The 236,944-nt window shown below is 31.7% G+C and overlaps 2 protein-coding genes and 1 long non-coding RNA gene across 8 annotated transcripts; 1 reads left to right on the plus strand and 2 right to left on the minus strand.

The window, feature by feature from the left end:
- Positions 1-15,046: 15,046 nt before the first annotated feature.
- Positions 15,047-31,737, minus strand: LOC130445626 (uncharacterized). Its single transcript, XM_056781363.1, has 5 exons — positions 31,502-31,737; positions 27,302-27,661; positions 21,959-22,206; positions 17,639-17,899; positions 15,047-15,885 (listed from the first exon to the last, which is right to left on the minus strand). Exons 1-5 carry the CDS (start codon positions 31,571-31,573, stop codon positions 15,840-15,842), a joined length of 987 nt encoding a protein of 328 aa, XP_056637341.1. The 5' UTR covers positions 31,574-31,737; the 3' UTR covers positions 15,047-15,839.
- A 14,957-nt stretch (positions 31,738-46,694) lies between these two features.
- Positions 46,695-232,546, minus strand: LOC130445631 (uncharacterized). Of its 6 annotated transcripts, none has more exons than XM_056781401.1 (7): positions 151,242-151,516; positions 99,603-99,799; positions 88,005-88,253; positions 74,449-74,635; positions 57,554-57,691; positions 56,338-56,502; positions 46,695-47,848 (listed from the first exon to the last, which is right to left on the minus strand). In XM_056781401.1, exons 1-6 carry the CDS (start codon positions 151,346-151,348, stop codon positions 56,373-56,375), a joined length of 1,008 nt encoding a protein of 335 aa, XP_056637379.1. In that variant the 5' UTR covers positions 151,349-151,516; the 3' UTR covers positions 46,695-47,848; positions 56,338-56,372. The 6 variants fall into 6 exon arrangements, with proteins under 6 accessions (XP_056637379.1, XP_056637364.1, XP_056637398.1 ...); XM_056781386.1 differs by having other exon boundaries at positions 56,338-56,505; XM_056781420.1 differs by lacking the exon at positions 151,242-151,516 and adding an exon at positions 231,965-232,546 and having other exon boundaries at positions 46,695-56,505.
- Positions 207,186-209,445, plus strand: LOC130445664 (uncharacterized). Its single transcript, XR_008910076.1, has 2 exons — positions 207,186-207,405; positions 209,211-209,445. It is a non-coding gene; the product is annotated as an uncharacterized LOC130445664 (long non-coding RNA).
- Positions 232,547-236,944: the final 4,398 nt, after the last annotated feature.

Genomic DNA, 236,944 nt, shown 5'->3' on the forward strand with positions numbered 1-236,944 from the left:
CATCATTAATCATTTAAAAGTACATATTGCTTACAATTTAACGCATTTAACCTCACGCGCTGATTGAATGGCATATGCCCCCCGCCGCCATATTTGTTTGTTAATCCGTTTATTATCGAATGTAAACAAACAGTGTTCCCAATCTTTCGACACATTATATTCGATTTGTGATAGATCAGTTTGTGAACGTACGTGTATAGCGATTGAAATGTGGATCAATTCCTACTGCAGGTGATTTTTATATTGCTTATAATAATTGTATTATAAATAGCAATTTTCATAAAATTCTATGTAGTGTTGATTTTTGGAATATCTGGAGGTTGTCGTAGTCAAGGATTGAAAAATTTTATAATAAATCATGTTAGAGATTTAGAAAATGAATTTCAAGTTTTCAAATTTCAAATTAATTGATACAAAAACAAGTCCCATCTTTTGTAATTTATAGTATATTGTACGAGGTCTCAAAAAAATATATTCTGGTTAGACCACTAGATATAAAAAGATTTTTGTTAATTGCCAAAACGAAAAATGTACCAATCAAGTAGTCGGACTTAACAAAATTGATAAGCAGCCAAAAATAAAATTTTAAAAAATTATCAGATGCAATAGTATCCTTGCAGATGCAGGAGGTGATTCCTTAACAGTGAAAAATTTCGGTGGTTGGAAATCAACCGCGGTAATGGAAACATTCCTTAAGTAAAAAAAAAACAGTGACAAAAAATACGAAGCTATGCTATCAACATCGGTGCAAATTATGAACCAAAATTTAGTCAACTTCTACTTATAATAGTATCGAAGAAAATAACTACGCAGATTATCACAACATATCAGTGAAAATATAAAATTGAAATGGTAAAATTATAAATAAAATTGTTAAAAATTTTCAATTCAAAATTTATAGTTTAATAAAATGTTTATTTTCTAGATTTCTTCGTAAGTGGGCCATATAAAAAATATACTGTTTGATTCGTGTGTCCATATATTTCGTAATCATGTTTACCCGAAGTAAATTACATTGCATACTCAATATATTTATGTCTCCTATATACATAAATATTTCCAACATTAAAGTAACGTTGTATATATTGTATTCGAAATTCAGTGATTAATTAACTCATTTAAAATTATGAATCAAATTAGAAAAAGTTTCGTTTGGATATCATATGAATATTTTATTGAGTATAAACAATTATGCTTTGGCGATTTTGTGTATATTTAATAATCAATTTATATTTAATCTCTTTCAAGCACAAAGTTGCCAAGCAATGAATTTTTGTTTTAGGATTAGTATTTGATAATCCAAACACAAGCACCGGAAAAATTTCCAGATACACAAGTATTAGTTTTTAGAAAATATAAATATCTAGTGCCATATTCAGCTGCGTAAGTATTTGTACAACAATTTTTTTCCCAACAGATTGAACTGTTTCTGGTGGCTTGATCGAGTCGCGGAGGAAGAAGACTTTTTCCAATTTGTATTATTCATAGACGAATCTACTTCCCACAATGCTGGTCCAGTGAATAGTTATAATCGGAGCCTGAATGTGTTTGGTGAGATTGTAGAGAATTACTTGAGTGGACAAGATTTTATAAGATACCTAAAAACGCCGTTTTGAAATCTTTTGAAGCATAATTCTCTAAATATCACAGCAAAGATATGGCTTCAGTTAAATTATGCACTTACGCATTTTTAATAAGCTGTAAGAAATTACCTAAATAGCAATTGAAACATATTATTGTAATGTTTTTCTTATTTATTTACACTCTTTCTATTCGTAAGGTGAATTAATAAACACTGTCTCTTACGTTCACTGCGTTTATACAACTCCTTTATATACCTAAATGAAATTCTACAAAGTACTAGAACAAAAATAAACAAAAAATAAATGGAAATTATTGAAAAGGAATAGTGAAAATAAACCACCTGATATAATAGAAAGTTCTAAAGGGAAACATCAAAGGCGTATCTGCTATTTATAAAAAACAGATGAAAGGCGCCGCGTGAATCTGCCGAAGTTTAAAATTCCATTGTTGCTGGACAGGACTGGTCTAAGGACCCATTTCGCGAGCTTGTTCGTAACATTATATATACTCCACTTAACACTCCCAATAATACGGAATACATGTTTGCCAGAATCACTTCCGACCTTTCAATTTAAGATGGTCAATTCGAGCAACATCAATAAAATGGAATATGTCAAGAACAGCAAAACCTACGGACCTGAAACTTATATACATTTACTTTTTTATTATTTGTACTGTAAATGAACAATCTTTGAAGTTTCCCAAACACAATTAACTATGTGAAAATCATGATTTACTCGAATTAAAACCATAATAATGAAATATTGGAACCTGTGCTTTATTAATATTTATACTGTGAACCATCTTTACAGCCAATTGTATTGTTTGAGATTTTATATTAAAGGTATACGTGATATAAATACCGCCAATCCTTTTTCTCTTTCTCGTTCTTATACTGGACTCTGAGGTTGTATTTTATTGACAGTCCTTGTACTGTCACAGAGTTTCAAATTTGTTCGAATCAATGAATAAATTTTTTATTTCTTTAATAAGCTCTTCATACTTTTTTAAGAGAATAATATTTTTTAATTGAGGTATGAAAAAGCTGCGTTTCGATGGTTAAATACCATTTCATCTATTGTCACATTTTCTCAATTTTGAGAAAATTGACAATCAAAAATATACTTAGACAAATGTTCAACAAAAATGGTCACTTCGTACCTAGCAATTTCGCTACCGACACCATTTGATTTTCACAATAGCAACAAGAAGAGTAATACTTTCAAAAAACTGTAACTATCAAAATCACGTATCTATTAGATGTATGCACGACTAAAAGAAAGTTAAGGCTGTCAAATTTTTTATTTATTTATATCATACAAATAAATATGTTTTGTTAAGTATTCACAAATTTCACAATTTATCTAAGTATATATGTTTCCAATTAACAAATAGTTGTAATAATTATTTCTATAAAACCATTAGCATAATCAATTATTGAACGTACGCTTCAAATGCAGACAATATACTTTTTTCAAATGAAAAGTTGTGAGTTAAAAAGTCGATATCGAATTAACATGAATATAATCTTTTACAAAAATTGGAGTAGGTGCACGTACTTTTACTGGAGTTTGTATCTCAACACTATATGGAACCGGTACAGACTCTGGAACATGGTGCCTCTCCTATAAAATATATGTATCAATAGATTATCATCTCATATTTATTTAATCAATTTTATTAAATTTAACTAAAAAACGAAGACAGTTACTTTAAGCAATTTGTAAAAATTGATTTCTTCACCATCATTTTCTCCATTTGATTTATTACGTTAGTAAAAATTGTGAATTATTTATTTTATAAGATATTATTCAATAGATCGAATTATTCGATCGCTTTGACATAATTCAGTAATTTTAAATTATTAAACTTGATTGAGGAAGTAAAATTATTATACTTCTGTTGATACTCAAATATTCGTACATGCTTTCCTTTCTTAGCTTTAGTTTTATTCTAGATAATTTTCACCCCATATTCATGATAAAAACATGAGAAATGAAAACATCTTATTCATACTTACTTTGACTATAACAGTTCTAGGCACATCAAAAGGGATAGCGTTTGTAACTTCTACAGGATAGGGCTTAAGTACTTCGACAGGTACATGTTCTTTGATATGAACTGGAACGGGGTGAGCAACATTAACGGGTACTGCTCTAGGAATCTCAACTGGAATATTAACATGTACTGGCACTGCATAAGGTTTGGTTACTTCAACTGGATATGGTATTGGATCTACTATTTTTCTTTCGACCGTCACTGGATAGGGTTGAGGCACAAGATATGGAAGTATTAGCTACTTGTACGTACTTCGTTTGTATAATGTACTAAAATAATGTAGTAAATTATTCCATATTTACGAAAAAAGTGGAAAAGGGGGAAGACATCTTTTCCAATAATGTTTCATATGTATTTTTAGCAGATACAGATTGTTCATGTTGATTGATCATTGGTGATACAATCGCTAAAAATTATATTCAACCATCATCTTATCCTCCTTCCTGTCATTTCTAAATATTTATACTCTAATCAAAACTTTCGTGTCAATTACATTCATTCCACACCACGGCTCTTTCTCGATTTGGCAGACAAAACATCTTTACTTATCGTTATTAGAAGAACCGTTCTAAACACATATATTGCTCTAATACATATAAATTCATGTACATCTTGGCTCGATCCCCAAATCACGTCGTATGCGTTACTGTTTCCAGAGCCGCACAATACTTACGACAGTGTTTCCTCTGGTTTAGAACAATATTCCAGTCATTGTTACTCAATCATAAGAATTATTCCCGACAAATTATGCTTGCACTAATATTATCGTGCTTTGCCAGCTCACAGTGTGGCACGCATAAGTTGTACTACCAAATAGAATCAGAAATGTTACGGTATTTGTAAACTATATATGTGCTTCTTCTAACATCCAGAGTCAAATTGAGTTAGTTTATGGTGAAGAATCAATTATCTGAAAATAATTTCTTCAAGGATTGAAACACGGTTTGAATGGGAGGAATTATTCAAAATGTTCGATTTAAATATTCTCCACGCTGAGAGTTTTATATGGTAGCATCTTTTTGGATATTCTAAGATTGTACTCGTTTGTTCTGTGAGTATTATTCGATGAGTACAAAGCCACACGAGTGATGTGCAATATCATTATTTTTTCACTATTTCATATTTTTGAGATTAAATGACTATTGATACAGTACATGGTCCTCTTCAAACAGCGATGTGAATACATTTGCCCTGTTAACGATATATTACATATATCGATTAACAAACTGCAGTCCTTTCTCATAACATTTAATAATGTGAACTGCAGCGTTCAAACATCTGTATAAAATGATAGCAGTCTTCTTGAACGTCGTCGCTCTACAACAACTCACTTGTTTATAACAAACGAAAACTAAACATACGCCACAAAAAATAATACGACAGTAAAATAATCTTAATGGCCAATTCTAATACGCCCTGTCAAAACCGTTTGAACAAGTTTGAATTCCTAATGTGAAATGGTAATTATTTCGAACAGTCGAATTTCCTTTCCTGTTGAAATTAGATTTCTTCCTGCCATCACAACTCCCGTGGATGTACTTGGTCGCAAATCCTGTGTTATCTATGCACTACCACTCGTTCTAAATACTTCATTAACTATTTCTGTTCTGTGTTACCGATTCATCGACATACCTTTTAGCGAACGTTGATGAAGGTAATTACACACTTTCAAGGTCACCTGGTTTTTTGGCTCTAGAAAATCGAAAAATGGATGAATTTTAATGATCTTGGTCTCAAAATGTTCCATTTTACGGTGGATTTATAAAAAAAATTAGTAGAAATAGCTGGAATGAAAATTTCTCATAGTTTTACTATTTTAAATCGTAAAAAAAACGGTTTTACAAAATAATCCTTTACAAAAAATTATCTGGTTATCAGATAGAGTTCTTATATTTTTTTTGTATTCTACATAAATTAATAAACAATTAAAAAAAATCCAAAAAGAATGATTTTTTCAGTTTTTATAGCTTAAAATGAAATCGATGAAAAACAATCAATTTTCGTGAATAGTTTCGTACTATATTCCTCAATGTTAATAGTTTTTGGTCCTTAAAAAATCGAAAAAATAAATTTTATAATTTTGGTCTCAAAATGTTCCATTTTACGACGAATTTATGAAAAACACGGGGATAGTGGCTGAATTTGTGGTTTTTAATAGTTTTAAACCTTAAATAGTAGAAAAACGGGTTTTTCTAAATAATCCGTTACGAAAATTTTTTCTCGTTATCAAGTTCAGTTTCAACTTCAAAATCTTCAATTCCTTTGAGGTTCCAATTGACGCTAATTATTTAATTCCATTTTGGGAATCATCAATCTCATTGAAGATTTTGATGTCTTAAACTGATCTAAAAATCTTATTTTGGTCATCAATGTCATCATAAATTATTATAACGTTGTTTGTATGGCATTGATACACTTTTGAGGTTCAAAATAAATTTTATAAGATCCATTTTTAACCTCAACTTTGTTAAAGCGGACGAAACAACAAAATTGAAGTCAAAAATGGGCTTAGATTATATGTAGAATGATATATTTGTAATCCGAATTTCAACTTCAAAGTTGTAATTGAAGACTTTGAATTTAATTTATAAATCCGCCGTAAAATGGAACATTTTGAGACCAAGATCCATCCATTTTTCGATTTTCTAGAGCCAAAAAACCAGGTGACCGCGAAAGTGTATATTTACCGTTGATGAATTCCAACCGCTATGTTTCTTTAACGTCAAGTCTCCCCCATATTCAACTAAAATTATGGCAGATGATCTTCGAAATAAATGACCTATATATGAGTTAGCATTTTCAAGTTGAAGAAAATTAGCCACTGTTTCGGGAACCATATTAAACTGGTTTTAACCCACAATCCGATTGATACATTTTTCATTGTGATGTTCATAAAACAGGCATAGATCCTTTGCTACTGCTGGACAAAGAATTATATACATTCGGTAGAACTAAGCATATTTTTCAGTAACTACAAATATCCGGTTTACATCATATTTTGTTTCTTTAAGTTTCACAATTAATAACGTTCCCGAATCTTCGATATCATCCAATGTTACACTAGTTGGTTTCATAAATTCGACAAGCTCTTTCAATCCCGAATACAACAATAGCCTTGACTATCAAATAAACTTCACCGGAAGCATTATTTCAGAAATCACTAATTTGTGTACTCGTAAAAATCGCAGTTTTCTTGATCTAGTTAAGAATAATTCGACCATACTGTTGATGGCTTTTGTTGTTGTGTCAATTTCGAAAAATGAGCAAAAGGACACTGTCTCCAAGAAATAGCTGCATTTTATTTTTATCTGTCATTACATGAATATCAAATATGCGGTTTCATAAGTAAGAAAATTCGGAAATTGAAACATAAATCCTCAGTACCTTTGCATTTTATTAGTAAGTATAAAAGAGAGGATTCTAATTTTTGCGAGTCAGTGTTTTATATATATAGTTATTGAAACCTCTAAAATTCTCACCGGAAAACATAAGAAAAACATTCAACGCCTAATCTGGGGGCTGAGACCAACCCACTATTTCAAATTAAATTTAATCTCGGAGAAATGAAGTACATATAATTTCCCTGACGATTGCAGAACTACGCTATTCACCAAAAGCAGAGACTACTCTATAAATCTATGAACTATCCCCTACTTACTGTATTATAGACTATGTATTTTAGTTTTTGAACATTCCACACAGAATGAAAGCCACATAACTGATATAATTTCTCATATTGAGCAAAATCTGTTACCACACATTTTTCTTCTTTATCTACTAGCTCGATAACTTGTTGTTATGTGTTCTCGCAAATTAATAGGATGATTTTGGTTTTGCAATGAACTCACGTTCACATAAAAATAACCCATTTTGAGACAAAATTGTATAAGGAACCTCAATCAAAATGGGAACTCATGCAATAACAACATCTACAAACCTAGCATTCGGAGGCCAAACAGATCGGGGCTACGTTTTGGCTTGATATCTTCTGCCACAGCAAAGGCCAAGAAAATAACAATCTAATATCCAGAAGTACGTAGGTATATTATTCAAAATTGTTTTATTATAAACAATTTTTGATATTAAATTTAAGCTGATAGGTGAATGGAAAGTGGAAAATATTATAATAGAATTATTGATTTCAAATTCTCATTCGGGTAGCTGACGAGTGCACACGCATATTGTTGTATCTGGATAAATATTGTTATCTTCGTGCTAATTTCATATTAACGTTTTTATTCTACTGAAATCTATTAAAAACCAAATATCAACATGTGATCATTAAAATTCAATTTGCGACCGTTTATATAGTTTTGTGAAACTATTGACTGCAAATAATACAAGAAATCCACAAGTGTCGTAGAAGTGCAAAAGGTAACTGTTATTTTCCTACTATTTATTCCATAGGGTCCTTCTCGGACGCCTATTCCTTTCTTAACCTGAAACTTGTAGCTTTGGTATTCAGAGCTACTAGCAAAAATGAATACAGTGAATAAAATAAGCCAATCGTCTTTATCTTATCAAAACTCATCTCATGGTTAAAAATCATATGTTGATGCAACGTTAACAAAACCTCCTCCCCTTACTTTTCCTAAACGCGAGCAAGCAATTATTATGCATTCTATCCCCAACACCGTTTTATTCGAATACATAAAATCTATAGGAGATATCGTTTCCCCAAAAAACATTACATTCGCATCAAGAATTTCTAACAACAAAATATATCTCTCCTCAACAGCAATTTTAGATGATCTTCTCAAAACTCACCAGAACATTTGCATCAACTTTACAATAATTCCCATTCGAAGACTAATTTCACCAGCTAAGCGCATTTTAATATCGAATGTATCCCCTACTATCCCACACTCTGTTATCGAAAAAGCTCTCAAGGACATCGAACTGCAAATAGCTTCTCCTGTTTCATTTGTGAAATGTGGCGCACATATCACGAGTTTCCGTAGAATTACTTACATCATCCCTGAAAACGATAACTTTAGCATAGAAACCTCGATTCTGATTACTCACGATGGTACCCCGTATCGTATATTTGTCTCTACTGACAAATTGGTGTGTTTTCTCTGTAAACAGAGTGGACATACTGCTGACTCTTGTACCAATCCCACACCGTCTGAACCTCAAAATGACATATCCTCCCACTTTCCTTCACTATCACAATTACCAGCTTCTACATCACTCATCGGTACCTCCTCTTCCCCCCTGTTATCTTCTGAACCCCTGTCGAATAATTTTTCAATAGCTGATCAAACTAATGCTGAATCACCATCTAACCCTACACTTCCTCATTCAACTCACCCCCAGTCAACTATCCCCCACAGAATCCCCATTACCAACAGACAACCAAATGCCCCCCCCATCATATAAAACATCACACAACACAACTAAGCCTTGTAAGAAAAAACCTAAAACGCTAGCCACCGAAAATCCTAAACTCACTCTCAATTCTCAAATCTCTATTCAGAACCTTTATAAGAACAATTCGTCCAATCTCACGCTCTCTGAAATCCAGTTCACGGCATTTTTAGAAAACTCGTACGGTAGTTCTGATCCTCTCAACGATGCTTTAGAATTTACTCCTAATATCCAAGGACTGTTAAATGATTTATCACTTCTTTATGCTGAAACAAAAGAGCGATCTCTGAAAAACCGTCTCACTCGACTCCAGAAAAAACTTAAGAGACAACTTAATCCTGAAGATCTATCTGATAACAAAAGCGTTTCTTCGGATAATCAAACATATGATGAATATCCTGAACTATTAACTCCCTAAGTCTCCATTCAAAATTATTCAATGGAATTGTGATGGGTTTCTTCCTCGCCTGGAAAGAATCCAACAATTAATATCAGATATGCGCCCTGAAATCTTGTGTTTACAAGAAACCAACTCTAAAATAGATAAACTCCCTAAATTTAAAAACTATGAAGGATATCATTATGTTCGCACCAACGGCGCGAGAGCTAGCGGTGGCACCTCTATTTTCATTTCTAGTGAACTATTTTCCTCCCCTCTCCAAATCGCTACAGATCTTGAGACTATTGCAGTTTCTACTTGGTGCCCAAATAATCTTACTATTTGCAGCTTATATATTCCTCCTAATTATCCTTTAAAAGAAATAGAACTTCTCAACCTAATTTCCCAACTCCCCCAACCATACATTCTTGTAGGTGACTTTAACACCCATAATACAATGTGGGGATCCAATATTACCATGGTAAAGGGAAAAACTATCGAAAACGTGATCAATTGTACTGGCTCATGCTTGCTATATACTGGATCAAATACACACATGAATTTCTCATCTGGCACCTTCTCGTGTATTGATCTTAGCTTTAGTGACCCCAAACTTGCCCCTTCACTAAATTGGCATACTGCTAATGATCTATATGATAGCAACCATTATCCTATTATCATATCCTCCAGTATCCCTAACCAAAATGATACTTTATCCAGAAGGTATTGGCGCTTAAACTCTGCCGACTGGACTAGTTATACGTCTCAAACGAAGTCCAACTTATCGGAATTATCTCTCACAGATGATATAAACAATAACATACTGAGGATTACAGATGCTATACTTTCAGCTGCTCATCAGCACATTGGTAAAAATAATATATGTCCCAAACAAAAAACTGTCCCTTGGTGGAACTCCAGCTGTGAAAGTGCTATAAAACAACAAAAAATAGCACTTAATTTGTATCGTAGTCATAAAACACAAGAGAACCTTATCAATCTGAAGAGAACCAGAGCCAAGAACTATTCAGCATTCTACAGGCCATCAATACAATCTCTCCACCTTATAAGCTCGTCGCCATATGTACAGACTCACTCGCCTCTATTTTATCCATATAAAATATATTTACCAAACATCCTATTGTCCAATCAATACATGACTCCTACCAGCTTATCTCTTCCCAAGGAATAGCAGTTACTTTAATTTGGTTACCTTCCCACATTGGCATCGAAGGCAACGAATTAGCAGACAAACAGGCAAAAATTGCAGCTACGTATACCGTCACCGACAGTGTAATTATTGGAAAGGATTTAAAATCACATTTCAAAAGAAAATCCAGAGTTACATGGCAGCAGCATTGGGATACTATTAACACATCCTTACGTCAAATACAGCATTCAATTGGTAACCAACCTATTATCTTCGCTGGTCTCTCAAGGCAAGACTTAACTGCGATAAGAAGAGTAAGAATTTGCCATTCAAGACTTACTCATGGATATCTTATGACTACTACTGCCAGACCGTTTTGCTCCAGCTGCAACTCGTACCTAACCATGAAGCATATTTTGACCGAGTGTCGCAAATATACCGTCGAAAGACAACAGTTTCGGCTTAGCCCGAACTACAATGAAGTCCTTAACAACTCGGAACAAATTACCTCTCTACTTCAGTTTCTCAAAGATGTACAACTGTACCACAACTATAGAACAATTGTGTTATTGTGTATTCATACTGTATACTTGTATCAATGAGCCATTTCATATTTAATGTATTATAACCGCTACCGTGCAAGTGGTCATAGTAGTCGAGCACATTAATTTTAAATAAAAAAAAAATCTCAAAGCATCTATCCACAATTTTAAATACAGAAGAGCTGAAAAAAACATCTTACCACGGTTATCTTCATTTCTCTAATCATATTTCGCAACTGACGGAATCACTAGTAAATTCGTTTCTTATAAAAGACCCAATGGCCGGATCCTAAACATGACCGGTTATGTTATCTAAGACCTTTTTTATGATCTTTAATCAAATTAGCTTCAATAAAAATCAATCTCATTTTTCTTCTCTAATTAAATAGATAGTTAGGACCGTATATGACCTCGATGTCGGATATCGCACTTTTGTAATATTTGAGATTACGGAGAAATATACTTTATAATGTTTTCTCTAATAAATTTAAATCATCAATTTAATTCTGTATAGATTCAATGGAATCTTCAAACACCAAGCTGAGAACTTTTTATGTGAATGTGGCATTGAGCCTCATTTAAAGTATATAAAACTGATACCCCGATTGGATGGGCAATTAATATGAATATGGATGTCAGCAGTTTTTTAATCGAAATAAAAAATAAACGAAATTGCTGGAAACCCAGACTAATAAAAAATAATACGTAACAATAAAAATGCTTAAAACAATGTAGAACAAAACTCGCGTAAACTACAAAATTATAAGAAAACGAATACAGTACACAAAAAATACTCTCTCTAGACTAATATAAGATACATATGATTCGGTGTAATATTTATTTATTCGAAATTTAAATGGAAGCCCCAGAATAATTAATAAGCGAAATAGGAAAAACGAAATAGACCAAATACGTTCATGTCATTCAATGCACTCTCCGGTGCATTCTTGATTTTTCTGCTTACGTAACTCACGTAACTATATCTCATGCGATTGGTCCTTTTCAATAAATAGGGTATTGTTTGTGATTGAGAAGAATCTCGAAATTTGAGAGGACTAGAAAATATTTGTTATATCAAATAATTCAATAAAATGATGTTTTATCATCATCTATTTTTATTATTAGACGATTTCTACTTACACTTAAGAACACACGTTAACGAACAATCTTCCTGCAAAATATAAATTGTAATCAATAAATAATATTTTCAAATGTCGAAAATATTATTTTATATAATATTAGCATGTTTTTGCTATCTTAGATTTTTGTTTCTCTTAATTATAAAAAAAGTCTTAAATTGTGGCCTGCTTATCAATGTCGTTATTTATTATATCCAAACCCCAATCGAATTCAGTAGTAGAATTTATAATCAAATATAGTATACATCAGTTGTAGTTGACGTTTGTTTTTCAACATCTGCATGATACTGTCTAGCGACTTTGGATGATGCTTTGGCCCATTGTTTGAAGATTTAAAATTGTGTTTGCAGGAGGATTTGAAATATTTTTATGTATACACAATACATTTAGAATCAAAGAATTTAAGAATTTTCTTCTTTTTCTTTATAGTATAACGAGTATAACGTTTAGTTAGGTAAATCGTTGCAAAGTTATCCTATTTCATTCACAAAGATATCTTGGAGCAGATACCCTTGAGTCTACTCTGTTATTATTTTCTTTGTTCCCACACTCCTTCATTCATTTTTGATATTCACAAACATATTTCTTAAAAAATATTCTTGTTTCTTTTTTCGAAATTAAACGTTCGGCATTTTTACTTTTTCATAAGTAATAGGATTTCAGATAGATACTTATTCATACAGGAACTGTTTGAAATCTTTGCGATATCTATTTTTTTATTTCGTTTTTTACGTATACAGTAAATTTTCGTTCCCCTACGAGGGTTGCGGAACATCTTTTTCAATTTTAATAATTGATAAGATATATTATGTTACGTATGATATTTTTGAGTTGGTACAGAAAAATAAAAATAAAAATAAAAGGAAAAATTGCAATGGAGAAGTGTATATCTAGGGAACTGAATGTCAACTCAGCTAAAGAATTTGTAGCTAAGGTTGGAGAAGTAGAGAAAAAGGAACAAATAGAAAACAATTTGCATAAGTCAGATGGAGAAGAGATTTTTATTGAAGAACATTAGAGTTCCTTGAATAAGTTTTATGAAATTATGATATCATAATTTGATGTTGCCTTTTTATGGACAATCCCTTCAGCGGATTACATCTTTCTTTCGAGCTCTTGTAGATATCGTTATCAACAATAAGGTCAATCATCAACACGTTCTTAATAGGTGATGTGATTCAATATTATTAATGATATTAGCCAGGAAAGTAGTTGTTTCTTTGGAGAAACGGCTGAATATACTTACTTTTTCAGAGTACTACATTTCGAAATACCTGAAATATAAATCCAATCAATTTTTTGTTCGATTTAAAAACCGCCTCTGCCAATATTATGGAAAAATTACTAAATTGAATTCACCTAATTTGAAATTGATGAGTTGAACTGGTTTTACTAGGTTACGAGCAGCTCATTTTTCTGAATTTTAAAAAACATCTTGCATTAGACGACATTAACGATAATATCCAAAGATTTGGCTAATTTATTATTAATACATTAAAAGCTTGTTTGTTGTAAAAAATACCGGATCTTCAGGTCTCTTCATTTGCATAAAAAACATCCTGGAACCCGAACAATGGACTATAGAATTTGAGGATTTCTCTAACCCTTTGGATGGAAGGTTTCTAACTTATTTCTAAATATGATTTTTGTAGTTTATAAGAATAAGATGATTCAATATGATGACCAATTCGGATTTGTTTAGATCGCTTTATACATGGCTAATGCCAACTAATTATTGACATTTAGGCTTAACTATCGCTTCCTTGATTTTAGGTCTTTTTACTTTCAAGTAATCGCGTAAGAGAATTAGGAAAAGTATATTTTCTGGTCTGAAGTGTCAATATCGAAATGTGTAGGGATTACTTAGATAGTAGATTATACAGTTACGTTTTGCGTTTTACAGGTACCGTTTAACTTTTATTAGTGCCTCCGCCTAATTCCAACCCTATTTCAGATTCGGTTTAACCAAGCGCCATATGGGCAATGTTGCTTTACCCAAAATTTTTAGATCTTTATAAGTATATTTGTTTATTTTAACGCAATCAATATTTGCTGTTAAGCCATAAATGGTGTTCACAGTATTATAATATTAGTAATAAAATGGCGACATTTACACCAACGAAAAGATATTCAATTAATTATCCACTATCAATGAATGAAAAAATTATTATTTTAAATGTTCACGATTGCATAAAATACGATTACCCGAAATTTACTGTACAAGAAACTGTTGACTATTGCGGGGGATGGGAGGCCACGTGGAACCTGTCCAGGCAGACCAGTTAAAGTCCTTGATGAAGAAACCAAAAGTGTGAAAAGTTCACTCTTTTTATTTAAAAAAAGAACCATCCTAGATAAGATTTCAATGGAGCTTGACCACTTTGAGAAATACGGATTTTGCCTGGGAAAAGCATAACCGTAAAGGGCAACACAAAAATGCAACCAGTGCTCACCAAGTTTTCATGGAAGGCCTATCAACGGGTATTAAGGTGCCTTCAGATAAAGTGAAAAGACTAATAATCGTCCATATTGGAAGCGAAGAGGGATCTTCTTAAGAGAAGGTTTGCTAACCTTTCATTCGTGCCAAACGGGGGATTTCCGCGAGGACATAGATTCGGATGTTTTAGAAGACTATTTTGGTGAAATGCTAAAATATATTACGGCTGATTCAGTAGTAGTTATAGATAACGGAAGTCAACATTCTCGACGCGTAGAGAAGACTCCAACTTCATCTTGAAGATGAATTTATCAAAACCTATTAGCTACGCAGTTCATAAGTTTTGTTTAAACGTAAATTTGTTAGAAGTAATAAAATCGGATCATGTAATGTAATTTTTTTTTTATTAAAAAACGCTTTTTAATTTTTTATAATATTCTTGAGCTTTTGTGAAGAGTCTAGCAAAATTTTCTTAACTACTAGAAAACAAAGTAACAAAAATATGAGGTCAAACAATTTTAGAATATGGATAAACTATGTTTTTTCTCAAAATTACATTTTTGGAGCACGGTTTTCATTACAAGTCTCTATGCCTCTGATAGACGGATTGAATTTTGTGAAATTATAATGAAACAATATAACAGAGAATCAATTTTTTTAAAAAAAGTTCTTTCCTCTGATAAATCTACATTTCAAATATGATTTTGACACTAAATTCACGAAAGTCTTTCATTATCTGATATAGTGATGAACGCTCAACCGTCGGGATTAAATTTAAAAGTTACGTCAATGTTAAAACCTTTTACATGAAATCTTGAAGATAATTTTTATCATTTCTTTTATCTTGAGGTTTATTGATAAAATTGAGAAATATGTCTAAATTTATTCGGTCTCTATTTACCAAAATACATTATTAGAACAAATAAATCTAATTTACATTAAATGTTAGCAGGTTCTAAAGGTCCCCACCAAATAATTATACTAAATAAGCTTTGTGCTATCCAGTGCGGAATAAGTGATCGGCGTAAATGACTTTAGTCTCTATTATGGTTGTATCAATCCAATTTTTCTATCAGCGTTGACAAAATATGAAGAAATATCCCATTTATAACTAATTTATTTATAATGTCAGCATAGTGGAATTGATTTTTCCTATAAATGCATATGAGAAGAGTGAAATCTACACTCGTTGTTTCACAAATGGAAAATGCTCACTCTCCAGTAACCTGAAAAAAAATTCAATTATCTAAATGTATCGATCTCGAAAAAAATACTTTCATGAAACCCTAAGTTATATCCAACAACAAATATAGTTCAATATTCAAGGTTTGAAACGCTCTAGAAATTATTAGATGTATTTGAGAATATTGAGATTAGACACTTATTGTTGACAGTCCACTTTATAGTTTATTAGATACAAATTAAATATGAAAATTTACTGTTAAAGAAAATATACTGACGATAAGTTCGTTATCGAAACGCGCGTCAGATTATGTAATTGTTAGTTTTGGTGTAGTAGTAGTAGATAAAGTAGATAAACTTACTTTATTAATTGTAGTTGGATATTGCTGATTTAGTGAATAAGTTTGTATTAATATACAATTGCGGAACATTTTTTTTAAATTCTCAATTTGTTACAAATACATATGATCTACGAAAGGAACACACTATGATATTTTCGTGATAGAATAACTGAAAAAGCCATAGAGTTTAATAAGGCAGCCTTTATGTGCTTCATTAATCTCATCCAAGCGTTTGATAGGATACGCTTAACTGACGTTATAACTCTACTAAAAATAAGGAACGTTCACCCCAATATAATAAGAGTTATCGAAAAACTTAACACCGATAATTATACCTTTGTGAGAACGGCAAACAAATTAGGCAATGAAATACTTGTGGCAACTGGTATCAGACAAGGGGATAGCCTAAGCCCAATCCTGTTCAATATTATAATGGACGAAATCATCAACGAAGTAAAGCAAGCCGGGAGAGGATACCGAATGGGAGACAAAGAGATAAAAATAACAACATACAAATATCCACAAAAAAAAATAACAAAATCTCTGTAAACTAGCGATCTACGATCAGAGTGTAGAACAAGTGATGTCCTTCAAATATCTAGCGACAAACATAACAAGCGATAGAAATCTAAAGAAAGAAGTAAAAGAATAAACAACGAAGGCAGCATTAATATCAAGATACCTTGGAGATTTAATTTGGCGAAATAAATACATGAGCACAAAATTTAAAATTAGAGTATATAAAACTTGCGTAAGGTCGGTCATGACATATGCAATAGAAACTAGAGCGGAGAACACAACCACTAAACGGCTCCTAAGAACAACAGAAATGCGGACTCTGAGATCAATAACAGGACATACGTTACTCAATCGGAAGAGAAATGAAGAAATAAGGGACGTGTGCGATATTCTGGATGTAGTAAGATGGTCCTCAGCATCCCAACTAGTCCTGGCAAACCCTTGATAAAAATACAGGACCTAGTCCTAACTAAAGAAGAAGAAGAAGAAGAATGTTTCTCTTCAGTCTTTGAAGACGATACCTTGTTTACTGAAACACACGTCAGACGGTGTAATTGTACTGATAGTATAAACAGTGTGTTCAGTATTTTTTTCTCCGTGTTTCAACTAACTCAAATGTATAAAACTGCATAGTACACTGTTTTTGATAGCTAAACTGCTATATGCAGAAAATAAGTCATACTTCGATAGTTTCAAATCAAGTAGTAAGAAGATTTTTGTAAAACAGATCCACAAAGTGAATTCATTTTCGTAAACGGAATTTCAAACTGTTTCAAATGAATACCTATGTATTTGAGAACACATCATAGATTATACAATCATAAAAAATCATTTTTGTACATTAATGAGGAAAATATATTTGCAGTTATCTAAGATTCAAATTCAACCTCAACACAAGTTACAAATTTGATCATAAAAATAATTTCTTTCAACTTACGGAGGAAAAAACGAAAAATCACAAATACGACTTTCTTCCCCTCTATCAACATTTTCCAATTTATGAATATCTTCTTTGTCTAAGGTAAAATCGAATACGTCGATATTTTCACGAATTCTCTTTGGAGAAACGCTTTTAGGTATTGGTATTATATCCTTCTCTATTAAGAACCTCAATAAAACCTGTCCAGGAGACTTTTTGTATTTATCTGCCACACTTTTGACTATCGGGTTATCTAATGCAGAAGGCAGCTGCTTTTCCCTGAAATAAAAAGGATTTATTCATATGTATCCATTACAAGATTATATCAATTGCTTAAAAATTAGACATCTTTATTGATATTAAAAAGGAACAAGATGTGAACTGAATTTGTATCATATTTCCTATATCGCATTATATCATCTAATTTTTGAATGAAACTGTTATCTACAAGGTAACAGATAAAAAGAAGCATTTCTGTTATCAAAATTTCTCAAAATTTATCATACTCACAAGGCAGAACTATTAAGCATGAAAACTCGAAATTATATTGAAATTGAGTGATGATGTAGCAAATTATCTAATTTCCAATGCTCTGGAACTGGCTCGCTTACAAAAATAATCATTAGTGGTTTTCGTTTATGAAATTGGTGTGCACCAATTATGATTTCTTTTCACTTGATCAAAGTGTACACGAGAAATGTTACTACAATGCTGAAGCTTTTAAATAAACGGAAAGGAAAAAATACATTGAGTAAGCTTATCATAGTTTATCTATCTATATCGGACTATCATACTTTTGAAAACCAAATATCAACGTTAAAATATTTCACCTGATAATCAAAGATCAATTTTATTCTATCCTTAATTACTATAAAAGTCTAAAAACTAAGGTTCTATAAGTTCCTTGAAATAACACTAAAACTAATATATAAGATTTCGCACTTCACTTTTACACTAAGCACTTAAGTATCTAACTTTGGAAGCTTCGTCTTCTTTAGTTTTGGTTTGTCCAGAAGCTGGATTTCCTCGGTGTTTACATGTTTTATTATCCAATGTTTGTGCCTACTTACAGTGTCTATTTCCAGGTCCCGATGAAGGTCGCTATTTAGAAAGGACCAGAGTTCATCAACGATGTTCCTTAGTACTTTATATTAGATTCTCTGGATTATTTAGGCGTTCAATTTCGAAGGTCCAAAACCAATTTCTGGATTTATTTATAAACAAGTAATTTATTATATATTGAGAGAGAGGATTTTCTTCCCAGCTCCCAAAAAAATTTCTTATATCTGATATCTAGTTGTTTTCTCATTTTTATGTCAAGTTCCCAGATATTTCTGTATTAGCATAAGGTATCTCTTGTGAAATCGACATCTATCGATTAATTCTTTTAAGCTTATTTTCTATTTTTTGATCCGGTAATTAATTTTACCAATTTATGTCTGTAAGTTGATTGGCGTACCTGCGTGGATATTGCCAGGATAGCTGTGTCGTCAGCAAATATCGCAACAATACCGTTTTCTAATTGTGGAGTATCACTAGTGTAAAAGAAGTAACGATCCGGACCAAGAACACTACCTTGTACATTGTGCTAGACCCACGTAGATTTCCTTCAAGTCTGAGAAAGCATCTTGTTGCTTTATTTCTTGTTATATACGACTCTAATACTTTTACACATTGCTCAGGCAATTTTCTATGACATCGCTTGTCATGTGTACTTGGTTTATAGTCAAGTTGTTTTTTCTTCAAGTATAGGACTTGAACATTTCAGTAGTTTTTTCTCAAATAGCTTTACTACCATTCATAATAGTGGTATTGGCCTATATGAAGATAATATGTTTGGTGGTTTCCTTGGTTATAAAATCGATATGACTTCAGCTACTTTCCACAAGGTAAGAACATACTCAAGTCAGAAGGTTTCATTGAAAATATACGTCAATTTGATTATACTCGTAGTTTTCTTTGTTAATGTACTTCCTCGGTGGTTAATTTAAAATCAGGAGATTTCTTTGAGTTGTTGATTTACTCTAATAATTGTGGATATAAATATTTTTTATGAAGTATAGGTTATTTCCAAGTTATCTTGATTTTTTTTTTGTTCAAGTCATTATTCTGCAAAAGTAATTGCTAAAAATGCTGCAAATCTAATTGCTTGTTTTTGATTTTTTCTGGCCCAGCTATCAAGTTAATTTGTGATTGGAGAAATCAGGGCTTTTCTTTTGTATATTAAAGTCAGTGAGTGTGAGTACAATGGGGTAGTGGTTTGATTTCATATCCGAAATCGTTCCCACTTGCAGATAATATACTGATTTAGCCAAAATAAATAACAATGCTTGTATATATGTATCAGAACTAATTAGTCAAAAGTTTTATCGGGAGAAGAAAATGAACTCCCATCTAAATGGAATCATATTGGACTATTTCATATCACTTTCACTTGGTTCGGATGGTCAATAACTTTAATAAAATATTCCATGTTTTAACAACTCTTTCAATGCAAAAAGTGCAAGAGAAATTTCGATAAAAATAGTTCTAGAAAAACTCTAAATATTTTTTTGTGTTCTACGATAATCTAGAATTGAACCAGAGCAATATTTGAAGTACCCTTGGATTACTATACACTAAATATCACTTATGCACAATATTTTCTATTCACACTAAGGGAGACAGAAGAAAAAATCAAAAAATGGAAATATATAGTAGAGTATAAAGAGTATGTAGTCCATCTAGACATTTTTTTCAATTTAAAAAAAGATATGTGAAATATTCCGGAAATCATCAAACAGCTGATAAATATGACTAATAGATTATACGAGCTTTTAATCATCACAAAATTCTTAAGGACCCAAAAAGTAAACAGGAAGGAGTACTTAGTACTATTTACATCAATAATTGATAAATGGCAGAACAAGTGAGTAAATCCGATGTAAAAACACTTATGGGATAAAATTAACTAAGACCAAAAAAGTAAATATGGATAAACGGACTAAAGTGATGACAATGTCGAACGTGGCACCATACACACAAGAAATGGATAATGAATAAAATTATATCCACCCATGCAATTTGTTTTGAGGTACTCCTAAAAAAAGCCTTGAGCAGCAGAGCTTTATCACGAAAGTCGAATTTTTCGTCGAATGAAGAATTTAACTAATACACAAACAATTCTTTCCATAAAATGAATTTCTTGGAAATGATATCAATTCTCAATCTTATTTCTTTATATGGAAAATTTGCTATTCCTCAATAACTTTTCATTTCACAAGTTAACTCTCTCTCTCTCTCGAATGAAAATTCATAATTTCAATAAACCCGGTGGTCTCGAACCCTCTTGTTCAATTCCAATTGACAACAAAGAAAAAATTGTCATAATGACAAGAAATTTCGAAAATGGAAAGTAAAAAAAATCACCCTAGCAACGATCATACTCGTATTATTCATTAAATACGAGGCGGTCCAGTTCAACGTTTTGTGCTAGAAGAACTGAAGAAGAAAACTTTGAACTTGAGAAAGACCATTCTTCAACATCACCCCTACTTGCCTGCGAAGTTCGAACCCTTTAGTTAAACTTTTTCTGGCCAAAAAAATAAGAAAATATAACAAAAATGACCATAAAATGGAGAGAGGTGGAGATGGAAAGTTTCGACATTAGACAGGAAATCATCTCGCAACTAATTGAACCTACATGTGAAATTTCATTTTTCAGTCGCTTTTCGTTTGACCTGCAGAGGTGAGCAAAGGTCAAAAACCACTTTTTTTGCATTGCGACCCCTAGAAATATTCATTTGTTTTCAACCAAACTCTAATAACATTAATCCGCCGCCAAAAAAGCCATGTACGCTAATATTGAACCAAATCGGACCCATAGCAATTGCTCGAGATACGAAAATAAGAATTGTAGCTTAAACAGATATATAGATATATAGATAAAATGAAATGTATAAATGAAAATATTGCGTGGGATACATCAGAGAGTTAATGTGATATAGAAAAACCAATACAGATATAGACCAAAAAAGAAACGGAATGCAGAAATAATGGAAATCCTAACAATAACTGAAATGAAGTGAGGTTAGTTAGCAAATAGTAAAAAATAAGAGTGAACACCCATCCTAGAAATATCGAAGATAAATGGATAAGTAATAATATATCACACTGATATATCACAATCCATTTTAACATTCATTTTCTAAATTCGTTTGCTAAATCTAGACTGGATCGAGAGGTTTTCTTTATCCATTGCCTAGTGATTAGAAAATATCGAGTGTAAATATATTGTGTAAGATTGAAAACATTATCTTAACAATTTTATTTATACTATGTACTAGAAAACTCACTTACTTTTGACCTATGACATTCAAAAATTTATTATATCCAGGATTACCCAGAGGTGAATATGCGATAACAAGAATGTGGTTCTTGTGACAAAAATTAATCAATTCTTTTTGCTGCATGAACAAATGAACTTCTATTTGTAGACAAGCGGGTTGAATTCTACACGATTTTAAAAGTTTTTGGATTTGATTTTCATTGAAATTTGATAAACCAATAGCTCTTGTCCGACCTGCATCAACTTGCTCCTCCATTTTCTAAAATAAATAATTATCTATTAGTTATCTTATACATTTCAACATAATAATTTTCCAACAATTGTCTCGAGCGATTGTAATGTTGTAATATCAGATAAATCAAAATAATACACTCACAAAACATTAAAAATTTGCATCACTAGTAATTTAATTTATACCGCATATTAATCATTCAACGAATTCCAAGTAATCAAAATTTTTTATTTGATAGTACTGTTAAAATAAATGAATATAAATACAAATATAACGCTAACGTTTTGTAATTGAGTCAGAAAAAAATTAGTTACGAACTTAAATAGTATCCCGAATTAAAATATAAAAAATTCCTTGTTTCCAACATAATGACTATTAACATTTAAAAGTTTGTCAATTCGTGGTACCAGATTGTGTATTCCATCGGTAAAGAGCTCTGTCGTCTGACCTTTAAACCAGTTTCTTTCAACTTGTGAAAATTTTTTATAGCGTGGCAATACGTGGCGTGGCGATAAACTACTGATGTTGAAACTAAGAATCATATACCAGTTATCATCATTTATTACATCTTCACCATAAACTTTAACAAGCTGCTGATATAATTCAGCAGTTTTTGTATTTATAAACCCCGAATATATTAACAAACTTCACAGTCGGCACGATGGCGACAAATGAAGCAGTTTAACCATAATGAAACCAACATCAGTAGAGACGTGAAAGTGACAGCGTAGTGAAATTTTAAAAAGAGTGTCCAATATTGGAGTCACGTTACTTGACACTTCAACAATGATCCTGTATTGAAAAGAGGAAGATCGAGGGAGACGCCATAAGGAAACAGAGCTGGAATTTCCGAAACCAACGTTTCTTACAAAAGGCAAATTTTCCTCTTTAGAAACTGAAAGTAAACAATGTGAATGTTGGTGTAATAGTAGTATAAATTTTTTTCAATAACGTAACCATTCCAATCTGAATATTTAGTGTTTCCATATTGGTCTAATTATTATAAACCATTCTACTCGATGTATTCACAGGAATTTCCAGAAAATTGCTTTGTTAAAGCTAACTCCTACAATAGATAATACAATTGTCTAGCTAGTACAGTTTAAATATTTCAAAAAAGCATACGAATTCGATGAAAAACTGATTAAGGTGTGCAAGGACGTCACAAGACATGATATACTATTAATTATTGGAGATATGAATGCAAAAATAGGAAAAGAAGACTACTCAAGTAATGTAGCAGAGAAATACACCTTATACGAAACAACTAAAGATAACGGAGGACAAATAGTTTAGCCGATGAACTCAACATGTATATTAGAAGCACTAGTTTTAAACATAATAAAAATAAAGTTGCGTGGATGATACCAGGAACTACCAAGAGAAACCAAATAGATCAAATTTTAAAATAAAAAAATTGTGTGTGTCAGCTCCGATGCACGACTGGAGTTTACTCCTTAAGTTCGATAGTCTAACCAGACGCAAAAAGAGTTTATTTAACTTAAAAAACATTGATACTGTATAAAAGGATAAATTTGTTAATTAATGAAAATAATATACATATATAAATATATATTTATTCAATTTATTCATTTCATATACATTTATTATAACTAATCGACGAAATATTTTACATTAAACTTTTTACAATAGTCAATTTCAGATGTGCAACCACGTGTTTGTTAGATGTTCCGGCAATATCATCTACACCTCTTTCTGCCATAGTTATTTGAAAATACTTTCAGTTCACTTTAGCGGAACACAATGATAAAAATTAAAACTTCACAATAACAATATTAATTATTGATATTTATAATAAAAACAGCAATATAAGTATGTCGACACTGACAAATTAGAAAGTTGCGCATCATAGGGTGCGCACCAAAAACGTAATGAGGTCATTCATCGATAGATTTTACTCCTCACATTTTTCTCATACCGGGCCCCTTATATATGCAAATCGATTCTTAAGGAGTAAACTCCAAAAAGGAAAATCGAAGATGATACAAGATGTAAGATTCGTACAGAGGAAAAGGTGTTGAGACTGATCATCATTTAGTAATAGTCAAAATGAAATTGAGAATGGTTAATAGAGTGGGCAAGATAAAAAGCAGAAAATGGAATGAGCAGGAATGTACCATGAAAATTAAAGAGAAAGAAGAAATGTTTACGAACTGTGAAGCATGATATATATAGTTTTTGTACAGAGAGGCCCTTATACCTATATTTGTTGTGTAAGGACTCACTAAGCCCAATGTGGTGGAGGCGACAGGCGTTTAGGTAAGACAGGTTTCAATTTTTGGAGAACTTCAAATCCATTTAACCACGTCTACTACTTTGAAATTAGGAAACATTATTATTATAGCATATTGGAATTTTGAAAATAATTTTATTCCTCATACTCTAAAAAATCTATATTTTCACGGCAGACGTCTTCATGGCGGAAACAGATCAACAGATAATAAAATATTATCGGGTCCGGTAGGTAAGTAGATTATTCAGATTTATTTCTGTATTTTCTTTTTTTTATTATTACCATCTGAAGTTGACATAAGGATGTTTTTTTTTCGATTTATGAAAGTTTGATACTTCACTTCTTTTTGAATAGTTTGTATGAAATTATGATTAAATCTGAATAAGGTAAGACTACGCTAACAAATGACATCATTTTTTTAACATTTCAGCGGTTATTAAAAAAATAATTAAAGTTTTTATACAAAAAAATGGAGATTTTCTAGAAAAATAGAAAAAAAATTATTACTTATTAAACTTAAGGCAAAGTGTTGTTTAAGTAGGCGCAACACGTAGTCAACACCATCACCTATCGACCATTTTCCTATGGCTACTCACCCTCCAAACACCCTGTATATATTAAGCTCGCTGTTTTACATCAATATAATTTACTTTATATACTGAACTTCATAAGGTAAATGCTAAAAATGTAGATTCATTACGGAAAATCATAAATAATAATGTAGAGTGCTGATAACAAAAAATAATTTATATAATTATATTATGTTTTTCTTTTTATCTAATCAGGTTAAAATTTAAAAGCGTTGAATGAATTAGGCAAAATAATGCATGCATCACAATACATATACATACATGGATATACATTATACTTCTAATATTTACTAACGTTACTATGTAGTCTTGTTTTTTTTAATGATTTGCATCAGTAATCAGTTTCAAATCAGTAGCTTAATGTGTAGAAAACCCAGGATGAGTACAATAGTTATTAGTGTGGTTGTTGGAAATTAATTTTCTTGCGACGCACTCTGAAAAGATTTTTTCTTTGAAAACAATATGAAATTTTTTTTAATCCAAAACAACAGGAACCTCCACACGATCTAAATTATCAAACGTTACAACGACTACAACGATTTGTTTACCAAAGATGGACAGAAAATAATCCTCATTCATATCTAAGATTATTATAGAACAGAAGGCATTAAAAATACGAAAGAAGGTTGAGGCTTTGAGTGAATAAATCCAAATATTAAGATTACGTTTGTACTTGAAATATAAATATTAATTTAAATATGTTTCATTTTTTTTGTTTGACAAATTAACTGGGTAAATTTTTTAATTTCAATTAATTTGATTATTTTTATTTTGATCAAATATTGTTATTTTCATTGATTTCATTTCTATAATTTTCTATATTTCTAATAAAATTTTATTTTTCCCAGAAAGAAATTCCGAAGAAAGATTATACAGAAAAACTAACTTAGATCGTGTAAAGCATGTATTGTTTTGAATTGAAAGAAAACTCCAGTGTTTATTCATCAAAAAGAAGCTTTTTAGGGGGCGCCACGAAAAACTTAATTTTCCACGACCACCCTAATAGTTATATCAAGAGAAATGATAGAGATAGTTATATGAAGTCTTTGCATACCACCCAACCGGATAGTAGATTTTATTATCTGTTGATCTGCGTCCACCATGTAGACGTGTGCCATGAAAGATATTCCTAAGAGTATGGGAATAAAATATATAAATGGCAGATCTGGTCGATTACTTACTTAGCATTCTCAAAGTTGTCTGTCACAATGTTAACTGCGCGATAATAGGATTTAAAATTTAAAATGGATTTAAAATTTACATTTCTCACCTTTAACTATTTACGGCATACGATGTTTAATTATAAATAGTAACTAGAGACATATCTAAATGCATCTATAAGATTATCGGTAGTAATTAACTTGTTCAATAAATAATTACCCTTTTGAGATACTTTTAATGCAAAACAATAGATGCTTTTATCTGAAATTAAAAGGCGAAATGTATGACTAATTACATGTCAAAGTGCTGTGATGAATTCTATACAAAAAAATATGGGTAGACATGGATTATACATGTATATATCATTATTATCAGTTCTTCGATAATATCATTTTATGTATCCAATTCTTTCACGAAACCAATAGCCAATATCTGGCTGGAATGGTAAGAATACTTCTTTGACTCAATTTCGATCAAATAATTACACACATTTTCCAAGGTCGAAACATTGAAATAAAAAATTTAATAAAGAAACTATACAGTAGAAAAATTGAAACTGAAGAAATAACAACAATAATTGATATTTATGTATTTTTTCAAGTGGGACGGAAAAAATTTCAAATTAAAAACATTCCTCTTGACTTCTACGTTATTAAGTGGTTATTCGTAAGATTGTTTTTGTCAACACTATTATTTTTAGAATACACATGCCCAGTAGGTTAAACAACTTCAACAATAATGGCATTCAACTGTATAATTACATTCAATCTCAAGCACTTATCAGGATTTTTCAGAGTTTAAGATAGAATTCTATTATAATATGTTTAGTAAATAAATGCCAAGTTTGAGTATTCTAAAAAAAACAAGTACCATTCGTATTCAATCTCGTTAATTTATAATATAAAACTAATTGATGATCATCGTAGAAATACAAACAGTATTACAATAGGCTGTTCAACCTCCATAAATGACAGTAAGTGACTCTAAATTCTGACTTGATCTTTTATATCATTTAAAACTACACAGAGTACAAAATTAAAAAAGGAAAATTTGACAATAGATGAGGGTTCCACAAAGAGCTATCCATTACGATAATAGAAATTCAATTCAAAATTACCTTCCAAACAAGATGATGATCAACTGGTTCTAGTTTAAACTGATCTGGTGGTGTAACATCAAGTCCAACATAATTACTAGCTACAGGAAAATGAATCAAATACAAATCCAAATAGTCCAGCTGGAGATTTTCCAATGATTTTTTAATGAACATTTCAACTCTGTCCTCATGTAATCCAGCAATCGGTAATTTTGTGGTTATAAAAAAATCTTCTCTGCGTAGTTTTCCAGAAGAAAACCAGCCTTTCAAAATTCGACCAATCAAAGATTCATTATGGTAAACAATAGCAGTATCTATATGACGGTAACCTGCTTCTATAGCTGCGTTAAGCGCTGTCTCCAATTCTGTTTCATCTGTGGACTTCAAAACAAATATTGTTTAAAAATTAAAATCAATACCACAATCGAATTATTTCAATAAAATTCTATTATACGTGTCTGCGACAATGTGTGTGAAACTAATAATATTGAAACAACATTTCTAGACATAAGAAGTCTGTACTATATTCTGAACACCGTATAGAATACCAGGGTGAATAATGAAATAACATCTGGCAATTTAAATTTATTCAAAATACAGATATTTGCGTAAAGTAATGATTTTCTGCGCATACGAGGGTTGCTTCTCACGCTTTGAGATTTACACATAAATGCAAAAAATTATAATTGGATATAGCCTTATTATTTTTCAGTTCATACTGAAAAAAACAGGCGACCATTTGCCTCGAAGTTGTTTGTGCTCGAACAATTTTTGTTGGACTTAAAAAACCCATGAAAGGCGATTGTTGTTTAGTTTCGGGTTCATATGTCGCCTATCACGATCCTATAGACTCCTTTTGAACCACTGTTTCAAGAATCTATAAACAACTAAACCAGCACGTGTATGACAACTGGTTCTGAGTACATTCACCATTAAAAAAGTCAAACTTTATGATAGTCCATGCGTTGGATGGAGTTGAGTATGCAAAATGTGAGGACCGGCAACTATGCTAAAGTTCTTTTACCAGAGACCCTAAATAATAGAAAATCACATGTTGTAGGTAGCAGTACAGTCATGGAATAGTCAGTAGAAAAGAATGAAGTGTTTTATTAGTGTGTTTTATTTAAATAAGCGCGGACAATGTCATTACAAGTGATAAATGTAAAGAAGCCAAAACTAAACGAATTGTCGTGTTTGTTTTATGATAAAACAGGTGAATTAGTGAAAGATCCAAAACCACAAACGGTTATTTATATCAAAAAAGCAGCAGATCACAGAAAGATGTGATACTGGCATCGAGTTTGTATTGCAACTTATATTAATAAAAAGAAAATAAGGCGTCGAGAATTAGCATAACTAAAGCAGGAAAATTCCTCTACTTCCACCTCATCTACAGATCTACAGGTCATCAATAATTTACTTCTGGAAGCTTGTACGTCTAGGCTGTTTAGTTTTATGGTTCGACGGTTTCTAGGAGAAGATGTCATCTGACTGCTCAATCCCTTGGAGAAAATATTTGATTAATTTTGACATCATTACACGCTCTAAGTGGTTGCCAGTCAACTAACATATTTGGCTCGAAAAAAAAAAGTGCTTTAAAAGCTGAATCGTTGGATTTTGTACAAGAAGCTCTGAAGCATTTGGGGGATCCATTTGAACAACTAAAAGAATTTGAAAACATTCGCACCTATCTTTTTTCTAAAAAAAAATCAATGGCTGATGAATTTCGGTGTAAGTTAATTTCCCAAAACATTGGTTCCGGCTTAAATTAAATTAAATTAAATTAAAAGTTATTTACAGATCAGATCCTCTACATTTACATCTATTAAGAGCTTTAGCACAAACATATGTAATGGGTGAATGCCGACCAAACTCAACTACAGCGTATTGATTAAAGCTTCTTAGGCTATGAAGAGGAATGAGGAAAATTTTTATTTAGGAGGAAGGTATGTTGGAGTTGGTCCTGATATAGGAGTTGCTCCTCGGCAAAGCTGTGCCTATGAAAGAAAGGATGGTAATTTGTAATCATGATAAAGGAAAGACAATGGCTTGCTCTTGTCAGAAATTACATATTGATTGTATTTATTTATGCAAATGCGTAAATAACGATGGACAGAATAAAAAATTATTTCTTTTGTGATATGTTCAATTTCTTTTCAATTAAATAATTTTTTTATTAATAATTATTGTTGTTTTTAATTTTCCTGTTCTTTTTCACTTGACTAGCAGTAAGTAAGTAAAAAATCATTATAGTCAGAATCTTAATTTGCATGCATCCATTGCGTGCGTTCCTCCCATTTTCCATACTCAGATTTGGCATATTCTTATCACTGTTGCCATATCTCAGAACTTAAGTAGCAGCCCCCGAATAATGGCTTGTTACCAATACAAATTGCTTGAATCCTTTTGAAATAATACAGTGATACTTGATATTTGAAAAACAGTTTACTATAGTGCTGTGATCGGTTTAAAACAATCTGAACTTTTTAAAACTAATCATGTAGCTGAACGAAGTGATCAAATTATAGACATATGTCAGGATCATTTCTACTCCTTAATGCTATCAGCTAACAAGTTGTTTCGTTTACTTGCAACTTTGTAAGTTATGAATTCTCCTTCTATGACGAAGGAAATGGCAGTTTATTGGTAACAAAATATGGTGTAAAATTATCACAATTAGTTGAAATTGAAGTTGATTATTTGAAACTTCTAAATATTTTACCTATACTACGTAAATTCATGCTTCTGAATCATGGTGATCTTAGGTCTCATCTGTTTTAAATCTAGTTTTTTTATAATTTTTGAAAGATGATTTGACACTGACAATTTGCGTATTTATATTAATCAATAGATCACATACATCATGTACATCAAAATAAAAATAAAATCAAAATATAAAACTGTTTTCAAAGAAAAATTCATTTTTCCTTAGTTTTTACATCTCAATTGTATTAAATTTTACAAGATAATCCCATAAATTTTACTAAAATTGTTTAGGTCTTTTTCATTCATTAATAGATCCTGAATGTAGATGCTTAGCTATTCAAAAGCAAAAACTGCATTGAAAGAAAATAATTCTCCAAAAAAATTATAAACAACATATTCAAGAAAAGGATAAACAGATACTATAATCAATTAAGAAACAAAACATCAAAACATGAAACATTTCTCCTCACTATATGTACAAGAACTTTCCCAAAAACTATCGAATTATTTCAATAAATATGATATTAGTCATAAAGAACATAATACATCATCCAAATATTTCACTAAACTAAAATCTAAAACACCAAAAAACAAAAGACGTAAAATATTATACATCAAGAGCCTTGTACTAATTGTGACGCTGTCTACATAGGGCAAACATCTCAGTATTTAGAAAATAGACTAAATGGTCATCACGCGATAAAAAAAATAAAACTGTATTAACGAACCACGAAATATCAAAAAAACATAAATTCAATTATAAATATTCAAAACTTCTTAAAACGTAATCTAATACACGTGAAAGAGAATTTTTAGAAATGGTCCACATTTGAAAGAATGAAAAAGCTATAAATAATAAAAAAGACCTTAGAATTTAAGTAAAATTTATTGTTATATTTTGTGAATTTTAATACAACTACAAATAATTTGATTGATTGCTGTTACATATTTTTGAAATCTAAAAACTGAAAAAAAATTACTTTTCCCTGTTAAAACAGACTTCTATTTTGATTTTATTTTTATTTTGATAAACATGTTGTAGTTGATCCTTTGATTGATATAAATACGCAAATTTTCATTGTTAATTCCATATTTTGATAAAGATTGAAACTACTCGATACATCAAATTGATATCTGTCTTTTAAAGTTTATAAAAAATAAACAAATTTACAAAGAGAACACACCAAAAACCAAGACGAGTTAGAATCATAAACATATATGAAAGGTCTAAGAAATGAGAAATTGAAGAAATTTACTCTATACAGTAAAGATTGCGAATCCTTCCAAAGCAAAATATCCAAAAATGATGAAAGGTTTCAATTGAATCCGTTAAACAACTGTCATACAATCAACAAAATAAATTTAAAATTATTAGTATGCTAACATCAAATATTAACGCTTCTGCAAGATTCAGAAATGAATCATAGCATAATATCATAGAAAAAATTGTGTGTAACATAAATAAGAAACTGAGATATGGTTATTAAGTGAGAAAATGTTTGTCAATTTACATACCATCCATGTACCCAAACCTATCGAGGGTATCTTCTGTCCTCCTATCATTTCTTTGTAAAAGTTTATTGCCATATTAAGGAGCTTCACCGACCATCAAAGCATACACAATTAAATATAATCGTCAAAGACTAAGGCAGTTACCACAAGAAAATATACACACAAACTAAAAATATATTATATTCGTTGAAGGCCAAGGGAGTTATTACGATTAGTGAAAGCAGAGTGAAACTTCATAACCCACATATATTTTTCATTAGTCCAGTCAATATAATTAGTTAAGAGAGCTGACTGACATGAAATTGTTATTTATTATATATTTATTTTATATATAAGTAGACATAGTTTGTTCCAAAATTTTTGTTTCGACTCCAATAAACCTAATTAGGTATGTATATCGCCGCACATAGATCGTTTTTCAGGATTTAGGCGGCCGAAATTATTTTATATTACAAAATAGTTACATAAAAAGAATTGTAAGTGTTTGGAATAACTTATCGAAATTATTTGTTGGAGCACGGTGGTTAGGCGCACCTACTTGTGATTTTTTATCAAAAAATATTTTATTCGAGATCGTAGTTGCTTTCAAAGTGTTTTTTAATATTATATTGAAAATACATATGACATACTCACGGCTTTCCCCAAGGTAGGGACAGCTGTCTACGTTTTAGTAATACTTTCAGGTATGTATTATTAAATAAAACAAAGTTTATTTTGTTCTAATAAGTAAGTAAATATATTATATTATTAAAAGGATCTTTACATTCGTTATACAATATTAAAGATACAAAAGCTAAATAGATAATCACTAAAAATAATCAATCATATATTGGAGACTTATTCATCTACATTTAAATTTTCGCCGCTTTCATCAATTTCCATTGGTCGGTTTGGCTCAGCAGGAATTAATAGCTGCATTGTCTCGGGCAAAAATAATTTTGAAGCGGTTTTTTTGGTCTTTCTCATGGAACTGATAAATGGTTCGGATGTTAATAGCAACCTATGATAAATATCTAAGTTGCATTCTTCCCTCGAAAACTTGCAAGCAAAGGCGATAAGACCTAAATTGTTTATTGCGGGCCTCAGCAGCTACTTCCGAAAGTTGCCCTATCGGCAACAACGAATTTTCTATTATTGAAGCTCCATGAATTAAGACCTTATGCATCGTTGGAGTCATAGGATGCCAGCCATATAACTCAACAAATAGTTTCGCAGTTTCCATGGCGTATTTATCATATTTTACTACGTCAATCTTATGACCGCTTGATATAATATACGGATGTTAAAACTCAACATCAAAATATAAAATAATGTAAGATCCAGATACCTGACGTCTCTTGTGTTTAATAAGCTCATTGATATCAGGTATCATATCGATTTAATTTTTTTTCAGAATCGATTAAAGACGTTCATACATAAATTTTGTGCGATGTTTCTTCTTATTCATTTTCATGACCAAAAACATCTGCTCACATGAATAGGTGCTACCAAACATGCACAAAATGCTTTCTTAATTCCAGGTTTTATCCAAACTTTTGCCTGTGAAGCTTCAAAATTAAATGGATTGTTAAAAATTAGAAATATAATTTTATTCGTTTTTTCGAACTTTCAAAACAATTAAGAAAAATGATCGAAACAGACATATTTCACCTGATTTCCCCACAACTTTGTTTCAAAGGCTTGAATATATTTGAGTGACAATCAGATTTTTACCCTGTCATCAGAAAATATTAGACCAAATCTTGTAAAACCTGCCTGAATTTTCAGTGATTTAGTCCTCTGGTCCTTATAAAATTTACTATTTTAATTATACGTAGTTTGTATGACACGGTACATTTTGAAATGTTTGGTTGCTAATTCATCCATAAATCAAGAACAAATTTAAATTTTTTTTCAAATTTAGTGACCATTATTCAGTAATCTTTTGACCTAAACAAACTTTGGAAAAATTCAAGCAGTCAAAGTTAGTTGTCACTTTTATCCCCCTATTTTTCACGCCACTGGAACAATTTTTTTTTAAATTGCCTGATTATTTTAGTTAAAAAACTGATAACCTTATATGGAGCTAAAATGAACTATGTTGTAGAAATTTGCTTGTAAAAAAAGTCTGTAAGCACGTAAGTAATTTACAAATTAGATAATTATTCATTTCATTTCGAATAATGATTAAACGTAAGTAGTTTAAAACAAATAAAAATTATTCATAATTACAAATTACAGTAGTTGTTCAAACTGTTGGTCGCTTACTTCAATATACTTATTACAGCATTTTGACATTGAAAAACGTGTCTTTGACAATAAATCTTGATAGGATCAAATGATTTCTGCCGCAGCTTGAATTCTAGCTATTAGATCTTGTTCAGATTCGATGGTTGTTTCGTACACTAACGACTTCATATAGCCTCATATAATAAAATCGATGGGAATTAAGTCAGGTGATCTTGGAGACCAATAATTGGGTCCACTCCAACTAATCCATTTTTCTTTAAAACGTCTGTTTAAGTAATTTCTTGCCGCTGCAGCAAAATGAACAGATGCCCCATCGTGTTGAAATCACATGTGTTGTCTAATATTTAACGGCACATTCTCCAACAATTCATCCAACATTTCTGCCAGAAAGCGCGTATAAATTGCTCCATTTTTATTTATTTGGTCCGATTCAGCAATTTCCAACCATATCCACCCACACATTAACCGAATATTTATGCTGAAATCCGCTTTCACGAACAAAGTGCGGATTTTCTTCATCCCAAACGTGACTCTTTCTAGAGTTGAAAATTCTTTCCCTAGTAAATCTAGCCTCGTCGGTATACAACACATATTTTGGAAAATCGTGTCAAATACACAAAGTGTCACGAACTAACTTAAATATGACACGTGCCTACCATATTATAATTTAGAAATATTGAGTAGTATTTAATTACCTGCAGACTTTTGTTCTAATAGACACATAATTTATCTAGAAGAAACATGGTTTGACAGTCACAATGTAGTAAATTTCGGTTGGATTGACAATAGTAAAAATAGCTGATTGAATGGACCACGTTCTAAAGGGAAACGCATCATAATAGTACGCGCCGGAAGCAAAGACTATTTCGTACCTAATGCTTTGATAATATCTGCTAAAAAAAATAAAAACTGTGCAGCTGATTTCATGAAAATATAACACCAGAATTATTTAAAAAGTGGTTTAAGAACGTAACGCTTTTACGTAACATTCCACAATCAGTAATAACGCGTCCTACAACTCGCGGCAACTCCTTAAGATAACAAATACTAGTAATAGCAAAGCTCAAATTTTAGCATTTGTTGAACATGTTTATCATCTTATCTTTCTTTACATCCCTTCATAATTCATTCAAATGATGACTAGTTCAGACGATTCTGACTACCATTATTATGAAGATACTTTGGAATTGAAATGGGGTACAATAAGGGCTCAGTTTACGTCTGGTACCCTATTTAAACCAAACTCCCTTTAAACCAGTCAGGTACATTTTACTCATCTATTTACGTTATATAATTTAATACTCAATTGTAACAAGTTAACGAGGTATAATAATGATTTTTTTCAAGTTACAAGTAGCACTACAATCAAGTGCATCTTTAACGAATACTTTCTCGCATAAAATATACATATTTTTTAAAATATTTATGAAAATAATAACTTTTTAAAATGAGGTATATATGGTAGAGCAAACAAAATTGTCGGCAAGGGTTTTTATAATCTGCAATTGATAATCGAAGAACTATAACTGTTAATGGAGTGCACTTAAATAGTTCTTCAGTGCTGTTATTAACAACCCGTGGAAAGTTTGTGAATTCCTTAATTCTCTCCTTCAGTTGAAGAACCACTCTTTGCGACAAATCATTTATTATGGAACTCGACAAACAATTATGGATATCTCCCAGATATGACACTACTCTGCCGTATAACTACTATTTTCCTCCGACTGTATCGATTCTATTAATCTACTCAATTGATTCACGTGCTGATGCACTCCTTTTAGAGGCTCTAACATGGAAAGTGGACCTAATTTTCTAAGTCCGAAAGGACAATTTGGGTACACATATGGGTCAAAGACACAACTGAGAGTAGAAGCAGCTCTTTTGGCCACATCACGGGCCGGCCTAAAATGGATGAGAGGCTAGCGCTAAGACACTCAAAAGTATTCGAGAGGACATTCTCAACCCATGAATTCTCATTTTTAGGGCCCGGGCTCAAAGGCTCGATCAGAATCGAATCACAATATTAATTTTGCTATTTTATGTTCAACTCAGAACAAATATTTTCATGATTTTCATTTGAACTTGTATACTTCGGATAAGAAATTATTCACATATTTTAATGAATCGCTCTGCACAAAAATATATATGTTTGATATCTTGTTTCTCTTCATATTTTTCTACTTATTTCCTGGAATAAATTTGCTTTATTTCGAGTTTTATGAAAATTTCCAAATACTTTCTACAATAAAAATTTTGTCAACCAAAATTTTTCAGTTTTGAACAAAAACAAATTTATTCTTAAGTATATATCGCTTCATAAAGTTCAAATTTTTGCGAAAGGCTGACAAAACTGGTAGTTAATTATTAATATAAGCAATATTCCATACATGCCATTCGTTTTCGTTTCAACCAATTGTCAAACGAGGAAATGAATATAAAGACTATCAACTGCTAATTTATTTATACATCTTCAAACAAACAGAGTAATATATCTAACATTTTGAAATGAACGTCTATTTTCTATAAGTGCATGAGTGCATGAATAAATGTTATCCATGAGAATATATAATTAATATACTGGATTGTTGAGATAAATTGAAGCCTAAATTCTAGTGATGAAGACTACGAATTTTATATTGAACACACTCTCTACCTTTAATCTCGAATTCGACAATCTTAACGAGTGGATGTGTTCGAGTATTTGTGATTTTGCAGCAAGCGGATTTCATTTGGATAAGTATTTCCTGTTTATTAATATTTTTGACATCATTATAGTTCAACCGAAAAACGTTTAGAAGAATCTGGTATTATTACGGAACAGGCCAAAAAAGACGAAACATTTAATCTTATAGATTTAGAAAATCGTTACAGACCAGGCGATAAAGGCCCTTATTTTTTTGTGGAACATAAAGAAAAAAACATAGGTAAGTTATTCTCTATTAAAATAGACCATTACCTTCTTATGGACAACGTTTTGAAGAAAGAGGATGATGAGAAATGTACAAGGATTGTAAAAAAACGTGAAACAGCTTTGAAAAACTATAGAACCTATTCCAACTACAGTTACTGTCTAATATATCAAAATGTAGCTGCACGAGCGAAACGTTTATTCAAAAATAAACAGCGTGATAGTTGGATTAACTTTCTAAATAAAATGAATAAAAATACTCCTCCTTTAACAGAAATTTGGAAGTTTGTCAAAAGGCTTAATAATAAAAGCTTCCAGTGTCCAAAAAAACCAATTCCAAGAACTTCTAGATAATATTCTAAATAAAATGCTCCTCCATCTGCTCAAATTTTAAGGTGAAAACATTAGACAAACATGAAGACGAATTGCTTTTACTATTCAAGAGCTGGATTTAGTAATTAAAAAAAAATCTTAACACTCTCATACAAAATAATTCATAATTTATCAAGCAAGTCCGCAAAATTTTTCTTATTGCTATTATTCAATGACTGGTGGAGGAATCAAAAGTACTTTGATTGCTTTACAAACATTGTAGTTTGTCATCCTCTCTCTCGAATATCCTTCTCGATACCTTCTCTCCAATTAATCTTGGTCTTCCTCTTTTACTTCTTCCTTGTGGTGCCCAATTTAAAATTTGTTTGGGTATGCGGTCTTCAGGCATTGTTTGGACATGTCCGTACCATCTTAACTGATTCACCCTAATGTCTTCCGTAATCGTGTGTTGCACCTTCATGATCTCCCTGATTCTGTCGTTTCTTATTTTTTCCAGTCTTGATATTCCTGCCGCGCGTCTCCAATAATCCATTTCTGTGGCTTCAAGCATTTTGACTGTTTTTTCTTTTAGAGGCCAGATTTCGCTACTATATGTTGTTATACTTTTTATTATGGTATTGTATATTCGATGTTTGTTTTCCTTGGATATTTGTTTGTCCCACAATACACTATTTAGTTGTCTTATCGCTTGTCTTCCTTGGTTATTTCTTTGTGCTATTGCTTCATCTAATCTTCCATCGTTAGTGATGATAATGCCTGGGTATTTGTATTTTGTACAATGACTTATTTTTTGTTGTGTTTCTTCAAGTATTAAATTTTGTTGTTCTCCTCCAATATACATATATTCCGTTTTACTAAAATTTACTTCTAGACCCCATTTCCTGTATTCTTCTACAATTAATGCACACTTTGTTTGTAGATTTATCAGAGGTAGTGGATCTAAATATTTTAACAAATAAAATGGAGAAAATTGGATTTAATAAAACGGTTTGTGCGAATATTATAAATCTTTTTCATATGAGAAAAATATTTTTACGTGATAATAAAAACGTATTACATGGTCCACATACAGCATATAACGGCTTACCTCGGGGATCTAATCTGAGCCCTACCTTATTAAACATTTACACTGCAGATCTGTACAGGTTAGTATATGGCACATTCAATATGATTCAATACGCGGATGATTTATTTTTCTACTTCACCCATGATTCTTATGAGCAATGCCTAGAACAGGGGTGCTCAAATAGTCGATCGCGAGTGCTTTTTGAGTAGATCTCGAGAAGAAAAAAATTTTTAATAAGTAGGTAGGTAACTAAACAAAAAAAATGTATTACGTAATAAAATAACACTGTTTGCGGCAAAAGGCGGCTTTATCAAAGGAACGCGCGGCACTTGTCAAAGAAAAGCCGCGCGTTGTTTCTAGACTAGACTGTACTGTCTAGTTTCGGGCGACGCGTTTGACGGAACCATTCGAGACTTTCTTTCACGCCGATATAAATGTTGCGCATGCATGAATTGGAGTCATTCTGAATTGTAACTTGATAGCGATACTACGTCGATACAAAGTTTATTATTAAATAGTGAAAAATGACTACAGTGAAGAAATCTAAAACGTATCATTTTAATAAGAATTGGGAGGAAGAATTTTTCTTTTATATGGTGAAGGATAAGTGCATTTGTGTTATTTGTCGTGCGTCAGCTGCAATACCTAAGCGTAATAATTTAGAGAGGCATCATAAAATGGTTCATAAAAACTATCAAAAGGATTTTCCGCCACAGAGTGAATTGAGAAAACGACAAGTAAGTAATTTTATATCTTATCTATAAAAAGAACAAACAATGTTCACAAGACCAGCCAAACAATCAAAAGCTGCTACGATCGCGTCATTTAAAATATCTCATATATTGGCGAAACACAAGAAACCATTCGAAGATGGATCGGTGGTGAAGGAAGCATTTATTGAAGCGGGTTAGACTTTATTTGGAGATTTTAAAAATAAAACAGAAATCATGTCTGCTATTAGAGAACTTCAGTTATCTCGTCCGACTGTCACAAGGCGTATTGAAGTCATGAGTCAGGACCCATCGCAGATAAACTAAAACATGCTATCATGGAATGTACATACTTTTCTTTACAGTTCGACGAATCCACCGATATTACAGACACTGCCCAGCTGTGTATTTTTATTCGGATGGTATTCAATGACATGTCGGCTAAGGAAGAATTTTTGACAATCATTCCTCTGAAGGGGAAGACCCGTGGCGAAGATATATATGAAGTTTTCTTTAATTTTGTAAAAAACTACGAGCTACCAATATATAAATTAGTGTGCATTACAACCGATGGAGCACCAGCAATGACTGGAAACAAAAACGGTTTTGTGGCATTGTGTCGAGCTAATGAAGAATTCCCTTCATTTTTTTCATTCCATTGCATTATACATCAACAAGTTTTGTGTTCCAAAGTTTTAAACAAGGAGGAAATTATGGGCATTGCCACAAAAATTGTGAATTCCATCCGTGCACGTAGCTTGCAACGGCCGGCGGCTCTTTCAGTTGCAGTTGGAAGATAGGGAGTCAGCTGAACACACTGATTTAGTTCTTCACACAGACGTCAGGTGGTTGAGTCGCGGAAAGTTCCTACAAAGGTTTCAAGAATTATTGCCCCAAATAACAGCTTTTCTAGACGAAAGAGGTGATGACACTCAGATTTTGAAAAACGAAAAATGGCTGACTGATTTGGCATTTTTGACTGACATCACAATGCACTTAAGCATCGTTAACTTGGAGCTTCAAGGTAAAGGAAAAACTATTATTGAGATGATTAGCGCCGTAAACGCATTCAAAAGTAAATTGCAACTTATGATAGATCAACTGAAAAGAAAGGATCTGAAACATTTGCCGTCTTTGAAAGCAAGGATTCCTCAGTTTAATTATGATACGTATGAGGCTGAATTATCAAATATTTTGGGACAATTCGAAATGCGTTTTTATGATTGCAGTAAATTGGAGCATCATATAGCATCATTTATGAGTTATCCTTTTTCATGTAAAAACATTGAGGAATTAGCTACTGAAATAGCAAGTCAGTTTAATATGAACTCATGTTATGTTGAAAATGAGTTGGTGCAGATTATATCAGATATACATCTCAAAGCTACAGCATCTGATACAAATTTCTGGTGTTTTATATCTGAAGATAAATATCCGAATCTAAGGCAAATCGCCCTTCAACTGACTGATGGCATTGTTTGGGTCAACTTACTTGTGCGAGTCTGCATTTTCTGAAATGAAGATAATTAAGTCAAAATATCGCAATCGACTAACTGACGATCATATGTCATCATGCTTGCGATTAGAACTCAGTGGTTACGTAACATCTTATGAAAAGTATGCTGAGGACATGCAGTGCCACGCTTCAACATCCAAAGCCACTCTTTAGTTAGGTTTAAGACCATATGTAACTCTTTTGTTTTGTAACAACCAATAAACTCGCAATTTTGAATAACTATGAGTTTTTTCATTGATATTGTAGAGAAGATCCTAACTAAACCTAACCCAAACCTTGACTAAAATAATGTACCTATATTGTGCAGAAAGCTAATATCTATATATGCTACGGTACACCCTACCTAGGTAGGTAGGGTGTATCGAGTATGTACGACAATCCTGCATCACACATACTTGCAGCCTCTCAGAGTCGATCGTAAGTAGTCTAAAAATATTGAGGTAGATCGCCAGCAGTTCAAGTTTGAGCACCCCTGGTCTAGAAGATCTGAGAGAATGTATGCAGCTACTAATAACTTGATTCAATGATCTGGGATTCATTGTTTCCCAGGATAAGACTTCACTCAACATCGAGTTAGAACTCCTAGAGCTCCTTTCCTGGCTGATTTCACGATTCCATTCGTCGACGAATTCAAATATCCAGGCATTGTCTTAGATAAAAAATTACTATGGACGAACCACATCAATTATATTAAAAAAAATAGTTTCCAAAAGAAAATGGGGAGCAGATGCGAACGTTGCATATACATTCTATAAGGCTTACATTCGTTCCATATTGGACATCTAAAACAAATATTTTAAGGATTGACCGTATTCAATTTAAAGCACTAAATCATCTCCTAACCAAGCAGTTTTTGCAGAAATTCAAGAACCGCCATTAAATATTTTTTTTTATTACAAAATTCGCATCAACCGTATACTGGTTATTGGCGATTTAGTCAAGATTAAGTATTTTATCTATGAATATTTGTTAAATTAAATTTATGATAGAGATAAAGAAAGGTAATTTTTAAGGCAAGTAATATTGTATTTTGGTCCTAAAATTTCACGTATTGTTCCGAGTGGTAGATTTGATGATGATCTCTCTGAGTTAAGAGATAAACATTCTGCGATTATGTGTTTTATAGTCAATTTGCTATTGCGGTTGCTACATTTTAGTTCAGGTTTCGCATCAAATAAGTAGCTATGCGTCAATCGCGTATAGTCTAGACGTAGACGTGTTAGAATAACTTCATCTCTGTGATTTTTCGGTAGTATTGACCTCGGTTTTACCGAGTCTTTCACTTCACGAAGTTTATGTGTGGATGTTGACCATTTGTTCTCCCATTCATTAAACACTTTACGCTTTAGGATTGTTTTAATATCGGCAGTAATTAAAAAGTTCACGCACTATCACTAATTACAGCTTCCTTAGCGGTCAGGTCTGCCTCTTCGTTTCCTTTTATTCCAATGTGTGAGGGGATCCAACAGAATACTATTTTGTAGTTGTTGTCTTGTATGTATCGCAGTTGTTGCTTGATTTTGATTACTAATGGATTTGTGGTGTGAATTTTTTGAAGACTTTAGATTTAGCTAAGAGAGTCTGTGAGTATGACATGATTAGGCTCGTTTGATGAAGCGGCGAAGTGGGTAGCTCGATATATTGCATATAATTCAGCATAGAAAGTGGATAGGGTTTGAGGAGCTTTTATCATATATTTGGAGATGGGTAATGAATTTGGTGCTTTCTATTGTCCATGGTGGAGTTTGAGTAGATTCGATAGGAAGTCATTCAGGAATAGAGAAATTTAATTCGCTTAGATATGATCGAATTCTAGCATAGAAAGGTTTGGGGGTTCTGAGTTTATTTGAAAAAAGATTTGGGAACTTTGGAGGGTCGGATTGGATTTTAGTTTGGCTGTATATGTAAGGCTCAAATATATTCTTCTGTCTCCCAAGGATGGTTTCCCTGATCCGCACTACAGACTTTCCACAGGTGTTGTTTTGAATGCACCTGTTATCAAACGTAAGACTGAGTTGTGAAAGCTGTCAAGTTTTTTCAGAAGCGATTTGTTTGCTGTTGAATATACAATTGATCCATAATCCAGTTTTAATCGAATAAGTGTTCGGTACAATGTTAGTAATGTTTGTCGATCTGCACCCCATTCTTTGTTCGTTGGTGTTTTCAGTAAGTTCAGTCGTTTGTTGCAAGCTAGGAGAAGATTTCTAATATGATAGTTCTAGCTTAGTGTGTGGTCGAATAGTATTCTGAGAAATTTTATTGATGTTACCATTTTTATGTCTTCATTATAAAGTTTCAATACCGGTACGTTTGGTATGTTCTTTTGTCTTGAGAAAAGAATATAGCGAGTCTTTGTAGTTGGAAAAGTAAAACCAGTTTGTTGTGACTACAGCTCTAAGTTATGGATAAAAGCCTGACTTTGTGAGAAGAGGTTTTTAATATTTTTTCCTTTACAGTAAACAACTAAATCATCTGCGTATAGTCGAGCTTTTACTGGCAACTTTAAGTTTTTCAGGATGTCGTTGATTGCGATGATAAAGAGTTTGGGACTTATGATTGATCCTTGGGGTATACCATTATTAAAATATGTTTTTTCGGAGGTCGTGCCGTTGGTTTTAACTTTAAATGTTCGATTTCTCAGGAACTTTTTGATAAAATCCAGGCAGTAACCATGTATGTTGAATTTGTATAATTTTTTATGATATAATCATGCCTTGCAGTGTCAAAAGCTCGGTTAATGTCAAAGAAAATAGCTATACATCTGTTTTTTAGGCCAAATGCTTCGTTGATTTCACTTTCCAAGTCTATTATGTTATCCAGGGCTGATCTATGTTGTCTAAATCCTCTTAGTTCCGGTATAATAAGGTTTCTTTTTTCTAGAGTCCAGAGCAGTCTGTTGTTTATAATTTCTTCCATTAGTTTGCACCTGTGAGTGATACAGGTCTATAGGATTCAGGATGGGTTCTAATGGTTTCTGGTTTCAGTTTAGGAATTATTATGTATTCACGCCACTTTTCAGGAAAGTTATGCTGCAGCCAGATGGTATTGAACAGGTTAAGGATGTATTCGTGAGCAATTAAGGGGAGATGTTTCAAGAAGACAACTGTTATTTCATCTGGTCCTGGTGACGTTTCTTTCAGGCTTGAAAGAGCTTCATCATATTCTTGGGTTGTAATGGGTAAATTGATGAGTGTAGGTGGTTTTTGTAGGTGGTATTGAGACTATTTTGGAGTTATCTGTGGTTGTGCGTCCGTCTTTCTCTAGCATTTGTATATTATGGTGCTTATGAAGTCCTGATATTTTTCTCACTCTTTCCCATATCTCCGTCATGAGAGTTTCAGAATTTATTGTAGAGACGTATTCTGTCCAGGATTTGCGTTTAGCAGTTTTTATTGTATGTCTAGCTCCGGCTCAGGTTTTCAAGAATTCGATTTTGTCTGTATTGTGTCTTTTATATCTATTGAAAGCTTTTTTGTTGCTCTTTTCTAAAGCTTCGTCTATATCTGTTGAAATTGTGTAAGTTGTCAAACTTTTTGAGATAATTGTTTCGAAAAGAGTCCAGCCTGCTTTTTTTAAGTTCCATTTTGGATATAAGTCGTGATTGTAATTTGGTTTTCTATTGTTATGAATGACAATTGGATAGTGGTCAATGTTGTAGGTATGGTCCAGCCGATCCCAGGAAAGAGCTGGAGTCGAAGTTGGGTCACAGATAGTGAGGTCAATACATGAACCTTGTCCTGATTGTATGTTAAATCTAGTTGGCTTCCCATCATTTAAGATGGAGAGATTTGCGTCATCAAGAATATCTCCTAGTAAGCGACCTCTATGGTTAATTGATGTGGATCCCCACATGGTGTTATGGGCATTGAAGTCTCCGACTATTATTCTAGGTTGAGGAATTTGTTCCAATAATTCATTTAATTCTTTAGCATCTACTTGATATGCTGGAAGGATATATACATTGCAGATATTTACTTTTGATTAGTGTATAGTTCGATAGCTACGGCTTGTAAGTATCGTTATTATTGCTACTCCTCCGCTAGCTATTTCAGTATTTATTCGGTTCTTGTAGAAGCTGTTAAATTGCCTGAGCGGTTCGTTGTTATTGTATTTGAAATTGGTTTCTTGAAGACAAATAACTTCACATTTCTGTTTGGATAGGATGGTTTGCAACATTGGTAAGTTGTTATAAAAGCCATTGATGTTCCATTGTAGTATAGATGTAAAGTCCATGAGAATGCGGGGAGAAAAATAGAAGAAAAGGAAAAAAATATTAAAGTAAATTATTGGTTCAGTTAGTTAATGCTTGTTTGAGATGATTCACTCAGATGAACCGTAGACATTTTCAAAAAGTTCAGATATCTGGTTGTGGTCCAATATGAAAGGACGATTGTTCTGAAATGACTTTTCTATTTGTTTCCATGAGAATTTCTGTAGAGATGTCTGGTTTATTTTTAGGCTTTTTACTTGGCCTATTTGGTTTGAGGAAAGAAGGTTTCTTAGGGTTCTCTGGTTTAATTCCTTCTGTTTGAGGGGACAGCGTAATTATTTGCTCGTAGTTGCGTTTAGTGCTGTTTTGCGGAATTTCTTTTATGTTTATAGGGGGTAATTCTGGGAGTAAGGTGTTATAGCGGTTTCTGATGGGATCTTGGTGTGTTTGGGGTTCTTCATAAGTTTGTAATTGGGGGTTTTTACAGTTTGCTGCAGTATGACCTGGTTTTTTGCAAGTAAAACATATTAGACGGTCTTGGGATATGTGAATTCTGTAGCTGGTGTTCTCGTGTGTAATCATTAGACAGTCGGGTATTTAGATTGTGGATGGTGAAATAAAGATTTGTCTTCTGAAGCTGTAGATAAGGTCAATTTGCATCTAAATTTCAGCAACACAAATTGAGTTCTGCCACATTAAAATCGTGGCGATAGTGTAATAAAAATTTGTCGTTACTGTCAATGTCAATTGTCAAGATAAATAGTCATTTTATAAAATTTCCCAAACGCTTTTCTGATGTGTGTTCTAAATAGAAAGAATTTAGTAAAATACAAGGCTCAACATCAAATTATCGCTTGAGTAAAAATCATTTTCTGGAATGTGATGTAATAAATTTCAATGGAAAACATTTAAAGTATTAAATTTACCCATCTATTCCTACCTTTAATTTACTTTCATTGTCTACTTCTATTTATAAAGATCACAGTTAGGCCAAAGTTAAGGAGTGTATAGTAAACCAAAAACATTCATATGCTGTAAATACAGGTAAAGTAGTCCAAGTGTTCATGCCTTAACATTTGGCAATTTACCAATAGAAGAGCGATTTTAGTTTTCAAGTGTTACATTGTTACAGAGACAACTGGTAGTTTTGACAAACAAAAATCCGGTTTTTTGACTGTAAGACAAGAATTAGTAGGAACAATTTAACTGTTGAAGACATTGAAGAAGATGAGTGAAATTGGAAAATTTGAGTGTATAGAAGAAAGTTAAAATAATGCAACAAAAGAATTCATTAATTATAGTTAAGAAATATTCATATACAAGGTACAGCAAAATGATGTCTATACAGGATGAAACTTTTGCTCTTTATTTGTAGAAAACAAAAAAACCTCTTTTATTATTTCAGCTGTGATAAATTGATATAGTTTATTCATTTTACTACGAAAGTGAAATATTTCATATTCATTAATACATTTTTACCTTCATGGGCTCACTTGTATTCATAGTAATATTTTTATTTTGTAAAATTCCAAAATGATAGTACTATATCATTGTAATGATATGTAATCTGCTTAACTGAATTACTGTTTTATTTCTATTTAGTATTTAGTTATATATTACACTTTTCACTTCATTATAAAAATTTGTAGTTTGTCCTTGGTTTAGTTTAAAATGTATGTCAATATTATTTTGTGTCCCGACCGACCGCGTGAAACTCGTGTTCGCAAGTTTTTAATTTAGAAGACCCCTACAGAACAATATACTAATGCTAGATATCTGCTTTCATAATTTTTAAATTGATACCAACTCTTATGCACATAATTATACAACTCTTACTTATCCACATAATGTTGAAAGAAAAACGGATTCCATCCTATCAATAAGATTATTTTGCAGCGGCTGAGGTGGTTGGGTGTGGACCGTGGTTTGAAGATGGCGAAACAATGACCTCCTTATGCGCGGAACGTAGATATTAAGAATTGAGCAGAATATGGCCGTGGTTTGTTGTACACATAAAATATTAATGTAACCTTCACCAGTTTTTCCAATTATATTTAAGATAATACTTCGTGTTTTGATATAATAACCTCACATAAGTTTCTGAAAAACTGTTCTCATCATTAGGCATGAGGAATGTTACGAAAGCATTGTAAAATTAAATATCATTAGATGTGCAATAAATCCTTCTCTTTTGGTGAATATAGAGTAAATTAAATCAACATAGTTTATTCTAAAATCATATATTAAATACAATAATGAACAATTCCATTACTTGTATGTTTATATGAGCAAGTGAAAGAGCCATTACAATATCATAGTATTTTCCAATATCTGATAAGTTTGGTAAAAACGACTTAGCCTAACATGTCTAATCATTGTCTTAATACTTAATCAGCCTCAACATATAAACTCTAATACATATCACGTACGTCACATCTTATTTTTTCCTATCAAACCCCTCACAAATATTATTGGATATTTTTTTCAAGATACCATATTTGAACAATCAAATGACAAATTTTTTTGGGTGTAAAAAATGCTGATGGAATTTTGTATTATAACGATGGTTGATACCTAATTACTCAGATCTATATCTCAATGAGAAAAATATGAATATAAAATATTGAAATAGATTTTTTGTCGTATGAAATCAATTTTGGCAGAGGTGCCTCTGATAAAGGAGTTTATTGAATCAGAAAAAATTCGATGGCTCTAGTGTTATTTTGAAAAAGTAGATTCAATAAGATTTGTTTGGAGTCTAAATTTGTCTAATGCTATAAAAATGCAGTGATGTTATATACAATATTAATTATTGATATGTTTAACATAATAAAAAATATAATCAACCAAAATAAAATTAGGTCAAATTTACATAGAATATAAAGCGAGGAATAAAAAATAAAATATTTCAACAAATCAATAAAATACATAGAATTAGACCATCATGTTCCAGCGCTAGCCAAAATGACTTAATTCAATTTCCGGAAAAAACTAAAAGATACTTTGTACCTTATCATATTTAGACGGATATCCATTTTCTCTCAAATAAAAAAATTAAAAGTAAAAAATTTACCTTCATAACCCCCTGTTAAGCATTAATGGATTAAATACGGCCCTAATTGCTATTCGAAATAACACAGCCGACTGTAGAATCACTAACTAAAGGAAATATCTAGCCATTTATAGATTAACATCAAGCGAACAAGAGTAATGTGATGTTTTATCACATGGAATAAATGTGAATACATTGGTTTTGCCCAAACCAAATGCCGCCCGAAAATCGTCTAAACATGTATTTTTGCCGTCTTTATTGGGGCGATTTACCCCGCGCCGTTTTAGTATGGTTTCGGTTCGGTGTGCACATGTGAACTTCGGGTCCTAAAAAGTTTAACATGTAAGTGATCAAGCAAGCCTAACATTTTTATTTGCATGATTTTATTTCAATATTTGTTACGATGCGACTGTATATAAACGATGTTGCATTTGTTTAGTTTTTTGTCATCATAGCTTAGATCTAACCTGAAATATTGATGACATGGGTTATTGGTAATACGGAATACTAATATCAGCAGAGGGAGGAGCTTTGATTACAGTTTTTTGTATGAGCGTGACTGGAGACTTTGTCCCCTTTTCTTAAGAAAAATATGAACAATTAGCTCATGAAGAGGGTTCATCCTGGGTCGGTAGGAATGGAACATCCATCTGGTTGGCACTTCCAGATTTTCACCCAGTGGTGTCACGTTATCTAGTACACTAAATCGACTGAAGAAACGCCTTTACCTGATAATCATTGACGTCCATTACAGCAACACTCGCCACATCGACATTTTTGACTTTGCAAAGAAAAACCATGTTAATATTGCATATCTTCCTCCTAATTCGACGCACAAACTCCAAACTTTGAATAAGTCATTAATGGGGCCATTAAAAGTCTATTATAGTGAATAAATTCGTACTTGAATCGGTCAAAACCAACGGGTTCTGAGTCCTAATGATATAATGGAGTTATTTGGTAGTGCTTACGAAGAAGTTTACACATACACAATAGCGGCTAATGATTTTCACACCATTGGTATTTACCCTTTTAACACAGATATTTTTTCCGAAGCTGACTTCATTTTCTGCGGAACAAGAAGCAGCGAAAAGAAAATCAAATAAAAATAATGCTAAAAATGCTAAAATAATGCTAAAAGGCCAATAAACTTACAACTTCATTATTTCTGGACCATTACAGCTACATATAACTATTCAATTTGTTTGAATACAATTTTGTAAAACCAAATGTAATCGCTTAGCGAAAATATTAATAAAAAATGCCGAAATATATGGGCTTGTGATATTGTTTTGAAGATCTTTTCACTATCTGCGCTAAATACAAGCAAGTGATTAAGTTTTGTATACAATTCACAGTCACTATTTTGAATATAGACTCAACTGAGTACAAAATCTGTTGAGTTCATTGTGGCTTATTCATATGATTTTTCATGTAGAGGACTCCTTACATATTTATATAGTCATCTTGCATTTGAGGAAATTATTGTCTATTATTGGCTGTTCGAACTCATATTTTTTTCAGCTAATTTTCTAATATCAAAGTCACACTTGGATTTAGGTTTTCTTATGTTTCTTGGGCGCCATTGCTTTATTTGTGCAGTCCATTTATTTCTAGTTAGTAGTTATCCAATAGAAAGATAAAACTGATCCCTTTAATATACGTGACATTTCCAACGAAACATTATGTACAGTGACAATAAGAATATGACACGATACACAAATACACTGTACCAATATGCGCAGGCATGCTCCAATTTAGAAGGTAATATTTGATATATAAATTTCTTTAATTTCTAATCGAATTCCTTAGACTTCTTAATTTGTTTATGTTCTTGATTGTTCTTTTGTGTCAAAATTAGTTTTTTTAATAATTTTTAAAAGATAGATAATATTTCACGTTTCGACTTTTCTTTAAGTCTTTATTTTTTTATAAAGACATAAAGTTTGAAATGGAAGCCCCCATAGCACATACAAATATTCATATTTCCATTGTGAAAAATATATTGATAAAAAAATAGGACATAATTAAAATATATACAGAAAATACAGAAATACCTCATGACGAATTTATAAAAGCTATAGAGCTATAAAGCTTACAACAACATGTTTCAAATATGAAAATGAAATATACAAACAAATTGATGGTTGTGATATGAGGGTTTCCATTTGAAGTGTTATCGCACAATCGGTAATGGAAGATCTTCAGGAAACTGTCGTAAGCAAAACTTGATATAAATATTCCATTCTTTTTCCGATATGTAGGTAGATGATTGCATTACTGCTTACCAAAGAATCAAGTTGAAAACATAAATAAAAAAATTCAATTCTTATCAACATAAAACTTCAATTCACAATCGAAGTCGAGCAAAATAATAGAATAAATTTTCTTGGTGTCACATTATATGAACAATAACATAAGAACAGAATGGTATACGAAACCAACTTGGCCCTCAAAATATTCGTGTCATCCTATGTCACAAAAAAGATCATTGATAATAGGTTTGGCTGAAGATCTATCCAACTATCAGATCCTGAATTTAGATGCTTAGCTACTCAAAGAGCAAAAACTGCATTGAAAGAAAATAATTATCAGGAAAAAAATGATAAATAACTTATTCCAAATATTTCACTAAATTAAAATCTAAAACGCCAAAAAACAAAAGAAGTAATATTATGTATCAAGTGCCTTGTACTAATTGTGACGCTGTCTACATAGAGCAGACATCTCAGTATTTAGAAAATAGACTAAGAAGTCATCAATACGATAAAAAAAAATAAAACTGCGCTAACGAACCATGGAGTATCAACAAACAAAAATTCAATATAAAGATTCAAAAATTCTTAAAACGGAATCTAATATACGAAAAAGAGAATTTTTAGAAAATAATAGAAAACACCTAAATAATTTAAGTAAAATTCATAGCTCTATTTTGTAAATTTCAATAAAACTAAAAATAATTTGATTAAGTACTGCTACATATTTAAGATGTAAGGACTAAGGAAAAATTAATTTTTCTTATTAGAAGATTTTCTATTTTGATTTTATTCTTATTTTAATGTTCCTGATGTAGGTGATCTATTGATTAATATAAATACGTAAATTGCCAGTGTCAATATCATATTTTGATAAAGACTGATATTTGAAATAACTAATTATTCTACGAAATCCATTCCATGTTCAAAGTTCAAATATAAAGCACAAAAATTTTTCCAATTTTAAAACATGCCTGACATAATTGAGTAATACCTATGAGATTTCCAGAGAATTTAAAGCATACATTGAGATGACTAATATTATTTTCCAAAGTAGATAATGTTATTATGTCTATTGCTGTACTTTTCAAATATTGCATTTAAAATTTGGATTTACATGTATTGGTTCTAACAACATACTTTCTATGTACTTTGATATAAAAATATTCATGTAAAGCTTATATAAAACTGAGGATATTAGCTTGGTCCACAAAATAACAAAAAAATTATCTACTAATCTTTCTATAAACTATTCAGTATAACAAACATATTAATGTCTACCATCTTTCATGTGCCCCAATATGCCACTTAGCTTCCATAGCTGTTCGGTTATTTTTTGAATTATTTTATATCATTAAAATTTACCCAGTTTCATACACAATAAAAAGAAAATATGAGCACCACCTTTGAAATTCATTGAAATTTCTTTGATGCAGTGTTTAGTGTTTACCCATAAACTGTATTTGGCCGGCGAGGCTGGTAATAAGGGAAAAATAGTACTGAGGTTATAATAATTCAGGATTCCAATATGAACAAAAGCGGTTATTTTATAAGAAATGAAAAAAAAACGTTAATATAATGAGAAAATAAAAGGAGGAAGTTGAAATGTAGTCAAGTTATGTATATATTTACAGGATTATTATAAAATAATGAAGAAAAAAAATATTTTTGATGAAAACGTTTTCAAAATATTCGTAAAAATTGATAAAATGGTATACAGAGTTCATATTATTCATATGCATATTATTTATTGAGAATTAATCGATATTATTGTTTTACTTTAGTTAAGCATTTTGTTGCATATGTCAGTTGGAAATCCTTTCTCATCTCTTCTTGTCATATAACATACAATATTCTAACTACTAATACGAATACTTTGTTCAATAACCCAGCATATTGTAAAATAGAGTGAACATCTGGCATCAATATTTTATAATAACAAATTAAATGATAATGCCACTTAATAAAACAGGTTAAATTATATCAAATTAAACTATAGATTATTTCTGTGTTGGAATATAAAGATCTTGTTTTATTGCTTAATAAAAGCTGTAATTTTGGCACAGAAGGACGGAGAAACAAAAAGATACAGCATATTGAAAAACTTACAATATTATGATTATATTGGTCTAAATATTATTGTAATAAGTACCTACGAATCTGAAATGAGGAAATGCCTTCTTTGTCGATGGTTGTTTAATTGATATGTTTAGCTTAATGAGCTGTAAAATCAAATCAGTCTTAACGCTTCTACGAATTGAAGAAATATCGAATTATTCGTAATGCAGTTCTAGAAACAATTATTTTCAGTGAGTGATTCACTGCAAATCTTTGTAATATATTTGAACAGTATTGTTATCAGTTAACAATATTCCCATTAATAGGTAGTAACATTTATCATATAGTTCAAAATATAACAAATATAAGGGGAATAAGGCTTTGGAAAGAAAAAGAGCTCGATGAATTCAGATCGTGTCAAATTGAACACTGTGAGTGCGGCCAGTCACAATCATGACATAAATATTAATAATATAAAATTGTTAAAAAATGTACCCAATACTTAATAAATTGTTGGATGCATTTGAAAGTATTGAGATTGCTAGATGTAAGAGTAGCTTAAATAGCGACAAAGGGCCAATTCCTTACAGCCCACTCTATAGTTTAGTAGTCAAAGAATGAATATTAATATTCCCGCCAAGGAGTTTTTTCCCGCTGAAATATCGAAACGCGCGTCAGACAGTGTAATTGTGAATGTTGGTGTAGTGATTGTGTAAACCGTGTATTCAGACTGCAGATGTAGTTTACCCCATCATGTACTCTTACCATGAAGTCACAAATCAAGGTGCAATTGTTTCATATATTCAAAGGACCAATCATTTGAAGAAATGATACATTTAACTCATTTTATCCAGTAACAAACTGAACAGGTACTCAATTCATTTTCGAAGCCAATAAAGAAGGCATTTTCCCAAAATTTTCCATCTGTCGTAAAACTATGGACTTTGTACAATATTGAAAAATAAATATAATCGATATCACTGAATATATTTTTAACATAACATTCTTAATAACCTACATCTTTATCATTATTATAATGACATTTTTCATGAAAACGTTGTGATACATGTAGTTTACTAATTATAAATAACCGCTTTATTCTCTTAAACACATTTTGATATATAGTATGTGCATAATATTTGGAAACAAAATAATTACTTTAATTTATAAAGGGGAACATATTTATTTTCTAATTCTGATTTATTGTAACAGTTAAACAAGAGTGATAATGATCCTAAATTAATTGAACTTATAATTAAATTTTGAATAGATTATTCGAATTTTAAATAACAATTTTTAAAGCTGTACTTAATAATTGTTGCATATTTTACTGAATATTGGAAAAGTAACAAGAAGCATTAAATTGTTATTATACCGTATATGCATATATTAGGGAAAAATAATAATCGTCCTGCTATTTAGGGTGTTTCCTAAGTAATCTAAAATAATGTAGTGGGGGCTTGGTCACTCCATTTTAAGATGAAAAGTTCCTATAAACATGTGTGATAATTCTTGTCGTTAATGAGATACAGGGTGTCGAATTGTTTGTAATAAATGAGCTCTAACGGTAAGTGAAATTTATTTTTTCTAGCGACGCTACTACAAGTAATACGAAAGAACTAAGTAGCCTTGAAATTTTGTCGAATACTATTCAAAACTAAAAAGTAACTCAAAAAACGAATAAGAAATTTTTATCATATGGATTTTTTGTGTTGATAACTATACCTGCGTTTACTAATAATGAAATGGCTAATATGCACTTTTTGTATGGATAAGCGAATGGTAATGCTTAGAGAGGCTAGACATATGTATGCGCAACTTTTCAAGACATGTAATTATAAATTTTTATAATGACCTTATATGGGCAGATGGAAATCCACATGCAATAGTTCAATAACATGATTTCATCACTCCTATTCGGTCATTGTTTGACCAGTCAGACATATCTTCATTTTCTAGAAAATTTCCGATTCTTTTAGAAGGTGTTTTGCAGTGATTGTAAGCGAGTTTTTTGAGACCATTGGATCGGACGAGGATCTCCCCCTAAGTTCATCTAGGCACAATCCTCCGGATATCTAGCTCTACACTACTCCGATATTAAATTCAGGAGATCTACAGTATTGCATCGTCGAGCGGATGCTTTCATTTTTGCCGGAGGTTCACTGATATGTACTATTTTTCTCTAATTTTTGACACATGTTGTTGCTTCTAATAAAATAATAAAACAATTCGATACCCTCTATCCCATTAACTACAAAACTTATCACGTATGTTTATAAGAGCTTTTCGTTTTAAAATGGAGTGACGAAGTTCCCACTACAATATTTTAGATTACTTAGGAACCACTCTGTACATACATACCGCACACTTTATTTGAAAACTGTTTATTTTTGATGAGTTTGGTAAAAGCATCTTGTTAATTTGAATGTTATGTAATAAATTATTTTAATGAAGTTAGTCAATATTAATAATAGGGTAAAATATTCGTGTAATCAGGTGATTATGTATTTAAAGATATATTTCACAGGTTATATCAATTTTTGCTAATTTTATCATTACATCTTGTTTATTTTAATTGTATTCAATCAAGTTTTGATTTATACTTTGTTTGCATAATTCGAGCACATACATAATAAATTAAAATATAAAATCAAGGTTAAATGTCAAAAAGGTTTCATTGATGTTAAAAATATAGTAATTAAAAATGACATTTTCTTTCTCAAGTTAAATCAAATCATAGCTTATGATTTTCTCAATTAAACCAAATAAGAAAAAAATCATTCACCAAGAAAAATCGTCATTCAATTGACAGTTTTAACATTTAACCCTTCAGAAGAATCAGAAAAACACACAGTTATGTTTCAGTAACCATTTCTACGAATTGCTATATCTACGTAATGAATATACATAGCATTATAATTAAATATAAAAAATGAATCTAACACGTACAACTACCATAGGTCTTTTATCGCATGTATTTTGAGTGTTTTCTTATTAAATAAAATAATTGAGTCTGTTGTTAAACAATGCAGAATGAAATATACGCAAAAATCAAATAGATAGCAACAAAACTGTAAATTTTACTATCCCAATTCTAAACCACGTAGATATCCAAAATTTTAAAAACCTTAAAGAGATATCAATCTAATGTACCCTGTATGTTCTAATTATTAAGTAAATTAAATATACTGTGACTTTCTGTAAATATTACCATGTATACATTCAATTTATTATATTTAGTGTCAAGCCAACTTTGTAATATTTTTGGTAACATAGATTTTTTTCTTTGTAACTGACATAATTCAATGACTGGGATGATATTCATACATAGGAAGTGCAGCTGGACAATCAGAAGATCGTTTCAGATGGATGATGTCAACGTGTGAATACTGAATAAAATGATGGAATGGAATAGGCAGTTGCTCGCAAGTGTATGGGAAAATCAAGAAGGGATTTAGCAACAACCTGAGATCTGATTATATAAGATTAGAGATAAAGAAGGAACAGCAATTTTATCTAAAGAAATTGAGAGAATGAAGAAATTGTTTTAGAATGCACAAACGAGATTTATATTATTTCAAATTTTAACAGATTAACTATCAGATAGAGTGTTGGGTATAAATGACGAGAAAATAAAAAATACTCAACAGTTACTCATTTGAATAATTAATTATGAAAATATTTTTAAATAGTTCTGTTCATTACACAGTTAGGTGAAAAAACTGTCATACGTTAGTCCCGAAAACAGTTCTGAGACAATCTTCTAATGACGAATAAGTATAGTCGGACTAGGACATGCCTGTCTAACACAAAGATTCATTACATACAAGGGCGGATGTAAAAAAAAACAATTATTGCTTGTTTCTCTATGAGAATACTAAAAATTGAATCAAGAAGAAGGTGGGAGTTATATAGCGAATTATAGTACTGAGATAAATGATAAGTCAACAATAGCAGTTGAGTTTATGAAATAAAAATGTTCTAAATCCGCCTGAATATTCAAAGTCAATCTCTTGAATAACAAGACCTTTTGAAACCGCCAATTATCCTGTGAATTAAAAGAAGATAATGAGAATTAAATCTCAGGATGCTAAAAAAAGTCGACCAAAGCTGTTAATAGAATGCTTCTATAAATATTTTAAGGCAACTATTTCCGATGAAATGGATAAAACTGTTGGCTTTCTTCTCGCTGAATCGTGATTGAACTATTCATACTATTACCCCTGATAACTGTTATTGTAACTCTCATACAAAGAAAAAACTTTAAATATTTAAAAATTGTAACACTTCTGAGGAATGAATATGAAATATTTTTTCTTTATATAATTTTGAAACCGCAGTGAAGAATTATTTAATGGATAATGATGCTCTTACTTGGTTAAACGTTGTGCCTACAAATTCAACATCTATAATGATATGAGATTTGAGATATTTTAAAAAAGCGTATATTCGAGACTACATTGTACAACTCACAGTCTGTTTGTTCGGAAAAAAAGAATTACTTTTCATTGTAGCATATTTGCTAAAGATCCGTGGGTCATCCTTTCTCTTCTGTTGGTAATACTATTGATACAGATTTCCTGGGATCATTTCTATGTATTGGTACTTGTTCAAAATGCGATTCCACTAGGTTCTGTTCATCTGGGACATGGACTAGATTTGGACTACTGCTAAAAAGTAAATAATATTATTTTTGTATCATTGTAAAATAACTTTTACGAAGTTGTTGATATTAATAGCGACTCATGTTAGAAATATGTTTGGATATTTTAGATACGAGCTTTCACTCAACAGGGTCATTACCAGTGAGTATATATCCAAATCAAATCCATAATCGATAATCCAAATCTAATAAATATCTAATATCAATGTGTATTTATTGTTACCGAACATGAGAAAGTGCTCTAACAATTAATGTTATATTATTGCGACAAACAAAAAAGTCAATGACAAGTTAAAGGTCACAACGTGGAACAATTTTTCTCACTTTCCTTTCATTTCAGTGACTTGAGTCTCTTTTACTTTTGTAAACAACGCCATTGAACTTTTCCGTAGGCGCAATTTTACTACCAATATGTTTCGTTTTGTCGAAGAATCTATCCTTAAAATAGAGCAGCAAATAACATAAGCGATTTAAAAGAATAATACATCAAAGGACGACTACGTTTGGCGTTAGTTCGTGCATTGTTGCCAGAAAAGAGTGTTCGTTCTTGATGCAAACAAAAATGTTCCAATATTAACAGTTATAATAAGAGGCTGGGCGTTCGTAAGACAAAAAAAAATTCCGAAGACTATAGTACTGTCAAAGCTATACAAATTGAATAAGTGTCACATAAATTACAATATTATTTTCAACACATTAAGTGACATTTATTTCAATTTTTCTGTGATGCCAAAAAAATGATTTTTTATATACGATAGAAAATATGTTTTTTGTTTCTTCTTTTTAAAAGTAGATAAGCATAGTCGAAATGATAAGGAATAAATTAAACATCTGCTCTATCCATCTACATAAGAAATTCATGCAAAAAAAGGCAAAACAAAATGTGAGATCCAAAAAAACAGATTTTGACCAATCCGCCGTAAAAACTACTATGACAAATTCGAATTAAATTATTTGTTCATATCATTGTCTATCCCGCTTTATTAATTAATTAATAATTACAAAGTTAATTTTTATTTTATTTATGCTATTAATTACTTAAAAATTTTAATTACCTGTCAAAATTGGCACTCGGAGGTGGTGTAGGCGTTCTTGATAATGGAAAACTTGCAACTTCTCTGCCACCTGTTAGCGATCTATTCGAACCAAACGGTTGATCAGGAGACATTTGTGCTATTGGTGCAACTAACACTCTGAAAAAAAAACATGCTTATGCTACAACAATCAGAAATTGATATAAATTTCTAGGAGGTGAAAATATCTATATAATATATCAAAATAAGATTTGGAGAAGCAAAAAAAGTAAAAGTTATATAATGCCTAATTTATTTCCGATCAAGTGATCAAAAAACAAGTTTTTCAATCAAATTACGTTTCATTTTCCAAGACTGTTTCATTCAAAACTTTTTTAATGTGACTATCGTTTTTATCTTCTGGTGATACGGTGCATTGTGTTAGAGAATGTAGAAGAATAATTGATATAAATTGTTTTCCTCTTCTTCAAATAATCGCTTAACGATCTCAACTCAATCACTGTCGTTTCATTCAGTTATATAGTGCTGAATTTCAGTTTCAAACACCTTCAAACTGCTCTTAGAATCATAAATTCGTTGTTGTTTGTTCCATCATCGCATAAGTAAGCGCAGCAATAATTTGGAATTAATCATTCACAAATGCACATGTACAGTGGTATTAATGAGCCTCTTTCCTGAAGTACGAAAAATTACTCACTAGCAGCGCTAGTAGTTCAGTAGGGACAAACACTGTCAAATCCCCATATAAACACACAGTAAAGTGTACTTGAAAAAAAATGTTTTTAACAGAGGACGATGTTCCTGGAGCAAAATTAAAATTTGCAACCGTAAAAGATAACAATGTTGTAACATTACAACGCTGGCTTGCTTGTCGTAATTTAAAAATAAGTGGAAAAAAAATGAATCAATAGACAGGTTATAAAATAGTCAATCATTTATGACTTTGACGCTAGCAGACATAAATTTATTTTCTCAAGTAATCAATCAGCTCAGTAAATAGCAAAAACCTTAAAATAAAAAAAAAGCAACACGTAAGAAATTACTAAATCAGTATGTGTATTGCTAATAAATAGTATTTTTTACCTTATTTTTATTTATTTAGAATTGTTTCATGCCTACTACGTCTTAAATCATTCATATTTCATTAAAAAATTTTTATTTTACTCCAATCACAAACATTACTTAAAAAAAAGTCGAAGCATGTATCCATTTATTACATCTAACCTCATCAACATGAGGCTTTATAAATGGTATAAAAAACACATTCTCTTCTGGATATCGATTATCCGACGTACAATTCGCAAAACTGCAATGCTTTGTTGGCATTATACAAGTTCAAAAAAATTTTTTTATATCAGATTTATATTTTTAAATAATAAAATAATATCACGTAAATACAATTGCTTTGCATGTAAATATTTTATGTTTGTCCCTACTACTAGTGCTGCCTCTGGTGACACGTTCGCTGCATTATTCTCAGGAAAAAGGCTCATTTATGATATTTTCAAGACTTTCCCTATGTTTTCTAGTGTAAACACATCTTCAGTCGTTCTGATTATCGACCATCAGCCATATTTAAACTACGAGCCAATGATGGTTGAGTGTTTTTGAAAATGACAATTAGAAAAAAACTAAAGTTACTTGCGACCTCTATCCGTCAGGTCGGGGATTCATTGATGAATGAAATTTAATCATATGGTTAGACATATTTACGTAACCCAGATGAAAAATTGATTCTAATGATGATTACTTAAGAAATTATAGACCAATTTTTTACGGTGTTAACAGCACTCACTCGTAGCAATTGATAAAATAAATTAACCTTGCAGTATGATTTAAAGAAGACAAAAATCAAATAGAACCTTCGAAAAAATATCAAATCATTATAATGACAGAGGTTTTCAAATTATATAACTTAAATCTACATAGGCTGGAAAGCTGATTGATATGATATGATATGAATAGATTGTAGTTATAAGATAACACAATATGGTGTATGTATTTGTGCCAAGCTAAAAACTTAATTTATGGAAAATTAAGAAATTTCAGCGAGTCTACGTTTCTACGTCATATTTAACTCTTCTGGAAATTGATTTGAAAATTCTCGTACATAATTAGACAGACTGCAACGTGTCTACTTAATTCCAGTGATCGCAGAACGAGATAGTTTGAAATATGTGTGTATATGTGAAACAAGTTTCTCAATACTTGTATTTTTCTTGAAAATTTCGTCTTTTTTCACTTACGACATTCATTACTGATACTTGCATTTACTTTCCATTTGACACAAATGTTATCAGTACTATATTCACAAGTAAATAGGATACACGATTAACTAAAATTTACAACGACGCAATTGATTCGGAATCGTCGCATCGTCGAGTTGAAGCAATCACATAGCACAAAGAATTTCGCCTATTAAAGCAGCTTGCATGATGCAAAACAACGTGCAAACAATGCAAGACACAATATTTCTTGATCAAAAGCATATGCAGATGAAATCCGGCTCATTGTTTCATGCAAGATCTCGCACTTGGAACATTATCGGTTTGGTTCCATTTTTATTGCGTGTAGGTTGCAATTCTAGAGAGAAATTAGTTTCTAATCGGCTGATATTACATTTTATTTTTCTTAGGAATTTTTCAAATGTTTCTTCATCCATTCCCAATTGATTTTTGTATGTTTTCTTGTCTAGTTCCATAGCTAAACTCATGTTTCCCATTATTCTATCTAACCAGGGACTGGCCCACCATCGTCTGGATGCTCTTCCCTGTCCATCAGACTCCAAAAGCAACGCAGCAGTAGATATAATTATGATCAATTATGCAATGATTTATTTTTCTTGTTTACTTCACCTAGTTTAGTTATTTTGATTACTGGAAACCACGATGCAATGGAATAAGACTTGCATAATATCAAGCGACGTGCAATATTCGTCTATGCACTATATTAATGTTGCAAAAAGTTACATGCAATTTCTTGTATCTAGTTGTCTTGCTGCAACACAGCGAACGTGAGCACAGTGCAAAAAAATCGAATTTTAGACTGAAGCGGGCTGGCATAACATGCTTTGGATAAACAAACCTAGTTATGCTCGAATGTTACCAGTAACACAAACACTCCAGCTGAATTAAAACTTTTGGAGGTGTTTTGGAAGAAACAAGTAAAATATCCCATGCAATGAATATATTCTGGTTGGGTAGTGGAAGAGATGGATATAGCATTAGTTCAAATTTCAAAGTATGGAATCATCTGAATATACCGATATAGATAGAAATAAAAATTTAAGGGTTCTGGCATTTGCTGCCACAAGAAAATATTTGCAAATAGTTGCAGTCTTTAAAGAGTTTTTGTGGACAGTAGTTGCTGAAAAGAGTCATGACTTTTTCATTAGCGCTTAGGTAACACAAAATACAATTTGTTGTTTTCCCACAAAACAGTCTTTTATAAATGTCTCTTTGATGTATATGTGAAATGACTTCTAGATACGTGTCGTAGTAAAGTTCTATCACATAGGTATTGATACTTATTGTAAATTCAAATTCTATGGATACGGAGAACTAATAAACGGAAAATATAATAGGAATAATTCTACATCTATTTATGAATTACATAACTATACATGTCATCCTAGTACCTAAAAACAATATGCATCTTCAGAAGAAATGAGAAAGAAAGGGCTAAATAAATATACAGTATTCATTTTCTGTATGTTCTTGATTGTGGTGAATTCCATAAGTTTCCATTTCTTTTAACTATTATAGAAATTTTCGATTGACATTGACAACAACTTCAACGTCAAAAAATGAAACAATGGTGAAGAAATGAAGAATTTTCTTGTATTGATTTTGTTTATGAAGTGGATTCATATTTTGAAAATGGAAGTTGTCCAAATATTAGAAGTCTAAATAATGGAGCTTTAATAAAATTGTGACTGAGAAATGCCCAGAAGTTGACAGACTTTACAAAATTGATGGATTACTATGGATAACCAGGGAATATGAAAATTTATGCTGGTACAGAAACAGGAGTATCTACTGATGTTGTGTTGAGTTTGGCAAAAAATATTTTTGTGTATTTTTTGCATTGTCACTAATAATTTTATTTCACCAGTTTTGAACTGATAAAAATGAAACACTACTGAAATAAAAAAATAAACTTAATATGTTGAAGATTTCTACAAAGCATCCTGATGAAACAACAAGCTTCGAAAGGCGATCAAGAGTGACCGCAAAGGCTCAAGCCGCGATCTACTACAATTGAAGCAAATTGTGAAATTAAATGACAAGTTACAGAACTAGTTTGAGAAGGACATTGAAATGGTATAGATAAATTTCCATTGAAATGATAATTTCAATCAAAGCTGGGACAGAGATACTAAAAAGTCATCTACGGCTAATCAAGCAGTTTCCAAACTAAGCTAAACTCGTTGCCTGGGGAGGAAGAGAGGTGAAAATATCAAGGTTAGATGATATTTTGCAGGGAGCAGAGAAATATATTAAAAAAAATTAGAAACTTTTAGAATAAAAGTTCCATTTTTAAAAGAATTTTTTGACTCTAAAATAAATTTATGATAATATGGTATGGAAAACGTGAAAATAGTGTATATTTCAAATTTTTTAAGCATGCCAAAAAAAAATAGGAACGGGAACTTTTTGGATTTACATTTGAATAGGCAGTCATGATAAAAATCAAATGGTCCAAATGTAAGCTAATGTAACGTCATAATTTCTTTTCTTGTCATCAAGATCTTAGTATACTTTGTGGATATGTCTTTGGATACTTTGTGAAATATCTTATATCTTATTTCCATATTATCTAGAAACTATGTCCTTCCAAACCGTGATTTCCATTTGGCAAAACTTTGAACAAATCCCAAGGTTTGATTTACAGACCAACATACAATTTCTTGGCAAAAAAATTGCTTTAACGTTAACAAAAATCATTTGGTTAACATGCTTGCGTCATAACAAATATTATCGGTTATCTGATATTATATAACACGTTCACGTTGTTTCTGAGCAATTAAGGTTCTCAATTACACGGCATATATCAAATTTTTATTTTTTAATCATTTAATGACATTCTTTATATTGCAATATGTAAGAAATATACAAACAATTAGGTATGAAAATTTAATGGTAAATGATAGGATATTTTAAAAATGATTTCTTGATCGATGTTAGAGTTTCTTCTCCATGTAATGGATAGTGCTTCAAATGTAATTGGTTAACTATTCAAATTCAAAGTGAACAGACCAATGAAGTAATCAATACTTAACCACTGGATTTAATGCGAAGGTCAACAATGACATGAAATTTTGTCGGTGTTTATGAAAGTAAGAGTAGAAAGGCTTGATAGAACATTTAAACTTGGTAATATTTTAAATATATTTTCACAAGTTAGTGAGGCCATATACTCAAAGAAATTGGAAAATGTATATATAACGTGAAAATAGTGGAATGCAATGTATCTTTCGGTTAATCACTAGTTAATCACTGGTTTCCAAATCGAATCAGTGGGACTCATAGCAGAAAAAGAGTCAAGCAACTCTGTAGGTAATCTTAGGTTAATGCTTCTATTTTCAATAATTCTGTCTTGTCTTTCTGTCGAAGTGTTACTGCTTAACCACGGTATCGTGTACGACATTCTACTGGCCCTTATGTTTATGCTTTCAATCCCACATGTCTGCTAGCACAATGTAAAATCATCTATTGTATAGTTGGCTTTAAATGCTTATGTTTTGCATTTAACAGGCTATCACCACCACAACCACAAAATATCGGTCTTTCATATTACAATTGAGACACGAAAAAATTGAGTACGGAGCTCTTCTTTCGAAATTACTTTTTAGAGACTATTGACAGAGTTCTGGGAAGAATTTTCATCGATGAAATTAATTAAAAATGAAATTTCCACCTCTTTTTCATGGGTACATTCATTTATTCCGTCGCTAAGCTCACCGCTAACCGATATGTTTATTACCCCAGTCCCGCAACTATAACGTTAATAAACTAGTTGGTAAAGACTTTGTTCTAATAATTTTTTCCAGTGGTTTTTTCATTTAATCTTCAGACACAATCAAATAATAATAAAATAGTTATTAGATATTTTGGGTCTCAGCCCGCACATTCAATACCTACGGACTAAACTTCGATAAACTTTCTCATCGTATAACAATTTAACATTGTGCATGTTACTATCTATCAACTGTACATTCAACGGTCATTTTCTGAAATAATGAGTTTCGCCTTGATAAGAACTGGTTTTTTTATTTCGCGCTCAATGTTTTAATGTTTCCATTTAAGTAGATTTATCCTTTTATATGAAATATATTGGGACTTTATTTATCAAGTAAATTATCCTCATTTTCTCGGACTTGACAAAAAATTCCACCAAATATACAACGAATAGTGTGTCTCAACTGAAAAGATTTTTTTCGTGCTCATATAAACAAAAGTTGAAGCAATTCATACATGTTGGTTCTATGGATATGTGGTTTGACTGGAAGTGGGAAAGTTGGTTAACTCAATTATTCCAAACTCTTTTGATTATTCCATAATTTTAACACTTATAAATCCAACGTATTATTTATAATCGTGCTCAATATGGAAAAGAATTAACTTCTTCATAAGTAGACTTCTAGTTCAATGTCAATGTTAATGAATCACAAAAACGTATTTAATTACTCTAGCTTCTTGTTGACTTAATGTATTAATGGACATAGTTGATTACAAGGTTTCATGTGAAGGATATGCAACTACAAATTTATTAAAGAATTATGTTTCATCAACTTGTGTGGGTATGAAAGTATAACGGACAGTCTAAATTAAAAACTATACGTTGAAATAGTCATGGAATCGATTTTATCTGAATCTGAATAAAGTAGTTCTTTGAGGGTTTTGGCTTATATTGTGTGGGTTGTCAGATTGTTAACTATTTATATCCAACGTAATACGATTTCTATAATAAATTTATGACGTGAGAGTAATCGATTTAGAAACAATACCTCAATGAATAAAAATATCCGTTTTATATTGTGGAATAATAGTAGTAGTACTTTCGAAAATAGTGAGTTATGATTTGACTGAAATCAAGTATAAAGCTTTCCTGGTCGATTCAACCCCTTCCAACTCATCTCAAATAAATTTGCAGTTACGAGTATTCGTTTTTTCAGAGGCACAATCAGTAAATATATCTATTAAACCGGCGACAACATCGCATCTACATTAATGCAAGTTGTACAAGGTCCATGATGTTCATCAAAAATAATTGGATTTATTATTTATCTGTATTGTCCAGATTTTTTAATTATTGGTGAAAGCAACGTCAATATACAAATTTATGGTTCAAAAAGTTTCCTTTTTTGAAAAATATATTTTATTTTTAATTGCATTAAGCGCTGTTTATAGAAAGAAAAAACGTTTGTCAAATCAGTAGAAAAACTTGCCAATTTCAATAATTAGCTCAAATTGCTCAACAAGAAACTAGACGTTAATGACGTTCAAGTTCATAAATAGTAAAGGTATAACCAAAAACCCAGAAATTAGGTTAGGTGCTTAACCAGTGACTCTGTGGACAACATAGCAATTGACCCCGAATTTTTTTAAGATCTGGGCACAGTAATTCAAAATAAAGATTGTAATTAATGAACGTTAATTTCCGTCCAAAATATGATGATGAATAATTTTAATATATTAATTTGAATTCTACATAATGCACAGTTGTTAAATAAAAATGAAGTTAGGTTGAATTGAGTTATTTTACTTTTATTTACTCTTATTTATTTATTTTTATTTACTGTTATTTGAAATAATTGAATAAAGTAAATTAAAATAAAAAAAAATTATTTAATATGTGAAAATACCCAATGCAGGCAAATTGAATAAATTTTTTGCGGGTATGAAGACTGTTATTAAATGTAGTCTTACAACTGATACTACTAATTATTAAAAATTTATGAAGTATTCACAATCACAGTTGATCATACCTATGGCTGCGCATTGCACGTCCTCTATCTCAGGAACAGTTGAGCGCTTGAAAAAATTGTCACGAATTTTATGCTCTATATTTTTATTATATCCCAAATACTTTTTTGTAGCCTCAGACCATTGATAAACTAAAAGGGGAAGTGGAAAGTAATTTCCCTTCCTTAAATTAAAATCCACCGAATTTGTCACTATTCGTTATTTTGATATCTAATGTGCAAATTTTCATTACCTGACAGAAAAAAATCAATCGGTTTTTGACAACTGGTAATAGCTTTTGGAAATTATTCAAATTTTCAAGATTTTTGTTACTCAGAAAATGTTATAGCGATCGGAATAAATGGAGATCCGATATTGGGTACATTCGTTTTTTCCAAAGATCGTCTTTCACAGTCAGGTATTGCATTGTCGGGTTGCCGTTTCTGTTGACAATGACCGAATACTTTTCGATTTAAGATTAGTTCACAACAAAGATCTACAGTATCAGTTTGTTCAGGTTTCAGCTACTCCAATATGAACAATTCCACATATACTACAAACACACAGAAGCGCCTTTTTGGAAAGTCCAGTACTTCGTGGCCGACCAAGGTTGGTAGAAGATGTTTGAGAGTACCTCGATTGGCTGACAGGGATTAAATTCCACTTAAGCACTCAGCATTTCTTTGACTTATGATCGATATTTAGGAGTCAGAGAGATCTGATTTGAGCTTACATAACCATCACGAGCTTCTATTGCACTTGTAGAAACATCGCTTTTTCAACGCTCCCAAAATTTCTTCTAGAACTATCGGAAAAATTAATAATGCGGATTCGGGTAGCTTTTATAGATTCCTATTATTTATTTTTAGGTTTTAATTGGTAACCACCTTATTTTATGGACAGAAAATTATCTAGGCAGTATATACTCTGGTCGATCTTACAAAATGTACTCGTCTATATGAAGTTATTGAAACAAGATCTATAAATTAGGAAGGATATCCAACACACAGCATTCAGAATAAACACGAGGCACCAAAAAGTAGAATAGATCAAATAACGATACCATGAAACTTCACATAACAGTAAGAAAGGGAAAAACTTAAATTACACATTTAAAAACATTCAGAATCAATGTATAACAAAATGTCCGTCATTTTTTAAATATTTTGGGTTAATTTTTGGGCGCAAAATACGAAATAGCCCTTAGATTATACGTTCAAGACCTGTTTCTTGAGATATGAAATATTTTAAATTTTCAACTTGTCTCCATTTCACGTTATAATTATTTCTCGTTGAAAATGAGATTCAAGTATTTATTAACAATAATAAACGCAATTTTCTATCATGGAATGCAGGAGGGTAGACAACAACTTTCAGTCTTCTACTTTTGATATTGTTTCACAGGTTTAAGCTTCTCATATTCTGAATCCCCTTAGTTTATCCAGATAAGTATTTTTATGTTCATACCACAACTGATAATATTAAATTTCAATTGAACCGTACGTCTTTAACAAGTTGCAACAATGAAGGACCATCAAATGTACAGGCTTTTCTGTTCTAACCACATTTACTTCATTCAGCCCGATTTGCAAAAGCGGAACTTAAATTTTTTTCTCTTACAGCGTCGTCATTTAGAGTAGAGTTGTCTAAGAATATGCATTGTCTAAGGGAGAACGCGATTGTAATTTTATGACTGCTACCTCTCTCTGGTCGTCGCTTTAGATTAGTGGTTAGTTAGTCGATCCCGATGAGACCCTATTAAAGGAGCAACAACAACAATCAATTAATGATTAACAGCAACCGCATCCACCGTATTTCCCAAATCTGCCGGCAAGCGGCTCTTTCCCGTTTTTAGACCTCAAGAGGATTCTAGCTGGATAGAAATTTTGAGCCGATGAAAGGTTATCGCTGAAACTAAAGCGTATTTTGATTTTTGAAAACTATTATGCTATATACTTGAACAGTTGTGAAATTGAATTATTCTGCCTTTTTCTATCTCTTTCTGTTCCTATCTTACTTTATATCTCTGTCTTATTCCCTCTATGTTTCTGTCCCTCTTTGTCCCCTGTATTTACTTCTATCTTTGTCTTTATCTTAGTCTGGGTATTTTTCTTAGCCTCTCTCTTTGTTTAAATATTGTTCTTTTTCTTTATCTCTTTCTTGATTTCTATCGTTGCAATCATGAATCTCTATACATAGACTATTGATGATACGAGAAATCGATTTATCATATCTATTTTATACGGAAACATTTACTTACTACAGAGATACCGGAAGTGGCCATTGTCTCAGAAAGGCTAACACACATGCGCAGAAGAATTATCAATCAATCAATAAAATTCAATCAGAAGATGGCAGCAGTGCACTGCTTTATCTATTGCAGAGTATTCAACTTTCAATTACAATCCTAACCTAACCTTACATGATCTTTCGAAAAATGTTATCCACGGTTCGATATCTGTTAGCCTTCCTGAAATAGATATGATAAATCTATTTCTCGTAATATCAATTTTCCTTTTTTCTCTTTGTTCAATTTAACTTAATTCTAATTATATACACACAGAATAACAAGTTTAAAATTCATAAATTCAATTATCATGTAGGCTTATCTTATACATGACTGAATCCTATTAGTTCAATCTGTACAAATACAGTCCTAGTTTTATTTTAATACATACGGATTGCTCTAAGAGGCTTAGTTGTATGTTTATTAATTCTATAAAATTTTGCATAATTTCTAATCTACCGTTTAAAATAACCGCTGGCGCTTGTAACGTATTTTATGCGGTTCAAGTTGAAGTTATGTTATCGAATTTGGGAAATGAAATGATTTGACACAAACACCTATCTTCAAATCATACGTTTTATTCGTGTTTTTCTTGCAAATGCAAAACGCGTAATTTCATCAAATTTATCTTCTGATAAAAAATAAAACTAATTAATACCATCGCAAAATTCAAAAACGTTATCGAAAAAAAAACGGACAGAAATACAAATCAAGAACAAAACTTGGCATGGGAGACTTCAATTTTTAAACCATACATCCATGGCGGAAGAAGATCTTCCGACATAAAAAGATAAACAAAAACCCACATAATGTAGGCATCAGCAAATCATGAGTAGGTAGATAAATGGAAACCAGCTGATTAGAAAATGCTATTATGATTAGCTCTTTTTATTTATATTATTTTAGTTTTTGATGCATAATTCCAAAATATAATGCCTGCCTAATACATGTTTTTGACGATACATATATCCAATACAAACTTACAAGTAATTAGGAAACGCAAGAATATCCTAAACTCTCCTGGGAAATTCCACATGTATAATCTACAGAAAATCCAGTTCATCTTCATATATGTCTTCTGCAGCTTTTACTGCTGCCTCTTGTCTGGGAGCAGATTATTGTGGAATACCTATAGCGATATTATTTCTGGTGTGGGTTTGAAAACAAAATTATCTGAATTGTAGGTTAAAAACTGTTTAATTAAATCAGTTTAAGCCGCCAATTTCGGGGATTTAATTTAATGATAGAAGACTTTTAAGCTTGATTTAACACTCGGTGCAAAGAAACAGAATTAATCCAGTGTTAAAATTTAAACCATTGTGAACCTTACGATGCAAGTGGTTATTATTTCACAACCTGATTTTGTTTCTAGTATTCAGTAGAATATATAATCTTTGAACTACTTCTTACAAGATTCCGAGGTTTTCTGCCAAAGTACAGGCATCCCCACCACTAAATTGCTAGCACTTTTATTTATTAATATGCCTTTTAATAAATAAAAACTATATATGAATCGCGATTGAATTTTTTATTTTTCTGCGTACGGTTCACCGTTTCGTTTGTTCGGGTGAATAAACTCGTTTGAATGTAAGTGCCACTGAGCAAACAAAACGGTCGATTCGGTGTGAACGGGCTCTAAAGGTTTTGATCCAAATAAATTTGGACATGCAAATTATGCTTGGCTCCTTTCTTCAGTAAAGACTTAATGAATCCAAACCTAGTTGCTGGGGCATATCTAAGGCAATAGCATTAGAGGCAAAAAATCATTTACGATCATTTTTTAGAAAGATGTAATTATGTAATGTAATTTTTTTAGTGAGAGAAGTCAATTTAACATACAATAACCATTACATACATTATACGGGTGTTTGGAGGGTGAGTAGCCATAGGAAAATGGTCGATAGGTGATGGCGTTGGCGACGTGTTGCACCTACTTAAACAACATTTTGATGAGTAATAATTTTTTTTTTCTATTTTTCTAGAAAATCTCCATTTTTTTGTATAAAGACTTTAATTATTTTTTTAATAACCGATGAAATGTTAAAAAAATGATGTCATTTGTTAGCGTAGTCTTACCTTATTCAGATTTAATCATAATTTCATACAAACTATTCAAAAAGAAATAACAGTGAAGTATCAAACTTTCATAAATCGAAAAAAATCATCCTTATGTCAACTTCAGATGGTAATAATATAAAAAAATACAGTGTATGGCATTTACAAATGTTTTTGAAAACTTCTCTAGTTAATATTCTTTCGAACGGTATGTAACATGTATCATAACTAACCAGGTAACTCAACAAAAACCGGTTTGTCGTCACGAATGCATTAAAATGGTGAAAACCTAAACTATTCAATTGATCAGGTAAAAAGTTTTGTTTTGGATGACGCATCGAAAAAGTGCAATAGGTTTAGCTGTTGCACTTTTTTGTCTTCTATTACTATCTATGTTCTTTATTTTGGGGCAATTAAAACAAAAAAATATTTTTCGTTACGCCACGCGAGGTTAGGGTATGTGCCACGCCACGAATCTCGGACGGAGAGCGTAGAAACGAAGGATATAATTGTAGAGAACGTTCAAGAATCAAGAAGAAAAGTAGGAATAAATTTATATCACTGGAAAGGTGAGAATATGAGCTTTAATTTGGTGTAGTTATTGATCCTTAAAAAATAAAGAGCAAAGAACAAGAAGAGTTTAAACATGAAAGTCCAGTTTTAGCTCATAGTCTCAATTTTCCTTGATATCTGGGGAATTCCTAGCCCTGATTTAAAATTGAAAAATGGATTCAAAAAATTTTTAATTCACGCTTGTTCTAAAGATTCTATGGACCTCCGAGCACGGCTGAAAAATGCTAATAAACAAATGAATTTTTCTTACATCATTTAAGACATCCCAAGGGCCCATTATAAAAAAAAAAGAAAAGAATAATTTTTGGAAAAAATATGAATGGATTAAGGAAATAGACTCAAAATATTGTAAAAAAATACTTTGACCGCTTTTTTAAATATTCTTGGCAAATAGAAACGGACTGCGAGTCACATGCCGTAATATTGGATTAGTTTTCCCATTGCAATAAACTTTGAATCATGAAAAAATGTTAATTTTTGGCCGAGATATGGAAAAAATTGTCCGCCTGCTTACCCAAGTCAATGCCTAGCCAGCGGCACTCGCAGAGATCCAGCATCGTGAGAATGAGCGGACTTCTGGGTTCCATTATCTCGAAAAATATCGAATTTCCGAGAAAAATGATAAGGACACTTTTGTAGATAATGAAAAGATATCCATCTTTTGTCTAAAGGAAATTTCTCTAAGTCCTATATTTTGGCCGATATCGGCGGAAAACCCATTTTCCAGGGTTTAGAGGCCCATTTTGGGTCCCATTCTTAGCCGCTTTCGTGTTAAAGATTTTCTCCCTTGAAAGTATTTGTCATGACCTACAAATTGCGCCACAAGGGAATAATTCTCGGAATTAACTGGAGCTTTGGACCTTCAGTTACTGGACTATTAAATAATCGTCAGATTATGAGACAGCACGTCTAGAACGCAAAGATGAACAACATATATCTTAATCTGACGCGCTTGAGTATTTCAAAATGGCGAATTTTTTTTGCTCATTATTATAATGGCCGCGAGTTTGCGTCAGATCGAAATCGTCAGATTATTGAATGAGAGCTTTTTTTGGTGCACTTAACACCCCCTTAGAAACCCTGACGCGCTCGATTAAATTTTTTTTTCATTTTTAACCCTTACGTACAACCACCCGCATCATGCAAATGATCAGATTAACATACGTACATTATTAAAAATACGTAGAACATTGATGCTATAAATATCTGACGCGCTCGAGTATGTCCATGCAACAGTATTTTTTTACATATTTAAAAATCTATAGCCGCTTTCCCCACCGATGAAAAGGTATATATTATATAACATTTTTTTCTTTTTATCATCTAAGCTTTGCAACTTAATAGGTCTCTATGACGCTCGAGTAAATTCCCATTTAGCATCGTGGGCTCCCCTACTATTAAGGTATTATAATGTATATGTTACGGTAAATATATTCAATATACCTATAAATCAGGGATTATACAAAATCACTACTGAATTTGGTAAATATGATAAATTATTTCATATTTATTAAATTTTACCGCTTAGTTTATAAAATCCCCAACTCATAATGGGGAATGTTATAAATATCATGACTTATTGGCAATGTTAAAAAAAATAAAAAACATGGCCCATGGAAATTATTTTTGAGTTTGGATGCCTACCGATAGAAGGCACAATTTACAAAATAACTTTAAAAATGGATGAACGATTTTCATAACCAAGTTAAAGTAAAATATTAAACACGAAGCCTCATGACATGCTACTGGAGATGAAGTCTTAGCATTTAACAACGTTGCACGCTTTACGGCAATCATATGTTGGGAAGTTATTTAAAATTAAATGTTCTGTTTATGAGCGTTAAATAGTTTAAGGGTGATTTGAATGTTGGTTTCGACAAAATAACTCATTTGTCCGTGAATCTTTGGATGTACATGACGGAAGATACTTTTTAACATCCTCTTCAAAGACTGATTTGCATATCATTTCCGTTATGATATGAAAATATGCAACATCCTGTTAAACAATAATACATCAGTAATCATACTTGAATAATAAAATATAACTCAACCAGTACCGGATCTCATAATTTTTCAAAATTTAGTGTTATCACTGCAATGATTTCAATGAATACTTTAAAATATACTGACCCCAATAAGCCAAAGTATTGCAACCAGAGCTCTTCAAAGGAAGGACGAAATATTATCGGTAAATCTGAAAAGCTGCTATGAAATACATAAATAACAAATAATTTTTAGAGTAAATTTCTCTTATCGAGAGGACTAATTGAAGAGAATAGGTGCATGTGAATGTCCTAAGTCACTTCGATATCGTGTGTGTTTACGATCCACCACTTCAAATAAAAATTGTATAAGGTATTATCAGCTAGTTACTGTGTTTTCAATTTCAGATTGACAGTACAGAGGCTATTCTCGACGCCGATACAACCTTACGGCGGCGAAGTAATATTTAGATTTTAATTATTTGATGTTTATAAGCTTTTCCTATGTGATGTGAGCAATTTTGGTTTTTCTTAACAACTACCCTTAATATCATCTATATGTTAGCGCCCAGAAATTAATGGTGGTGTACTATGCCCAAACTTCTCCCATTTAGTTTGATATCTGACACTATTTCATAGTTATTGTTTCTATGAGGGTTGATAATTGTTTCAAAAATAAATAAATTAATTCTACTGTTATAGCTCAGTGGTTTATTTTATCTATACCATATAACGAAACGTCAACTGCACTAACAGCGTATTGATTATAAACAAATATTGCATGTGTATTTATAATCTGTTTTTTTTTTATCTTTAGAAAGATCAGTTGGGGTGTTTGCAATGTCTTTGTTAGTAGTGAATGGTCATTAATTCTATCTGGTATACTGCTTTAAGTAATTACTGCCTTGCATCTCTCTAACTTCCTTATAAACTTCCCCAAGAATACGAGCCGGTGTTAAAGTGACCGGCCACACTCGTTTGAAGTTTACAAGACCTACTTAAAAACGGAGTTTCCTCTATATGTTCAAATCCTTATTACATACTTTTACAGCAGTTTCACAAGTCTTGTTCCACCACAGAACAAGTTTTTTTTGAAGATATTCATCTCGTACTTTACAATATATCTATATTATACATATTTAGTAGTTTGATAGTCTTGCAGGTGATCATAGTGAAATGATTATCAATTTTACTTTATTCAAAATAGTTATAAGTATCAAGTTATTGGGAATAACAATTTTGGAAAGACAATTCTGCACTCATATAGAATCCTTAAAAAATATCACATTTCCTGTAATATAATCTAATTAAACCAGGATTTAAAGTACCATCGGAACAATGAGACTGCTTTATCAAGTTGATTTTGGTATACGTTCTGTTGCTTGTATTCGGAGGGCCGATTTGTTAAAATAATAAGGACTGTTTTTAGTTTATATTTTGTTTATTGATGTATATTTCTAAGGATCGCACTAAGACTGGTTACATATTCTCATCTTCACAACTACCCTGATTTAGAGAGATCCTCTCCTATATCTAATGGTGGGAGGTGCAATCCTCACATGTTATATATTTTGTACGCGTTTTAAGAATTAATTTCCTATCACTTTTGACGTATTTGCAATAGAAGCCGCGATATTTGCAATGAAATTTTAAAATTTATAGCTCAGTCCTGGTACATTATAAAATATTAAGGAAAAATCAAGAGAAGGTCATTTTACTATTTTTTTTCCAATAGTATCTACATAATGTAACGTATAATCTCGGAGATTCGAATTTTTTATTAGTTATAGATAAATTTATAGAAAATTTTGATGCCCACATTTTTTATTTCATTCTCTCTCTCGTATCTTTCTGTTTATCAATTTGCTAATAAAATAGTGATTTTCTGAGTAGAATTCAATATTTTTTAAGAATAAGTTTTTCAAATATTTACACACTAGCTTCTCCAGCTCGTAATTTTAACCAGAAGCAAATATATAAAGTATTCCCTACTGTACACCAAATCATATTGTGAGACAACCTGTATATTCCAATAATAAAATATGAGCTTACCCAACAGACCCAGAATTGACAAGGAATGGTAGGGGTGTTGGACATTGACTATGTGGGGAACTCGCTATTGAACTTCGCGTGCTAGACATCTGACTATGTGGACATTGTGGAGGCCCTACAGCTATTGCTCCGGGACCCCTTCTTCTAGGCCAACATAAGATACAATTTCCTCCCTTCTCTGCACTACCTGCAACAAGTAATATTAAATGTTTAATACTTTCAATATCTGCAATCTATCTACTACTATACCATTCGAATAATATTTGATTTAACTAACAATAATAATAACAAAAACTACAACATTTTATTCAATAGTTTTCCTGTGCTAATTTTATGTGTTTATCAAATAAAACCAACACACCAACTTGAATTTTGAACTCTACCTTCATTAAAATTTGTAATTTTCACTATCTAGGAACACAAACTATTATGAGATCATTACGGATAAAATATTGAAAGTCTTCTGTCTGAATGATATTTTGTCCATCACCATTATCATTGTATTAATTCAGCCACATAAAAATTACAAATTTGTACGGAAAATTGAGAAATTAAATTACCAAATCAAACATAAATTCAATTTAAATGAATGAAAGTGTATTATTTTTATATTTATAGTCCAATAATTTTAGAGCTACAAGTAACAGATGACTTTTTTCCTATTTTTTTTTGTATCCTGAATCTAAATCTACTAACTGTAAACTTATATAACTTATACGCTAGAAATAAGTCAAAGTAGATAAAGTATCTGTTTTTTTTTATTATAAGTATACTATAAAGGAAGATTTATAGAGAACAACGGAGCCAATCTTCCAAAATAATGGGATTTCAGGAATTGTAAGTTAAAAAATATGTTCGAAATCAATTTTAGATAACAAAAACATTATTGATTAATTTAATATTTTGCTCGAAAGAAAGAGCGATCAAGAAATGAATTTTTAAGTTTTTGAAGTAACCTTGCATCACAGTTATTTAGAAAATACTTAATAAAATGGTAGGTCAGGACGATTGGCATTGTACCACCCCATTAATAGAATGATGAATATTCATAAGCATTATTGATTTTGCTCAAACATCTATATAATCCATAAATAAATCTTTAAATTTTTCCAGTAAACATAGAGTTGGGAAATTATACAAAATGACATATTTTGGTAGAGTTTGACAAATTATTGAAATTTGTTTAACAATTATTGTAATTACAGGACTTTTCTTGTGTTATCCACCTTTTTTCATGTTCACGGGAAATAAACAATTATTTGTCTTGGAAACAGATGTATATATAATTCAACAACTACTTTATTCAGTCCACTGAGTAAATGTGTCAATATTTTATTGTAGTTTATTTCTCGGGTCAGTAAATATTAGAAAAAAATTCTTCATAATCAAATACAACGGTTAGTGAAAATGATTCTGATCGACAACAATTACAATATATTAAATATATTGTAATTGTTGTCTCACTTTATACATCACTAGTAGGAACCAAAACCCAGCAGCAATTTGCTATCTATGAGATGAGACAATCGCAGCTAGAGGAGGTCGAGAAATTGCATCATGTCTATACGCGTTTTTAAAGCAAATCCCAGTCGACATTGAAGAAGTCAATATTTTCAGTGATTCGTGTCCAAAACAAAATCGAAATATTTTTGTTGCTTTGATGTTTTTATTCTTAACTAAAGAATTATCTAGCAAAGGTAGGAAAATAGTAATCAATCACAAGTTTCTCGAAGCAGGGCACACCCACATGGAGGCAGACTCAGTGCATGCATTGATAGAGAAGACAAGGAAAAGAACAAATGCTCTCATTGAACTTCCTCGTGACTGGGCAAATTTAATTAGAATGATTTCAAGAAAACCACAATCATCGTACATGAAATGCAACAAGATAGATTTCTAAACTTCTCGGAACTGTATTTGTATAAAAAAAAGTTAATACTGCCGGAGAGCCAGTTAAGTGGACCAAAATCAAATGGATGCAATATCGATGGAATAAACCAAATGAAATCCAGTACAAAATTTCTTTTGGAAATGACGAGCAATTCAAAACAATAAGCTTAGTGAAAAAAGATACGAGAGATTCTACCAACACCGATTATTATTTCAACTTACGACCCATATCAAACAAGCCATTACCATTGAGTAATGAAAAACTTAAAGACTTGAAAGATTTAATGCAGTACATTCAGCCAAATTGACGAGTTCATCAGATGTTGTAGATACATTTTCAGATTATGATGAAGATGAATAAGAAAATTATAAAAAAAAATATCTTTAATAATCCCAAAAATGTACTTTGAACTGTACTTTGTGTAAATGTTCTTTAATTGAATAAAATTGTTGAAATCAGATGTTTTTTCCCCTTCTAACTGCCTTATGGATCCTCATTAAGTGAACCAATGTCACTTTAAGATGCAGTAGCTTTAAATCCAAAAAGGGCCAATGTCATAATATTTACATAAAAGCAAATAAAAAAAATAATAATGGGAATCTTAGTATAAGAAAGTTAAATCATTCTAAAAAATCTCAAATATCTTTCAACGCCTTTTTCTCAGGACTAGCATTTTTGACTTTGGCCCGTTTAGAACCAAGCCACAGATTTATATAAGTTCAAAGTAGAATGAACATATATAACAGGAACATTTAGCATGAAAACACGCAATTCACACACAGTTCTTTAATAAATATTGATTTTATCTCATTTTTTCCACTATAAAAAAATCTTATTTCCATGGTCATGTAGAGTGTTATTTTGAAAACGTTAACTAAGACAGATTGCTGAATTCGTGTTTTGAATACTATGTTATTAGTAAATAATATATCTGTAAACATTTGGAAATATTGTGGACCCACGGGATTTTTTTAAACAATTCTCTTTTTTAGGTTAAATAAATATTAAAAATTTTATCCCGAAGAAGATAGTAGATAGAGATATAAATCACTCGGCTTTATCTAGTGATGTTAGGCAAATGCTAATATGTATATGCCAGCTAAAGCAATAAATTGGTAATTTATTTTTTATTTTTAAGTTATTTTGGAACTTTAGCCGGCTACACATACGTTTAGACCTAATCCATGTTTCAAACCACACACTAACCGCGCAAAAATTGAATCACACTGTTTTTTTGTATGGTACAAATGTTGTAATCAATATGTAACTATCTTCCCATTAACCAATCAACTTGAAATATACTTACTTACTTCCAATGACAATACATGTATCAATTAAAAAATCTACAAATTAATAGACCAGTTAGTGGTAATTAATATTGCATATGGAAAAATTTGTTCAAGATTTCATCCATTTCCAATAATTACTTATCATAAAAGTAATTACAATTGAGTCTTGGTGCTGACTTTTCAAAAAAAAACACTAGCTACTGAACACTTGGAACTAATCATTATAATTTAAATAACATTTCTGCCAATTAAAAATTTAGTAAAAAAAGTTCTTAATGAAGAGAAATTAGCGTTATAGATATTCATACTTTCTTTGGTTCAAATCCTAATTTGTACGTTATAAATTTTCATACGCTCAAACTTCAACTTTCGTGATTTATATATAACTTCTGCTAAATATAAATTTAGTTAGAAATTTTATCAAGAAGTTAGACAAATTTTGATAAGAAATTTCATTCTTCGTAACTTGGTAGTGCCTAATATAATTGAAAAAAAAATGTATTATAACCATATCTAAAGTTAGGCCCTTAAATTTTATATAAATTTAATCTCTTTCAAGAAAAGTTCATGTATTTAATATTGTTATAATAAATTTTTTTCAACTCCATTATTACCAACTTCTAACGTCATACGTACCAACTTGTCCGTCCCGACCCCTCAGCCTGTCACTATCTTCTACTTTGTAGTGCACTTTTGAACATTTATAAAGTGTGGTTTTTGAAAAAGTTTTCCTCATAACATATTATTAGAGGCACAGATGCGAGAACGACGGGAATCCTCGTCCTCGTTTTATTTACATTACACTCATCCGGTACATAATGCCAAAAATACCTGAGAAAATTCTTCTTTGATCTATTTTTCTAGTAAAGCAGGCATTTACTATAAACGCTACGGCCAACATACTCTGTACTAAAATCCACATCAGCGATTTAAAAAAATGTCTAAACATGTCTAAACTTATTGCATAAAAAAAAACTTATTGCACAAAAAAATGATTGGATACGAAGAAAAAAATCTAAAAGTATTGATTCTAAAGAAAGTAAACAGATTTCTTCGTAATATCTCAGATGAAATTCATTTCGTATGCAAGAAATATTGTTATTTTAGCACTGCTCTATTCGATTATTGGATTTCGTGGTGATTGTTGAAGAGACTAATTACGTAAAATATAGACCGAACTCGAATTAAAAACAAATAAGTTCAATGATTCTTTCGAAATACTCGACATATATACAGAAATTCTTCAACAATATAATAAATATAAATTAATTTATTTTTATATTTCTGGAGCTTATCGAAATGTGAATAAAGTTCAACCCATAAGTAATATATCAGGAATATAGTGTTATGACTTTAGTAATACATGAAAATATATTAACTTCTAAATGTTTCTGGCCAATAAATAATATAATTCTAAAAAAAAATTAGAATACATTTAGTTCAAACTATCTGGAGTAAAACCACAGCAAATTACAAAATCTGTTAGTGAAAAATCTAGTTAAACAATTACTGATGGTGAATATTACACAGTTAGACAAAAAATTATTCAAAATTTAAAAAATAATAATATAATAAATAGTAGGGTCAGTTGAAACGACAAATTTCAACAATGGTATAAAGAGTTTACATAAAACAAATTAAATGAAAAAATTTAATTTAGACTCAGATAATATTGGAACTAAACCAGACAAGTAATAAACGAAACTTGGCTTAACAAAAGTCAATTGAATATCTTTAAAAAATATGCAAAAACCAAATTGAGAGGTATTCTCTTCTTCAAAACACTATTTTCCAATTATTTTGAGGCTGGATTATGGTCATCGTATAATGATTTTTTACCTTATCCAAATATTGTTGTATTGGTCATAGTAGTATACGTGGTATTTAAATTTGAACATATAGAGAATACTTTTGTTAGGTTAGGAAATTCTAGAATATGCAAAGCCATATCATGACCTTCTTTTAGCAAATCTCCAAAAATATGGTAGAAACAAAACACTATAAAATCTTGTTAGATATCGTTGATTTTTTTGAATATATTTATTATACCATATTTGACAAAATATTAAATGTTCAAAATTATTATTAAAAAGTAAATTTAAATTCCTACTCCCCGACGTCTTGAAGGTAACGTAGGTAAAAAGAGACCAGGGAAAACAAAATATTTTTAAATAAAACAAAAATTTCAAGTTAATTTTATTTAATGAAATTTCATCTTGAAAATAAGTTTTGATATTAAATGGTTGCTAATATCATGACCGTATGTAATAGGAATATCGGAAGAATACCCGTAATTAGTCTGGAAATTATAGAATTTCAAGCATTACTGAAATTTTATAAAAAAAAAATAAAAGCTCAATTTTGGTCACCACTTTTCAGGGGCAATATCTCAGAAAGGAGTGGGCTGTGAAATTTTGTTATGGGAAAGACCCATCTTATTTTCTTAAGAAAAACCACCTCCTGAATTATGTCGCATGAATTTAGAAACACCCTGTATGTGCTTAATCATTTTGTATAATTTATTCGAAAAACACCGGGAAACAAAAAAATAACATATACAAAGTCCCTTGTAATAATTGTGATACTGTTTACAAATGACAAACATTACAATATTTGGAAAATAAACAATAAGCAATCAAATATACAAATTATAATAAAAAAACGGAAATTCTTGTACAAAATGCTGAAAATAAACTCTTGGAAATGTTGATACAAATAATACATAAAAAAAATAGAATATTGAGCAAAATTTGTCTTCTTATTCCATAGACCCATCCAATTAACTTTTTCATGTGTCAAAACTCAGATGTCAACAATTAAAAATGGAAAGTATTCTTCATGCTTAAAGTAATAATTAGATCAAAAGTCGAGAACATTTATTCAATGAAATTAACGGTCATTAATTCAGTACCATTCGATATCGATTGATGTGTCCATTATTAGTAATGTAACAGCATAAACAATAATATCAATCACGTTGACTGCTGGTTTGAACTTATTTTATATGATGAAACTGCGGTCCATAAATTACCATTTATTGCCGATGCCTCGCCTTCAATTTTTATATTTATCCACTCGGGGGAAGTTGAAAGTTCAGAACAAAAATAACTCAAATTAAAATCGATTTTGTTCCGCATTATGGCGGTAACATATTTAGAAGATGAAGTTATACTATAACAACATATACAAAAATGTGCCAGTACAGAGCTAAATATGAGATAATTTGAATAAAGTTTGTTACGAAGTCAAAAAAACATCTTCATTCCATTTCCGTCCTAAAGTCTCACGTACATTTCATTGAACAATAGTACTTCTATCTTTGTAAGTATCAGGCTTCCGCCGCTGGATAAATCCACCAACCCCTATCATTTCGACATTTCTTTTTGTCAAGAGTTAGCTATATTATATTCCTTATTGTCTGGATCTAATCTGAGTTATCCTTTACTTTCTTTACAGCTTATTCGGAAAACCTAGGATCTTTTTTTATGTGTTTTTGCTATGTGTTTTTAAGTGAATTTTTTTTTGTTTTGTTAAAAAAAATTTCACTAACCTATCTTAACCTATCCATCGTGTTGTTCTCTTACTTTGCTCAAGCATTCCTTTACTGGAGCTGTCGTTTTCTTAGCAGCTAGTGCGTAGCTATCTTCTGGTTGTGTGGTTTTCATGGCTGGTTTGTTTGTTTCGCTTCCCCGGTTTTTTTTGGGCATCGCCTGTAGATCGTCGGGTGCTCTCCTCCTCAGTTTTTTAATTTCGGCTTATCGGTTGCTGAAGGTGCACTCCGTCGCCTTGTGGGATCCCGCGCATCTTACGCATGCACGTCTATGTTTCACGTGCTTTGTAGCATTGTACAGGTCCGTCAAACTTTTTTGTCCAACCACACTTATTTTTGTGTGATATAAGCACCTCAGTTTTTTGTCAGACTGTTCTTCTAGGGGCTCTATTACCACCACGAATATTGTTAGTAATAGAGCCTTTCTTTCTTTCCATTGAGTAAGTTCGTATACCACTCAATCTCTTTATGCTCCCTTATGAGCATCTTCATTTCATTGAAATTTTCTCTTGTTGGTGTTGTGACTATTTCTGTGTGGTTTCCCATTTTACACTGGTCGTCGATATTTCTTTGTACTAGCTGGTTCCTTATCACTGTCCACATGAGTGGGGACATCAATATGATTGGAGATGGCCTTCTCTTTGCATTTTTTTAAATTCGTCTCCCTTTTTCCAGATCTTCTTGTATTATTGGTCTATTCGCGGTGTCTATTTCTTCAATGGTTTTTCTCTCCGCTTTCTTCTTGTTCATTTTCTTATATGCTCCTTTCTTAGGACAATCATCCATTTGATTCTCTCCAGAGTGCCTGACTTCATTATTTAATTTTTGAGCTCTCGCGTCTATTTCCCTTCTCTAATGTTCTATGACCGTAGGCCTGGCGGTTTTTCGTTTTGCATAGCTTCAATGTTGTTCAAAACTTTTGAACAACATATTTGTCTCCCTCCTTTGTATGGTTTCCAACAGAGACTGTATTCTTTCGTTTTTTAGTTTCCTGTTTTCTTATCTTATCGCTTCATAATTTTCCGAATTCCTTTCTGCTGACGTGCCTCTATGACAGAGTTTATGTTTTTCGAGTCGTCAGGTTCCACGGATTTTTATTTTCCTATCTTTTCCTGGAATACCTAAGTACCTAAAAATATAATAACAAGTCGTACTGCGAAGCACGGGTTGTTTAGAAAAACGTTAATCTTGTCACAATACAAGTGCGTTGATAAACACCAATTCTCTTGAGAAAAGATGATTTACTCCATAGTAAATGAAAGGCTGATGCTAAATACCTGATAAAAGAAACTTAACTAGTATCTCGGCTGATTTTCCGTCACTTTCACCGCTCTAGCACTTGTTCACTCAGTCAACTGTGTTTTGATTAATTCGGTTGAAAAGCTTAATGAAGTTATAGTAAATTATGTTGGTATATATAACGGTAAAACTGGAAAACGAAAGTAAAATTTGAGGAAGTTATTTATAGGCATTAGAGCTAACAATACGTACCATATGTATTTAAATTGACTCTAAAATCTCGATTGATGAAATCAATGAATGTATTGACAGAAAGACACGAAAGAATGCTTACCTGTATGTGTTCAGTTTTGGAAAAAACTGGTTAAAAAATTCATGTCAAAATCAATAAACTTGTGGTTAAGTTATCAATAATTTATTGTTTCTGTTTTAGAGTTTTCAATGTTTCGAAACGTTGACGTCATTCTTACAAGAGTTTCTGTTTTTCTCACATACAATTAGAGATACTTTTTACTTGAATTTGTATTCTACGGATAAAATAAAATAAAAATATTAATGCATCTTAATGTTCTTGATTTTAGGTCTCTTATGTTTTAAAAATAATTTTTGGAAGATAAAATTTGACGTTTCGACTTTTTTTTAAGTCTTTATCAAAATGTTTTGATGGAAACGTCAAATTTTGTCTTCCAAAAATTATTTTCAAAACATAAGAGACCTAAAATCAAGAACATTAAGATGCTTTCATATATCAAAAGGTCTAAGAAATAAAAAATCAAAGAACTGAAATATAAAGTGGTATGCAAAAATGAAGGATGGTTGTTTCGCATTTGTATTTTGTTATCTATAAGCTTATACTTTTAATAGGAGTGTTTCTCATAATTTAGCAGGGAACGTATAAATATGTCGACATGTCTTAAAGATTGAATGTACACTGGAAGGCTGTTTATATCGGATACAAAAAGGAGATGGCGGTAGCGAATTATCTAGTACATATTGCTCAGACACTCTTATTTGAGAGCTTACTGCTTAATTAGAAACATGTTAGTTCTAATTACTTTCTGTGGTATTACTAAATCAAGTAACCTGTATCAACTTGAAAGGCAAGCAGCCTGTCTGCCTAGGAGATCTTACTGTTTTTTAAGCCACAAAGACACTGTAAATTAGAACATAATAATTAACGGTGAAGTAGAGATTAACATACCCAGAAATTTAAAAAATGTGATCTGTAATAATCGCATTATATTAAAAAAAAATTATCATAATCATGATACTACATCCATGTCCAATTCCTAATTGCATTATAAACATTGAAGCACATTAGTCAAATAAATATTCAAATAGATATCGGACTGACCACACTCAATGAAAATCAATTTCAATGATAGTCAAAATATTCTCCCTTAATAATTAATATACACGTTCAACCTAATTTTCGAAGCGTTTTTTCCTTTCCGACTAAGGTAGTTCTTAAATATAATCGAAAATAAGCTAAAAATCGTATTTTGTCTTAAAAATAAACAGTTTTATATCATTCGGAGTTGACCGTTTACTCTTGCTAGGACGCGACTATTGATACATGACTGATAATACACATTTGCATTGATATGATTCTTACGCAACCAACTTTTGTTCCATCCCGTTCTTCTTGTTTCCATGATTCTTCACCTGCATTTGATGCACTTCCATTCCATTCCATTATCGCGGGTGCAACATTTAGACGCATGAATTAAACTTTAAAAGGAGGATTTTAAAATAACATTTCAAAAGCCAAGAGGAAGGTCGAAATTGCTACTGCCGGGGCAAAAACCTTATAAATCCGTTAATTGTGATAAATTTAATATATTTTTCCTTTATATTTCATAAGATAAATGAGTAATATTAAAGATACAATAAAAACTCTACAGAAAACAAATAATTATTCACTTTTGACTAAATCGCGAGTAAAACATCAAATTATGTGAACACAAACGTCAATTTAAATTATATAGGAATAAAATGATAGATCAAATAATATATAATACTAATTAGTTCACTTTTTTTATCGCTTATATTAATTATTTCTTTTCAAATACGTCCATATTTGTCACTATAATTTGAGTATAATGTGATCAGATCCCGTTATAAAAAATTGTGTGTGTCAGATCCGACGCACGACTGGAGTTTACTCCTCAAGTTCGATAGTCTAACCAGACGCAAAAAGAGTTTGTTTAACTTAAAAAAGATTGATACTGTATAAAAGGGTAAATTTGTTAATTAATGAAAATAATATACATATATAAATATATATTTATTCATTTCATATACATTTATTATAACTAATCGACGAAATATTTTACATTAAACTTTTTACAATAGTCAATAATCTCGATAATTCATATTGGGTTGATTATCTAATTTTATGTGTTGTTTTCAAATATATATTTATATGAACTACATCGATAATTATTAAAATATTTAATAAATACAAATTGCACATGCTCATACATATAATACATGAATTATAACGTACCTTGCAACCACGTGTTTGTTAGATGTTCCGGCAATATCATCTACACCTCTTTCTGCCATAGTTATTTGAAAATACTTTCAGTTCACTTTAGCGGAACACAATGATAAAAATTAAAACTTCACAATGAGAGCAATATAAGTATGTCGACACTGACAAATTAGAAAGTTGCGCACCATAGGATGCGCACCAAAAACGTAACGAGGTCATTCATCGATAGATTTTACTCCTCACATTTTTTTCATACCGGGTCCCTTATATATACAAATCGATTCTTAAGGAGTAAACTCCAAAACAAGTCTTACTACAGACAATGTGGGATAAGTTTTTTAAAAAATTTCAAAAGCTTCTAAAATGCTCAAATGCAGCAATCTGGAATTCAGATGCGAGATATATTGGGTCGTAACAGCAAAAGAATGAATTTAGATAAGAAGGGGATGGAATTTTATCTTTAGTGCTTTTTATGAGCTTTATTTTATGTGTAAAACGTTTTTCTAAAGAATCAATATTTTTGAAGATATTTAGTAAAATTGTTACAACTTGAAAGGGGCTGGTAAAAATCCTATAATCAATTACAAGCTCTGGTAGTAAAATCGGGTGATCATTTCGAAATTACAAAATTGGAACATCTTGATATTTGCTATCCATCAGCTGTCAATTAACTCATAATTGTGAAACGAAAGGCAGAAATGTATTCCGAAGTCAAATCATCGAAGAATTGAAGGACAAGTAACTGATGTAGATATAGGATAAAACAAACTAATTAGGGGATTAATAGAATGTGCCTTCACTAAAGATGTTCTGCTATAATCTGCGAGAGAAAAGTATCCACCAATAATCTTTAACTGATGTAAGTATCAAAAAAATTAGGTATAACAAAAATCTCAATAAAAAATCAACACAACAGAAGGTTGAACATGTAAATGCAGTCGAGTACCTATGTATATATCGTGTGCTACTTGACACACTCATTGAAAGCCGATGTGGACATATGCCAAATATTTATTCCATAGATAACCATGACATTAGTTCAAAACCCGCCAATATATTTGGCGATGGATTGAAGCTAATATTATTTAAATGTACAACACGAAGTGTTTTCAAACATGTGTTAATTTTCAATGCGTGTAAAAAAATTGTGACGTCATAAAGTGAATTATTCTTATTATAAGTAAAATGGAAATAAAATAAAATCCGGAATCTTGAAGGACTAGTTACTTGATAGAACATGAAATAAATTAAATAAATTGGATACTGATCTGTAGACTATTAGAAAATTCTCAGATAACTTGGTGCTGGGTGAAAAGAAGACACAATATGTCTTTCATTACTTATTTTCCTTTGTACTTCCATCCCTAGAGAAATAAATTGATATTTTACGTAATTACGAATTACACTCTAATTAGATTACCATAAAATATTGCAAAGCGAATGCAATTACAATGAATAAAAAATGAGGAAGTTTCAATTTAGTCAATTTAAATAACACAACGCATAAAGAATCCTTGATGGTCCTTAGAATGGACTGTTTTAGTGTTTTATTCCATTAATTCAACATAATAAATTATAATATTTATTGACTTTGGTATTTGAGTTAATAGAAGTTCTCTACAGCGAGTAATGGAAAAGTTTATAGCGTTGTAAGTTTAAGAGCTAACCACGTAAAATGTTAGTAGTTACCCTGGTAATTATATGAACAATTTACAAACAAAATTTTGCTTACATGATACTTGTGAATTACAAATGAGTGAAAATGGTATTTTCATTCCGGTAAAAACATATTCTTTGTATCAGCATGTTTTCTCCAAGAAGATCGTACAATAGAAATAGCGTAAAATTCATACATCGAATTTATTTTTAATATAGATTAATATGAAAAAAAAAAAATAATTGGATTTTGGAGTGACAATTATTGTATCTTAAATAACGAAAAAGGATTTCTTATTATTAATTTCAATCTTTAGTTGGCCAATTTAAGGGCAATGTTTTCTTTCACAATCCTTCATACAAAATTGTTTTTATAATTTCAGTAGATGTAATCAGGAATCCAACCTCCGATCTCGTGGTCGAAATTAAGGAGTTCGACTAACTGTGCTATTTGAGATTTGATATCGAATTTATCGCGATATAAGTATATATGGCCAAATGGGGCGAATAAAAAAAAGTCGCTTTTATTATTATTATTATTATTATTATTATCATTCTATTAGAAATTATTATAATAGCATTTCTTTCAAATAATATTTTGAAAGCTTCAACAAGATAGAAATTATTTCATCGAAATCGAGAGGAAAAGTATTATTACATTCTAATTAAATTGATTTATCTGGGTGATATTGTAAGAAATTGTAACTTAGTTAATAAAATCGAAAATAAATTCTTACCGGACTGGGAACCAATATTTTCTGCAATTGTAGTATTATCTCAAACACGTGGTGATTAACCTTAACTTCCTATTTATCTATCATTTGATTACGCTTTATATAATAAGTCAATCTTAAGCTTTACCATCACAGCAACCTCTCTCTCCTGTTCAGTGAAAATAGTTAAATTGTGAACTTATTTAATTACACAGCTTTCACTAATGCCCAATGAGAAGCATTTCATTTGAATGCAATTACTATTAGCAAAACCTACTAATTTTTTAACATAACAAATTTTTAACATTTTTTAACCACTTTGGAACCACAAATTATACGATCTTGACGATTGTATGTTATTTTGGAATAACGGTGCACCCTTTCCATTATTGAGCTATTTATACAGATTTCCTGAATTGTTTAGAAAAACTTTGATTCACCATCATAATTTCCGAAGAGAAATCTAAGTATTAACAAGTTACATTCATAAACCCCATATAACTCCAAAATCGTAATTCTAATTATGAACTAATCTTCAGTAACATTTATAAAATCTGCAGTTATACGTTACAATTCAAAAACCCAAGTAACAAGTATTGGGGAAATATTTAGCACAATTATAATATTCTATTGAAGTATGAGGAAATGTAATTTTAACATATAGCTGTCTCTAATTGCCCAATCAGATACATAGTTGTAAATTCAAATGGCTATGACTTACCTATTGTCCTGGAGCTAGAAAGTGGACTCAGTGGATAGAAATCTCCATGCAAGGGACAATGGAACCCTATAGTCTGTTCTCTCCTTCTCGCCCTCTTCGTTAAGACACACAGCACAAAACCAGCTACGAGCATAAAAAAACCCACAACAATACATGCTGGACCGAGAATACGGGAATTTCCCGTGAATGTTATCCGAGCTTCATATCGATCCGCATCTTCATCTTCTCCCGGACCTCTATAAGATGCAGCTGGAAAAGAATAAATACGATAAAATTTATAGGATACGTTTCTATCTGAAGTAACGACATTTATTCTCTCCCTATGGCCAACTGATGCGATTAAATTTCATATCATATTCTAGTTATATTTGACACAATAGATATTTTTCAATATGTTGCTTTTTTCACTTACAAAAAGCAAGAATCTCAAATCAAATTAATTACCGTTCGTTTCAATTTAACTTTTTACAATTATTAACTTTGTTAAGTTACGATACTCAAACATATGGGTTAGATATTAGCCTCTTGAATTTATTATTATTTATTCGAGGTTCCCTTACACTACTTTCGAATTCACTACTGTGGAGTAGGCGCCGTGATCTAGTCGAAAGATCCTCTATCTAAAATCTGTGTCCGGACAACTTCCATAAGTAAACAGTTCACCATGTCATCTGTCGAGAAACAATGGCAAACCATCTATAGTCTTTTAGAATAGATGTTCTTATCTGCCATTAAACTTCAGTTCTTTTCTATATGTGGTTATCGGACAGCCAACACAGATAGAAGTAAGAGGTAATGAAGTCGTCAAAATACGCTCCTCACGGAATAATTTTTCGTCAGTAATAGATCTTTCATGGCAACATTATTAAACGCATTATCAGATGGTACGAGAATATCGCGTCTAGTTATCGCGCCGATACTCGGGATGAGACGAGAGTTTCATTAGTCTCGTTACCAGTCTCGTACATAACATATTCCTACGTGCAGAATTGAAAACGTACAGAGGGACGAGAGAGTCCTGTACCGGGGAAACGGGTACTGTAATTTATTTTGATGTTTTTAAATTGTAGATACTACGTTTTACTGTGAAATGCGAGACGAGACGAAAGTGAAGGTTGCAAGACTAAACTTCTCGATACCTTCTCTCCAGTTTAATCTTGGTCTTCCTCTTTTTCTTCTTCCTTGTGGTGCCCAATTTGAAATTTGTTTGGGTATGCGGTCTTCAGGCATTGTTTGGACATGTCCGTACCATCTTAACTGATTCACCCTAATGTCTTCCGTAATCGTATGTTGCACCTTCATGATCTCCCTGATTCTGTCGTTTCTTATTTTTTCCAGTCTTGATATTCCTGCCGCGCGTCTCCAATAATCCATTTCTGTGGCTTCAAGCATTTTGACTGTTTTTTCTTTTAGAGGCCAGACTTCGCTACTATATGTTGTTATACTTTTTATTATGCTATTGTATATTCGATGTTTGTTTTCCTTGGATATTTGTTTGTCCCACAATACACTATTTAGTTGTCTTATTGCTTGTCTTCCTTGGTTATTTCTTTGTGCTATTGCTTCATCTAAACTTCCATCATTAGTGATGATCATGCCTAGGTATTTGTATTTTGTACAATGACTTATTTTTTGTTGTGTTTCTTCAAGTATTAAATTTTGTTGTTCTCTTCCAATACACATATATTCCGTTTTACTAAAATTTACTTCTAGACCCCATTTCCTGTATTCCTCTACTAGCTTTCTTGTCATATATTCTAAGTCTTCGTAGTCCTGTGCCAAGATTAGTTGGTCATCTGCAAAACACAGGGTATATAGTGTGGAATCGATTAGTGGAATGCCCATGTTCTTACATTTCCTTTTCCAGTGTGCTAGTGCGTGTTCCAGGTATATCTTGAAGAGTGTGGGCGACAGACAGCATCCTTGTTTTAACCCCTTATTGATGGAGAATCCTTTTGAGACCTTGTTTCCTATTTTTACTTGCGATTTACTGTTTTCATAAAGCTTTTGTACTGCTTTTATTACGGCCGCATTTATATTTGTTCTTTCCAAGGCATCCCATAGTTTTGTTTGCGGTACGCTGTCATATGCTTTTTTAAGGTCAACATACAAAAGGTGGAGTTCTTGATTTTTGGCGGTTTTCTTATCAATTATTCGCGAAATCGTAAATAAATGATCAATAGTCGACCTTCCCGCTCTGAAGACTGCCTGTTCTTCTGCCTCCATGTTGCAATATTCCTGTTCGATTTTATTTTTTATGATTTTTCCATAAATTCTGGATATTGTATACAGCACTGTAAGTCCCCGGTAGTTGTCGCAATTTTCTCTGCCCCCTTTTTTATATACGGTAGTCATATAAGATGTTTTCCACTCTTGGGGTAGCGCTTCACCATTTATACACTTCTGGAAAAGCATTTGCAGATGAGAAAAAAGTTTTTCAGTGCCATTTTTAATTAACTCTGGTGCTATTTGACCCGGACCTGGAGATTTTCGATTCTTTAGTGACTGACAAACGTCTTTTACTTCTTTAATTGTAATTTTAAGCGGAGATGTGATTATGTTTATATTGTCCTGTCTTTGATTTTTGAACTCTGGTCTTGTTTCTGTAAACAATTTAGAGAAGTACTCACCCCATTTTTCTAATGTTGTTGACGATATAAGATTATTTGATCTATCTTCTCGAGGAGATTTTAAGGTTTTCCAACTTTCTGTGTTTCTGCTGCCTCCTAGGTATGTGTTTATTTGAGTGCAGGTCTTTTCCCATGTCTCGTTTTTCTTTTTTGTTATAACTTTTCTTACTTTTGTCTGTGCTTCTTTAAAATTTCTTTTATCATTATCATTTTTCGTGCATAGAAACTTGGAGAACTTTACTTTCTTATCGTTTATGAGATCCTCAATTTCCTTGTCCCACCAGTACGTTCTTGGTCTTCTAGTGTTATCGGATCTTCCCAAGGCTTCTTCCGCTGCAGCAATCATGCTTCTTTTGATAAAGCTGTAGTGTTGTTCCGGATTGTCAAAATTTTCCTGTACCAGTTTCCCATCTAGACATTTTTGATATAAGTTCTTTACACTTTCTTTTTTTAAGCTATTTAAATTGAATCTATTAATTTTTATTTCAAATGCTTTTTCTTGTTGCTGTTTTTCTATTTTATTCATCTGCATGAAAGGTAAAATTTTTGTTCTAAGTAAGAAGTGGTCGAGGTCACAGTTTGCCCCTCTTTGTACTTTAACATCCTGTTTTCTAATTTTTGTGTTTTGTCTCATTATTATATATATAATAGATCTTAAGTCCCGTGTATGCTGTACCCATGTGTTTTTATGTATCATTTTGTGTTGGAAGAAGCCATTCAGTATTTTTAATGTATTTTGTTGGCATAATGTAATAAGTCTGTTTCCATTATCATTTGTTACTTCTTCCCCGAATCTTCCTACTATCTGATCGTCTATTTTCTTGCCTGTTCTTGCATTTAGGTCTTCTAGGATAATTACCTCTCTTGAGGTGCCTACTTTAGAAATTTCTTCGGACAAACATTCAAAATAGTCATCTTTGTTATTTACTGTGTCGTCTTCATTTACCCCATATGTTCCTATGACTGTCGTTTTGTTTCCGCAAATAGCTATATTTATTTTGATAATTCGTTGATTGACTGCTTCCCACGATGACACGTATTTTCTTAAACTTTTCTTAATTAATATAGATACTCCTTTCTGAGCTCGTTTGTCCTTAGTAGTGCTCCCGAATAGTAGTGATCATAATGACCCAAATTTTCTGAACCTTGTCCTTTCTTCTTTGTTTCCGTTAGCACCACTATATCCATATTTAGTTGTCTTATTTCTCGTAGAACTTCATTGATTTTGGTAGAGAGGCCTTGTACGTTCTATGTTCCTAAATTCATTTTCCGTTTCCGTTGCTTTGGTCGTCTTAATTTTTTACTTTTCCTATTCCGAGGCTTTTGACTAGGATTTTTAACCTTTATTCGTTTTTACGAGTATCGAGGGGTTGGCCCGACGCCTCAACCCCCAACCTGGAGGGCCAGGGTTTTAGATAGGAGTGCCTTCTCCTAGATAAATTGCTTTCTCTGCAGCTAATGAGTTTTATCTACCCTAAAGACAAAACTTTATAAGAGACTTATTATTTTATCAATGAGACAAAGAGATAAGACTTCATTAAAACTCGTATTGTTGGTTTTATGAAAAGAAATAACATTTATGTTGAATCAGATTAAAAATAATTTATAATACAGACAAATAGATTGCCAAAAGTGTGTTTTCACTCAATCGAATTTGAAAGAAAAAATAAGCAATTGAAAACCAGTGTGACTCATATATTTCCTCCAATTTATAATGGAACATTGAAGTGAGAAACATAGTTTAACCAATCTGAAAATATTTTTACCAAAGATTTTGAAAACCGAAATCAGGAAGGCCTAATTAAATTGGAGATAATTTATCTGAAAGAATGAGTGGTAATATTGTAATTATCAATTGCAGTGAAATTAATAAAGTATTTCTACCAAAGATCTTATTGGATTAAGTGCAATTATAATTATTTCGCAGTAATTGAAAGAATTTGTCCCTCAAATGATGTTGATGTATTGAAACAAGCTTATCTTTTGATGTATTCAAAATTATTTTAAAATGAAGACAAGAACACAAAGCAAACAGAATCTGATTTCAAAAATATACAAAAGGTGGAGTGTAAATACCTATATTCTAATAAAAAAGTTGCAAAGGAAAATAATTTGTTGAGTTTAGGTAACAATATCGAGGAACAACTTTTTTGATAGTAAAACTTCTCCTGATCTTTGAAGTGTAATCTTTAGACTTAAGGCATATTGGGAGTAATGAAAAATAAAATAGGAGTAAACTGAATAAAACATTCTCTAACACCAAATTCATTATCTAATAGAAGCACATCGGAAAAATTACAGCAATATCATTGATAACTAATAAAAAATATTTTAATATTGTTTTGTGCAGATTTGACCTACAAAATAAATTCATAAAATAACAGAAAAATATAAAAATTTGGGAAGCATTCATCATACCATCAAAATTATACAATAAAAATTCTGGGAACTTGGCTTAAGAAACAAAAATAATCATTTATTGTTGTCTAGCCAAGCAAGTAAATGCGTACATTATATAACTTTGAGTCATTAAAAACGAACACTTTCTTTTAATAGATATTTATGCATTTATATAGGTAGATAATTATACGAATAAAATAAACAAATTTTCATTCAACAGCATGGGAACCATACATTCTCAGAAGACAGCAACCCTCTCAAATTTAGCCTTCCCCTGGAAAATCCTATTAAATAATTAATGCCTTTGATAAAGAAGTCAAATCTAATATCACAGCAACCATTTTCGCAACAAAAATTTTATTTCAATGTTAAAAAATATATTGAGATCGTTATAAAGAACTTTCGAAGATGTTATTTTTTATGCTGATCAGAGCTACATCGTCTAAATAAACCTAGTATGTTTAAAACTGAAATTAAACTTTGCAGAAAACATAAACTATTACAAGGTATGACGTTAGGTAACGAGATTACCGCCGCTACAGAAAAAGTACGCATACACCAAAGGTTAGTGACTGTCAGATGTTTAGACTGAAACCTATTCTTTCGAATGCGATGTCTACCGCCTCTGTAGGGAAACTAGTGTAGCCGTTTCCTGCGAGTTACGCTGCTCCTTGAGATTTCGGCATGCACGACTTAGTTTAGTTTTACGCTTTGTATATATATTATTGTATATTGTTTTGATGATTTATATAGAGTAAGTTTAAATAATTATCAAACTTTGTTTATTGTGCTACATCTTCACAATCCTCAACCCAAAGACTGGCATCCATAGTAGGAAAGGCAACATCCCAGTGTTAGATCAGCCAGTCAAATCTTCATTAAAATGAACAAGATTTGAGCCTGTTGAAGTTGTGAAAGTAAAAGCGACGCGCATCTTGAAAGAACTAAGAGAAAAAGGCTTTCCACGCTATATTTTGGATTCTACTGTTGGATCATGGCTAAAAATGACAATGATTATTCTTTTTAATCAACTGAGAATTTAAGATTCCATGTCTCAAGATTCAGAGTAACTATCTACATTCTTTTTGAAAAATCTTGACCTAAAAGAGTGCGATACAATATTATTCTATAAACCACAATGATTATATTACAAACGTTTTTCACGAATTTGTTTTGCCGTGGATGATGGAAAAAAGATTAGGATTCTCCCTTGAAATTCTTCATCACTTGCCTGACACAATGGTCATATTCAAGTATAAATTTCATACACCAATTAGTTGGAATATTTAACTGGACGGAAACGATTGACGAATATCGATTAATGAAAAATTTGGAATATGGTGGTTGCTACACTGATGTGAATATGTCAAATCTGACATTGCCGTCATAAAGTTTGGCTTTTTTAATTGTCAACGTATTCAGAACGTGTTGTTATACGAATGCTATTTGAGATGTTTACAGAAATATTAATTTTGGTCAAACAAGGAATTAAAACTTATCTACAGGTTAAATTTCGTAAGGTCGTCCAAAATGGCATGTTGTGCCAGAAAACATCGATGCTGTGTTTAAACTGGTATTGCAAGATCGTCATGTGACATACGGACATGTCAAAAAAATTTGTTCGTGTATAATTTGACGATCGCTCAACAAACCTCGTGGTGACTAGTCCAAGGAAATGCTGACAAAATTCGATCTCGGTGCTTCAGAATACGTTTATAAAATCGTGACAGGCGGCGAATAATGGATCTTTTGCATATGAACTCGAAACTAAACAATTATTGACATTATGGGTCTTTCAAGATGAGCCACATCAAACAAAAGTTGTTCGCGCACGATGCACTTCGAAGCAAAAGGTCGCATGATTTTTTGGAATAACTAGACATGTCGCCTCGCGTTCCATTGTAGCAACGTAGAACTGTCAATTATAAATAGTACGCCAGCGAAAAAATAAGAAGACGAATCATTCGCCACCACGACAATCTAAGGTCTGACACAGTTCAAACATAAACGTTTTTGTCAGTCAAAGCATTGAATTGATGGGGCATCCGCCATACAGTTCTTGTTTGGCACCCAATGATTTCTTCTTTTCCCGCAAATCAAAAATAAATTGCGACGTCAACATTTTTCTACGCGTGAAGAACCGATTGATGCGTTCAAATTACATGTTTTGGAGTTATCTCAATCGTAATAGAAAAATATTTTGACATTTGGTTCAAACGCAGTGTATTGTTCTTAAATGAGAATATTTTCAAAAACAATAAAGCCATAATTATAATTATAAATATTCGTAAAATACCATCAACTTGGTACAGTTATTTTGTCCGAAAATTGTAATTTCTCCTTGGTCTATTTGAATTTTGAAACTATAATCACAATATCAGCTGTTAGTTGACGTATATTTAAGTATATTTATATAAATTTTTTCATATTAACGAGTTTCTATATTTAATATGTAACAAATTTTTGTTTATGTGCCAATCGGAAGTGTATGCTATTTTTATCCACAAGTACAACAATCCTACATATTATTACTATAGACATTTGTTCTCTTCTAACTAAGTATAAAAAGGCTCAAAAAGCCGTCATGATCACTAACCTAATTTTTAGTAGACAAAGTGAGAGTAATGAAACATTCTTTGAATAAATACATGTTGTTTCATTATTATTATAAAGATTTCTAGATATAATATGCATAGAAACAAATGAATTACTCAACGCAAATCGATAATGGTTTCTCTGATAAAATGAGAGAACTTCAGTCGACTTTCCAAACTTTATAACTTCGGGGAGGTAATAGGATTGATAATCTGTTATCTAATATTTCAGCTACAAATGAATTCACTTCTTCTGTCAAAAACCACATAATGCAGCGTTTTTCACATGGGCCAGCTAAGAAATTTTGTTTGGTTGCCGTATTCAGTCATACGAGTAAAGGTATGTTTTTCCAGTTATTTTATTTAAATTACCATCAGCGGTTTCAAAGTGTTCAATACTTTTTAGGTAGATTTTATTAAAATTAAGCATTAATTGGTACATTACACAGGTCTGAGAAGTTACGCTACAGCACGAAATAATTAGTTTAGTGCTAAAATAACTTCTTCAGGGTGAATCATAAAATATTTACACATACCATTTATCTCCGTTAATATGGAAAATAGAAAGTTGTTTTTAATGAAATTTCAATAATATTTTTTCAAAAATATATCAATACAGGGTTCAAAGTGGTCTTGGAAAACAGAAAAAAACTATTTTAAATTTTAAAATGGTCAGAGACAAAATAGATGTGATGGCTTCCACGCTAATTTACGAAGGCGAAAAATATGACATGAAAAATGTGAAATTTCACATATCTGTCAAAAGTGTCAAATCGCATTGTCTCCAAACACGTATGGCACCGAAAAGCCTTCAAATCGTCATGTAAAAACAGGATGTTGCATTTAACAAGTATATACGAATTTTTGCATCCTGGAAAAACAGTCCTTATAATCTAGGTATGGGCCGTTTAAAGTTGGCATGTATTTATCCTATCTATCAAAAATATGAATAATTAAAACATGAATAAAAGTGTCAATTTTGTTAGCACTTAATTTTGCAAAGACTTCATCGATTGTTGTGTTTGCGTTTATTGTAGTTACTCTTGAAGATACTAAATCGATGTTACATGCTGCGTTTAAAAAATTTTGAGTGACATTTTAGGGAAAAGACACATTTTAATAATTTAATGAATTTTCTTCTAATAATGCTTATAATTTCTTTCATATCAGTACATCTACAGCTATACACGAATAAAAAAACTGTCGAGTTCATATTCTGCTAAATTGCTAAATTGCAGAATAAATATAATTTGCTATTGTAGTGCCCTTTAACGCACTTTAATAGTTCTTCGGTTATTTCAAAGTTACTGTTAATGGCTCGTATAAAAACAGCAAATTGAGCTGCATCAACAGTATCAGAGCTCTCGTCAACAGCCATTGAAAAGTTTGTAAATTACTTAATTTTCTCCTTCAGTTGAAGAACTAAATTTTGAGATAAATCATTTATTCTTGAAGCAACAGTGTTTCTTGAGAGCGAAAAATTTTTAATTATTGACTTTTGAGATGAAAATAAAACATCGGCAACTTTCAACTTTCTTTAATAAAATCACCATCAGTGAAAGGTTTTGATGTTTCCGCGATTTCTAATGAAATAATAAAACTTGATTTCTGGGCATCTTCGCTCTCTGAATTAGCTTTAGTAAACATCGATTGTTGACCTCGAAGTTTAGATTTTAAACATGATAATGTGTCGATTCTTATTGGAGTTTACTCCTTAAGAATCGATTTGCATATATAAGGGGCCCGGTATGAGAAAAATGTGAGGAGTAAAATCTATCGATGAATGACCTCGTTACGTTTTTGGTGCGCATCCTATGGTGCGCAACTTTCTAATTTGTCGGTGTCGACATACTTATATTGCTGTCATTGTGACGTTTTAATTTTTATCATTGTGTTCCGCTAAAGTGAACTGAAAGTATTTTCAAATAACTATGGCAGAAAGAGGTGTAGATGATATTGCCGGAACATCTAACAAACACGTGGTTGCAAGGTACGATATAATTCATGTTTTATATGTATGAGCATGTGCAATTTGTATTTATTAAATATTTTAATAATTATCGATGTAGTTCATATAAATATATATTTAAAAACAACACATAAAAGTAGATAATCAACCCAATATGAATTATCGAGCGCATCCACATAAAATAGAAAATTTCCAACCTAACCAAAAATTAATTTTTTTGTCGATGTCTATGAATTCTTCCACGTTATTATGATTTATTTTATAAATAATTTTTAAATATTAACAACTGTAGTCAATAATTCGATAATATTATCAGAAAAATCGACAATATTTTTTCATTATAATGTTTTTATATAATTTTCTTTCGAAAATTTATTTTTTAGCTTATTTAAATAATTTTCATGTACTATTTATTATTGTATGTAAAAGATTTAGTGACATAATTATCTTTTTATAACCATTTTTGGTAATTATTAAGATAATATTATATTTTAAATAAAAAATTAATTATAATAATTTAAAAAAAATGTTTATAAAAACCTTTTTTCATCAATTTTCTTAAAGTCGGTTAAAATTTTTATAATTATGCATTTATAAATTTTCTAATTTTTTTTAATATTTTTTTACTACGAAAACATCGCAACCTCCAAAAACTCCAGCCGAGAGACAGCGAGCTTACAGATTAAAAAAAATTAATGAAGGAAGCCCAAAATATTCTGGCAATCAACCAATCTTTTTTAAGTTAAATAAACTCTTTTTGCGTCTGGTTAGACTATCGAACTTAAGGAGTAAACTCCAGTTGTGCGTCGGAGCTGACACACACACACAATTTTTTTTTTTTTTTCAGTATAACAATCGAATTTTGACTTATGATTCGTACCATAGTGTCTCTTCAAATTAAACTTACAGACAGCAACTGTTTGATTACAAATCAAACACAGTGGTTTACCGTCCATGCTTTATGAAAAAGGATATAGAAGAAGGAATGAGTATTCATAATATTATTATTTTATTTGAGATCTCAATAAAACATGAACTAATCTAGTTCAGTATTGCAATATATAATTTCCGAATAAATTATTTCAGATCACAGAACACATCAACTAAGCAAATTCAAAATAACAGCTTGGAAATAATATTTGTTATCATTTTATAATTTTTCAACTTATTTATTTATTTTAAAGTGTAGTGACAAAACTACCGCCCCTGCCACAGTGTTCGGCCTTGCCTCAGAGACGCGAACGCCGCGCATCGTCCGTGCTTATCGTGGCCAATTTACTGAATAATTGGCACAATGGAAAAAAATCTCAAAGATCCTCAAAAAAGTTTCTCATCTGCTCTATAACATAACAACAGATATCGAGTAGTTTCCATCGTGGCTTGGATTTGTTTAAATTATTATGGCAAATCTGTCGACAGTGAAACCAACATGTATCAATGCTTATTTTAGTGGTGTCGTGGGGTCAAATTTTCACTGTACCGTGTAAAAGAAAGTAAATCTTAAGGCAGTACATTCTGATAGAATTTGGCATGTAAGCGAGTACTACAAAATAATATAACACAGGTGCGTAAAATAGACGACCATGGTTTCAAACATAAAATCAATATTCTCTAGATGTCCATTACTATGATAAATGAAGAGGAAAGACACTGAATTTGTTTCAAAATTTGGTAGCATACAGAGAAAATTAGAAGCAATTTAGAAACAATTAATAGTGAGCACCTCAACAAGGCATTAGAATTGAGTTTGACATATATTGTTTACAAAACTTTGTGAATGCAAAGTATTTTACTTTCCTATAAAATAACCAAAACTAAAAAGGTTTGTTAAATATTTCATTATATAGCCAATATGTAGATCAATTTCTTGAAATGTTGACTAAAAAACACGAGGAAATAAAGACGTACATTTATTTACCCACGTCTGATTTCAAGATGGTACAATGACTGTGGAAGTACAATATTTATTCTAACCAATAGAACTCATATAGAGTTGTCAACTCACCTGTTAAAACACAACCAACTAGTAAAAAAAGAAATCCAAAAATTGGCAAAATAATTTGACAATTGGCAGCTACAACGACACCCGCCACCATGAGACCTCCTTCGATTTTTTCGACGCGAAGACGAGATATGGGGGCGGGGCAGCGTAGTTTACTGCTACCGATGGCTGATCCAGCACTGCCTGAGATCTCGTTAGGCCTGAAACAATGAATTGAATTAGCCAAATGTTCAAAAGTCATGTTTTCATAGAAATTGGTATTTGAATAAACTCTATAATTTGATTATTTCATTCGTGTTCTTCTCATAAAAATTATATAATCAGAATGAAAGTAAGCTGTTAAAATATGTCCAATTTGATAAATAAATAGTAGTGATCATTGATTCTGTTAATTTATTTAAATTTCATACATTCTTTGGCATACATACTTTGATAAGGTTTTTTCTTAATCGATATAGTCAATCTAACATATGTAATATTTCTATATGGACTGTTCCTATAAGTGGAAGGTATTCCGACTAAGTGAGGCAAATAGTGTATCGTTCTCTCTCTCCTCCGAGCACTTCAGTTAGTTCTGCGCATCTTTTGGGCGCATGAAGCATGTGCAGTATATATAAAGTGACTAGAATGACAGAGAAAATTATTGTTGTCGGTACCGTAACGTAGGGATGTCGAACCCATACCAACTGTCCATATAGGAGTATTACATATATGCAATCTAATATGAGCAAGTCCAATTTATTAAAATATCAACAGATTTATGTATTACAATAAATTCTATGTTTCTGATCAACAATATTACCGGATAATATTGTTGCTAAAATAAATATTAATATTAGAAATTGCCAATATTTTTCATTTTGATTTATACTAATTCATTAAAATTAATTGTGTGTGGAAGATTTCGAAAAAATCATTATTATATTACCTAATAAAAACACCAACAGGGTCCAAAGTTGAACTGGTATAAATTATAGTATCATTGAAGTTTGCGTTTATTAATGTATTTTTATAGTGAGTTTATTCTGATTCAAAAGCTTCACTTTCTCGATCAGAAAACCAACAATTCCAAAAAATGAGAGGATATTTTCCTCTACTTATATTAGCTCTACTCAATGCATATTTTCAAAAATATGAGATCCCATCCACCTTGAAAATCCATAAGGTAACCAACCTTTGTCGAGCAAAATATTCAAGACGAGATTTGGGAATTTTGCAGGCTGATACTTCCCTAAATCATATTTATAAGGACCTTAAAGTTTAAATTTCAAATGTGGGGAGTGCAGTTCCAAAAATCCAACAACAATTGTTATGGTTTGGACAAATAGTGAGAATGAAAGATGACAAAATAGTAAAAATGATATGGGGAACCGAAACAAACAAAAAGAAGGTTTACAAGAAAATGGAATAAAGATATAAGAAAAAATCTGGCAAAAAGAGAACTAAACTGGAGACGAGCTAAACACGAAGTAAAAGATAGGATTAAATGGAGAAGAAATATCACCTCTACACCTATGGCAGAAGAGGTTGCGGATAGGTAAGTAAAGTTTAAATAATAAAGTTTTCCAACTACTATTTACAGGTGCTCAATGTAGCCCCTTTGAACCTTTTTAGATACACTGCATTTATCTATTCGAAATCGATAGCTGCTCTTATACGGTTTTTCAGTTCAACCAATTTTGTTGAAAGAGGGGATATAAACAGTGCTTCTCGCCTTCATTTGACACACGAATTCGACCTGATGATTAGTCTTAACAGAGATACGTGCATTAATAAATTGCTTATACCATCTTCTTACGTTCTGGGTTGTAGGAGGATCAACACCGTATGTGGGCCGAAATTCACATTATATAGAAATTTCAGATTAGCATCAAGCAAACATACTACTTTTTCTGTTGTACAGATGCTATCAATCTGGGCGTTGGCAGAAGCGCAGCATAGCTTCATATTTCTAATAGTATGTTCTAATGATTCTAATAAAAATAATTTTTTGATAGAGATTTTGTAAAAATATTATCGGTTTTTGGTACTTCTTAATGGATCCCATATTCTATTATAGAAAACATTTTAATACCATTTTCATTAACTATAACATTCCATTATTCATGGCCTGTTCAATTTATATACAACTATTCGGAGCTATGGTGTCAATCGACATAAAGGTTAATTTGATACCAATGTGGCAAAAATATGAAGTACTAACATAAGAATGTATACTTCTGATTCGTCGGAAATATGACTCAATTCTGTTTTGGAACAAAGCCAATGCTTACGCTTCATAATACATAGGTATTTCAAGAATTCTTGGTTGGTTAATACAATTTTTACGATGAGTCAAATAATGTTTCAGACTTCTAAAAAAGAAATTGTTAATCAATCCATGAGAATTTCATTTAGAAAATCCGAAAAAATAAACTACTGTTTTTTATAAATATTCCGAGCATTTCAATAATGATATATTGTCATATCACCCTAAAACAAAAGGAGTAATATTATATATCAAGGACCTTGTAATGATCATGACGCTGTTTACATAGAGTAGACATCTCGATATTTAGAAAATAGATTAAAAGGTCACCGAAACGATAAAAAGGAATAAAACTGCATAAACTTTCAAAAATTCTTAAAACTGATTTGAATACACGGAAAATAGAATTTTTAGATATGGTTCACATACATAGGAACAAAAAAGCTACCAATAGGGAAAAATTAATAGATTTCTATATTGATTTTATTTTTATTTTGATATTCACGATGTAGGTGGTCTATGTATTCATGACCGAAGTAGGTCCAAACGTCAAATTTTTATAAAGGTCTAAGGAGTAAAAAATTGAATACAATAATAATAGTTCACCTTTTTTAACCATATATTAAAACAGTTACTCCTAGAGTTACGGGAATCTTTAAACGATGCATATTTAACACACTATTTACTGCTAAGACCACACCAACATACAAAATTACATTACACAATCTGACATGTGTTTTGATACGCAAATTATCGTCGTCAGAACCGAAGGTACACAATTTACTTCAAGTACTTTTGTGTTGCTGATCGAAATTATTATAAGTTTGTTCAGATAGGTAGATTTTTCATCTTTTAGACCTCTTCAGATAATTTTCTCAAATAAATGATCTCGATTTTATGTCTACTTCAATACATAACTTACAGCAACTATGAATTCAAATTATTTATATTTGCAACTGTATATAAATATTTTTGGATGCACCTGGTGAAAAAAGTGTTGTGAATATCCAGAATCCGTTCCACAATTATATTGTATGAGTGGGTTATGTCAATATCATTCAAGAAATTAACCAGGTTCATACTTACTGTGAATAAAATGAAAATTGTACGTCTTTTTATGTCATAATAATTTAGTATAAACAGATGTGCAATAGATGATTTTTTTGCATTTTACCAGCATTTTTTCAAAAGTAGTATTTATTTACAGACGTAATGGAAGTTCTAGTATCTTCTGTTAAAAGTTGAATATGAACACATTCAGAACCAACAAGGTTGGAGTATCAGGGCTGTACTTTGCAAAATATCTATTTTGTTGTCTGATTAGTTATGAATGATTCTCAAACTTGAAAGTACAAAGCAAATGCAATTTAAAAGAATATATGCAAAACCATTCGAAAGAATTTTTTAAATCATATTTTCACTGTTAAGCTCAGCCTGTCTACCAAAGGTTTAATTTGAAAACAATAATTGTCAGTTATAATAATTCATATGCTAGTGATTCATATATTCTTATTAATTTCGTAGCAATTTCGATATAAAATTGGTCACAATGTTTTACTATACGATAAATAATTTGGTAAATCTGAATCTGAAGAAATATACAGGTGTATAACTTAAAAAGCATATATTTGCTTTGTCATGCAGCTGTGAGTAATCCTGTAGATATCAACATATTTTCCATGTTTTTGAATAATTTTCATAATACCGGAGTAATCGACCATTGTCACACTATATAAAATGCAAAACCAAAACTATGACCATCTTTAGATCTGTAAGACCAAGACCAAGCAGTGCAAGACTTACCCAAAACCAAACCTAGTAATGTAAGATTTACGCAAGACCAATTTCGAGCACGCAGGACTACTGGAATTTTTTGGAATTTTTTGACATTTTTTATTTGTTTAAATATTTTTGAGTATAGACAAAAAATTTCCTTTAAATGTTTTTAAAAAATTGATAAATGAAAGCAAAATCCTGGCCTGCGTTCTTCCCACAGTAGATATTAGAGAAGAATGTAAGTATTTGGGATCCTGAAAACTATAGAAGAAAAAAATGGTTAAACGGAAAACGTTCTCTTCATTTGCTAGTTCAATTATATTTCAATATCGAATTAATAACAAATTTTTAATTCATAACGAACTTATCTCTTTACATTTTTGATAAAAATAAAACCAAAAAAAAAATCATTTCTAAAAACTGTTCGTTATTTTTGTTATTTGTACCTATAAATTATAGTAGAGTTCAACAGTATTTACTGTACGGTTCTACGCATCTAGCTGTGTAATTTCGTTGTTTTTAAATCAACAAAAATTTAAATTCGTTTATACAAAGCGTTACACGATAAAATTAGGTGAATGTTCTTTGTATAAAATTCAACAAACCAATTTTACAACCAATAAACGTTGGCTTATAAAAGCAAGTGAATAATTCATTGACAAATTATATTATATACTAAAGATTCGTGACAAACTACAATAGACAGACTTTTCAAATAGCAATCTACCTTTGCTGTACAATTTCTAATTTAATTTGTTATCTATATCATGAGTAGTATATTAGAATTCTTCATCATGAAAAAATAACTTGGTAAGTGTATTGATATGAACAATCATTTGACTTCGTTAAGATGGGTACGTCCTATATATTTTGGAATAGTCCCTGGTATCAATTTTCAATTCAGACATAACGTTGATGTGTGTCAACACTCATTTTGGAAATATTCAAAATCTCCGAGAATAAAACTAAAACAACACGACGTGTTCAGCATATAATTATCTTTTAGCCGAATTGGTGAAGCATGAATCGTCCGTTAAACAGAGAAAAAAATGATTCACAGTAGAAAAAACTAAAAAAAGCAAAATAAGCATAGTCTCTTGTGTCCATCATGAAATTATATTATAATTTTGTTAAATTGAAATAATATCGTTTATTAACCCCCCTACCTTTATATTAAGTTTTAAAAAATTACTTTCTCGTTTTTAGTTTGGTTTGCTGATGGGACATTTTTTTAGTTTCCAAAGCTGTTAGGTATTTTTTTATATAAAAACTGGGTAAATCGCGTGCTATCTTCCTTTGATGAGGAGGATGGTACAAATTTATGAAACTATATATTGTAATCTATCCTTGATAAGTGTGTTAAATATCAAATAAATCCGACGTATTGAAGTGCTCAAAAATCGCCTCCAAACATTCCACTACACATACATACATTTCAAGCTAATCATGATAACAGTACGAATTTATGAGACTATATTATTGTTATCGCTCCTTAATGAGTGTGCGAAATTTCAAATAAATCCAACGCATTGAAGTACTCAAAAATGAACCTCAAAAATTCCGTTATAAACTTACACACCAAGTTATCAGGAATGTATTGAAATGAGTCTTAAAAATTGTCCGAAATTTCATAAATCCGACATCTAGCAGTGCTCAAAAATCGACTTCAAAGCAATCGCTCTTCATTCAGCGAAACAAATCCTTCGTAAAATAGGCATTTTAGATTCTAGAAAGACAGGTGAATCAAGAACCATCAGTCAATTCGTTCGTGAAACTCGTAAAACAATGGCAAATACTGCAAAATCTTTTATCATGCATATTTAGCTTTAAAGCGAACAAATGAAGCACGAATTAGCCGGGGAGGATCGTAGGCAGTTCAGAGCTCAAATGTAAGCTAAATATTATACAGAAAAACGTAAGTTATTAATATTCGATGTAAAAAATATGTATATAATATCGACGCAGTTATACATTCCAATATTTCTCAGAAAAATTACCTATTGTACTAAAAAATGGGCGGATGTAATTTGGGCGCTAAAGCATTAATATACTTTTTACAACATGTAAACTAGGCGCCAAAACCGAAGGGTCATTTTAATCCTATGTGTATTAGTCGACTGAAGTACATGATTTATGAAATACAGTTATTTATTAAATCACTGAGATTTATAATAAGATATATTTTTGTATTTTTAGATTTTCCTATAAGAGAAATGACCTATTATCACTTAAGGTCTAAAAAACCGTTAGAGGGGGCTACTTTGCACTTTTTTTAAATGAAAAAACTGCCCTTAATAAAGTTTCCTCACAACATTTTTGTAACACTCTACAGAATAAATCAAATTTTATATTTCTTTATATTTTTATTTACTACTTAAGTACATATTACATATACTATAAGAGATTTACATAACCTAACCTAACCTACTTAAAAATCTATCAACTTTCCCTCTATTGGGAAAATACATGTCGGATTATCTAACCTTCTTGGTCAGACAGGTAAAGAAGGATGGTTAGCGTCCAAATTACACCCGCCGCCAAAAAATAATTAGTAGTCCTACAGCACATGCCTATAGAACCAGCCCCTGCTTATAAATACAATCAAGAGGTATAAGGATCAATCCTTAAATCTCGACAAGGCAGTTGCACAAATGAAACATTATCCGCAATCAAATTCCATATTAAATCCTCGGTTGAATTATCTTCGTTGTACGTTCCTTATAATGTAATGTTTATTTGTGTATTAACCCAGATATGCCTGAAATTTTTTTTTGTTTTTATTTTGTTCTTTCTTATTGTAAGTAGTTGTTTTTATGTCTCTGAAACATAATCATTTGGAAATTTTCGATTCCCATCTGTAGTTTTTTCAAAAATGACTGTCCTTTTAGAAGGACTGTAGGCACTTGAATACTATAATTTTATTTTCTATAAAAGTAAAATTTTTTTTAAAACAAAGTAACATAAATTTATTCAAAAAATGTATAGAAAAAAAATAGAGTTTGATTAGATTTCTTTCACATGGTAAGGCTTAAAACATACAACATGTAATGCAGCATCACACTTCTCACACTTGGTGGAGACTTTTTTGTGGCACATGCGACACCTGGTTTGCTTCCCTTGTGTCACAATTAAGTGATCAATACGATCATATCTCATCTCACAGTTATGTGATTGTGACAACTTCGATCTCTTCGCAAATTTTCGTTGGTTTCCTTCTAAAATGGTCATGACTATTCTCCTTCGAAATCCTAGATGATCCAGTTTTCCATTTTGTTCCCTGTGAAGTTGCCATGCATTTTGAACCGCAAGATCTAACATGTGAAATATAAGAGGAATGTACCACTTCTTTCCTCTCAAACCTATTCTGTAGAGACTTATATTTTGATCTGCCCTGTCAACGCCTCCCATATATTTGTTATAAGTAAATATATTATGAGGTTGGTCTACCTTAATTTTCTTTTTTTCTTTGAGAGAATAACGACTAACTGAATGAGTATGGTGAACAGGCAAGGCATTGGATGCTAAAGTGACAACGTTATTGTCATGCCATTTAACAACTACAGTGTTTTCTTCGTTAGTTTTGTATTCAATAAAACCTCTACTTTTTTTCTTGAACTGGGATTTATTTGCCAGTGGACATTTTGACGTGCGATTTTCTCTTATGGTTCCTGTTATCTTCAAATTTCTTCTAGTCATTTCACTCAGAAGTGGTATAGTCGTAAAAAAATTGTCGCAAAAAATGTGATAGGGAAAGCTTTGAATAGAATTGATTATGTCGGTATATTGCAGAATCACAGATGGTCCTAAACCCAGTTCCTTATAACAGGGCTTTATTTCTGATTTGGCACCTTGGTACGGCTCTACCCTTTGCTGGTACAACCTGTCCATAATTTGTACCCATAACGTATGGGTTTACCACGTATGAATTGCTTACAGCCATGGCGACCATAATAAGGCACCATGGCTTCATCCACACTGTGATTTTCAGTTACTGGTGCATACTGTTGGAATAAACTGTTCATTTTATTTATCAATAATCGTACTTTGGCAAATCTGTCTGTCTTGTCTAAATTCGTGTTATCACAGCAATGTAAATTACTGAAAATATACTCAAAACGATCTCTAGATAACGAATTTATAACAAGCTGATTTTGCGTGTCAGAAGAATTTTCCCAATACATTCTACGTCTGGGTAATTTTTGATAACCAGACAGTAGTAGGATGGCGAAAAAATTTTTAATTTCTTCTTTTGTTATGTTTCCAACCCTATTTTTGCTTGTATCGTACATATTAGAATAGTAGACAAATAAATCTATAACTTCGTCACCCCAAAATAACGAAAACAATTCAATAACCGAATTTTCATTTTGAACAATTTGTGGTTTTGGAACTTCTATATTATTAGGTGTTAAGTCTTGGTTTCTCCAAGCATAATTTTTCTTCACATATATATGTTGGGAGTTTTTCAGAAGACGTTTTACATCCGACAATGGCAGATTTTCTTCGTTATCATCACTACCTGAATCGCTTGGTAAAGAAATATTAACATCTTCTTCAACATTAGGTTCAAAAATTTCTGCCTCGGCTAGAAGTTGCGATCCAGGCAAATTGTTAATATCTAAATGATCTTCATCGCCTGAATCTTCATCAGTAACTTCCTCGCAAGAATTTTTGGGCGGCATAATTGTAAGCGATATTTCGTCATCAACTCCATTGTGATCATCTTCTTCAATGATTTGCAATAGTTCATTCAGAGTGAGACTCCTGTAAAAGAATATCGGTTTGCCTACTAGAAGTACACATGATTTTTCTGATACTGATTGATTAAAAACGGTTCTTTTTATAAGCAAGCTGCATCAGCTAAAACCTGATACATACATTTACATGCATGTTCAACGAAAACTAAAAATAGAATAAAACAAAGTCCTCAAAAACTTACCCAACTAAGCGGAAAGGTAAAGGTTCGTCCATCACAAATTGTTTTACCACGTGCTCAATAAAACAATAAACTTCCACTGATTTTGTAAAAGAAATTTCAAGAATAATGTTTGGGGTGACATTTGGTCAAGCGACATCTAGATTCAAATAACTGTATCTCAAAAAATTTAACAAAGATTCCTGTAATATTCAGTGTCCTTTTGGTAGGACAGTAGGCAAATCTGAGTTAATTTCTGATTTATCTCGCAAAAAATGGAAATAAATTGTTCTTACATAATAACTATTATGAAATTGTATAATAGATGTAAATAATTATCTTTAATATCTTCAATTCTACGGGCTTTATAAAGTTTATAATTTGTTATTCAACATTTTTTCTGAAGATTAATTGCCTAGAATTCCGGGACATCCTCTGGGTTTGAAACTATTAGACTTTCGCTTGAACACAACCTGGTCATAATAATTTATAGTGTGCACATTTCAAAGGAATCTAACCTTTAGAGAAGTTTATACGAATTCAAAAAATCGATTTTTTGCTCCATTTCGTCAATATAATCAATCCCTCGTTAGTGGCATTGTATTTTCACGCACAAACTTACAGCTTTTTTACCGATAGCGGTTGACTGATATTGTAACGAAGACGATCATCACAAAAATACTAATACGTTTGTTAGAAGACATGCCTGTATTTGAGAATAATACTCGGGACTCCTACAAGAACAGATAGAGAGAAATAAAAATGCGTTTTATTGAAAGTGGAATAAAAGTAAAAACAAGAGTATAAGAAAAACTTTTCACCTATGGGTTAGAATTACCGATTCAGTGAATTTGACGCATCCTTTGAACATATTGTTATAATAAAATGGCAGATATGGAATTTTAGATATGCTTTAGAAAAAACATAAAAATATTATTGCGCCATAATAATATATAAATCAACGCGTGCAGTGAATATTTACGAGCATTAACCAAAAACCGCGATCCACATAATACGGAAAGCTAAAAGCGCGTGTCGTAATTTTTATAGCCCAAAGTAAAAAAGATACTAAATGAAAGTAAGCGATAATAAACTGTGTGACGTCTTTGATGACGTTAAATTTGGGCAAGGCTCCAATGTATATTTCATGAAAACTATTCGATTCAAGAAATCTAGCCTATAATAACGCGACATAGTGTAGGAGGAGTAATAATTTTTCATATACCGGCGGAGTGAACAGAAATACTATTCTGATTATACGGAATGTACAAGAGGAGTTTCCATCAAATATTATTAACCTATTTTAAACTAAATTTACTACTTGATAACGCAGCACAAGCAATATGTAGGTTGTACATTGCTTTGGGGAGTCGTTTCGGCTTTACAGCCACTCTGCACCTACACCTAAAACTTATTTTGTACAATACTCTACATTTTTTTGTTCCGTTTCCAAAATACAGAGACTCCTTCCATATGAAGCTACTTTTGCGGTTCTTGTGTCCCACTCTCCTAGACATTAATACTAGTTCTTCAAGGTACTTGAGCCTTTTAGCGAAATGGACAGGACATTTGCAGTTTCCGTGGCTTATTTGCAGAATATGCAGTTTTATTCCTCTGCCATATCCATCCTCTTAAAGTGGTATTTGAAAGGGTAGCGACCTGTCAGAAGACCGACCACTATGGAGGTAGAATTATTAAGGTAGAAGTTAAAATATTACTTGAATACCTCTCCCATACACAATGTTTGCTATATTACGATTCATTGAGTAACTGCATGCTAAATATAAAATTCAAAAAATTTGTATTAATTTCCGTATTTTATTTTATCGGATAAATCAAAATATCTAATTGTTAAGATGAACATTTGCTATGAGGAGAGTTTTTGACCTAAATATCTGAAAATCATTATCAACATAGTTTGTATTCAAGTAGGTTTATTTGTCTATTGCCAATTGTTTGCAGCAAATTATTTTCATATGTATAAAATATCACAGTGGATCTTTTAAAAGCAACTCTGAATCGGCGGGTGTAATTTGGGCGCTAACCATCCTTCTTTACCTGTCTGACCAAGAAGGGTAGATAATCCGACATGCATTTTCGGCGCTAAGAAGTGCTGGTAGGTCGAGTCATAAAATAACCCAATAGAGGGAAAGTTCATAGATTTTTAAGTAGGTTAGGTTAGGTTAGGTTAGGTTAAGTTATGTAAATCTCTTATTTTATATTTTATATGTACTTACGTACTGAATAGAAATATAAAGAAATATAAAATTTACTTTATTCTGTAGAGTGTTACAAAAATGTTGTGAGGAAACTTTATTAGGGGCAGTTTTTTCATTTAAAAAAAGTGCAAAGTAGCCCCCTAAACGGTAAATAAATTTTTTCAGACCTTAAGTGATAATAGGTCATTTTCCTTATAGGAAAATCTAAAAATACAAAAATATATCTTATTATAAATGTCGGTGATTTAATAAATAACTGTATTTCATAAATCATGTACTTCAGTCGGTTAGCGCCCAAAATACACATAGGATTAAAATGACCCTTCGGTCTTGGCACCTAGTTTACATGTTGTAAAAAGTATATTAATGCTTTAGCGCCCAAATTACATCCGCCCCTCTGAATTACCCTTGTGAATTAAAAAGAGTAGACCACTACGTTTTCAGGTACACAAAATTTACAGGTTGCGATTAGGTACCTGATGTAAGTACAAACCACATTGTATCGTTTATTCAGATGGCGTAAATTTATATATAAATATATAAGTTCAATCCAGCATTTTTGAGCATTTCTAGAGTAGCTTTGCGATATACTCGTGCAACAATGCGAAAGTATTTGGGAGAATATTTAAGCTATCATCAATGATATACGAAGTAATACTTCTCAAAATCCTTTTTTGTCTATTCTGTGAACTGTATCAAAGAAGAAAAGAACGTCGTTAACAAATTGTAGTTTCTACATCCAATAAGTTAGGATTACTTAGTTATATATTATATAAATTATATAAATAATAATTCATAGTACCCTGTTACCATAAATATGAAAATATAACAACAAACAAATCATCCAAAAAGCTTCTGTCATGTCTGTCTGTTAAAGACAAACCGATAATTTATTCTATAATTTATTCATAAATGCGTCGGTATCAGCATCATTATTTTTATTTCCGAGACTGGCGGGTAGCTCACCCTATCAAAACGAGTTTAGGTCTTCTCTATTGCAAAAAGAAAAGATTTTCACGATAGTCAGTGACGTGGGCTGAGAATAAAATGAATGTTTTGAACATTTTGAATGAATCTGAATCGTCCAATTTTAAAGTAATTTAGTGTTACTTTTTTGCCTTATTCATCAATAGAATATGACAAGTTTCAATTGTGAAAAGTTAAATTTATATTGAGCTACAGATAAATTGAAATGTAAATAAAGCAAATATTTTCAAATTATATTTATATTACAAATGATTTGTATGAACGAAGCATCGATTTTGTATAATAGTACGCAATAAATTGAAAGAAAAAAGATGTCCACTGAAATTGTGAAAATCGAAAAATTGAAGTATCGAGCCATCATCAAGTAGGTGTATTTAAAAAGATTAAGAGGGAAGCAGATTTACGAAGATATGCTCAATACCCAAAAATTGGACTGCAAGCTTCAAAAGAGGTAAATTTTCAATTGAAGAGTATGACCGAAAGGGAAGGCCAGTTTCTGTATCAGTCCCCGGAAATATCGATGCAGTTTTATCAGACCGTCGAATCATACGAACGCGTTCATCATATAGTTCACGTTAATTTGGACATGAGAAAAATTGCTGCAAAATGGATTCCAAAATGTTTGAATGTTAACCAAAAGCGTGCAATTGTAGAAGTATCGCGTTCAATCTGTGCTCGATTTGAAAAGGTCCTAAATTTTCTTCCAACTAGGAGGTAATAAAAGTTGTGGAGGTCTGGTTTGCAAAGCAAGAAGAAACATTTTTTTTGAAAGGTCTAGAGACGTTGCAGGTTCGCTGTAATAAATGTATACAATTAAGAGGAGAATATGTTGAGTAATAAAATATTTTGACATTAAAATTTTGTTTGGTTCTATAGTAGCCTAAGAATTTTTCAATATATCCTGGTATATAGATATGAAAACTTGAGAAAAGACACATTTTAAATCTGAATGATTCATTCTTAATCTCATATTGGGTAGGTTTATGAAGTTTCAATGGCAAACTTGTATTAAGAGCATTGTAAACCAGAAAAAAGGAAATATTGCTACTTTCCTATCGGAAATTTTACAATTTAATGTGACTACTCGGAAAAACCTCCGTCCTGTATATTATGAAATGTAAAATAAGCAACCGTGAGATATTAACTAATGATCTTGTACCTTGGTGACGGGGAAAATGGAAATAGCTTGGTATGGTAGGCTATTTTCTTAAAATTTAATAATAGATATACACCCAATCAAATATATTAGTCAAAAATTCTATGCAAAAATCTTTATAATAAACCTCCGTGGGCTGTAAAGAAGAGAATATACAAAAAATATTTTATTACCAAAAGTAAAGTACAATACAATAGTATTTCTCTACATAATTACCATGACAATTAAGGAATTTGTCATATCTGTGAACAATACCCTCTTCATAAAATGTAGCCACCAATGATTGGAAGGGAGTTGTTACGGTTCCTTTGAGCTCCACGTCAGTTTAGAAGTGCCTCCCACCAAGCCACTGCTTTAGTTCAGGGAAAATATGAAAATCACACACGACTAGGTCGGGACAGTATGGTGGATGTTCGAAAATGTCTCATTGAAATTGCTGAATGAATCGTTGGGTTTACACGACGGGTATTATCGTGGATCAAAACAATTCCAGTATTCAGCACGAATCTTCATTTGTTTTGATTAGCTATCCGTAAGCGTCATAAAGTTTCACAATATAAATATCTGCATTAGACGTTGTTCCAGGCTGCACAAACTCCATAAACAGCACAAATTTTTGGTTCCAAGTAACAATTGCCATAATCTTAAGGCCGTTGAAGGCTCGTTTGAATTTTGTGGGTCTTGTTGGAAAATTTGTGTGTATCCATTATTGTGATTGTCGTTTCGTTTCGAAAATTACATAAATGAAACTTAAAGTTTCCCTAACCACTTGGCCATCTCGCTGAACAATATCGTTTATAGTGACAGACTTGCGTCCTTGACCTTCATCATAAGCATCAGTTTGGACATTTTTAAATTTTCGACTGGATTCACGAATAATGAATTTCCGCTGCACTGTTCCCTTCTGCTCGCAATGCAACTTTTGCAGGAGAATCAATAGTGGCAGCCACGCTTATGTGACTGCAACACAACGGAAAATGACTTGTTGGAATCGTCAGTGACAAATCGTCACACCTGCTGCATTTCTGGCCATCATACTGTGCCATCGGAGGTTGAAAACAAACAAACCTCGTATTTGTATTACCAAGAATTGCGATGTATCAGATGATAATATGGATCATATAAATTTAAGTTAATTAGACACAAGATGCATATACAAAGGATACTGAACTTTAGACCTAAATTATATTCCATTGTTTCGAATAAACGTCTTTTCAAGATTCATTGTAGGTATAAATTTTCTTGAAAAAACTTTTTTGTTACAGGAAATTCAATTTATATTTTACTTGATGAAAAATCTTACTTCTGATATGCTCTGTGTTTTCAAATAGAAATGATTTTGATATTTCGACAAAATTCTATCTTTATCAAAATATTCTTGAATCAATTTGAAACACTCATCATGTAGTAATTAAGAGACAGATATCTCAAAACCAACTCAAGTACTCAAAAGTAACTGTTATCAATATGATTGAATTATTTTTTGTTCCGGTCGTAGTGAATTACTCATAACCTACTTATATTAAAATTTCTCATTAGATTAAATCATTTGGTATGGTACATTAGAGCCATAGAATTCAGTATCTCGAAACAATAAGCTTCTATTCTAACGACATATCTGAACAGACTTCTTTGTTCGTTCAAGGTTCACTTTCTCCTTTATTTCATTGTTTTATATGGACACATTCCAAAATGATTTACTCATAAAATATAAATAATACATTGGCGTTACATAAAAATTTATTTTAATTAAATTAGTACCAGTTAATAATAGAAGTTCTTCCGTTTATTTCGATCTAGATAATTATGACTCATCGGCTGATAAAATACAATGCATGTCATCATCAGCATTGCTAACAAAGAGCATAACTATTGAATAATCAACAATCAGAAATAACCAAAAAATTAGATACCAGTGACCTCGAATGATGAATACCAAGTAAAATCGTTTTGATTTTTTAAAAATTATATATTGAAAAAAATATATATTACAAACTCTTTCCATTTTTGGATATATATTGTGAAAAAGTATTTCAAAATATGTATTTGAAAATATTTTACACTTTTCCTATGAAATAGGTTAATTTTAATTAATTCTTGTGTATTGAATCTGAAGAATCTGGGATTTGAACGGAAAATTTGTCTTAAAACTACAAGGAATTCGTTCTTTTTATTAGTTTAGTTCAAAAACAATACCAATAAAACGAAATGTAGAAAATAAGTAACTACTTACTTACGCTCCATTAAATTAACTTTAACCATGACGAAAGTCAATGTGAAGTGGGTCCTAGTACTATGTTGTATTTCATAAATATTTTCACCATTTGGAAACTTTCTCATAGTGAAGAATATTCTGAGCACATTGAAATTACTGCTGATATAATTGCAAACCAGTGCCGGATTAAGATTTATAAGGCGCGGGGCTAAAATAATGACGGTACCCCCTTAAGGAATTCGAAAACCCGGAATAATTCACAAAATAATATCAATACGTTAGATTTGTTGTATCAACATATCAAAAAATACAGAATGATTTCCAAATGATGGGGCCCTCTTGGACCTGGGGCCCGGGGCTATAGCCCCCCCAAGCCCCTAGCTTAATCCGGCCCTGTTACAAACAAATAAATCTTTAATAAAATGGAAAATTCAGATAATTCTATTATTTTGCATCTCCTGCTAAACGTCTATACATAATTATATTTTAGTAATATTTGATCTGCCGGAGTGAGTCCCAGAGGTGGGCAAACTTTTAAATTATTATTATCAATAAGACAAAACGAAAAACCATCCAAAATGAGCAAATGTTCAAAATTATATAAAATATTGAATAAAAAATTGTTTTTTCTAAGAATGGGTTGGTATTAGGTTCATAATAATTAAAAAATTTCATATTTTGAGCAGGGCGCATGTAATTTGGGCGCTAAAGGATTAATGTCCTTTTTACAACATGGAAACTAGGCGCCAAGACCGAAGGGTCATTTTAATCCTATGTATATTTTGGGCGCTAACCGACTGAAGTACATGATTTATGAAATACAGTTATTTATTAAATCACCGACATTTATAATAAAGATATATTTTTAGATTTTTCTATAAGATAAATGACCTATTATCACTTAAGGTCTGAAAAAATTTATTTACCGTTTAGGGGGCTACTTTGCACTTTTTTTAAATGAAAAATCTGCCCTTAATAAAGTTTCCTCACAACATTTTTGAAACACTCTAGAGAATAAAGTAAATTTTATATTTCTTTATACTTTTATTTAGTACTTAAGTACATATTACATATAAAATAAGAGATTTACATAACCTAACCTAACCTAACCTACTTAAAAATCTATCAACTTTCCCACTATTGGGAAAATACATGTCGCATTATCTACCCTTCTTGGTCAGACAGGTAAAGAAGGATGGTTAGCGCCCAAATTACACCCGCCGTTTGAAATTTCCATAAACATTTCAAGCTTAATTCAAGATACCAACAAATGTGCGCTCGAAACACTCACCGTAGTTTATGTGATAGTTGTAAATAAAAGATATTTGAATTATGTCAAAAAAGTAGTAAGTTTTTCTTTCATTAATTGATGTTAAATGAATAATTTCTAACTGTCGTTAGTAACAGGTGTTTATTGTAATTAGATACCTTTTAACTTAACTTTTGTCATCAAACACGATATAATAACGATTCTTATGAAGAGAGGGAATCGCGGTAATCAATGACAGCATCCAAATCGGAATAACATTACCAAAACTGTTGTTTGGAGGACTGTGAAATTTTTTTAAGAAGTAATTAAAGCCAAAAGTCGCTCAAAAATTGGTAATCCAAGACCACAACTTATAATAGTATCTATCCTAAGTACAGTTCAGTCAATTCTTCTTTTTTCAATTACGTTATTCTATTCAGAATTAATTCATTCATTTCTATTCATTGAAACAGTTATTCTTTTTCTACTGCAATCACCTTTAGTCAAGTAGATCAAAACGCTTTTAAACAGAAATAATAAAAAATTTATAGAACTTTACTATGCTATTTAAGTTTAAGTATTTATGCTAAAAAGTCTGACAGACAATGCTTTATCGGCACTAACTGTACACCTGTCCAACTGTAGGACCAACTGTACTTTGTCTCGATTTGTGAGTCATTCGCATCTGCTTCTACCGCTATCGGTGTTGCCAAGTCTACCATTATTGATGCCGGTTTTAGCGATATACTTTACTACAACTTATAGTTCTGGAATTAAAATAAATATTCAGGGGATTTTTAAGTGGACAGTGGACTCGTACCTGAGATAGGTAGAAACCTGAAAAAATATTTGCTTTGTAAAAAATTTTAGTAACGCTATCCGTTTTCAAGATAAAGGGCGTTGAAGAAAATAAATTATACACATTTTTTTTCGATTTTGCCAAAACTACTGGCTACATTGTGATATCTGATTCTTAAGTAGGGCCTAACATAACTTTTTTACAATTAGATTTATTAATCAAACTTTCAATTGAATTCAAACAACATTCAATTTGACGCCAGTAATTTGTTCTTGATAAAACGAACTATGAAGTTGTAATCGGTACAGGTATAAATTAACCTTTCTTGATTACTTTCTGAAGGTATTGACTTTTATTATTATTATTAATTAGTATGCATTATGTGAATTTCAAATATTTGTCTCGTAAATTAGACCTCATTTATAAAGCTGATACATGTTGGAAGACTTTTATTTAGTTATGACTAAACAAAAAAATACATCTTCTTCAAGTACTTGAAGGATACTTGATAAGCAACAGCTCCGTCCTTATTATTAAAGACAAGCCAAAAAACTTGCTAAACGGTTAAAGCCGATTTATATCAAATATTACAAAAAAGAACAGACTATAGTCAAAATTTTTGGAATGAACCTACTTTTACACGCCAAAGTACGTTTAATAATTATTAGCGTGATAGATACCTATTATCTTGTACCTGGAAATTTGATTGGTGAATATTTTAACCAATCACTTATTCGAGATAATAAAATAATTAAAGCTAAAAAATGTAAATTTTTATGTTTTATGCTCAATGGAGCTCCACCGCACTCCGATAGAAAGTGTTGTAATAAGTTGAGGGGGCATTTTCCGAATAAATGGATTAGTAGGGGTGCAGTAGCTACGATTCATTGGTCTACTAGATCGTGCGATTTTAACCCTTTGGACCCCACAGTGTTTCAAAGAAAAAGAGGTAGATCCATATCAAGAATTTGAAGACAAAATTTAACGTCACTCAATGACCCCATGGCTGATCCGCAATTGATTAAATTAGATTAATGTATTGTTTAGCAAAACAAAAAGACTTTAGTATTCGTGAAAAGGTAGGATTTACTCGATTTGAATTCTACTTTATGTTTTTAATCTTTATTTTTATCATCATTACTTTATAGCAGCATATGTTATTACTCCATAATTTATAAATCAAAACCCTTCTGGTGTGACTTCAACCTGACCTTAAAATAGTTAAGTTCAATACTACTTGGTACGAATGAAAATAATGAAAAATGTGTGCATTTTTTCCTTTAACGCCGTTTATCTTGAATACAGCTGTCGTTGCAAAAAATTTTTACAAAGCAAACCCCAATAATGATTCAATGTTCTATGTATACTTGAGACGGGATCACCTTTTTTTTAACACCATTTAGAAATGGAGAAATGAAGTTAAGTTATCCATAGCGAAGTACCTCGGCTCAGTCATCAATTTTTAGAACAGTCTATATAGTAATGTAAGTCAAATTTATTATTATTTTCAGATTATTGTTTTTGAAATTTCGTTCCGGTTAGTCTTTTTTAGGTGCCTCTCTTACGCTTGGGTCATTTAGATTGAAGTAAAAATTATTCTAATTCGGGGTGGGTATCTCGACCTCTTCTAAGTACTGCCGAACAACTCTAGCAGCGTATGGACGAGCATTATCGTGCATTAGCACAGAGTTGTCACTGATATGAGGCATATGGGGCACTACATGGGGTTCTAGGATTTTGGTTATGTACCTGTCAGCATTTAGTCTTCCATCATTCATTGGTACTAACTCCGTGCTACCCTCGAAAGGAATTCCTCCCCGAACCATCATAGAGCGACCACCAAAGCTTTCAGTTTGACAAAAATTAACCTGATCGTGCCGTTCACTACATCGCATATATGGTACTGGTACACGCCTATCTGATGAATATAGACAAAATATTGATTCATCCGTAAATAAAATATTGGACCAATCTTGCTACTCGATGTTCTCTGGTAAGACGTGGACCTCTAGCTGACACTCTGGCTCATATATCTGCTTCTCTCAGCTTATTTTGAACTGTTTGTAGGTTTATTCGGACATTACGAGCAGCCTTCGAGAGGTGGTATGGCTAATTCTTAACGCCGTAAACCTTAAATAACGATCATCTACCACCGAAGTTACCCTTCCGCGGCCTTGTCCGGGTCTTCTGGTTAGCTGCCCTGTTTCTTGGTGGCGAATAACAACTCTGGATATGGTGCTTTGTTGAACTCCTATTACCCCGGCGACGTATCTTTGACAGCGGCCATATTGTATGAGCGCGATGATTCTAGCGGCTTCTTCATTCGCAACATGTCTTGTTAAACGTTGAGGCACATCCATTATTAAGAAAATAAATTTAAATTTTCACTATACAATAACACAAATTGCTTAGAAAGTTCTCGATCTCAATGCATTCTCCAAGATAGGAATGATTTACTCGAGCATTTTTGCTTCCAAAAAAGTTTGTAAGAACTTGTGATATTTTTTGCCCATGATAAGAAACCAGGAATATCTATTAAATTGATACATATACAGATTATCCCAAAAAACTAAAATTAAGTATTAAAAATATTCTAAAATACCAGTAATGCGATAATTTTTGTGGGTGGTTTATATAAATTATTTAATATATTAAATGTCAAATTCGTCCAGTCTGTTCTAACACACCTACTCATGAAAACATGTGGAAATCTATAAATTTATTCAAGAAGAAGGCCTACATTTATTTTCTGTCAAACTGCTATTTATGGAACCTATATTTAGGTTGACGATTGTGCCTTTTTTTCCAAACAAATCTGGAAATAGATTGTTTTACATTTAATTCTAAAGTAGGTATTTCCTTTTAATACCTATATTTAGGTCGACGTTTGCTCCTCATTTCCAACACATATCTAAAAATAGATTCTGTTCTAATATATAATTTTCCCTCCAATTCCAAAGTATTTGTTTTAGTTTTTCCTGAATATTCCAAATAAATCACTATTACAGGTAGCTTTTGCAAATGTAAATAAATAAATACTTTTGCATCTGCTCAACATGTGCAGCCTTGTGGAGCTGCTTATCTATTTTATCAATTGCCTCTTAGGATATGGCCAGAAAATTCAGAAATTTCTCATAAAATCTGCGACCTCATCCTGTTGTATTCCGTTTCTATCTTCGCACTTTGAAGTAAGTTAAATTATAGTTTGAGCTTGACACTTTTTTGAGAAGTGTACCGAAACCCAAATGATGAATACGTTTAATTTCCTACACTTTAAAGTTGTAGCGTATCTTTTTGTAGACGATTTCGTATACAATCTTTTTTTGGACCACAGTTTCAAGATCTTTTCTAGCGTTTTCTTACAAATATATTTCCTACCATTTAAAAAAAGGATATTTAATTTCGAGTGGGTTGATGAGATGTCGTTAGTCATCTGCCAAGAAAGTCGATGATGAATTAGTCGCGTTTAATGTAACATCACTCCAATCATCTAATTTAATTAATTAGGATCGTTGATCTAACTGCTTTTGAAAAAGTTTAAATAACAAAGAGCATCAATATTTCAGTTGTGCAAACAGAAAAGATGGTATAAATTATATCAGACAAAAAAAGAATATCGTTATATAGTTGTATACCACACATGCTTGAATGCTTGAAGCGATTTATTAACTCGAACAATTTCTAGTACATTTGCAAATAAGTGAGCATATTTGAGAAGGATAGAAGACAAATTCTTCCATTATTAACATTGCAAAGGTGATTTTTGTCCAGGAACAATAAATATTCAAAGTGAATTGAATATTGGAATATGTATGTTGCTTGAGTATACTCAAAAATAGATGCTAGATCTAACGCATTGATTTAGTTATCACATTTACCATTTATACTGAACACACTGTCTATTACCACTACTCCAACACTCACAATTACACTATCGGAAATTTGAAAAATCAAGTTCTTCAGAGATGAAAGATAATTTTCTTCAGATGAAACTTTTTTGTAAAATGTTCTGTGCGGCAAATTATTTTACCTTGATGAGAATGTCGGTTTCAAACAGGTAAGTTTCTTGTTGTTCAAAAGTATTATATACAGGGTGGATAATCCATCATTTATTCAACACACTTCCTCCCAGATTGGCATGCAATGGTCATTGTATACCATTGAAATTAAAATGATACATATCAAACGTCAAATAGTTCGATTATTAGGGCTTCGTGCATACAACCAAATGAATTGGGACTTGTCAGACAACATACGAAAAGAAATTAGAGTAGGCAAAGACCTATTGAAATTATCTTAGAAATACCAATTTCTTTGACTCAAGGATCAATTGTTCTTATTGATAATTCTAAATACAGATTCACACCGATGCTGTTACATAAGATAGCATTAGATGGCTAGTGTATGGTCTCCTATATCAATTACACATGACCACTAGGTGGCAGCAGAACACATCTTCCTAACAAACTTTATGGGCAAACAGTTACAATTCGCACCCGTATCTATCTTAAAAGTGATGAACTCGTTATCTATTAATACATTCTCAGTCCAAATATCTTTATTCTTATTCTTAAACTTCACCTGGTCAAGTGTCACTGAATCTAAATATGGTGTGTCTGATTCTCCCTCGTTACTGCTATTATCTGACCCACTCTTCTCAACCTCATGCGTTTTCTTCTTATTTCTAATCTTTTCCTTACCTTTAAATTGCTGCCTTCTTTTGCAGCCCACTGCGAAATTATTTGGCTTTTTACATACTGAACAGGTCTTCCCGAAGGCAGGACAGTTTCTGGGACCATGTTTTGTCTTGCATTTGAAGCACTCGTATGCACTGCTACTGCTATAAGATTGATGATGCTTCTTGACTGCATCCACTTGTGTTGCATTCCCTCTTATATTCTGAACTTGCTTTTTACTTGCTTCTGAGGATCTACATATGTTTTCTGCCTGACTAAGAGTCAAATTTTTCACTCTGAAGAGCCTTTCTTGTACCTCTGCATCTAATATACCAGCTACTATTCTATCTCTTACCAGAGAATCATGCAATGTTGCATCTTCACCAGCAATATTCAAAAATATAGCGCTTATCTTCCATCTTGAAAATGATAGATGTTTCTTTAATGAAACAGTATTCAAAAAGTCCTGACTAGCAACTTAACAAGTTATAAAACATGTAATATGGTGTCAGATGAAATCACGCCAAGAAGATAAAAGATGGAAATAAGACTATACTGAAATAAGACACAAATGAATAACAGTAGTTAGAGGCCAATAAACTCTGCCACACCCTGATAGAAGCTTGCCGAGACCGAGTAAAAACGCGAAGATTTCACGTAGAGCAGTAATTTAATAATTATAAAAAGAAAATTTCAACATTTAAGCCACCAAAAGCTTTAGTGTTTGATCAAAATACAAGTCAAAATTTTACAAAATTCATGAATAGTTTCAAAATATACATGAAAGCATCTGGCTATGACAGTAAAGATGATGAAATGAAGATAAGCGCAGGAGTGCCACTGACGTTTTTGTTCACGTCCGTTCTGCTGCCACCTAGTGGTCATGTGTAGTTGATATAGAAGACCATACACTAGCCATCTAATGCTATCTTATGTAACAGATGCGTCCACATGCACATGCTTTGTCTAATATCTCAATGTTAAAATATTATAAGAAATTCATAAAGGGCGTTGATATTTTTCATTCGAATTATTGCATTTACTACAAAAGACATATGAAATGTAAAATAGGATACCAGCGATTCTCAAAATCATTCAGTAAAATCGCTTTGAACACTGACTCCCTGCTTGTGTTTGATCTAATTTCTGAAAGTGACTACTTACGGAAATTGTATAAAAATGAGTTTAATGCGATAGGTTTATTTTTTAGTCTCTTCTTCAGAAAGATATCACTAAGATGATTTAAGATTTGATTTCTGATGAAAAAATTATATTTATCTTAACATTTCCCTGATTATAACGGTGCAAATAATATTGATGCGTAATTCTAATCGATTTAATACAATCTTCAAAAAATATGTGTTAAAAATATAATTTCCGTTTGTTAATAGGCAGGGAGCGATGCACACAAGCAAGTCTTCTTTGTATGAATTTCACACAATTAATAACAACGCCTGCAACTTCAATCGATTCATCCATTTGCAAGATAAATTGGTTTTTCGGAACCGTCTTGTTTTATCTATCATGAGAGATAACCAATTCAGCGCGAAACTATCGTTCGAAAGCGGCACTGTAGAAAAATGCGTTCGTCGAGCATACATAATGTTAAATCTACCATAAACGGTGCAATGAACTTTCCAGCGTTATTATGCCTTTATAGACTCCACTTCAATATATATATTTTATATTACAAGTCAGCCGGAGGATTCGCGAAACTCCACAGCAGTTACTTTGACTCATAATTTGAAAAATGGCTTTTCAGTTCATATGAATGTAACAATTCAAAATTATCTCTATAAACTAGCTTTGATCGACGCAAATTTGTTAAAAAAATGTAATTAATCATATAATCACTTATTACCAGTTTTTTGAAAGCTTCGCCATTCTTTATTTTGTTCCTGAACCCAAACATCATAATTACAGATCTACTGTAAATATTATGATTTCGTATTTATGATTAGAAATAACACTTCACTATATTAAAAATGAACTGCTGAATAAATGTCGTTGTAGCCTTATTCTGCCAGACAAAAAACTTGGCAACACCACCTACCCACCTGCCCAGACCTATACTTATACATCAAAATCTTATTTTAGACCCAGTAGAATATTTTGAAAAACGATTATTGTGATTTTTATTTAGCTATTTAATTCCAATAAATGACGAAAAACAACATAATACTCCTAACTTTCTAGAGATAAATACTACAGTGGTTATTTAAATTGTTTAATATCTCATTATTACGATTATTTTGAATTTTTCTATTCACTTAGTCTGGCACTTATCACACCTCAAATCGAAGAAGATGCGTTAAATAACAGTAAGTGTCCTCACAATTTCGAAAAACTGAACCATGTTCATGCATGTGATACGCAGTGAGATTTAATTCAATACATTATTCATGAACAATTAGTTTCTTTATATAACAGATTGATCAACAGAACTATAACTACTGAGACCTATCTAAGGCTGAAGCCGCACTACAATTTTTTTCAGCAAGCGGTTAATCGCTACAACCGCCAAACCGCTTGAGACGCACACACCACGATAAAAAATCGCGAAACGACCCGCAATTTGAAGATGGATTTCAAGGTAGCAGTATGTGTTGTTGCTCTAATAATAAGAAATAGAAAAAGAAGACGTCAACGCAAATTTCGAAAATATTGGATCCATCCACTTACTAGGTGTAGATTTGAGAAAGGTTTCTTTCATAAGAATTATCAGAGCTTAAGAGACCATCCTGATAAATTTTTTAATTACTATAGGATATCAGTAGCCAGCTTCGATAAGATTTTACAAATTGTGCGTCCGTACATCACCTTCATGGATACAAAATTTCGCAAATGTATTTCACCAGAGGAGCGCCTGTCTGTTACGGTCTACCGAATACTGACCAACAAACCGCCCGCGTTTACGCCAGTGCGTGCGCGTCAACTAAGTTCCATAGATTACAAATTTTGCCGCGGTTTTTACCCGCGAGTATTTTGTAGCAAAGGTGCGGCCGCTTGTATTAGTTTTCTAGGGGCACAAATTGACGCGATTAAAAACCACAGCGGTTTAACCGTAGTGCGGTCTGTGCCTAACCTCCGAAAACCTTCCAAATTGTGGCGAAAGATGATACAGATTAGTTATTAGAAAGAATAAACGCAGTTCGCACAAAATATTATAAGCGATAAATTAACACATAGGTATACAAAATATCATATCTAATAATTATGTCACTCCAATGTCTGCTATATGAGTTACAATTATTGGACAATTTAATAAATGATACTGAAAAATATAATACGATTCGTTTTAAGTCAAAAAATGAAAAATGTATTCCGCAATCTCCAGAAAACCCTTTTTGTTTTTTTTTCTTCGTAACTAAAAATCGTTTTATAATATTGCTTAAAAAATTTGTATTTTGAAAAATCAGTAGGCCGAATATTTAGTCACAAGAAATTTATTCCATAAATAAACTGGCGCATTTCTACGATTGATATTTGAATATTTTTATGAAATTGATCGCTAACTAGATATTCGAAAAAAATCATTTCCTTTGATACCAAATAATATTTTAACGGGACAATTTTAGATAGAGACACACCTTATTTAAAACTAAAAAAAAAATTCAACTAGATAGCTTTTTCCTAATTACATCGAAGTTTCGAGATACATATTATTGGAGTTTACTCCTTAAGAATCGATTTGCAAATATAAGGGGCCCGATATGAGAAAAATGTGAGGAGTAAAATCTATCGATGAATGACCTCGTCACGTCTTTGGTGCGCACCCTATGATGCGCAACTTTCTAATTTGTCAGTGTCGACATACTTATATTGCTGTTTTTATTATAAATATCAATAATTAATATTGTTATTGTGACGTTTTAATTTTTATCATTGTGTTCCGCTAAAGTGAACTGAAAGTATTTTCAAATAACTATGGCAGAAAGAGGTGTAGATGATATTGCCGCAACATCTAACAAACACGTGGTTCCAAGGTACGTTATAATTCATGTATTATATGTATGAGCATGTGCAATTTGTATTTATTAAATATTTTAATAATTATCGATGTAGTTCATATGAATATATATTAGAAAACAACACTTAAAATTAGATAATCAACCCAATATGAATTATCGAGATTATTGACTATTGTAAAAAGTTTAATGTAAAATATTTCGTCGATTACTTACAATAAATGTATATGAAATGAATAAATTGAATAAATATATATTTATATATGTATATTATTTTCATTAATTAAAAAATTTACCCTTTTATACAGTATCACTCTTTTTTAAGTTAAATAAACTCTTTTTGCATCTGGTTAGATTATCGAATTTAAGGAGTAAACTCCAGTCGTGCGTCGGAGCTGACACACACAATTTTTTTTCCTGTATTTAGTTTGAACCTAAAAGCAGCATCAAATAGATAGATAGTCGTTTGTTTTATTTGTCCTTATTCGGAGCTTCTGTGTTCTGTTTGTATGAAATCATTTCTATTTCAAAGAAGGTTTGATAACATTTTAATTCAAATTAAAAAAAAAATCAATATTTCTATATTTATATAAATATCGAATAAATCAAGCTTACAGTATTTGGTAATTGAAAATTTTCATTCACCAAAACATATTAATGTAATTTCTAAATCTATTGAGACAATTAGAAAAAAGAAAATTGCTCAGTTATCGTCTACTCATGGGGTATATTAAATTATTGATCTGATCTATATCGCCTAAATTAGTATTTAATCTGATTCAGAAGGAATATAATTACTCAAAACAGGGTGCTAATTACGAAATTGAGAGAAAATCGGATACACATAATCAACTGTAAATTACTATTCAAAAACATTAGCACTACGTATGTAGATCCACTACCGATAAATCCAATTTTGTGAGCAAAATGAATAATTATTAATTTTTCATGCTTTTAGTAGACCAACCTTCGGGTGCTATAATTTCATCAACAGTAAGTGGTGCAGTGAGACAAGTCCAGGGGAGCAGACTGGGCTAAAAAATATAAACGGCTTTCAGAATTTTGGCATTGTTACATACTTAAATATTGGTTATTATCTTTTCCACCAAGTAAGTCACATCCAAAACGACTGAGGGAAAGTCGTGATGGCAGACATTATTCTTCCAACTAATTTAATCCTTTTGCTACCACGGTTATTTGTTTCTAGTATGGGTAGAGGAGTGTGGGGTAACTTGAACAGACAGTACCAGTGCTATTCACTACGCTGCGGAAGGTACCAATCGGTATACCTACAATACTTTGAACGGTATATTCTCACAATATCTATATTTGGCCTTTTTTTTATAAAACTGTTTAATTCTCCTCAAATATCATTGTCGGCAAATTTATGGTATAACAACGATCATTCATTCCCTCTAATAATTTTTATACTTCGTTCTTATCGAAATATGAATCTGGTCTTGAAACATGATTTGAATGATGATTCTCTTTAAGCCAATCCTTCCAACACATTTTTCTTTTGGGTACCCGCTGAGTTTGTGTTTACCTTGGCACTTAAAACGGTATATAGTTGACCGTCTTCTCCCATCATATCATCAATTTTGTAGCTCTGAATGCTGAATTTTGATAACGGACAATATTGAAGAAATAATGATTGTCGATTTGTCAGTTTCACTAATTTTCTTGTATTATTCAGCAGATGCTTTAATAACTAAACAATTCAAATAATTTGCTAATAGATTAGTGAACGACTATTCTGATATTATATTATTGCCGTGAGAGAACCATCATTATTTGTGAAACAAATCAGATAATTTTAATCTGGAATGACTCCAAAATTCTGAAAATTTGTATGTTATGCGACATGGTTTTCTCCTGTTTGATATCACAGTTCAAGAATAATAATCGTTACAACATATTATGTATTTCACTCTTTTGTACTCACGATGAAATCAATCTTTTTAGATTCAGTGATCACAATCCGTTTGTCTCGTTAACTATCACTGTGATATAATGCCATTATAGCACTATGCGTATTTTATGTCTTCGCGTTATGTCCAAAGAAGGCACAAAGTTATATATTTTAGTGTCGTGATATTTTAAGAGTGATTAATAAATTTTCACGACGTTTCACTCGATTTTTGATTATTGAAAATAAAATATATGAAAATTGCTAACTTTTTCAAATTTGGATTTGCAAACCAGATCTCTACAGTAGGGGCCGATGTTGTTTACATGTAGCTTGTGAACATAGTTGAAAAATATCATATTTGTTGCTAATCAAGTATTCGAAAATTTTTATGACATCGAGAATCAGAAAACTCGCACTCAATTGAAAGAAGCACGTCGACTTCTCAACTTCTTCAATAACGGAAGTCATTGTATATTATTTTATTATAGTGTGATATTGATCATACAACCAAAGGAAACGGCAAAAATTTGGTATTTTGTACGAGTATGTTCTCGTGAAACTTAACAGATTTCCTCTAAAACATCAGAATCGGTTGCTCAGTTATCAGACCTCCAATATATTGAAATAATAGTGATAACTCTTCTACAAGAAACGCTAGGTGTTGGTAACTTTATATAAATAAACAATTTTGAAAACTATCAAATTAACAAAGGATTTTAACAATCATAACAGGAAATTTAAGAGCAAATATCTAAAATAGAGACATTCTAAAAAAGTTATAATCAAAAAGGAGATCTAAGTATAGAGCTCAATAACGGAGGTTTTTGTAAAATGAAGAATTATAAGAAGAAACTATACAACCTGGTCAGTTACTCACAAAACCAAAACATAACAATTAATTGAATAAATGTAATGTTTAAGTAGATCAGGTATATAAAACTCACATCATTTACTAAGTTGACTCTTCAGCACTGATCAAAAGGGTAAAATAAAAAGTCTGAAAGAAGAAAGTGAAATATTTGTGGCAATGACAACAAAATACAAAAGTTTTCAATAAACAATTTCTTTTTCTGTCCTGTTGTTTCTGTAATTTAACTTTTATTATATTTCATACGAAGAATAATGCAATTTATTATAATTTTTATGATCAAATTATGTTCTGACAGAAACGTATATTTGTTTAGATGTTGATTACAGTTTTAGGTCTCATGCATTATTTAAATAAATGTAATTATATAAACTATATATACCAAATAAATTTCAACACAATCTTCAATTATAATCACATTCTACTGGTAAAAAATGTATATATACAATACGACAACCAATGCATGTATATTCATTCATTATATCACAATGTGAAAATATTTTTGTAATATTTATAACTGACAAGTATGCTGTCATTTATTTTCAAACACTAATTACCTATGAGTTATCCTTGTACGTAACTGTATTGATTGATGTACAATGTTAAATAGTTACTTTTACATAAAGGTTTCCAAAATAATAAAACAATTATTTTTTGAACAATCATTGTAAATATCCCTGTGACCACGATTAAAGGGAAAATAGTAAGTTATCTATGTTTTGAAAAAAGAAAATTGTTACACTGATATGAAATGGAGAAGTGCAATTAGTCTGGATAAAAGTTGGAAATATTCGCTTTATTAACAATCTTTAGTAAAAGTGTAGATAACAGTCAATTTTATTGTCAGATATATTAAATCAGCGGTGTCCAACTTGCAAGGCACCAAGGGGCAAAACTAAAACCTTTGATGTGGTTGCGGGCCATATAATAATTTTGTTAAAGTAATAACAAAATAATGTGAGGTATAAGAATAATTAAAACAAAAAAAGTATTATTTCTTTTGTTGCTCATCGAGTATGTTTTTGTAAATGAATGGAAAATTTATACATATATTTTTTTGAGAGAAACATTGCAATAGTAATAAAAAGTTATACTCAATTTGTAAGTCGGGTGGTTGATCTTCAATGATAGCTCCAAAAGGATTATTATAAAGCAGTAAACTGCTTTTGAGACTTTCAATTTCTTTCAATCTTGTATAGAATTCATCAATAACTTGTTGAATTTGTGAATGAAAACTCAATATTTTCTTCACTATTGAATTCTTCTGCTAGTTGCAGACAGCTAGGGAACTATGTCAGGTTGTTCTTTTCCAAAGCAAGTTTAAACACGCTCAGCTTATTCCGAAATCCGTTTATTTTTCCGATTAAATCTGAAACCATCTGGTTTCTTCCTTGAAGACTCAAGTATAAACTGTTAAGATGATTAGTCAGATCTGTTATAAAAGCTAACTATCTTAAGAATTCTGGATCCCTAAGCTTTCTTTCCAGTTCAGTTGTGTCCGATGGAACGTATTCATTGAGGAATGCAGGGATTTCCTTCCTTATGGCAAAAAACCGTTCCATGCACTTTCCTGCACTCAGCCACCTTACATGGTTGTACATTAGCAAATCTCCATACTCAGCCTCCGTTTCCACTAAAAACTGCCTAAGTTGCCTGTGTAGAAGGGATCAATTTCCACCTCTAATCTTATTTATAATCTTACTCGCGGTTTGAAAAACTTGATTTTGCTTGACTGATTTTCCTCATAAACCTCCCTGATGTATAATACAATGGATTGCAGGACAAGTAACACCATTCTCTCGAAGCAGACCTACTAATCCAGTTTTTTTACCTGTCATTGATGGGGCCATGTCTGTTGCTATGTCTGAACATTTATCGAAACCTCCAATTCTATCAACTGCTTTCTTCACATTCTCATAGATGTCTTTTCCTTTAGTCGTTCCATAAAGAGGGCAGATATCAAATAACTCTTCTTTACCGGTAAAATCGTCAAAAGTAGTACGCACAAATATTAGGAGCTGACTAACATCTGATTGATCAGTGCTTTCATCCAGACAAAGTGAGAAATATGAACTTTTTTTAACTAGGCTACGCATAGACTTTTCTACTTGCTCACCCATAGCAACTATCCTTCTTTGTATGGTTTGATATGAAAGTGGCGCTGATTGAAATTTCTCCGCCATTTTAGAATCTTCAAAAGCTTTGGCCATTTCAACGGCTCACTTTTTAATTAAATTGCCATCAGTAAAAGGTTTTTTTGCCTTTGCTAGCTCAAGCGACACGGAATTTTCATGTTGTAAGGTATGTAAGGATAAAGAAAATGTAATCCTATTCCTAAAACATTTCGCTGGCAACAACGAATGGCATCGCGGGTTGGATGCGGCCCGCGGGCCGCCAGTTGGACAACGCTGTATTAGATGATGCTCTGCTATATCATACCGACAGTATTACCAATTGAAAATTACATTGTCTTCAGCGAATGGATTGCTTTTACTATTAGATCTTCTAGCTATTTCATATGAAGAAACAGTACTAAAAACTACGAATGACTTTAACCATACTATTGCGACTTCAAAGCAGAAAAAATAAAAGTAGAATTGAAATATTTGTTCCATTGCAAATTCATCCAATTAATTCGAGGTTGGAAGGTTACGAAATCGCCTGTAAGTCTCCAAGTTAAAATTCATAATTATTTCCACCAAAGCTTTGATCTACTCAACCTAGTTTAAAATAATCAATTAATAAAAATATTAAACCAAAATTTTTAAGTCTTCACATTTCTCCAGCGAGTTGGTACTTCCAACAACTAGCTAGTTTCTTTTATACTATCATGTGTGGAATGTAAAAATGATAAGAATGATGAAATAGTGATCGCACACTGGAAATAGGAAGATTGATGTCAAGATTGCATTAGGTGGAGAAGAATATAGAAATAAGGAGGGTAAGAAACTGTGAAAGAGCTATAAAATAGCAAATTTATATAATATGAACAATTAAATAATCAATTATTGTTCTGTAGACTTCTTACTTCATACATGTATCGTCATCGGAATTAAGCTGAATAGAGATTGGTAAAATCCTCTGGAAGAGTGTTAAGAGGAGCGTACGTTTGGACGCACCAACGTATAAACAATTTGTTTATATGACCAACCCTTCAAATATTAATCTCTTTGAAGTGCGCTTTTGTTAAGCGGATGATTCCAAGAAATGTTTGAAGGAATAAAGACTCAAATAAGCTTTGAATCTGTGGGAACTGAAAACATGATTGTACTTCAATTTGAAGGAATAGTGTAAACCAGTTTCGCTATTGTAATTGATCCTTTTGTTTGCACAAAGAAATGTTATACCTTATGTTAAACCTTATAACAAATTGCTACAGTAAAATAATAATTCCTCACAAAGCTGAATTGATTTTAATGAAATTTTCTGTATTAATTCCAGAAGATTCGAGAAAGGTTTTATTTCACAATTTGTTGTTGATCCTGGAATGTCCTAGGTTGGATCTGGTAGACCGTATTAAGATTCAAATATTCAAAAATATATTATTATAACTCCAGTTTCTCCCGACAGTTGTGGCTGTTATCAAATTCAGGAAAATATTTAGTTATTGCGTGTTATTATTTTTTTAAAATAAATAGTATGTTGCAAATTTATTAAATTCAAGATATTTGTACAGGAACATGTCTATCGTGTCCACTAGTTATCTTTAATTCAAGTTTAATTCAACATTTAACGTTTCATGGTTAATGGTCATTAACTAGAATTAATAATTAATTACTTAGTTTTTATTTTATATATATATATATATATATATATATATATATATATATACCTACTTATTTCATTATTATTGTATAAAATTATTGATTATAATGTGACAAAAAAATAATTGAAGAGTAATGGTGAATATTTGTAACTGTCTACTTGGTTTATATTGCCGATAAGAAAAAACAACTGACGCATATTCGTAATTGATTAAAATCAATTATTGTGATTTTTCAATACTTATTATGTTATTAAGAGTAGAATATTCTAGTCAAATTAACAGTAGTTTTGAAACCTCGTGGACTCAACTCTTTTACTATAAATCAGTCTTTCTAACTCAAACTTCATTTCGTATAAAAAATAAATTTTTATGCACAAGAAGAATACAAGGCTGTATTAAAACTGGTTGTGGTCGCAAATGAATATATTTCGTCAAAAGCCCCCAGAAGCAGCCTCGATTTTGATACTTGTTTTTAATTTCTTCATTTATATTTTCAAAAACAGAATGATGGTGTGTTACTTCATAGATTGAAATGGGAAACATCAAGTTTTATTGATATTTTTCGACAATATATCAGATATTTATGTAATAACCATGGGATCAATGTTAAAGTTGCTTTAGAACCTGATCATAAAAGATATTTTTATCAAAACCTAAAAAATTATATCCAACAAACAAACATGTTAAGAAAATAGTCAAATATAACAATCAAAAATAATTTTACAAAGGTTGTAAATAATGATAATAAATTACGTGCACCAGACAAAATTTTCATGTTTCAAGAACAAAGTGAAAAAACACTATTTGATGGAAGTATTTGTGTATCCTCACCACGTATGGTGCTAAAACTGCTTAAAGCGTTAACATCAAAATACAAGACGTATAATTCTACTCATTACCTTCAACAGGGAATGTAACAAAATAACATATTGAAAGTGTTTACTTGAAAATGAAAAAATAATGCTTCATCAATCCTGCAGATGGGGATTGGAAAATAGAAAATTACTTTTAACCAATTAAAATGACACAACCCTCAGAACCAATGAACATATTAAAAATTAAGTTTTATTTCATAGAATAGTCACTGGAAGTGACTGCGAAAATATTATATATTATTCTATTCGCATACATTCAATATTGCATGAACATTTGGCTGTCAAAAAGATTTTTTCGCGCACGAAGCACTTTGATTCAATTAGTCACCTTCTTTAAAAATCTGGGAAACTAATCGCAGAAGACGAATCATTCACCACCACGACATATCAGTTCAAACAGAAAAAATTGGACCGTCAAAACATCGAATTGATGGGTCCACCACCATACATACCTTATTCACTCAGATTAAACATAAATTGCAAAGTCAACGTTTTTTTCTACACACCATAAACGATTGATGGGTTTAATTCACATGGTTTAATTCACATTGGGAATGGAAAAAATGCTTGGACATTTGGTTCAAACACATGCAAAAATGAATTGATCTTAATGGAGAATATTTTGAAAAATAATAAAGCTATATCCAATTATAAATATTTGTTTTTATTTGTCAATCTCAAAACTTAAGTAGCAATTCTCGAACTATTAACCTCAAAATGAATGAATAGTCAGTTATTTTTTTGAAATATTGAAAGTATGTTCATTGATCCATTTGACAATTATTGTATTTTTGAATGGTTTACTATAACAAATACTAAATTTAAAGTTCTAAGCCTGTGTTCTATTTTTTAGAATAATCTTTTTCGACTATATATTTTTTCATACCCTCATTCAAAAACGATAAAATTAACATAACATTAACATGAATATAAAAGTCAATTATTTTCAAAAAACTTGTAAGTTTTACTATAGATTTTGTCTTATTTATAAAAATTGGTGAGACGAGAAATTTGGTAAAATAACCAGAATTTATTTAAAACGCATTGGAAACTTATTCTTTCATTCAATTTTGATACAATGGGTCTTTAAGTATGATTTAAATAATAGATAGTGAAAATGACAAAATTGAAATAGTGCATTGTGAACATATAGAAATGTAGGGAAGTTGGTCATATAGGATTCTCTATTAATTATTTTAAAAATCCGTAATTGAGTAAAGTTAAAATTCATTGTCTTAGATGGTAACGTATAATGTGATAAAAATTTTAAAAAATGGTTGTCATGAGTGACAAAACATTTAAAGAGTAAATAAACATATTGATACTATGTGTGGATGTTTGACGTAAACAGTAAGGAGTTTAAAGAAACAGAGTTTTCTTTAAAAAACCGAATGACCGCAGTTATTAGCTGTAAAAATCAGAGTAATTAATTTTCAACAAAATGGAAGCACTTGGCAATATATGATTACATAAAATTGTTAATTCTTCAAATTGTGTTTCACAAAAATTACAAATTATTTTTATCTTTTGTGAAAGAAGAATAGTACTCCATAAAATAGATAGTTCGTTAAACTTATCCTAACTCCTGTAAACTGTAGTTGAGACGTACAAACAATTGGTCGGCATTATATTAGAATCTAGTACGATGAACTTCTATTGTTAACATGAATTTTTTGTTGAAATCAAAACCTTTTGAATCATCATCGGTTATTATTAGAATTCTCAGATACGTATATTCATATTTATATGATTTCTCGTATTCTAAAATCCGAATGTATTAGAATAGGTCAGTGATATATCTCCAACAACATTATATTTATGTATCTGTGAATATTATTCATTCATGTCCTGACCTTACTACCGTTAGGACAATGGCCTTTGAATTTCAGTTACAGTTCTGTTTCATTAAACTTAATAATCTTATAAAGGTCAACAATTCTTTTCGAGAAATCTTGCGTAGTTTGTTGATTTCGACATACCTACTTACAAATTCATCATCTCGGCCGATGATAAAAATAATGTGGATCGTTAAACACGGTAGGGAATTATCGGAATAATGGTGATTTTATTGAAGTCGGCTCAACTTGCTTTTACTTTTAATAAATTCGACTTTAATAATACAGTTATCGGAACATTGTCGCATTTGACATATAGCTGGTATTTATAAACTTATACCTGATATTTTATAAATCCATTAACAGATTACCTACCAAAAGATCATGTTCCTAATAGGCAAAAACTTTACTATTTTTTGATAAAAGGCAACAGTTGATTATTGTAACGTAACAAATATCCGAATAAAAAAACAGCCATCTTTTTTAGATTACCTACCATTTACGACGGTTAACTATAGAGTTATTAGACAAAATTTCCTTATAAAACAGAATACCGTCCCCATAGCAAAAACGAAATCTTTTGATTTTGGATATGAAATAAAAACTAAACTATAGAGCAAACATTGGGAATTTGATTATGTATTAAAACCGATATTATTTTGTATATCTGAAAACACATATAGGCAACTAGCCATTGATTAAAAAAAAGAACCATAAAGCTGATTTTAATAAAGTTAATGCCTTCCTTCATTAAAAGGCGGCAGTAACTTTAGTTAAAGGCATTTTATTAATGGTGCCTTGTGCGCGAGTGTACCTGACAGATATGTTACAAATAAAGTTGATTTCATCAAAATCACCGTTCCGATTATTCCTTAGTATTCATATGTAAAAATTTTATTATCTAGAAATATTAGAGAAATCTTAGGACAGAGATTTACACTTTATTCATATTTTATTTCATATTTATAATTAGTCATCCATCATAATATGAAATCTTTATATAACACGATTTTTTATGTTACATAAGAATTAGTTTCTCCAGCAACAGGCCACTCGGACTAAATAAAGTCGACTCTAACAACTACTGATTTCTTCACTAATAATTAATTGGAAGGAAAATTGATGATTGTCGATTAAAACTTATACTTATATTAAAAATAGATAAAAAAAATCGAGTTCAACCCCCACTAGCGAGGGATAATGTATAATAATAAAATGAGACTATAAAATTTTATAGTAATAAACTCACACTACTTCGGTAGCAGTCGTAAAACTGTAATAACGAATTATTCTATCCACAAAGTATCAATATAATTATCCCGATCTAGTATCTCGTCGACTTTTTGAGGTATAAAGATAGTGCTAACTATCTTCCAGAAAAACATGACCACTTTGTTTTACAAGAGTTATTATGAGCTTTCTCGCCGTTTGTAATGTTTGTTTAAGTCATAATTTTTAAAACGTATGTTCAATATCTACCCATGTCTTCTATAAAGAGCAAATTCTCCAACTTCCAAAAATTATTTCGATAAAGTAATGTTATAAAATAATGTTACGAATTCGTCTACGTCTACATGAGCCGTGAAGCCAGTCCTATCCAGTTATACTGGAACTCTAAAATTTGGCGAGTACGCCGAATCGTTTAATGTTTGTTAGCGCCTTTGACGCTTTTTATAGACAGCGGCGAGTTGTTTTTGTTATTTTTTCAAACTAATTTCTAGGGCGGTCTTTATATTTATTTGTTTTGTTTGTTTATTTTCTACATTTTTTGAGAAATTAAAAGTCATACTGAACGGAACGACATAGAGAAGTAGCCGGTGAGTTTAAATAAATTATATAAGTTAGTTAGGTATCAATGATAAGTTAATTATTATATAAGTAAGTTAAGTCTAGTGTGAGTGTTTAAATAAATTAAGTAAGTAAAAGACAGTCGTTATAAATTTGCACCACCGATAGAAATGGTATGAATAAATAAGAAACACATTACAGTACTATACGTACTATTGTTTTTGCTATTTGATATATCATTTGATAAATAATGAACGATGACTCATACATACAAAATTCTTTCAAATAATTATAATCTGAATGTTTGCAATCACATTTTAATGTATTTTTATCGTCACTGCAAGGCATTGAGGGTAGTTTGACGGTTAAGTGATTTTTCAATTTCAACGTTACTTTAGTGTTCAACATTATTTATCTTTGAATATATTACATTATCAACTTGTAAAATTTTGAGCTGGGGAGCCAATTTTGTTAATTCATAAAAAATAACTTTAATACATCCCGCAAATCACTTGATTGTTTCTGCCATGACTTTTCATTTATCTGAAGTCACTTTCCGTCAAGTTTGGAAACAGAAAGGAATCAGGTGCAGCTATATCAGCGATATATGTGGCGTATAAGGTAATTAATATAAACGAAATTTGGCGCTTTTATTCAACGTATGTGTCTACTTTGACCAATAATCAATAAATTTCACACCTTCGTAGTCTCAAAATACTATGACCGTAATCGACGGTTTTTGCTTTCTTGGCAGACCATTTTATGAATGTATGTATGGATTTGGGATCCGCGACACAAAGGATCTATTGTGTCCCCCTTTTTGGTGCGATACTAGAGAAACCAGTGTTTACAGCTGATCCTTTCGAAAAATCTAGAATGTGGGATAACTTTAATTGCCAGAGATCTTCGTCTTCTATTACATACTCACCCAGGTGTATTGTTCTGGAATTCCTAAGTGTTTCCACTTCAAGAGAATGTGGACAGAGATTTCGTCCTCTGTGCAACAAAATCTCCACGCCGTATTATGCAAGGTCTAGCGTCTTCAGGCTTTTGTTGAGGCGACAGAGGCCGATATAACTCCTGTTAGTATTCGTAGATTCTTCTTACTTACGTTGTTATATTCAGCAGATCTACTCTGGTTATAGTTTCTCGTCTCAGCCCCTGTAGGTTGTTACAATAAGTAGGTTTGCTCCTCTCTGCCTTCTTTACCAGTGCTTTCTACATTGTTCTGTGGCTGATACCACAAAAGAGTTCGGATCCCATAAAGGGCTTGTCTGCCTCCGCTTTAGCCAGCTTATGAGTTAATTCATTTCCCTTCGCTTCAGTGTGTCCTGGAATCCATTGTAGGGTAATTTTATTTTTCTCGCCCAGCTCGTTTAATTTTTTTAGGCAATCCCAAACGAGTTTGGATTTTATGATATTGGAGCTTAGAGCTCTAATGGCTGCTTGACTATCAGACAGGATGAAGATGTCATGTTTGCGATAGTTCCTCTCTGGATTGAACACATTTTTAAATCGCACAGATTTCTCCTTGAAAAATGCTTGGTGCGCTGCCGAGGCTTTCAGATACACTCCTATACTCTCCTATTCCAGTTTCGTCTGTTGTTTTTGGTAGACCATCCCTAGGATGTATCGATGAATCATCCATATTTTTGTTTCTGGGACAAAATACCGTAACCCTGTTTCATTTACCGCACACAACAAAGGGAAAATTCACTAGGAGTATGATTGAAGGTATCCGAAGATTTTGGCCAATATAAGTGTTTATCATTTTATTTTATTCAAGGACAAAATAAAGATATAACTACACCAAACTATTTCAATAAAAATCAAAACTAATATGATAATATAAATAAATCGTAAATATACATTAAAACTTGCGGTTTCTTCATCACCGATTGTTTTTTATGTACCATAATGAAGCTAAATACTTTTATTTTTAGTTAATTAGTCCTCGACCGTTCAATATTAATGCCAAAAATGGTTCCAGATATTCCAACTCAGTTAGTCCTACTATTTTTCACAATACAATAATTAGTCCGTTCAATCTAGACATTGGGTGATGATGCATAAACTTGCAACAAGCTGAAAATGAGTAATATTGTTCAAAATATACATAAAGATGAAATTTAAATTCCCCACCATTCCCATGGTTAGGTAAGTTTTATCATAAAACTGTCATAGACAAAAAATTGTAGATCATTAGGTAGTGCGCTTGTTTTTCATTTTTAGTATTTTTAACGAACCATTCATATCTGTACATATACAGGTAGTTTTTTTAAGGAGCTCCATACATAGAAAGAAGAAATCTAAATACCGTTGGTAATGACTTCTTGTTGAGTTGAGTTACTGGTTTGAAAAACTTGAGTGCATTAAACTAAATTTTTATTTCGTATTAGGGCCAGTTATATCGTGTGAAATAGTACATGATTAGGACTCTTCGCAAAAGAAAATAAACGTTTCGAAGATTATGTTTACGATTGATTTTAAGAAAATATTTTCTTCGGTTGGAGTTCGAGCAGCGAGTAATACGAGTAAGTCTACATCTTCACCAACATCAGGTATATTTGTCACATTGAATTGCTCCGTTGCTGTTTCAATAATCAGTACATATTCAAGTAGTTAACTTTCCTTTCAATATTGATATCAGAAGTTGAAGACGTTGCTTAAGTGCGACGTCATTGTTGTCGTTGTTCTGCATTTTTGATATTTCTCTCATTATAGCCATCAAATACGACAGTAACTCCGGAACCAAACAAGTATTTTTTATTTTAATTGTAAGTTATAGCAACCGATCGAACAATATTTTTAAAATATATTTTAAAATGAAGATTACAATTTTTGAATCGTAATATTTCAAAAACAGTAGAAATTACGAAAAACTCATATTTTTGACCGTTGACCTTGAGTAAATTTTTTTCCATACATAGGAATGCTGGGGAATTCTAAAATTTTATTTATAATGATATTTTGAGCAATTTCAACTAATTGACTGAGCAACTAATTTGACTAGACCATAATATATAATCTGCACCCTCCTCAAATTATACGATCATTGTAATTGGTAATTGGGTTTTTGATATTTCTAGTAGAATAGTCCAATAAGTATAAATATGATTCCCCACTTCAACGTGAAAACTATATCCAATAACATTCGAACGTATTTATTAATTTCAAAAAATACAACAGACCATATATAATTAACTAGCATTGATAAACAAAAATAATGGAAAGAAGTATCAGCAAAAATTATGCACAATAAAGAATATAAACTAATCGTTGATAAAACGTAGTCACCATTTATCATTTCCCACAGTGGTGATATAACAAAACAAACATCATAGAGATCCGTAAATTTGATATAAACACCAGGTACACATCCAAAATAAATTATAATAATAACAATTTTGATTTTAAAAAGTATATAAAAATTAGCAACAAATAAATTTAGTATAAAACATGTGATTTGCACGTAATATCACAATTTCTTAGTATTTATCCATTATTCAGAAGTGTCAATCAAAAACAACTTTTCAATTATTGAACATCAGTTTAAGAAAGTAGTTCCATGTGATACAAGTTTAACACAAGTGTATTTAACCAAATGTATTCGCCAAGTTATTAGTAAAAGTCATGTACTCACATGTTATTGAACTTGAATTATTTTATTTATGATCTGAAATTTTTATGTTTCTTAAATTACCATTATATAATGTTTTGTTAACGAACAAATTAACAGAAAGACTTCAGAAAAGTATGTCTTCGAAAAATAGACTACCGCTGTCATTCAAAACATAACTAATAACTAGTTATATACAGTATTTTGTTGTTAATATATAGTTAAATAATCCAAAACAACCCTATTCACAGTGGCGCATCATCATCAATTACTTATTTATTATTATGACTATAATGTGACTATAATTAACCATAAATATATGTACCTAATTTTATAATTACTATTGTCTAAAGAAGTCTGTAAAACTATTGTAACTTTAACTTATTAAATCCTCAGTTTGCCAAATAAATTGTTTTTAAAAAAAACAAGTTGGTGAATTGAATTATTTAATTATATCACATACATTTTATGATGATTAATTGATGAGAATTTTATAGGACCGAAAAATTTATTTAACACGTCTCCTTATTTTCATTATAGTACAGTTTATAAAAAAAGTTCGACATAAGCTGAGTGAATTTAAAATGATTCTTTTTTACACAATAAGTCCACATTGATATTGCAGGTGGATCTCATCCTTTCTAATCTCATATAGTAGTAAGGTTTTGCGCTTTGTAAAATTTTATTTTATATGGCTAATTTCTATACAACTTCGTCTTCGTGTTTCGTCAAACATAATATCAAGTACATACTTTGATATAGTAGTACAGTGCTTTTCAGATAAAAGTATCCACCTTTAATAACTTTTGTAATACTGGTATTTAGAAAAAATCCAAAAACACGTCAATTTATGTTGGAAGGGGCAAGCATTATGGCTTATTTAAACTTACTGGAAAAGCCACCCCCTCACCCCTAGCAGCATCCCCTTTATTTTTTTAAATTACTTTTCATATTTTTTATGTAAAATTTGGATAATCCTCTTTGAGCTGATTTCAAAAATGTATAATACTTGTAGGTTAAAGTGGTTAGTTTATGAGATAAACAATTTTTCTTTTAAGAGCACAAATTTTACTTATTATTTACTTTCACCTTATTTGCCTGTACTAAAATGGGTCGTACAACAGTTCAAACTCTTTAATCTTTTTAACTGTGCTATTTATTATGAAGTTACAATAAATGTTCAAAATGAGTACCATTCACTTCCATACAATGGTATAATCTATTTTGAAATGCCTCTCTGACATTGCTTAATACGGCTGGATTTAATTGTCGACATTCATTTTCTATCCTCTCTCGTAAATCATCCAGAGATTATGGTTGAGTAGCATAAACTTTTGTTTTTAAATACCCCCATAAAAAGAAGTCTAGGGGTGTTAAATCCGGTGACCTAGGTGGCCACTCCATCATCTGCCCCCTTCTACCTATCCAACGAGCGGGGAATGTTTCGTTTAAAAATTGTCGGACAGGCATAGCATAACAAAATAATTTACAAAACACTGAATAAATTACAATGTATGTTCGATAAAGAAAAGATCCAGTTGTGCCAATTAAATACGCTGCAGTAGTATTTCTTACAAGCCAAAGAGCTTATTGCAGAATGTCTGCCGGAAGATTACGAAAATAAATTTACGTGTAAAAAATTCACCTTCTCGGAACCCAAATTTATTTTGACATACCCCACACTTTTCTATCAACACCCTTATTTCAGATTTCTCTTAATTTATTTTTCGTTACTTTGCGATGTTAATCAAATCATTGCTTATTAAAAAATGGGTTCCTGATAGTGATATGTCAATATTGAATTCAATTATAATAATAGGCTAGTTTGAGTCAGCATTTCGTGGCCTAACGTCTTATCGATCAACTAAGGTAATAGTAACAAAGGATCGGGAGGAAATGAACTAATAAAAGCGAGCTTTCTACAGGTTTAATTAATCCATATATGACTAGTGTTCAGATGATAACCTAACCAAAAAATTCTACTAATTTTTCTCTTAAATATATCGAAAATATTATTAGGAATGAAAGCCCTTGTCCTTAATATCGATATTAAGATATCTCGCATGATAAATTTCAATTTCGACATGATTAACATGAGAAAGCTTGTTTTTTTTAGTTCAGAATTTTGTAACTCTTTACTGGTTCATCAAAAAGGCTAAAATTAAATGAAATAAAATATAAAATAAATGTGTGAAGTTATTTGAAAAATTGTAAATTTGTAAAACATTACAATTAATGTTTATTAATGTTTTACAAAAAAAGTGAAGAACAATTGCAATACTTATTACCTGTTTTCACGGAATATAGAAAATATTCAGAATTGTGATAGAACTATTCTAATGTTATAAGGTTGATAATTTTTAGTTGAAAAAATATAATTTTAATTTATTGAAAAATTAAGTTACGACTGTATTATAAATTTGACAGTTGAATAAAAGTATCGGTGAAACCAACACAAAATTAGAATACAAAAAATTTTTTGCAGTAAGTAAGAACAACTATTATTTAATAAAACAATAATAACTACATGACAAGAATATTGCTAGGCAATGTATGAAGACTAAATCAACAATATTTTGACATAATGTTTTCTACTGAATATTTAACTGACAATATATTCTTGACATATGGATTGTTAAGAAGCAATGATAAATATTAAAACCATAGCTGAAAACATAAAAAGCTTGAATTAAATTTACTAATAATAAATTTAGAAGCGTGCAGAAATATTATTATAATCAAATGAAATAGCTAGAACAAACAAATATGTCGTCACCTTTGTGAATTACTCTATTTTTAATATAAAAGCAATAAACACTATTTATTATAGTAGGGAAAGAAGTGTCACGCAATACATAATTTCTTAATATTACAAGCACGTCCACTTAATGAAAAAATGAACATTTTTCTATTTATAGATCTTTTAATACAAATGAATTCAATAAAAATAATGGATAATTTCTAATCTGTTGATAATTTAATAAAAAAACCATGCAACATAAGGGAGCATGAGAAAATAAAATTCCATATATTTATACGATCCAGAAACAAAGCAACAACCGATGGAATGGCGACACTCTGGTTCTACAAGATCTAAGAAGTTTCCTGTCCAAAAATCTGCTCGAAAAGTTTTTGCTTCAGTTTTTTGGGATTGGATAAGGGTAGAACAATAATTGGAGATTACTATTCCACATTACTGACCACTTTAAGGCAAAAAATTAAAGAGAAAAGACGCGGCAAGCTATCCAAAGGTGTTTTGTTTTTTCAGGACAACGCCCCTGCATACAAAAAATTCGTGATTCGTTAGGGTGTGAATTACTAAAACACCAGATTTGGCTCTGTCCGACTATCATCTCTTTCATCTTAACTGAAAAAAGTTTCAAAAGGTGGCAAATTTTCTTCCCACGAGGAGGTAATAAAAGCTGTAGAGGTCTGGTTTGCAGAGCAGCAATAAACATTTTTTTTTGAAAGGTCTAGAGACGTTGCAGGTTCGCTGTAATAAATGTATCGAATTAAGATGAGAATATGTTGAGAAATAAAACATTTTGACATTGATATTTTCCAATATATCCTCGTATATATATACAGTTATACAATTATATATATTTTTCCCCACAGCTACTGGCTTTATAAATCGTTTAGTTTTTGTAGTAGTTTTCACGCTTAGAATCACAAATTTAAATTTGCAGAAGCCTTCGTCCAACCCAATTTATTAACATACAGAAACAACAAAATCTAACTATATTATATTCCAAACCTGCCCAACTGAGCTTTATTTGAGGTCAATAAAGTCCTAATTCCAAGTTATATGGAATCTATCCACATTACAGAATGGTGTTAGAATTCATTTTAGCAGAAATGTGCAGAAATGCAACAGTATATAACTGATGAATAAGTAAAACGATATTCTCACCAACGAATCGTTACACACGCACGGCGGAGCCTGCATACTACCTCAAGGTTCTTTACTGTTTGAAATCAGATAAAGATTTGGAGGTGTATATTCTTCTCTAGATCAACATTGTATGCTACAATGCTACTATTCTTGATAAAATAAAATGTCATATTTTATGTGGTATGAAAACTATATCCTTTTGAAATTCTATATTCGTTTGTTTAGAGTAACATGGTTGGACTTTTAGATTGGAAAAAATTCAGTAGTAATTAGAGTATTGTATAACGAATATTCTGAAAAAGATTCCATTCACTTAATAAACAATAAAATATACGTATCCCAATAAAGACACTTTTACTACGCTACATGATTTTCAACATATCTCACGCTAAATTTGAAATTTTCCATTATACAACTCCGAAAAATAACAAATGGCCGTGGATGTAACATACTATAGGACTTTTCTGAAACTATAATACGAATTCAAGTAGATTATCTGTCAGCTGATTGTGGATTCCAAACAAAATCGAGATTCAGATCACAGTTTTTGAACGTCACGATCAATTTTCGGTGGAAATTTCAAATTTAAAATATGATATACAAGTACTTTTGATTTTCATTCTTTTTTGTGCGTTAGTTCTTCAATGATATTTATTTTGTTGAATAATAGATTCTATATATTTATCATTATTATATCAAGGTTTACCTTTTCAAGGATTTTGCACTAATAAAATATTTTTGTGCTGAAAGATAAAACAACCCTTCAGCTGATTGCATTTACCAACCGGTCTACCACCAGGGTAGAAAGGATATAACTTATGACTACGACCAGATTAACACTGGTTTTCGAACAACAATGAACGTGATCTGGGTTGGTTTCCAAACATTTAGATCATGATTGGGTTAACCCGATCACAGTTTCCGAAAATTCCTTATAATAATGATACTCATCAAAATTTATGCAGTGATTACATTCACAAAACAAACTGTGATGTAAAAAATTGATATTTAAGTAGAGTCATTCCAAAAATTCTGTTACTAATTAACTTACTTTCAAGCCATTTTCTTTCAGACACATACTTTCACTTAAGTAAATAACATGAAGGAACTAAACTATTTCATCGACACATTAGCTTAATGGAAAAATACATATTTTGAAACGCTTAAGTGGAACAAAGTGAGTAATTTTATTATTATTCATTTTTTTTTAATACGAAGATATTTTCATTCTCTATCCGGAACTGTAACTCCTTCATGAAAAAAAGTTGATAAACCATGCATTGCCCAACAATAATGTGATTAAATGAAAAAAATATAATCAATGCATTGTGGCACCATCATAAATGTTACATACTGTAGATATACGTGATTTCATTGTAATTGCTAATAGTATGATCTCGATTACATTAAGTGGTGCTAACGCCTAATACGTTTACGTAAATTGTCCTGTGTAGATATGGTACCTTATTATAAATTCGAATCGATGGTTAGATTTCTAATAAGGATTAATATTAATATACATTATGTGCTGATTATTTAACAAATAAATTTTGAAATCATAAACAACAACAAAAGCTTTATGAATGGACCGATATTTATTCAACATTACATGTCAGTAACTGCTATTGTCATTAGTGTGAGTTATAGTATTAATACAATAATAATTGATAATATATATTGAATGACATAAGGATTGATTAACTGAAATTATTTTATCTATATAATTTCACTCAAGTTGGATTTTAGATCAAAAATATGTCTGAAATCCGTGTTTCATGCGGGTTAAGGAATCGTAATGTTGGCATTTCGGTTGTAGGGATAGGTAATGAAGTAATCATTCTACGAGTATTGGTCAATATTCAATTTTTATATTATGAGAAAAATTTATCTGGAAAATCCGTTACTGTTAAATTAGTTGGGTTAGATAGTGGGAAATATTCAATTGTTTTTATTCTAATGTTCTTGCCATGTCTTATATTGTTTTTTATGTGAGATTTGTGATACCAACATACATATTTTGCGGGGCTATTGTTATTTACGTTGCCAGAGATTCCTATGTGAAAAGGTTTAAGATAGTAATCACAGAGTTTCGAAGAATGAGTTTTTAATGAACATCATATTTCTTAAACTATATAAACCATCAAATAAGTAATCTTCGTCCAATGGAACTCATAATATATAAATTTTATACGTGTAACCATAACAAATTTACTCACCAATTTTAGCTTAGCAATTTATTAGAAACGACTTATGGTCTGCGCTTTATTTCTTTAATTGTTCGGATTTTAATTTTATTATCCACACAATCTTTCATCACAAGCAGATTGAGAATTATTTTTAATGATCAATTATACAATTGAAACTAAGATTGGGTCAAGAAAATATGAAAAATAAAATGAAGAATTGAATAAAGCTTTTTAGGTTTTATGTTGATTTTAGATTCATCAGTCAAACTGCTGTAGTTGTAGCTAGCTGTGTTGCAGTGAGAGTTAAAATCTAATTTCAATTAGTAGAAACGCTATAACAGAGCAAGCAAATACTACAGTATCCACAAATGCTTGAAAGAGAAAAATTACTAAACCGCCGACTTTCTACATGTACCGCAGGTTTTTAACAGAGTCAGGCAAACTATATAAAATCATCGATGTTATTTAAATTTTCAAATATAACAACACTAATGTAAATTTTTAATGGTAAACGTACTCAGAATGTATTGTAATACGAATGCAAGTTGAGTTGTTTAAAGATACTACAATTATGCGTGCGATTATTTTCTAGGACATTCGACGTAAATTAAACCAAAAGCAGTGTGCCAATGAATATGCTTCGACTTTTGGTGATGAAGCAACATCTCGAGCCACCGTGTTTCCCTGGTTTACCGAATTCAATTGTGGTCTCATTTCGCCTACAGTATGAATTTCGTAAATGTCGTCAAAATCGGTAGTTGCGCCAGAAAACATCGATGCTGTGCGTAAAATGATATTGCAAGATTGTTATGTGACAAAGAAAGCTTTTGTCGATTGGTGTATTTCTTTCGGAAAATTCAGTCGCGGTGGGTCAAAATATGTGTTTAAGATCGTTATAGGCGTTGAATCATGGCTCTTTGCATATGCACCCGAAACAACAATCGACTGTATGGGTCATTTAAGATAAACAAAATTCAACAGAAGTTGTCAGCGCACAAAGTACTTCCAAGCAAATCGACGTTGAACGAACAATTCAGAATGATACACCAGCTCCAGCAAAAATCAAGGGAAACCAAACGCAGAAGACGAATCATTCTCCATCATGATAACAAAAATGTTTTTAAACGGTCAACACATCGAATCGATGGGTCATCCGCCGTACAATCCTTTTTTGGCACCCAATAATTTCTTCTTATTCTAGCAGATTAAGAATAAATTGCGAGGTCAATCTTTTTCTGTATCTGAAGAAGCGGTTGATGCGTTTAAATCACATATTTTGGATGTATCTCAATCGGATTGGAAAAAATGCTACGACAATTGGTTCAAGCTCATGCTTGCAAGTGTATTGATTTTAATGGGGAATAATTTGAAAAGCAATAAAGCCATATGCAATTATAAATATTTGTTTTTATTTTACTTAAGTAATAACCATCGTATTAATTTCAACGAATCTTAAATCATTCCACGTGACTTTTAGTACCCATCGTAAAATTGCTAATTGATAATCCTAAACGGAAGTCAGTTAATATAAAGAGGGGAGACTAACGGCTTAGACATGCATAGAAATCGAAAACGTCTCTGAAAAATTGGCATTTGTATGAACTGCTAGGCATTAATTTTATCAACTATAATATATAATAGAACGAAAATTTGAAATGACATTAGAAAATAAGGTCATACTCTACAAAACAATTTAAACCGATATGCAGTCATTCAATATAGCCCTCGAGGTTTAAATAAATTACAATTATATCTGATGCCCCATACAAAGTAATATATAGAGATCTCTATAAACAATGTGTCACAGGAGGGATTATATACGTTTCAAAAAATATTGTGGATTGAATGGTTCACATATATGATGAACTTACAATTAATATCCGACAGCTCAAAGACTTTTTTTCAATAATAATTTAGAGAATATACATTACTTTTAATAAGAACATGTTTATGAGCTTTGCGAAGTAAGGAACTATATTTGAAATTACTATTAATATAGCTTATGCGCATCGCGTACAGTTTTCCATATGTATAGCCTACGCTATAACTATACCAAAAAGTTAGAGCCTAAGACTAAATAATGGATGGATGTCGGTTCCGCAGTGTTCACATCCAGTCAATCTTACGTGGCACTTTCGAGAATCATAAATCTAAATGGCCAACATCTAATTACCGTCGACTTGGAAATATTAAAGCAGAGGTATCTTCAATTTGTGAATACAATAGAGTAATAACAGAATACCGTCTAGTCTTCTTAAGAACTGTAACATCAAAAACTACGAGTAAACCCATAGAAACAAAGGAGTGGGTTTTAAGAAATATTGTATCTGAACCTCAAGAAGTATTACGGGGAAGAAAACGAGTAAGACTACATACAAAAAGAAGAGAAGGACTTTCTACAAAAAGAAAGGAGATGTTATAAAAACATAATTTGTAAAAAAAACGCAAAATCTCGCAACTCAAGTTGCCCTAGGCTTCGCTCGATGGGCCGCCCTTTTTACTAAAATGGATTTCATTGATATTGATCCAATATTTTTATTTATAAAATAACTTTATTTTATCGAAGTATAACTAATTAGCATGAAATATAAATATAAACAAATTTTCCTAGCTTTTGTCCGCGCAAAAAGTCGACAGTAATGCAAGAGCATTAAGCCCATGCTTGCGCGTAAATATGGTTTTAGTCTTTCCAGTGTGGAAAAAAAATCTTTCTCCTGAACAATTTGTAGCCGGAATACTAAAAAAATTCGGATGTCCACCAACGGATAAACATATTTATTGGCAAGATTTTTCAATTCATTATTATCTATTTCAGATAGATCATCAAAAATTGTTCATATGCTCATATTTCACGCCCAGCTAATTATATTCTCATAGTGTCTAGCATAGAGCAAGAAATATTTGTGCGAACATATTGTCCAGAGAAAGCAGTTCTTTCATTTACTCTGGCTGAATTTTCCTGTATTTTGCGATGATTATAATAACGATACTAATCATGAACTCCATATAGTGCAATGGAGATTTATGAAGCTTCTTACTAGCAACATTAAAATGATAGATAAAATTCCATTCCAAACAAAGACTAACATCGCTGTCATCTTTCCGTCTTTGCCTTCGACAAGTGCATTCCAGTGCATTATTTATTGCAGACCAATTTTTTGACTAGCATACATCATGTCGGTCAGATCAACGAGTTGGGGAGAGACCCTTAACTCTTAAATTTGTACGTTGCACCAAGATCTCCCAACAATGTGTAGATATACTAAAAAAATGTAGTTGTTGTAAAGTAGAAAAGAAGTCGACTGCTTCCGTTACCGATTCAACTGTATATGATCTTATGTTCAATATATCCAAACTATTACTTTCTAGAAATTTTAAAAAAGCATCCTCAATTTGAGAAGTTATCCAAGAACATTACTAGTTAAAAACTATAATTGATCTATCTCACGGGCATAGGCGTAAATCCATCACTATCTTCTATGGTAAAACGTGGTGAGATCCATATAATACCGAGTCGATAACTTTATTCAATACCTAATGAAGGGTCCTTATTTCTTAAGTTATTACGTACATACACATTGCGTTTTTATTCGATAGCGAAGTCAATCTATTTATTAAAAACATATTAGGTTAGCTAATTGCATATTGATTTAAGACATAAGGACCTTTAAGTAAGGACTTGGTATTACACGAATTATGTTTTTGATAGTATTATTTTGTTCTTGTAGAAATTTAGCGAACTTGTACAGTTTAGTCATATCTTTTGCTACTTGTGCTATAGATCAATATATAACAAAAAAAAAATGATACCAGGAACATGAAAATTGTCTCTTGCTTAAGATTTCACCTCGTTCTCATTTCCTTGAATTTAAGAGATTTAAGGTACAGTGGAAAATGTTAATTCCAAGCTAATGCTCGGAAAATGTTCCGCCATATCTTATCAAAGTATGAAATTTCCATTGGAAATGCGAAATATTATGTGACTAAGACATTGTTTTATACTTGTAACCATACTTAAATGAACTGAAATAAGAATTTCTCCAACTTTCCCAATTTGGGCATTTCAAATAATTGAAATGGTAGCAACCTGATTATTATGGTGTATTCATAAGGTGGGGATAAAATTGTATTATTTTATCTTGAAGAAAGAAATATAATCACCATTCACCAATAATAGACAACATATTCTACATGCTAATGTTGACTCGACGAATAAGTCGATTTTGCACTGAAGTCCAAAGAGAAAAATGAGGATAAACCTTGAGCAGAATTGCTAAGATAAGTCTATAATATAATAATATAGATGAATACATGTTTTTTTTTATTTTGTTAAAAGTGAAGAGTATTTGCAAATGTATTCTACCAGCGAATCAATTTTAAACTATCACACACATTGAATAAAGTAAATAATTGAATTTATTGCTTGGACTGCAAATATTAATGATAATAATAATCAATATTTGTAAACAATTCATTAACTGTCGATGTGAAGTATTACAGTAAATAAACATTAGCAAGCGATTATAGATAAATGATATGAATATCATTTCTAGTGAATTTCTCTATATTATTTTTTATGTCAACTTTCATTTATTCGTGAATAAATAAAAGTTGACATAAAAAGTAAAATTAAGAAACATTATGAGTATATCTCAACAGGAATGTCGACAAATTTACAAGAAAAACTTACATTGAAACAAACCAAGTTTTATGTTTTCCGGTTTCTTTATTTTCCGGAGTTGAAGGAGGTATACTTGATGATGTTGATTTTTTAGCACACTTTGAGAGAAACGCCATATTTCAAATATACTTTTCACTTCACAACAGCTGATGTGATAAAACCGCACATTCCCAAACACGCGACATAGCGATTTCACTTTACTACAGCAATTACTAGATTCGACTGTGTTAGCCCGTCTAGTAGGAAATCGACTAGCGACTAGAGGGCAACGCGGCTGTGCCTGATAGATGCAGCAACAAGCGCGAATAAAAACACACTATCGACAGATCGTCGTCGCGTACGGGGTTTGGATTCATGACTGAAAAAATGTATTATTCATATTTCAGAAAACAATTTCAAGAAGTAGCTAAATTATTCATAAAAATTAGAAGAGAAATGATATTGCAATGAATGCAAACAGAAGAGAAAGTTTTTGTTTTTTTTTTCAAACATTATCCGCCTTGTTTAGAAACGAAAACTTTCACAACTATGATAAAATTTATAATTCTAGAAATCTACTCCTGTCAATTGAGATAATTCATCGAAACAATTATGATGATGCTTTTCTGTAGTAGTCCCTGAAATGGTTCATTCATTCATTATACGTTTTAAAAAAAGTATTACTTCATTGAATTATTTCAAAGTTTGGACATCATCCTACCACCACATTCTATAGTTTGCACCGTTTTCTCACTCACGACTTAAAAAACGGATTCATAAATAAACTATAGATAAATTAACTAACATCTGCATGTACTGCGGCCTAAAAATATATTGTGCGCTCCATTTGCTAGAGCTGGACTGGGCATGTCAAAACACTCAACGAACTCTTCGGTAGATTCGATCAAATAGCTCATGTGAGTTTGGTTGAAAGCTTTTATTATATAAGTACATTCTTGTTTAAGAACGAACAAAAAGAAACTAAGAAAGGTTTGAATCGAGTACGAGGCGAGAGAAATAACTAAAATAAATAAAATACAGTTTGTAAATTTACTAACTACTATAAAAATTTACACAAAAACGTTTAGAATATGGTAAATCGGTTGGTTACGTTAGGTAGTTAATACTTAATCTTTCTTCGTACATTGTATGGATGTATTCGTTGAATTCTTATTTGAATCTGGAAGCTTTCGAGACACTATCTCTGTTATTCTGTAAGGATTGGATTGGTTAATATAGTCCTTAATAATTTGCTAAACCCCATAGCTGGATGCCAGAGGTCTATATAGTTTTTAATATGGTTTTGTATATAAGAAGCTTGATTTCGAATGATAATTTGTTGCAATTTGAGTTTTCTCTTGGTGAATATATTACATCATCCGATAATTCATGTGACTAACGCACAGATGGCGTGAGAAAGCTTTTTTTATACAGTGAGTACCTCGTTTACTCACAGTCGATCAGAAATAACAACGTTGATGATTAGAAACAGTGTTTGGTCATATTTACACGTAATAAATCAAATTTTTGCATCGATATGTGACAATGGGTGAAACATGGATCCATCACTTCACTCCGAAATCATAACGATCATCATCTGAGTGGACTGCGGTCGATGAACCACGACCAAAGACACAACAGTCAGCTGGGAAGGTTATGGTTTCAGTATTTTGACTATCGACTATCTCCAAAAGGGAAAGTCAATCAATAGAGAATACTGCATAGAGTTGTTGGATAGTTTGAATGCAAAAATTGAGAAAAAAGGACCCTAAATGTCGAAGAAAAAATCACTGTTTCACCAAGACAATGCACCGATTCACAAGTCGATAGTTAAATTGAAGAATTGCTTCCTCATCCACCGTATAGTCCAGATCTGTACCCCAGTGACTATTGGCTATTCGCTGATTTCAAAAAAATTCTCACCGGTAAGATTCAGCTCAAATGAAGAAGCTTTGTGTAGTACCAGGGCATTTATGAATAAGATTATTTAAGAGGGCTTCAGGAAAGTTAAGTCTCTGCTTCTAATATGATTTATTATTATGTTAAGTGTGTTATGTTTTCAATTTTTTTTGTCAGTCTGTAATTCTGAGAGGAGTTTTGTAATTCTTCCTTTTCTTAATCTCTCTTTTCTAATGCACCTTTCACCTTCTACAACGATATGCAATAAAAGGATTGTTGCTGTTAGACAAGTCTTTATGGTATTGCAACACATATACACGCTATTATCTTGCCTCACAATATTGAATATCCACTTCAGCAATTGCCTACTGTTTTTTCCACGCCATGATAGTTGTTAGGAACTTGTAGATATTCTTGATATGCTTATTCCACCAAAGTCTGCTATGCTTGTCCATAAATATTATTGTCATAATCTTGAGTTCCATTTTCCATGTAAATACACTTAAACAATTATCCTTTATACGTAATATATGTAATCCTAACGATTTTGTCTATGTTGTCAGAATAGTTTACGCAGTATGTACCAGCTCTGGATAGTTTCTACAGTCTACTACTAAGCTCCAAGAGTGGTATTACTTTTCTGGTGATTACTACTATGATCTGACATTCTGCTATTTTCATGATAAGATCATCCAGAAGCAACAAATTATAGTCTACTAAAGACCTTTCGGTTCCAATGTTATCAAACACCTCCAAAATCTCCAACAAGAAGTAGATGAGTACTCTATATAAAACGTGGCCATGTGATGGTGTCTTCAATCTTTTCCATCGTTTTTATAACAAACGATGTGTGTCGTACCTGAATCTAATTGTATATGCCATTTTGTAAGCTGCTTTCAGTGATATTTTCTAATGGGTATTTCAAATTGTATAGCTACTACTCCTTTATAATATTTTAGGGAAGATTCCTTTTGTTTTCGTCGATTTGTGTTGCTGAAATGTATGAATAGCCCTTTTTAGTTTGTTTGTCATTTCTACTTCTTTGATTACCTCATAATCCTGATTGGAGTCTGATATCATTTTGTTTGTATCATCAGTAAGTTACTTGGAAATAAATATTCCTATTTATTATTCCATAAATATTCTATTTGATGATGCAAAACAACTTTTGGTGGTTAGAAAAACACACTTACCTGAAATAAAATGAAATTTCCAATATACTATTGTTTTTTTTTGCATTTTCCAACCAAAATTTCCATTGCAAGATTTATGAAATATTATGAGGCCTTTTTTCATTGATTTATCACATTGAATTCATTCACCATACTATAAAACACCTTCAATTAATGTATATGAACTAATGAAAAACACGATTCTTGGGAAATAGATATAATTGAAAGTAACTTTCTGTATACATTTTAAAACTATGTACTTGCAACGTTCGTACACAAAGATAAAAGTAGATATTGAAGTAAATTTCTTTTCCAGTAGTAATAAAATTGAAATTAGGGTTAATGGTAAGATAATACATGGAGGAAAACTTACCAGTTCTATATATATTCGGAATAAAATATCTAAAATAATGTATAATATTTATTTTGCAAATGGACTTCTATATACTCAATCTCCTTCTTAATTGTATTATTATTCGTATCTGAATTAACTTTATCATCCATCTTTGTGTTTACAATAGTCATTAAATTGTGTCACTTCTATGGGACGTTTTTTTTAAATAATAATGTAACGTTACAGCATCAAATTGAAGCTAAAAAGCCGATAATTTTATGAATTTTAAAAAACATAATATAAATTTTGAAAACTAGTTCGGAAAATACCCAAGAAGAGGAAAAGAATCATGATAATGCCAACACTAGTACCAGAACTTCAAATATACATATTTAACCAGCGAGAATATAGAGTTGATGTGCCATATAGCCTCAATATCATCTTCTATGATTTTCAACAAAATAGGAAGTCACTTATGCGATCAAAACGCACATGTTGAAGACATCTCTGTTGTAATGTTAAAATTCCTTCAATTGATTCCGACGCATAAAAAATCTATTAATATCAAGAGAGAATATTTTGAAGACAACAAATTAGTTAAAATCAGAAATACTTACCGAATGTACAATTTAACATATAATGTATAGTTCACATAAAATAATAATATTATCAGTTCTAAATAAACGCTTAACACGTCTGCCTCAAATTAAATTTATAGAAGCTAATTCCATTCACAATAAAATATGACCTAAGTTTTGAGATATGGTGATACTTATGTGAATATGTCAAAACTGACATTTCCATCATAGAATTTGAATACTTGGACACCAGTTCCACAGACATACATTCAATGTTGCATGAACATTTAGCTCTCAAATAGATTTGCGTTGCATAACGCATAAATTGACAATCGCTCAAAAGCTCATGTCGATTGGCGCGAATAAATGCTGAAAAATGCAGCTTCAAAGACAACTATCAGGCGACGAATCATGGATCTATGTATATGTATCCGAAACTAAACAACAATCGACTATATGTGTCTTTCAAGACGAGCCAAATCCAACACATGAAACACTTCGAAGCAAATAGTTGTCTGTTTTTTTCGAAACAAATGGAAATGTCTCCACCGTTTCATTAGAGCAAACTTACTGAAAGAACGGAACAAATGGGGGAAATTATCCACAGAACACGAATCATTCTCCACCACGACAATGCAGGCTTTCACACATCAGTTCAAATAAAAACGTTTTGGAACGGTCAATACATGGAAATGATCCGCACAATCCTTGTTTGGCACCCCATGATTTCTTCTTATTCCCGCAGATTAAAAATAAATTGCGAGGTCAACGTTTTCCTACACCTGAAAAATCAGTTGATGCGTTCAAATCACACGTTTTGGAGGTACTTCAATCGGAATTGAAAATTGGTTCAAATGTATGCATAAGTGTATTGATCTTAATGGAGAATATTTTGAAAGAAAAATAAAGACTTATATAATTATAAATGAAATGATATTTAAATATCTGGTAATCGAAATATCTGGACACGGGGCGTGGAGACGGAAGTAAGAAACCAAGCTACAAGAGCCTCTAGAACAGCAGCATACCTAAATGACACAATGGATAGAGAAAGGAGTGAAAACTTAAGACGAACATGCAGTATAGATAACATCAATGACTGGGTACTGGATAGAAAGATAAAATGGAATGAGTACATTGACCGCATGACGGTAAAACGAATTGTGAAAATATCAAGGGACAAATCACCAGCAGGACAAAGAAGCTTTTGAAGACCTAGGAAAAGATGGAGTGACAACCTCCCAGGTGACTTAGCAGAGGCAATGATGTGAAGCAATGATACCTATACACAGCAGGAATAAGAAGAAGAATAATTATAAATATCTGTTTTAATTTGTATATTTCAAAACTTAAGTGGCAGCCCTCCTCGTACTTCAAACCAGAATTTAAATCTTCCTTGACCTTTAAATCTTCCTTCCTATTAGTATATTCAGTCTCCATAATTATAATTTAACCATAATAATAGTGGTTCTATTATTCCCTATGATTTATTAAGTAGTAGTTTCTATTATTTTACCTGGGTGAGCGTCAATAGTTTGTAAAAACTAATTTTTAGGAGGAATCCATTCCTTAATAGACTCCTTGACTTAAAAAAGCTTTCATGAAGATATTAATATAGTTAGCGATTATTTGGATTGGCCTCCGAAGTCTCGGACTGATCCATATAGAAAATTGTATTCAATTTATTTTCAATTTGTTAAAGGAATTATCGACAAACTGAAGCTGACCTTTGACAATTCGTCGGTGATTTATATATTTTCTCAGAACTACCAAAAAGGGCAAACTTTATACAAACTTTTCACATTAAATTGAATTATTAAGTAACATATAAAAGCTTACTATGAAAATGCTCTGAATAGATCATATTCTGTAACAATTTTGAAAAGAACAAAATATTTTCATGAATTATTTGAAAGAGTTTCAAAGAATGAACTTGATATAAACTTAGAGTATTAACGATTCAAATTGAGTGGTATTTGCTCTCCTTATTCTAATTAGAAAATATTTATCATTAAATAATAGGGTAACGGGTACAGTTATTGGCCACTTAAGGATTGTTTATTATAGATTTTACTCTATACTGAAATTTTTCTAATAAAATATTGTTGGCATGCATTTTTTAAATTAAGAATACAACAAACTAATACACAAAAGTATGTATTTAACATTTTTTAACGAAAAACTAGTAATAACTCAAATATTTTATAATCATTCCAAAATTTACAGTTATTGGCCGCACAGGTATAGTTATTGACACCATTATTAACAGTCATTGGCCATATTGAAAAACTTAATTTTTGCTTTGGTGCTTTTTGATATTAAGTCCTACAACTGGGATTTCCACACGAAAAAACAGTATTATCTGTTCCTGTCTCCTCGGTACAAGTAATATGGTAACTTCTCAGACAAAAGTGACACCTTACTCCAATTTTTGATTGAGTTATGTTAAACAAACAAGAATAGCATAGTCCGGTGTATACCCTATTTTTTAAATATTTATTGGTGTATTCAGAGTGTACCAGAATATTTGAGATAACAAATACTTTCTTATTTTCTGGGCACGGGTCTTTGCCTTCGTCACAGAATAATTTTCTTTTGGTAGTTTCCGGTACAGATTTTCTTGTTCGGTTTTCGTTTACAAGAGTGGAGATATTCGATAGGCCGGAACCAACAGAAATATCTTCGTAAGCAGTTTTTTCAGAATGTAACATTCGCTGGATTAAGGGAAGGATTTTTTGTGTCTGTGTATAGACTATAGCTTCTGGTATATGTTCCCTAAGTCTACTCTTTAAAGTTGTGCTCTTAATTTCATCAACTACTAGTTTGTTCTCCTTAACCGACAAGGAATCCGATTTGTCTGGATTTTCGTAATGGGCACCATTACTTAAATCGTAGTGAAATTCTTCTTTACTGTCTTTTTTCTTAAAGTCAATTTTTTCCGTGCTTGTTTCATGTTCCTTACTTTTTGTTTTAGCTATTTTCTTCTTACCTATTTGGCTCTTCATTTGCTTGTTCTCTTTAGCAGCTATATTCTTCGTCCTCCTTTCAAGCCGTTGTTGCTTTTTTTCTTCCTTTAATTTGTCTCGTTGTATTTTTTCCTCAATTTTCTTTTTTTCAGCATTTTGACGATCGGAAAAAGTAAGCACAAATGGTAACTTTTCAGTTTGCTTTTTACCTTTCTTTTTGGTGTTTCGTGCCAGAAAAAGAATTTCTCAATTGACGTGTTTTTTTTTTCGTAAGACACAATGCCTTTGTTACAATCTTCTAATAACATCTCGGGAGATGAATTGTTGGCGAACTGAATAAGCGGCTCACAATTCGAAGTCGATGGAACATCACATAGGATGTTGTCTTCTGTTACATCAGGAATATCTTGAATATCCGTACATTATTTCATCGTTGTCTGTAGACTGGGATATTAAATTGTCTGTTGAAGGTTGAAAACGTTGTAGAGCAATTTGGAATCTCCCGTAAGATTTTCGATGCTATCTATGTTTTTTAGTTCCGATATCTTTGCGGCTCCAACTATCATCACATAACAACGTTTTTTCGATATCGGTTTCACTCGAATCCTCAACTGATCTAGTAGACTTTCCTAAACATTTTGAATAGTCTATGCCTTCCGGATCCCTTGGATATAATCCACAGGCCTCAAACCTGTTGACGATGGACTCTTTTTTAAGTTTCCTAATTGCCATATCTAGTACCACAGCAAACTTTTCTTTGGTAACTACTGAATTTGGGTTTTCTCTTCTAAAATTTAAGACTGAATCTTGGACATCATCGGCCCTCACTGGAAAACCTTTTTTTTATACGTAAAAATCCATTCTTTAAGACGTTTTTCTTCGTCCAGAGAGAGGATCGGATTTGGTCCATGGGTAGTCTTTTCTTGAAATTTGTCGCTTTTTCTAAATTGCAGGGTAGCTCTTGGGACTTTAAATTGCTCCGCAGACTTTCTCTGGCTCATCCCATTTTCAATAGCTTGAATAGCAAGCTGAATATGTTGTTCTGTGTAGTTTTTGTTATATATTTTATCTTTCTCAGGTTTCGGCATTTTAATCTGAAATTGCAAAAACATAATTTTAGTGGGTGTTACAGTTATTGACCATGCGATGTACTAGTGATTGGCAGACGGCCAGCAACTGAAAAATAATCGTTAAATAAGCAAACAAGCACAAAAAATACATTTTTTAATGGTCAGAAGCTTAAAAATCTTTATTTTGGATAAATTAATGTATTTTAACATTGTTCTAGTGATTGGCCAGGTAGGCCAATCACTGTTTATATGCATGAAATATTGTTACAGTTGTTGGCCACCAAAAATTGCCGCCAAAAACTATAACCTCACTTATAAAATCTTTAAAAATACTAATAATTAACCTTTTTTATCGTCCCTAAACAGAAATAAATTAAATCCTGCTACAAAATTGACAACAACTTACCTGCATTGGCGATCAAATTACTTAGCAATCTCTTTGTATTCACTGTAGACTTGGCAGGATTTGGGAGACGGTTTCTAAACATATGCGTTTGCAATTGTTCTTTATTAACTAAAAAAATTACCGATGCAGATTCGATTAAGCAACGTTGCCAAAGTTTATTACTAATTAAGGTGTTGCCGTATTGCTTTAGGAAATCTTAATATTTAAATTTAATTGGTAAGTAGATGGTATCATTATATATCAGGATAGGTAATTTCGAACTTCATTCGAGTTCATACAAAAAAAAATGCTTCAAGCTATAAAGCTAGATATATCGAGCGAAGCTATAATAATTTTTATGTTGTTAATGTGGACAAGAAGAGTGCTGGTAAAATAAGAGGACACTATTTATTGACAATATTGTTAATAGTGAAATACAACAGGAAGGAGCTATTTGGACGAAAATTTATGTGAATGAAGACCATAACGTCACCAAAGTAGAAGCAGGACATAAGGAGCACAAGAGCTTTCAACAAAAAACATGAATAAACTCAATACATTTTTAATTCTAATCAAGGAAAATAATGATGTCTACTATAGTTTTATTTTTTAAATATAACCAACAACAGCTTGGAACTTGTCTGGGTGAACAAAGCAAGATAAGTAGCAAGGCTAAACAGAACCCTTAAAACTTGCAGATGTTCAGAATATTTCTTAACAAGTTATTGACACTCTCAATGCACAGGAAACATAACATAACTGGAAACATCCAAGTTATGGTTAATTTGAATGAATCTAGTGAAAGTTATTGCAAATAAAAGACAGTATTAGACATGAAACATGCTAGCATAAGAATTGGAAATAGGATGAAATCAATCATACTGATTGAGGTTTAATATAACTTAATTTTTAAAATGATTCTGAAATGTATATATGATTAAGTACAAATCAAATTAATATTAGTAGGAGAATTATTTTAACTAATAAACAAAATCATGATGACTATATTGTACCATATTAGTCTCTGATTTGTCAAAAAATTAAATTATTTTGTTTGCAATACATACGCGCATTTAATTAGTAGGACGGAATAATTAGAATCGTTTTGCGATGCGACCATCATTTCTAATCAGACAATTTCCAATTATGTGCGTGGTTACAATAGAAAATTCTCTTTAAATTATCAACAATCATGAAGATTCTTGTTTAGAAAAGTATGTTCATCTATAATAGTTGTCAAGTGTATAGGATTTTTGGGATCTATTCAATAGCGCGTAAAGTTGTACAATACTGTATTATATCAAATAATGATACTTGCACAAGTTATATTTGATATGATTTTATAAATAAACAATCAGCAAACTATATATATACGAATTGTAAACAAGTCTTTGCCAGTTATATTTCAATTAATCAATATTACTATCAAAGTCAATTTGATTATTGAATTCCATGAGCTTTAATAATATCAAAATCACCAGAAATCTTAATTACTTATTTCCCAGACGATGAATACATAAGTATTCGAAAGCTCCGAAAATATATTGAAGTTAGTCCACTTTGGTGTTTCCTTGCCACGTTCCCAATAAAAAAACTATATATATATATATATATATATATATATATATATATATATATATAAAGATATTGCTTCGGTTTATAATAAATTAACAGCAGAACTGTTTTTGAAAATAATTTAAAAAGGATCAATTAACTTATATGCACAAGATTGAAATTTTGCAGATGATTGTAAGATGGTAACACATCTATTCAGAGAAAAATGTCACGAGCTTCCACCCATATCGCAAAGTAAGGTAAAGAAATTATAGAGAAAAAGGGTTTACAAGAATTGTAAGTGCCATTAATACATATATTAAAAGGGTGAGAAAATCCACCATACAAATATAACATGCTATCCAAATTATCCAGTTCTCAGGACAATTCTTTTAACATATAGATTACATTCTTTTAAAACTTATAATCATCCAAACATAACTGCAGTATGATTTTGAAAAAATTATAGATCAACTAGACACAACATAGGGGACAAAAACTATTTTGTGACAAAAATAAGGGTATAAATGATGGTGAAGATTTTTAAAATAATTAGAGAATAGGAAGATAATGAAGTCATCAAATAGTTACAATAAGAAACTAAAAACTTGAAACAGAACTAAACCAATTGAAGACAGAAAAAACAATGATAACGTATATATGAATAGATACAACAAAAAAATGTTTACATAGCCAACAGGCTAATCTCTTAACAAAAAGATAAGACATCCCAGAATCTCGCATAGACCTCAAGGGAGAGGAAGGAGTCTATGCGCGAAACTGCGACGCGAAAGAGGATGAGGACCTGTCAAAATGACAAGGGGTGGTGGAATGTCCTTCTTCGCACCCACTCGTGGATTTATCCGGGGGTGGATGCCTAGAGGGACGGGCTCGTCTCACGGGAAAGTATGTGTGTGTGTAATCTTTACATGAGACTATTTTCGTCTCATCTCGATATAACCTCGATTTATTGAGATAAAACAAGACACACTATTATTGAAAACAGCGAAAATGAAGTATACTAACCATATCGATTAGACTTTTCAATTTTTTTGAATGAAAGGAGGAAGATTAAAACGGAATAAGAAATAGAGAATAACAAATAATATTTGAAACCTATTCATACTCCTTTATAGTAAATGTTTATATTGTACAAAGTGCTACGTTTACATTACTATGTTCCATCCATCCTCACGGTACTTATTTCTTCATTAAATCTAATGGAACAAAGAGATAAAATCTAGTATTCTAAATATTGCTAAATAATCTAGTTGTATTACTCAACTATTTTCTTTCAATATTTTTAACTATATTATACATTGAACATAATTCATTATAATCACTTTCCAACCGTAAAATATTCTACATATTAACAACACTATTTTTGGAGTTACAAATATCAGTATTTCCACACGTAACTCTTTTTACTTCGTTAATATCTACCTATCGCTTATTTTAGCTGCTTTTAGTTATTCTGGAGTCAATCAAAACGGTTAAGAAATGTCACGCAATCAGGATACTCCTGGTACGATTAGTTTCGCAGTAATAAATCTTATTTATTATTACAGGGTTACAATTTATTATGATTAACGATGAAGATAGGAAAAAGTTCATGATCATCCGGTGAAAATGAATTTTTTATATTTAGAACAAAGGTTTTTTTCATCGATTTTATTAAGAATTAATCATAAAGCGAAGTTCTAGCATCCGTAATTGATTTGCAAAACAAACGAAATATAATTTAATAACAACTAGAAAATATTCCCTTGATATTTATACACTTCAGTTACTTAATAACATTAATAATTTACTTTTGTACCTTTGTACCTTTGACAAACATGTAGGTGTACATACGACAGGTTTTATCTTGAACCATATATCTTATATAATTAATATTTTGCAGAATAAGTTTTCGCGACTTTTATCAAAAAATTCATAATCATAATATTTTTAACCAGTTCAGTCGCTATAGTAGCTTGACGAGTACGTTGACTTTTTGAAGTTGCAAATGAAAGTTAGCATTCGTAGATTCTGAAGACGAAGTATACATTAATATGTTCCAACATCGCTGAGATTTTACTCAAACGCAGCTTCCAGTTGAGAAAATGGATGTCGAATAACCCACAAGTTATTCGTAATTTAGAGTCGAAAGATACAGTAGCAGAGCTCAATTTTTTAAAATTTGTCACGGAACAGCGTTTTGAAATACAAAATAAATAAACCTCATCAAAGGTAATTTTGCAAAAATTATGGTGAGAAAAATTAGACTTGGATCAAGCAGATCCTGACCATGGTATTCGTATTTTGAAGTCCTAAACAGATTCAACATAAAACGAAACGTTGTTAGTGAAAATCCAGTTTTCATAATGCTATACGGTTTTTCTGACGCCTGTATATATGTCATATTACGAAATAAGTTAGAACGATGTTCTAATTTGCTTTGTGAAAAATTGAGGGTCGCTCCAGTTCACCATTTAATAATACCACGATTAAGGCTATGCACGGCATTAATTTTGGCTCAGTTGCTATATGCAATGATGGTTCATGTTTTTATAAAAAGGTCGTAAAATGAGCTAGTGAAAAGTGTATCTCGAATTCTTGTTCGTAACTAGAAACTTAAAAGAAGGAAAAGTTATTTACTTTCTTATATATTACACCCTTTTATATATTTTTCTTGCTAAATTGTCTTCATTTAGGAAACATTGATTTTTTACCCATTTTAAAATCTAATTTTCTGTTAGAATAGACTTAAAATTGAGACAATTTAGCAACAAAGGAGGAAAATGTGGTTATCATATAATTTTTAAAAGGCGCTAAAGTTAATTTCTTAATATTTAATAGTTATATTAAATAATTTTTGAATAACAACATTTTGCATTTTGATATGACCATCCAGTAGGTATAATTTATATTATTATTATATTTACAATATTTATATTATGTTTATAATATAACTGAGAGCCGAATCGCGTTTCCACTGCATATTGAAATTAGCATACTTACTATAAATCTGGTTAATTAATACATACCTGTAAAAGAAATATTTATTAATAATTACGTCGAAATATTGCCAATTTAATAGTCCATTGAGACATACTATTTGGAGAAAATAGTAATTTATTTTGAGTGAATTATGACTTAGACATACTAAGCACGCGGTTTACACTACACTACACTTACAATTACACTGACTGACACGGTTTCGATAAGCAAGTTACGTCTTCAGAGACTGCAGATAAACTGTTTACCTTCAGTCTCTGAAGACGATACGTTGGTTATCGAAACCGTGTCAGTCAGTGTAATTGTAAGTGTTGGTATAGTGATAGTGTAAACAGTGTGTTCAGTAATTCCAACTTAGTTATGACTAAGCCAAATATCTTTGATGCTTTATTAGTATCGAACCTGGTACGAGGATTGGAAAAATAATACAATTGTACCAGGCGATATCGGTTTCACGAAGCTTACACGAAGTTTACAGGAAGTAGTTCATCGTGGGACAATGTAGAGTAGTTGCCTGAAAAGTATTAGCTAGAACGTACAAGCGCATATTAGTAGCAGGAAGTGCTTGATTTAGATTACCTAAAATATGTAATATTATATTTTTATTATAGATATGAAAAAAAAAAAAAATTAAACGCCGATACAATGTAAGAAAACATAGATTATCCGACGTTGCGTTGCCCTACGTTGCACTGCGTCGTCTCAATTTGCGCTTGGAGTTATGAAAAACTTCATTCCTATGCTGTGGTAGAAGAAATTTAGAACATTTTCAAAATGAAAATAAAAGCATTTCTACTCATAATCATTTGAAATCTCTCAGTCACTAGATGTATCATTTACATCAATAATAACTCACGAGATATAATAAAAAAATATGTTGAATGTATTTTCAAAGCAGCAATTACTTATATTGTAAGAATTTCAAATGATCGGTCTCTTACTCTCATATGTAGAGACATTTAGAAATTTCAAAAATGAATGGCTTGCTAACCAAGAGCGATACTTTAAGGAGATTAATTCAAATTTCATGCTTCCTCAAATGATTTACCATATTTTTTACCATACTTTGTATGTAAATGGTTTAAAAAGAAATATAAACTTTGTTGAATCTCTACTAAATATATAAAATTAGGTTATTTTCCTGAGAGGTAGACAGCCAAAATAACAAATTCACAATCGGTTTTTTTATATTCGCGCTTAATAGAAGCTTTTTTTCTACTAGTAGATTTCGTACCTTAATTAAAAAGGACAAATGTTAATTTTCAACGGTTTTCTACGGTTTGAAGTTATAAAAGGAACCCGATTTCAAACATATTTTGGGATAATTTGTACAGTTCTCCTTAAAGATTTATAACACTGGTTCTTACAAGTTTTTCAATACCGTTTTGTGAATGTACTAAGTGGTCAGTTTCATATAAATTATTATGGAAGATCTCTTTCCCCATATTTCTAAAATACGCCAATTGATCCCAAAAATAGAGCTAAACATAATTTCTCATATTATGCAAGAAAAATAGTGAACTGCTTTCTTCATCAATTGATTGATCAAACTGGAGTTATAGCTTAATCCTTCAGTTTGCAATAATTTTTGATAATATGAAACTATTATGAAAACTATGAAATAGCTAAATCCACTACTTTTTAGATGTTCGAAATATAGAAATATGCTTACGTCGACCATGTTTTTAATTTTTAAATTTCAAAAGCCCTAGAATAGACATCACGTTTTCTGTAGAATTTGGCTAGAATGTTTTAAATGGAGGTTTTTCGCGGATCTGTGTATTTCTCTACCGTTTATTTTTTTTTTATTAATCGGGTTAAAACGTTCTTCGCCGTCTTCCGATTCCCAGTTTCCATTTTTCTCGATCTTCCCAAAGATATTCTTCCAATCCTCTCTCTCGAATATCCTTCTCGATACCTTCTCTCCAACTTAATCTTGGTCTTCCTCTCTTTCTTCTTCCTTGTGGTGCCCAATTTAAAATTTGTTTGGGTATGCGGTCTTCAGGCATTCTTTGGACATGTCCGTACCATCTTAACTGATTCATCCTAATGTCTTCCGTAATCGTGTGTTGCACCTTCATGATCTCCCTGATTCTGTCGTTTCTTATTTTTTCCAGTCTTGATATTCCTGCCGCGCGTCTCCAATAATCCATTTCTGTGGCTTCAAGCATTTTGACTGTTTTTTCTTTTAGAGGCCAGACTTCGCTACTATATGTTGTTATACTTTTTATTATGCTATTGTATATTCGATGTTTGTTTTCCTTGGATATTTGTTTGTCCCACAATACACTATTTAGTTGTCTTATTGCTTGTCTTCCTTGGTTATTTCTTTGTGCTATTGCTTCATCTAATCTTCCATCATTAGTGATGATCATGCCTAGGTATTTGTATTTTGTACAATGACTTATTTTTTGTTGTGTTTCTTCAAGTATTAAATTTTGTTGTTCTCCTCCAATACACATATATTCCGTTTTACTAAAATTTACTTCTAGACCCCATTTCCTGTATTCCTCTACTAGCTTTCTTGTCATATATTCTGTCTTCGTAGTCCTGTGCCAAGATTAGTTGGTCATCTGCAAAACACAGGGTATATAGTGTGGAATCGATTAGTGGAATGCCCATGTTCTTACATTTCCTTTTCCAGTGTGCTAGTGCGTGTTCCAGGTATATCTTGAAGAGTGTGGGCGACAGACAGCATCCTTGTTTTAACCCCTTATTGATGGAGAATCCTTTTGAGACCTTGTTTCCTATTTTTACTTGCGATTTACTGTTTTCATAAAGCTTTTGTACTGCTTTTATTAGGGCCGCATTTATATTTGTTCTTTCCAAGGCATCCCATAGTTTTGTTTGCGGTACGCTGTCATATGCTTTTTTAAGGTCAACATACAAAAGGTGGAGTTCTTGATTTTTGGCGGTTTTCTTATCAATTATTTGCGAAATCGTAAATAAATGATCAATAGTCGACCTTTCCGCTCTGAAGACTGCCTGTTCTTCTGCCTCAATGTTGCAATATTCCTGTTCGATTTTATTTTTTATGATTTTTCCATAAATTCTGGATATTGTATACAGCACTGTAAGTCCCCGGTAGTTGTCGCAATTTTCTCTGCCCCCTTTTTTATTTACGGTAGTCATATAAGATGTTTTCCACTCTTGGGGTAGCGCTTCACCATTTATACACTTCTGGAAAAGCATTTGCAGATAAGAAAAAAGTTTTTCAGTGCCATTTTTAATTAACTCTGGTGCTATTTGACCCGGGCCTGGAGATTTTCGATTCTTTAGTGACTGACAAACGTCTTTTACTTCTTTAATTGTAATTCTAAGCGGAGATGTGATGATGTTTATATTGTCCTGTTTTTGATTTTTGAACTCTGGTCTTGTTTCTGTAAACAATTTAGAGAAGTACTCATCCCATTTTTCTAATGTTATTGGCGATATAAGATTATTTGATCTATCTTCTCGAAGAGATTTTCTCTACCGTTTATTCCAATAATATTTCTACAAATGAAGATAGATATGTAGATGAAACGTATTCCACTACAATATTTCCAGATATATAATGTTTCTCTCAATCTAGACATTGTCCAGCCTTATTCTTTTTATGGAATCTGTTCACTAAGAGAATGAATGTATAATGTAGTTCCTAACAAATGGCTCTCATATATCGAGTACTGGTTATTAAACGCAGTGTTATATAAATGGCCTCCGCAGATCTGCAGCTGAATCTCCTTCTGAAGTTCTTTGTCAGCACCATTGTCACACAATAAATACTCTATTAATAGAGTCACAACACTCTTTCATCAATTTCATCAATTCGCTAAATAGCTTTGGCTTACTTTCGGTGTTTCAAGACAACTAGATTATAGAAACACGCGTCAGAAAGGTAATTGTGTAATTCAGGGAAGTGGTAGTTGACGGTGTGTATAGTATGACAAAAATTGAATCTATTCATCTATCAATTTATTAACAGAATATCCACTCTTTTATTTTAATGCAAACAGATCTGTTTCATACAATAAATATTGTATAAATAGTATGTTTATACTGTTATCATGGTGTATGGAGGTCATTTGAATAAACAAATATGTTTTGATTATTCATAAAAAAATACGCAATTTTAAGTATTTCAAAATCATATATAATTTAAATTAATATTAATATATAAAAAAATATCTTTTAACTAAGAGAATTAACTAAAGTGAGTTATATTTTTCAAATCTATGTGGTTTGTATAAAAATTTTCCGATATCAGCACTTATCAATATAAATTGGGAAATACATTTGCGATGTGTTGAAGATTTTTTCTCAAATTTCAGTCATTTTGGACGCTTTGTTCCAAAATCGCATCAGACTAGGACGTGATCGCATACGTTAACGCCTATTAAAAAGGTTGGATTATAAACTTAAAAGGAGACTATTTATTATCGAAAAAAATTCTTGTGTTTTTGTTAGGTCGTAAACTTTTCAGACAACCGTCGTAAACGAACCTAATCAAGAAGGAAGTGAAGGAATGCATTCGGGTACTTCACAAGTACGAGAATAGAAATAGTTAATTGTGATAATTTCTATGATATGAAACTAAAACTAACTCCCTCGAATATCACTGGTTGGCTTAATAGAAGTGTTTTACTAGTACTTATAATATTTTACATATTATCTATATGATTTTGAAATATGTCAAGCTCTAACAGACGTTTCAAGGCAAAAACAATTTTATAAATCTGCTCTTCTGGGACAATTAATTCCATTGCAGCTATGAAGGAACCAATCTTGAAGCCGGTTGTCAAAAGGTTTGAAGAAAATGTATCTATATTTCCAGTCCGAAATTCAAACTAAGTCGTTTTAAACCCTCAACCCTGAGGTCTGTTGGGCAGTTTGCATAGGATGTAGACCAATTTGGGTCGGTTCTCATTTATTCTGTGCTTTTAAAGAAGTAACATCAATTTCTGCTTCGCAATCTTATATAATCTTATTAATTTTTATTATTAAACAGCCTAAAATCAGTTCTGCGTGAATATGGATTAAAGCCATACAAAGAACTACGTAGGGATATTCGAAAAGTGTACTGTTCTGAGTGCGTTAAAATATTAATTTTTTTACCAACATACGCAATGAGGAATGTACGCGATATTTCAGTTTTGATTTATTTTACTACCTATATCTTTTTAATCTCGAAAAATAACAGTAATCTACCGATTTCGGATCATTTGGACAATTGGGGTGCTTTCGTTTAAATTTCGATTTTATTTGTTAGGAATATATAATCTAAGTAAATTGATATGTTGCTTTTCGATTTGATATTTCAATTTGTGTTTTTTTATATTGCAGATTAAATTTCAAATATAGCAACACGTGAAAACTTCTGCTATTGCAAATATAATGAATCTGGTGAATCAACAGTATGAAGAAACGACGGTAGTTTCTTATATTCGGAGGTAATTGAGGAAATTAAAGTTGAAATTTTGAATAAATACTTTTACAAATGTATTGATGAAACTACGAATTTTAGAACACGTTATATTGCTGATTTATTGATAGGTGCTCTTAGCGACGACATTCTGGAGTTAGAATAAACAAATGCTTTGGCAGTGAGACTCTTTCAACATTTTTTCTTCCTACGCCTATTCCTGGATATAATGTTTTACTTTTTTTGTCAGGCGCAGCACCGTACTTGAAAAAGGCTGAGCAAAACTTGAAAATTTTCTATCCCAACTTAGTACATGTAATATGTTTTAAATAGGGTTGCTAAATATATTAGGAAACGTTTTCATCTCTTGATTAATTTAATTTGGGGCATGGAAGAAATTTTCCATAAAAACAATGGAATCAAATATGTGGGAAGAGGATTGATCCATTAATATTTTCTAGCTTTCGATTTAGATTATGACAAAAAAAGTTTATCAATGAACTCAATACAGGGCGATTGATTAGTGTGATAAAGTTTGGTGCCCCCTTTGTCCTTTGAGACATCAATTTAAAAATTTGAGAGGCTATAGCCATTATAAGTATTCACATTTACAATCATACAGGATGTTCCAGAATGTTGCGCCATATCAAAGTTACATTTTTTTTATAATTTTATATGTTTATTGTATATTTGAGATTAGAAAGTTATAACCAACGTTCCATAAAAATTGTATAAAGTTCAATACTCCGTATGATGTAAGTGAATAACTTTAAATAGTAGTAAAAATTCTGGAAAATTATTTATTTCGTTAATATTCATCCAATCTCATACAGGGTGAACAAAATAATACATTATTTTCTCGGTTTTTTCATATTTCATATTAACGAAATAAATAATTTTCCAGAATTTTTACTACTATTCGAATGCTTTGGCCGCAATAGATTTTCATTCTTAAATTTGTCTTACATTGAAGTTGTTACGATTTTTAGGGGAAATTGGTTATAACTTACTGAATACGCCGAAGAACATATCACAACTCTATATTATATATAGATATGAGGATATCAAGCCGATTCCAAATATACAATTAAAAAATTATAATTTTGTTATGGCATAGCATTCTGGAACATTTTATAAGATTGTAAATAACTTGTGAAGACTAATAATAATGGATATAATCTTTTAAATTTCCAAATTGATATCTCAAAGGACAGAGTAGACACTGAACTTTATCACACTAATAAATCACCCCTGTATAGCGATGAAGTCCATACTAAAATACTGTGAAAATTGATGTAGCGCATTTTAACATGGCCACTCGTAAATACTATCTAAAATCAGTCAGTAAGCATAAATCATGAGATTTAGATATGTTTAGCATTAATACAACTAGCAGCACATACTATTGATCAATTATTCGTAAAAAATTTCTCTCGTTGGATCCGCTAGACTCTCGTCCACTGCTGGCATATATTGATAGATTATGCTAAAGGTGATACTGCACAAGTGATGAGTTTTAGATCTACGCATACGAACCCAAAACCAAACACCAATCAATCAATCAACATATTTCGCACTTTGGTGCACTACCTTAGTATAATATATTACGAGCACGTACCCAACAATTGCTGCTGGAACACCACCCTCCACACAGGTACATAAAAAAAGATCATTTTTCTTTTTACGAAGAGTCACTCGACTATTTACTTTAAGCTACTTGCGACTAAATACTCTATCTCCATCTTAAAAATAATTTAGAACCTGATAGAGCAAGATCCATGATGTAAAATATGTGTTGGCATGCGCCGATCTATATATTCCAAAATTTAATCAAAGCATTTTTGTTCAACTCGAACTATTATTGAACAAGTTCAATTTGTTATGGGAACGTAAAACTTTTTGTTTATTTCTTGAACTTGATACTGTAGGAACGCAATTTTCCTATTGCGCATGATCAAATAGTCAGTCTACTCGAACAAACCTAATGTATATGGTCCCTGATTTGAACAACGAAAGAGCATAACAAATTTGGAATAGTGCAACAATGATTGAAGATATTCGTTAATATGTCATTGATTTAACTGATTAGATCAGCAATGTGAATGTTTGCATCTAATATTAGCATACTACTTAACGCTTCAAGATTAGATTGAAAAGAATAAAATATGTAATCTAAGGATCATTTGGTGTATATTTTTCATTATTAATGTCACATATTAACTACGTACTAAGATATACAGTATACAAAACGTAAAACTATGATTTAGTATTATTTGATCTCAGAAAGTCAATATTTACATAGACATATTAATCGTTTAATATTTTTTATAGCACGCAATTTGTTTTTTTCATATTCAATATAAATTATTTTTAGTATGTAATCTAAGAATAATAAAATCGTATGATACTTAATAACATTTGTAACTTGCCAATCCGCTTCTTACGTTCTTCTTCAAACATTGTGAATATTCCTTTGTTGACGTATTGTGGCACAGTAGTCACTTCTCGTTTATTTATTCTAACAATAGAGTTTTTGTTAACGACGTCCCTCTCCATTAGAAGAATTCGATAAATTTCCAATTTCGTTGCTAAATCGTCCTCTATCTATCTACACTCTAAAAGTGTGTAAATTAAAGAAAATTTAGTAAAATTTTTGATAAGTTTTTTTTTTAATTTCTTGTGTGACCTTTGATATATTAATGCATCTAAATGTTCTTGATTTTTGGTCTCTTCTGTTTTAAAATTAGTTTTTTACAAAAAAACTTGTATTTGTAGAATAATTTTCCTCTAAATTCGTGTTTTCCATTTATTTGGGGAACAGAACTAATAGAAAAGAACAGATTCCTTTTTCGTTATATTATAGAAAAAATATGAATGAAAGCATAAGCTCGTTTTTTATTCAAATCAAATCTGTTTTACTACTTGTTCCTTTTTCAGTAATTTTCATCGTGTTTCCTTTTCCTCACTCATTTTAATCATTTCCTACAGCTGCCAGGTTGGGAGTTCAATAAATGATTTGACAGGTGCACCAAAACAAACAGAAATTTAAGTCCAACATCTGGAAATCCAGTTGAAGGCTGCAACCATCCCCCGGATTTCCATAGATAAGTCCTAGTATTAACATTAATATATACAATTATGAGTTATATTTAATTTTTAAACGCTTTTTATTCGTTGTGCTTTTATGGATGCGAATTTTATATTGTTTCAATAAATTTATTTGTTGCTAAAATTTGGATAATCGTGATATGATAAAATACTATAAAAAATGTTGAAAATATTCTCTTGTGTCATAAGACACGGCAACACATTGGTTTTTGCATTTGGAAAATTGTTTATTTGGTGTGAATTTTTCAACAATCTGCGAAACTTCTATCGTAATATTTTTTTCTATTTTTCAAAAAGTTATGAACTGCCATCTATCAAATAGAAGATACACTCACGTATTAAATCTTTCCTAAATCGTTGAATTCAGAATAAATTTGAAATTGCAACCTTGCATATTTTCCATATATATAGTTTAAATGATCATGCAATCTAGAAGTTATTTGGTGATGAATAGACTCATCATACGTTCATATGATCGACAAGAACTAAATTAACAAAACAAGTTTATTTATTCTATCTAGTAGCTAAGAAAGTTGGTGTTAATTTCTAACACACACGTATGTTAGAAATACAAAGGACGATATTGTAGAATTATCTGGCAACTCACATGCGAGTGACTATAGAGCTGTAGAGGTTACTGGCAAACATGCAAAGTCATATTTGATGTTCAATTTTCTCCGTTTGTATTGTTTTGCAGTTTCAAAACTGAGGTAAGTAATTGAATACATAGCATTCTATAAAAATGTTTATGAATATGTAGCCTCGTGAGTTAAATGCCACTTTTCGCACTCGTTATGTAATATTTTAACTTTTCAATAATGTAATTTGTTTTGACTGCGGAAACCTAATGCGATCCGCGAAAAATATTTAATTATCTGCTTGATGTATCAATGATCAAAGTTAAGAATTATAAATATTATCAATTTTGCCGCCAGTGACATGGGCTTCGGCTTACTTCTCCACCTCTAGATTCGAACCTGAAACCTGTGGGTCGTCAATATTTCGAATCTTTTCAATCTCTCTCATCACCAGAAACACTTCCCCAGCGAAAGGTGCATAACACATTTTTCATCCCTCTGGCAACTGTTTTTCACTCGATAATTGGTTGTTCATTTATTTACTCCCATCAGCAGTTATCTCGACAACGCTCAAACAGGAAAAGGAAGCACTGTTGACATCTATAAATATTCCTATATGTTTATGAAGTAAATATAAGGTTTACGATATATCAAATTTCGTCATTTTTAAATACATTATATACATATATCTTGTGATATCACATTGACTTCAGTTTGATGTTAATTTATACAACTCGATAGAATTAATTACAAGATAAAAATTTCACGACATTCATTTGTTGATTATGCGACAGCTTAACACCAAGAATGAAATGATTTTTTAGAATGTACTAGACAAATTGTGTGTTTGGCGACCAGTAGCTGAATATACTGCTTTACGCGTTTAGGACTCGATAAAATGAGGAAGTGGATATCTCCTTCCACGCAACTTTAACTTCGTGAATTGAATGAAACAAGTATATGGAGGATGGTGCAACTATAGTTCGACTTGCAATATGTGGACGTGCGTTCTCTTACTGGAAAAATATTTATCGATGCACAGCTGTCTCAGGCCCAAATCATTGCCTCGAAGGCCGTCATTCGCACATAAACATTAATGATAATGATCTGCAGTCAAAGGAATCGTTAATCGTGTACCTTATGAAAAGAGACAAAGGCTCGAATGTGGCGATATAGTGGACGCCTAGTAACAGGTTATCATCTCCAAACTATTGGTAAGTAGTTTAATGCTTCTTGCCTGAAGCGCATACCTTGACCCTCAGTATTACTCCTCAGTTGAACAGTTAGTTTTCTTCATTTCCATTTACTTTCTCCTGTCCACCCTTTGTTACACTCGTATGACTATTATTGTAATACAGTTAATTCGATGCCCAATATTTCGATAGGTTACAATTCTACCCTTATCAAAATCGTTAACTTGGTTATAATATAATCCATATTCCAACTTGATGCTTTTTTCTCATTTTATTTACAGCTCCCTAGATCATGATCTCATGATTTGTTCAAACTGTATATCATGAAGGTGATTCAACAATGTTTCAAATTCTGAGAATTTTGCAAAACTACAATTACAATTTATAAATATCATGGTTTGAAGAAACTATATTGAAATTTATTGTAAACTTGAATTTCAATTTTACTTGAATGCGGATTGATTTTTTGATAACAAACAAAGAGAAAAATATATTTACTTATACCAAATGACACATCAATATTTTTTGAAGTATTTACTGTCATTAAATGGTTTAAATATATAAGCTGTCTAAATTTTTTATCATCACACACTTCTATAAAGAAAAAGAAGCATAGATAAGAGAATGCTGAAGTTGAACAAAAGTGTTTTTTAATGTGAAATTAATTTCCATTCATTTCAAGCTGACCAAAATCTTGAAAACTGGATCATCATCTTCATCCTCATTCAGCCTTATCTCGCCATTGCTGGACATAGGCCTCCTCCAAATGCTTCCAGTTTTCTCTTGTCTGAACAGTTGCTACCCAAATTGTCCGTATTCTTTTAATATCGTCAGTCCATCTCGTAGGGGGTCTTCCTGGATTTCGTCTGTCTGTTCTCCTTCTCCAATCTACAATTCTTTTTGTCCATCGGTTATCTTGCGTCCTTGCAACATGAAAACCGTATATAAATTAGAAATCAAATTGGTGTTCGATCTTGAGAAACTAATTCTCGACAAATTCTAAAACACCAAAAAAATATTATCTTGTTTAAGTTCTGTATTACCTAAAGATATAGTTAACCTTGGCAGTTTAATGATGAAAACGCTTCACACTTTGGTGTTAATGAACTATTATTGTATGTTTTGACATATTTCAAATGACTAGCTGATATTATGCCATTGGTATCAGTATTAAAGAATTTCGGAATTTTAACCATATCGCTGAATTACATTATATATTTATTTTTAAAATAGTATAAGAATCGATGTAAGATTCTTCTAAGTTATACAATAGATTAGAAATGACTTCGTATTGGTAAATATTATAAATTTTTTACATAATAATTCCATTAATATATTAATTAATAAATATATCAAAGTCTCGATTACTGTCTACATTAAGAATTCCTACAGCAAAAAAATGTCCACCTAAATATTTCTCAATCGTATCCCACATAACTTCTTTGATTTGAATAGAAATTCCATTTTTCTCATAATGTGTCTTGCGATCGCCAAACTTTTATCCTCAAATTCGGAGTTCAACGGATATAATACACCATCCTCATCCACTATTATCAAAATCAGATTCTTATGACTGTTACCATACGTATGACGTCCACAAATCTTTCCATAACTTATTATCCGCATGGTTGAACATCACTCCTTTCACGTCTTTTCTAAAGCGATGCTATATTTTGCCACATTTCCTCCATTTTGGTGGATTCCAATATCGGTCCTTCTTCCTTATGCTTATGGCTCTCACATAGTTCAATCTCGAGATTTGATAACTTTGCTCCAATAATTCCTCCATTAATTTTCAAGTTTCTGCTCTATGTGTGTAGATGGTTCCAACTGTTCAACTATTGGTTAGACTTGTTCTTAAGAATTAAGATATGTTTCCATTGTTCTTCTAGTTTGTGTTATCTTATTAATAATGGCAAATTCACTTTTTGGATTCAATGTTAACATGTGCTAAGTTCTTTGTATACTTCTAAGTATACTTATTACTTTTAAGTTTTTTCTGCGTAACATATATTGTAAAGCCATTCCGACAAATATTTTTTTTTTCAGTTTAATTTAAAGGGTGTTTTTGTTTTTATTTTAGATAGTAACGATGCCAAGGAAAGGAATTTTGAAGATTTACCAAAGCACGTAATTTTTAGACGTTGCAATTTTTGAATACTTTAGACTTGACACAACGTTTTGAGTGTGCCGCGGCCTTTTTCTCTAATTTTGTAGCAACTACTCATTGTCATTGCAATACATTAACAGTGACTAGTTTGTAGAAGCAATTTGCAATAGTTAGATAAAACCGCAAGAATAAAACTTAATATATTTTTCAGGTTTATGACTCATGAAAATGGCCTTAACTCATTTCTAATTTCATCTCATTGTAACACCGAAAATAGGTAGTCTAATTAATTACCTTATTCTATCATTTCTTGGAATATGGAACCTATAAGTAACCTGCAATTATCCGAAAACTAACTCGAAATTAGAAATTTATATTTAATATATCTGACTCACTCAGCTTTAGAGAGTATTCGATTCTCCCTCCACTTTATCCAACCTTCCGAAAAAATTGGTACATTTTTATACAGTAGGTACACTACTAAGTGTAAATAAACGAATGATGAACACGCTTTCTTGGTTAATCAAACTCTAAAGTAAAAAATAATCCTTGATATAAGAAAATAATGACTGACCATAAAATTAAAGTTATTGCTTGAAATTTCTATTCTACTCCTAGTTTTAATCCGAAATGCCCAGTTGGCTTTGAAATCACCTCACGCTTTTGAAGCACTGAAAATAATTTTCTATTCAGAGACTTTATTCTCTTATTAAGAATTGTTTTTACTGCAATTAACTTTTGAACCGTGTTTTTAATATTTTCTTTAGACTATAAAACAAGGTGTTTCTAAATTCATGCGACTAAATTAAGGAGGTGATTGCTCGTATTAAATGAAGATGGGTCTTTCCCATAATAAAATTTCCTCAGACCACCCTTTCCGAGATATAACCCTTAAAAGGTGGTGACTAAAATTGATTTTTTATATTTTTATGGTTTTTAAAAACTATATATAAACTTAACAAAAGTTAAATATCTAAATTATTTATGTATGTCATCAAATTTGTCTTTGTTCATTATGTATAACTGTTCTATCGATCTATAAATCTTGTTTTGTTTCCCAAATTATAGACTTATATTTATAATTGAAATTGAAAATGTTTTGATCTTTTGATAGTATAATTTAATTCAAATGTGTGTTTTCATAGTGTCAATTAAAATAATATATTCATTGATTTAATCTTACTGCTGATATTCTAACCTCAATTGTTGTCTCGACTGTATCAAAAATTTGTATTTAATTTATCTATTTTTCTAAAAGTTTTATCATACTCAATATAACATCTTCTATCTTATATTTATTTTTTGAAAACGTGTTAAAAATTGTACACCATATGGTTAATCTTTATTGAATTCGGTTTGCAGTGGGGCATAGTTTATCTCTGTCTCTGAAGAAACATACAGTATACGTTGATCTATCACTGACGTCTCTTCGCTATGACAACTCTTTGAGAACTATTTATAATTGTTCGTACTTAAAAACTATAATATCAACACCCAGATGAGTGTACCTTGGCTAAAAGCAGTATTAATATACTCAAACTTTTTTGTTATTCAAACGTATCATTCCATAAAATTTAATTGAAATGTTAATACGTGTTCGGGATTATTTTTAACGATGTTTTCAAATGTTTCCAAGTTTTATTTCATTCATTTTGATAAGATGTCATTCACAATTGAACAGACATTTCGCTACATAACTTTTCACAAATAACTGTATCATTGTATTCAGCAGTAAAAGTTTATCAGTATATTTCCTAAACGCAACAAATATTCTTTGATTATGACACATTTTATGTAAAGGTCACTTACCACAATAAATATGAATTGCTCGTAATTGTTTCTAAATTATAACAAAATTCTCGTTTATATTTTTTTTAATGTGCGTAGACACTTCACATAACTTTAAACGATTTTCACATTACATACATCCAACCGCACATCATTAAATGAAACGTTAAGAGCTAACATGTGGGTACGAGTACTCTACTACTGTTGTAAACAGATAAAAGGAATAAAGGCTCTTAACTTAATTTATGATTAACTATTTTATTATCTAATTTTCTAATAAATGTTGTTTAAATATCTCGATAACAGTTACAGTACAAACAAAATGAAATGTATATATTTAAATGAAATCGGAGAAATGTTTTAATTGGGAGGATCTAATCACTCACTAATCACTTGTTTAGCTGAACGACGATTGCGCAAAGTATTTTAAATTGTCGACGAAACATAAATTTTCACGCTGTTGAAAATGAATTTCCGATTATAAGGGAGACACTCACCGTCAATTTACAAAATAATATCTGTACAAACTAAGTCTGGAATCGCTAATAAAAGAACTTCATATCTGAGAATTTCGTTGAAGAAAAATAGTCAGCGATAGACAAATTTTAATTAAAAAGCACGAAATACATAATAGATTCTTCGGATCTATTGATAGATCTATTGCTTATAGCCCCCTACCTACATTCTCAATGAATTATAATTGTTGTAATAATATAACCACGGCTCACGATTACCAAATTCAAAAGGACAACTACTGGTAATAGGAATGGAGTTGTCAAAGTCTTCTTTTAACAACAACTCAAACACAGCGGTCTCAGTTGGCTCTGCAACGTGTGTTGATTGCTTTTGATTTATTTATTTATTATCATATGATCATATCGACACAAAAGACACAATCCTTGACAATAACGAGAGAACCAAGAAGGTGCAAACTGGCAATTTATAATAAAAGGGTAAAGCAGGTTATGTCTTTTAAATATTTAGGAGTTAACATCACGAGCAATAGGAACTTGAAACAAGAAGTCAAAACGCAAACAACAGCAGCATCTAGGATATCAGGATTCCTTCGAACCGTGCTATGGAGGAATAAATTTTCAAGTATCGAAAGCAAAACACGGATATATAAAACTTGTGTCAGACCAGTAATGACATACGCCATAGAAACGAGAGCGGAGACTGCAACTACTAAGCGGATTCTTAGAACGACCGAGATGAAGACATTACGCTCAATCACAGGGAAAACACTAAGAGACAGAATAAGGAGCAATGAAATTAGAAGAATGTGTAACGTTCCGGATATAGTGAGATGGGCCAGAACTAGAAGAAGAGCATGGAGACATCATGTCAATAAAACGGACGACGATCGACTGACGAAAATCGCAAAGGAAGAGAGACCCAATACAAGTAGACCGCCTGGAAGACCACCAAAGCGCTGGTATGAGAGCTGGTCCTCAGAGTCACAACTTAGGCTGCCTATTTGAAAACACAAGACATAGTCTTAAAATAAGAAGAAGAAGAAGAAGAAAAAGAAGAATATTTATTATTAGAGTTATGATTTATGCAATTAAACTGCATAAACCTAGTTTATACACGACATATTAACTCCTACCAAATCATCCGGTTTCAACTTTAATTGAACTGATTTGGGCAGCACTGAAATGTGTTGAGGCTATAAACGTAAATTTAGTTGAATTTCGATTACCGAAATAATCCAGACTCATACGACAAAGATTACGACCAACTTTTGCGTATGTCAGGAAATGCTGTCGAAAACATTGATGAAACTGTTCTGTTGGGGTACTATATCTATCTGAAATATGTGCTAAATATTCCAAGATAAAGACTTCGATATGGTAAAGAAGGATATTGATATTTGTAATTTTCACAAATAGAGTATTTAAAGCAAATTTCAGAAGGATATGTATCAAAAAATCATCCAGAACTTGCATTTTCTTAGAGACCCGCACAATGATTAATGAGTCAACCTGTGCAGCATGCAAGTTAACCTTCTGTGGAAATTTTCAAAATTGCCCATTCTAAAAGAATATATAAAACTGAATTTATATTTTATTATACTCGTACACCATCTAAAGTATAAAAACAACGTAATATATGGTATGGAAAGGATAATTATGATTCAGATACTGATGATTATTTAATTGCAACATAATTTTTAACATGCTTGTATTAGCTTCGCTTATAATATGTAAGAATCTTTGAAATCGATTTTCTCCCATTTCAGAACCTCGATTTAATTAAGTCACTTTTTAAGGACAGATGACAATACATTGATTTCGAAATGCACCAAGTAACGGAATGCTCGAGTTCGATATTTTCACCCACTTGAAACTATAAGATAGATTCAAAATGTCAAGTGCCAGTGACATTACAATAATTACAATAAATTAGGATTATCCTTGCCAGGGTCACTACAGGAACACTGTATGGTTCTCAGGTGTTATACGAATAGAATCAGTGAAGCATTAGAAAAAATGGTTATATCACGAAATAATAGGTAATAGAACGATGATATTCTAGTTATGTATAATTGAATAAAGAAATTATAGTAAAAAACACCGAAAATACGCTTTTATAGGTAATAGGGAATTATCGGAAAGGCGATTTTAATAAAATTTTTATTTGTTGTTTATTAGTACCGTCTTTGAATAAACAGGCATTTGCTTTATTATCATCGGCTTCCTCCTTTATTTTAAATCGATGGCTAGTGTTGTTTATATGACTCATCTTTTTTCAAAAAAAGAATAAAAGGCTATCGTTTTTAATACATCCTGGATACATCACAGGACGAGAAGAGTCTCTATCTGCTGCCCTCTATAGTAACCTATTCAGACGTACCACATGGTACACTCTTCAAATAGACTAGTAACTAGCAAAATACAGATCCTGGCTGAATGTAGTTAGACAAAAAGCCAATAGAGAAGAGAAGAAGAAGACATAACTATATTTCCGGTGTTTGCCATAAGACTTCGTTTTCGCTATAAGAACTATATTGTGTTGTTTGAAGAAACGCAATTTTAATTTTGTATCCTCATCAGAAAATTGGTTTCATTGGATATCATCCATCATTACTCTTTCAATGGCATCATGATCAGCTCCGGCTAAAATGCTATTCCTCCATGAAGCACTAACTTCTTTTATTTTGAGAATTGCTATATTACAATAGTTAACTGTTGCCTTTTGCCAAATCTAGATTGGTTTACGTTAAACTCGCCTATTATAAAAAATGATTTTGGTAGCTTATATGCTAATAGATTAGTAAAATAGGTACAGGTATATAAATTATTAGAATTTTCCACTGTCATTTCTTGTACTCTTGCCTTTGATTTTCAAGTGAATAAAAAATAAAAATTAACTGTGACCACTTTAAGAAAAAAAAACCGTGAGCAGCAGAGCTCCATCACGAAAGTCGAATTTTTCGTCGAATGAAGAATTTAACTAATACACAAACAAATCTTTCCATAAAATGAATTTCTTGGAAATGATATCAATTCTCAATCTTATTTCTTTATATGGAAAATTTGCTATTCCTCAATAACTTTTCATTTCACAAGTTAACTTTCTCGAATGAAAATTCATAATTTCAATAGACCCGGTGGTCTCGAACCCTCTTGTTCAATTCCAATTGAGAACGAAGAAAAAATTGTCATAATGACAAGAAATTTCGAAAATGGGAAGTAAAAAAAATCACCCTAGCAACGATCATACTCGTATTATTCATTAAATAGGAGGCGGTCCAGTTTTGTGTTAGAAGAACTGAAGAAGAAAACTTTGAACTTGAGAAAGACAATTCTTCAACATCACCCCTACTTGCCTGCGAAGAAATCATCTCGCAACTAATTGAACCTACATGTGAAATTTCATTTTTCAGTCGCTTTTCGTTTGAACTGCAGAGGTGAGCAAAGGATAAAAACCACTTTTTTTGCACTGCGACCCCTCGAAATAATCATTTGTTTTCAACCAAACTCTAATAACATCAATCCGCCGCCAAACAAGCCATTTATGCTAATTTTGAACCAAATCGGATCCATAGCAATTGCTCGAGAAACGAATTTAAGAATTGTATCATACCGTAATTTTCAAGGAAAAATTCGACTAAAAAACAAAATTTCAGGTGAGAAACACCACCTATCCTTATGATAATTCTGTTTTTAATGTCGACTTTATTGAAAGTAGAAGGAAATAAAGTCGAGTTTAATAAAAAAAAGTCATTATTCAGGTAATTCCATAATGAAATTGAAAAATAGATTTGACTGAAGCAATACATTTTTATGGTAACTGACGAGAAAATAATGTCACAATTCAGAAAACAAATAAAACTTGAGTATTATTTTTTACTCCTACTTCATTTATTATACTTTAATTACAAGGTAATCAAATACTTTAATTACAAGGTAATCAAATACTTTAATTACAAGGTAATCAATACTTCCTATAAAATGAACTACAAATAGTTTATTTCGAAAGTCACTATCATCCCAAATCAAATTGATATTGTTTACTTACTAATCATTATATTCATTCTAATACTAATAATACTATTTGTTTATTTACTTACTGAATAGCAAACAAAATTAGAAAATCGTTAATATATAATTCGTGCATTTACAATTTTACAAAATATATTTTTTATTATCTCCATTATGAGACTTCACAAAGTGAGTTTAAACCTATTTTATTCAAATAATATTAATATACCTTAAGTAAATATGCAAAAGCCGAGTACAATAGTAGGTAATTAACTGAATACCATACTCAAAGTTGAAATAAACTTTGATATGCATGCCAAATTTATATAGATTTGACAACGTTCTGAATGAAAGCACTCTTTTTCTTCACAGTGTTCCCATCTCTAAAAAATATATCTACCTGAAGTGATAATCAAAAACCCCTAATGATTCCTTTTAAAAAAATTTTATTATTTATAAAATAAATAATTAAATATTTTCAAATTTTTAAATTTCTAACGATTAATAACTAAGTTTACTTAGCAACATCATTTTGTTAAATTTTTTATTCATAAATTATCTAAAACTCCAAGTATCAAATCATTTTATTCAGATTCTGGTTTTTTAAAATACTACATTTTGACATTTAATTATTTAACCCGAGAACTCAACACTCTCGGGACTTCAGTTTGATAGCTTGAACTTTCCCAACTGCAAGAGCAACCTTAGGTTATCATTGATCCTTTCAACTATTGTCTTCAGTATTAGAACAAATATCAAAACAAATTTATTATTTCTTGTTACGTCACGCTTTTTTCACAATAATACTAGTATTTTCCATTCATTATTGTTTTAAGCTTATTTAAAAAAAAAGATTTTCAGCTTTTTAGTTTGATGTGCTTTGAAAGCGTGTTTTTCAGTTTTTTTAAACTATATTTATTTTTCACTTCTTAGTTTCATATGCTATGAAATCTTTTTTTTTTTCATCGAAAGTTGTATCGAGCAATAACGGTGTGGTTGGTGAGGTTGTCCAAGTGCTTGATTTCCAACATAAGCCCATATACAGATGTAGCTAATATAAAGTGTTAAAATGCAGCAATTCTGTGAGAAATATGAAAATTTGTCATTCTATTTCCTGCCGCTTAAAAATGTGGCAATCGTCGGACCCTAGCAGTTGTAATTGTGATATTAGAATTGATAACTATTATTTATTTGCTATAATTTCCGTTCCTAATTTTTCGAAATTATAGAAATAATCAACGAATCAATAAATGAAATTTCATCATCGAAAATTTAACCGTTATCTAATTTGACTTCTGCGAAATAAATATTTTAAACAGCACTCAATATCTATTATGTACTTGACTATATTGAGACGTGAATTATATGACTTTCCATTATCAAGACAACTGCGCGGTTATTACGAATCCTATTATTTTGTTTGGTTAAAATATCTGATTCATGCGCCATATGAGACGCAACATAGATTACATAATAGAAAACAGTACCTAGTCCTGCTTGTGAAAATGCTGTTAAACTTCTAAGTATAAGCACGATATGGATTGAATCCCAAGTGTAGTTCTTCCAATATCAATTACAGAAATAGTTATGCAAGGAACAATCAATATTTCATAAATACGCACGAAACTGCTACCAAATTAAGAAATGAAAAATAATGTTTGCTCCCCGTATAAAATTCCGTAAACATCTAACAAACTGTTAGTCCACGTGGACTCATTATCTCCACTGTTTGCCAATGAAAACATCGAATCTTAACCATAAATGCATTTCTATTGGCCGAAGCTGTATGTACAAATTTTCCTGCCAGTCAGATTGCGATAACCGTTGGAGTTCATAAATTTTTTTAAATAAATAGAAATATTGCGTTCTTTAGACCATGGGTGAATGAAGACAATGAAATTGCACAGTGTAGTGGGAATAAAGACAGATATGAATTTAATAATAAAGATTTAGATATACAAATATATTTTAAATATATTCGAATGTTTAAAAAAGGAAAATATTCAGCAATCTGATAATGTAATCATAATAAGCATTTTGCTGAATTAACTGAAGTAAATAAATTTAAATAAATAATGCTTTATTAATATCTGCTGATTATTATTATTATTTATTTTATTATTATTAATTGAAGAGTGGGTTTAATGAACAGCTTTTACCTAACATTCCACCACAGTCAGTAATCGTTATGGACAACGCATCATATCATTTCTTAAGATACCAAATAGTAGTAGTAACAAAACTCAAATTTTAGCATTTATGTCTTATTAAAGGTCTAAAGTTAGAGAAAATTTATTATATTGACAAGCTGTGCAAAGAACAGGGTCATACTCCTCTTAGACTATCTCCTTACTATTGCATATTTAACCTATAGGGACAAACGTAAAATCAGAATTTCGAAAATGTAATCAGTCTCCGAAACTGAGTAAAGAGGTTGTTGAACTCGTAAAGAAAGTTCTATCAGCAGACCGCCAAGAGATTTGGAAAAACCGTGTTGAATATGGTATCCTGTTTAAACCAAACTCCATTACATTTTACTCGTCTATTTACGTTTTGTAATTTAATATTCAGTTGTAGCAAGTTAACGAGGTATAATAATGATTTTTTTCCAAGTAGGAAACATTTAAGTGCGTCAATTTATAATGATTCGATTGTCTTTTAACGAATATTTTCTCGCATAAGATATATAACTTTTTAAAAGTATCGATAAAAATGATAAATTTATACAATGAGGTATCTACTCTTATGGTAGGTAAACAGAATTGTCGGCAATAGTTTTTATAGTCTGCAATTGACATTGGAAGAGCTGTAATAACTAATAAATCAATATAATTTTTGATAAAGACCGAAATAGGTTGGAACGTCAAAGGAAGAAAAAACGCAATTTATTATTTTTCGAGTTCAACCAAACAAATATGCTTCTCAATGAACGCCATATTTACTACTATCACTATACAACAAACCAATTGTGAGCAAGAGTGGAATTGTAATAAAAATCAATAATATATAGCAGAGGTGGGGAACCTTTTTACCATTAGAGGCCACATTTAAATTAGGCAGCATAAGCATAAGCTGATTGACCTAAGAAAGTGACTTTTGTGAAATTATTATAGTTTTTCTATAGATTTAACAATTTATTGCATTATATAGAAAAAATAAAATATAATCCTACAAAATTTTAAATATAATATACATATAAAATAATATAAAAATACAAGAAAAAATATTTTTTTATTCACCAAGTTAGTGATTTATTTGGCTTTGTTTTTTGTATGACAGCAATTGTATATATGGATTAAGCTTCGTGACACACAGCTTTAATTGATCCTCTAAATGTGCATCTGTAATTTGCTATCTTAAATTTGTTTATAATTTTTGACATGAGAGAAAATGTTGTCTCGCAACAGTAGGTACTTCCGAAGCAGGAAAGTAAACGGCGAGCATGTTCTCGAAGGCATGGATATTCAACAGCATTTTTCCAGATTTCTATGGGATCCTTTTTAGCGTTAAAAGGGGATTTGATGATACTATCTTCCCCTAAATCAATTAACTCCATTTGTAGTTCTGCAGGAGCCTCGGATATATCTATTAAATGTGGTTCAAATGCCAGTTTCATAGCAGGAGTGTGCTCGTCAAAATCAGAAAATCTATTAGTATACTCTTCTATTAAACAATCCAAAACAACTACATTTAACTCATTTAACATTTTAGCTAGTTCCGGGAAGTGTTGTGCAGATATTTCCGATCGACAAGGCAATGTTTTGACAAATGATAATTTTTTTCTAAACGCTTGGATCTTTTGCCACATTTCATAAATATACCTCGTTTCACCTTGCAGGCAAATATTTAAATTGTTTTGTTTTGTCATCATATCAGACAAAAATGCAAGGTTTCTGAGAAATACTTCATCTGATAGATCACATTGTTTTCCTTGTTCTTGATAAAAGTTTAAAATTTGTCGTCACAAAGACAAAACTTTTATCAAAATCTGACCTGTTGATAGCCAGCGAACCTTGCAGTAGTATGATAAGTCAACACTATACGTTTCCTCATCTAAAGAGAGCGTCTGCCGAAAATCACGATGACGCATGCATTTACGCGAATATAGTTGACAATGGCAATGGTTCTATACAGAGTGTCTTGCAAAATGGTAGATTTTGCGCAAAGATTTTGCTGATGCAAAATGCAGTGGAATGGTATCAATTTTTTCAAGTTTAAATTTTCCTTTTTTAACAAAGCAACGAATCCTTCTTTTTTGCCTCTCATGGAAGTTGCACCATCGGTGCAGACACTGACTAAATTACTGACATTCAACTGTAATTTATTACATACTTCTTCGAAGTTTCCGAAAATATCGACTCCGCGAGTTCTTCCAGTTAGTGTATCCAACGCAAGTAGTTTTTTGTAACATTGAAAAAATCTTTATTTATAGCACGAATAAAATAAACTCTACCATTTTGTACTAGGTGGCAAAGGGCCGCACAAGAACCTCGTAGAGGCCGCAGGTTCCCCACCTATGATATATAGTGTGTATGAACATAGTTGATCAATTGTATTTTTTTTTAGCATTATGATTGAATCCATACAGCAAAGAACACTTTTGACAATGATCTTGACTATACACAAACTTAATGATAACCTTGAAACTATTTCGATATTAATGCCGTAGAAAAACGGTGGAAAGATAATATGTAGTCTAGATTGGCCCTTTCATTACATTTTTTTCAAAAATCACATTCATTTTGTAAATTTATGGAATGTTGTGAGTTTTTTGTTGAAATATTACTTTCAATAAATTTCCATTTCTTATATAAATTGTTTTGCATATGTTGGAAGATACAGGTTGTTTGATAAGATTTATTGATTCACATAAGATTCTATTTGACAAAGTTCAACACTAGAAGATATTCGATAATAATTGGTGGACTCTTCATTTAAGTTATTGATAGAAGTTATAAAATTTCATTCAAGATATCACATAATAATAAAGAACTTTAAGTCAGCATTTTTTTTTCTAAATATATTCAGAATATTTTTATTATAAATCTTTCTTCAAACGCAAGTTATAATATGAAAATTGAACATAAAATTCCAATGTTTTACAATAGTCCGTCAATAGTCGTCAAAATATATTTAGATTGCCACCGAAATCGCTAATAGAATAGCTTCAAATCGAAAACTAGTTGGATTTTTCAAATATCGCAATTAACAAAAAACGCCAGAGAAGAATTGGCAAGCAGCCCAGTCTTCTACAAGTTAATCTCACACCCTCTCAGAAAGTTAATAATTAACGATGCTGCTTTTCATACCTAAACGAGTTTAATCGAATGAAATCAAATAAGTTTCCCCCAATTGATGTTTTATTAGGTTGTTGAAATTATTTTTTCTTTTTTCTAACTAATAATTTATAAAAGAAGGAAAGTAACGCTGATTCATACAACAAAATTTGAACGAAAAGAATCTAATTATGGCAAACCTCAATAAGCAAGACAAAGGAAAATGTCTGAGTACTCAGTTTTACGTATTCTTTACACCAGATAAAAAAAGTAAAGACAAAAAGAATTAATTGAATTTCGAAAAGGTGAAACAACATGGTATAAACAACATACCAAAAATTAAAACTAAAATTATACTAAAATTGCGAAACAATACACACTTACTATGTATATAAATAAAGTACGTACCAATGGTGGTTGTACAGAGGTCGGCATAAGTCAGGCAACAAATTTGCATTATGAGAGATTGCAGCGTCAAAATTAATTTAATGGAAGAAATTACAAAAGGGATTCGAAAGTGTTCAAATTGTGGCCCATCTTGATTAATGCATTTACTATAATTTACATCCTACATAAAGTGACGGATGCTCGCGAGTGTTGGATTGTTATCCATTTGCCCACGTAAATCTTCGAACATTAACAGATAAATTTGACCCACGAAACCTTCCGCATAGATACCTACCCACACACACTCACACCCCAGCCAGGTTTAATTCTTCTTGAATAAAGATGTAAGGATTTTGGTCGTTCGAGTATACGCAGGTATGTCGATTGACTGTACTGTTGCTTCATCCGACCGACCGACTGTTTTCACTATTTTCGTTGTTACAAATATCGGTCATCCGCAACTCGATGCGTCGGCAACACAGCCTGTTTTTAATGATAGATATCTTTCAGACCAAACTTAAACAAAACTCTTTTTTTAATTTTAATACATGACATATGATCAATGACATAACTAGCAGTAAATTTGAACACAAAAAAATCAGCAATCCTCAACAGGTTACATCAATTGTTTAAATTTATTTATATATAACAATTACAGACTTTAGTTTTATTATTACCATATTCTTACCTAACCAAGTTCTTCAAAATATCAAAATCGATCGTTTTGTTTTTATTTGTTATATATCATGCAAACGATAGAGTAGACAAAAACTTTTGTCCGGTAGTATAATGTCCACACTAGAGCGTTCTTGCAAACAACGTTTATTAAACTGACTATTCGTATTAGACTTACTATTCCACTAAAATACCATAAACTAGATAACTATACGTTGTCTGTACTAGATTCTGTTGTCTTCGACAGGGGTTGTTTGTTGGGCTAATTCCGGTAGTTAAGTCTAAAAGAATTCTCGTTGTATTTTGACAACCATATTTCGTGCTCGTAACTTTCCACAAAGATGGCAGCTCTTTGTATAATTGGAAACATTCGACGATAAACTATCTTTTCGTTATCTTTGGAGCCTTCTCTCTATCATTTTTGCACGCGCGCCCTTATGTCTCATTAAGCCGATACACATATTAAAAAATATTGCGCAATAGGGACCGTACATCCTATAATAAAAATATAACTCCCTCAAACTTTCGTTCAATCATTGCGTAATCTTAAATATTAATCCTATTTGGCCAATAATATCGCACATTTCGTGATATTACGCAATAGAATTGATCGTCTAGGCCCTAGGGCAGGCTGAAAACAAAACAATCAATATTCTAAATATACGTAATTCATGAATTCGAATATTTTTACGTAGCTGTCGAATTCCATTTTTATTTTGTTAGACTTCAACAATATTTTTAATATCTACAATAGAAAATATTGATCAACTGGAAGCTTCAATAATATTAAATTTAAATCTCTACGACATATATCAAACCTCTTTCCGTGGAATATCAGATTTATGAGTTTCTATACCCTTAAGTAAAAAATATATAACAGCATTGCAGATAACATCTAATAACGAACTGAGAATAAATTAATAAACATGAGGATATATCTGAATGTATCAATTACAAGATAACAAAGGAAAAAAATGAGTAATGTATAGCTCGGGCAGTATATAACAGAGAGTATATATAGTCTGTGTTTATAATAATTATAATTAGACATGAGCTTCCGGTCGAAATATGAAGCGAATCTTTTTTATAAAAAATGGTTCTACTTACTTGCTACACTGCCGTCACACACAACCAATTGACTTTGTCAAAAATGTAGTTTTTCTCCTTCTTCTTCTTCTTCTTACGTTAGGACAAGGTCCTGTATTTTCATCAAGGGTTTGCCAGGAGTAGTTGGGATGCTGAGGACCAGCTTTCATACCACCTTATAGGTGGTTGTCCAGGAGGTCGAGTTGTGTCTGGTTTCTTTTACTTTGCAATTTTTGCTAACCGTTTATTTGGCATTCTGTCAACTTGGTCTCTCCATTCTCTTCTGCGGCTCCTTGCCCATCTTACTACATCCTGAATATCGCACACGTCCCTTATTTCTTCATTTTTCTTCCGATCGAGTAACGTATGTCCTGTTATTGATCTCAGAGTCCGCATTTCTGTTGTTCTTAGGAGCCGTTTAGTGGTTGTGTTCTCCGCTCTGGTTTCTATTGCATATGTCATGACCGGCCTTACGCCGGTCTAATTTTACATTTTGTGCTCATGTATTTATTTCGCCAAATTAAATCTCTAAGGTATTCTGATATTAATGCTGCCTTCGTTGTTTGTGCTTTTACTTCTTTCTTTAGATTTCTATCGCTTGTTATGTTTGTCCCTAGATATTTGAAGGACATCACTTGTTCTACACTCTGATCGTAGATCGCTAGTTTACATCTTCTCGGTTCTTTAGATATTGTCAGAGATTTTGTTATTTTTTTTTGTGGATATTTGCATGTTGTTATTTTTATCTCTTTGTCTCCCATTCGGTATCCTCTCCCGGCTTGCTTTACTTCGTTGATGATTTCGTCCATTATAATATTGAACAGGATTGGGCTTAGGCTATCCCCTTGTCTGATACCAGTTGCCACAGGTATTTTATTGCCTAATTTGTTTGCCGTTCTCACAAAGGTATAATTATCGGTGTTTTTCGATAACTCTTTGTCAAAAATGTGGTTTTTGATCTTGGCAATTGACGGACATTTGGCAGAAATCACTACAAGGACAATTTGACATTGGGCTTTTATTGGCAATATTTGGGTAGATAGAGAGAGAGGAAGAGAGTGAGAAATTCTTTATTCTCAAAAAATTGTTACAATTTGTAGACAAAAGCTTTAAAAAACCGAAAAACGAACATAAAAATAATTAAATAAAGATAAAAATAAAACCACAAAATTCTTGGTAATAGGTAGAATAAAAACAAAAATCGTGAAAACACTAATGTTTTTTGTAAAATCTCATCACTGGATTATTAATTGATACGTTTTATGCAATATGTTTCCTACCAAAGAAAACACCTTTTACTTTTTAAAACGTTAACAGTTTCCAAGTCTCTGCATTTGACTATTACATATTGTGGGTAAATTTTTTGTCCATAGTGGAGCCGGTTGGTGCTACTGGTGGAGGAGTAATGAGCAGAGTTAGAGAAAAAGAAACAGTTCTTCTTTTTTTTGATTAACATATCATTTTAAATTCCGTTAACAGTTTTCTATGAGTAAATACAAAGCGCGTATAATATGGAATAAGTTTGAGGAAAGTATATGGTAGTTCAACTGTTTACTACTAAGGTTAGTAATTTATGTAGAAAATTTGGCATAGAATATTAGTGTGAACATTTAAAACAAAAATCTGTATTTTGTAAACTCAAACGTGAATGTCGCATTATTATTATCAATGTTCATGGCGTTATTAAATGGGATATCCAAAATTGGAAAACGCATTAAATGTTATCAAATTTTTTTAGTATAATTCCTAAGAACGTACTCCAGATAACATGAATGCTATTGCTGCTATCAAAAATGAAAATGATAAGGGCATCAAAAATATTCTCCATGCCATAATCAACCCTTCAATAAGAATGTCAACGTGGAAACTATTGTAAGATCAATATATGCTTCAAGTCGATCGAAAACCTGTTTGATTGTCCTAATTAGAAGATGATTTGGTACAATATTGTTCTCTAATGGATACATATATTGTAGTTTAGGCTGAGCAGATTCGTAGACTTGTATATAAGCTAAGACTTGATATAAAAAGAACGTCCCTTATTCATTTTCAATTGAAGACGCAAGTGATTAAATAATAATAAATAGCTTAAAAATTTCATCAACCACTATTTCAATATAACTTTAAGACAAACTAAGAAAATTTAAAAGAAACGAATAAATATCTCACGCCAAAAAATATCAACTAATACAACAGGGTGTACAATATCAAGGTAATGGGCATTACTACAGTGCAATCTAATATAATTTAAGTGATCACTTTAAAAGGAGAAACAGATGCTAATGAAGGCCTCGTTGGCTGTTCATATTTCCACAAAAAAAATTAACGTTAGATGTGCAGTTAAATTTGGGTTTTATGTTTACAGCAAAGACATAGTAAAATAATCCATTTTTGAAAAATAATATATTTAGATCCTTTTCAGGTATGTAGGAGGAACTAGTTCAGTATATAATTTAGATACGAATCAAAACAAAAAAGGAACTCTGCCGTCTGGAATACACGATATAACAGTGTAACGTTTTTCCAGATGGAAGTGTGGACGGGATATTAAACTAAGTACTTAGCTAAAACAATCAACTGTGCTGGTATATCCCCAGATTTAATGCAATATGACTTTGGGGAAATTTTAAACATATTATCAATCGTATTTGTAAGTACTAGATTTGTTTCATATTGCTCGTAAACAAAACTATAACTATTTGATCATTATTTAAATACTTTTAAAGTTCAGCGTCTAATTACACTTTGTGATTATGTTATATAGTATACCTTTCGCTTTCCTACTTTATTTGACTTTTTTTATCACCCCTAGTATTATTTGGGCATAGCAACATAGTGAAAAAACTGAGAGATATCAATATGCATATTTTTAGGTTTGTTTTTTAGTTTTTATAAGCTTTTGTCTAGAAATTGTAACAATTTTTTGACAATCAAACATCTAAATATCAAAAATAATTGTTCTCCAAGTTAATTGACGCATTAGTTTAAAAATGATGTAGCAGTAATATATCAAATAGTTTGAAGGAACAAATAGTTTACTATGAAAAACTATTATTATATGTAATTAATTTTACAGGTATTGTTTTTACGAATACATCACAATCTTTCACGTAATAACGTTATTGTTATAAAACTCACGTAGTTCACGAAAAAATAATAATTAGTACGTGACCATGATTAATACCATTTTAATGATAGCAAATTTTATAATTTTGTAATGAATTTACGTACGTACTTATCAAACTAAAATTCAAACAAATTAGTTATGTTGTATGTTTATAATGTTTATTTGTGCATTAATAAACGTATCACATTATTCCATATGTACAGTTTGTGAATATTTCAAAACTGATATGTTATGGAGATATATGGGACTTTGGAGTAACCTCAGGGAATCTGAATACGAAATTGATTATATGAAAACTGTATTAAAATTCAAATCAATTTTGTAAACATAGAGTGAAATATAACTCGAAATGTATGAAATATTTGTGTATATATGTATAATATTCTATCACGAATATTAAATGTTTGATAAAGTAGTAGTATACCTACCAAATAATAAGTCATTAAGTAGATTTCATATAAGTAGTAATGAGCAGTCAGAAAATTATTCGTTAGCATTCACAGCTAGAAATTTTTTCCGTAGCTTTTTTACCTTGTTGCACTCTATTTGTCACATCTTTTTTTGTTATCCCATCTTCTGAAATTATGTTTTCTAGATATCTGATTTGTCTACATCGTCTAACGCTATTTATCTGCAGTTCAGGTTCTCCTTGTGTGCTTCCTACCGACAGATATTCATAATTAAACTCCATTTTGCATATTCATCGTCCATTTTTCTCACCATATAATCTGCTTTGTCCTCGTCGTAAGCTATAACAACTAGGTCATCTGCGAAGAATATAGTTGTTAGGCGATTATCCTCTATCTCAATTCCCATTACCGCAATTTTCGTTTTTCAATTACTCATTGATTCCGGAATATATATTTTGAATGATGTTGGTGATAAACTGCACCCTTGTCTCTACCTTTTGAATGCGAGAATGGTTTTGATACGGTACTTCTTATCTTGACTACATCGTTTCACTACCTAATATGTTCTGAAAAGCTCGAACATAAATATTGCTGACATCAAATTTCGTCAATATATCAAACAGTATTTCCATGGTACCGCGTCGTAGGCTTTTTCGAGATAGGAAAATAGGAGTGAGTGGCTAAATTCTTTATATTACTCTTATAATGAGCTTTTTGTCTGGAAATGAATTATTATATCTTACCGTTGTTAGTAGAAACAGCTACACCATTCAATTTTTTCTTCAATATTTGTTGTTAGCACGTCTTAGTTTATTAATGAAGTTTTCAAGTACTTTTGGTAAATATTCTGGTATTCAATACAAAAGTTTTTTTAGTTTATTTTGTTAGATTAATCAAACTTCTTTGGTACACATCAATATTTTTTTTCAATTCCAGCATAAAATAAGTACACTTAATGGGGCCGCAATACTTTGGATCTCGTCATTATTTATAGAACAATGATAGTTAAATATCATATTGGAGTAAAATTTCTTGAGCTTCTTCACTATAAATAAGAACGTATCGGTCAAGCAAGTTGGAAATAAGAGTAAAAAGTTCAATATCTATTTAAAGATTAATTGCAAAAGGCACTAAATGATTATTTTTCCTTCCTCATAACGGAATTCTATATATACAAATTAGTATAGGTGCCAGAAAATATTTTGCGAAACATACGAATATCAATATAAAATCATTCACCAAATCACTTTCATTCTATCGGTGTAAATTTCCGTACACAACGCGATAAATTATAATGAACAGATGTATTTCATTGGATTCCAACATTACTTTTTGAGTACCCAAATTTTCTGTGTTAAATTTTATTGTCATGGAAATCAATTCGGATTAAAACATGATGGGCTTTGATAGTTTATTGTATCAAAAATACTATTTTAAACAAAACATGCTACAAATAATTTTTAAGGTCTTTATTATAACGAGAAGAAAGATGAAATGATTGATTCTAAAAAAATAATTGAAAAAATTAATTTGTCGCCAAATCAGAAAATAAAAAACAATATTAAAGAAAATCTTATCGTAATCAAGGTTCAAATAATCCTCCTTTTTTAATTAAACCGGATCCAAATCTATTATACAGAAACAGCCTCATTTCAATATCATTTTTTTATTTGTTATTCTGCTTCAAAGTTTCTTTTCTTCTTAATTCGTTAGAAGTAATCACTTGTTCGCACTTATTCTATTTTCAAATGTATTCTCCAAATAATTTTTATCGTAGAAGCATAATAACAGCCACATCTCAATAAACGGAGATTAACTTGATATATTTCCCATATTAAATTATCATTAATTCGGAAGTCCATTAAAATTCCCATTCAAACCTTTTTTCTCATTTTATTACGAGCGCTGCGGAAGCCCGGTTACAATGATTGAATTGTTATCAAGCAGAACATTAAAAGTATCAAACCTATAATAAAATGTTGGATTGATAAAGTAAATTGAAAGTGTAGATAAGTCTTTTGGCAATAAGTGTAAATATGGACTAGCAGCCAAACACGTATGTACAAAATTTTTATCCTACTACTACTCCAATCGTTTTTTAAAACAATTTTATTCCAACACCACAAAATACACAACAAAACCAAAATTGTTGCAATGAATACGACAGTCAGCAATTAGTACGAATATCCTCAAGATGAAGATGAACGTAATGAAGAGTAAGACACAAGTAAAATACCATGGCAGCCAGTTGGAAGTACTAAAAGGAAGAAGAAAGCAAGAACTAGCGACAGAATGGAAAACAATAGCACTAAAACAAAGAATAGGTACAGTTCTCTAATAATAGATGAACATTTAGCTCCAAATGAAGATAAGTCCGAAATACAGACAACTAAACCCCCTCCTATTTACGTCTATGGAGTAATCATAGAACAGGAATGCAACTGTTTAGAACAAGAAGAGTACACGCACAAAATGCCTGGTTAACGATGTTGTCAGAGAGACAACGAGCCTATAAAGGCGTAATCAAATATTAGCATTACTCCTTTAACAGGAAAGAAATTGAATTTCTTATAAATTAGAAGTTTTGTAAAAATTTAGAAATGAGCTTGTTTTATCGATAAATTTCCTCAAAGTGAAGCTATTAATATAATTCTAGCAAATAACACATCAATTATCAATTAAGATACGTTTGATCAGACCAGTTCCTTTTAGGAATATGTAATTTCTATAAATGAGTTTTATTGACATAATTTTGACATAATTAATGCTGCTCGTAATGGCATTCTTCTATAATTATGACATTTGGCTTAGTTCAATATAAGCGGTTTTTTGGTCCCAATTAATATAAATAAAAAATATGATGAATCAGTCAAACGCTGTCGAAAATATTAGCATATATATAAGAATAGTAAGAATGAAATAACAATATACAAGTGAGTAGGTAAATTTATAATATTCAAAAGGTATCAAATACAACGAGTCTCAATATATGGGTGTAATAAGTCTTGTAAAAAAAATTGAATCTGTTCAAAAACTTATTTACTGAGTATGTGAACATGTCGAGAATTTTATGAAAATTGGAGCAACTGGCAAAACTAAATATTTTAAATATGTAAGTAGTATTTTAGTGTGGCAAAACATGCTAAACTTAGCCGGGTAACGTGATGGCACAAAAAGTGACAAATTTAAACCCGATTTTATGTTTTTTATATCTCAAAAGAAAGCTCACCTTTGTATTGCTCATTGCGTGAACGCAGCTATTCGGAGAGGCGTAGAAGGTATCGGTAGCTTGGCTCTAGGATATTTAGTTGCTATAGAGCGTCTTTTGGGAGCACACCGTACGTTGTGCGTGCGTGAGTTTTACAAAAACGGTAATTCGGCAACTGTAGCATAAGCAAGTTACAATGCTTGTCACTTAAATTATGCGCAAGGCGCTCGATTGATTTGAAAATATGTCGAGAAGTTCGAAGAGATTCTACTAGTCGGTGGAAAACACACATAGTGTTAATCGGTCCATTCGTGACGAGCCTGTTCGCAAGCGTGCTGCTACTTTACAAATTTCAATTGGTTCAAGAGTTAGAGCCTTGGGATGCTGGTCAGAGGTATGACTTTGTAAACCGGATGATAGAGCGCTTTCCATTGTTTATCAACATAAACAGTTACTACTGAACTGTAACCAATCTTAAATGCAAACATCAGAAATATCCACAGATGTTAGATGACTTCTTCGTGCCTGACAAGCAAAACTTTAATGATTATTACCAAAGAACATGGTTCCAGCACGACGGAGCAACTTCACACAGATTCAGTAGATCTCTGCAAATGGCTCCTGAAATTTTTGCTGGCAAATCGGTCTCCAGAAGAAATGACACCTATGGACTTTTTTCATGTGGCCATGTTTCCGGTAACAAACAGACTTCTTTGACGGGAACGATATATATGTCACGGAATAGCAGCTATCGATTAAATGAATGCCATGGGTGCAACGGTTTACATTTAGACAACGTTATTTTTAGGAAAACAATTTTCAAGCAATGTATTTTAATTTTTTTCTATAAATTCCTGACTTTTCTTAATTTTTTTTTTTTTAATTTGAACTTTCTTTTGAAATACCTAGTACTGTAGCCGATGATTGCAATAGTTTAAAGTATTGTTCAAGTTGTGCCAAAGTAACATACAGAATATTAAAATTAAGCTATAGTGGTAATGTCGGAAATTTGGAGTGGTATGAGCTAAGTGCGGAAATACATCAGCTAAGGACAACGAACAGTCTCAAAAAAAGATAAAATTGTGAGAATAGTACACAAATTTGTTCAAATAAGCAATTGAAAGGCTGGAGAGTTTGTGAAATAATCTGCAATAAAAGAGATCTGAGAAATGTAAATGTGATTAGATGAAATTAAGTTGAAGGAGTTTATATCTACACAAAAATACAGATACCGCACCTATCAATACAATAATTTGAATTACACAAGGTTGTTTCGTACCTACTTCGGTCCGTACATATATTAACTGAATTTAATTACTTGTCAATATTTGTTTTAATCAGAACAATAGTAACGAAACTTAATAATAAATCTTTTTAGAAGTTAGATATTTTGTAATTTAGAAGTTGTTGAAAGGCATCACTCTTACGAATAAGAGTTTTTTCTGGACGTTTCCTAGTCAACAAAAACTAGTATTTAATATAAATTTATTAAGCATCGATGACATATGCAATTTCTTGTCTATTTTCATGTATGGTTGACGTTCTATACATTTGAGAAAGTAGTATGAACCCATGTATGTTAATATAAGTTGAAGGACCGACCGTGAACTTTTAACGTTTGATTCTAAATTTAGTCGCAAGCCTGAGGCGTTATAAACGCGAAATCCTCGAAGACTTGCAATTTGGAATCCCAATTTATGTGCTAATATATACGATTTGATGTATATACGAGGTTAATATAGTATCTTTTGATATATGTAGTATCGTTTCGAGCTTCTCTGTCGATATTTTGTATGGCTTACAAATGAAAACAGAGATGTATAATATATTGGACAGTTTCAATATTTTTGGATCTTTTCAGATGGAATTACCTGTCTTATGGAAACTCGAATCTGAACTGGAGACAACACTTACTAGCGCTGCTACATCTACCAACAGACTTGTATTCTTATTCCAAGATCCACAAAGCGGGCGTGAGCTAGCAGACATAGCAGTCATTTCAAAAAGTGTGGTACATCGCATATTAACTAAATCTTTGCTTTGCGAAAGATGGCTGCCGCGTTTGCTCATAATGAAACAAGTAGCGTCTTGAAGATGTTTCCATCGAGTATTTGACAATGTTTCACAGAAAGCCTAATTTTTGCGCCGTTTCATAACCATGGATGAAACGTGGGTCAATCACTTCACACCCGAAACAACAGAGCAATGAAAATAATTTTCATTCACTATCTTGAAAAAAGAAAGACTATCAACAGCGAGTAGTAAGCGGACTTTTTGCAACGTTTGAGCACACAAATCAAGCAAAAACGACCGCATTCGGCTAAGAAGAAAGTATTATTTTACCAATACAATGCACCAATTCACACATATGTTATTTCAATGACCAAAATTAATGAATTAAAGTTTGATTTGCTACCTCATGCACCCTATTCGCCAGATTTTGCCCCCTCGTATTATTTTCTGTTCCCCACTTTGAAAAAATGACTCGGTGGTCAGAGATTTTCCAACAATGATGAGTTGATGTCGGTATTTAATGGTTATTTTGAGGATATTGACGATCCTTATTATAAAAAGAGTATCGAACTTATGAAACATTGATGAGAAAAATGTATGGAGCTAAAAGGAGATTACGTTGAAATTTTTTTTCTTTGATGGGCCAGTTCTGGGACTATCCCCGTACATGTGTTTGTTGATTAGTTTGACAACAACTTGACCTTGACTTTTAGTCCGAACTTGACTTAAAGTTGCTAAGTCGATTTTTTAGATCATCAAGAAGTTCCGGTTGTTATGTTGCGGGAAATACGACTTGTCGCTCCTATATTCTATTTCAGAAATGTGTAGAGTAATAGAATGGGTTCAATTTCGGTGTTGGCCATAGGTGTAGGTCTTAAAATAGTATTGTTTGTAATATTAAAATTTCAAGTAATTGCGTCAGGGAATTAGGAAAAGTATGTTTACTGGCTTGAAGTGTCAATATCGAAATATTATGTAGGGATTACTAAGGTAGTAGAATATACAGTTACGTTTTGCGTTCAACACTTCAATTAGTGCCTCTACCTAATTCCAACCCTATTTCGGATTTGGCTTAACCGTGCGCCATAAGGCCAATGGTGTCTTACCCAAAATTTTTAGATCTTTATAAGTATATTTGTTTAGTTTAACGCATCAGTATTTGCTGTTAAGCCGTAAATAGTATTCACAGTATTATAAGATTAGTAATAAAGTGGCGACATTTACACCAACGAAAAGATATTCAATTAATTATACACTATCAGTGAATGAAAAAATTATTATTTTAAATGTTTTTAAATTATTGCGGGGGAGAAATATAGCAGGCCAAGTGGAACCTCCCAAGAAAAGTCCAGAGAGGCCAGTAAAAGTCCTTGATGAAGACACCAAAAGTGTAATTTGAAGAAAAGTTCACTCTTTTTATTTTAAAAACGAAATACCCAGATAAGACTATAGTGGAGCTTGGCCAGGATGACAGTATTCCGTTGATGAATTTTGCCTGGGAAAAGCATAACCGTAAAGCACTTTTACTGGAAAGCGATGAAATTTTTTGTTGGCGACGAAAATACTTAGGAAGTATGAAGCAGTACAAAACAGAGCAAAAGAAAATCTTTTATCTTGATGAGACGTAGATTAATAAAGGTTATACAGTACCAAAAATGTGGCAAGACAAAAATATAACCAGTGCTCGCCAAGCTTTCATGGAAGGCCTGTGAACGGTTATTAAGGTGCCTTCAGGTTAAGGGAAGAGACTAATAATCGTCCATATTGGAATCGAAGAGGGATGTTTAAAAGAAGGTTGGAGAAAATAAGAAATTATTGACTGGTTAACCACCAAAAGTATTGAATTTGAAGATAATTTGATAACAAAAGAACTATTAGCTATTTTACACAAACATCTTTCTATTAAATACGCCGTGGAAGATATGACAGAAAAACATAGTTTAACTGTACTGCGCCATATCATTGAGAACTAAATCCTATAGAACTTATATAGGCGCAAGTGAAAGGATTTGTAGCAAGACACAACACGACATTCAAAATGCAAGACGTTAAGCTACTGTTTGATCAATCCATTAAGGAGGTGATACCAGAGAACTGGCGAAAAGCAGTCCAGCATGTCATTAAAGAAGAGGAGAAAATGTGGGATCTTGACTACTTGATCGATCGGACCGTCCAACCGTTAATTATAACGTCAAGAGAAGATGTCAGTTCCTCAGATGACGCAGAACATTATGATTTCTTATAATTTAATTTCTGTATAATGTATTTTTTGTATAATGTTCAATAAAAAGTGTCCCTAATACTATGTACTTAATGCCTAATTTTTATTCTGTTAAAATAAAATTCTTTTCTTTCTACGAGTATCCTACCGACACGCTTTTGGCACACTATTTTCAGTGTTGTGAATGTATAACAATAGGCTAAATACATATATTGACCCCAACCGTGTGGTACTACCAGCACTTGATAAAACAAAAAGAATTTTACAATGAAATCAATGCCAAACTATGAAAGTGGCTTAAATATTCGTTGGGCCTCTCTGTGGTCCCTTTCCATACCTAATGAGGTTTTATTACTCTATACCTTTTTAAAATAAACTATAGACCAAGACCGAGTATTAATCGAGTTAAACACTCGGGCAAACATATATTCAGTGTGTTTTTTTTTTTCGCAGGTCATCCAAAATGAGTAAACCGAGATTCAGGTTATTAGAATCAAATGTCTTTGTTGAAGAACATCTGTGTAGAAAGTGGAAGAGTGGTATCGACTTATGCCAGGAGAATACAGATGAAGAAGTTTGAAACCCTGCCAATTTAAGCTATTTTCGAAAACTGCAACTGGTGGGTAGACAGCCTCCAGCATATCAACCCAATCGCAGGTCCGTGGTATGAACCACTTCTTAAAAGATGCTTTCGGTTATATGCTAACTTTTTATAAGGTTTCATCCTAGCAAGTTGAAATGCAAGGTTCAACCAATAACATCCGGATTATGGAGGTTTACAGTTCACATCAACCATTTTGTTTCCCGCTTATTAGCTTATTTTGAGATTTCTTATTCAATTTAATTATCAACAGCTAAAATTTAAAGATTCAGTTTATACAAGGATAATGGTAAGAATGTATAAAATATTAAATTGTTGTCGCTATTGAATATTCAAAATTTCCAAAAAATTCATCGTTTATAAGTAATCGAAACCCAATTGCAAAGATTCCATTACATAGATACATACATACAAGCTAATAAAAGTGTGTTAAACGTGTCTATTAGTGATAAAAATGACCTAATAATTTGAGTAAAAATTTATAATTCTAGTTTAATAATTTTGAGATATATATAAATACTTCTTTCCCGTATTTTATTAAACTTGAATTTCGACAAAATACCGTCGTATCTTGATCGGTTTTGGATGAATACCGATGTTAGATAAAAAAGTTAAAAAATTTTCTGAGAAAAATCTGAAAAAAGTTATTCATCATATAAATTAGACCTAAAATCAAGATAATTTATTCAAGATTATCTATTTCATAACTGAGTAGAAATTGCGAACAAATATTTTTAGTATTTTGTTAAAAACAGTATGACACATTCACGTATCTGAATCTGAATTTTGAGAGAAATTAATTTTAAAACGTACTCACCGTCAATGAAAATTTTAAATTGCCGTTTCGTTAATAACTAACAGGAGAATACAATAATAAAACACTTGTTTCAAGTTCATAAGTACTTATGCATTGTATTTCCTCCAATATCGATAAAATTAGGTCTAAACTGGCAACATTTTGATAAGATTTCATTATTACAAACGCGGATATTGTTAGTTAGCTTTTCGGATATATTTTATCTTGATCAATCCTTGACTTCAAATCATAATCGAGTAAGTTGGAATTTTTGGAACCGTTGGTGATAATTATATTGAACATACTGCTTATACTGCCACTAGACCTTCACTCACAATTATACTGTCTGATGCGTGTTTCGATAACAAAGTTATCGTCTTCATATACTGAGGGTGATCTATTATCTGACTTATCTGTTTTATATTGGATTTTCTCACCAATAAACTTTCTCTGTGGGAATATTTAAACTGTTCTTACATTTATCAATTCTAATGCTTCCAAATGCATCCATTATTTTTCATCAAACTGGTTAAAGTTCATAGTCATTGAATCAAAATTTAAGATGTCTGTTGTAAATAAGAAATTGAAAAAATTAAAACCACGGCCCAAGACAATTTCTTTGAAGCCTATTGTTGAAAACTTTTCTTCAGACGTTCAGCACAAAAGAGATGAACTTGTTGGATAAGGGTTTGATTTTTGCTTTTACTGCCGAAGGCGATCTTGACGAATTGATTGGATATATGGAAAGTTCAATAACGGAACACAAATTATTTAATCACAAGAGATATGGTGAAATAAGAAAGTTCCATTCATTATTTTCCTCATACGGCTAGGAATTTCACCGTGTAGGCGTACAGAAAAACATGTGGGTATAGAAGGCCGAAATATTGTAGGTGGTATATTCTCAACCGGTCACCCTGAAAGTGAGCTTTTGCGTATTCATAAATCAATTCTAAATTCTTCATTAAATGGAGAAAAGTGGAGACAACATAATTTGCAGTTATGATTAGAAATGTGAATCTATCTCCCATGTTATATGCTTCAAAATAAAACTCTTACTATGATGCTATCATTACCTCCTACAACGTGTTTACAATTAAAAAGAATGTAACTGTAAATCCAGTTACTGTTGTAAAATTATAGTTATAGTTAAACATTTATTTTCCTTTTTAGGTTTTTAGAGCTCCTGGTTTCACTGCAGACATCAATCATCAAAATTTAGTTGAGGGAATGCAAAAGATTTATTCAAATGGAATATATTTCAGCGTTAGATTAAACCAGAAAGTAATTGATTTGGGTTATGTGAATACTACACAACAAAAACGCGGTAAAAAAACATAATTGGACACGCAGAAGAAATTGGATAGCTTATAGTATAATTGATAGGAATTTCTGCTAAACATACCTTCAGATAAAAATGCAAAATCATATATCCATCTGAATATAATATAATAGTTTTATTATCCTACTTCAATTCTCAGCAAAAAGTGAAAGAGCTAGATAAAAATTTAGGTTTTTTCCAAATATAGTTTATTATTTCATCAAATGTATCAATGGATTTCAAAAAAGAAGTATAACGAATAACAAGGAAAAGCTACTCCTTTTTCTATCAAGCAGAAAGGATGTCGAGAATTGCAATATGATCGACGATAAACTGAATGAAATTTTGCTTCATCATTTATGTGGTGTGCGATAAAAAAGTTAAGGTAGATAACAGTGGACATACTGGAAGCAGGAAATGACTTAAGGATGATGATATACTGGAATAATAAGGACAGGGGTGGCAGCAGAAAATTGGTAAACTGGCATATTACAGTATAATCTCACTAATCCGGCACTTCGATAGATCGGCACGTGCTAACGTATTTGTTTTTATAGTTAAAAATGTCAAGTAAACGCAAACACAAAATACTAGTTTTTAATGATAAAATGGAGGTTTGAAAAAAGTTAGATAGTGGACAAAATATGTGTAAATTGGCAAAAGAATATGGTGTTGGGCGTGCTACTATACACTATCTTAAGAAGAAAAGGCAAAAGATAGTAGACCACGTTAAGACAATGGAATCAGGGTCAGGAAAGCGTAAAACGCTAAAAGTTGGCGATTGTCCAAAGATGGAAAACGCTTTTTACTTATGGTTCATACAGCGGCGTTCTAAACACACTCCTACATCTGGAGAAATTCTGAAAGCCAAAGCAATCGAATTCTATAAAAAATTACCCAAAAAGATGATTTTCGTGCGAGCGATGGATGAATGGATAAATTTAAAAAACCATTTGGTATCCGTCTATTAACCATATCGGGTGAAAAATTATCAAACAACGAATCTTCAGTACAGCCTTTTATCGAGCATTTTAAAAACAAAGTAGAAGAACTGGGTCTTCTTCCTTACAAAATCTATAACGCAGACGAGAGTGGTCTGTTGCCCAATAAAACGTTCGTATCTGCTGAAGAAGCAAGTGCACCAGGTCGTAAAGTGAGTAAAGATAGAATCACATTCATGCCGTGTTCAAATGCTACTGGAACACACAAATTGGATTTCTTAGTGATTGGCAAGCAAAAAATCCCAGAACTCTTAAGAACATTTGTCTGCCAGTCTGCTACAAAAATCAAATTAAAAGTTGGGTCACGAGAGAGGTATTTAGCGAATGGTTTCATAAAGACTTTGTCCCAGAAGTGAAGAAGTTTATGAAAAGATCAAACTTGCCCATAAAAGCTTTACTCGTACTTGACAATGCTCCAGGCCACCGAAATGAACAAGAACTTAAATCAAGTGATGATGAATATCCAAGCCATCTTCCTACCACCAAACCGCACACCTTTAATGCAGCCGATGGATGAAAATGTTATCCAAAAAATAAAGTCTTTGTATAAAAATAAATTGCTGATCCATATTATATCTCAGGATGGTGATGTAATGCAGAGCCTTAAAGGATTGAATTTGAAGGATGTTGTATTCTCTCTCGCTCATGCTTGGAAGTCTGTTTCTCCTAACTTAATCCAATCTTCGTGGAAAATGTTGTGGCCTACTATGAATGATGTATCAGAAATAGAAGAAACAAATGAATGGGATACTGAGGATAATGTGCCTATTGCCGATTGGGTTCAAAATCTATCAGAAAAAGGATTGGAGGCAAGTGAAGAAAATTTGAATTCTGGGTTTGAAGGAATCGAAACAGAAACAGAGGAAATTATGACTGATGAAGAAACTGTATGTGAAGCAGTACAAGAAGAAAGCTCTGTAGAAATATTGGAGCCACCAACTACTACAACTGCTGTAAGAGTTAAACCAGATGATGCATGATTTGTTTCAATACCTGCATAACATGGGCAGAAGAAAACGGCATATCTGCCAAAGATATTATAATTCTTCACAACATGCGAGAAAAGGTTTTTAAGCAAGGACTACAAGTTGCACAAAAGCAGACCTCAATTAAGGATTATTTCAAATCTAATTAATTACATATGTACTTACATGTTAATTTAAAACATTACATACATTTATTCCCTCTATGAAATGCTTTATTTTATTTATTACCTATGACTTTTTCTGTACTACCCAGTAATCCGAACATTCCAATAATCCAGCACCCTCCGGTTTTCAATAGTGCCGGATTAGTGAGATTACACTGTATTTCCAATGTAATATGAGAAATACAAGCGAATGCGAAATTAGGCAGTGCACTACTAAAGACAGTTGGTGAACTGTATGCAAGAGTAGAAAAAAAAAGGCTGGGAATAGTAATTGAACAAACGTTAGAAGACATACAATACGCTTTCAGACCAAATAGACCTGTGTTTGGTACACCTTGAGATAAAATAGACAGAAACGACATATGGAGAACCTGGAAGAAAGAGAAGTAGAGGAAGCAACGATATACGGAATCAAAGGTCTATATAAAAATACACTGAATGATATAAGAACAAGACATGTAACATCATAACCATCCCGACGCTTTACACCCATTAGAAATGGCCAGGATTAAGTATTTATATGAAAAGAAAGGATCCTGAATCGCCAACAACAAATAAATTTAAGGTAACACTCTCACCATTCGACGCAATCGACCGGACATTTTGTGATGTGAAAACATAAGCCAAGACTTGGCGCAATGGGACAGTTAACTGATATTCATCAAGATAGGTTCTAATTCGTTCTATATTGTTGTCTATTCTTAATACATATTGATTTATTTGACTTGTAACCTTTCCTATCACCCATCGCAATTCTATAGTAGAAGCTACAATTATCATAAGCAAACGCCATATTGTCTATGAATATGTTCATGATACCAAACTGACATAGGTTGAGGGAGAATCCTAAAGGAACGGTAAGCTACAAACAAAAAATATCATTAATAAAAAAAAATATTTCGATTAAAAATAACAACAAATGATAATGATTTTGATAATTCGTAATTGACATCAAAATAGACACGGTATGGCTATCAGATGATCGAAACATATAAGTTGATAAATAATATTGGCAACTATTCAAATTTTTACATAATAGATCACAGTAAATTACTACACGAGAGATTCCAATTCTCAGTTTTGGTCCATACTTGATTGCAAAAAGAACTCACCACGATAAAACATGTTTTTTAAATGCATTTATACATCGAAAACGTTTGCAGCGAGAAGTACTGTTACGATGAACACAATGAACGATATTTTTGACATGAATCGATTATTATGTTTACTTGTAATTGCTAAATCATTACATAGAGCTTTGAAAGATTTTTGAAATGTTACCGGGAATGAAAAAAGGTACGAAATATTTTCATTATTTTATAACATTTTTTCTCTATACAAACAGAAAATATATTTCTTCTGATCTCATAATTTTTCCTCTTCTCAATCATTATCTTGAAAACAATTTGATATGACAATATTTTCCAACGAAAGATGTGATATTATTTTTTTGATTATCCAGATTCTTTTTAACAGTTGAAATTCCTATTTTAAAGTAATTCATATATTTAGTATATTTTTGTCGCTTAAAGGAAACTTTTTCAGAGCAATCTTCCATATTATTCGCAGTATTTTCCAATACTTTCAAGAAAATGACAAAATATTATGTCTTGATACTAGGACAACTTGTATACATTATTATTTTCATAGAAAACAAGCAATCTAGATAGGAAACAAAAATATGTGTTTTTTTGTTTTCTATCTAGATACTCCGAGCTTCAGCTCCCATTATCTGGAACTCAATCTTCAATCTCGTTTATGTTCTCTAAGCCATCTCACGATATCCTAGTTCTTCTATCTCTAATAACCTGACTCTTCATTCTAACTCTGAGGCTCACTCCAAAAATTGCTCTTAGCGTGTCCACTTCTCTCTATTATTCTTTTCGTTGTTGGTGTTTTGGCTCTTGCTTCCGTTACATATGTGAAAATAAGTATATATGTGTATATATATCTTGTGTTTTCAACATATTTTTTCCTTACTCTTTTCCATCTAATCGGCAACGACCATATATTGAGTTTACCTTATTAAATGCCAACTTTTGTTGTCTTCATCCTATATAGTAGACGCTGTAGATCATCTTCATTCTCTGATACTATCACGCCATCATGCGTATTCCATAACATTTTTAATGATCAATCGCTGATTGCGTAAGCTGCATTGACCTTGGTGTAGGTTTCTATTATTATGTCCATGTTAATATTGAATTTTGTAGGGCAAAGAATGTCTCCCTGTTGTAACTCGGTCATAATCTCGTTCTGATTTTGATCCTTGTTATAGTTCCGTTGTTTAGATAAATTGATAATATTTTCATACTTATCATCTATATATTTTTTCTCTAGAATGTTCAATACGTCCTTAAATCCCACTTTATCAAAGGCTTTTGCCAGATCAATAAAACATATAAACATGAGCTTGTCGAACTCTATTGATTTTTCTTTTTGACATGTATAGGCATAACATATGTATTTATAGGACTTTCGAAAATTCTCCAACAGCCATACCATGTAAGATCAATTTGTTTAGTGACGACGGTTCTCTCTTTCTTGGTTGATGTAAATGTTAATTCTCAATGTATGCTATAAAATTAACACAGACACGTTTATTATAATTTAGGCGACAATTCTGTATTGTTAAATGAATAGGAAATCATTGATAGTGGCATTAAATATGTTTTTTAATACTCAATTATTAGAACTCAATAATTGGAATAATTGCTAAAGACTGAAATTAGAAATATACAAATTATAGAGGTATTTCGAATGCCCCTTTTATACCCAAAGTTATAAAATACGCGTTTTTATAACGAAATGTTATAAACCAACAATTAGGACCGAAGATGTGAGTCCAAGAGTCCAAAATACATACCTACCCTTCAATTATCTTACCTAACATAATATTAGAGGATTAACAACGTCGAATGAATTTTGAACCTATTTAAATTTAGAGACAGTAATTTCTATTCTTAATCTATGAAAATATTTAATTATAGATAATTCTTCAATGTGACTTATATATATATATATATATATATATATATATATATATATATATATATATATATATATATATATATTATTTACATTTTATCTACTTATTTTAGACGTAGATTTCCCTGATGATGGACCAAATACTCAAATTACAGATCGATGAATGTATATCTTAGAAATAGAGTATGTTGACTTTCGAAATAAAAACAACATGCGAATATTGATATTTAACAAGTGCCATAAGGCTAGAACGAATCAATTTTTATCGTTGCCGGATTAGATTCTATAAAACTTGATATATTATTTTGTTAGAATCTCTTTTACTTGAATAAACAAATTCCATATTTATAGATAAAATTCATTCTCCCCTCCTCGTTTTCTAGTAGTTTCATAGTAAATATCCAAACTTTTGCTTACGGGTCTTAGTCCCTCTACTGCCATATCTGATTTTCTTTAGTTTCAAAAAGTGAACAATTTAAACGGAACAGATTCTATAACTAAATAAATAAACTATATGGATGTGTAAACATAGTCAAGCATATCAAAACTACGATGCGTAGATTGGACGAGAACTTATCAAGACCACAGATTAATAAAAAGGAAAAATTTTTGGGAGCATAAGATCAATAAACGAAGACAAAAAAACTTCACGAATGACTACTCAGTAGATTAAGTAGGGTTAAGCAGTGGGAAAAGGCCGGTCAGGTTCGTAGGTGGAGGACGATAGTAGCTGCTGCTAGGATTCACCCAGCGCTGCAGGCGTGGGAAAGAAAGAAGTATAATAATGGTGAAATTCCCGAAAGACGTTAATTATTGTTTTCTCTGAGCTCTTTCTTATTTTCCAATTATCTGAAGGGTTGCGGCCACTTTTCCTGTAAATACAATCGTCACATGGGTCCCATGTTTTCATAGGAATTATCCAAAAAAAGGTATGAAGGAAAATTGTAGGCACCGATAACTGGAAGGAAAATTTATCAATATCTACACAATGTTCCCAATTATAATGGGATTTAGAAAAAGGTCATTCTAATATCGAAATAAATCTGTAGATAACTAGTAAATGTATGTATGCCTAACATCAACAAACACAGGGTAAGCTGAAAGGTCAATTTATGATATTCTTGATTTTGTTAAGTGGTTTCGTCCATACTTTTTAAATTATATTTGGTATGTATTTCATATGAAGCATTCATTTTACCTAAATCCATTAATCTTCGACATATATTATATTATCTGAAAATTTGATATATATATATATATATATATATATATATATATATATATATATATATTTCAGTAAATGATCAAAGTTTATAGGGAAAACTCTGTTTTCAACAAAAATTTACGAGTTATTGAAAGAATAATAGATGGCTTTATTCGTAACGGATCAGTAGTAAATGAAAAATACCAAAGAACCAGAACTGTTACGGCGTTACCGAGAATTCCTACATTAGTACTAGTGAAATCTCACACCAAGTTAGTCAGCAATCGGATAGAAATATGTACCATGAATAGAAAATATATCAGTACGATATTCACTTACAGCAATAATTGACATACCATAACCGTCCTTGTAGTTTTGCTTACGGGCTTTAAAACAAATGATGATGATAAGGTTACCTTTAAAAAAATGGAATGGTGGCCTGGCATTATTTTCATTATTACTTGAAACAATCGTATATTGTGAAAACTCAGTAATAATAGGTACCTTATAAATGTTTGGAAGGGTATCATTCGAGACTACACGATTGAACCACATTTTTTTGAAGATGGCATCAATTGTACTGTATATTTCAATTTTCTTGAGAATAATTAGTGGGTGGATAGGCAGAGAAGAACCTACTGCATGATTAGCTCGATTAGTGGGATTATCGAAAATTGATTTTTTTATGTAGAGCTTTGTAACTGCATATATTAAGAATCTTCAACAGCAAGTCTAATGAGACATAAGATGATGAAAGTATTCAATTGTATTGTTGTAAAGTTAGTTGAAAATGTTCGTTGAAGGTTGTTATGGTTTGTGTTTATCAAATAATATGCAATAAGTTTTGATATAGACAAATAAAAACAAATATTTATAACTGGATATGGCTTTATTGTTTTACCAAATAGTCTCCTTTGAGATCAATACACTTTTGCATACGTTTAGACTAATTTCTGAAGCATTTTTTCCATTTCGATTGAGGTATCTCCAAAGCATGTGATTTGCATGCACCAACCGCTTCTTCAGGTGTAGAAAAATGTTAACAACGCGATTTATTTTGATCTGAGGAAATATGAAGAAATCATTGGGTGCCAAATAAAGACTGTACAGTAGATGACCCATTAATTCAACTCAAACAACAAGTCCTGAGTACGTTTATCATTAAAAATGTCAAACTTTATGATTCACATCAGTGCTGCCATGTTTTAAAACTTAAGTAGCAACCCTTGTACTAAAAATATAAAATATAGGAGCAGCCATATAAATAAAACTAAGATAATCATCAACTTAGTTTTTAGCTCATCCTATTAACATTCTGTTATAATATTTGAAAACTGGAAAACATCCGTCAACTTACTGCGCAATATAAACAATCATGAAATAATTTATGTATATATATATATATATATATATATATATATATATATATATATCATTAATTCACCTTTTTGAATTCATCCAGTAAATAGTGTAACTGTTCTGACTTAAACTGATACAGTGACAAATCTATTTTTGATAACTGTAGTTCTCACTGCATTTTTAGTTTAGATGCATTCCCATTCTAAATATAACAAAATTATAAATAAATTAGCCATTCCTAGTGGGGCCTTCCATAAATCTAATAATAAACATTAATGTCATTCAACCTGTGCTGATATTATTTTACCTTGTTCTACTTAATACTTTTACAAATTTACATTTTACTCGAAATGAATGTTCCAAATGGCTACTTCCATTAAATAAGCTACTAGCGGTGAATCAAAACATTCGTCGAATTTCTTTGGTAACTACTGAATTTGGGTTTTCTCTTCTAAAATTTAAGTCAGCCTGATTCCAATTGATTTTCAATAGTTTAAATGCCGCAACATCAGCTGGCTGCATAATTCTAGTTGTGTTTGGGTATAGGGCAACGAGAATTATTTTAAGTCTTGAACATAACTCACTGGTTTGAATAGTTAAGAATAGTTAAGTGAGTTTTATGTCCATCCACAAATAAAATGACAGGAAATTTGGTGTTTTGGCTAACAAGGTATTTGTAGAAGATGTTTCCTATGTACTCGAAAAAGTTCTCATTTTTCATCCAACCCGTATCGCTGCATCCAATACCCCAACATTTTGGAACTGAGTTCATAACATTAGAAGGAAGCCTCTTGTAGGGGTAGATTATCATTGGTGGTATTATATCTCCAGATGCTGCAAAAGTGACCATTACAGTCAAATTAACCTTTGAATGATGTTCTATCTCATAGACATTTCGGCTTCCTCTCATAGTCAACACCCGTTTATTCTTGGGACACAAATAAAAACAGGTCTCGTCCCCATTAAATACCCGTGACGGGTCTTCAAGAACATCACTGTAGCCTTTGCGATGTAAGTATTCTTGGACTCCAGTAAACCACTTTTTGATATCAGTTTCAGAAACAACTGAACTTGCTGCAGTTATAGCTTCTGCCGTTCTTTCACTTAATTCTGGGTGTTAAAAATAACCTATTCCAGCCCCTCCCAGGTCTGTTTTGCACAAATGGATTGGCTCGAGGATTTTCATCTAAAAAGCCTTTGACTGAATCTTGGACATCATCGGCCCTCACTGGAAAACCTTTTTTTTTGGCACGTAAAAATCAATTCTTTAAGACGTTTTTCTTCGTCCAGAGAGAGGATCGGATTTGGTCCATGGGTAGTCTTTTCTTGAAATTTGTCGCTTTTTCTAAATTGCAGGGTAGCTTTGGGACTTTAAATTGCTCCGCAGCCTTTCTCTGGCTCATCCCATTTTCAATAGCTTGAATAGCAAGCTGAATATGTTGTTCTGTGTAGTTTTTGTGATATATTTTCTCTTTCTCAGGTTTCGGCATTTTAATCTGAAATTGCAAAAACATAATTTTAGTGGGTGTTACAGTTATTGGCCATGCGATGTACTAGCAGACGGCCAGCAACTGAAAAATAATCGTTAAATAAGCAAACAAGCACAAAAAATACATTTTTTAATGGTCAGAAGCTTAAAAATCTTTATTTTGGATAAATTAATGTATTTTAACATTGTTCTAGTGATTGGCCAGGTAGGCCAATCACTGTTTATATGCATGAAATATTGTTACAGTTGTTGGCCACCAAAAATTGCCGCCAAAAACTATAACCTCACTTATAAAATCTTTAAAAATACTAATAATTAACCTTTTTTATCGTCCCTAAACAGAAATAAATTAAATCCTACTACAAAATTGACAACAACTTACCTGCAGTGGCGATCAAATTACTTAGCAATCTCTTTGTATTCACTGTAGACTTGGCAGGATTTGCGAGACGGTTTCTAAACATATGCGTTTGCAATTGTTCTTTTTTAACTAAAAAAATTACCGATGCAGATTCGATTAAGCAACGTTGCCAAAGTTTATTGCTAATTAAGGTGTTGCCGTATTGTTTTAGGAGATCTTAATATTTAAATTTAATTCCGAAGTGGCCAATAACTAAACAGTGGCCAATGAATATACCTGTTACCCTATTCATTGTAATTATGAAGCCATCCATTTATGGCAAATTGTGGCTATGTCTAATACTATTGTAATATAATGATATTCTAACAAAACCACATACTTTTGAAGGATGTCTATAAAGTAATAGATCACAATAGATCACTTTGCTGTAAAGTTTTGACCTTAAAAAGAAGTGCTCTCTACTTTAGGTTTCAAGATGGGAAATGGAAACTCATGTTTTTTTATGAGGTTGTGAGAATGATAGTTCTGAAGACTGTGTCTGGTAGTGATATGCCGAATGCTGCCAGTCCCACTCCAAATACTCATCGCCTCTCTGCGATATTTATTTTATCGTTTTTCGAGATGCAGTACCAAGTCACGTATGACTTATCTCGGGAACTACTAGTTGTCGGGTTCACTTCCAGTGAGCTGCGGAATACTACATAGTGCCGTCGAATGCCACTAGTTTCACTGCACAAACTCATCGACTAAACTAAACTAACCTTGTTAGTCCTTGAATATACTTGAGTGTTGATTTCGAGAGTTCCGAGGGCCAAGAAATTACTGTTAATTCGACGACACTCTGGCAGCACTCTAAATCACATTAGAATCATTGATCACTCTGCATGTTAATGCTTAGGTCTTCGCACCTCGTCCTTCTCCTCCCCCAATTACTCCGTAAAAAATAGCACTCTATTCTAAATCATCGAGGATTATTTCATTTTAGGTCGGATCCTACCCGGCACTATCATTTTCGCTTTTTCAACCTAAAGCGTGATTTTCTACTTCCCATTCTAAAGCCTCGAAAACAGGCCCTTATAGAGCATCACTCTACTTGAAGAGTACAGAACATTTCTTTTTAAGGTCCAAATATTACAGCATAGTGAAGAGAACAACATTTCAGTGATTTGGGAACTCTTAGTTTACAACCATTTTTGAAGGCACTATCTATAGCCGTATCTATATAATATAATGTTCAAATTTGCTACGAATTTTGAGGAATAAAGTAAATTATCCAGATTTACATTTACAAACATATGAAGATGCAGTTTCACTGCTCTGTTGCTAATAAGGTTCTACTTGTGTTTTCTTTAAAATTCTTTAAAGAAAAATAGATTTAAAAACCAAGCGCCCAAACGCGTTAGTGTAGATTTAGATAGCATAGTTCAAGTTGAGTAGAATCAGAGATTTTGATGTGTTCTTATAATCCTTAGTCCTTATTCTCACTAATATTCAGGCCCGCCCGGAGGATTTCTGGTGCCCGGGGCAAAAGCTGTCTCGGTCCGAGACAGCTTTTGCCCCGGGCTCTCCGAGACTCTCGGTGGGCCCTGTTTACATTTGGGTCTGATGGTGCTGGGGAGGGGGTGGGGATCATTCTGCGAAAAAGAAATTTTTTTGCCAATTGATTTTTTATTTTTTTAGTCGCATAATTATCGAAATTTCATTACTCCAATGAATCATAATTAAAATCGAACATATTTCAAATAATGTTTTAACTTAAAGGTTGCTATTAATAAGCACCTATTTTTTTGTACCTTATTAGTTAATAGGTTTTTATTGAAATTTACATTTTTGTCTCTATATATCTCGAGCGCTGACTAGGATTATTTCATTTCATTGAGAAAGCAACTCTATTGATATATATATATATATATATATATATATATATATATATATATATATATATATATATATATATATATATAATTTTTGATAAATGAATGTCTTTATCTGGTAACTTTGGTAAATCGAAAAAATGCCGTGTTTGATACTTTCAATAACTTCATATGCTTATCGTAATTAGAGGGGGAGAGAACCTTCAATAAATCGAACTAGGCCGCTTCCCTATAATTCGCATTTTTCCTAGAATGTTTTCATTCATTTTCCGAGTTATGATTACCTCCTAAGCCTTTTTACTTTATCTTCGAAATTTTCTCTAGTTTGTCACGATGAGTGAAAGCAACAAATACGTTATAACAGAACATAATATAATGTTATTCAACAAAATATTAGTTTTCTATCACTCCACATATAAAGTATTGTAATATTTTAAATATTAACTTCAAATTTGCATCATCAGCTTTTAAACAATAGAAAATTTAAATTTATATTATAAACATCCCATAAATTGATTAAAAAATAATAATAATAATTTTTCCTTTGATTCGGGGGCCCCTCAGCATGGGGGGCCCGGGGCAAAGTGCCCCATCTGCCCCCCCTAGGGGCGGCCCTGCTAATATTAGATTAGATAGACGAAAGCTCCTGGTATAAAATATATGCAAATGTTTTTAGAGAATACAATAATATGCTTACCTTAATTAGATGAATAAAATAAAATTTTAATTTTGTCATAATTTTTTCTCCAGCTGTACTACAAATTGTTTCTGATATATGTAACTAAGAGCCATTCGAATTTGTACCCGGTACAAATTTTGTAAAAGTAAATATTTTTATATAAACATTCAAAAACTTCAAATGAAACTTTTTCAATTGCTAAAAATCGAATAAAGCCAATACTTTACAAAATTACTAATTCATGAGGTGGTATTGAAATTTCAAGCCATTTCTATCTTTTGCATGCTGCCACTTAAATTTATTTACTTTAATACTCTTTTAGCTTGTACATATTTACTTTGGGTACTCATTTATTAATAAACCAAAATGAGTTGGCACTCCTCTTTCTTAATCTTTATAGCTAGATCCCGCAAATACGATAAATTCTTTTCAGACAACACAACTTTTTCTTTGTCAGCCAAACACATTTTAGTATTCATAATTTAATGCAAGTATATGTTTCTTTTCTACAACGGTTGGGGGAAATAAGGACATTCCACCTACCTGCTTATACCTGTTCGCAGGTAGGTGTAACAACCGCAGAGTTGCTGCTTGTTATAATTAGTTTCTGGGTGTAATACGAGGAGTGTCTGTTGTAAAACGAGATTGGCGCTGTAATTTTATGTGTTGCATTCTTACGTTGTCACTTATAATTATCCTTATTATATAACTATTCTCTACCCATACAGTGCTGGGACTCTTGTTCTCTTAGATCCTTCAGGGAATATGCCGCTTTCTCCTTCGCGAGTTCAACGGATTCTTTTCAGGATCATAAGGACAAATCCACGCTTCATATGTTATTATTCTTTTTTTATAAGCTTCTTGTAGATCAAACGTGAAAATTGAAGCACCAATTTAATACACACTTTTAACAATCCGTTGCTTTACTGTTACTGTTGAAATTTTTCCGACGATATAAACAGACAACCCCTATGTGAGGTTACGTCTATACTGATTTGTTTACAGTAGCGAGAGGCACTGTATTCGTTGCAATGCACCGTCAGTCTCTTTATTTAATAGTCACAACTAGTATTATTCATAAGAGGTACTTATGATTTTCCATTTACGCTAGAGGTAAAAATTATAACAAAATAAATATAAAATAATTTATTAATGATAAATAATACAAGCAGCAATATCCTCGTAAATTATTTACATTGTAAGTAATGTGATAAGCTTTATAACATTTACTTATTTTATTAGAGAGTGAATACCTACAGGCTTTTTAAAAACAAGAATGGCAAAATATATACAGAGTGATTAGGACTATAATTGAGAATAAAGAAAGAGAAGAAAGGGCTAGATAGAGTCATTTACAGCGATGAAATGCGAGAGTGGATTCCACTGGAACTGTACAAGAGTCCATTTTGAGTTTGACACTACCTGACAAAGGCGGTAGGAAAGCCGTTAGCTGTCCATGAAGATTTCTTCACCAATACAAAGTGTTCGTATCGATTACACAAGTTTACACGGTTTTTATACCCCAGCTCAATGCTGGTTTTAGAAATTACTATGAAACTTGGTTAAGTTAGTATGAGCATTAAAAAACTGGTCACTCTGTCTAATTAAAGACCAATAGTAATCCCTAAAATATTTTCATCACAAAATCCTTGATACCTTTGTCAAAAATCTCTAAATCTTGATGAAATTTCCTCCTTTTTTGTCACTAATACTTTCTAAGTTATTAAGGAAAAAATGAAATGTGGGTGCAGAAAATGATTCTACAATGACATATTTACTCCTAAATTTCAAAATTTTCAAATAATTTGGCCACAATATCTTTTCATTTTTTTATCCCTCAAAAATTCTTGAACAAGTTTAATGTACAAAGGAGGTAGAATAATGTGTTTTGGATATACAAGCGATTTATATTTCATGTGCATTTTGCACGGAAGATACTCGCTCCAATAGAGTATTGTTTCCTTACTCAATGATGCTCTCTGGCAATGTTGTCCCACAGACCTTATAAATTCAATAATAAACCGATGACTCTGAGGTCGCTGCACGCTTTCCATTGATGTTTTTGATACTCTATTAATTTCATAAAATCGTGAAAATTGATTCATAGCTGCTTGTCCTATTGGTATAGACATGGTTTCTAATTGCTCGTTGTACAAAAAAAAAACCGCTTTTAGACTGTAGATTAATGGATCAACGAACAACGAACGAACGAACAAACACATTATTTTCTATCATAGTTTCGATTCATAAATTAAAAAAAAAATCCCAGGGTATCAGTACAATAACGATATTCTACTTATCTTCCACGATATAACCTTACTTCTGTTTGTGAATAAAAGAAGTTTCCTATCTAGTATTATCAAATTCCAAGAGGTTCTGCTTTGGATCCTAATAATTGTAAAACTCTTAATAGTTTAGCTTTCATCTGAATATATTTTGACTTGAATCACCATTGCAAGTTGGATATGAAAGATCTTTCGCGAATAAAATTTGCTGAGATATGCACTTTTAAATGAATCTACGATGGGTCTCTTGAAGTTGAAATTAGATATTAGACGTTGAGAAAGAACTGACAAATAAATTATACATATTCTATCACCATGCAGGGTAGCTGAAAAAAATATTTAATTCAAGAAAAAAATTAAGTGATAGAGTTTTTATGTTAACATTTTTAGGTTTAAGGAAGGTGAACTTTGGCAAATACGAAATAACCCCGCTCGTCAATGCGCGGTACTAGATGATTGTAGTAGGGATTAGTACGGTCCCTCAAGCAGGTATACTTGACTACTATTGTCAGTTCTATTGTGTCTATTAGATAGTGAAAAGCACTTACAGGGTACCTACTTTCATTATATTTACTGGATACCGAAATAGAATATATATTTTATTCTGGGGTTCATAATTTAGTACTTTGATTATTTACCGTACTGATTCACAAAGCGCAAGTTACCCACTTTGTCATCCGAATACTTTCTCATTTTAACTTCGTGCTATCGTACGACATTTACTCCTATATTTGCCAAATTGTAAATTGATGCATTTAGAAACATTTGTTTCGGGGTATATGTAAAAAGTCAAATTGTGTTGTGGAAATGTCATATTATCAATGCAATAAATAAAGTAAATAAATTCATTTTGAAATATTATACTGTGCATAATTTCCTCAATAAAACGATTTATAGAACGTGGGCTGGGTACAGTATTCTATTTAATTTTTATATTACATTGTTCTGGTTCCTTGAATGTTTCATTCTACTTCCTCAGTGTCACACCTTCATGAATGGTAACCATGATGAATTATTCGGAGAATATACTTTTAGTTGGGTATCTATATGAATATTATCAAATGGTTTTTGCGGAAGTGCAAATTTTTATTGATCCATTTGCATTCGCTCATTTGGGGCTTCTTTTCAAGTTTGTATACAATACAGGGTATAAATGAATCTAGAATTATTTATTGAAGAGGTAACGAAAATTGAATACGATTATTTCTGAATACTAGTTTCAGGGATTAATTTTTTATACTATTTTGCGAACTATAGTTTATTTGAGAATACATGATAACACATTGATTGAATTGCGTGTACTTATAAGCTTATCATAATTAATATATCTATAGAGTTATTTATCTAAATAGAAGGATGGTTTTTCCTCCATAAGGAATCATCATCATGATCATCAGTTTCCTCACCTCTTACAGAAATAATAATTAATTCTATCGTGTCCTTTATTAACAGATCAAGTTTCCAGAATTTATCTGCCCCTGTAATGATACACTCGATGAAATAATATTTGATATGGAATCACTTGATAAACATTTCTAAATTATCTGTTTAAATGAATTTACCTGTTAAGGTGGTAAACCAACATTTAATTTCCATGTTATTTCGTTATATCATCTACACTATATTTGAATTTTGGTGAATGTTGTTCACATAATTACAATCGCTCTTTTTTAGTCACTATCACTATTTCTTATTAACCAAGCGAAGCTTCCTTGCGTTTTCCATTTAACGTTAGGTAACAGTTTTTTTAATCTTGAATGGTAACTAAACAAATAATGCTCAACGTTTCATATTACAAATTCTCAATCACATATTTATGTTGTTAAATTAGGGTCATAAAAATTGTGCTATCTCACATTTTCAAATAAACTATGATAATGCTTTCAGTCCCGTCTACTAGTTCAAATTGGTGTTAATTTGACAAACTATAACTAAAATTATGTAGATTTGCTCCTTCAATATGGAATGATGTATAGATCATTGTGCGTAAAAAGTTATTAAGTTCAAAAAAATTTTAAAAAGTTATAAACACCTAACCATATTAATTGAAAAATATCGTTTAATCTAAACACCTCAGAAAGTTCATAAGTTACTTTACTCTAAAGATTCATACAAAAATTTTTCTACGTCCATAGACTTAAAAAAATGAGGCAAAACTTTTATCAATTTTTATTTTATAATAGTAATATTAAAAATACAACTGTGAGCATTATTGATGACTATGGAAATGTGCAACATTTAACGAGTTCAAAGAAATAATATCGTCTATAGTTGCATTAGTACTTATGGGATTGTTGGTAGGATCGTGAACATTTACAATGTTGCTAGAAGTAGAATAAATTGTTCCCGTTAAAATTTTCACTGCGGAATCCATTTTGTTTTTTATTGAGTCGTCTACGTAACCCTCCGCAACTGTGTTGGATTTCCACCTACCGTGTTTCTTTAGTTAAATTACATCACCATCGGAATCCACAAATAGAGACGCCGAAGAGCGTCGAAGTACATGCCCTACGTGGAAAAAATAACTTTAATGGCGCAATATTGTATATTGTATTTTATAGGAAACTTAAAATTCCAATTGATAAGTTGAATTATGAATATGAAAGTCAATTTCGAATTTGGAATTTACTTTCAAAATTTGTGCTAGTGATTGTCAATATCCGTTACGTAATTACAAAGTTACAAACAATTTAAACAATTTCCATTTATCTCGAAATACTTTCTCTGACACAGATCTAGGCATAACATTGCCAGTGTTTTTATACTGAACCTCCGAGTTCTACAAACAATTTCAAAATCCTCGTATTGCTACAGCATTATTTTAATTCGAAAGAAATTCTGTATTTTTTCCATGTATATGGGACCATACATGAGACCTGTAATCCACCACATATCTTAGTCAAAATGGCTATAACCTATAGCCATTCAAAGCGTCAAGTAAATTCTAGTGTGATTATGGAACATTTGAAAGGGATGCATAAACACTTAAAAATTCTTCCTTTTAATGAGAAAACAATAATATTTAATAATTGTTTTTGAATTATCTTCAGACAAACATTCATGAAAAAGTGTTACATAGAGTGGAATTAGTTAGTAGTAAGCTTGGTATTCGGAAATCTACGATTTACAGGGTTATGAAGAAGAGAAATGTGCAGAGTTTCAAACAGCACAAAAAGCTCCATTAAAATCAAAATTTCAAATAGAAACTTTGAAAAGAAATATCTTTTCACGAGAAACGATTTGATAGTATGGAGATGAAATTACCTAAGGACCATAATAGAAATGAGAAACCAAAGAAGAGATATACTTTATTTATGTGAAACATGGATCAATGAGGAACATACACTAAATGAATTTTGGCAAGATGAAACTGCTACAAATCGAATAAAGGTTTTTTCAAACAATTTATCTACTGGTTTTAATTGATCCAACAGGGAAGAGGCGTAGACTGATAATAGTACATGTCGGCAGTTCAAATTGTTTTATTAAAGACTAGCTGACCCGACAGACTTCGTCCTGTCAAAAAGATTTGTAATGTGGCAGTTTTTGTGCCTACGTATTTTAAAAAATTCTCCTGAACAGAACCGTCACCCTGGTGATAGGGCGTTGTGAATAAAAAATAATTAAATAAAACATATATAAGGATTTAAAAGTAAGTAATCGCTTTATTGTTAATCATGTGAATCATAAATAATTATTATTATTATCATTGTAGTGCTTTGTGGTATACGATGTTTTTTGTTTGATTACCTGGCGCATAGATAAACAAATCTGATGGTTTTCCAACACGGGAACAGGCAACATACAATTGACCATGTGAGAAACATGGGTTTTCTAGATTAATACCACAAACACTTAATGATTGCCCCTGGGACTTGTTTATAGTCATAGCAAAAGCAAGCCGCACTGGAAACTGTAGTCGTTTAAACTCAAATGGCACATCAGTCGGAATCATTGGGATGCGCGGTATGAGAACATCTTCTCCTTTATACTTTCCTTTGAGTATAGTTGCTTCTATCACATTGTTTAGTAATTTTTTTATCGCTAACCGTGTACCGTTGCAAAGACGCGGTTGGTTGATATTTCGCAACATTATAACCACCGATCCGACCTTTAATTGAATATTGTGAGGTGGCAATCCTGGCAAATCCAGCGAGTTTAAAAATTCCGGTGGATAGTTGACTACATCATCTTGATTAGTAGCCGAATCAACTGATTTATATATCCTCAATTCGTCTGTAATTTGTTCTTGAATTTTGAAATTTAATTCATTTACATCTATGTTTTTTGCAGCCAGTATAGCTCGTTCGCTCAACCAATCATGGTTTCTGTAATTTTGAGAAACATCTGGAAACACCTTCTGAATAAGTTCATCTTTTGATTGAGTTAACTGACAAAAACTTTGAGGAAAGTTAATGCAGCCAGTCAACATGTCTATAGGTAATTTGCCATTACCAATGTCAATGAGTTGTTTAGAGAATATGTTTCCAGATTGGTCATTTTGCAACTCGACACGCATATTCTTGCTTAAATGAAGTACTTTGACATGTTTCCACAAATTGGAGGACTTTAGACATGCATTGAGTTCATCAGCTGGCGTTGATCGTGGAATCACTGGCAATGTTTGACGAAAATCTCCTGCTAATTAAGATTTTTTATGTGCCATCGTGCATTCATCCCAAACAATCAATTTACATTGCTGCAAAACCTTTGCCATTGCAGAGTTCTTCGAAACGTTACAGGTTGGAGTTTTATTGCTTTGCATATTTAATGGCAATTTTAGTGCTGAATGGGCTGTTCGACCACCTTCAAGCAAAGTTGCTGCGATTCCCGACGAAGCGAGTGCAAGTGCAATTTTATTTTGTGAGCGAATTGTTGCTAATATTAATGAAATCAAAAAAGTTTTTCCTGTACCACCAGGTGCATCTAAGATGTAAATCCCTCCAGTTTCATCATTTGTTACTTTCATAAGAGTTTCAAATACATACTTCTGTTGTTCATTTAACAGTGGAAGATTTGTTTGAATTAATTCTTTCAAAGCGTGTCCTCAATTGAAATCAATGCTTCATTGTAAATTTCTTCACTGATTTTTATATTTGGATTTCCCATTCTATTCCGTATTTGATACAAAATATCATCACACATATAATCTTTGTACTTGATCCACAAATCAATTGGGTTTGATGGGAAGCATGTAGATATGATTATAGAAAACAATGTTCGTATTTAATGAGCGTGTGATGATATTACAGCATCATTGAGAGTTTGATCCCAATGAGCGTCATTTTCAAGTAATTGCAAACGTTGACAGGCTTCTCTGTAGGATCCACACAATTCACCATCAACAGTTCGTAACTGTTGGAATGATGTTGCGCCACGTACATTGACTAATAGCAGTCGTAAATAAAAACATTCATCATTGCTTGGATGTACTGAATAAATCCGACCAATCGCATCGGTGGAATATACATCTGTATATCCTGGAACTGGTTTTCCTTGTTTCCGTCGTATACAACTCCTTGAGGATTGATTCCAGGTATAATATTTTGGCATTTCAGAATATAGCAATGTTTGTGCGAAATCATCGTTTTGGCATGTCTCAAAAAAACTGGTTAATGTAGTAGATGGTGGCTGAGCAGCTCTTTGTACTGCGTTCTGTGTTGTAAAATACACTCTTTGTCCATTTTCTAAATGCACAGCTAAGTGAACAACAGAAGGGTGTCTCTCATGAATAGGAAAAGAAAATATTCGCCAAACTGCTTCATTACTACTGACATAGCGGCCCATTTGGTATTGGGTAACTTCATCATTGGAATTCTCTGCACCAATTCCAATCACAGCCATATCACTCCCTTTGGTTACATATTTGCAAATGTATTTAATTGATTTCACTGAATGGCAAGATTCAACGTTGATGTGTGCTTTGAATGTCTTTGATAAAATGGGTGAATATGGAACAATCCAACGATTATCTATTTCAATATCTTGTTGATTTAATTTGACAATTGTTGATTTTCCATTGTCTGTTGTCGATCTGCGACGATACAATGGATAACCGTCGGCAATCCTCGTTTCTGCCACTCCACAGAATACATCCAGCAGCGTGTCTCACCAAACACATTATGTTTTACGATGAAATCCATTAATGATTTCAACTTTTGTCTAAAGACTCTGGCTGTAATATCATGACGATCAATGGGTGATTGCCCAGAGAATAACTCCTGCTTGATTTCTATCCATTGCGGATTGCATGTAAATGTGATGAACAAATCTGCTGTACCATAATGACGAACATACGACATGGCATCTTGAGCATATTCGTGCATATGCCGAGGGCTTCCGATGTATGTTGCTGGAAGAATAGTCATCCGACCGACATTCTGTGCATTTTCATCAGTATTAATCGCATCTCGAAGGTGAATATACTCTTCAGATCGGAGTTTGGTTTGATTCAACCTGATGAATGTTAATCTCTCCGTTTCAATTTTAACATACATGTCAACAACATATTTGTGATATAATCGCCGACATTTCAATATGTGATTATCTTCATTTTCAGGAATCATTAGGCGGTATGAATAATAGTTCATTGAACTGACTTTTCTGTTGGTTTCAGAACCTTTAAATAGATTTTGTTTTAATAACATTCAAATATAAAATTAAAATACATAATATAATGACTGAAATATTATCGCCATAACTAAACTAATATTTTAGTTACCTGTAATGGGATTTATCATTTTTGTTGAGAAATCGTAGCCATCTTCACCTTGCCAAAATATAATGGTGGTGCATTAAAACGTCTTGTATGTTGACCTGCAGGTGTTTTATCAGCTCTGATTACAATTTTGTGATTATCGGATGGCATCAGATCCAGGGCAGTTTTAAACAATATAATCAATTGATTGTGTTGATGAAATAAAGTTTGTAATTGTTCTATAATAGACCTCTTTACTAAATTGTTATGTGCACAACGCAGATCAATTTCTTGTGGTGAATTGCCCATAAAATAAATTTGCAGGAATTTGTTGTCGCTATCTGACACTGGTAACAGTGAACCTGCTCTGTGATATATTTGCCCTTGTATCTGTAAATAAGAAAAATATTATGGTGTGGTATAAATTAATGGATTGTCAGTGACCAAACTTAAATAATATTTGATCTTAAAAAGTATATATTTAGTTTTAACTAATATCTATCAAATATATAAAATATAATAAAAGTGTCACTGAAACTGAATCACCATATAATATGATGACTAAGTGATATATTTCGTAATGATTAAGAAATTGAAGATAAGTGACACATCTTAACTTTCGTGACAGAAAATTTTGTTCGCTAAAATAATTATGAGTAACTGCTGTAATACATACCTTGAAAGTTGGCATAAAATTTTCCCGAACTACATTTGTTGCCCCAAATGAAGTCATTTGAAAGCAATTGTTATATTGTTGGATATGTGTCAAAAAGTGTATAGAATCTGTTCCTATTCCTGAAACCAATGAGTACAATGGTTCTGGTGGTGGATCCAATGGTATCAATTTCACTTTACCTTTTGCGCAACACAATCCATTGGCTTCGTTTTTGTATTTTAATACCTTACAGTGTGAGCAAACCGAGTTCATAGAACCAATAACAACACATTGGTAGTTACTGTAGTCAATTGACACATCGTAACTGAAAGCAGCTCGATTCAAACTTGCGCGATTATTTTGTAGCATTTCTGGTTCTTCTACCTAAATTGCTTCGTCTTATATCTCATATCAAATATACATTATTTTTTCACTAATCACGAACTAATCAAACACTAACTAACTAAACACTCTGCAAAAAACACGATATAAGAATTTGTTTCGTGTATCAGTTGACAAAAGCAAACTCAGTAGATTAGGTAACAGACAACTTTTTTTTTTAATTTGATATGACTTGAAGTCAAATCCTTTTAAGCCGTACGAATTGTTTTTAAAATAATAAAACACTGTTGCTAACGCGATTTTTGTTTGACTGATGTAATGACGTGGAAACTGCTGCATTTTATCTCGCGTGCCGAAACTAATACAAAAGAAACGCGAGTTTCGGAACGCGACATTAAACTCCTCCAACTATGTATTCTGTGCTCCAACGCACACACACACATTGTTTTGATAGATATGATCTTTGACGTTAGGAACACACCTTACAAAAGAAACGCGAGTTTCGGAACGCGACATTAAACTCCTCCAACTATGTATTCTGTGCTCCAACGCACACACACATTGTTTTGATAGATATGATCTTTGACGTTAGGAACACACCTACATTGCTTAGACAACAGTGAGTGCTCAAATTGACTACGTTTTAGTTACAAATCATTTGTATGGGAAAAAGAAAAGAGCTATTTTTAGGGTTTTTCCAGCAATAATTCTAATTTTTCTCGCCGTAAAAACCATCCTTGAACTTCAACGAACATTTTAAAAAAAGATTTGACCAAATTGGTCCAGGCGTTGTTGAGTTATGCGCTTACCAACACATTTTGCGATTCATTTTTATATTATAGAATACTGGTTTATTGACTTTTAAATCTACTCGTTCCGATGTTTTTGAAGAATGGTTGAAAAAATGCTAGATCCTTTCGCTAAGAAATATATAACATTAATGGTTAATGTAAGTTATTACTCAGAACTTTTAGAAAAATTTATCTCAATCAGGTGGTTGAAAAAAGATCTACAGAATTGGTTACATTCAAAGAATATTATTTTACATTCCGGTTCTGTGAACTAATAAATTCAATATACTATAATAAAAAAGTGTTTTTAACATTGTAGGTACTCAATATGTAATACGATGCAAATATCATTTTATCACATGACTCATATTATTTAATTTCATGCACAACCATGAATCAGTTGCATCTGTTCGTAGTAAAATCCCAGGATCGGAGTTATTGAAATGATTTAAAATATAAATTTAAGAGCAAATTAAAAAATAAATATTCCATATATAAGGAGTAGAGTGCACCGGAATTTTTTTTAATAATTATATGATATATTAAACAAAAAATGATCTACTTAGTTGAGAACACATTTGCCACTAACAAAGGAATTATTCAGAACGTTGTCTACCCACATCCATTCATTTTCCCACCTGTCCACACCTGTCCAGAGCCATAGATTCAATAGGTACACCTTATATTTCAGAGTTCGGCATATCAAAGTTATGTTTTTTCAATGTGCAATTTTATATAAACATAATCACCATTAGTGCCTAAATATCAAAACAATTGTGAATATATTTATAGCTCACTGCTTAAGTAGAGTAATATAGATTTGTAGAATCCATTTTGTGCAAATTGTGACGAAGAGTTGTCATGTTACAGTCATAAACAATTTATTAACAGTAGCAATGTTCTAAGAAAGCAGCTAAGAAAATGCAAATTGATTGATAGTAATTCTCATAGAAATTGCATTCAAATATTATAACACATATAACCTAAGGTATACCTCAAGATTAAAGCCCTTGAACTCTATATTTGATTCAATAATGCCTTAAATGTGGACTTAGTAATTCGAAATCGTTCGAAAGAATTCAAGTTGTCGTATGTTTCCAAAGTTTTTTGTATGTCGATATATTTTTCGTCTTCGGACAATAATATTCTTCTCTTCGGATGAACTTGAGGTCAAACCTAATGTAAGACGATATCTAGCCATTATTCTATAAATATTTTTTTCCAAAACTTATTAAAAAGACGCCTAGTTCAGCTTATAATTCAAACATTTGCATTTGACGTTTGCCACTAAAAGTGAAACATTTCCGACTTTACCTTATTAACCAATAATTACAATGATCAATTCTTGTTGATACGTTTTTCCTTCCTAAATTCTCCGAGGTGATGCTTTTTACAAAAAAAGTGATATCCATTTACTTGGGAATTAAACCACACAACGTATTTATCTATTGTTCTCGTTGTCAAATTCGTATTTTTAGCATTTCCTACAGTTGTACGCTACAAAAATATTTAAATAAAGACAGATAAAGTTAGGGACTCCATCAAGAAACAACCGATTGTTGATTGTGGTTAGCTTTGAATTTTAGAAGTTTCCGACCGCAACCTGAAGATGTCAGATTGATTTCGGGGAATATATTTTTCAGAAGAAAGACTACAACTATTATTTGCACAGATTAAAAAGGTTAGAGCATCGCTGGACTAAGTGTGAAGACATAAAAGGAGACTATGCTGAAAAATCAATTGATTATGAAAAAAAATATCTTGTTTCTTTGATAGGTCGAAAACTTTTCAGACAACCTACGTACGTACTTTATGGTTACTAAAGTTGTGGTAGAAAGTAACTCGCATTTAATATTTGAAAAAACAATTAAGCTTTTCAACGTGTATAAGGACGTGTACGTAATACCTCCTGTCAGTAAGTATGTTCTCGTTACATATAGTTTCTTGTAAAATGTATCAGAGACGATAGTTTCCAGGGTAGGACATTCTCCATTAAGATCAATACACTTTTGCATGCGTTTGAACCATCCATCTCTGTTGAGGACGTTCATCAAATATCACAAAGTTCACCTAATGAGAAAACAATTTACCAAAAATTGTGATATAAGTTTTTTTTGTAAGTACAAAAAAAATTCATAGTTTACGTTCTAGCGCCGACGCGCATAATTTTTCAATCAAAGCCCCAAATTTTTTTTTTTTAACTATTGCAAAGGACACTCGATAAGGAAACTATTAATAAAAAATTGCGATGTAAGTATTTTTAATAAAGTCAAAAAAATTCATAACATTTATGTTTAGGCGTTAGTTCGTTTGAAATCGAAGCCCCAATACTTTTTTCAAATTTTATTTAAATATTGCAAAGGACGCTCAATAAGCAACGTATTTACAAAAAATTGTGATGTAAGTATTTTCAATAAAGAAAAAAAAATTCATATAGTTTACTTTTGAGCGCTGACGCGGATCGTTTATTTTTATATTGAAACCCGAAAATTTTTCCAAATTTTTTTTGGCGTTATAACACATACTTACATCACAGTTTTTGATTAACGGTTTTCTAATTAGAAAAAGTTCAGTTTATTTCGTGGTAGAAATCCGTGGATAACTTCACATGGGTTTAATTTAAACATATCGTAGCTTATTAAGACTAGTTTCTAGTTCTATTAAGAGTACAATTGCTTTACTTCCATTTATAATTCCACCTTTGTATACTGACTACGTAGTACGTTTTTATAAAACCTAAATAGTATGGGGTGCGTAAATATGAAATTCGTGTATTATTAAGACATTATTGAAATAAAAATTTAAAGCAGCCGTAGCAGCAAGATACATATACAAAGTTGAAGTGTTGTTTTAATCGTATTGATAGTAGATATTTGAGTAGAGGTGTATAAACAGCTTCTTTCCTACCGAAACAACCTGAACATAGATAATGGGTGGTTAGACAAAGGACAATTACCAGAACCCGTCGCAAAAGAGGTCGAGACGACTGGAAAGTTTTGTTGTGTGTCTGCAATTACGAAGGTTTAGTGTACTTCGAAATCATTCCAGATAATCGAGCTATAAATACCGAGGTATATAGTGAACAGCTGATGAGGTTTTATCAAAGACATGTCCAAGTTTAGCTAACCGAAAGCGGGTTCTATGATAACAAGATAATGCTAAACCACATACTGAGTAAGTTACGCGGAATAAGAGCTTCGTGGTATTGAACTTCTACCACATCATTTATTCTGGACCTTGCACTGTCAGAACACTATATATTGAATCCAAAGGACATCTCAAAAATTCACAGTGAAAATTTCTTGCACCTAAGTCCAAATAATTGTGTTACTTAAATCTTAAAGAGCTTGTTGCTCGTTGGGTTAAAACCCTTGAATACGATGGGCTATACTTTGAATACTAAAGCGTTCTGTTTTTATGATTATTTAATAAACCAAGTGAACATTGGAAACCGACATTATATAAGACATACCTTCTGATTTTTTTCTCATTGAAAATATTGATTTGTATACAACAAAATGGATATAGAAGATCAAATATTGCTTGTCCGTCGGTGTTGCCATGAAACTCGAAAAGTAGGAAAATAAAATTTTATACAAAATAACGAAGCCAGAAGTCTCCTGCAATAACAGATAGAGAACAAAAAACAGAAAAATTTTCAACAAAATTTTGTAACTAATTTTCATTTCAGTTTTTAATAATTGTACTATTAATATTCATATCACTGAATATCAGTCAATTTTTATAAATAATTGTTGGTTTGACGTGGTTGATAAAATAAACATTGTGTAGTTGAATAAGATATGTTTTATATGGATTAAATTATTACCACCCAAGGTTGTTAAGTCGAGTTTCCCGACGTCAAGGGCAATCGATACATTTTTGGCAATTACATATATCCTTCAGAAACAAATGCGTCATTTACGACGTAGGAAGGATTACAAAATACACTTTTATTGGAAAAAGACCCAATTGATTCATTAAAAACAAGAAATGTAAGTATACTTTCATTCCCTAAAGTGCATGAAGATAATTAATTATCGCACTAGTCATCAATATTATCATAAAAATTGTTATCCCATAACATGACTGTATCATAATTGTTTATAATCCAAATTTCAGGAAAACTATATCGTTAAAAATATTGCTTTGTTTAAATGAAACTCCGTTTGTTACAAATCCAAAACATTTATACTGAAGAAAATATTTTTTTCAAAAGAGACGGAGAAATAATATTTGCTAATGAAAATGTCAATGATAATAGGTTTAAGTAAAGCACAACAAACTGAAAATTCCAAAATAAACAACAAGAATAGTTGGATACAATTTCAACTCCTATATTAAACATTTATTTATTAAACTACAATAACAGTTTTTAATTTTAATCAAGAAATTTCATTGTTTTCAATGAGCTTTTCATATTTTCATCTAATATATGTAGATATTTTTTTAATTATGTACTAATTACTAATAAAATCATTATAGTCCTTAGTCTAACAAATTTTGGCACACGTCGAAATTTTAATTAGATCCATCTGTGAATAAGTTTTGTGATGTGAAAAATATTGTCTTCAAGTGATATAGAAAAAGGACAAAAAATAAACCAACTGACAAGTACTGACAAGTTGTAATACTAGAAAACCGGTTTGCATGTGGTGTTTATTTTACTTGCATTTAGAAGGAATACATTTTCTTGTCTTACAGTCGCGCTTCCAGAACAAATATAATTGAATCAGCTCACGTTCACTAATATATATAATAATCACAAACACACAAATGTTAAGTCACGTTGGTACACATTCGACAGAATAATAGTTCATAGTATCGAAAAGTATATAAAAAAAACATATTTATCATCTATTCATTATATATTGTCAACGTAAAGATTTTTTATACTGAAACATTTGGGTATTCTTCTTTGTACCATTTGTGTCGAAGATATTTTTATTATTTATAGGTACATGTATTTAGTTTACTTTCAATTATTATTTAAGAGTGTTATTTGTTTTTTTTTTAAATTTAGGTGGATGTCCTAAATAAGCGAATGTTCTACATACAAAAACAAAGTTCGTGAGAAGTTTCTCGATGAACTAGAACTAGGTAACAGCTGATGAAAAAAGGTCATACTTACATGTCACTGTGTCGATCTGGCCGTTGTTTTAACAACCCCCTTCTCTCGCCCTGGGCTCGTTTAGTACCTATCTTCAGTTTTTATTTCAAATTGGTCCGAAATAAACCATATAATAACTATCATATCGTGAAATGGTTCTCGCAGAAGGTCAACGATCTTTTGCCTTACATCGATACACACATGCAATTGACAATTACTCCTCTAAATCAATTCAACACATGGAAAAAACTAACGATATCCTTACATGAACGTACTTCGAATAGAAATTCGGATAATTTATTCCAAAAGTCCATGAAAAATAACCACTGACAACTGCTTTATATTCAACTATCTATACAAAATCTCACTTCTTGGGTCACAATGAAAAGGGGTCTCAGAACTGCAACCACCACTCGATCGATTTTGTAGTTAGCCGTTTACAAAATTTCCGCTTTTGGATATTGTTGACGATTAGGCCGCGAAGCTTTGTGTTACAAATACTAACAACAATCACAAAATTGCATCTTAAAAGTGTCAGTTAAATTAATTTCTGGCCCGCCGAACGTTCAACCGAGTTGACTTTTCGGTCGGTGCCAGAAGAACGAACTAACGCGTGACGTCACACGACGGTAACTGGAAGAGTTACTCTCTAAAGAAATGCAGGGGATGGGGACAGGGTCGGACTCACCTCCCTGAACATTAGATACTTCCGTAATTTCATGCTTTGTAACTATCAGTAAACGATGGAGATGTAAGAATGTATGTTATGAAAATAAAAAAATGGGCTTCAAAAAAAGTAAGACATAATGATTCAATAAGAATTTCGTTATTACATCCCGTGGTCGTATTATAGGTAAACAATGTAGTAAAAAGTAATAATGATTTGGTGAGGTGCTACTCATAAGTGTACTGGTAATGCTTGGTTTTCTGCTCAATATATGAGAAAAATCCTCTAAAACGCTTTTGTTAAGTTATTGCATACTAAGTTTATTTGATGTGATTGCTGTTAAAAGTGGATCATTTAGGTGATGATCGCTCTAGGAGAATATATAAAGCAGGTTCAAATTTTATTGAAAGAGAAGATGTGTACGTTATTGATTTTATCTGAAACTATCACATAAACTATGGATTCTGTTCATTTTTATCAACATTGATTGTGTTATTTTTTACATTTTGTGAATTTTAGCAGAGTTCTCCTAACATATTGGAGTTTGCCCCAAGCAAGAAAATATCCTACCTACAGAATCAAAGAGGACATATACAAGACTGTTATGTCTAAATCAAAATTTCCGGAACCGGTAGTAATATTCATAGTAAACACACTATTTACATTACCACTAAACTAGCACTCACAATTATACTGTCTGACGCTCATTTCAATAACCAATTATTGTCTTCGGAGATTGAAGGTAAACTTCTTATTTTGAAATTTCAAGAATGGTGAATTAAGTTGGAATTTCTGGAACCGTTGGCGATATTCATACTGAATATAATGTTTACACCACCACTAACAATTATACTGACTGAAAGAGACTGAAGTTTACCTTCAGTCTCTGAAGACGATAACTTGGTTATCGAAACGCGCGTGAGACAGTGTAATTGTTAATGTTGGTGTAGTGGTGATGTAAACAGTATATTCAGTAAGAATGGTGAATGGTGAAAAAATTTTGTTGTCTATGACAACATAAAGAACAAGTGAGAACGAGGAAAAAAAAGTTGAAGTAAATAACAAGAATAATAACACAAAATTACAAGTACAGATGTCACAACTATACTTGTGGTGCAAAAATCATCCACATAAATAACAGACATCATTACTCGCTCTTTAAATAATATAATATTTTGTGAATTGTGTATTCAATTATTTAAATACATGTTTTGATAACAATTATTGGTCAAAATGGAGATAGTTTACTTTCGAGAATAATTCATATTTGTTAGAATACCTCGTCAATGACTATCTAACATTAATCGAAGATGAATATACCGCTCTAAGAAATAACTTTATTCACTTTTATTGTAAACTCATAATTCCATCAATGGAAAACTTCAGCCGTTTCCGAGCGCAGTGTACTGTGACCAAGTATATTGCACATATCTTTACCGAGCGCCTCCCAGGTGGCGGATAGTGAAAGCTCGCCAGCAATGGAGGGTGCTGAGGAAATAAAATACTCAGGACGCAGCAAAATATCACAATTGTGGCAAACAACAAAAGCCAAGCGGCGAAAGCTGGTAGTTTCGCGTTAACATCCTCGAAACTCACAGCGTCTGGTAAGGGCTTGACACCAAACCTTAACATGCAGACTCAAACGCAGACCACTCCAAGTTGGAGAAGAGGGGGCCACGAGAATCGGCGACGAAGATGACACCGGTACCGATTCAAGCACAGCCCCAGGGGATGCAGAATGGTCCCAAAACGAAGAAGAGGAAAGTCCAGTCACTACCTGGTGTCGAACTATCGCAGAGGCGCCTACACCCCGAAGTAATAATGCCCGTGAAACCGGGCCGTGCGACGGGGAAACATAGCGGCGTAGACACCAGAATGGAGACGGAGGACATAATCCCATCCCCATCTTCGCGAGACACGGAGCGCAAACCGCGCGGGAAAGATGGAGACCACGAATGGGTGAAGGTAGACAACAAGAAGAGGACCAATAAGAAGGCCATCAAAAGGCGAAAGAAGGGTCTACCGCCAAACGCATTGGTACTCTACAAGTTGGAAGATACGTTGAGTTACTCGGAGATAATCCAGAAGGTAAAAGCAGATCCAAACCTCAAACAAGTGGGGGAAAAAGTTGAGAAGATTCGGCTCACAGCAGCTGGAAACCTACCGGGCGACCATCATGGAAACGCTGAAGGATGATGCTACAGTAGAGATGAGGATTCCAGAGACGGAAATATAAGTCATGGGCCTTGACGAATGGGCAAACAAAGATGAGATAATCAAACTTCTGAAAGACCACATCCCAGACCTGAAATATCTCACCACCGACGCAGTGAAATCCCTAAAAAAAAGCTGGTCTGCCTGCCGGTCGTCCATGCGAGGAAAGCGGCGATGCTTGGTAAGATCAGAATAGGTTAGGTTGGGGCACAGTCCGCATCCGTGAGAAAGTGTCACCGAGCAGATGCTCCAAGTGCTGGCATTTCGGCCATAAAGCCCTTGACTGCAGAAAGAAAGTGGACCGCAGTAAGACCTGCTTTAAGTGGGGGCAAGACGGGCATAATGCAACAGTGTGCAAAACTCCTCCTAGCTGCATTCTTTGCAGCGAGAAGGATCCACAGTGGGCATACGGCCGGGGGATGGAGATGTCCTACCTTCCAAAACGCCAGAAGAGCTGTGTTGAGTACGAAAAATGAGTGTGCTCCAACTTAACCTCAACTTCTGCAGGGCAGCCCAGGACTTACTGACACAGCGAGTTAGAGAACTGGGCGTAGGGATAGCAATGCTGTGTGAACAACACACTGACCTTGAGACTCAACCTTGGGTCTCAGACACCACCAAAAAGGCAGCAATATGGGCATGTGGTAGACTGCCGTTCAAACAGCTACCTACTAACCCCACCCGATGGTTCGTCAGGGCCAAGATAGGGGGGCTTCACCTATATAGCTGCTACGCACCACCGAGTGCATCATTCGAAGAGTTCGAAAACTTCCTCGGCATCTTAGCAGAGGACGTGAGAAGAGCCGAGCCAGCCGCCATCTCCGGAGATTTCAATGCCTGGTCCATCGAATGGGGCAGCCGCGAGACGGACAGGAGAGGTGAAGCCGTACAAGAAGTTTTCTCGACACTGAACCTCATTTTGATGAATGAGGGGACTACGAACAACTTTCGTAATGGCGCCGCGAGCTCCATCATCGACCTGACGTTCATTAGCAGCGCCCTCGCGATTTTGTTTCGACAAAATTGTATATATATACGATTCGCATATTTCAAGTGGCTCATATCTGAATGTAGATGCTGCGTGTCTTCCAACTGCGATTCACGGGTGTGAATGTGGAAAAGTCAGTTTCTTATAAGTGTACTGAACTGAATTGAATCTATTTATCTATATATATATATATATATATATATATATATATATATATATATATATATATATATATATATATATATATATATACATATATATCAACGCACACAAACAATAACAAGTGTTTTGTGTCAATAGCTACATCGATTAATAAATTGTATTAAAAAACATGTTATGTTGAGAAACAGATATATGATACGCATATTCCAAGTGGCTCATGTCTCAATTTATATTTTCCGTGTCTTCCAACTGCGGATCCCGGTTTCGAATTTGGTCTAGGAAAATTCACTTTTTTATTTTTTTGTGTACTGAACTGAATTGAAAATATTTACTTGAGATAATTTTTACATATATAAATATTTTGTGGTTGAGTTTTTCTGAATTTGGATGTGTTAGACTTATTACGAGTGTCAATGGTCTAAAACTTGAAGATTGTATTAAAAACACTAAATTTGATTATTTATGTGCATTCGGTATGCGTGACGCACTGTTCAAACTCAAATACTCGTTCAAAGACGTAGGAATATGAACCACGCCTTTATATATGTTCTATCGATCAGATATAACCCGTTCGATAAAGGAAGACATAGTAAGATGTTGGAAATTCTGAAACAGTCACCTATTGAGGATAAAAATATACACATTATTGATAATCTCTAGTGCCATCAAATCGCTAGCATTTGCTTAGATCACCAAAGTTTAGAGATTGAAATAAGAGTAAGGAGTGAGAAGGGTGCATTCTATATCCATTGTTCTTTAATTTGTATTCTTAAGAAATATTTAATGAAGTTATAGAGAACGCTGATAAAGGTGATAAAAAATTGTCAACAATATGTGCGACGCTGATGATACTCATATAATAGCTGGTTTGAAGAACTACAAAGACTCATAGACCGTCTTACTATGGTCTGCAAGAATTTCGGACTAATGGTTAATACAAAGAAGAACAAATAGTTATAACTATACAACA

Source organism: Diorhabda sublineata, chromosome 1 (assembly GCF_026230105.1).
Source record: "Diorhabda sublineata isolate icDioSubl1.1 chromosome 1, icDioSubl1.1, whole genome shotgun sequence".
NCBI classification, from domain to species: domain Eukaryota; kingdom Metazoa; phylum Arthropoda; class Insecta; order Coleoptera; family Chrysomelidae; genus Diorhabda; species Diorhabda sublineata.

Coding starts and splice junctions, on each gene's coding strand:
- LOC130445626 (XM_056781363.1), bottom strand. CDS start 31,573: ATGGCAATAAACTTTTACAAAGAAATGATAGGAGGACAGAAGATACCC. Junction 22,207..27,301: donor ATCATCATCTTGTTTGGAAG/GTAATTTTGAAT, acceptor TATTTATTTTAG/AAAATGGAGGAGCAAGTTGA. Junction 15,886..17,638: donor GATTTTTCGTTTTTTCCTCC/GTAAGTTGAAAG, acceptor ATTTTTTTTCAG/GTTACTGGAGAGTGAGCATT.
- LOC130445631 (XM_056781377.1), bottom strand. CDS start 151,348: ATGGCGTTTCTCTCAAAGTGTGCTAAAAAATCAACATCATCAAGTATA. Junction 74,636..88,004: donor TTCTAGCTCCAGGACAATAG/GTAAGTCATAGC, acceptor TACTTGTTGCAG/GTAGTGCAGAGAAGGGAGGA. Junction 57,692..74,448: donor GTCAATTCTGGGTCTGTTGG/GTAAGCTCATAT, acceptor TTTTTTTTTCAG/AGTGTTAGTTGCACCAATAG.